Here is a 288,358-nt window from a genome sequence, read left to right as displayed (position 1 = left end):
CCTCAAACGTCTACGTGCGAGTATCTTGAAGACGCGTGCTTTTACGGTGCCGAGGAGAATATTTAACCGCTTTCACAATTACAGCTCACCTCACTGCGCAGTTTCACAGTGTCCCGAGACGCCCTTGGCGCTTTCGCTGCAGCGCACGCCGCTAGCAGACGATAGGGCGCTGAAGGATACACTTAGATGTGCTCGCCCTCCTGATTGGTTGAAAAGGCCTGTAGCTTTCACAGTGCTGAACGGAACTTCTGGAACAGAGTATAGCTCGGATGTTGGCGCAGAGTTTTTTACAGCACTCAGGTATAGGGTCAGCGAGGGCAAAATAGAATTCAAACGGGTAGAAATAACTAGAAGGAGGTTATCGGATTGGTGGCTAAAATCAAGGCACGAGTGAAAATAAATCCTTCACTGCAAAGTACTAGTCCTCAACTTCACTATTTAAAGGGGAAAAAATAGAATAGAAAAAAATAGAAAGGGAAAAAATAGGTTCACTAAGTATTACGGCTAGGTGGCGTTAGCCACCGTCCTATATAAGGGGTACAGCCATATGAATCCATCCAGCCCTCATTAGCAAAGTTCGTGCGGCTGCATGTTCCCATTGTACAAGTGCGCAGTTATCGTTTCATCACACAATTTTGACCGCTGGATCGTTTGCTGGCCCTTTAATTATGCTGAACTTTCTTTAATTCCATCCAGCATCCAGCAACTGCGCCATGGAGTCTTCGTCAACCTGACGTGCGCTTATCAGTTCCTGGTATCTTTAAGAAGGCACGCATGTCAACGCTAGCCTTGAAGCAACTGACTTTGCATCTGTTGGACGAAAGGTACTTCGACCGCATACATGTTTACACCGATGGCTCCACTAATTCCAACAGCTCCACAGGAGCAGTGGTTGTTCCATCTGAAAATGTGTTGCTTCAGTACAAGTTTTCTCACACCACGACGTCGACAGCAGCAGAGCTCGCAGCACTTCAAGGTGCAGTAAAGTACATTCTTCACCAGGAACCTAACCAATGGGCCATCTTTTGCGACTCCAGGTCAGCCTTACAGTCACTACGGTTTGTTCTGCAGCACGGGCTACATGAACAATCAGTATATCAGATAAGGCACGACTACCACGAAGCGCTCGCGGAAGGTCACGATATTGTATTTCAGTGGTTGCCGAGTCATTGCGGAATCGTTGGCAATGACCGCGCAGATGAAGCTGCTCGATCGGCTCATGACCAAGACCAGCGCACGCCCATACCACTCTTGAGAACGGACGCTGCAAGGCTACTACAATCACTTGCTCGCCGTATATCTCTTCTACAATGGAATACGCAGGGTTTCTCCAACACGCACCTGTATTCGATCGACCCAAACTTGCAACTTCGTTTGCCATCCGGGTTCCCACGATGCGCTGAAACTTTACTGTGTCGTATGAGGTTGGGCGTGGCATTTACGAATTCGTACTCTCGTCTCCTTGGAATGGCGAGCACTTCGGCATGCAACATCTGCGCCTGCGAGGAAACGCTTGAGCACATTCTATGTCATTGCCCGGCATACCAGACCGAACGACGTATTATGGAAGCCAAGCTCTGTCAGCTGGATTCACGGCCGCTTACAGAAGAGAAGATCCTGGGACCTTGGCCAACAGCTTCCCATACGCGCAAAGCCACGAAAGCCCTCTTGTACTTTTTAAGGAACACCAAACTTCACGACCGCTTGTGAAAGAACTGTGCGAGGCCGTGCTGTGTAGTTTCGAGCTGACTATTTATGCTTCTCTTTCTTACTCCTCTTCTTTTCTGTCTCTTTTCGTTCTATTATTCCCCTTTTCCCCCACCCCAAGTGTAGGGTAGCCAACCGAGCCAAGCTTGGTTAACCTCCCTGCCTTTCCTCTCTATTTATCTCTCTCTCTCTCTTTCTTTAATTCTTTTCCGCAGGTCGCATCAACCTCAAATTCCACTTTCGGAGCCCTTTCGCGAGAGAGCAGTATCGACCAGCATGTCAAGCCTTGAACATCGAGATTGCCCCACCGAGCTGCGCGTATCGTGCACAAAGAACGGTGACGTCAGGTGCCGGCTGCTCGAACACCGTGTGGCCATCAATACAGCGCTCTTGCGCGCCGGTCTGGAAATAATGGAGGACGACAAACAGGCCGGTGGCGTCCGCCTGGCGGTGAACGAAAGCCTTGTCTACAGCAACCCCACCTGGAACACGTCAGAACCCTGGCTGTACAATTCGGCTCTGGAATATGCCCACGACCTCATGGCTGATCACTGCTGTTTCACGGCGATGGAAGTGTATTCGGACGCCCCTTGTCCACCCCGGGTTATGCAAGCCCTGAGACGTAGTCGCACGTTGAAACGGTTGGCCATTTTCCTTTCTGGTGATGACAAAAAGTGTCCCGCCGACATGTTCGCACTCGTCTACTCAATCACGTCACTGGAGGAGCTCGTATTTTTGCACGCGAGAGGCCCTAAAATTCTCCACTTTATGACAAATGGCCCACTTGCAGAAACAATACTGAAGCACATGAAGGTACTCGATATCAGGTACGTACTCGTGAGTCCGAAAAAGGCACGCGCATTTCTCGGGGCTCTCATGCGCAACCACACCGTGACGGACTTGGCGGTCAACGAGACCGTGTTCAGTGCTGGACCCAAAGATCCCGGTCGACTGTTTACGCTGTACGTCGCTAGGAGAGACGCTGTCCTCAGAAAGCTCACGCTGTTCGAGAACGACGTTTGTGAAGACCGAGCTCTGTGGACGAGACTGACCAAAGCCCTGAGCCAGGCGACCACGTTGACGGAACTGTATGTGAACCTGAAAATGGATCTGAGTATTTTGTAAGTAAACCATCGGTTTTCGTTTCTCGCATTTGCTTAGCACGGGATTTTCTTTCAGTCAATGTCATACGTGGGAAGTTTTCCTTTTCTCTCTCTCTCTCTCTCTCTCTCTCTGTTTATATAGGTATATATAGTTGACAAATTGGTAGACTCTCATTGCTGTGTATGTAAAACTATGAGCGGGAGCACTTCAAAGAAACTTGATTTATTTCGTCGACATTTCGGTCAGAGCCTGATCTTTATAAGTCTTGACAAAGGTCAGGCTCCGACCGAAACTTCGATGCATTAAAGAAGTTTATTACGTCGAACGCCATCTAATGATGAAAGCGACGTTAGGCTTGAAGAATAGAGGCGACACACAGCAGACAGGCGAGTGATTTTAGGTAACAAAAAAAGAAAGCAAGACAAGTCTTGTTCTCTTAACTGGTACATGTAAAATATAGACAAGCGCTTGCCGCAATGAAGGAAAAAAGTCAGTGGATACTAAAGCACATATGACGTCAACTCACCTTACATGAGCTTCGGTTATATCAATACGTGCGACAGCGACATAACAGCCGCATGATAAAAGCTTATCGCTCGATTTGTACAAAATTTGTATTCGTGGGTTTTTACTGGCAGTGCTTATTCGGGCTGTTTGGTTCATGACTATAAAAAAACGAGAAACGACAGGAAAGGGGGTGCACTCTGTACTGCTCTCGCCGTTTCTCCTTTTCTGTGAGCTTTACCGCGGCACACTTCCGCCTCTCCACTAACAATCGCAGGCAGACTTTCGTGATTATCGTGCTGCAAAGATACCATTCATTCGCCTTGCTAAAAACAACTTGTGTTCGCGTGTTCAGTGACGGAACTGCTCCTCCTATTGCATAAAAAAATGCTGCTCTCAAGGGCAATCTTTTATTTATTTATTTACAATACTCTCAGGTTATAAATACACTGCAGAGGGGGTGAGTAGTACACAGAAAAAAAGTATAACAAAAGCAGAGGACATCAAAAATTAAAAAAGTAAAGGACATTAGCGCACACCTAGTGAAGTAGGTTAGAAGAAATGTAGAAGAAACAAACGTTTAATGTTACATTAGGCTTGATACGACATTTTAATTGCAGTTGTGTCACTTATATTCATTATGAAGGCAGGCATTGAATTGCGATCTACTGCTTTCCTGGTAATAAATGAGTTGGAGCTTGCAGTAGTTGAGAAATTGGTATATTTCTATACCATAATGGAGCGCTGCTACGGCTGCAGCGCTTCATTATCGTCTGTGTTGCAGCGCTTCATTATCGTCGCATGACTGTTTTGTAGCGGCTGCAGCACTGGTCCCCTGTTTTAGGGACCCCGACAGCCTCTGTGTCGTTGGCCGCTATTTTGGCAAACATTGCCTTTTTATTTTTAAATTTCTTCATTGGCCCTATTTCGGAAAAATACTGCTGGTAGTAGTCGAGCAACAGCTTTGTTTCTCCCGCCGTCCACTCACAGTCTGTACCTGAAAAGAAAAAGTGCTTGAGACATTTGTACAGACGTTACCAGTTGAACGTCACCCGACACAGATGTTAGAGAGTTGTGGTATTCTGCTGTGTTGGTATTAATTGTAGAGCTTATAGGCATATATTAACACCAACCTGTTTTAGTTTGTCTTGATATTGATTTTTCTACTTTTGATTTTTGTCATTACAGTGCTTGGTGTTCTTTGCACTGATCTAACTGTATATATCATGTATAATTCATTACTTGAACGCATTTGTATCCTCTCCCTCTAGGGCCTCTGAATGGGCCTGCAGTATTCTCTAAATAAATAAATAAATGGAATCACTGCGTTGGCTGTGTTCTGGCACTGTGAATGGAAAAACGAAATGCATTGTTATTCATACAGCTGGCATACATGAAGCGACATAACGACCAACGATTTGTGTTCTGTGACACAAATTGCTGTACATTGAAGCACCATGTGAATTTCATGCAACTATGTATGCAATTAAGCTAAGCCATGTGAGGCTTCCTAACACGGCTTCACAAAACAGTAACTCTATGTTTGCTATGCTATCTCATCACGACACAAAATTTTGAATAACAATTTCACGTAAGCATACATGGTGGCATGCAAGTTCTTCAACAGTAGCTCAACACATTGTGCACATTCTTGATTGAATTGCACACTCTCATCATGATGCACAGAGTTTCTGATCAGCTGACTGTTCATCAAAATGAAGCACGATCTTTCAGGCCTGAAACAGGCAGTGACACTCCAGGAAAAGCAACTTAATTTCTGTGGACTGAGACCGATTCCTAATTTGCACGTGCTCAATGTCCTGACCTCGGTAACATTGCCAACCCATTAGATAGCAGAACATGCACTCACGCTGCTACCTCTGCAGCTAAAATTTCCTGGGAGTCAAATTCTCGTGTGCGTAACACTGGCTTATAGTTTATTCGAGACATATAAAGGCAGACAACTGCTTCTGCGCCGCTTCCACTGAAAGGCGAGTGCACTGGAACTTGCCACATAGTAGTGCAGTACTGAAACACTCGCGCTGCGTTGTGCTTGCACGGTAAAAGCGTTACTTTGGAGGTATCTCGCCGCAAGTGCGTACCTGCCAACCTAGGTACTTCTGAAATCGGGAGACTCGCCGCGGGAGCGCATTAGGGGGCAGAAAAAAATTGTTTCGGACGATCGATCAAATTGCCCTCATACCAAACACGCTTGTAACCTACGCAGTTCGTTTCTATTCGTGTGGCTACATTCTAAAGTTATAGGAAGTCGCTTCTTACTAATGACGCCGTTCCGTGCAAGAACAGCGGCGTTGCGCGCACGTTTACTTTTTGGTTGTATATTTACAGCCGTGTTTGTGCAATCAATGCGGCGAAGGTTTTCGTTCTCCACGGACACAGGCAAACGAACCGGTATGACGCATGCGACGTGTTTCAGTGACACGATCGCATCAGCAGTAAAGCAACGTTGCAACATGGACATAGCGCGTGCAGACAATCGCCCCACGCAACACGTGTGTTGCGTTCAACTTACAATTACAGCGCAGTGTTGAAATTGAGGAGACACTTACCGTGTTGCTCCGCATACTGTGTGGTCACCATCGCAGACATCGTGGACAATAGATGTTGCACGCCTGGCGTGATATTCATTCCACACAGGTGAATAGCGCTGAACAAGCGGACGAACGATGCGGCGATGCTGGTAAACCACGTGGGAAACAGACAGCGGAAGAGCCCACGCGCAAGGTATCCTGGGTAACGCGGCAGCTTCCGCCTTGCTCCAGCAGGGCGGGTTGTGTTCCGATGGCGGATTCGGAGGATTTGCTCTACGCCAGAGTCGAGTGCTCGCTCGCGAAGTCGGTCGGCTGCACCGACTCCGCCATTGGAATTCAACATTAGTTGTGACTGGCTGCTGCTGTGAATGTTTGATAGGCGACTGATTACATTTATTGCTTTCATCAGCTTTGGCGGTCAATAATTTAACAGGAATAAGCATTTCAAGTGTTATATAATGTAAACGCCAGGTTAAAAGCGGTAGCAGCGTCAGTACAGAAGCAGCAAGAGCTGGCCGAGTATACGGGCAGCGTCGCAGCAGCAACCGGGCAGTCTTAGCTCGCGCCAACGTCTCCACGTCGCTGCAGTAGTGGGCATTCGTCTTTATTACAATTAAGTCATTTAAACCATATCCTCATGTAAAATTGCAACGCTGGATATTTTCGCAATATATGAAAAAAACACTTCCTGTTCAAACACCATCTATCTGCCTAGTTATGATTCTAGCACGTTGCTAATATATTTCTATGTGCAGGGTGTTCAATAATACACAATAATAAATATAGGAGGCTTAAATGATGTATTGCACTGCACGAGTCAAAACACAAAAGCTCCGGCAGGCGGCATTTTTTTCTGCTCCGGAATCTGCTCCGAAAATGAAAGCGTCGGTTTCATCACTGCATGATGTTTTTTTCTTTTCAGCGCTGCAGTGACGGCGGAGTTCGCCCAAGTGGTTCGTCGGTGTAAGACCCTGCAGTCGTTGCAACTGCCTCGTGCCATCGTCTATTCCTCACCCACGATTCCGGAGCTCCGCACGATGCCGTGGATTGTCGCCCTGCGGCATAACCGCAGTTTGAGGAAGCTCTACATTTCCGTATTCGGCATGAGCGAGGCGCAGTTCCGAAGTTTGCTCAGCGTTATCGCGGAAGGAGAGACGTTGAGGAAGGTAGTGATCCAAGATTCCCAGTGGGACCTGAATCACGGAATGCTTTCCAGGGTGATACGAGAGCTCGGAATGTGCGATCGCATTAGCTTCATGTGTCTTGAAATCGTCCCCTGGAAAATTCCAGAACTCTCAAAAGTTCCGGAAGTTTCGTGCGTGAAGCTCGAAAGGCTCGAAGTGACGCTGGACGCCTTGCACCCCTTGGAGGCGCTGATGGAGTACGCCAACATGTTCTATCGACCCGGAACACTGACGGCAATAACTATTGGCTGTATGCTGTTGACACAACAGCCTGCCTTGGAAAAGGTGCTATTGTTGCTGGCCAAATCGTCAGCGTTGACGCATGTGGTAATCAACGTCTACAATCACTCGTCGTGGCACCTCTGTGGCCAATGCGTTGACCTGTTCGACCGCGTGGTGTCGGCACTGGCGACAAACCCGCGCATCACCGAGATGTGGCTGCCTTTCTTCCCGTTGGAATCAACACACCTGGACACTCTGTGCGACAGCGCCTGCGAGCACCGAAGCCTCACCGCGGTCAAGTTTCGTTCCCACTACAAGCGGTGGAGTCAGCCATCGGCAGACTTCTCTGCAGCTGTCATGCGGGTAAGACCCATTCGTTGACGCCTACATCTTCTCTCTCGCCCTCTGTATTTATTCATTTTTTATATGGTGAGCGACAACATGTGGGCAGATATTTTCTGCAATATTTACCAGACAATCGTTTTTTTTTTCTTTTGCGGTGATGCGTTGCCGCCAACAGTCTCTTTCATTTTTAGCGCTTCCACTGCCATCGGCCGTCTATGTAGGGCTTTTATAGGGGTCGGCACAACAAGTACTGAGAGAAGCAAGGCCTCTGGAATGAAGAGATGCTTCGTGGTTTTTCCACTGAGGGAAGGTCGCATTTCTGCGTAAGTGTAGGGCTCTCTATTGAATGGAGTAGCATGTTTCACTCACGTCCCCCCCCCCCCCCCGTCCTTTCTTTTTTGGTCGAGTCCTAAAAAAAGGAAATAAGCAGTCGATATTATGATGCACTGTCTGAAAATTTTTCAAATCTACCAAGTGTATTTCTAAGAGGCACAATACAAATTTAAAGAAGTCAGATGAATGTATTGTGTTTGTTTGAGTTCCAGTAATTATTCCTAATTAGCAAATAATTAGGTGTGTATTTATTGTTAAGGAAGTCATTTTTCTGCGTTGCACGAATAGTAATAAATCAGAGGTTGAAGTTTTGAGCGCGAACTTTCTTGGGATGCATTCATTTCGAGAAGAGGAAAATGACACTCGACATTTGTCCAAGCAGGCGACGCGTGAAACGGCTCGTTGGAAACCCTGATGCCTTCACCAAAGTGATTGGTTGCAGTAATATGGAGAGAAGTGAGACCATGTTAAGGCATGCTGATTATGCAAATCGTCTTGATGAGCACTGTATCCTGCTGTCTTGTGGGCATGAGTCAACACAGCTAAAAAATTGGTTGCATTTACAAACTTTGGTTTACTTGTCACATACATTCGTTAGTATGTGTAGTTAGTATTGGATAGGTTAGTAACTGTTACTACTAGCTCTCGCTGTACAAGCGCGCTTAGAGCGGTTACTAGTCTTCTCGTTGCTAACTAGTAAATCATAAATAGCAACGGTTTCTAGCCCACTTCCCCCCCCCCCCCCCCAAAAATGGCAACATATCCACGGAGTGAATGATGGAGAGTGGGGTGAAGCATCCGTCCGTCGATTCGTTCTCGTTTCCGTTCGTCCATGCGTCCATCTGTGCGACCATCCGTGCGTCCTTCCGCCCGTCCGTGCGTGCGTCTTTCGTGCGTCCACGCGTCCATCCGCGTGTCCGTCCCTGTGTTCGTCCATGCATCCGCTCCTGCGTCCGTCCATGCGTCCATCCGTACGTCCATTCATGCATCTGTCTGTGTGTCCGTTTGTCCATCTAGTTAACACTCCAAGTACCTCCATCTCGCATCTTTTCATCATATTCTCCGCATACAGAAGCACAGTCATCCAGCGGGCATTCCAAGGACTATACGAGAGGTGGCACACGCACTCTTTCTTACGGCTTGGGCTTCGTGTCTACTTCCCACCTTCAACCACCTCGAGTTCATGCTACATACTAGTTCACTGTATTCTTGGCACTGCGGCCCAACGCTCGCTAAACCTTTTTTAAACGAATCAGGTTACGCCCAGCTAGTATAACGTAGCAACCCTTTCGTGTCAGATAGTGCTCAATGTACATGCCAATTGCTGCTAATGGGGAATGAGAGACACGAGAATTTGGCTTTTAGTTGACGCACAGGCTGTGAATATTTAAGGGGAAAGCTCCTTTTAGCGGCGCCCGTTCGTCCCTCGTAGTCGTAGTCGTAGTCGTAGTGTGTAACCAGTCTTACGATTTAACTTCCGGGGTGGTACCGGTGGGAGATTTCTCCTGTGCGTTGTTGAACAACAACAAAAAAATGCGTAGCGTGCGCGTTAACTGCAAGCCGAATTCTTGTGTCTCTCATTCCCCATTAGCAGCCATTGGCATGTTCCAGTAAGAAACGTTAGTAGAAGTAGAAATGTTAAAAGCTGGCTTCTGCTGTCTCTCATTCACAGTACCAGGCATTGTTTACATCCAAGGTAGTGCCTAGTGAGATTTCTCCTATGCGTGAATAAACAATAAAATTTTTTTGTTGAAGACGCAATTGATTGATGAAATAAACCAACGAAAGATGCCAGATGTTTTCTAAAAGCAAAACGAAAAGACGCCAGATGTTTCTAAAGCAAAACAAAAAGAAGACGCAAGCTGCTTAACGAAAGACGCCAGGTGTTTTCTAAAGCAAGGGTTTTATAATCAAAACCATATCGATAAAGGGTTGCAGTCGCCGATGCTCTTGGTCGTCGGTGTGTGCTCGTATGGATAAGGATGCCGAAAGGCCGGCGCGCAGGGCAGCGGCGGCGCGCACTCGCAGACAGGACCCTGAAGTGAGAGCACGTGAGGCAGAAGCGCACCGGGAAGCTGTGCGACGTCGCCGCCAAGATTCTGCTGTACGGGAACAAGAAGCCACATCAGCAAGGCAGCGTCGGCAAGATCCCGCCGTACGTGAACAAGAAGCTGCAGCGGCACGTCAGCGTCCACAAGATCCTTCCGTACGAAAACGAGAAGCCGAGGCAGCACGTCAACGTCGCGAAGCGCATCTTGAAAACGTTCGACAATGGGAAGCGGCGAGGAAGCGCGCATATGGCCAGGCGAATCAACGATGAAAATTTCACGGTATTACTTCCAGGGGCCTCGCCTAACCTCATCATCATTCACCCCGTGGGTCTGCCGTCAATTTTTTTTATTGTTCAACAACGCACAGGAGAAATTTCCCACAGGCGCCACCTTGCGGGTCAAAACGTAAGCCATGGTTGATTCGTGGTGTCACGAATGACCCATTTTTACAACATTCAAATTCACGAGCATCAATATCGCGACACATCATGAGGTAATTATGCACACATATACTGTCATGAATGAGAACTGCTCAAATACACGACAAGGACGACCGCTAGCGGCTGCGCAATAAGTGTACGGGGTTCACCAAGCTCAAGTCAAGGAGGTTTGGAATAGATCACTATGCCTTACAAGGAAGTTGGAAAAACGTTCGTAGCAATAACTTCTAAGGTTCCTATAACAAGTCCTGCTGTTATATCCTTATGGCTACAAGCTCTTTCCTAACCTCTTTTTTGTTCAAGAGTTTAGAGTACACAAGTCGTTTACGCAAACGCAGCCGCCACTGCTGAATGGGGTATAAAGCAATGCTTGTCTGTTTTGCTTGTAGCAAATAAATTATTGAACTTTTCAGCACGCAGATGGCGGTCTGATTGCCGCAATGATAGAGTTATCGTAGATAGCCCTTTATAGGTAAAATAAGCATATACAGTAACTGCACGTCATGAAAGAAGGACATTTCTTAGTGCAATAAAAATAAACAGAAGAAGGAGGAAAGAGTCAAAGCGAGAAATGGCGCGTTAGCCGCATAGACGCAGACCTTTGATGCCCTCACTTTCTCGATAGGACAGATGCTTCGGTATTTACCTCGTCATCTACGGCCTCTCATCGATCGCGCCCTTCTGCTGTCTTATTTTCTATTTGCATGTCTGTCAAGTGTCAATCATGTACGCCTGTATATGCAACTTTCTACAAAACAATCCATTCGCAGTTACAAGACGCGGTGCGCCAGAACGCCTCCCGCATGAATGCCGCAGTGGAGTACGTCCGGGGTGAAATCACCGCTGATGGAGCGAGAGCCGTAGAAGAACTGCTCGACCATCCGCAGCTGTTGGAACGAGTCCGTGACGAGGCCGGGGTGACTGACGCCAAAGCCAAAGAGATGGTCAAGGACGCCGGGAAGAGTGTACGGAACATGGACATCCACCGTTTCCTGTGGCTAACCGGCGTGGTCAGTCGGAGGCAAGCCTCGCGTCACGACCCCGACGCCAAAGAGTTCCACATCCTGGACTTGCCGGTGGACTGCTGGCTGCACATCCGCCAGTTTCTCAAGCTTAAGGACGTCGCCTCCGGTTGACAAGCGACGGCGTCCTTTTTCCGGCTCCTTTGAGTTATACTACTTGTGTACGTTGAGAAGTTTTGTGCCTAAATGGGTTCTGACCGAAAAATTTTGCATTGTCTTCTTTTTCCTTTTCTTTGTTAGATGTATGAAGAGGCCCTCAAGAGCCTCGAAAATGTTCTCTAGTAAGAGCGAGTGCAAATTGAAAGCTGATCGGTAGTTTTGTTTAAAGAATCGGCAGTCAGCCCCACGTACCTAGGGAACCGACGTTATATACGAAGCACGCGGAGAGAAGGTGACCGTATTGAAATTTTTTTAACCGAGTGAGATGTTAGTAAATCACGCTAAATATATGTACAAATGCTGCACGCACAGACAAATGTTCAAGAGTCGCAGGTGTTTAAACAACCAGTTGTTTTTATCAGCGCAACGATGCCAACAGGAACATGAGTCTTAGCAGCACCAGAAGCGATAAGCCTAGCGCAGGTGCTCGCGAGCATGCTGGCCCTGGACACTGCTACATAAATCGACTTCAGCGCATGGCAACTAACCACAATTGACGTTAACCCGACGTGACGGCTGTACCAAAGGAGTAGATATGTAATGTTTATAAAATTTGGAAGGCAGCAGTGCAACCACTACTGACGTTTCACGAAGACTGGCGTCCATTTGAAAAGTAGTTGCGAGCCCTGGCGTGGCTCTGTGGTAGATCTCCATTGCCACGCAGGATGCTTTGGTTCGATTCCTTCTGGGACACTGACATCTATTCTTAGCATTCTTCAGGAGAACAGTTCCGGAATGAGGTTTTCTGAACGCTCACACGTTAAAATCATCGAAGTGTGTTCTCGCCGTTCCTGGGTAGATGGCGACTGATTGTCAGTCACCTGTGGTACATACCAGCATACCAGTGACACATGATTCCCCGCCACTGTCTGGCGGAAAGTGTTTGATGACGTGCGCGACAATATTGTGACAATATTAACGCGGAAGCGTTAAGGATCTCGTTTCGCAGATATTCCGGCGTCGTTGGTTCGGAGTAAAAAGTTATTCATGACGGAAAAAGGGAGCACGATGCAGATAAAGCAAACAAATGATAAAAATATCCTGGGTCAGAGTGGTGACTGAACCAGGGTCGTTTGGGTCCGACTGAGATCGAACCCGGATCGTTCGTGTTGGCAAGCATATGTTGACAACGCCTCTGCTTGTGAAGACAGCGAAAAGAACTTCCTTTGCGTGAAATGCAGTGAAAGTGGCTTTCGTGCTTTACCAAGAGACGTGTCCTGTATACATGCTTCCCAATGCAATATTATATTTTAGAGTAATAATGCGTCGTGCAAGCGCCAATTGCCAGCGGGCATCAGTGCATGTTATTACCATAATGGCTCCATGGTTCATAGCCGGGCATCCTCTACAAAAGGCACAAGCTACTGCCTATTCCTTTATGGCCACGTAGTGTGTGCATAGCAAGTTCGAAAAGGTTTCATGCACTAAGTGTTTGAAGTACGCACTATATGAACAGGATATCGCTATCGCATTACGCTCCTGAAGGCAAAGCGTTATAGGGTCCTCTGATTTTTTCATGTCCTAACGAGCACGTCATATGCGGCAAACTATATTTCTTACCGGATATGCTAATTTTGGTTCACGACAAGTTTAGAGGGTTATCACGAGAGCACCCAGGTGTAAGCGGCGAAATAGATAGATAGATAAATAGATAGATAGATAGATAGATAGGTAGATAGACAGACAGACAGACAGAAGCCATAAGTGGTTGCAGTAGGCTAAGAATGCTTAGCATTCGGAAAGAACTTAATGTTGTGTAATATTCAAGGTATGTGGCTGGAATCCGTGCATGTCGCGCGATCAAATTTTGGTCGTGGCAGCCATCTTTTCGGTGCTCGAGACTCGTGTATTTAGGCTTAGGTGCACGATATATAACGCGTGCCCCAAGTAGTCAAAATTTACGGAGCCCTTCATTGTGGCATTTTATTCATATCGGAGTTCACGGACGTTGAATAGCATTCATTATGTGATTAGTATTATACAATTTTTATAAGCTATAGTTCTGGTTGCTGCTGTGAGTGATTTTGCCGCACGGAATGAGCTTCTTGTCTCTTGATGGCGCAAAATGTTTCATCGGCTTCTCCATTCCACAGCTACGTTGGTGGAATGCTTCGGTACGTGACGTCATTTATACTAAAGATAATGGGACCTAATGCAATCAGATTTGGCGGCGAAGTGGTGTCGATGTCAGTTAGTCCACCATCTGAAAACTGACTTTAATGTGGAGATAAAGCGACAACAGCATTTTCTAATGTTTGCCATTGGTGAGATACTTTCTATTCTCTTTGTACCACGATAGTGATCGTGATGCATAGCTTGCTTGAAGTTTTGTTCTTGGCTCGTCGGTGCTCTCAACCATCCTATCACGAATGCTACGTCAAAACACTTTCAACGGGTAGGTTGTTCGTATAATATGGAAGTACCATGCGCACGGACACTTTGCAAGGAAAAGCACGCGAGAGGGAGATTCTTGATATGAGGGAGAAAATACTCCATTCTTACTCATTATTTTCAAAGTGTGTACGGTATGAAGACTACATTCGGAGATACTGTTGTATCTATTGAATGTTTTTACGAGTCTTAAGGAACCGCCAAGTCAAGGTATCACTTCCACTCACTCGGCAGTACCGATTCGGAGATGGAAGTGGTGCGGGTATTGCGCTGTTCTGGCCCAATCTGACTTTCACTTGTTGCGCCACGATGCGTGTAAACGGCAATGTGCGCGTGCAACGCTAAATTTAGTAGTCTTACCATTTGCCGGCACACACGCGTTGGGTGACGCAAAGGATGCAGCCGCGTCCATGGTGCCATGTAGTTTCGGTCACGTCGTATTTGTTCGTGCAGTGCTTGCACCAAGCGTGAACTTGCATGAATGTGCGTCAATGAATTCACATTTCTTGCACATCCACGCAAACGCATCAAAGGATGTTCTTGCAAGAATGTGCGATGCAAGGGTACCATGCATAGAGTGGCGCCACTGAACAAAAAATTAGTGTATCTTTTCAAGACGGCGTTTTCGCGCTGGCCTCCGAACTGCGTCCGATCTTTCCAGACATATGAAGTCAAAAAATCTGCTTGGGCGAGTTTGTTCATGAGTAAGATAGATTGACAAGTGCAAAAAAAAGAGGGAACATTCATCTGTCGTGTGAGAATGCCGTCGCGATCAACTATTCTGCAAGATATACGAGCCACCAGTGTGCCACCAATTCCAAGAAGCAATTCCAATTATATATTGTTTAGTTGTCGGGTTTCATATGGCATGAATTTTCATTAGAAACGCAGAGGCAGAATTTAATTTTCACGAGGACATGTTAACCTCAGCTTAACGCACGGCAAGACCTGTTTCTTTTTTTTTTCATCTCCGATCATACTTTTGCTACGAGTGAGAATCTTATCCGTGAAGCTGCGCACAGCAGCTCAAAACCATGCTACCCCCAATGATGTACCTCGTTTGAAACTGCATCGCACATGCCTCGATGGAAGTTGAGTAAGTTTACAACCATGCCATGCAAATATTTCTCAAAGTGCAAGTCACCGTGCACATTCAAAACGTTCGTGTTTGAAAAAGATAAGATTCTTTTTATCGCTACCATCTACGTGGGTGAAGCCCACTGCTTGCTAGTCGTGTCTCTCAGTGCTCTAAATCAATTTTCTCCATCCATCTATTCATCCATCTACGACAAGAAGTTTTCCACACTATGAAGAGTGACCTTTCCGCAACCCCCTTATTTCAAAAGCTGCGACTTTAGAACATACCAATGTGGAAATTTTTGCCGAAGGAATGCAGACACGCAGCTCTGCTATGCAGAAAGATGCTGCAGGCGAAACTTTCTTGTCAATCAGCACCTGCTCCGAGAAAGGGCATGGTGGGCGGGGCGCCCGGAGTGACGTCACACTGTTGACAAACTGGGAGAGGTCTACACAGCGAGAGAGATGACACACAATAGTCCTCGCTTGGGGCTAGTCGGGCTATCGTGGGTGCCCCTCAGACGTTCTGAGAACCAAGGTTACTAGGACTATTCTAGTAATGTTGCTCAGAACCACGGCCAGGCCAGACTGCACGTGCACGCTTAGCGTGGGCTAGCAGACTAGCCCGGCCATGTCTGAACTTGCTTGACCACTGCAAGGGTCCGAGGGCATCACTGGTCTACGCCAAAGCACAGAAAACGTCGATTGTGCACCAGAATACTCGAAAGGGCATGGACTGTCTTTAAAACCAAATTGAAATATCTCGGCAACGCTCGTCACTAACAACTCCCAGGTCACGAGTGCCCCCACACGCTGGAGTCTCAAACATCAAAAGCTTGTCGAGTTTCCAAATTTTGTGTTAGGTGTCTTCGGGTCCGTAGTGACGTATTTTCCCAACTGCCTGTTTACGCAGACGGCCGTGCGCGCGATCCAACTCACCTGAGTGCTGCTATGATCCCCAAAATGAGAATGTTGGATGCATTATTTTTGAAAAACTTGCAGTACGCAAGTGCTCCAAAAATTATAATAAAAGTACTAGCAAATCTGGACTGGTTACATCTTGCAATACAGAGGTTACCTTAACTGAGACGCGAAAAGTATCATCAAGGAAAGGCGAAATGTTTACATAAAATTTAGTATTAGTGGACAGCCAACTAGATAAGCGATTGTGTTGCTCTATGATTGTACGTAGCGTGTGTGTAGCTGTATACAAACTCATATCAAGACAACCTGAACTCTAACAAGAAATCAAGAGAACCTGAATGTGTGTCTTAATAAGATAGTGGTCTGGTGTAATGACCATTGTGTGGTACTGAACGATCAAAAAACTGTTTACCTTTACATCACACGTTCAAAAACACCCCTTCATTTTACTTATAACGTCGGCTCCTCCTCACTACAACAGGTAAAAATCTACAAATATCTATGTGTGACAATAAGTAATGACCTGCTTCGAACACTCACATAGACAACGTATGTTCTCCTGCTTTCCGTAAGGTGTTTTTTCTAAAACATAAACTTGGAAATTCTCCTTCTAACATAAGGCTACGTAGCTATTATACGTACTCAAGAAGAAAACTGGAATACTATTTTGTTGTATGGGACCCTTTTACTAAATCCAACATTAAGAAACTCGAAGCAGTACAAAGAAAGGGGGTTAGGTTTGGTTATTCCAAGTTAAGATTACGGACTCGCTGACTGAACTCATGATTGCTAACAACATTGAAACACTTTCATTACGGCGAAAAAGCAATCACCTTAATTTGCTATATTTGCTAGGTAAACACAAGTTAGCCCTTGACCCGATTTAATATGTACCTCCTCTTTCCACTAGGTAGACACGTCATCATTACGCCCATTCTTTAACACCATATTTTGCCAAAGCCAACGGGTTCAAATTTTCTTTTTTTTTTCCGCGTAATTCGTCAGAGTCGAACTGCCTGACCGATGTCAGCCAACACTCTGTTGTTTGGAGCTAAAATAGGCACTGCCAATTTGTGATCGGTTTCTTTTTATGTAATATTTTGCAATGTTGTCATTTATGCGTTCTGTTAGTGCGAGTTTTCGATTCTATTTCTCAAGATATATTCTTATGTTATCACATGTCTTTTGTATTTATACCCCGACTCTAGTACCTGTCTTGCTTGGACTTGTTCTTGGTCTGCAGTATTCAAAATAATAAAATAAAATAAATATATATGCACAGCGGCATCGCCTCTCGAGCGTTTGGCCATATTTAGATAAAGGAGTGCCCCCCCCCTCCCCTGCCGTTCCACCTCTCCTTGTGCAATAATTAAAGGTGAACATTTGACAGACTTCTGCCTGGTTATGATAGAACTGGAGAGATAAGAACACTCCAACCAGCACCTCAGCCCATTTCCTCCTACGCTGCTGTGGCGACGTACACCCTCCTACCAAGACTTGGCAACACGGAAAGCTTGTCTTGGGTGGGGTGGTTCGAGCAGAAGTGGAAGTTGTGTCCTTTGTGGGTAGGTTTAAAGAAAACACCGCGAAAAAAAAACAGGCTCTGTCGTTGTCTTCTTACCTTTACATCCAGAATAGGAGTGCGCGATAGTCCACCCTTTCTGCTATGAACTGTTTGTCCGGCTCCAGAGAGTTGAGGTGGGGGAGCAGGTTGTCGACCTCACCAGATTCCAACGACACAGAAGCAGTCGTCCACATTGCGAACAAACTTCTTGGCTTTGGGATCAAAACACGGATAGCACACGCTTTTAAATATCCTCCTCCATCACGAAGGCTGCCCGCGTGGCTGATACTGTGGCCGCCATGGCAGTCCCAGTGGTCTGCTTGTACAGGAGGCGTTGTTAAATTAAATATGGGTGCTGGAGAGACAGAATTCTTATCTGATGAACCAAGTGCTACAGAGGAATAGCTAACAGATGCGCATGCGTAGAAAGTGGCGTGTTAACTGATGCAAAAAAAATATAAATATAATCGGGGCTCTAGGGTCATCTTTGATACAGATAAGATGCAGAGTAAACGTAAACGTTGAATTTCTTAAAGGCACGTGTTTTATTGCATGTATATGACCGCGGTACCATCATGCGTGGTATGCCTACAGCGCTTCATCCTTTGTATGTCACCTCTTTCTCTCTGCCCCCCTTTTAGTCTTTTGAATAAATTAGGTTGTAGATACGCTTCACCTGTGTAGTTCTGCTTTTTTCGTATTTTGAAAATTGCAGCGCTGCCTTAACCAACAATATGTTTTAATTAGCCCCCCAAACAAGTTCCAAAGGAGAACAGGCTAGCTCAAGTTTGTTGTGAATATCATTTCTACGCGCTGTGTTTCAATTTTACAATAGGCCGTGTACGCTATGCTGCAAGTATAGCCCTGTGTTCCCTTACATGTGACCTTTCCCCCGTTTCCTAAGACTGAGTGACGCTCGTTGCATGCTTCGGTGCACACTTGTCCACTAGTGGTGCCAGAACATGTGCGAAAAAAAAAGAGGCTGGCACAACACAAAGAATTGCAAATATTTATTACTCGTTTGACTTGCATTCTGTTTGATCCTGGCAGCACAGGGAAACACAGCCAGTAAATGTGTCAAGGTGCCATGGCGCCAACCTGAAAGCTTTCATCTCAAACAGGGTCCAAAAGTAGCCACTTTGGCGCAAAATGGCCACCTGTTGGTAACCTTGTGTTTTCTGCTTAGTTTTTTTTTTGTTATTCTGGAAAATGTCCTTCAGCGCAACAAAAGCATTTTACTGCAAAGTACTTCACTGTTGCCCGTATGTGAGGGTCAGGCACCCACTTTTTCTCGTTTTTTTGTTTTTTTTTTTCCTCATGAGGAGAGAAGGTGACTGTCTTTTCCTATCCTTTTCATTTCGTGAGAGTACACTTTACTCAAAATCTTAGAATATTTCTTTGCACGGTTTCGTCACTAGGCAGATAGAGAACACCAGCTGATTAGATCTTGTCTCGTGTATCAGTATCAATTATCTTCCACGTGTTCATACTGTGCTGTATTTTGATTTGGGCGATATCTGTATTTAAGATTTAGTACTCATCAGCTCGAGCAGGTCAGGTCCCATTTTTATTATCTTTTTTCACTCCTCCCCGACTCCCCATAACGATTAGTCATTGCCCTAAATAAATAGCAGATATAGGCGTCTTTGCAATCTTCACCTGACCCCCCCCCCCCTTCCCTCTTTGTCACCCGATAACGAGCTAAATGGTAAAAGTTTACTTGAGATGTCTGGTTGGTGCAGCATGGTATACCAAGAATACAACAGCGCTGAAGATGGAGCTGTCTATATTTCCTCTTCGCGTTCCGTCTCTGGCGTTCTTTTATTCTTCGTCTGCCTAGCTAAATGAGCCGTTCTGTCTCGAAGCAAAAGAACAAGAACTCGCGCTCCACGGGAAACAGCGTCACGATCCTGTTTTACAGCAGCCGCGAAGTCAGTCGCGGTGAAGTCTTTCTAGGTCTACCGCGGGAATTCACCTCTGAACTGCGGTAAGTGACATGTTGACATGCTAAAATATGGCATAAATGCCTGACGAAAGCATCCCTTGCAGAGCGTGGCTTTTCGACACCACGCCCTCCCAATGAAGAGGGAAGGCACCCCTTGCATTTCGAAGAAGCAGTACTTTAAAAAAGCGCGGAAGGATTTAGACTAATAGGTACTATACTATCCGAGAATATATTTACATTCCGTGATGATATTCGTAAAGAAGCTCATGCACGTGCAGCAAATCAAGGCCACCATTGCCACCCTATTAGTAATTTAGAAGAGTTGAAGCTTGGACCCGTAGGTGTGGTGATACTGACAAAATATTTTAGCGAGTGAACATAGGACAAAATGACAAAATCGACCGAAAAGGCACTGTCTACTCTCTCCTTTTTTTGCTTATGCTTCGGCGCTGTATTACTCTCTCCCCCCTCCCCCTCGAAAAAGGACCAGCTATGAGGAATGCTTTTGTATTATCGTGGCATACTCCTGAACAGTGGTACTCCTTCCTTCACCCCGGTAGTTAACACGCCAGGCGCATGTCGCCACCACACTCTCTGTCTGCAGGTGACATACTCTTGCTGGCCCTTACTTCCTTACCACTACTCAGGACTGTCACCGCCTCTTATCTATCCCTCCCCCCTCCTCCTCATTGAGAACACTCTGGAATGTAAGGAGAAACAACAGCGCCCCGTGCACCTGCAGTGTCGCCTCTCCGACGCCATGCAGATCTCCATTCACCATCATCACCTAACCCCCTTAAGGTGCGACAAAGTGGTCTCAACCAGCACCCGATTCTCAAAAAAAAAAAAAGATAGGGAAGGGGAGTCATTTGATTTGTAACTACATTGTCAACTGGACAGTCACATCTGAGAACCAAGTGAGTTCTTCATTGTGCACCTACAGTGCTGCAGGATTGGTGGAATTCCGGCCACCACGTGGGGAGATGGAAAGGGTCGAACCCAACATTGTACTCTAATCTCGCTCTCCGAAGAGGACGGACTCCTGTTCGCTGAACGACGTGAATACTTCCACTGGCTACGCTTCTGACGTCGCAGTAGTGACTGGCGGTTGATAGGATACCGGCATCGGTTTCATCGAAGTGGTAAATATTACATATTTGTTGCTTTTTTCGCCAGGCTAATAGCTTGAGTGGCCATAATGTAGAAGGGTCATTTCGTTAGTTTAGTTCGCCGATAAACATCTGGGTGGCTGGAGCTCTAACAACTCCACTCGTTTTACTAAATATGTCATGTTCGCTCGCATGACCTTATATACAGCAGGAGCGCAGCAGACGGAGATTCGGGTTGCGGCGTCCATTTCCTTACCAGACCTGACGATAGTTAGATTGCTAGAAGGGAACGACGCCAGAGACAAGAAGGACCTGAAGTCCTTTGTGTCCTTCTTGTCTCTGTGGCGTCGTTCTGTTTTCGCGCTATAACCTTCTTGTCTCTGTGCAGTCGTTCTGTTCTCGCGCTATAACTACCGCCATGTCATACCATCTAGCCCAAACTGCCACACTTCTAACTTACCAGACCGCCCGGCTAGTTGTTAACATCAGTGAAAAAAAGACTGATATTTCCACCTCGAGAACGTGTTGCGCTATGTTTTTTCAAGAGGATGTTAGAAGTCATTTGGAGTCGTCGATGTGCATACGAATGAACAGCTTGGTAAAGCGGTGTGATCATGAATGTAATGTGCGCCGGATGTGGCCATGTGCTCACGAACCCTATCTGTGGCTCATTATTCTTATTTACTGTCAGGGGCGTGTTCACTACGCACGCAGCCGTATGTGCTCAGTGACTTCAAGCAAGACGCCATTTATTTCTGCACTGCATAAAGTCTGCGTATTTGGGTAGCACTGAAGCCCGCGAATGTGCAGTCGCTGTTCAGATTTACTTCACAGCGCGATTCCAAGTCGTTCTCAGCGGAACTGGGACATTTGTGTGTGTTTCTTGAAAAAGAGATTAGAAGTGGTTTCCTGTTATCGATGTTTTCGAATGAACGGCGTGGAAAGTGGCGTGATTGCGAATGTAGTGTGCAGCAAGTGCCACGCCATGTCCTCGCAAGCTCTCTTCATGGCTCCACCAGTGTCGTTTTGTGCCACAGTTGTGTTCGCTAGGTACGGAATGGTATGTGTTCTAGTGACGCCACACAAGAGGTCATTCACTTCTTGACCACGGGAGCTTTGAGTGTTTTTGATAAGTTCCGCATTCTACTGAAGATGAAGTTAGTGTTCAGGTTCACTTCAGAGCACTCGATTGCGTATTTCGACCGACCCTTGAAGCATACCTTGCTTGCGTAGCTTATATCTGTTCAGCTTATTGATATGTGTAAAAGGAGTGGTGTGTGTGCGGTAATTGGAAGCTGTGCGCGAAGTACTAATGTCTCAGTTTGGAACACCAGCTACGCAACGTCGTCATTTCCAAAATTAATTGTTGTTGCGACTTCGGGTCCCGCGGGTCTCAGTTTGGTAGCGGGCCACCGTCCTAGGACCCATCATCGAACAAGTCAGATAAGGCGCTCGTAAAAACGACAACAATTTATTTACATGGTTAGTACCTGAGAATTAGAAAGGGAATGATCAAGTGGTCAGAACTGTACATGAGATCTGTTGAACTGTAGAACTTGAACTACACAAGAGTCCCGTTTATATAGCGCCGCGTTGCCAACGCTGGGCGCACTGTCCGCGGCTTCAGCCAATACGGCGCTCCATGGTCTAGATGCTCCACCCACGAAGGTGAGGAAAGACACCACACAATGCACGTGGAGAGGGCACAGTCCGCACGATGCCCAAATATGGTCGCCAAAGCACTGCACCGACGTTTTTGCACACGTCACCAAGTTTCGCGCACGTCCAATGATTTTGGTTTCCAAGATTCTTCCGAAAGCTGGGTGAGGTTCGAAAAACCGGCTGCCAGAACACATGTAAAACTTGCCTGACTGTTTGAGTAGGACAATGTCGTGGTGGGCCCGCATATCGTCAAAATGTGCCATCACATTCAGCTGATCCTATTGAGAAAGGGGGAAAGAGGAGTGGTCGACTAATCCCTCGTCCTCGAGGGAAGCTCTGGCAAGGGCTGCAGCCCTTTTCTTCACCCCCACATTCCATTTCTGGTTGTTTGCTAGCAGCTGTGGCTTAGCTGCGAATATCCTCGTTTGCCTGGAAAGCTTTGCATAGAGTCGAGCTCACAATGGCCTTTCTTGGCTCGTGTGCCTTCCTTGGGCAGACCGGTCCTGGCCCCTTTTCACGTTTTGCTGACAGGGAACCAACCCGTCTTGACAGCACACCCTCGCTTGAAATGCGTCGAAATATTTTCGCCCCTTTCACAAAGGCCGAAAAACTTCAATATTGATGATGGTCGTAGCATCGTAAAAAGGTAGGCCATTGGAAAGTGTGAGAAGGCATAATGGACACGAGATGCAGCGTGCTCCTTTCAGCTTAATCTTAATGCGATAGATTTGGAGAGCTCCTGTTGAAGAAACGGAGTGTCTAGCGTTACGTCCTGACGTAACGCTAGAAGCCGTTAAAGTCACGTCCAGACGTAAAAATAAGACATGTTAGAGTTACGTCCAGCGTGACAACAATACAAAACTGGCCAGTTAAACTCCCCGAAACCAATCGGCAGCAGAAGTGGCGTGGTTGGCTAACGCAGCTAGAGTAAGCGGAGAGATCGTTGGTTCAAACCCTTCACTATAGAAACACCATACTGTTACCGAAGGCCAGTACCTCATTGATTAACAGCACTTCTCACTCATGTAATAGGAACGTTAGGCTGGCTTCGTACATCAATGTGGTAATGAAGGGTGTAGATACCCTTACTGGGCTGTACTCAAAGCGCTTTATTTAAGAACAATCGGCTCAAACGACGCAGAGCGAAGCGGCCATGCCTACTTGGTACATTTAGACACGCGCCGCCGACCACGTCACGCTTGCTTCGCTCCGGACGCCGCGATGGTGCTGTCACCTGTAGCCTAACATCGCGGCTACAGGCGGCTACAAGTGGCAATGCGCCACAAGTAGGCTGCGCGGGCCAACGTTTATAGATACTTCAACAGAACACCTTTATAGATACTGCGTTGGCGCGGGCTACGCCATTAAAGCTATGCGAATGAGGTTTTCGGACCACCAGATATTTACACGTCGCGAACGCGGGACAGCTGTAACTAGTGTTACTGTACGGGCGTAACCCTAGTGAACGTTTGATACATCAGCACGGACACGCAAACCGTACTTGCAGCCGCTGTTTACCACTAACCGCGGTGCGGGCAGGGTTCCATCATGATTGCTCCGCTTGTTGACCGCTTCAAGGAAGCTAACGAAAAGGCAGCACCCGATACGGTAGAGTGGCACCGACAACGTCTTCCAAAAGTTCGTCAGCTGGTCTGTCTCAACAGAGCCCGACACAATAAAACAACGCAGCTTTAATTATACGAGTGATTCCGGTAAATCGGTGAATCTGAGCTTATGACCGCTTAATTCGGCGAGCGGCCGGGCCAAACCGTAGCGGATGCAAACGTCACCGTGGGACCGTGGACGTAACACAAGCAGTGGCTATAGTTATGTCTGGACGTAGCACTACCGTTGGCTATAGTTACGGCTGGACGTAAAAATAGCGCTGGCTATAGTTACGTCTGCACGTAACAATTGCAATGCTTACAGTTACGCCTGGACGTAACCTTAGCTACAGCCTTGAAGAAATTTCGCCGTCGGCAGCGTTGGTTGCGAACGAAAAATTGAGAAAGCAAGTAAAATGAAAAATAAAATTTTTGATCCCATTGAAAATTTATCCCGTGCCGTTAGCGGGGCAATCAAGTGTCCTACCGCAAAGCCACAATTTTACTTGCGTTTGCTTCGAAAAAAAAAAAACCACTACATATATGCCCTGTAGTGGAAGGAGTCTCCTTAACACATTTTGTATGACAGATGTCATGACGAAAACGAGGCCTTTCGGCGATTTGTAGGTACACTTGGGAGGCCTTCAAACGACGTAGAAAAAAAGGCTGGTGCAGCCATCGCTGCTAAAGACACACAGGAACTTTCAAACAGCTCTGAAGATGGACAACTATGTCCATCTTGCGGAAAACATATAACGCCTTTGCAGAGGCGTTGATCAAGCGAGCAGCAAACCCTAGATGATGTGCTGTCATCTGTGAGTCATTGTGAGACTCTATGACCTCCGAGATTGCTAGAGCATGGCGTGTATCTTGGAGGCCATGCGACTCTTGCTTTAGATCGACAACCTGTATGTACCATTCGCTCGTGCACGTGCGTGCTATCTGTGAGACTTTGTGAAAAACGTGTCTCGACTACAAAAGAGCGCTGCTCTAGCAGAGGGAAGTGGCCGCACTGCACAGTCTTGCTCATCATCGAGTGCCTGCGGGACATTGATGTCAAGTAGTGCCTAACAAATGACGAGCCAGAACAACGCTAACGTTCAAGCACGATCAACTGGGAGCACTACCCAGACTACCGTAAGCGGGATTCTTACGAGGGAGAAATACACGAGAGATAAAAGCGGAGCCTAGTGACGTCAACAGGCGGGGATAAGTCCCCACAAATGTCCCTCACCAGCGCCTCCTCTATTTTATAGAGGAGGAGCTGCCCAAACTGAAACGGACGAGGCGAGTGGGGGGGGGGGGGAGACCAGTGTGGCCAGAGCCTCCACCACGTTATAATGGAGCGGGAGAACTAAAGAATCCTTCGACCACCTAGCCATACATGTCGGCAAACTTACGTCTTTTAAGGGTGGGGGGGGGGGGGGGAGCTCAAGGTCGTGTTGTGTCTTGACTGGAGAAGGAGGAAGACGCTGGTCTTTCTTGGGTAAGGAACGTGCTAGGGAAGTGCCGGTTTAGCACCCCCTTCCCTCCCCATGGCCCCTTTGCTGTTTTTAGAAACTTTCTTCTTTATATATTTTCGTGGTATGCAGGCGTGGTGTTCTCTTGGTTTGACTCGTTACCACAAGCTTTTCTTGTTGCGAAAACGAGCTCGTTCAAAGCAACATTCCGGGCAGTGCCTTTGACAACAGCTTTTTTTTTCGACTACGAAATCACTCACAGCCTCTCTGACTCGTAGAATACTACTATTGAGTCAGTAGATAGATATTTCAGTATGTTTCGAGGTTGGTTCGCTTTTTGTAAACAAGGGAATTATGCCATCATATCATTTCCCTCATGAAAACAACCGAGTTTGGAAGGGGTCTAGCCAATTACTATTTGACAATTATCTGTACAAGCGTTTGATTATAATTTTGAAACACAAGGTCACAGAAGACCACTTCTGTCTTCACTACCCAAACTCAGCTTAAGGTTCTGCTGCATCAGGGCAGCTGATAAGGAAAAATGTGAAGTTTGTCATGTTTCCGAAAATAAAAAAAGCAGCTTTCGCATTCTATGGCTGCCTATATTTTAAGCAGGCCTCTTGAAAGAATTTTGTTATAAAGTAAGACATCTCCACCAGGCTGAACAAGCAGAGCAGCAGCAGTAACAACAACAAAAGCGGGCGATGCACAATTCTTATCGGAATAGCCACTTTAAAACAAAACCAAATATCCGTCCGTAGAGATAGTAGCGCTCTGCAATCTGCTTGACTATCGTCTCGCGCACACCATTCTTTAGGTTAGTTTTACATAGTCATCGGAAGACATATACCGCAAGTGAGGATATTCTTCCACGAGAGAAAAGAAAAAAAAAGTTGTTTCATCTTTCATATTCGCCATCATGGTGCACGCAAGTCCGGACGGTAATTTGAAAATGCCGCCGCCGCCGCGTTCTGCAGCCACTGCAGAGCGTTAGAAGAGAGGGCTACAATGTTGCCAGACACCCGCCCGAAATTCCGCTACGTCCCCCGCTGCACGGGGATCGTCTGATCAGTCGGAGAAACGATCTCCGCCTCCATCGAGAATCTGCGAGGAGGCGCGTCGATACACTAACCCGTGACGTTGTTGTCACGTGATACGCCATACTCGCCTCTCCTCCGGGAATTTCTCTCTGGTGCGAATGTCGCTTTATAACTGCGACCCTTGATGCAGCATCTGTGTCAACTGGTGCTTGACGACGAGAGAGGCCATGGATGACCGAGGCGCAAAAGCCAGAGAGCAAAGCACGGCATACTAAAGATACGGCGCGGCCATGCCGCGGTGGTCTAGTGGCTAAAGTACTCGGCTGCTGACGCGTCGGTCGCGGGATCGAATCCCGGCTGCGGCAGCTGCATTTCCGATGGAGGCGGAAATGCTGTAGGCCCGTGTACTCAGATCTGGGTGCACGTTAACGAAAATCAGGTGGCCAGAATTTGCGGAGCCCTCCACCACGGCGTCTCTCACAGTCATATGGTGGTTTTGGGGCGTTAAACCCCACATATCAATCAATTAGAGATACGTCGCGCATGCGCGTTTGTGTGTGTGTGTAACAAAACATATACATATATATGCACTTAGCGGATAAAGGGCGCACTAGAGGCTGGCTTTTGCTATCGCGCTCAACAATCAAAAGCGAAGCGTAAAGGTCCCTCAATTTTGTTTTTCAGAGAAAAGCTTCGCTTGCTGACGTGGTGATGCATAAGCAGCTTATAGTGTGGTTTAATTTCATCTTTTGATTTTTTCTTTCAGGCATGTGTATTCATATTTTCTCGGCGCAGTACTTAGCTTTCCGATAAGAAGTAGCATGACCCAGAAATGTGTAGAGCTGACAATAAAGCAGCACATTATTTCGAATGCAACACGCACTTTAATATGCTCTGAAGTGTCGCGAACCACGCCACCCAGCAAGGTTAGGGCGATAAAAAAAATACACTCCATTGTGGTGACGTCGACGCGGGCCTTCTTTTTCTTCAAACAGACAGAGACTGAACTATCTTGCGTATTTGCTCATTGAATATTATTATTCTGACAGTAAAGAACATCATTTGTTTCGAAAGGACTTCTGCGAGGTCTTTTCGCAGAGCGCCGAGCGCAAATCCTATTGAGAACTCGCCGGCGGTATCCTACCTAGCACGCAATGAAGGCGTGGCCGACAGATGGCGACTCTTTCTCATGATAGTGCTAGGCTTTTTCTCATGATGATACAGTGCTAATGACCAACAACAAGGAAGATTTGCAGAGATTGATGGACATCTGCGATAATGAGGGAGAAAGTTAAATTAGGGATTAAGTAAGAAAGTGCCTTAGGTGCTCACGGGAATACATCAAATCAGGGAGTACAAGGTGATATAGAATGGACATCATTTGAGAGCAGGGAAGCTAGAAGCAAGATAAAATTTGAGAAGCGATTGAGAGAAATGAAACAAGAGCATTGGGCTAGGAAGGTTTTCAGCTACTCGTACATGAGGAATGTTGATACAAAATGGAGGAAGCGAACCAGAAAATTGACGGGTAATCCTTAGAAAATAGCAAGAGGCCAAACCAGAAAGAAGTATCGGTTAAGAAGAAGGTGAAGGAAATGGATAGCGATATATGGAGAATTGGCATGATTAAAAAGTCAGCGCTAGAGATCCATCAAACTGTTAAGTAGGAAATTGCCAAGGAAAGGATCTATGATAATAGTCGGGGCAGTTTTCTACTGTTCAAGGCCAGGACGGGAGTATTGCGAACCAAGACTTATCGGGCGTAGACACGGTATGCAGTGCGTGTGGAGAGGAGGAAGAAACTGCCGAACACGTGATAGTGTTCTGTAAAGGGCTTGACCCTGTATGCTCAGTTCCAGAAGTTGCGTGCAGCAGAGCCAAGACAACACGACCCTCGAACGCAGGTTGTTGCGAAGCTGGATGTAGTGCCCCGCTTACGTAGCCCGTTGTTTGTCCTCGTGACTTTTACAAGTGGTCTTGTTGGAGTATTTTTACTTGAAGGCTTCTCTGCGTGTTGTAGCTGTGATTTGTATGACGATTTTGTCGCATTTTCCGTAGAAAACAATTTTGGTGGCTCCACGATACTGAAGAAAGAGTTCATACAGGTACGGGTTATAACACGCAAATGACGAAAGAAATAACGCTGTTGAGGCTCGTATGTGTTATGTTTTTACTTATAAAGTACTAAGGAATGGTAGGAAACTGTCTAAATTTTATGAGTAGCCCGCACAGCCCGAGCGTGCACAGCGCCGCGGAGGACCAAGTCTTGGGTTGTGATTAGTCCGCGGTGGCAGGTTTGGTCACTCCGGTCAAAATGGCGGCGCCTGGTTCTCCTGTGGGATATCGTTCCCGGAGCAGCTTTTACGACAAAGGAGCGAAGCAGTTGGCTCTAAATGTGTTCGGGACACTGCGTAAAGAGGACGGCAAAAATGCAAGCATGAGTTCTCTCATTAAGAGAACGGCTGCGTTCACCAACGTCAGCGAACATGCGCTGTGCAAGGCATGCCTGCATGAAATCTGATGAAGCGTGGTGCTTTCATATTCAATTGGGCTAGTGCGGCGCTTTCCACCGAGACATGAGCCACTGAACCCTGTCCCTCGAATGTCTACGTGCGAGTATCTTGAAGACGCGCGCTTTTACGTTGCCGAGGAGAATATTTAACCGCTTTCACAATTACAGCTCACCTCACTGCACAGTTCCATAGTGTCCCAAGACGCCCTTCGTGCTTTCCCTGCAGTGCGCTTCGCTAGAAGACAACAGGGCGCGGAACGATACACTTAGATGTGCTCGCCCTCCTGATTGGTTGAAAAGGCCTGTAGCTTTCACAGTGCTGAACGGAACTTCTGGAACAGAGTATAGCTCGGATGATTGCGCAGAGTTTTTCACAGCACTAAGGTTTAGGGACAGCGAGGGCAAAATAGAATTTAAACGGGTAGAAGTAACCTGAAGGAGGTTATCGGATTGGTGGCTAAAATCAAGGTACGAGTGAAAATTAAATCCTTCACTGCAAAGTACTAGTCCTCAACTTCACTATTTAAAGGGAAAAAAATAGATAACTCTAGTTGTTGGTTCACTAAGTAGTACGGCTATGTGGCGTTAGCCGCCACCCTATATAAGGGTTACCGGCATATCAATCCATTCAGTCCTCATTAGCAAAGTTCTTGCGGCTGCATGTTCCCATTGTACAAGTGCGCTCTTATCGCTTCATCACACAATTTGGACCGCAGGGTCGTTTGCTGGGCCTTTAATTAAGCTGAACTATCTTTAACTCTTTCCCGCAGGTCACATCAACCTCAAAGTCCACTTTCGGAGCCCTTTCGCGAGAGAGCAGTATCGACCAGCATGTCAAGCCTTGAACATCGAGATTGCCCCGCCGAGCTGCGCGTCTCGTGCACAAAGAACGGTGACGTCAGGTGCCGGCTGCTCGAACACCGCGTGGCCATCAATACAGTGCTCTTGCGTGCCGGTCTGGAAATAATGGAGGACGACAGACAGGCTGGCGGCGTCCGCCTGGCGGTGAACGAGAGCCTTGTCTACAGCAACCCCACCTGGAACACGTCAGAACCCTGGCTGTACAATTCGGCTCTGGAATATGTCCACGACCTCATGGCAGATCACTGCTGTTTAACGGCGATGGAAGTGTATTCGGACGCCCCTTGTCCACCCCGGGTTATCCAAGCCCTGAGACGTAGTCGCACGTTGAAACGGCTGGCCATTTTCCTTTCTGGTGATGACAAAAAGTGTCCCGCCGACATGTTCGCACTCGTCTACTCAATCACGTCACTGGAGGAGCTCGTATTTTTGCACGCGAGAGGCCCTAAAATTCTCCACTTTATGACAAATGGCCCACTTGCAGAAACAATACTGAAGCACATGAAGGTACTCGATATCAGGTACGTACTCGTGAGTCCAAAAGTGGCGCGCTCATTTCTCTGGGCTCTCATGCGCAACCACACCGTGACGGACTTGGCGGTCAACGGGACCGTGTTCGGTGCTGGACCCAAAGATCCCGGTCGACTGTTTACGCTGTACGTCGCTAGGAGAGACGCTGTCCTCAGAAACCTCACGCTGTTCGAGAACGACGTTTGTAAAGACCGTGCTCTGTGGACGAGACTGACCAAAGCCCTGAGCCAGGCGACCACGTTGACAGAACTCAATGTGAACCTGGAAATGAGACCCAGTATTTTGTAAGTTCTTCGTTTCTGGTTTCTCGCCATTTGCTTAGCACGTGATTTGCTTTCACTCCATTTCATACACGGAAAGTTTCCCTTTTCTTTCTCTCTCTGTCTCTTTCTCTGTTTATTTAGGTATATATAGTTGAAAAATATGTAGACTCTCATTGCTGTGTATATAAAACTATGAGCGGGAGCACTTCAAAGAAACTTGATTTATTTCGTCGATGTTTCGGTCAGACCCTGACCACTATAAGTCTTGATTAAGGTCAGGCTCTAACCAAAACTTCGACGTAATAAATGAAGTTTATTACATCGAACGCGTCTAATGATGAAAGCGACGTTATGCTTGAAGGATAGAGGCGACACACAGCAGACAGGCGAGTGATTTAGGTAACAAAAAAAAAGAAAGCGAGACAAGTCTTGTTTTGTTAGCTGGTACATGTAAAATATAGACAAGCGCTTCCAGCAATGAAGGAAAAAAAAGTCAGTGGATACTAAAGCACATATGACGTAAACTCACCTTACATGACCTTCGGTTATATCAATACGTGCGACAGCGACATAACAGCCGCATGATAAAAGCTTATCGCTAGACTCGTACAAAATTTGTATTCGTGGGTTTTTACTGGCAGTGCTTATTGGGGCTGTTTGGTTCAGGACTATAAAAAAACGAGGAATGACAGGAAAGGGGCGCACTCTGTACTGCTCTTGCCGTTTCTCCTTTTCTGTGAGCTTTACCGCGGCACACTTCCGCCTCTCTACTAACAATCGCAGGCCGGCTTTCGTGACTATCGTGCTGCAAAGATACCATTGATTCGCCTTGCTAAAAAACACTTCTGTTCGCGTGTTCAGTGACGGAACTGCTCCTCCTATTGGTTAAAAAAATGCTGCTCTCAAGGGCAATCTTTTATTTATTTATTTATTTACAATACCCTCAGGTTATAAATACCCTGCAGAGGGGGCGAGTAGTACACAGAAAAAAAAGTATAACAAAAGCAGAGGACATCAAAAAAGTAAAAAAGTAAAGGACATTATCGCTCACCTAGTGAAGTAAATTAGAAGAAATGTATAAGAAATAAACGTTTAATGGTACAGTAGGCTTGATACGACATTTTAATTGCAGTTGTGTCACTTATATTCATTATGAAGGCAGGTATTGGATTGCGATCTACTGCTTTCCTGGGAATAAATGAGTTGGAGCTTGCAGTAGTTGAGAAATTGGTATATTATTCTTTATTATGACGCTGTTAAAGTCACTGTCAATGAGATGGAGCTGGGTTTAAGAACAAGGAGCGAAGTGCGGGAGTACATTTCATATAAATGACAAATTCGATAGCTACGGCTCTGAACCGGCTCCGAAATGGCATTGGAGAAACTAGAAACAATGATGTGAAAACATGCAATCATCCAGCGAGCTTATATGAAAACAAGAACAACCTGTGTACTGTCATGTAGAATACACATTGCATTGTGGCTCTATACTAAAGTATTCACAATGCGATAGGTACTCGAATTTGTTTGTATCTACCTGATGAAATTGTGTATTTGCACCTCACAAGCAGACAATTTCGGGTACATGCGTGCGAGACCTCTTAGTTGTGACTGGTTGCTGCTGTGAATGTTTGATAGGCGACTGATTACATTTATTACTTTCATCAGCTTTGGCGGTCAATAATTTAACTGGAATAAGCATTTCAAGTGTTATATAATGTAAACGCCAGGTTAAAAGCGGTAGCAGCGTCAGTACAGAAGCAGCAAGAGCTGGCCGAGTATACGGGCAGCGTCGCAGCAGCAACCAGGCAGTCTTAGCTCGCGCCAACGTGTCGATGTCGCTGCAGTTGTGGGCATTCGTCTTCACCACAACGAAGTCACTTAAAGCATATCAATTTGTAAAATTGCAACGCTGGCTATTTTCGCAATATATGAAAAAACACTTCCTGTTCAAACAACATCTATCTGCCTAGTTCTGATTCTAGTACGTTGCAAATATAACTCCATGTGCAGGGTGTTCAATAATACACAATAATAAATATAAGAGGCTTAATTGATAAATTGCACTGCACGAGTCAAAACACAACAGCTCTGGCAGGCGGCATTTTTTTCTGCTCCCGATTTTGCTCCCAAAATGAAAATGTTGGTTTCATCACTGCATGATGTTTTTTTTCTTTTCAGCGCTGCAGTGACGGCGGAGTTCGCCCAAGTGGTTCGTCGGTGTAAGACCCTGCAGTCGTTGCAACTGCCTTGTGCCTTCGTCTATCGCTCATGCACGATTCCGGAGCACCGCACGATGCCGTGGATTGTCGCCCTGCGGCATAACCGCAGTTTGAGGGAGCTTTACGTTTCCGTATTCGGCATGAGCGAGGTGCAGTTCCGAAGTTTGCTCAGCGTTATCGCCGAAGGAGAGACGTTGAGGAAGGTAGTGATCCAAGATTCCCAGTGGGTCCTGAATCTCGGAATGCTCTGCAGGGTGATACAAGAGCTCGGAATGTGCGATCGCATTAGCTTCAGGCGTCTTGAAATCATACACCTCAACTTTCCAGAACTCTCAAAAATTCCGGATCTTTCGTGCGTGAAGCTCGAAAGGCTCGAAGTTCCGCTGAACGCCTTTCACCCCTTGGAGCCGCTGATGGAGTACGCCAACATGTTCTATCGCCCCGGAACACTGACGAAAATAACTATCGGCTGTATGCTGTTCAGAAAACAGCCTGCCTTGGAAAACGTTCTTACGTTGCTGGCCAAATCGTTAGCGTTGACTCATTTGGTAATCAGCGTCTACGATCACTCGTGGAGGCACCTATGTGGCGGATGCGCCGACGTCTTTGACCGCGTGGTCTCGGCACTGGCTACAAACCCCCGCATCACCACGATGTGGCTGCCATTCTTCCCGTTGGAAACGACACACCTGGACACTCTGTGCGACAGCGCCTGCGAGCACCGAAGCCTCACCGTGGTCAAGTTTCGTTCCTGCTATAGGGAGTGGAAACAGCCATCGGCAGACTTCCAAGCAGCTGTCTTGAGGGTAAGACCCATTCGTCCATGCCTACAACTTCTCTCTCTCTCTCTCTCTCTCTGTATTTATTGTATAAGGTGAGTGACAACTTGTGGACAGATATTTTCTGCAACATTTACCAGACAGTCGGGGTTTTCGATGATACGTTGCCGCCATTCGGCTCTTTCATTTTTAGCGCTTCCACTGTCATCTGCCGTTTTGGTAGGGCTTTATTAGGGGTCGGCACAACCAGTATAGCGAGAAGCAAGGCCTCTGGAATGAAGAGATGCTTCGTGGTTTTTTTTGCTGAGGGAAGGCCGCATTTCTGCGTAAGTGCAGTGCTCTCTATTGAAGGGAGTAGCATATTTCACACACGCCCCCCCCCCCCCCCTCCTTTTTTTGATCAAGTGCTAAAAGAAAGGAGTTACGCAGCCGATATTATGATGCACTGTCTGAAAATGTGGCAAATGTACCAAGTGTACTTACAAGATGCACAATACCAATTTCAAGAAGTCAGATGAATGAATCTGTTGTGTTTGTTTGAGTTTCAGTATTTATTCGTAATTAGCAAGTAAATTAGCAAGTAAATAGGTGTGTATTTATTGTTAAACAAGTCGTTTCTCTGCGTTGCACAAAAAGTAATAAATCGAAGGCTCAAGTTGTGAGTGCAAACGCTCTTGCGATGCATTCATTTCGAGAAGAGGAAAATGACACTCGACATTTTTCCAAGCAGGCGGCGCGTGAAACGGCTTGTTGGAAACTCTGATGCCTTCACCAAAGTGATTGGTTACAGTAATATCAATCACCCATATTCAAAACATTCAACTTCACGAGCGTCAATATAGCGACACCACATTAGGTAAGTATGCACATATATACTGCCATGAATGAGAACGGCTCAAACACACATCGAGCAATGGCCGCTAGCGGCAACGCAACAAGTGTACGCTGTTCGCCAAGCTCAAGTCAAGGAGCGTTTGAATGTATCCCCATGCCTTAGTAATCTGTTTGAAAAATATTCGTAGCATTAACTCCAAAGGTTCGTCTAACAAGTCCTATACTGTTATTCGCTTATGGATACAGGCTCTTTCCTAGCCTCTTTTTTGTTCAAGGTTTTAGAGTACACAAGTCGTTTACACAAACGTAGCCACCACTGCTGAACGGGGTACAAAACAATACGCGTCGGTTTTGCTTGAGGCGAATAAAGGGTTGCGCTTTTCAGCTCGCAGACGGCGGTCTGATTGCCGCCTTAATAGAGTTATCGTAGATAGCCCCTTTATGTAAAAGAAGCATATAAAGTAACTGCACGTCATGAAAGAAAGAGTTTGACTGGGACATTGCTTAGTGCAATAAAAAATAAAGAGAAGAGCCAAAGCAAGAAAGAAAGAATTTGCGCGTTGGCAGCTTAGATGAAGACCTTTGCTGCCCTCCCTTTCTTCATAGGGCAGATGCTTCGGTATTTACCTCGTCATCTATCGGCCTCTCATCGGTCGCGCCCTTGGTCTGTCTTATTTTCTATTTGCATGTCTGTCAAGTGTCGATCATCTACGTCTGTATCTGCAACTTTCTACAAAACAATCCATTCGCAGTTACAAGACGCGGTGTGCCAGAACGCCTCCCGCATGAGTGCTGCGGTGAAGTACGTCCGGGGCAAAATCACCGCTGATGGAGCGAGAGCCGTAGAAGAACTGCTTGACCATCCGCAGCTGTTGGAACGAGTCCGTGACGAGGCCGGGGTGACCGACGCCAGAGCCGAAGAGATGGTCAAGAAGGCCGGGAAGAGTGTACGAAACATGGACATCCACCGTTTCCTGCGGCTAACCGGCGTGGTCAGTCAGAGGCAAGCGTCGCGTCACGACACCGACGCCAAAGAGTTCCACATCCTGGACTTGCCGATGGACTGCTGGCTGCACATCCGCCAGTTTCTCAAGCTTAAGGACGTCGCCTCCGGTTGACGAGCGACGGCGTCCTTTTTTCAGTTCCTTTGAGTGTACTATATGTGTACGAAGAGAAGTTTTGTGCATAAATGGGTTCTGGCCCGACAGTTTTTCGTTGCCTTCGTTTTCCTTTTCTTTGTTAGATGTATGAAGAGGCCCTCAAGAGCCTAGAAAATGTTCTCTAGTAAGAGCGAGTGCAAACTGAAAGCTGATCGGTACTTTTGTTTAACAAATCGGCAGTCAGTCCCACGTACCTTGGGGACCGACGTTATATACGAAGCACGCGGAGAGAAGGTGACCATAATGAAATTTTTTAACCGAGTGAGATGTTAGTAAATCACGCTAGCTAAATGTACAAATGCTGTACGCAAAGACAAATGTTCAAGAGTGGCAGATGTTTAAACAACCAGTTGTTTGTACTTGCGCAACGATGCCAACAGGAACATGAGTCTTAGCAGCACCAGAAGCGATAAGCCTAGCGCAGGTGCTCGCGAGCATGCTGGCCCTGGACACTGCTACATAAATCGACTTCAGCGCATGGCAACTAACCACAATTGACGTTAACCCGACGTGACGGCTGTACCAAAGGAGTAGATATGTAATGTTTATAAAATTCGGAAGGCAGCAGTGCAACCACTACTGACGTTTCACGAAGACTGGCGTCCATTTGAAAAGTAGTTGCGAGCCCTGGCGTGGCTCTGTGGTAGATCTCCATTGCCACGCAGGATGCTTTGGTACGATTCCTTCTGGGACACTGACATCTATTCTTAGCATTCTTCAGGAGAACAGTTCCGGAATGAGGTTTTCTGAACGCTCACACGTTAAATTCATCCAAGTGTGTTCTCGCCGTTCCTGGGTAGATTGCGACTGATTGTCCGTCACCTGTGGTACATACCCACATACCAGTGACACATGATTCCCCGCCACTGTCTGGCGGAAAGTGTTTGATGACGTGCGCGACAATAGTGTGACAATATTAACGCGGAAGCGTTAAGGATCTCGTTTCGCAGATATTCTGGCGTCGGCATCGTTGGTTCTGTGTGAAAAGCCATCATCTTATTCATGGCAGAAAAGGGGAGCACGATGCAGATAAAGCAAACAAATGATAAAAATATCCTGGGTCAGAGTGGTGACTTAACCAGGGTCGTTTGGGTCCGACTGAGATCGAACCCGGATGGTTCGTGTTGGCAAGCATATGTTGACAACGCCTCTGCTTGTGAAGACATCGAAAAGAACTTCCTCTGCGTGGAATGCAGTGAAAGTAGCTTTCATGCTTTACCAAGAGACGTGTCCTGTATACATGCTTCACAATGCAATATTAAATTTCAGAGTAATAATGCGTGGTACAAGCGCCAATCGCCAGCGGGCATCAGTGCTTGTTATAACCATAATGGCTCCGTGGTTTAGAGCTGGGCACCTACTACAAAAGGCACAAGCTACTGCCTATTCCTTTATGACCACGTAGTGTGTGCATAGCAAGTTCGAACAGGTTTCATGCACTAAGTGTTTGAAGTACCCACTATATGAACAGGATATCGTTATCGCATTACACTCCTGAAGGCAAAGTGTTATAGGGTCCTCTGATTTTTTCATGTCCTAACGAGCACGTCATATGCGGCAAACTATAGTTCTTACCGGATATGCTAATTTTGGTTCACGATAAGTTTAGAGGGTTATCACGAGAGCACCCAGGTGTAAGCGGCGAAATAGATAGATAGATAGATAGATAGATAGATAGATAGATAGATAGATAGATAGATGCCAAAAGTGGTTGCAGTAGGCTAAGAATGCTTCGCATTTGGAAAGAACTCAAGGTTGTGCAATATTTAAGGTATTTGGCTGGTGTCCGTGCATGTCGCGGGATCAAATTTTGGGTGTGGCAGCCATATTTTTGGTGCTCGAGACTCGTGTGTTTAGGCTTAGGTGCACGATATATAACGCATGCCCCAAGTGGTCGAAATTTCCGGAGCCCTTCTGTTCCAAGCTGCCACTCTAGCGTCGCCAGCGCGAAGTCGGCGACGGGAATGACAGCAGGTTGGTTCGTTCCGTACGCAAGCAGAGACAGTGAAGAGATCAGAGACGTGGGAAAACAAAACAAACTTTACTCTAGTGATATTGCAGCAACACGGGATCTAATACAACACTTCACTACAACTAACAAAATACATCGACACTTGATACAACTAAAGAAATATATAACAGAAACAATAAATCAGCTTACGAGAGAGAACTATTACAAACTACACAATCTAACAAGAATAGAACGACGGAGTAGAAAGTTCGAAGATATAAACAGGTGAAGGCATACGTGTGATGACCGGCAGCGTTTCGTCCCCGACGATCGGAAGCGAGAAGTCGAAGATAGTTCTGGCACGACTGCGATGTCGGCGGTGTTGCAACGCTGGTGGCTCCGAGAGGCTAGTGCTTGCAGGTGACTTCGAGCAGGTTGAGCTAACTCGAGGCGTAGTCCCGATGTCTACGTTGCAGACGTTAATATCGCGTCACAACTAGACGAACTGCTAAGTTTAGGTGGCCAGCCGATACAGAACCACACTAAAAACTTCTAGAAGAGATGCTTGTTGATCTGTTTCTACACCATGTTGGTCAGCGACTATATATAGTCCGCCTAGCAGGGCAAAATCCTGCGCTTAAATCCCCCTCGTGTCTCCTCGCTCTCTTCCTTGGGGGCAAGAGACCTCTACCTGGGTCCAATCATGCGCGTTTAATTGATGGGAAACTCCGCCCCAAAAATATTTTGACCCCACCCCTTTTTAATTGGGAGAGGGCCCTCAACTAGCGAGAGTGACAACCTGTCGGGTTGTTGTCATACGGCTTGGCCACCAGAGCGTTTCCCACGCTTTTCCCCGTGGCAACGGTCAAACGTTTGGCTCTCAGCCGGTGTGTCTCGTAGTCTAATCCTTGATCGGGGTATACCGCGGCCTTCTACGACCTTGCAGACGTCGCCACAGTTACAAAAGGATTAACTGTCGGCGGCGACGTTCTAAGAAGAGCACCCCATTTCGCACTTCTCGGCTCCCTTTCATGCGCAGCCGTTTCTCACGGTCAGTCGGGGAGTACGGCGCCCGTTAATTGCCGCGACGCGGTGTCGCCAAAAATGGCCGTCCGTGACACCTTCTGTGTGGCATTTTATTCATATCGGAGTTCTTGGACGTTGAATACCATCCATTGTGTGATTAGTGTTATACAACTTTTAGAAGCCATAGTTCTCGTTGCTGTTGAGAGTGATTTAGTCACACGGAATGAGCTTCTTCTCCCTTGATGGCACAAAATTTTTCCTCGGCTTCTCCATTCCACAGCTCCGTTGGTGGAACGCTTCGGTACGTGACGTCATATAAAGAAAACATAACGGAACCTAAAGTAATCAGAATTGGCATCGCTGAAATGTCGATGGCAGAAGGTGCGCCATCCGAAAACTGACTTTAACGTGAAGATAAAATGACAACAGCATTTGCTAATGTTTGCAATTGGTGAGATAATTTCTTTTCTCTTTGTACCACGATAGTGATCGTGATGCATAGCTTGCTTAAAGTTATGCTCTGGGCTACTCGGTGCTCTCAACTATCCTATCACGAATGATACGTCAAAACGCTTTCAACGGGCAGGTTGTTCGTATAATATGGAAGTACCACGCGCACGGACACTTTGCAAAGAAAAGCACGCGAGATGGAGATTCTTGATATGAGGAAGAAAATACTCCATTCTTACTCACTATTTTCAAAGTGTGTGCGATATCAAGGCTACATTCGGAGGTACTTTTGTATCTATCGAATGTTTTTTTCCGAGTCTTAAGGAACCGCCAAGTCAAGGTATCACTTCCACTCACTTGGCAGTACGGATTCGGAGATGGAAGTGGTGCACATATTGCGCCATTCTGGGCCAATCTGACTATGACTTGTTGTGCCAGAATGCGCGTAAACGGCAAAGCTTGTAAACGGCAAATTCAGCAGTCTGGCCATCTGCCGACACAAACGCATTGGATGACGCAAAGGATGCAGCCGCGTTCCTGGTGCCATGTAGTTCGGTCACGTCGTATTTCGGTTCGTGTAGTGCTTGCACCAAGCGTGAACCTGCACGGATGTGTGTCAATGAATGCACATTCCTTGCACATCCGCTGGACATCCACGCAAACGTATCCAAGGATGTTCTTGCAAGAGTGTGCGATGCAAGGGCACCATGCGTAGGGGGGCGCCACTGAACAAAAAAATGCGTGTATGTTTTCAAGACGGCGTTTTTGCGCTGGTTTCTAAACCGCGTCCGATATTTTTCAGACATTTGATGTGGAAATCTGCTTGGGCGAGTTTGTTCATGAGTATGATAGATTGACGAGCGCAAAAAAAAGAGGGAACATTCATCTGTGGTGTTCACAATGCCGTCGCGATTAACGATTCTGCAAGAGATACGAGCCACCAGTGTGCCACAAATTCCGAGAAGCAATTCCTCCTCCACTCCAGGTTTTTCGGGCCTCCGCGTGACGTCGAAAACTTGAATCTCTTAAGCGCAGCACACTGAGGCTGGGATTGGTAGAGCAAGAGCCTACGACTTCCGGTTGGTCTGCAATCAGTTGTCCGCGCTGCTTGTTGTTCGTCGTGTAACCCCCATGCACGTGCGCGTTTGCGAATCAGCTACTGTTGCTCGTAACACAGGGTCCTTCAGGGAATTAGGCAGAACTTTCTTTTGAGAGGGGGGGGGGGGGTCACACTTACCCGACTGGGTGGAGGGGCACAGGCAACAGCTTTCTCCTGTGACTTGGTTTTCAGTGGTATAGATTGAGCAAATTGTGTACATGTTTATGAATGTCATGAGACACCCTGCCTCCCCATTCGTATGCTTGTGAAGAGAGTATGTAAAAGGAAAGGATTCGCAGTAAAATACAGTAAACGAGAGCTACCGTGGTCGTTTGGAGCAACGGCCTCTCGTCGCACCATTGAGTGGACTGAAGTCTTCGAAAAGGCATCACTGCGATGACCCGTCCGATCGGAGAAGAGGTTGTTAATCGTAATCTCTGTTAAGCATGGATGACGTCCAGTGCTCGTCGGTGGGAAGTGCGTCACACAAGTCAATGACGGATCCGCAAGCAGCGTGAAATGAGAGGTATACGCAGCTTTTTTTTCTTTTTTGTACATTCATAATTGCATTTCGATATGGCTTGCATTTCTCGGCGAATTTCTTACTGTCCATATTTGTGACGGAATGCCTATGGCAATGATTATTATGTTAAGCTCCATATGTCAAGCAGCCCTGACGCAGCGATATATCTTACTTTGTTTTTTTTTACTTTACTGCGCGCATCCAATGGTGCTTGCAATGCGTATTGAGTAATCTTTTTTTTTTTTGAAGGTATGCTCCACGTTGGCATCTCCAACTCGCACACAATATTTTTCGGGCAGACTTTCTAGCAAACCTTGGTTGACATTACAGTTGCACTGTCACTTTTGATTGCAATAAAGTATTCCAATCTAGAGGTTTCATCGTGCAATCTTCGAGGGTAAGATAATCATGGTTGAGAAACGTTCACTCGGTCTTCATCGAAAACGCACGGGAGACCGGACCATGGATACTGAAATGGTTTGTTTGCTGCGTATATGCGCTAAAAACTTCAATACGCACAGGAAAGTGAAATTTTCTCATTTTTGTTTTCAAGGCTATCGTCGCAGGGGCAAAGTGTCTTCCGTTGTTTGCAAGGCCGCGGAAAACACATGGAGGAGCATTACGTGCGCTCAACTTTCGGTGACGCTGCGCGCGCCGTTTTCAAATAGGGGGACCCTCGGCCGTCCAAGAATGAAACGATGTTTGTGCTTCGAGCATTTGCACCCTCCGTAAAACAGAAAAGGCGGTGGTTGGCAAAAAACTCCCGCCGGTGGCTGAGTGTACTGCAGTAACTCGGTGCTTGGGGCAAGTTTCTTTTTTCTTTTTGAAAGCTTGATCTTCATCTCAGAGTCGCAATATTAGCTGCGGTATGTGTCTAGGTTTGTGGTAAAGTGCGTGATGAAATATTTGCCACGCTGGCTGGCTGTTCATCTCGGAGAAGTGAATACACTGGTTTTCGATGGAACTTTACGATCTGGTATTTTAGTCAAGATAAAAGTGCATTCGACGCGATCCTCTGCGAGTGGGTAAATCTCAACGTATTCGCGGCGTGCACAAAAATAAAAGTGCACGATCTACGGGTGAAATATACAACTACGCACGAGATATCAGCATGTTGCAGCGTTGCCGAATCTACATGTACGCTTTAACACGACTATAAGACGTAATATCGGATACCTGATACGTGCTAATGGAAACAACGGAGATTTTGGTTTCTTATCTACTTTGTTCTTTTACGGCTAGATCCTTATGAAGTGACAAAGCACATTAGAAGTTTGTGTATCGGGCCCCACCACAGTGGTGTACTGGCTAAGGTACTCGGCTGCTGACCCGCAGGTTGCGGGATCAAATCCCGGCTGTGGCGGTTGCATTTCCGATGGAGGCGGAAATGTTGTAGGCCCGTGTACTCAGATTTGGTTGCACGTTAAAGAACCCCAGGTGGTCGAAATTTCCGGAGCCCTCCACTACGGCGTCTCTCATAATCATATGGTGGTTTTGGGACGTTAAACCACACAAATCAATCAATCGATTTTGTGTATGCGGCCTAAAGGAGCAATATAGGTACGAAAACACGTCACAGGTCTCAAATGCAGCAAAATAACTGTGCCAGATAATATTATATATTGTCAAATTGTCTGGTTTCACATCACATGAATTTTCACTAGAAACGCTGCGGCAGAATTTCACTTTAATTTTTACGAAAATATGCTACCTCAGCCTAACGCATGGCAAGAATTGTTTCTTTTCTTTTTTTATTCATCTCTAATCAGACTTTTGCTACGAGTGAGAATCTTATCCGTGACGTTGCGCACAGCAGCTCAAAACCATGCTACCCCCAATGATGTACCTCGTTTGAAAATACATTGCACATGCCTCGATGGAAATTGAGTAAGTTTACTACCATGCCATGCAAGTATTTCTCAAAGTGCCAGTCACCGTGTACATTCAAAATACTCGCGTTCGAAAAAGATGCGATTTTTTTTTATCGCTGCCATCTACGTGGGTGAAGCCTGCTTGTTAGTCGCATCACTCAGTGCTCTAAATAGGTTTTCTCCTCCCATCCATCCAACTACGACGAGCGAACATTTCCGCACTATGAAGTGTGATTTTTCCGCGACCACCTTATTTCAGAAGCTGTGACTTTAGAACATACCAATGTAGAAATTTTTGTCGAATGAATGCAGACACACAGCTCTTCTAGCAGAAAGATGCTGCCGGCGGAACTTTCTTGTCAATCAGCACCTGCTCCGAGAGAGGGCATGGTGGGCGGGGTGCATGGAGTGACGTCACACTTTTGACAAACAGGGAGACAGATGACGAACAATAGTCCTTGCTTGGGGCCAGTCGGGCTATCGTGGGTGCCCCTAAAACGTTTTTTGAATCAACGTTACTAGAAATATTATAGTAATGTTGCTCTGAACCACGGCCTGGCCAGACTGCATGTGTTTCAATTTTACAATAGGCCGTTAGCATTACGCGCGTTTTCTTACATGCGACCGTCGCCCTGTTTCCTCAGACTGAAGGACGCTCGTTTCTTTGCGTGCCTGGGTACAGACTGGTCCACTAGTGGTGCCAAAACATGTGCGAAAAAAAAAGAACTGGCACAACAGAGAACCTCGCGAATAATTCTTATTCTTAAGATTTGCTTGCTGTTTGGTCCTCACAGAATACAGAGACACAACCAGTCATTGCGTCAACATAGCCATGGCACCAACCTGAAAAACTATACCCAAACAGGGTCCAAAAGTAGCCAGTATGGCGCATAGTAGTCACCTGTTAGTAACCCTGTGCTGTCAGCTTAGTTTTTTTTCTCGAAAAAATGCCCTTCAGCGCAACAAAGGATTTTACTGCAAAGTAATTCACTGTTGCCCGTATGTGATGGTCGGGCCCCCACTGTTTCTCGTTTTTTTTTCCTCATGAAGAGAGAAGGTGACTGGCTCTTTCTATCCTCTCAATTTCGTGAGTGTACACTTGACTAAAATCTTAAAATATTTCTTTGCACGGTTTCGTCACTAGGCAGATAGAGAACACCAGCTGATTAGAGCTTATCTCGTATATCAGAGCCGTTTATCTTCTACGTATTAAAACTGCACAGTACTTTGATTTGGGCAATATCTGTATTTAACAATCAGTACTCATTTGTTCGTTCAGGTTGGTTCTTCTTTTCATTATCTTCATTTACTCCTCCCCTATTCCCGATAACAATTAGTCATTGCCCTAAATGGGTAGCAGATATTAGCGTCTTTGCAATCTTCACCTCCCATTTCCCCCTCTTTGTCGCCAGATGCCGAGCTGAATGGTAACAATGTGGTTGACAGGTCTGGTTGGTGCTGCACAGTAGACGAAGTACACAACACCACTGAAGATAGAGCTGTCTATATTTCCTCTTCGCGTTCAGTCTTTGGCGTTGTTTTATTATTCGCCTGCCTAGCTGAATGAGCCGCTCTGTCTCGAAGAAAAAGAACCAGAATTCGCGCTCCACGGGGAAAAACGCCACGACCCTCTTTTACTGCAGTCGCGAAGGCATCCTGGTTACCATCGGAATCCTCTTCTGAAATGCGGTAAGTGACATGCACGATAAGCCAAAATATTCCCCGAAGGCTTGGCCAAAGCACCAATTGTGGTGAGTGGCTTTTTGACACCGCACCCTCCCAATGAAGAGAGAAGGCAGCCCTTGCACTTCGAAGAAGCTGATGCACCGCCGGTTCAGCGTATCGGTTTAGCAAGAGGCATCCCTCGGTGCCACCATTATCGCCTTAATGGTAATTTAGGAGAGCTGACCCTTGGACTAGTTGGTGTGTAGACATACATACTGGGAAATTCTTTCAGCGCGCGAACATGGGAAAAAAGAACAAAATTGACAGAGATAGAACTGTATACTCTGTCCTTTTTTTGCTTATGTTTTCGAACTATAACCCCTCCCCTCCACCCTCCCCCTCCCCCCCCAAAAAAAAGAGCTGGCTGTGAGTTCTGCCTTTGTATTCCCGTGGCACATTCCTGAACAGCGATTTTTCTTACTTCGAGGTGGTCCTTAACACGCCAGGCACAGGTGACATACTCTTGCTGGCCTTAGTCCCTTACCAATACTGAGGTCACCGTCTTTCGTGTATTCCCCCTTCCCTCATTGAGAAGCCTCCGGAATGCAAGGGGGAACAACAGCGCCCTGTTAACCTGTTGTGTTACCTCTCAGACACCCTGCAGATCTTCTCCCCAGCATCGCCTCACCCCCTCTGCAGGTGCGACAAAGTGGACTCAAGCCCCACCCAATTCTCAAAAAAAATGGGGGGGGGGGGGGGGGGCTGGAGGGGCGTCATTTGAATTGTTTAGGCACTGTGCTGTGCTCCCGACCAGGTTGCAGAAATTAGGTGCCTTTTCTCATCTTCTAACGACGACCACCAGGACCAGGTGAGTTCTCCATTGTGCACCTCCTGTGCTGCAGAATTGGTGGAATTCCGGCCACCACGTGGGGAGATGGAGAAGGTCGAACCCAACATTGTACTATGATCCCGCTCTCAGAAGAGGACGGACTCCCGTTCGTTGAACGACGTGAATACTTGCACATCGGGCATGCTCCGCGCACGACACTTCCTCGGGGTTCCACTGGCTACGCTACCGAAGTCGCAGTAGTGACTGGCGGTTGATAGGATACCGGCATCAGCTTCATCGAAGTAGTGAGTATTACATGTTTGTTGTTTTTTTCGTCTGGCTCATAGCGTGAATGACTGTAGTGTAGGAGGGTTATTTCGGTTCGCCGATAAACAGCTCGATAAACAGTTCGCCAATAAACAACTGGGTGGCTGGAGCTCTAACAACTCCCCTCATTTTACCAAATATGTCGTGTTAGCTCGCACGAGCTTACATACAGCAGGAGTGCAGCAGACGGAGAGACGGGGATTCGGGTGGCGGCGTCCATTTCCTTACCAGACCTAACGATAGTTATAGCGCGAGAAGGGAACGACGCCACAGAGACAAGAAGGACATGAAGTCCTTTGTGTCCTTCTTGTCTCTGTGGCGTCGTTCTGTTCTCACGCTCTAACTAACGTCATGCCATACCAACTAGCCCAAGCTGCCACACTTCTAACTTACTAGACTGCCTGACTAGTTGTTAACATCAGTGAAAAAAAGGACTGATATTTGCACCTCGAGAACGTGTTACGCTGTGATTCTTCAAGAGTATGTTAGAAGCCATTTGGAGTCGTCGATGTGGATACGAATGAACAGCTTGGTAAAGCGGTGTGATCATGAATGTAACGTGCGGCGAATGTCGCCATGCACTTGCGAACTCTATCTGTGGCCAATTAGGCTTATTTCGTGTCAGGGGCGTGTTCTCTACACACGTTCGCGTATGTGCTCAGTGACTCCAAGCAAGACGCCATTTACTTCTACACTGCATGAAGTCTGCGTATTTGGGCTGAAGTCCGCGAATGTGCAGTCCTTGTGCAGGTTCACTTCACAGCGCGATGCCAAGTCGTTCTCGGCGAAACTCGGACATGTGTGTACGTTTTTCAGAAAAGACATTAGAAGTGATTTCCTGTTATTGATGTTTTCGTATGAACGGCGCGGAAAGTGGCGTGATTGCGAATTTAATGTGTGGCAAGTGCCACGCCATGTCCTCGCAAACTCCCTTCATGGCTCCGCCAGTATCGTGTTCGCTAGGTACGGAATTGTATGTGTTCTAGTGACGTCACACAAGACGTCATTTACTTCTCGACTACGGGAGCCTTGAGTGTTTTTGCTAAACTTTCGCATTCGGCTGAATATGAAGTCGGGGTTCAGGTCCACTTCAGAGCACTCGATTGCGTCCTTCGACTGATCCTTGAAGCATACCTTGCTTGCGTGCCTTACTGCTGTTCAGCTTATTGATATGTGTAATAGGAGTGTTGTGTGTGTGGTATTTGGAAGCTGTGCGCGATGTACTAATGTCTCAGTTTGGAACACCAGCAACCCAACGTCGTCATTTCCTAAATGAATCGTAAATACGTAGGCCATTGAAGGGTGGGAGAATGCTCAATGGACACGAGATGCAGCTTGCCCCTGTGAGCTTAATCTTAACGCGACAGCGTTGGAGAGCTCGTGTCGAAGAAATTCCGCCATCGGCAGCTATGGTTGTGAGTGAAAAACTGAGAAAGCAAGTAAAATGAAAAATAAAATTTGCGATCCCATTGAGGATTGAACACGGGCCGTTCGAGTGGCAATCAGGTGACCTACCACAAAGCAGACACTTCATTCAACTGGCTATCCACCTCAAAAACATTTACGACGAGCTAAACTTTAGACCGGACTGGTTCTCCATCTTAGAGACGTCACCCCATTTTTGTTCGCATAACACGATGTGAAGAACTCTCCATGTGAGGAACTCACGCTGTGTTAGCCATTGAGTGTTTATGAGTAACGCTTGAGCGCATATTTTCGCGATTTGATTGTAGTTTTGTTCGCTCGATTTTGTCACAAAGTCACAATTTTACTTGCGATTGCTTCAAGAAAAACAACTACATATATGCCATGTAGAGGAAAGAGTCTCCTTAACGCATTTTGTATTACAAAAGTCATGACGAAAACGAGGCCATTTGACGATTTGTAGGTGAATTTGCGAGGCCATCGAACGACATCGAAAAAAGGTTGGGAAAGTGCAGCCATCGCTGTTAAAGACACACAGGAACTTTCAAACAGCTCTAAAGTTGGACAACTATGTCAATCTCGCGAAAAATATATAATGCCTTTGCAGAGGCGTTGATAAAGCAAACAGCAAACGCTAGATGACGTGCTGCCATCTTTGAGCCATTGTGAGCCTCTATGGCCTCCGAGATCGCAAGAGCGTGGCGTGCATCTTGAAGGCCATGCGACTCTTTGTTTAGATTAAAAATCTGTATGTACCATTCGCGTGCGTGTCTGCTATCCGTGAGGCATTGTGAAAAACCTATATCGACTACAGCAGAGCGCCGTTCCAGCAAAGGAAGTGGCCACACCTCACAGTCTTGCTCATCCTTGAGTGCCTGTGGGACATTCATGTCAAGTAGTGTCCCACAACTGACGAGCCAGAACGATGCTGACGTTCAAGTACGAGCAACTGGGAACATTACCCAGACTGCCGTAAGCGAGATTCACGTGAAGGAAAAATACCCGGGGGAAAAAAGCGGAGCCTAGTAACATCAACAGACGAGGATAAGTCCCCACATAGATGGATGGATGGATGGATGTGGCTGTAGCCTTGAGATCTGGTGGCAGCTAACGCCACCTAGCCGTAATACTTGGTGAATTACCACTACATTTATCTTTTTTCTTTAAATAGTGAAGTTGAAATGTCCTTCACCAGCACCTCCTCTATATTATAGAGGTGTAGCTGCTCACACTCACACGGACGAGGCGAATGGTGGGGGAGATCGGTGTGGCAAGAGTCCCCACCATGTAATGGAGCGGGAGCACTGAAGAATTCCTTGGCCCCCCAGCCACATATGCCGGCAAGCTTTCATCTTTGAAAGGGCGGAGGGGGCTCAAAGCCGCGTTGTGTCTTGACTGGAGAAGAAGGAAAGCGCTGGCGTTTTTTGGGTGAGAAAAGTGCTAGAGAAGTGTCCGCTTAGCACCCCCCCCTCATTTTCCTGGCTGCTTTGCTGTAGAAACTATTTGTTTATATATATTTTGTGGTATGCAGACGTGGTGTTGCATTGGTTTGACTGGCTACCACAAGCTTTTCTTGTTGCACGAACTCGATCAAAGCGACATTCCAGGCAGCGTCATTGACAACGGCCTTTTTTTTTTGTTTTTTCGTGTACGAAATCCGTCACAGCCTCTATGACTCATCAAATACTACTAAGTCGGTAGCTAGATATTTCAGCGTTTTTCATGTTGGTTGGCTTTCTGTGAACAAGGGAATTATGCATCATATCATTTCCATCATGAGAACAACCAAAAACGGAAGGGATCTAGCCAATTATTATTTGACACTTATCTGTACAAGCGTTTCATTATAATTTTGAAACACAAGGTAATATAAGACCACTTCTCTCTTCACTACGCAAACTCAGCTTAAGGTTCTGCCGCATCAGGGCAGCCGATAAGGTAAAATATGAAGTTTGTCATGTTTCCGAAAATAGAAAGAAAGCAGCTTTCGCATTCTATAGCTGCCTATACTTTAAGCATTTAGTCTTGAATAAATAGGCCTGTTAAAAGAATTTTGTTATAAAGTAAGACATCTCCATCAGGCTGAACAAGCAGAGCAGCAGCAGCAGCAGTAACAACAATAAAAACGGGCGATGTTACAATTCTTATCAGAATAACCACTTTAAAACGAAACCAAATATTCGTCCATAGAGATGGTAGTGCTCTGCCATCTGCATGACTATCGTCTTGCGCACACCATTCTTTAGGTTAGTTTTACATAGTCATCGGATGAGATGTACCACAAGTGAGGATATTCTTCCACGAGAGAAAAAAAAAAGTTGTCGAATCGTTCATTTTCGCCATCACGGTGCACGCAAGTCCGAAAGGTAATTTGAAAATGCCGCCGCCGCCGCGTTCTGCAGGCACTGCAGAGCATTAGAAGAGAGGGCTACAATGTTGCCAGACACCCGCCCGAAATTCCGCTACGTCCCCCGCTGCACGGGGATCGTTTGATCGGTCGGAGAAACGATCTCCGCCTCCACCGAGAAGCTGCGAGGAAATCGCATCGACACACTAACCCGTGACGTCGTTGTCACGTGATGCGCCATCCTCGCCTCTTCTCCGGGGATTTCTTCCTGGTGCGAATGTCGCTTTATATTTGCGACCCTTGATGCAGCATCTGTGTCAAGTGATGCTTGACGACGAGAGAGGACATGTATGACCGAGGCGCAAAAGCCAGACAGCAAAGCACGGCATACTAGAGATACGTCGCGTCCTCGCCGCGTTGGTCTAGTGGCTAAGGTACTCAGCTGCTGACCAGCAGGTCGCGGGTTTAAATCCCGGCTGCAGCAGGTGCGTTTGCAATGGAGGCGGAAATGTTGTAGGCCCGTGAACTCAGATTTGGGTGCACATTAAAGATGAATCATATGGTCAAAATTTGCGGAGCCCTCCACTACGGCGTGTCTTAAAATCATATGTTGGTTTTGGCACGTTAAACCCCACATATCAATCAAGATACGTCGCGCATTCGCATTTGTGTGTGTGTGTGTAACAAAAGATTATTATTATAAACATTAATGCATTTAGCGCTTTAAGACGCACTAGAGGCCGGCTTTTGCTGTCGCGCTCAACTATTAAAGGCGAAGCTTTCGGGTCCCTTAATTTTGTTTTTCACACATGCATACGTCAAATAACTCACGGCCCTCAGTCCCCAGCAGCTGCGAAGGAACTGACCACGGCGGCGGTCAGATTTGCCACTCAGCAGAGGGTGCTAAGAATCTCGGGATCCGGACAGGCCGCCATTGGAACCTGAACTTGGCAACGTTTAATGCTAGAACCTTATCTAGTGAGGGAAGTCTAGCTGTACTATTCGAGGAGCTAGAGGGTGTTAAAAGGGATATAATAGGGCTCAGTGAGGCTAGGAGGACAGATGAGGCCTATACTGTGCTACAGAATGGGCACGTCCTTTGCTATCGGGGCTTAGCAGACAGAAGAGAACTGGGAGTGGGGTTCCTAATTCACAGAAACATAGCTGGCAACGTAGAGGAATACTATAGCAATAATGTAAGGGTGGTAGGTATCGTAAATAAACTGAATAAAAGATACAAGAAGAAGGTAGTACAGGCTTACGCGCCTATATCAAGCCATGATGACGCTTCAGTTGAAAGCTTCTATGAAGATGTGGGCCCCGCCGTAGTGGTCTAGTGGCTAAGGTACTCGGCTGCTGACCCGCAGGTCGCGGGTTCAAATCCCGGCTGCGGCGGCTGCATTTCCGATGGAGGCGGAAATGTTGTTGGCCCGTGTGCTCAGATTTGGGTGCACGTTAAAGAACCCCAGGTCGTCAAAATTTCCGGAGCCCTCCACTACGGCGTCTCTCATAATCATATAGTGGTTTTGGGACGTTAAACCCCACATATCAATCATTCTATGAAGACGTAGAATCGGCAATGAGTAAGGTAAAAACACAGTATACAATAGTGATGGGCGACTTTAATGCAAAGATAGGAAAGAAGCAAGCTGGAGACCAGGCAGTAGGAGATTACGGCATCGGTACTAGAAACGCCAGAGGAGAGCTACTAGCAGAATTCGCAGAACGCAATAATTTACGGATTTTGAATACCTTCTACCCAAAACGAGAAAACCGCAAATGGACATGGAGGAGCCTTAATGGCGAAAATAAGAACTAAATAGACTTTATAATGACTGCACACCCAGGAATCGTGCAGGATGTGGAAGTGGTTGGCAAGATACGATGCAGTGACCATAAAATGGTACGGTCTCGAATTCGCCTAGACTTGAAGAAGGAACGACAGAAACTGATACGCAAGAAGCCAATCAATCAGCTAGCACTGAGAGGGAAAGTACAGGAATTCAGAGTGTCGCTGCCGAACAGGTACTCGGTTCTTAGTGAGGAAACCAACCTTAGCGTAGATACAATGAATGATAATCTGACGAGTATCATTACGGAGTGTGCAGTGGAAGTTGGAGGCAGGGTACTTATACAGGGCACTGGCAAGCTTTCCCAAGAAACGAAGAACCTAATTAGGAAGCGTCAAATCATGAGAGTGTCAAGTACAACTTACAAAATAGAACTGGCAGAGCTTTCCAAGTTGATTAATAGATGTAAGGTATGCGATGTAAGAAGGTATAACATGGAGAGAATTGAACACGCTCTGAAAAACGGACGAAGCGTCAAAGCAGTGAAGAGAAAACTTGGGATAGGCAAAAGTCGGATGCATGCACTAAGGGACAAAGAGGGCGAAATAGCTACCAATATGGATAAGATAGTTGTAATAGCGGAGGAGTTTTACAGAGATCTGTACAGTAGCCGAGACAACCACGACCTTAATACTATAAGAACTAGCAGTAACCCAGATGACACCCCACCAGTAATGATATAAGAAGTCAGAAAAGCTTTGGAGAGCATGCAAAGAGGCAGAGCTGCTGGTGAGGATCAGGTAACATCAGATCTGCTGAAAGATGAAGGACAGATTGTGTTAGAAAAACTAGCCACCCTGTTTACGAGGTGTCTCCTGACGGGAAGAGTACCAGAGTCTTGGAAGAACACTAACATCATCTTAATACATAAGAAGGGAGATGACAAGGACTTGAAGAATTACAGGCCGATCAGCTTGCTCTCTGTAGTATACAAGCTATTTACAAAGGTAATTGCTAACAGAGTAAAGAAAACATTAGAATTCAATAAACCAAAGGAACAAGCAGGATTTCGAACAGGCTACTCAACAATTACCAAAGTCATACTATCAATCAGGTAATAGAGAAATGCTCAGAGTATAACCAACCACTATACACAGCCTTCATAGATTACGAGAAGGCGTTTGATTCAGCAGAAATATCAGCCGTGATGCAGACACTGCAGAATCAGGGCGTAGATGAAGTATATATAAACATTCTGGAAGAAATCTACAGGGGATCCACTGCTACCATAGTGCTTCATAAAGAAAGCAACAGAATACCAATCAAGAAGGCAGGGGGACACAATCTCCCCAATGCTATTTACCGCGGGCTTACAGGAGGTTTTCAGAAGCCTAGAATGGGAACAGTTAGGGATAAGAGTTAATGGAGAATACCTTAGTAACCTGCGCTTCGCCGATGACATTGCATTGCTGAGTAACTCAGGAGACGAATTGAGACTCATGATTACGGAGTTAGACAAGGAGAGCAGAAAGGTGGGTCTTAAATTAATCTGCAGAAAACGAAAGTAATGCACAACAACCTCAGAAAGAAGCAGCGCTTCGAGGTAGGTAATAGTGCACTTGAACATGTAAAAAACTATGTATACTTAGGGCAGGTAATAACCGCAGAGCCGAACCACGAGATTGAAGTAACTAGAAGAATAAGAATGGGGTGGAGCACATTCGGCAAGCACTCTCAAATTATGACAGGTAGATTACCACTATCCCTCAAGAGGTAGGTATATAACAGCTGTATCTTGCCGGTACTTAGCTACGGAGCAGAAACCTGGAGACTTACAAAGAGGGCTCAGCTTAAATTGAGGACGACGCAGCGAGCAATGGAAAGAAAAATGGTAGGTGTAACCTTAATAGACAAGAAGAGAGCAGAGTGGATTAGGGGACAAAGAAGGGTTAAGGATATCATAGTTGAAATCAAGAAGAAGAAATGGACATGGGCAGGGCATGTAGCGCGTAGACAGGATAACCGCTGGTCATTAAGGGTAACTAACTGGATTCCCAGAGAAGGGAAGCGGGTTAGGGGGAGACAGAAGGTTAGGTGGGCACATGAGATTAAGAAGTTTGCGGGTATAAATTGGCAGCAGCAAGCACAGGACCGGGTTAACTGGCGGAACATGGGAGAGGCCTTTGTCCTGCAGTGGACGCAGTCAGGCTGATGATGATGATGATGATGAATTTTTTTTTCAGAGAAAAGCTTTGCTTGCTGACTTGGTGATGCATAAGCAGCTGAGAGTGAGTTTTAATTTAATCTTTTGATTTTTTCAGGCATGCGTATTCATATTTTCTCGGCGCAGTACTTAGCTACTTGGTGAGAAGTATCATAGCCCAGAAATGGTTAAAACGGATAATAAAGCAGCACATTATTTCAAATGCAACATGCACTTTAATATACCCTGAAGTGTATCGAAACACCCCGCCCAGCAAGATTAGTACAATTAAAAAAAACACTCCATTGTGGTGACCTCGACGCGGGCCCTCTTTTTCTCCCAAGAGACAGAGATTGAACTATCTTGCGTATCTGTTCATCGAATATTATTATTTTGACAGTAAAGAACATATTTTGTTTCGAAAGTGCTTGCAGAAGTGTATCGCAGGGAAGGACTTCTGCGAGGTCTTTTCGTGGAGCGCCGACCGCAAAACATATCGAGAACTCGTCGGCGGTATCCTACCAAGCACGCAAAGAAGGCGTGGCCGACAGATGGCGACTCTTTCTCATGATAGTGCTAGGCTTTTTCTCATGATGATACAGTGCTAATGACCAAAAACAAGGAAGATTTCTAGAGATTGATGTACATCTGCGATAATGAGGGAGATAAGTTAGATTAGGGATTAAGTAAGAAAAAATCAACAGTCTTGATTTTTAATGATAATAAAGGTAGTCAGCTTAGGATGCAGGAGGTCACGCTAAAGCTAACAGATAAATACAAATATCTTGGCATAAGGTTAAGCAACGGAACCGAATACCTAAGGGAACACGAAATATACGTAACGACTAAAGGTAACAGGAATGCAGCGGTAATGAAAAATAGAGCCCCGTGGAATTACATTATAGGTATGATGTTGTGAGATGAATGTGGAAAGGCGTCATGGTTCCTGGTCTGACTTTCGGCAATGCGGTCTTGTGCATGAGATCAGAGGTTGAAGCAAGATTAGAAATTAAGCAACGTGGAATAGGTAGGCTTGCCTTATAGGAGCTAACGGGAATACACCAAATCAGGGAGTACAAGGTGATATGGGATGGACATCTTTTGAGGGTAGGGAAGCTAGCAGCAAGATAAAATTGGAAGAAGCGATTGAGAGAAACGGGTGATGAACGTTGGGCTAGGAAGGTTTTCAGCTACTTGTACATGAAGAATGTCGATACAAAATGAAGGAAGTGAAAACCAAAAAATTGACTGGTAATACTTAGAAAAGAGCAGGGGGCCAAACCAAAAAGAACTACCGGTTAAGAAGAAGGTGAAGGAAACGGAAACCGATATGTGGAGAATTGGCATGATTAAACAGTCAGCGCTAGAGATCTATCGAACTGTTAAGCAGGAAATTGCCAAGGAAAGGATCTATGAAAATACTCGGGGCAGTTCTCTACTGTTTGAGGCCAGGACGGGAGTATTGGGAACCAAGACTTATCGGGCGTAGACACAGTATGCAGTGCGTGTGGAGAGGAGGAAGAAACTGCCGAACACGTGACAGTGCTCTGTAAAGGGCTTGACCCTGTATGCTCAGTTCCAGAAGTTGCGTGCAGTAGAGCGAAGGCAACACGACCCTCGAATGCAGGTTGTTGCGAAGCGGGATGTAGTGCCCCGTATTCGTAGCCCGTTGTTTGTCCTCGTGACTTTTACAAGTGGTCTTGTTGGAGTATTTTTACTTGAAGGCTTCTCTGCGTGTTGTAGCTGTGATTTATATGCCGATTTTGTCGCATTTTCCGTAGAAAACAATTTTGGTGGCTCCACGATACTGAAGAAAGAGTTCTTACAGGTGCGGGCTATAACACGCAAATGACGAAAGAAATAATGCTGTTGAGGCTCGTATGTGTTATGTTTTTACTTATAAAGTACTAAGGAATGGTAGGAAACGGTCTTAACTATTATGAGTAGCCCGCACAGCCCGAGCGTCCACAGCGCCGCGGAGGACCCAGTCTTGGGTTGTGATTAGTCCGCGGTGGCAGGTTTGGTCACTCCGGTCAAAATGGCGGCGCCTGGTTCTCTCGTGCGATATCGTTCCCGGAGCAGCTTTTACGACAAAGGAGCGAAGCAGTTGGCTCTAAATGTGTTCGGGACACTGCGTAAGGAGGACGGCAGGAATGCAAGCATAAGCTCTCTCATTAAGAGAACGGCTGCGTTCACCAACGTCAGCGAGCATGCGCTGTGCAAGGCATGCCTGTACGAAATCTGATGAAGCGTGGCGCTTTCATATTCAATTCGGCTAGTGCGGCGCTTTCAACCGAGACATGAGCCACTGAACCCTATCCCTCGAATGTCTACGTGCGAGTATCTCGAAGACGCGCGCTTTTACGGTGCCGAGGAGAATATTTAACCGCTTTCGCGATTACAGCTCCCCTCACTGCGCAGTTGCACAGTGTCCCGAGACGCTCTTGGCGCTTTCGCGGCAGCGCACGCCGCTAGCAGACAACAGGGCGCGGAAGGATACACTTAGATGTGCTCGCCCTCCTGATTGGTTGAAAATGCCTGTAGCTTTCACAGTGCTGAACGGAACTTCTGGAACAGAGTATAGCTCGGATGATGGCGCAGAGTTTTTCACAGCACTCAGGTTTAGGGACAGCGAGGGCAAAATAGAATTTAAACGGGTAGAAATAACTAGAAGGAGGTTATCGGATTGGTGGCTAAAATCAACGTACGAGTGAAAATTAAATCCTTCACTGCAAAGTACAAGTCCTCAACTTCACCATTTAAAGGGATAAAAAAATGGATAAATCTAGTTGTTGGTTCACTAAGTGTTACGGCTACGTGGCGTTACCCGCCGTCCTATATAAGGGGTACAGCCATATCAATCCATCCAGTCCTCATTAGCAAAGTTCTTGCGGCTGCATGTTCCCATTGTACAAGTGCGCTGTTATCGCTTCATCACACAATTTGGACCGCAGGGTCGTTTGCTGGCCCTTTAATTAAGCTGAACTATCTTTAACTCTTTCCCGCAGGTCGCATCAACCTCAAAGTCCACTTTCGGAGCCCTTTCGCGAGAGAGAAGTATCGCCCAGCATGTCAAGCCTTGAACATCGAGATTGCCCCACCGAGCTGCGCGTTTCGTGCACAAAGAACGGTGACGTAAGGTGCCGGCTGCTCGAACACCGTGTGGCCATCAATACAGTGCTCTTGCGCGCCGGTCTGGAAATAATGGAGGACGACAGACAGGCCGGTGGCGTCCGCCTGGCGGTGAACGAGAGCCTTGTCTACAGCGACCCCGCCTGGAACACGTCAGAACCCTGGCTGTACAATTCGGCTCTGGAATATGTCCACGACCTCTTGGCAGATCACTGCTGTTTTACGGCGATGGAAGTGTATTCGGACGCCCCTTGTCCACCCCGGGTTATCCAAGCCCTGAGACGTAGCCACACGTTGAAACGGTTGGCCATTTTCCTTTCTGGTGATGACAAAAAGTGTCCCGCCGACATGTTCGCACTCGTCTACTCAATCACGTCACTGGAGGAGCTCGTATTTTTGCACGCGAGAGGCCCTAAAATTCTCCACTTTATGACAAAAGGCCCACTTGCAGAAACAATACTGAAGCACATGAAGGTACTCGATATCAGGTACGTACTCGTGAGTCCAAAAAAGGCGCGCGCATTTCTCGGGGCTCTCATGCGCAACCACACCGTGACGGACTTGGCGGTCAACGGGACCGTGTTCGGTGCTGGACCCAAAGATCCCGGTCGACTGTTTACGCTGTACGTCGCTAGGAGAGACGCTGTCCTCAGAAAGCTCACGCTGTTCGAGAACGACATTTGCGAAGACCGAGCTCTGTGGACGAGACTGACCAAAGCCCTGAGCCAGGCGACCACGTTGACAGAACTCAATGTGAACCTGGACATGAGACCCAGTATTTTGTAAGTTCTTCGTTTCTGGTTTGTCGCCATTTGCTTAGCACGTGATTTGCTTTCACTCCATTTCATACACGGAAAGTTTTCTTTTTCTTTCTCTCTCTGTCTCTTTCTCTGTTTATATAGGTATATATAGTTGAAAAATATGTAGACTCTTATTGCTGTGTATATAAAACTATGAGCGGGAGCACTTCAATGAAACTTGATTTATTTCGTCGATGTTTCGGTCAGACCCTGTTCATTATAAGTCTTGATAAAGGTCAGGCTCCAACCGAAACTTCGACGAAATAAATGAAGTTTATTACATCGAACGCGTCTAATGATGAAAGCGACGTTAGGCTTGAAGGATAGAGGCGACACACAGCAGACAGGCGAGTGATTTTAGGTAACAAAAAAAAAAAGAAAGCGAGACAAGTGTTGTTTTCTTAGCTGGTACATGTAAAATATAGACAAGCGCTCAGCAATGAAGGAAAAAAGTCAGTGGATACTAAAGCACATATGACGTCAACTCGCCTTACATGAGCTTCGGTTATTTTAATACGTGCGACAGCGACATAACAGCCGTATGATAAAGGCTTATCGCTGGATTTGTACAAAATTTGTATTCGTGGGTTTTTACTGGCAGTGCTTATTCGGGCTGTTTGGTTCATGACTATAAAAAAACGAGGAACGACAGGAAAGGGGCGCACTCTGTACTGCTCTCGCCGTTTCTCCTTTTCTGTGAGCTTTACCGCGGCACACTTCCGCCTCTCTACTAACAATCGCAGGCAGGCTTTCGTGACTATCGTGCTGCAAAGATACCATTGATTCGCCTTGCTAAAAAACACTTCTGTTCGCGTGTTCAGTGATGGAACTGCTCCTCCTGTTGCTTAAAAAAATGCTGCTCTCAAGGGCAATCTTTTATTTATTTATTTACAATACGCTCAGGTTATAGATACCCTGCAGAGGGGGTGAGTAGTACACAGAATAAAGTATAACAAAAGTAGAGGACATCAAAAAATTAAAAAAAGTAAAGGACATTAGCGCACACCTAGTGAAGTAAGTTAAAAGAAATGTAGAAGAAACAAACGTTTAATGGTACAGTAGGCTTGATACGACATTTTAATTGCAGTTGTGTCACTTATATTCATTATGAAGGCAGGTATTGGATTGCGATCTACTGCTTTCCTGGGAATAAGTGAGTTGGAGCTTGCAGTAGTTGAGGAATTGGTATATTAACCTTTATTATGACGCCGTTAAAGTCGCTGTCAACGAGATGGAGCTGGGTTTAAGAACAAGGAGCGAAGTGCGGGAGTACATTTCATATAAATGACAAATTCGATAGCTACGGCTCTGAGCCGGCTCCGAAATGGCATTGGAGAAACTAGAAACAATGATGTTAAAACATGCGACCATCCAGCGAGCGTATATGAAAACAAGAACAACCTGTGTACTGTCATGTAGAATACACATTGCATCGTGGCTCTATACTAAAGTATTCACAATGCGATAGGTACTCGAATTTGTTTGTATATACCTGATGTAGTTGTGTATTTGCACCTCACAAGCAGACAATTTCGGGTACATGCGTGGGATACTTTTTAGTTGTGACTGGCTGCTACTGTGAATGTTTGATAGGCGACTGATTACATTTATTACTTTCATCAGCCTTGGCGGTCAATTATTTAAAAAGAATAATCATTTCAAGTGTTATATATTACAAACGCCAGGTTAAAAGTGGTAGCAGCGTCAGTACAGAAGCAGCAAGAGCTGGCCGAGTATGCAGGCAGCGTCGCAGCAGCAACTAGGCAGTCTTAGCTCGCGCACACGTGTCGATGTCGCTGCAGTTGTGGGCATTCGTCTTCACCACAATGAAGTCATTTAAAGCATATAATTTTGTAAAATTGCAACGCTGGCTACTTTCGCAATAATGAAAAAAAAAACACTTCCTGTTCAAACACCATCTGCCTAGTTATGATTCTAGCACGTTGCAAATATAATTCCATGTGCAGGGTGTTCGATAATACACAATAATAAATATAAGAGGCTTAAAAGATGTATTGCAATGCACGAGTCAAAACACAAAAGCTCTGGCAGGCGGCATTTTTTTACTGCTCCCGAATCTGCTCCGTAAATGAAAATGTCGGTTTCATCACTGCTTGTTGTTTTTTTTTTTTTTTTGCAGCGCTGCAGTGATGGTGGAGTTCGCTGAAGTGGTTCGTCGGTGTAAGACCCTACAGTCGTTGCAACTGCCTCGTGCCGTCGTCTATCGCTCATCCACGATTCTGGAGCACCGCACGATGCCGTGGATTGTCGCCCTCCGGCATAACCGCAGTTTGAGGGAGCTCTACATTTCCGTGTTCGGCATGAGCGAGGCGCAGTTCCGAAGTTTGCTCAGCGTTATCGCGGAAGGAGAGACGTTGAGGAAGGTAGTGATCCAAGATAGCCAGTGGGTCCTGAATCTCGGAATGCTCTCCAGGGTGATACAAGAGCTCGGAATGTGCGATCGCATTAGCTTCAGGCGTCTTGAAATCATACACCTCAACTTTCCAGAACTCTCAAAAATTCCGGATCTTTCGTGCGTGAAGCTCGAAAGGCTCGAAGTTCCGCTGAACGCCTTTCACCCCTTGGAGCCGCTGATGGAGTACGCCAACATGTTCTATCGCCCCGGAACACTGACGGAAATAACTATCGGCTGTCTGCTGTTCAGAAAACAGCCTGCCTTGGAAAACGTTCTTATGTTGCTGGCCAAATCGTTAGCGTTGACTCATGTGGTAATCAGCGTCTACGATCACTCGTGGAGGCACCTATGTGGCGGATGCGCCGACGTCTTTGACCGCGTGGTCTCGGCACTGGCTACAAACCCCCGCATCACCGAGGTGAGGCTGCCTTTCTTCCCGTTGGAATCTACACACCTGGACACTCTGTGCGACAGCGCCTGCGAGCACCGAAGCCTCACCGTGGTCAAGTTTCGTTCCTGCTATAGGGAGTGGAAACAGCCATCGGCAGACTTCCAAGCAGCTGTCTTGAGGGTAAGACCCATTCGTCCATGCCTACAACTTCTCTCTCTCTCTCTGTATTTATTGTATAAGGTGAGTGACAACTTGTGGACAGATATTCTCTGCAACATTTACCAGACAGTCGGGGTTTTCGATGATACGTTGCCGCCATTCGGCTCTTTCATTTTTAGCGCTTCCACTGTCATCGGCCGTTTTGGTAGGGCTTCATTAGGGGTCGGCACAACTAGTACTGCGAGAAGCAAAGCCTCTGGAATGAAGAGATGCTTCATGGTTTTTCCGCTGAGGGAAGGCCGCATTTCTGCGTAAGTGCAGTGCTCTCTATTGAAGGGAGTAGCATATTTCCCACACGCCCCCCCCCCCCCCCCTCCTTTTTTTTGGTCAAGTACTAAAAGACAGGAGTTACGCAGCCGATATTATGATGCACTGTCTGAAAATGTGGAAAATGTACCAAGTGTACTTACAAGATGCACAATACCAATTTCAAGAAGTCAGATGAATGAATATGTTGTGTTTGTTTGAGTTTCAGTAGTTTTTCCTAATTAGCAAGTAATTAGGTGTGTATTTATTGTTAAACAAGTCATTTTCCTGCGTTGCACAAGTAGTAATTAATCGAAGGCTCAAGTTGTGAGCGCAAACGTTCTTGCCATGCATTCATTTCGAGAAGAGGAAAATGACGCTCGACATTTGTCCAAGCAGGCGGCGCGTGAAACAACTTGTTGGAAACCCTGATGCCTTCACCAAAGTGATTGGTTACAGTCGTATATATCACCCATTTTAAAAAGAAATTAAAATTAACGAGCATCAATATAGCTACACATCATTAGGTAATTATGCACATATATTACTGTCATGAATGAGAACGGATCGAACACACAACCAGCAACGGCCGCTAGCGGCAGCGCAACAAGTGTACGCGGTACGCCAAGCTCAAGTCAAGTAGCGTTTGAATGTATCCCCATGCCTTAGTAACATGTTTGAAAAATATTCGTGGCATTAACTCGAAAGGTTCGTCTAACAAGTCCTACTGTTATTTGCTTATGGATACAGGCTCTTTCCTAGCCTCTTTTTTGTTCAAGGTTTTAGAGTACACAAGTCGTTTCCACAAGCGTAGCCACCACTGCTGAACGGGGTATAAAACAATACGCGTCGGTTTTGCTTGAGGCAAATAAAGGGTTGCGCTTTTCAGCACGCAGATGGCGGTCTGATTGCCGCCTTAATAGAGTTATCGTAGATAGCCCCTTTATGTAAAAGAAGCATATAAAGTAACTGCACGTCATGAAAGAAAGAGTTTGACTGGGACATTGCTTAGTGCAATAAAAAATAAAGAGAAGAGCCAAAGCAAGAAAGAAAGAATTTGCGCGTTGGCAGCTTAGATGAAGACCTTTGCTGCCCTCACTTTCTTCATAGGGCAGATGCTTCGGTATTTACCTCGTCATCTATCGGCCTCTCATCGGTCGCGCCCTTGATCTGTCTTATTTTCTATTTGCATGTCTGTCAAGTGTCGATCATCTACGTCTGTATCCCCAACTTTCTACAAAACATTGCATTCGCAGTTACAAGACGTGGTGCGCCAGAACGCCTCCCGCATGAATGCCGCAGTGGAGTACGTCCGGGGCGAAATCACCGCTGATGGAGCGAGAGCCGTAGAAGAACTGCTCGACCATCCACAGCTGTTGGAACGAGTCCGTGACGAGGCCGGGGTGACCGACGCCAGAGCCGAGGAGATGGTCAAGGACACCGGGAAGAGTCTACGTAACATGGACATCCACAGTTTCCTGTGGGTAACCGGCGTGGTCAGTCAGAGGCAGGCCTCGCGTCACGATCCCGACGCCAAAGAGTTCCACATCCTGGACTTGCCAGTGGACTGCTGGCTGCACATCCGCCAGTTTCTGAAGCTTAAGGATGTCGCCTCCGGTTGACAAGTGACGGCGTCCTTTTTTGAGTTCCTTTGAGTGTACTATATGGGTACGAAGAGACGTTTTGTGCATAAATGGGTTCTGGCCCGACAACGTTTCCTTGTCTTTTTTTCTATTATTTGTTAGATGTATGGGGAGGCCCTCAAGAGCCTCGAAAATGTTCTCTGGTAAGCGCGAGTGCTTACTAGAGTCCCACGTACATTGGAAACCAACGTTATATACGAAGTACGCGGAGAGAAGGTGACTGTGTTGAATTTTTTTAATCAAGTGAGATGTTATGAAATCCCGCTAAATATATGTACCAATGCTGCACGCACAGACAAATGTTCAAGAGTGGCAGATATTTAAACAATCAGTTGTTTGTACTTGCGCAACGATGCCAACAGGAACATGAGTATTAGCAACACCAGAAGCGATAAACTTAGCGCAGGAGCTCGCGAGGATGCTGTCCCTGGACACTGCTACATAAATCGACTTCAGCGCATGGCAACTAACCACAATTGACGTTAAACCGACGTGACGGCTGTACCAAAGGAGTACCTATGTAATGTTTATAAAATTCGGAAGGCAGCAGTGCAACCACTATTGACGTTTCACGAAGATTAGCGTCCATTTGAAAAGTAGTTGCGAGACCTGGCGTGGCTCTATGGTAGATCTCCATTGCCACGCGGGATGCTTTGGTTCGATTTCTGCTGGGACACTGACATCTATTGTTAGCATTCTTCAGGAGAACAGTTCTTGAACAAGGCTTTTCTGAACGCTCACGCGTTAAATTTGTCCACGTGTGTTCTCACCGTTCCTGGGTAGATTGCGACTGATTGTCAGTCACCTGTGGTACATACCCGCATACCAGTGACACATGATTCCCGGCCATTGTTTGGCGGGAAATGATTGATGACGTGCGTGACAATAATGTGACAATATAAACGCGGAAGGGTTAAGGATCTCGTTTCGCAGAAATTCCCGTGTCGGTGTCGTTGGTTCTGGGCGAAAAGTCATCAACTTATTCATGGCAGAAAAAGGGAGCACGCTGCAGATAAAGCAAACAAATGATAGAAATAGCCTGGTTCAGAGTGGTGACTGAACCAGGGTTCTCTGTGTTAGCAAGCAGATGTTGACCACGCCTCTGCTTGTGAAGACAGCGAAAAGAACTTCCTCTGCGTGGAATGCAGTGAAAGTAGCTTTCATGCTCTACCAAGAGACGTGTCCTGTATACATGCTTCACAATGCAATATTAAATTTCAGAGTAATAATGCGTGGTACAAGCGCCGCTTGCCAGCGGGCATCAGTGCATGTTATTACCATAATGGCTCCATGGTTCATAGCCGGGCATCCACTACAAAAGGCACAAGCTACTGCCTATTCCTTTATGGCCACGTAGTGTGTGCATAGCAGGTTCGAAAAGGTTTCATGCACTAAGTGTTTGAAGTACGCACTATATGAACAGGATATCGCTATCGCATTACACTCCTGAAGGCAAAGCGTTTCAGGGTCCCCTGATTTTTTCATGTCCTAACGAGCACGTCATATGCGGCAAACTATTTTTCTTACCGGATATGCTAATTTTGGTTCACGACAAGTTTGAAGGGTTATCACGAGAGCACCCAGGTTTCCGCCATCCGAAAACTGACTTTAATATGAAGATAAAATGACTAGAGCATTTGCTAATGTTTGCAATTGGTGAGATACTTTCTTTTCTCTTTGTACCACGATAGTGATCGTGATGTATGGCTTGCTTAAAGTTATGTTCTTGGCTACTCGGTGCTCTCAACTATCCTATCACGAATGCTAGGTTAAAACGCTTTCAACGGGCAGGTTGTTTGTATAATATGGAAGTACCACGCGCACGGACACGTTGCAAGGAAAAGCACGCGAGATGGAGATTCTCGATATGAGGAAGAAACTACTCCATTCTTACTCACTATTTTCAAAGTATGTGCGATATCAAGGCTACATTCGGAGATACTGTTGTATCTATCCAATGTTTTTTTTCGAGTCTTAAGGAACTGCCAAGTCAAGGTATCACATCCACTCGCTCAGCAGTACCGATTCAGAAATGGAAGTGGTGTGAGTATTGCGTCATTCTGGCCCAATCTGACTTTCACTTGTTGCGCCACGATGCGTGTAAACGGCAATGTGCGCGTGCAACGCTAAATTTAGCAGTCTTACCATTTGCCGGCACACACGCGTTGGGTGACGCAAAAGATTCAGCCGCGTCCAAGATGTCGTGTACTTTGGTCACGTCGTATTTCGGTTGGTGCAGTGCTGGCACCAAGCGTGAACTTGCACCGATGTGCGTCAATGAATTCACATTCCTTGCACATCCACGCACACGCATCCAAGGATGTCCTTGCAAGAATGTGCGATGCAAGGGCACCATGCATAGAATGGCGCCACTGAACAAAAAATTCGTGTATCTTTTCAAGACGGCGTTTTCGCGCTGGCTTCTAAACCACGTCCGATATTTTTCAGGCCATTGAAGTGAAAATCTGCTTGGGCGAGTTTGTTCATGAGTAAGATAGATTGACGAGCGCAAAGAAAGAGGGAACATTCATCTTTCGATTGAGATTGCCGTCATGATCAACGATTCTGCAAGAGATACGAGCCACCAGTGTGCCACAAATTCAGACAAGATATTCCTCCTCCACTTCAGGTCTTTCGAGCCCCCGCGTGACGCCGGAGACGTGCATCGTTTAAGCACAGCACACTGATGCTGGGATTGGTAGAGCAATAGCCAACGTCTTCCGGTTGGTCTGCAATCAGTTGTCCGCGCTGCTTGTTGTTCGTCGTGTAACCCCCATGCATGTGCGCGCTTGCGAATCAGCTACTGTTGCTCGCAACACAGGGTCCTGCAGGGACGTATAGGCAGAAATTTCTTTCGAATAGGGGGGTTCACACTAACCCGACGGAGGGGGGGGGGGAGGGGCACAGGCAACAGCTTTCCTCTGTGACGTGGCTTTCAGTGGTATAGGTGGAGCAAATTGTGTACATGTATATCAATGTCATGAGACACCCTGCCTCCCCATTCGTATGCTTGTGAAAGAGTATGTAAAAGAAAAGTAATCGCAGTAGAATACAGTAAACGAGAGGTATACAGTGGTCGTTTGGAGCAATGACCTCTCGTCACACCATTGAATGGAATAAGGTCTTGGAAAATGCATCATTGTGACTACCCGTCCGATCGGAGAAGAGGTTGTTAATCGTAATCTCTGTTAAGCATGGATGACGTGCAGTGCTCGTCGGTGAGAAGTGCGTCTCACAATTGTCAAGGACGGCTCCGCTAGCAGCGTGAAATGAGAGGTATACGCAGCTTTTTCTTTTTTGTACATTCATAATTGCATTTCGGTTTGCCTTACATTGCTGGGCGAATTTCTTACTGTCCATGTTTGTGACGGAATGCCTATGGCAATGATTATTATGTTAAGCTCCATATGTCAAGCACCCCTGACACAATGATAAATTTTACTTTTTTTTACTCTACTGCGCGCATTCAAAGATGCTAGCAATGCGCAATGAGTAATCTTTCTTTTGTGTAAGGTATGCTCCACGTTGGCATCTCCGTTTCGCACGAAATGTATTTCGGACAGACTTTCTAGCAACCTTGGCTGACATTACAGTTGCACGGCGACTATTGATAGCAATGAAGTATTCCAATCTAGAGGCTTTATTGTGAAATCTGCGAGGGTAAAATATTTATGGTTGAGAAACGATCACTCGGTCTTAATCGAAAATGCACGGGAGACCGGACCATGGATACTGAAATAGCTTGTTCGCTGCGTATACATGCGCTAAAAACTTCAATACGCGCAGGAAAGTGAATTTTTTTTTCAAGGCTATCGTCGCAGGGGCAGAGTGTCTTCCGTTGTTTGCAATGCGGCGAAAAACGCATGGAGGAGCATTATGTGCACTCAACTTTCGGTGACGCTACGCGCGCCGTTTTCAAATTGGGGGACCCGTGGCCGGCAAAGAGTGAAACGATGTTGGTGCTTCGAGCATTTGCACCCTCCGAAAAACAGAAAAGGCGGTGGTTGGCAAAAAACTCCGGCCGGTGGCTGAGTGTAGTGCAGTCACTCGGTGCTTGGGGCAAGTTTCTTTTTCTTTTTGAAAGCTTGATTTTCATTTCACAGTCGCAACATGAGCTGCGGTATGTGTCTAGGTTTGTGGTTAAATGCGTGATGAAATATTTGCCACGCTAGTTGGCTGTTTATCCCGGAGAAGTGAACACACCGGCTGTCGATGGAACTGTACGATCTGGCACTTCAGTCAAGATAAAAATGCATTTGACGTGATCATCTGCGAGTGGGTACATCTCAGCGTATGCAAGGTATGCAGATAAAATAAAAGTACACGATCTCCGAGTGAAATATACAACTACGCATGAGCTATGAGCATGTTGTAGCGTTGCCGAGTCTGCATATATACGCTTCAACACAACTATAACTCGTATTATCGGATACCTGATACGTGTTAATGAAAACAGCGGATTTTTTTTTCTTATCTACTACGTACTTTTACGGCTCAATCCTTACGAAGTGACAATGCGCATTAGAAGTTTGTGTATCGGGCCTAAAGGAGCAGGGTACGAAAACACGTTACAGGTGTCAAATGCAGCAAGGTAACTGTGCCAGATAATATTATATATTGTCAAATTGTCTGTTTTCACATCACATGAATTTTCACTAGAAACACCGCGGCAGAATTTCACTTTAATCTTTACGAGTATATCTAACCTCAGCTTAACGCATGGCAAGAAGTGTTTCTTTCCTTTTTTTATTTATCTCCGATCAGACTTTTGCACAATGAGTGAGAGTCTTATCCGTGAAGCTGCGCACAGCAGCTCAAAACCATGCTACGTACCCCAAATGATGTACCTCGTTTGAAACTACATTGCACATGCCTCGATGGAAATCGAGTAAGTTTACAACCATGCCATGCAAATATTTCTCAAAGTGCCAGTCACCATGTACATTCAAAATGCTCGCGTTCGAAAAAGATGTGATTTTTTACCACTGCCATCTAGGTAGGTGAAGCCCACTGCTTGTTAGTCACGTCTCTCAGTGCTCTGAATAAATTTGTTCAATCCCTCCATCCATCTACGACGAGCAAACATTTCCGCACTATGAAGTGTGATTTTTCCGCGACCACTTGATTTCAGAAGCTGTGACTTTAGAACATACCAATGTAGAATTTTTTTTTCGAAGGAATGCAGACACACAGCTCTTCTAGCAGAAAGATGCTGCCGGCGGAACTTTCTTGTCAATCAGCACCTGCTCCTAGAGAGGGTATGGTGGGCGGGGTGCATGGAGTGACGTCACACTGTTGACAAACAGGGAGACAGATGACGAACATTAGTCCTCGCTTGGGGCCAGTCAGGCTATCGTGGGTGCCCCTAAAACGTTTTTTGAATCAACGTTACTAGAAATATTATAGTAATGTTGCTCTGAACCACGGCCTGGCCAGACTGCATGTGTTTCAATTTTACAATAGGCCGTTAGCATTACGCGCGTTTTCTTACATGCGACCGTCGCCCTGTTTCCTCAGACTGAAGGACGCTCGTTTCTTTGCCTGCCTGGGTACAGACTGGTCCACTAGTGGTGCCAAAACATGTGCGAAAAAAAAAAGAACTGGCACAACGGAGAACCTCGCGAATAATTCTTATTCTTAAGATTTGCTTGCTGTTTGGTCCTCACAGAATACAGAGACACAGCCAGTCATTGCGTCAACATAGCCATGGCACCAACCTGAAAAACTATACCCAAACAGGGTCCAAAAGTAGCCAGTATGGCGCATAGTAGTCACCTGTTAGTAACCCTGTGCTGTCAGCTTAGTTTTTTTTCTCGAAAAAATGCCCTTCAGTGTAGTGGACGCTGAGTGCTATGTTAATCCTCTAATGGATGGCGCTGTCGGCATGCGCGCGCCACCTCATGTGGGGTATATAGCAGGGGGGCAGTGGGGAATAAAGGGGGGTCTTCTTGTTGTTGCTATGAGCCATGCTCGTGTCTTACTCGGCGTCTCTGAACATGGTGTCAGAAGTGGGCGTCTAACGCGGAGTTATGGAGGAGACAGACGCCGGACCTTCTCAGCTCAACTTCATTCACGTCGGTACACCGGGACTTCAGCCTCCGTCGCCTTTCAACTTCACCAGCCCTGGGGAATGGACAACATGGATAACGAGGTACGAAGATTACGCCTTCGCGGCCGGTATCAACACAGCCACCGACGAGGTGCAGGTGCGAACTCTTTTATATTGCATGGGTTCCCAAGCACGTAGCGTCTTGTCGTCGCTAGGACTGTCTGCTCCGGAAAACCGCCCGTTTGCGGAAGTCAAGGCTAAGCTCACTTCGCATTTTGTCCACCCTATCAATGAGATTTACGAGAGCCGCCGATTTCACCGCCGAGTGCAACAACTTGGGGAGCCGGTTGATGAATTTTTCACCGCGCTCAGGAATCTTGTCAAGCGTTGTGGGTACAACAACGCCGAGATCGAAGACCGCCTTGTGCGAGACAAGTTTGTCGTTGGATTGCGGAATGAGAAGCTATCGGATCAGTTGTGCCGATGTACGAAACTTACAGCTGAGGAAGCGTTGTGCCAAGCGCGTGTTCATGAAGAAGCCGAAAAAGAGCGTCTATCCCGTGAAACTCCCAGCGAGAACGGGGCCTTTGACAGCTTAAACGTGGACGCGGCGCAACGCGCGAAGAACGCTTCATCGCGTCGCAGCAAATCTGTGCAGCCAACTCAGTCTACTTGCGATTACTGCGGCCGTGGTCACCACTCTCGAAAAGAATGCCCAGCTCGCAAAGCCACATGCAATTTCTGCAAGAAGCAAGGTCATTTTATTGCTGTTTGCCGGGCCAAGCATCGGAAAGAGCTGTTAGGCTCAGTGGAACTTCACGCGCTCAGTACGCGTCGGGCACGATATGCCGACATTCACGTGAATGGTCACCTCGCACACTTCAAGATAGACTCAGGGGCCGAAATAACGGTGGTTTCACCTTCTTTTCCGGCATTACCTACTGTTTTGGATAAAGTGGACGCCGAGGTATCCGGTCCTGGAAATCAAAGGCTGCACGTTCTGGGATCTTTCACTGCTACCTTGCAGTGGCGTAACAAAGTGTCTGTGCAAAGACTGTATGTTATCAAGAACCAGACGACACACCTCCTGGGATTACCAGCAATTGAAGACTTGGGCATCGTTCAGTTTTTGGACTCTGTGGATGGTATTCCGTCATCTCAATCAAAAATTTTTCGTGGGCTTGGCGAAGTACAGGAAGAATACCACATCCGCGTCGCTCAAGATGCTCGTCCCTTTTCATTAAGTGTTCCTCGACGAATACCTCTGCCTCTGCTAGAGCATGTGAAGAAGGAATTGGATGAAATGGAAACCCAAGGAGTCATTCGCAAGGTTGACACGCCTACCGCATGGTGTTCAGGCCTCGTCGTCGTGCCGAAGTCGTCGGGCGGGTACAGGCTCTGTGTCGACTTGACGAAGCTTAACAAGGTTATCCAGCGGGAACGCTACATTCTGCCGACAGTTGAAGACATCTTAGGTCAGCTTGGTGGGGCACAAATTTTTTCCAAGCTCGATGCAAGATCCAGCTTCCACCAAATAAAACTAACTCGTGAGAGTGAAGAACTGACGACATTCATCACACCTTTTGGCCGATATTGCTACAAGCGTCTTCCCTTTGGCATTGCGACAGCACCCGAGTATTTCCAACGCTTCATGTCGAGACTGCTCGAAGGCATCACCGGAGTCGTCAACATGATAGACGACATACTCGTCTTTGGTAGGAACCATCAAGAGCACGACCAGCGTCTAGCTGACGTCTTGGCACGGTTGACTCAAGCGGGTGTCACTCTTAATGAAAAGAAGTGTCAGTTCAGGGTCTCTTCTGTCAAGTTCTTAGGAGTTGTCGTCAGCCAGCAAGGAATTAGTCCAGACCCGGACAAAGTCAAGGCTATCATGGATCTCCCACCACCAATCGATGTTAGTGGTGTTCGCCGATTACTTGGAATGGTAAACCATGTGGCTCGATTCATTCCAAAACTGTCTGAGATCTCCGCACCTATTCGTGCACTCCTCAACAAGAATAACGCGTGGAGCTGGAGTTACAACCAAGAGGAAGCGTTCAAGAAGATAAAGTCTTTGCTCAGCTCCGACACATGTATGGCTATGTACAATCCCCATTACCCAACTATAGTATCGGCTGACGCAAGCTCTCATGGCCTTGGTGCCGTTTTACTCCAAGATCAACCGTCAGGAATTCGACGAGCAGTTGCCTATGCTTCCAGATCTCTCACTACTACAGAAGGACGCTACAGTCAAACGGAAAAGGAGTCTCTGGCTGTCACATGGGCTGTCACCAGGTTCGATCAATACCTACGTGGACTAAGCTTTGAGGTCGAATCCGATCACCTTCCGCTTGTAGCTCTCCTGTCAAGTAAAGATCTGGACATCTTGCCACCTCGAATTCAACGTATGCGAATAAAACTGATGCGCTATCAGTTCGCCGTCAAGTATGTTCCTGGAAAACTGCTAGCCACAGCGGACACACTATCAAGAGCACCCTGCGACTTGCCAACTTCTAAAGCAGTCAGCAGCTTGGAAGTCTATATAGGGGAAGTTCTCAAGGAGCTACCTTTACAACTGGAAAATCAGCTAGACGAGATCCGTCGTCTTCAAGCTCAAGATAGCGAGTGTTCTTCTATTATGACTTATTGTGAGAAAGGCTGGCCGTCCAAGAAGAGAGTTCCGACCCATTTAGCACCATACTGGAAGGAGCGAGAAAGACTGAGTGTGTACGATGGGTTACTCTTACTGGATCGCCGCATTGTCATCCCGTCAGCCCAACGCAAGGACATTCTCGCACTACTGCACGAAGGACATCAAGGTGTCCGCCGCTGTCAAGTGCGCGCCCGCGAGTGCGTTTGGTGGCCCCATTGCAGCCAGCATATTGAGGACCTTGTGGCTCAATGTGCTAAGTGTGCTGAGACGCGAACCTTGCGTTCTGAGCCACTGTCACCAACGCCAACACCGGAACGACCATGGCAACGCCTGGGAATCGACTTGTTCCACCTGGAAGGACGCGACTACGTCCTCATTGTCGACTACTACTCCCGATTTCCAGAAATAGTCACACTGGGAACTTCATCAGCAAAAGCGGTTGTTGCTGCGGTCAAGAGTTGTTTTGCCCGTTTTGGGATACCAGACGTTGTGCGGACGGACAATGGACCTCAATTCTCGTCCAAGGAGTTCGCCGACTTTGCAACGGCGTATCGATTCTGCCACGAGACCAGCAGCCCTCGATACCCTCAGAGTAACGGAGAGGTAGAGCGCATGGTGCGTACCGTGAAAGATTTGCTGAAGAAAAGCCCGGATCCGTACCTCGCTCTACTCGCATACCGAGACACACCTGGAGTTTCGGGCGTCTCTCCAGCTCAGTTACTCATGGGAAGGAGACTACAAACTCGTCTTCCGGTTCTGCCTGAACGACTTCTTCCGGCCTTACCCAATCACGAGGAATTTCAAGCACAGGATACTGCGGCGAAGTTGAAACAGGCGAAGGACTACAATAGCCGTCACAGTACTACTCCTCTGATTTCTCTCAGTATGGGGGAGGATGTGTGGATAAAGGATTTAGGTTGCAGCGGTCGTGTCCTCAGCCCAGCTCAGCGACCAAGGTCATATGTGGTCGAGACTCAAAGTGGTGTTGTCCAGAGGAACCGTTGCCATCTGGTGCCGTTTGTAGATGACCAAAATGTCCAACAGCAAGCATCAATGGCTTCATCACCGACGCATGGAACCTTGTCATCAAATCCGCCAAGAGACTCAGCCTCGACCTCAGCGTCGGAATCATTGTCTCCAAGTGCTTCAAGTGCTTCGTGCGCATCACCTGTGCCGCCTGTGAAGATGCCTCCCTCGCCTGAAGTGCAGACGCTACCTGTGCAAGCAAGTGCGCCTCAGTGTGATGAACCTAAGCGTACGCGTTCTGGCCGTGCCGTGAAACCGCCGCGCAGGTTGAACATGTAACTATCCCGGGAGGGAAGATGTAGTGGACGCTGAGTGCTATGTTAATCCTCTAATGGATGGCGCTGTCGGCATGCGCGCGCCACCTCATGTGGGGTATATAGCAGGGGGGCAGTGGGGAATAAAGGGGGGTCTTCTTGTTGTTGCTATGAGCCATGCTCGTGTCTTACTCGGCGTCTCTGAACATTCAGTGCAACAAAGGATTTTACTGCAAAGTAATTCACTGTTGCCCGTATGTGATGGTCGGGCCCCCACTGTTTCTCGTTTTTTTTTTCCTCATGAAGAGAGAAGGTGACTGGCTCTTTCTATCCTCTCAATTTCGTGAGTGTACACTTGACTCAAAATCTTAAAATATTTCTTTGCACGGTTTAGTCACTAGGCAGATAGAGAAAACCAGGTGATAGAGCTTATCTCGTATATCAGAGCCATTTATCTTCTACGTATTAAAACTGCGCAGTACTTTGATTTGGGCAATATCTGTATTTAACAATCGGTACTCATTTGTTCGAGCAGGTTGGCTCTTCTTTTCATTATCTTCATTCACTCCTCCCCTATTTCTGATAACAATTAGTCGTTGCCCTAAATGCGTAGCAGATATGCGTCTTTGTAATCATCACCTCCCATTTCCCCCTCTTTGTCGCCAGATGCCGAGCTGAATGTTAACAGTGTGGTTGACAAATCTGGTTGGTGCTGCACAGTAGGCGAAGTACACAACATCGCTGTATATAGAGCTATCTATATTTCCTCTTCTCGTTCCATCTTTGGCGTTGTTTTATTCTTCGTCTGCCTAGCTAAATGAGCCGTTCTGTCTCTAAGCAAAAGAGCCAGAACTCGCACTCCACGGGGAACAACGTCACGACGCTGTTTTACTGCAGTCGCGAATCCTCCTCTGAACTGCGGTAAGTGGCATGCACAACACGCCAAAATATTCTCTGAAGGCTTCACGAAAGCACCCGTAGTGAAGCATGGCTTTTTGACACCGCACCCTCCCAATGAAGAGGAAAGACACCCCTTGCACTTCGAAGAAGCTGATGCACCGCCGGTGGAGCGTATCGGTTTAGCAAGAGGCATCCCTCGGCGCCACCATTATCGCCTTAATAGTAATTAAGGAGAGCTGACGCTTGGACTAGTTGGCGCGTAGACATACATACTGGCATAATCTTTCAGCACGCGAACATGGGGCAAAAGAACAAAATTGACAGAGATAGCACTGTCTATTCTGTCCTTTTTTTGCGTATGCTTTCACGCTGTACCCCCCCCCCCCCCCCCCAATAAAAAAGAGGGGGCTGTGAGTTCTGCCTTTGTATTGCCATGGCACATTCGTGAATAGCGATTTTTCTTCCTTCGCGGTGGTCGTTAACACGCCAGGCACAGGTGACATACTCTTGCTGACCTTCCTCCCTTACCACTTCTGACGTCACCGTCTCTCATCTATTCCCCCTTCTCTCATTGAGAACCCCCCGGAATGTAAGGAGGAACAACAGCACCCAGTGAACCTGCCCTGTTACCTCTCCGACTCTGTGCAGATCTTCTCGCCAGCATCGCCTCACCTCCTCTACAGGTACGACAAAATGGACTGAACCAGCACCCACTTCTAAAAAAAAAGGGGGAGGGGGGGTGTCATTTGAATGGTCAACCACATTGTCAACTGAACAGTCACATCTGAGAACCAGGTAAGTTCTTCATTGTGCACTTCCAGTGCTGCAGTATTGGTGGAATTCTGGGCACCACGTGGATAGATGGAGAGGGTCGAACCCAGCATTGTACTTTGATCCCACTTTCCGAAGAGGACGGACTCCTGTTCGCTGAACGACGTGAATACTTGCACATCGGGCATGCTCCGTGCACGGCACTTCCTTGGGGTTCCACCGGCTACGCTACCGAAGTCGCAGTAGTGACTGGCGGTTGGTAGGATACCGGCATCGGCTTCATCGAAGTGGTGAGTATTACATGTTTTTTTTTCGCCACGCTCATAGTGCAAATGGCCAGTAGTGTAGAAGGGTTGTTCCGGTAATTTAGCTCGCAGATAAACAACTAGGTAGCTTGAGCTCTAACAACTCCACTCGTTTTACCAAACATGTCGTGTTCGCTCGCATGAGCTTACATACAGCGGGAGCGCAGCAGAAGGAGAGACGGGGATTCGGGTGGCGGCGTCCATTTCCTTACCAGACCTGACGATAGTTATATCGCGAGAAGGAAACGACGCCACAGAGACAAAAAGGAAATGAAGTCCTTTGTGTCCTTCTTGTCTCTGTGGCGTCGTTCTGTTCTCAAGCTTTAACTAACGTCATGTCATACCAACTAGCCCAAGCTGCCACACTTCTAACTTACTAAACCGCCCGGCTAGTTGTTAACATCAGCGAAAAAAAGGACTGATATTTCCACTTCGAGAACGTGTTGCGCTGTGTTTTTTCAAGGGGATGTTAGTAGTCATTTGGAGCTGTCGATGTGCATACGAATCAACAGCTTGGTAAAACGGTGCTATCATGATTGTAACATGCGGTGAGTGTCGCCATGTGCTTGCGAACTCTATCTGTAGCTCATTAGGCTTATTTCGTGTCAGGGGCGTGTTCACACCGCACGCAGGCAGATGTGCTCAGTGACTTCAAGCAAGACGCTATTTACTTTTACACTGCATGAAGTCTGCGTATTTGGGTAGCACTGAAGCCCGCGAATGTGCAGTCGCTGTTCAGGTTTACTTCACAGCGTGAAGCCAAGCCGTTTTCGGCGGAAATATGATATGTGTGTGCGTTTCTTAAAAAAGATATTGGAAGTGATTTCCTGTTATCGATGTTTTCGAATGAACGGCAAGGAACGTGGCGCGATAGCGAATGTAATGTGTGGCAAGTGCCGCGCCATGTCCTCGCAAACTCCCTTCATGGCTCCGCCAGTGTCGTTTTGTGTCACGCTTGTGTTCGCTAGGTACGGAATTGTATGTGTTCTAGTGACGTCACACAAGACGTCATTGACTTCTTGACTACGGGAGCTTTGAGTGTTCGTACTAAACTTTCGCATTCTGCTGAATACAAAGTTGGTGTTCAGGTTCACTTCAGAGCACTCGATTGCGTCTTTCGACCGATCCTTGAAGCATATACCTTGCTTGCGTAGCTTATTGCTGTTCAGCTTATTGATATGGGTAAAAGGAGTGGTGTGTGTGCGGTAATTGGAAGCTTTGCGCGAAGTACTAATGTCTCAGTTTGGAACACCAGCAACGGCAACGTCGTCATTTCCCAAATTAACCGTAAAAAGGTAGGCCATTGAAAAGTGTGAGACTGCTCAATGGACACGAGATCCAGCGTGCTCTTTTTAGCTTAATCTTAATGAGATAGATTTTGAGAGCTCCTGTTGAAGAAACGGAGTGTCTAGCGTTATGTCCAGACGTAACGCTAGAAGTGATTGAAGTTACGTCCAGACGTAAAAATAAAACATTTTAGAGTTACGTCCAGCGTGACATTAATACAAAATCAAATAGTGCAATTACCCTTATCGATCGGCAGCAGTGGTGTAGTGGGCTACGCAGCTAGTGCAAGCCGGAGAGGTCGTTGGTTCAAACCTTTCGATATGTTGTTTTTGCGTAACTATTTTTTTTCAACAGTAAAGCATTAATGTTGCAAGAGCGACGCTTATATATGTATAAATATATCTATACATTTTTTTTCTTAAAGAAGATAGCCTTCGCGAAACCGCGTTGCTACAGCGCCGTACAGTTCTTCTGTGGCAAGCGCACCGCAGAGCGAGATTATCCCAGCGACACACGAGGAAACCTCCGAGACTGCCTAGTGATTATCAAACTCAAGGACATATTGTGAACCACACGACGGGCGTAACCTTAGTAGCTAATCATCGTTACGGCTGGACGTAACTTTCACCTTTCGCAAAAGCTATATACGTCAAGACGTAACGATAGAAGTCGTTAAAGTCACGGCCAGACGTAAAAATAAGACATGTTAGAGTAACGTCCAGCGTGACAACAATACAAAACTGGCCAGGTTAAACTCTCCGAAACCAAGCGACAGCAGTATAGTGGCGTGGTTGGCTAACGCAGCTCAAGTAAGCGGAGAGGTCGTTGGTTCAAACCCTTCAATATAGAAACACTACTGTCACCGAAGGCCAGTACCCCAATGATTAACAGCACTTCTCACTCATTTCATAGGAACGTTAGGCTGTCTTCGTACATCAATGTGGCAATGAAGGGCGTAGATCAGTGTGGGCAGAGCCTCCACGATATAATGGAGCGGGAGAACTAAAGAATCCTTCGACCACCCAGCCATACACGTCGGCAAACTTACGTCTTTTAAGGGGGGGGGGGGGGGGGGCTCAAAGCTGCGTTGTGTCTTGACTGGAGAAGAAGGAAGGCACTGGTGTTTCTTGGGTAAGGAAAGTGCTAGAGAAGTGCCCGTTTAGCACCCCCTCTCCTCCCCCTGGCTCCTTTGCTGTTTTAGAAACTTTCCTGTTTATATATTTTTGTGGTATGCAGACGTGGTGTTGCCTTGGTTTGACTCGTCACCACAAGCTTTTCTTGTTGCGAAAACGAGCTCGCCCAAAGCGACATTCCGGACAGTGTCATTGACAACAGCTTTTTTTTTTTCGACCACGAAATTACTAACAGCCTCTCTGACTCGTAAAATACTATTATTGAGTCGGTAGCTAGATATTTCAGTATTTTTCGACGTTGGTTGGCTTTCTGTGAACAAGGAAATTATGCTATCATATCATCTCCCTCATGAGAACAACCGAGAACGGAAGGGATCTAGTCAATTAATATTTGACAATTATCTGTACAAGCGTTTCATTAAAATTTTGATACACAAGGTAATAGAAGACCACTTCTGTCTTCACTACGCAAACTCAGCTTAAGGTTCTGCTGCATCAGGGCAGCCGATAAGGTAACATATGAAGTTTGTCACGTTTCCGAAAATAAAAAAAAGCAGCTTTCGGATTCAATGGCAGCCTACATTTTAAGCATCTAATCTTGAATAAATAGGCCTCTTAAAAGAATTTCATTATAAATTGAAACATCTCCATCAGACTCAACAAGCAGAGCAGCAGCAGCAGTAACAACAACAAAAGCGGGCGATGTCACAATTCTTATCGGAATAATCACTTTAAAACAAAACCGAAACCAAATATCCGTCCATGCCCCGCCGCGGTGGTCTAGTGGCTAAGGTACTCGGCTGCTGACCCGCAGTTCGCGGGATCAAATCCCGGCTGCGGCAGCTGCATTTCCGATGGAGGAAAAAATGTTGTAGTCCCGTGTACTCAGGTTTGGGTGCACGTTAACGAAAATCAGGTGGCCAAAATTTGCGGAGCCCTCAACCTCGGCGTCTCTCACAATCATATGGTGGTTTCGGGGCGTTAAACCCCACAAATCAATCAATTAGAGATACGTTGGGCATGCGCGTTTGTGTGTGTGTAACAAAACATATACATATATATGCACTTAGCGGTTGAAGGGCGCACTAGAGGCCAGCTTTTGCTATCGCGCTCAACAGTTAAAGCGAAGCTTAAGTGTCCCTCAATATTGTTTTTCAGAGAAAAGCTTCGCTTGCTGACGTGGTGATGCATAAGCAGCTTAAAGTGTGGTTTAAATTCATCTTTTGATTTTTCTTCAAGCATGTGTGTTCATATTTTCTCGACGCAGTACTTAGCTTTTCGGTCAGAAATAGCATGACCCAGAAATGTGTAAAGCTGATAATAAAGCAGCACAATATTTCAAATACAACACGCACTTTAATATGCCCTGAAGTGTGCCCCGCCGTGGTGGTCTAGTGGCTATGGTACTCGGCTGCTGACCCGCAGGTCGCGGGTTCGAATCCCGGCTGCGGCGGCTGCATTTCCGATGGAGGCGGAAATGTTGTAGGCCCGTGTGCTCAGATTTGGGTGCACGTTAAAGAACCCCAGGTGGTCGAAATTTCCGGAGCCCTCCACTACGGCGTCTCTCATAATCATATGGTGGTTTTGGGACGTTAAACACCACATATCAATCAATATGCCCTGAAGTGTCGTGAAACACCCCGCCCAGCAAGATTAGGGCGATAAAAAAAAACACTCCATCGTGGTGACCTCGACGAGGGCCTTCTTTTTCGGCAGAGAGACAGAGATTGAACTATCTTGCGTATCTGTTCATCGAATATTATTATTCTCACAGTGAAGAACATATTATGTTTTGAAAGTGCTTGCAGAAGTGTATCGGAGGGAAGGACTTCTGCGAGGTCTTTTCGTAGAGCGCCGAGCGCTAAACCTATCGAGAACTCGCCGGCAGTATCCTACCTAGCACGCAATAGAGGCGTGGCCGACAGATGGCGACTCTTTCTCATGATAGTGTTAGGCTTTATCTCATGATGACACAGGGCTAATGACCAACAACAAGGAAGGTTTGCAGAGATTGATGAACATCTGCGATAATGAGGGAGAAAGTTAGATTAGGGATTAAGTAAGAAAAAATCAACAGTCGTGATTTTTAATGATAATGAAGGTAGTGAGCTTAGGATGCAGGAGGTCATGCTAGAGCTAACACATGAATGCAAATATCTGGGCCTGTGGAAAAGCAATGGAACCGAGTACCTAAGGTAACATGAAATATACGTGACTAAAGGTAACAAGAATGCAGTGGTGATGAAAAATAGGGCCCTGTGGAAATACAATACAGGCTTGATGTTGTGAGAGGAATATGGAAGGGCGTCATGGTTCCTGGTATGACTTTCGGCAATGCGGTCTTGTGCATGAGATCAGAGGTTCAAGCAAGATTAGAAATTAAGTCACGTGGAATAGGTAGGCTTGCCTTAGGAGCTCACGCGAATACACCAAATATGGGAGCACAAGGTGATATGATATGGAAAACATTTGAGGGCAGGGAAGCTAGCAGCAAGATAAAATTTGAGAAGCGATTGAGAGAAATGGGGGAGGAGCGTTGGGCTAGGAAGGTTTTCAGCAATTTGTACATGAGGAATGCTGATACAAAATGGAGGAAGCAAACCAGAGAATTGACTGGTAATACTTAGAAAAGAGCAGGGGCCACACCAAAAAGAACTTTCGGTTAAGAAGAAGGTGAAGGAAACGGAAACCGATATGTGGATAATGCGCATGATTAAAAAGCCAGCACTAGAGATCCATCGAACTGTTAAGCAGGAAATTGCCAAGGAAAGGTTCTATGACAATACTCGGGGCAGTTCTCTACTGTTTGAGGCCAGGACGGGAGTATTGCGAACCAAGACTTATCGGGTGTAGACACGGTACGCAGTGCGTGTGGAGAGGAAGAAGAAACTGCCGAACACGTGATAGTGTTCTGTAAAGGGCTTGACCCTGTATGCTCAGTTCCAGAAGTTGCGTGCAGCAGAGCCAAGGCAACACGACCCTCGAATGCAGTTTGTTGCGAAGCGGAATGTAGTGCCCCGTATACGTAGCCCATTGTTTGTCCTCGTGACTCCTGCAAGTGGTCTCGTTGGAGTATTTTTACTTGAGGGCTTCTCTGCGTGTTGTAGCTGTGATTTGTATGAAGACATAGTGGCATTTTCTCCAGGAAACTATTTTTGGGAATCCATGATACTGAAGAAAAGGTTCTTGCATGTACGTGTTATGACATGGAAATCACGAAGGCAATAACGCTGTTCTGGCTCGTATGTGTCGTGTTTTTACTTATAAAGGACGAAGGAATGGTAGGAAACTGTCTAAACTTTTATGAGTAGTCCGCACAGCCCGAGCGTCCACAGTGCCGCGGAGGACCAAGTCTTGGGTTGCGATTAGTCCGCGGTGTCAGGTTTGGTCACTCCGGTCAAAATGGCGGCGCCTGGTTCTCCTGTGCGATATCGTTCCCGGAGCAGCTTTTACGACAAAGGAGCGAAGCAGTTGGCTCTAAATGTGTTCGAGACACTGCGTAAGGAGGACGGCAGAAACGCAAGCATGAGCTCTCTCATTAAGAGAACGGCTGCGTTCACCAACGTCAGTGAGCATGCGCTGTGCAAGGCATGCCTGTACGAAATCTGATGAAGCGTGGCGCTTTCATATTCAATTCGGCTAGTGCGGCGCTTTCCACCGAAACATGAGCCACTGAACCCTATCTCTCGAATGTCTACGTGCAAGTATCTCGAAGACGCTCGCTTTTACGGTGCCGAGGAGAATATTTAACCGCTTTCGCAATTACGGCTCACCTCACTGCGCAGTTGCACAGTGTCCCGAGACGCTCTTGGCGCTTTCGCTGCAGCGCATGCGGCTAGCAGACGACAGGGCGCGGAAGGATACACTTAGATGTGCTCGCCCTCCTGATTGGTTGAAAAGGCCTGTAGGTTTCACAGTGCTGCACGTAACTTCTGGAACAGAGTATAGCTCGGATGATTGCGCACAGTTTTTCACAGCAATGAGGTTTAGGGACAGCGAGGGCAAAATAGAATTTAAACGGGTAGAAATAACTAAAAGGAGGTTATCGGATGGGTGGCTAGAATCAAGGTACGAGTGAAAATTAAATCCTTCACTGCAAAGTACTAGTCGTCAACTTCACTATTTAAAGGGAAAAAAATAGATAACTCTAGTTGTTGGTTCACTAAGTATTTCGGCTATGTGGCGTTAGCCGCCGTCCTATATACGGCGTACAGCCATATCAATTCATTCAGTCCTCATTAGCAAAGTTCTTGCGGCTGCATGTTTCCATTGTACAAATGCGCAATTATCGCTTCATCACACAATTTGGACCGCAGGGTCGTTTGCTGGCCCTTTAATTAAGCTGAACTTTCTTTAATTCTTTCCCGCAGGTCGCATCAACCTCAAAGTCCACTTTCGGAGCCCTTTCGCGAGAGACCAGTATCGACCAGCATGTCAAGCCTTGAACATCGAGATTGCCCCGCCGATCTGCGCGTATCGTGCACAAAGAACGGTGACGTCAGGTGCCGGCTGCTCGAACACCGCGTGGCCATCAATACAGTGCTCTTGCGCGCCGGTCTGGAAATAATGGAGGACGACAGACAGGCTGGCGGCGTCCGTCTGGCGGTGAACGAGAGCCTCGTGTACAGCGACCCCGCCTGGAACACGTCACAACCCTGGCTGTACAACCCGGTTCTGAAATATGTCCACGACCTCATGGCAGATCACTGCTGTTTCACGGCGATGGAAGTGTATTCGGACGCCCCTTGTCCACCCCGGGTTATCCAAGCCCTGAGACGTAGTCGCACGTTGAAACGGCTGGCCATTTTCCTTTCTGGTGATGACAAAAAGTGTCCCGCCGACATGTTCGCACTCGTCTACTCAATCACGTCACTGGAGGAGCTCGTATTTTTGCACGCGAGAGGCCCTAAAATTCTCCACTTTATGACAAATGGCCCACTTGCAGAAACAATACTGAAGCACATGAAGGTACTCGATATCAGGTACGTACTCGTGAGCCCGAAAAAGGCACGCGCATTTCTCGGGGCTCTCATGCGCAACCACACCGTGACGGACTTGGCGGTCAACGAGACCGTGTTCAGTGCTGGACCCAAAGATCCCGGTCGACTGTTTACGCTGTACGTCGCTAGGAGAGACGCTGTCCTCAGAAAGCTCACGCTGTTCGAGAACGACGTTTGTGAAGACCGAGCTCTGTGGACGAGACTGACCAAAGCCCTGAGCCAGGCGACCACGTTGACGGAACTGTATGTGAACCTGGAAATGGACCTCAGTATCTTGTAAGTAAACCATCGGTTTTCGTTTCTCGCCTTTGCTAAGCATGGGATTTGCTTTCAATGTCATACGAGGAAAGTTTTCCTTTTTTTTCTCTCTCTGTCTCTGTCTCTATCTCTTGCTCTGTTTATATAGATATATATAGTTTAAAAATTGGTAGACTCTCAATACTGTGTATGTAAAACTCTGAGCGGGAGCACTTCAAAGAAACTTGATTTATTTTGTCGACGTTTCGGTCAGAGCGTGACCATTACAAGTCTTGACAAATGTAAGGCTCTGACCGAAACTTCGACGAAATAAAGAAGTTTATTACGTCGAACGCCATCTATTGATGAAAGCAACGTTAGGCTTGAAGGATAGTGCCGACACTCAGAAGACAGGCGACTGGTTTTAGGTAACAAAAAAAGGAAGCAAGACAAGTCTTGTTTTCTTAACTGGTACATGTAAAATATAGACAAGCCCTTGCAGCAATGAAGGAAAAAAAGTCAGTGGATACTAAAGCACATATGACGTAAACTCACCTTACATGAGCTTCGGTTATTTTAATATGTGCGACAGCGACATAACAGCCGTATGATAAAGGCTTATCGCTGGATTTGTACAAAATTTGTAATCGTGGGTTTTTACTGGCAGTGCTTATTCGGGCTGTTTGGTTCATGACTATAAAAAAACGAGGAACGACAGGAAAGGGGCGCACTCTGTACTGCTCTTGCCGTTTCTCCTTTTCTGTGAGCTTTACCGCGGTACACTTCCGCCTCTCTACTAACAATCGCAGGCAGGCTTTCGTGACTATCGTGCTGCAAAGATACCATTGATTCGCCTTGCTAAAAAACACTTCTGTTCGCGTGTTCAGTGACGGAACTGCTCCTCCTATTGCATAAAAAAATGCTGCTCTCAAGGAGAATCTTTTATTCATTTATTTACAATACCCTCAGGTTATAAATACCCTGCAGAGGGGGCGAGTAGTACACAGAAAAAAAAGTATAACAAAAGCAGAGGACATCAAAAAAGTAAAAAAGTAAAGGACATTATCGCTCACCTAGTGAAGTAAATTAGAAGAAATGTATAAGAAATAAACGTTTAATGGTACAGTAGGCTTGATACGACATTTTAATTGCAGTTGTGTCACTTATATTCATTATGAAGGCAGGTATTGAATTGCGATCTACTGCTTTCCTGGTAATAAATGAGTTGGAGCTTGCAGTAGTTGAGAAATTGGTATATTTCTATACCATAATGTAGCGCTGCTACGGCTGCAGCGCTTCATTATCGTCTGTGTTGCAGCGCTTCATTATCGTCGCATGACTGTTTTGTAGCGGCTGCAGCACTGGTCCCCTGTTTTAGGGACCCCGACAGCCTCTGTGATGTTGGCCGCTATTTTGGCAAACGTTGCCTTTTTATTTTTAAATTTCTTCATTGGCCCTATTTGGGAAAAATACTGCTGGTAGTAGTCGAGCAACAGCTTTGTTTCTCCCGCCGTCCACTCACAGTCTGTACCTGAAAAAAAAAAAGTGCTTGAGACAATTGTACAGACGTTACCAGTTGCACGTCACCCGACACAGATGTTAGAGAGTTGTGGTATTCTGCTGTGTTGGTATTAATTGTAGAGCTTATAGGCATATATAAGCACCAACCTGTTTTAGTTTGTCTTGATATTGATTTTTCTACTTTTGATTTTTGTCATTACAGTGCTTGGTGTTGTTTGCACTGATCTAACTGTATATATCATGTATAATTCATTACTTGAACGCATTTGTATCCTCTCCCTCTAGGGCCTCTGAATGGGCCTGCAGTATTCTCTAAATAAATAAATAAATAAATAAATGGACTCACTGCGTTGAACGCTCTTTTGGCTGTGTTCTGGCACTGTGAATGGAAAAACGAAATGCATTGTTATTCATACAGCTGGCATACATGAAGCGACATAACGACCAACGATTTGTGTTCTGTGACACAAATTGCTGTACATTGAAGCACCATGTGAATTTCATGCAACTATGTCTGCAAATAAGCTAAGCCATGTGAGGCTTCCTAACACAGCTTCACAAAACAGTAACTCAATGTTTGCTATGCTCTCTCATCACGACACAAAATTTTGAATAACAATTTCACGTAGGCATACATGGTGGCATGCAAGTTCTTCAACAATAGCTCAACACATTGTGCACATTCTTGATTGAATTACACACTCTCATCATGATGCACAGAGTGTCTGATCAGCTGACTGTTAATCAGAATGAAGCATGATCTTTCAGGCCTGAAACAGGCATTGACACTCCAGGAAAAGCAACGTAATATCTGTGGACTGAGACCGATTCCTAATTTGAATGTGCTCAATGTCCTGACCTTGGTAACATTGCCAACCCATTAGATAGCAGAACATGCACTCACGCTGCTACCTCTGCAGCTAAAATTTCTTGGTAGTCAAATTCTCGGGTGCGTAACACTGGCTTATGGTTTCTTCGAGACATATAAAGGCAGACAACTGCTTCTGCGCCGCTTCCACTGAAAGGCGAGTGCACTGGAACTTGCCACATAGTAGTGCAGTACTGAAACGCTCGCGCTGCGTTGTGCTTGTACGGTAAAAGCGTTACTTTGGAGGTATCTCGCCGCAAATGCGTACCTGCCAGCCTAGGGACTTCTGAAATCGGGAGACTCGCCGCGGGAGCGCAGTAGGGGGCAGAAAAAAATTGTTTTGGACGATCGGTCAAATTGCCCTTATACCAAACACGCTTGTCACCAACGCGGTTCGTTTCTATTCGTGTGGCTACATTCTAAAGTGATAGGAAGTCGCTTCTTACTAATGACGCCGTTCTGTGCAAGAACAGCGGCGTTGCGCGCACGTTTACTTTTTGGTTGTATATTTACAGCCGTGTTTGTGCAATCAATGCGGCGAAGGTTTTCGTTCTCCACGGACACAGGCAAACGACCAACTGTATGACGCATGCGATGCGTTTCAGTGACACGATCACATCAGCAGTAAAGCAACGTTGCAACACGGACATAGCGCGTGCAGACAATCGCCCCACGCAACACGTGTGCTGCGTTCAACTTACAATTACAGCGCAGTGTTGAAATTGAGGAGACACTTACCATGTTGCTCCGCATACTGTGTGGTCACCACCGCAGACATTGTGGACAATAGCTGTTGCACGCCTGGCGTGATATCCATTCCACACAGGTGAATAGCGCTGAACAAGAAAACGAACAATGCGGCGATGCTGGTAAACCACGTGGGAAACAGACAGTGGAAGAGACCACGCGCAAGGTATCCTGGGTAACGCGACAGCATCCGCCTTGCTCCAGCAGGGCGGGCTGTGTTCCGATGTCGGATTCGGAGGATTTGCTCTACGCCAGAGTCGAGCGCTCGCTCGCGAAGTCGGTCGGCTGCACCGACTCCGCCATTGGAATTCAACATTAGTTGTGACTGGCTGCTGCTGTGAATGTTTGATAGGCGACTGATTACATTTATTACTTTCATCAGCTTTGGCGGTCAATAATTCAACAGGAATAAGCATTTCAAGTGTTATATAATGTAAACGCCAGGTTAAAAGCGGTAGCAGCGTCAGTACAGAAGCAGCAAGAGCTGGCCGAGTATACGGGCAGCATCGCAGCAGCAACCAGGCAGTCTTCGCTCGCGCCAACGTCTCCATGTCGCTGCAGCAGTGGGCATTCGTCTTCATTACAATTAAGTCATTTAAACCATATCCTCATGTAAAATTGCAACGCTGGATATTTTCGCAATATATGAAAAAAACACTTCCTGTTCAAACACCATCTATCTGCCTAGTTATGATTCTAGCACGTTGCTAATATATTTCCATGTGCAGGGTGTTCAATAATACACAATAATAAATATAGGAGGCTTAAATGATGTATTGCACTGCACGAGTCAAAACACAAAAGCTCCGGCAGGCGGCATTTTTTTCTGCTCCGGAATCTGCTCCGAAAATGAAAGCGTCGGTTTCATCACTGCCTGATGTTTTTTTTTTTTTTTCAGTGCTGCAGTGACGGCGGAGTTCGCCCAAGTGGTTCGTCGGTGTAAGACCCTGCAGTCGTTGCAACTGCCTCGTGCCATCGTCTATTCCTCACCCACGATTCCGGAGCTCCGCACGATGCCGTGGATTGTCGCCCTGCAGCACAACCGCAGTTTGAGGAAGCTCTACATTTCCGTATTCGGCATGAGCGAGGCGCAGTTCCGAAATTTGCTGAGCGTTATCGCGGAAGGAGAGACGTTGAGGAAGGTAGTGATCCAAGATTCCCAGTGGGACCTGAATCATGGAATGCTTTCCAGGGTGATACGAGAGCTCGGAATGTGCGATCGCATTAGCTTCATGTGTCTTGAAATCGTCCCCTGGAAAATTCCAGAACTCTCAAAAGTTCCGGAAGTTTCGTGCGTGAAGCTCGAAAGGCTCGAAGTGACGCTGGACGCCTTGCACCCCTTGGAGGCGCTGATGGAGTACGCCAACATGTTCTATCGACCCGGAACACTGACGGCAATAACTATTGGCTGTATGCTGTTGACACAACAGCCTGCCTTGGAAAAGGTGCTATTGTTGCTGGCCAAATCGTCAGCGTTGACGCATGTGGTAATCAACGTCTACAATCACTCGTGGTGGCACCTCTGTGGCCAATGCGTTGACCTGTTCGACCGCGTGGTGTCGGCACTGGCGACAAACCCCCGCATCACCGAGATGTGGCTGCCTTTCTTCCCGTTGGAATCAACACACCTGGACACTCTGTGCGACAGCGCCTGCGAGCACCGAAGCCTCACCGCGGTCAAGTTTCGTTCCCACTACAGGCGGTGGAGTCAGCCATCGGCAGACTTCTCAGCAGCTGTCATGCGGGTAAGACCCATTCGTTGACGCCTACATCTTCTCTCTCGCCCTCTGTATTTATTCATTTTTTACATGAATAACCATTTTTTTTGCTCTGTCTTATGGTATGGTTGTAACTACTGTAACCACTCCCCTCTCTAATGCCTCTGGCCCTGAGGGTACCTAAATAATTAACTAAATAAACATGGCGAGCGACAACATGTGGGCAGATATTTTCTGCAATATTTACCAGACAATCGTTTTTTTTTCTTTTGCGGTGATGCGTTGCCGCCAACAGTCTCTTTCATTTTTAGCGCTTCCACTGCCATCGGCCGTCTATGTAGGGCTTTTATAGGGGTCGGCACAACAAGTACTGAGAGAAGCAAGGCCTCTGGAATGAAGAGATGCTTCGTGGTTTTTCCACTGAGGGAAGGTCGCATTTCTGCGTAAGTGTAGTGCTCTCTATTGAATGGAGTAGCATGTTTCACGCACGTCCCCCCCCCCCCCCCCGTCCTTTCTTTTTTGGTCGAGTCCTAAAAAAAGGAAATAAGCAGTCGATATTATGATGCACTGTCTGAAAATTTGGCAAATCTACCAAGTGTATTTCTAAGAGGCACAATACAAATTTAAAGAAGTCAGATGAATGTATTGTGTTTGTTTGAGTTCCAGTAATTATTCCTAATTAGCAAATAATTAGGTGTGTATTTATTGTTAAGGAAGTCATTTTTCTGCGTTGCACGAATAGTAATAAATCAGAGGTTGAAGTTTTGAGCGCGAACTTTCTTGGGATGCATTCATTTCGAGAAGAGGAAAATGACACTCGACATTTGTCCAAGCAGGCGACGCGTGAAACGGCTCGTTGGAAACCCTGATGCCTTCACCAAAGTGATTGGTTGCAGTAATATGGAGAGAAGTGAGACCATGTTAAGGCATGCTGATTATGCAAATCGTCTTGATGAGCACTGTATCCTGCTGTCCTGGGGGCATGATTCAACACAGCTAAAAAAATGGTTGCACTTGCAAACTTTGGTTTACTTGTCCCGTACGTTCGTTAGTATGTGTAGTTAGTAGTGGAAAGGTTAGTAACTGTTACTACTAGCTCTCGCTGTTACAAGCGCGCTTAGAGCGGTTACTAGTCTTCTCGTTGCTAACTAGTAAAGCATAAATACCAACAGCTTCTGGCCACCATCCCCCCACCCCCTCCCAAAAAATTGGCAACATATCCACGTGGTGAATGGTGGAGAATGGGGCGAAGCATCCGTCCGTTCATGCGCCCATCTGTGTGACCATCCGTGCGTTCATCCCTGCGTTAATCCATGCATCCACCCCTGCATCCGTTCATGCGTCCGTCCATGCATCTGTCTGTGTGTCCGTTCGCCCATCTATTCAACACTCCAAGTGCCACTATCTCGCATATTTTCATCACATGTTCCCCATATAGGTGCACCGCCATCCAGAGGACATTACAAGGACTAAACGAGAAGTGGCACACGCACACTTTCTTGCGGCATGGGCTTCGTGTCTACTTCCCACCTTCAACCACCTCGAGTTCATGGTACCTACTAGTTCACTGTATTCACGGCACTGCGGCCCAACGCTCGCTAAACATTTCTTAAACCAAGGAGGTTACGCCCAGCGAGTACAACGTAGCAACCCTTTCGTGTAAGATAGTGCTCAATGTACATGCAATTGGCTGCTAATGGGGGATGAGAGACACGAGAATTCGGCTTTTAGTTGACGCACAGGCTGCGAATTTTTAGGGGTGAAGCTCCTTATAGCGGCACTTGTTTGTTCCTCGTAGTCTGTAACCAGTTTTACGCTTTGACCTCCAAGGTGGTGCCGGTGGGAGATTTTTCCTGTGCGTTGTTGAACAATAAAAAAAAAATCGCAGCGTGCACGTCAACTAAAAGCCGAAATCTTCTGTCTCTCATTCCCCATTAGTAGCCATTGGCATGTTCCAGTAAGAAATGCTAGTATAAGTAGAAATGTTAAAAGCCGACTTCTGCTGTCTCTCATTCCCAGTAGCAGCAATTGTTTACCTCCAAGGAAGTGCCTAGTGAGATTTCTTCTGTGCGTGATTAAACAATAAACATTTTTCGTTCAAGACGCCGTTGATTGATGAAATAAACCAACGAAAGACGCCAGATGTTTTCTAAAAGCAAAAAAAAAAATAGAAGATGCCAGCTGCTTAACAAAAGACGCCATTTGTTTTCAAAAAGCAATGATTTTATAATCAAAACCATATCAATACAGGTTTGTTGTTTCCGATGCTTATTGCCGTCGGTGTGTGCTCGTATGTATAAGGATGCCGAAAGGCCGACGCGCAGGGCAGCGGCGGCGCGCACTCGCAGACAGGACCCTGAAGTGGGAGCACGCGAGGCAGAAGCGCACCGGGAAGCTGCGCGACGTCGCCGCCAAGATTCTGCTGTACGGGAACAAGAAGCCACATCAGCAAGGCAGCGTCGGCATGATCCCGCCGTACGGGAACGAGAGGCCCCATCAGCAAGGCAGCGCCGGCAAGAACCTGTTGTACGGGAACAAGAAGCCACATCAGCAAGGCAGCGTCGGCATGATCCCGCCGTACGGGAACGAGAGGCCCCATCAGCAAGGCAGCGCCGGCAAGAACCTGTTGTACGGGAACAAGAAGCCACATCAGCAAGGCAGCGTCGGCATGATCCCGCCGTACGGGAACGAGAGGCCCCATCAGCAAGGCAGCGCCGGCAAGAACCTGTTGTACGGGAACAAGAAGCCACATCAGCAAGGCAGCGCGGCAAGATCCCGCCGTACGGGAACGAGAGGCCCCATCAGCAAGACAGCGCCGGCAAGAACCTGTTGTACGGGAACAAGAAGCCACATCAGCAATACAACGTCGGCAAGATCCCGCCGTACGTGAACAAGAAGCTGCAGCGGCACGTCAGCGTCTGAAAGATCCTCCGTACGGGAACGAGAGGACGAGGCAGCACGTCAACGTCGCGAAGCACATCTTGAAAACGTTCGACAATGGAAAGCGGCGAGGAAGCTCACATATCGCCAGGCGAATCAACTGATGAGAATTTCACGGTATTATTTCCAGCAGCTTCACCCGATCTCATCATCATTCACCTCGTGGGTCTGCCGTCAATTTTATTTTATTGTTCAACACCACACAGGAGCAATCTCCCACAGGTGCCACCTTGCAGGTAAAAACGTAAGACTGGTCATGCACTACGAAAACGATGATAGACGAACGGGTGCCGCTTTAAGGTTTGCCCCTAAAAAGATTTCGAAACCATGGTTGATTCGGGGTGACACGAATCACCCATTTTTACAAAATTCACATTCAAGAGCATCAATATCGCGACACTTCATGAGGTAATTATGCACATATATACTGTCATGAATGAGAACTGCTCAAATACACGACAAGGACGACCGCTAGCGGCTGCGCAATAAGTGTACGCGGTTCGCCAAGCTCAAGTCAAGGAGGTTTTGGAATAGATCACTATGCCTTACAAAGAAGTTGGAAAAACGTTTGTAGCAATAACTTCTAAGGTTCCTATAACAAGTCCTGCTGTTATATCTTTATGGCTACAAGCTCTTTCCTAACCTCTTTTTTGTTCAAGAGTTTAGAGTACACAAGTCATTTACACAAACGTAGCCACCACTGCTGAGCGGGGTATAAAACAATGCGCGTTGGTTTTGTTTGTCGCAAATAAATGGTTGCACTTTCCAGCACGCAGATGGTGGTCTGATTGCCGGCATGATAGAGTTATCGTAGATGGCTGCTTTATAGGTAAAAGAAACATATATAGTAACTGTACGTCATGAAAGAAAGAGTTTGAAAGGGACGTTGCTTGCTGCAAAAAAATAAAGGAAAGAAGGAGGAAGGAGCGAAAGCAAAAAATAGCGCGTTAGCCGCATAGACGCAGACTTTTGCTGCCCTCACTTTCTCGATAAGACAGATGCTTAGGTACTTACCTCGTCATCTACGGCCTCTCATCGATCGCGCCCTTGTGCTGTCTTATTTTCTATTTGCATGTTTGTCAAGTGTCAATCATCTACGTCTGTATCTGCAACTTTCTACAAAACACTCCATTCGCAGTTACGAGACGCGGTGCGCCAGAATGCCTCTCGCATGAGTGCCGCAGTGGAGTACGTCCGGGGCGAAATCACCGCTGATGGAGCGAGAGCCGTAGAAGAACTGCTCGACCATCCGCAGCTGTTGGAACGAGTCCGTGACGAGGCCAGGGTGACCGACGCCAGAGCCGAGGAGATGGTCAAGGCCGCCAGGAAGAGTGTACGGAACATGGACATCCACCGTTTCCTGTGGCTAACCGGCGTGGTCAGCCAGAGGCGAGCCTCGCGTCACGACCCCGACGCCAAAGCTTTCCACATCCTGGACTTGCCGGTGGACTGCTGGCTACACATCCGCCAGTTTCTCAAGCTTAAGGACGTCGCCTCCGGTTGACGAGCGACGGCGTCCTTTTTTCAGTTCCTTTGAGTTATACTACTTGTGTACGTTGACAAGTTTTGTGCATAAATGGGTTCTGGCCCGACAATTTTTTCATTGTATTCTTTTTCCTTTTCTTTGTTAGATGTATGAAGAGGCCGTCAAGAGCCTCGAAAATGTTCTCTAGTAAGAGTAAGTGCAAACTGAAAGCTGATCGGTAGTTTTGTTTAACAAATCGGCAGTCAGTCCCACGTACCTTGGGAACCGACGTTATATAAGAAGCACGCGGAGAGATGGTGACCGTATTGAAATTTTTTTAACCGAGTGAAATTTTTTTAAACCAGCAGTGCAACCACTACTGAGGTTTCACGAAGACTAGCGTCCATTTGAAAAGTAGTTGCGAGACCTAGCGTGGCTCTGTGGTAGATCTCCATTACCACGCAGGATGCTTTGGTACGATTCCTTCTAGGACACTGACATCTATTCTTAGCATTCTTCAGGAGAACAGTTCCGGAATGAGGTTTTCTGAACGCTCACACGCTAAATTCATCCACGTGTGTTCTCGCCGTTCCTGGGTAGATTGCGACTGATTGTCAGTCACCTGTGGTACATACCAGCATACCAGTGACACATGATTCCCCGCCACTGTCTGGCGGAAAGTGTTTGATGACGTGCGCGACAATAGTGTGACAATAATAACGCGGAAGCGTTAAGGATCTCGTTTCGCAGATATTCTGGCGTCGGAATCGTTGGTTCTGTGTGAAAAGTCATCATCTTATTCATGGCAGAAAAGGGGAGCACGATGCAGATAAAGCAAACAAATGATAAAATATCCTGGGTCAGAGTGGTGACTGAACCAGTGTCGTTTGGGTCCGACTGAGATCGAACCCGGATCGTTCGTGTTGGCAAGCATATGTTGACCACGTCTCTGCTTGTGAAGACAGCGAAAAGAACTTCCTCTGCGTGGAATGCAGTGAAAGTAGCTTTCGTGCTTTACCAAAAGACGTGTCCTGTGTACATGCTTCACAATGCAATAGTAAATTTCAGAGTAATAATGCGTGGTACAAGCGCCGATTGCCAGCGGACATCAGTGCATGTTATTACCATAATGTGTCCGTGGTTTAGAGTCGGGCGTCTACTACGAAAGGCACAAGCTACTGCCTATTCCCTTATGGCCACGTAGTGTGTGCGTAGCAAGTTCGAATAGGTTTCATGCACTAAGTGTTTGAAGTACGCACTATATGAACAGGATGTCTCTATCCCATTACACTCCTGAAGGCAAAGCGTTATAGGGTCCTCTGATTTTTTTCATGCCCAGCGAGCACGTCATATGCGGCAAACTATATTTCTTACCGGATATGCTAATTTGGTTCGCGACAGGTTTAGAGGGTTATCACGAGAGCACCCAGGTGTAAGCAGCGAAATAGATAGATAGATAGACAGACAGACGCCGAAAGTGGTTGCACTAAGCTAAGAAATGCTTCGCATTCAGAAAGAACTTAAGGTTGTGCAATATTTAAGGTATCTGGCTGGTGTCCGTGCATGTCGCGGGATCAAATTTCGGGTGTGGCAGCCATACTTTCGTTGCTCGAGACTCGTGTGTTTAGGCTTAGGTGCACGATATATAACGCGTGCCCCAAGTAGTCGAAATTTCCGGAGCCCTTCATTGTGGCATTTTATTCATATCGGAGTTCTCGGAGGTTGAATACCATCCATTGTGTGATTAGTGTTATACTACTTTTAGAAGCCATAGTTCTGGTTGCTTTTGAGAGTGATTTCGTCACACGGAATGAGCTTCTCCCTTGATGGCACAAAATTTTTCCTCGGCTTCTCCAGTCCACAGCTCCGTTGGTGGAACGCTTCGGTACGTGATGTCATATAAAGAAAACATAACGGAACCTAAAGTAATCAGAATTGGCATCGCTGAAATGTCGATGTCAGAAGGTCCGCCATCCGAAAACTGACTTTAACGTGAAGGTAAAACTACAAGAGCATTTGCTAATGTTTGCAATTGGTGAGATACTTTCTTTTCTCTTTGTAACACGGTAGTTATCGTGACGTATAGCTTGCTTAAAGTTACGCTCTTGGCTACTCTGTGTTCTCAACTATCCTATCACGAATGCTACGTCAAAACGCTTTCAACGGGCAGGTTGTTCGTATAATATGGAAATACCACGCGCACGGACACATTGCAAGGAAAAGCACGCGAGAGGGAGATTCTTGATATGAGGGAGAAAATACTCCATTCTTGCTCACTATTTTCAAAATGTGCGCGATATGAAGACTACATTCGGAGATACTGTTGTATCTATCGAATGTTTTTACGAGTCTTAAGGAACCGCCAAGTCAAGGTATCACTTCCACTCACTCGGCAGTACCGATTCGGAGATGGAAGTGGTGCGGGTGTTGCGCCATTCTGGCCCAATCTGACTTTCACTTGTTGCGCCATGATGCGTTTAAACGGCAATGTGCGCGTGCAACGCTAAATTTAGCAGTCTTACCACCTGCCTGCACACACGCGTTGAATACGCAAAGGATTCAGCCGCGTCCAAGATGTCGTGTACTTTGGTCACGTCGTATTTCGGTTCGTGCAGTGCTGGCACCAAGCGTGAACTTGCACGGATGTGTGTCAATGAATGCACATTCCTTGCACATCCGCTGGACATCCACGCAAACGTATCCAAGGATGTTCTTTCAAGAGTGTGCGATGCAAGGGCACCATGCGTAGGGGGGCGCCACTGAACAAGAAATGCGTGTATGTTTTCAAGACGGTGTTTTTGCGCTGGTTTCTAAACCGCGTCCGATAATTTTCAGACATTTGATGTGGAAATCTGCTTGGGCGAGTTTGTTCATGAGTATGATAGATTGACGAGCGCAAAAAAAGAGGGAACATTCATCTGTGGTGTTGACAATGCCGTCGCGATTAACGATTCTGCAAGAGATACGAGCCACCAGTGTGCCACAAATTCAGAGAAGATATTCCTCCTCCACTTCAGGTCTTTCGAGCCTCAGCGTGACGCCGGAAACGTGAATCGTTTAAGCGCAGCACACTGATGCTGGGATTGGTAGAGCAACAGCCAACGTCTTCCGGTTGATCTGCAATCAGCTGTCCGCGCTGCTTGTTGTTCGTCGTGTTACCCCCATGCGTGCGCGCGATTTCGAATCAGCTACTGTTGCTCGTAACACAGGGTTCTGCAGGGACGTATAGGCAGAAATTTCTTCCGAACGGGGGGTTTCACACTAACCCGACTAGGGGGAGGGGCACAGGCAACAGCTTTCTTCTGTGACGTGGCTTTCAGTGGTATAGATGGAGCAAATTGTGTACATGTATATCAATGTCATGAGACACCCTGCCTCCCCATTCGTATACGAATGGGGAGGCAGGGTGGCAGGGAGGCAGGGAGGCAGGGTGTCAAGCATATATGCTTACACAAGCATATATGCTTGTGTAAGAGTCTGTAAAATAAAAGTAATCAAAAGTAGAATACAGTAAACGAGAGGTATACAGTGGTCGTTTGGAGCAATGACCTCTCGTCGCACCATTGAGTGGAATTAAGTCTTCGAAAAGGCATCACTGCGATGACCCGTCCGATCGGAGAAGAGGTTGTTAATCGTAATCTCTGTTAAGCATGGATGACGTGCAGTGCTTGTCGGTGGGAAGTGCGTCTCACAAGTCAAGGACGGCTCCGCTAGCAGCATGAAATGAGAGGTATACGCAGTTTTTTTGTTTTTTTGTACATTCATAATTGCATTTCGATTTGCCTTGCATTGCTGGGCGAATTTCTTACTGTCCATATTTGTGACTGAATGCCTATGGCAATGATTATTATGTTAAGCTCCATATGTCAAGCAGCCCTGACCCAGCGATAGATTTTACTTTGTTTTTTTTTTTACTTTACTGCGCGCATCCAAGGGTGCTTGCAATGCGCATAGAGTAATCTTTTTTTTTTTTTGAAGAAATGCTCCACGTTGGCATCTCCATTTCGCACGCGTCATTTTTCGGGTAGGCTTTGTTGCAACATTTGTTGACAACAAAGTTGCACTGTGACTATTGATAGCAATGAAGTATTCCAATCTAGAGGCTTTATCGTGCAATCTGCGAGGGTAAGGTAATCATGGTTTAGAAACGTTCACTCGGTCTCAATCGAAAACGCACGGGAGACAAGACCATGGATACTGAAATAGCTTGTTCGCTGCATATATGCGCTAAAAACTTCAATACCCGCAGGGAAGTGAAACTTTCTCGTTTTTTTTTTTCAAAGCTATCGTCGCAGGGGCAAAGTGTCTTCCGTTGTTTGCAAGGCCACGGAAAACGCAGGGAGGAGCACTACGTGCGCTCAACTTTCGGTGACGCTACGCGCGCCGTTTTCAAATAGTGGGACCCGCGGCTGGCGAAGAGTGAAACGATGTTGGTGCTTCGAGCATTTGCACCCTCAGAAAAACAGAAAAGGTGGTGGTTGGCAAAACACTCCCGCCGGTGGCTGAGTTTAGTGCAGTTACTCGGTGCTTGGGGCAAGTTTCTTTTTCTTTTTGAAAGTTTGATCTTCATCTCACAGTCGCAACATGAGCTGCGGTGTGTGTCTAGGTGTGTGGTCAAGTGCGTGATAAAATATTTGCCACGCTGGCTGGCTGTTCATCTCGGACAAGTGAACACACCGGCTGTCGATGGAACTTTACGATGTGGCAAGTCAAGATAAAAATGCATTTGACACGATCATCTGCGAGTGGGTACATATCAGCGTATGCGCGACGTGCAGATAAAATAAAAGTGCATGATCTGCTGGTGAAATATGCAGCTACGCACAAGATATAAGCACGTTGTAGCGTTGCCGAATCTGCAGATACGCTTCACGGCGGCTATAAGACGTGATATCGGATACCTGATACGTGCTAATGGAAACAACAGAGATTTTTGTTTCTTATCTACTTTGTATTTTTACGGATCGATCCTTATGACGTCACAATGCGCATTAGAAGTTTGTGTATCGGGCCCCGCCATGGTGGTCTAGTGGCTAAGGTACTCGGCTGCTGACCCGTAGGTCGCGGGATCAAATCCCGACTGTGGCGGCTGCATTTCCGATGGGGGCGGAAATGTTGTAGGCCCGTGTACTCAGATTTGGTTGCACGTTAAAGAACCCCAGGTGGTCGAAATTTCCGGAGCCCTCCACTACGGCGTCTCTCATAATCATATGGTGGTTTTGGGACGTTAAACCACACAAATCAATCAATCGATTTTGTGTATGCGGCCTAAAGGAGCAATATAGGTACGAAAACACGTCACAGGTCTCAAATGCAGCAAAATAACTGTGCCAGATAATATTATATATTGTCAAATTGTCTGGTTTCACATCACATGAATTTTCACTAGAAACGCTGCGGCAGAATTTCACTTTAATTTTTACGAAAATATGCTACCTCAGCCTAACGCATGGCAAGAATTGTTTCTTTTCTTTTTTTATTCATCTCTAATCAGACTTTTGCTACGAGTGAGAATCTTATCCGTGACGTTGCGCACAGCAGCTCAAAACCATGCTACCCCCAATGATGTACCTCGTTTGAAAATACATTGCACATGCCTCGATGGAAATTGAGTAAGTTTACTACCATGCCATGCAAGTATTTCTCAAAGTGCCAGTCACCGTGTACATTAAAAATACTCGCGTTCGAAAAAGATGCGATTTTTTTTTATCGCTGCCATCTACGTGGGTGAAGCCTGCTTGTTAGTCGCATCACTCAGTGCTCTAAATAAGTTTTCTCCTCCCATCCATCCAACTACGACGAGCGAACATTTCCGCACTATGAAGTGTGATTTTTCCGCGACCACCTTATTTCAGAAGGTGTGACTTTAGAACATACCAATGTAGAAATTTTTGTCGAATGAATGCAGACACACAGCTCTTCTAGCAGAAAGATGCTGCCGGCGGAACTTTCTTGTCAATCAGCACCTGCTCCGAGAGAGGGTATGGTGGGCGGGGTGCATGGAGTGACGTCACACTTTTGACAAACAGGGAGACAGATGACGAACAATAGTCCTTGCTTGGGGCCAGTCGGGCTATCGTGGGTGCCCCTAAAACGTTTTTTGAATCAACGTTACTAGAAATATTATAGTAATGTTGCTCTGAACCACGGCCTGGCCAGACTGCATGTGTTTCAATTTTACAATAGGCCGTTAGCATTACGCGCGTTTTCTTACATGCGACCGTCGCCCTGTTTCCTCAGACTGAAGGACGCTCGTTTCTTTGCGTGCCTGGGTACAGACTGGTCCACTAGTGGTGCCAAAACATGTGCGAAAAAAAAAGAACTGGCACAACAGAGAACCTCGCGAATAATTCTTATTCTTAAGATTTGCTTGCTGTTTGGTCCTCACAGAATACAGAGACACAACCAGTCATTGCGTCAACATAGCCATGGCACCAACCTGAAAAACTATACCCAAACAGGGTCCAAAAGTAGCCAGTATGGCGCATAGTAGTCACCTGTTAGTAACCCTGTGCTGTCAGCTTAGTTTTTTTTCTCGAAAAAATGCCCTTCAGCGCAACAAAGGATTTTACTGCAAAGTAATTCACTGTTGCCCGTATGTGATGGTCGGGCCCCCACTGTTTCTCGTTTTTTTTTTCCTCATGAAGAGAGAAGGTGACTGGCTCTTTCTATCCTCTCAATTTCGTGAGTGTACACTTGACTAAAAATCTTAAAATATTTCTTTGCACGGTTTCGTCACTAGGCAGATAGAGAACACCAGCTGATTAGAGCTTATCTCGTATATCAGAGCCGTTTATCTTCTACGTATTAAAACTGCACAGTACTTTGATTTGGGCAATATCTGTATTTAACAATCAGTACTCATTTGTTCGAGCAGGTTGGTTCTTCTTTTCATTATCTTCATTCACTCCTCCCCCATTCCCGATAACAATTAGTCATTGCCCTAAATGGGTAGCAGATATTAGCGTCTTTGCAATCTTCACCTCCCATTTCCCCCTCTTTGTCGCCAGATGCCGAGCTGAATGGTAACAATGTGGTTGACAGGTCTGGTTGGTGCTGCACAGTAGACGAAGTACACAACACCACTGAAGATAGAGCTGTCTATATTTCCTCTTCGCGTTCAGTCTTTGGCGTTGTTTTATTATTCGCCTGCCTAGCTGAATGAGCCGCTCTGTCTCGAAGAAAAAGAACCAGAATTCGCGCTCCACGGGGAAAAACGCCACGACCCTCTTTTACTGCAGTCGCGAAGGCATCCTGGTTATTATCGGAATCCTCTTCTGAAATGCGGTAAGTGACATGCACGATACGCCAAAATATTCCCTGAAGGCTTGGCCAAAGCACCAATTGTTGATTGATATGTGGGGTTTAACGTCCCAAAAAGCACCAATTGTGGTGAGTGGCTTTTTGACACCGCACCCTCCCAATGAAGAGAGAAGGCACCCCTTGCACTTCGAAGAAGCTGATGCACCGCCGGTTCAGCGTATCGGTTTAGCAAGAGGCATCCCTTGGTGCCACCATTATCGCCTTAATGGTAATTTAGGAGAGCTGACCCTTGGACTAGTTGGTGTGTAGACATACATACTGGGAAATTCTTTCAGCGCGCGAACATGGGAAAAAAGAGCAAAATTGACAGAGATAGAACTGTATACTCTGTCCTTTTTTGCTTATGTTTTCGAACTATAACCCCTCCTCTCCACCCTCCCCCTGTTCCCCCCAAAAAACAGCTGGCTGTGAGTTCTGCCTTTGTATTCCCGTGGCACATTCCTGAACAGCGATTTTTCTTCCTTTGAGGTGGTCCTCAATGTGCCAGGCACAGGTGACATACTCTTTCTGGCCTTAGTCCCTTACCAATACTGAGGTCACCCTCTTGCATGTATTCCCCCTTCCCTCATTGAGAAGCCTCCAGAATGTAAGGCGGAACAACAGCGCCCCGTGAACCTCTTGTGTTACCTCTCGGACGCCTTGCAGATCCAACACCCTCTAGAGGGTAATGGCAGATCTTCTCGCCAGCATCCCCTCACCCCCTCTACAGGTGCGACAAAGTGAACTCAAGCAGCACCCAATTCTCAAAAAAAAATGGAGGGGGGGAGGTTGGAGGGGTGTCATTTGAATTGTTTAGCCACTGTGGGGTGCTCCTGACCGGGTTGCAGAAATTAGGTCTCTTTTCTCATCTTCTAACCACTACCACCAGGACAAGGTGAGTTCTCCATTGTGCACTTCCAGTGCTGCAGGATTGGTGGAATTCCGGCCACCACGTGGGGAGGTGGAGAAGGTCGAACTCAACATTGTACTTTGTTCCCACTCTCCGAAGAGGACGGACTCCTGTTCGTTGAACGACGTGAATACTTGCACATCGGGCATGCTCCGCGCACGACACTTCCTCGGGGTTCCACCGGCTACGCTACCGACGTCGCAGTAGTGACTGGCGGTGTATAAGATACCGGCATCAGCTTCATCGAAGTGGTGAGTATTACATGTTTGTTGTTTTTTTTTCGTCAGGCTCATAGCGTGAATGACCGTAGTGTAGAAGGGTTATTTCGGTTCGCCGATAAACAACTGGGCAGCTGGAGCTCTAACCTCACCGCTCTTTTTACCAAATATGTCGTGTTCGCTCGCACGAGCTTACATACAGCGGGAGCGCAGCAGACGGAGAGACGGGGATTCGGGTGGCGGCGTCCATTTCTTCACCAGGCCACTCGGATAGTTGTTAACATGGGTGGAGAAAGGACTGATCTTTCCACCTCGATAACGTGTTGCGCCCTGTTTCTTCAAGGGGATGTTGGAAGTCATTTGAACCCGTCGAAGTGCATGCGAATGAACAGCTTAGTAAAGAGGTGTGATCATGACTTTAATGTGCGGCGAATGTCGCCATGGGCTCGCGATCTCTATCTGTGGCTCATCAGTCTTATTACGTGTCAGGGGTGTGTTCACACCGCACGCAGGCATTATGTCCTCAGTGATTTCAAACAAGACACCATTTACCTGTACGCTGCATGAAGATTGCGTATTTGGGCTGAAGTCCGCGAATGTGCAGTCGCTGTGCAGGTTCACTTCACAGCGCAATGCCATGTCCTTCTCGGCGAACTCTGAGTTGTGTGTGTTCCTTCGAAAGGATAGTAGAAGTGATCTCCTGTTATCGATGTTTTCGAATGAACGGCACGGAAAGTGGCGCGGTAGCGAATGTAATGTGCGGCAAGTGTCGCGCCATGTCCTCGCAAACTCCCTTCATGGCTCCGCCAGTGTCGTTTTGTGTCATGGTTGTGTTCGCTCGGTACGGAATAGTATGTGTTCTAATGACGTCACACAAGACGTCATTTACTTCTCGACTACGGGAGCTTTGAGTGTTTGTTCACTTAGGAGCACTTGAGTGTTTGTTCACTTCAGGTTCACTTCAGAGCACTCGATTGCGTCCTTCGACTGATCCTTGAAGCATACCTTGCTTGCGTACTTTATTGCTGTTCAGCCTGTTGATATGTGTAATAGCAGTGTTGTGTGTGCGGTAATTAGAAGCTGTGCACGATGTACTAATGTCTCTGTATGGAACACCAGCAACCTAACGTCGTCATTTCCTAAATGAATCGTAAAAACGCAGGCCATTGAAGGGTGTGAGAATGCTCAATGGACACGAGATGCAGCTTGCCCCTGTTAGCTTAATCTAAACGTGACAGCGTTGGAGAGCTCGTGTCGAAGAAATTCCGCCATCGGCAGCGTTGGTTGTGAGTGAAAAATTGAGAAAGCAAGTAAAATAAAAAATAAAATTTGCGATCCCATTGAGGATTGAACACGGGCCGTTCGAGTGGCAATCAGGTGACCTACCACAAAGCAGACACTTCATTCAACTGGCTTTCCACCTCAAAAACATTTACGACGAGCTAAACTTTAGACCGGACTGGTTCTCCATCTTAGAGACTTCACCCCGTTTTTGTTCGCATAACACGATGTGAAGAACTCTCCATCTGAGAACTCACACTGTGTTAGCCATTGAGTGTTTATGAGTAACGCTTGAGCGCATATTTTCACGATTTGATTGTAGTTTTGTTCGCTCGATTTTGTCACAAAGTCACAATTTACTTGCGATTGCTTAGAGAAAAACAACTACATATATGCCATGTAGAGGAAACAGTCTCCTTAACGTATTTTGTATGACAGGTGTCATGACGAAAACGAGGCCATTCGGTGATTTGTAGGTGCACTTAGGAGACCATCAAACTACATCGAAAAAAAGGCTGGGAGAGTGCAGCCATCACCGCTAAAGACACAAAGGAACTTCCAAACAGTGCTGAAGATGGGCAAATATGTCCATGTTGCGGAAAACATATAATGCCTTTGCAGAGGCGTTGATCAAGCAAACAGCAACCGCTAGATGATGTGCTGCCATCTGTGAGCCATTGTGAGCCTCTATGACCTCCGAGATTGCAACAGCGTGGCGTGCATCTTGGAGGCCATGTGACTCTTGCTTTAGATCGAAAACCTGTATGTACCATTCGCATGCGTGTGTGCTATCCGTGAGGCATTGTGAAAAACGTATATCGACTACAGCAGAGCGCCATTCTAGCAGAGGGAAGTGGCCACACTGCACGGTCTTGCTCATCCTTGAGTGCCTGTGGGACATTCATGTCAAGTAGTGTCCCACAACTGAAGAGCCAGAACGATGCTGACGTTCAAGTACGAGCAACTGGGAACATTACCCAGACTGCCGTAAGCGGAATTCACATGAGGGAGAAATATGCGGGGAATAAAAGCGGAGCGTAGTAACATCAACAGACGAGGATAAGTCCCCACATAGATGGATGGATGTATGGATGGATGGATGGATGGATGGATGGATGGATGGATGGATGCATGGATTTGGCTGTACCCTTGAGATCGGGCGGCACCTAACGCCATTTAGCCGTAATACTTGGTGAATTAACCGCTAGATTCATCTTTTTTTTCCTTTAAATGGTGAAGTCGAAATGTCCTTCACCAGTACCTCCTCTATATTATAGAGGTGTAGCTGCCCACACTCACACGGATGAGGCGAATGGTGGGGGAGATCAGTGTAGCCAGAGTCACCACCATATAATCGAGCGGGAGCACTGAAGAATTATTTGGCCCCCCAGCCACATATGCCGGCAAGCTTTCGTCTTTGAAAGGGGGGAGGGGGCTCAAAGCCACGTTGTGTCTTGACTGGAGAAGAAGGAAGGCGCTGGTGTTTCATGGGCACGGAAAGTGCTAGAGAAGTGTCCGTTTAGCACCCCCCCCCCTTTTCCTGGCCGCTTTGCTGCTTTTAGAAACTTTCTTGTTTATATTTTTTTGTGGTATGCAGACGTGGCGTTGCTTTGGTTTGACTCGACACCACAAGCTTTTCTTGTTGCAAAAACGAGCTCGCCCAAAGCGACATTCCAGGCAGTGTCATTGACAACAGCTTTTTTTGTTCGACCACGAAATCACTCACAGCATCTCTGACTCGTAGAATACTACTATTGAGTCGGTAGCTTGATATTTCAGTATTTTTCGATGTTGGTTGGCTTTCTGTGAACAAATGAATTATGCTATCATATAATTTCCCTCATGAGAACAACCGAGAATGGAAGGGATCTATCCAATTAATATTCGACAATGATCTGTACAAGCGTTTCATTATAATTTTGATACACAAGGTAATGGAAGACCACTTCTGTCTTCACTACCCAAACTCAGCTTAAGGTTCTGCTGCATCAGGGCAGCTGATAAGGTAAAATATGAAGTTTGTTACGCTTCCGAATATAAAAAAAAGCAGCTTTCCGATTCTACGGCTGTTTATATTTTAAGCATATATTCTTGAATAAATAGGCCTGTTAAAAGAATTTCGTCTTAAAGTGAGACATCTCCATCAGGCTGAACAAGAAGAGCAGCAGCAGTAACAACAACAAAAGCGGGCGATGTCACAATTCTTATCGGAATAATCACTTCAAAAACAAAACCAAATGTCCGTCCATAGACATGGTAGCACTCTATCATCTGCTTGACTGTTGTCTCGCGCACTCGATTCTTTAGATTAGTTTTACATAGTCATCGGAAGAGATGTACCGCAGGTGAGGATATTCTTCCACGAGAGAAAAGAAAAAAAAAGTTGTTTCATCGTTCAATTTCGCCATCACGGTGCACGTAAGTACGAAGGGTAATTCGAAAATGCCGCCGCCGCCGCGTTCTGCAGGCACTGCAGAGCATTAGAAGAGAGGGCTACAATGTCGCCAGACATCCGCCCGAAATTCCGCTACGTCCCCCGCTGCACGGGGATTGTTTGCTCGGTCGGAGAAACGATCTCCGCCTCCACCGAGAAGCTGCGAGGAGGTCGCGTCGACACACTAACCCGTGACGTCGTTGTCACGTGATGCGCCATCCTCACCTCTCCTCCGGGGTTTTCTCCCTGGTGCGAATGTCGCTTTATATCTGCGACCCTTGATGCAGCATCTGTATCAACTGGTGCTTGACGACGAGAGAGGCCATGGATGACCGAGGCGCAAAAGCCAGAGAGCAAAGCACGGCATACTAGAGATACGTTGTATGTCGTTGGTCTAGTGGTCAAGGTACTCGGCTGCTGGCCCGCAGGTCGCGGGATCAAATCCCGGCTGCGGCAGCTGCATTTCCGATGGAGGCGGAAATGCTGTAGGCCCATGTACTAACATCTGGGTGCACGTTAACGAAAATCAGGTGGCCAAAATTTGCGGAGCCCTCCACCACGACGTCTCTCACTATCATATAATGGTTTTGGGGCGTTAAACCCCACATATCAATCAATTAGAGATACGTCACGCATGCGCGTTTGTGTGTGTGTGTAACAAAACATATACATATATATGCACTTAGCGGTTGAAGGGCGCACTAGAGGCCGGCTTTTGCTGTCGCGCTCAACTAATAAAAGCGAAGCATAATGGTCCCTCAATTTCGCTTTTCTGAAAAAAGCTTCGCCTGCTGACGTGGTGATGCTTAAGCAGCTTATAGTGTGGTTTAATTTCATCTTTTGATTTTTTTTTCATGCATGCGTATTCATATTTTCTCGGCGCAGTACTTAGCTTTTCGGTCAGAAATAGCATGACCCAGAAATGTGTAAAGCTGATAATAAAGCAGCACATTATTTCAAATGAAACATGCACTTTAATATACCCTGAAGTGTATCGAACCACCCCGCCCAGCAAGGTTAGGGCGATTAAAAAAAAAACACTCCATCGTGGTGACTTTGACGAGGGCCTTCTTTTTCTGCAGAGAGACAGAGATTCAACTATCTTGCGCATCTGTTCATCGAATATTACTATTCTGATAGTAAAGAACATATTTTGTTTCGAATGTGCTTGCAGAATCATATCGCAGGGAAAGACTTCTGCGAGGACTTTTCGTAGAGCGCTGAGCGCAAAACCTATCGAGAACTCGCCGGCGGTATCCTACCCAGCACGCAATGAAGGCGTGGTCGACAGATGGCGACTCTTTCTCATGATACTGCTACGCTTTTTCTCACGATGATACAGTGCTAACGACCAACAACAAGCAAGATTTGCAGAGATTGATGGACATCTGCGGTGATGAGGGAGATAAGTTAGATTAAAAATTCAGTAAGGAGAAATCAACAGTCATGATTTGTAATGATTATGAAAGTGGGCTTAGGATGCAGGAGGTCATGCTAGAGCTAACAGATAAATACAAATATCTGGGTGTATAGATAGGCAATGGGGCCGAGTACCTAAGGGAACACGAAATATACGTGACGACTAAAGGTAACAGGAATGCGGCGTTGATGAAAAATGGGGCACTATGGAAATACAATATGGGTATAAAGTTGTGAGAGGAATATGGAAAGAGGTCATGGTTCTTGGTCTGACTTTCGGCAGTGCTGTCTTATGCATGAGATCAGAGGTTCAAGCAAGATTAGAAATTAAGCAGCATGGAAGGTAGGCATGATTCAGGAGCTCACGGGAATACACCAAATCAGGGAGTACAAGGTGATATGGGATGGGCATCATTTGAGGGCAGGAATGCTAGCAGCAAGATAAATTGGGAGAAGCGATTGAGAAAAATGGGGGAGGAGCGTTGGGCCAGGAAGGTGTTCAGCTACTTGTACAGGAAGAATGTTGATACAAATTGGAGGAAGCGAACCAGAAAATTGACGGGTAATTACTTGGAAAACAGCAGGTGGCCAAACCAAAAATAACTATCGGTTAAGAAGAAGGTGAAGGAAATAGAGACCGATATGTGGAGAATTGGTATGATTAAAAAGTCAGCGCTAGAGATCCATCGAACTGTTAAGTAGGAAATTGCCATGGAAAGGATCTATGATAATAGTCGGGGCAGTTCTCTACTGTTTGAGGCCAGGACGGGAGTATTGCGAACCGAGACTTATCGAGTGTAGACACGGTATGCAGTGCATGTGGAGAGGAGGAAGAAACTGCCGAACACGTGATATTGTTCTGTAAAGGGCTTGACCCTGTATGCTCAGTTCCAGAAGTTGCGTGCAGCAGAGCCAAGGCAACACGACCCTCGAACGCAGGTTGTTGCGAAGCGGGATGTAGTGCCCCGAATACGTAGCCCATTGTTTGTCCTCGTGACTTTTACAAGTGGTCTCGTTGGAGAATTTTTACTTGAAGGCTTCTCTGCGTGTTGTAGCTGTGATTTGTATGCCAATTTTGTCGCATTTTCTGTAGAAAACAATTTTCGTGACTCCGTGATACTGAAGAAAGAGTTCTTGCATGTACGTGTTATAACACGCAAATGACGAAAGAAACAACGATGTTGCGGCTCGTATGTGTTATGTTTTTACTTATAAAGTACGAAGGAATGGTAGGAAACTGTCTAAATTTTATGAGTAGCCCACACAGCCCGAGCGTCCACAGCGCCGCGGAGGACCCAGGCTTGGGTTGTGATCAGTCCGCGGTGGCAGCTTTGGTCACTCCAGTCAAAATGGCGGCGCCTGGTTTTCCTGTGCGATATCGTTCCCGGAGCAGCTTTTACGACAAAGGAGCGAAGCAGTTGGCTCTAAATATGTTCGGGACTCTACTAAGGAGGACGGCAGAAATTCATGCATGAGCTCCCTCATTAAGAGAACGGCTGTGTTCAACAACTTCAGCGAGCATGCGCTGTGCAAGGCATGCCTATACGAAATCTGATGAAGCGTGGTGCTTTCATATTCAATTCGGCTAGTGCAGCGCTTTCCACCGAGACATGAGCCACTGAACCCTATCCCTCAAATGTCTACGTGCAAGTACCTCGAAGACACGCTCTTTTACGGTGGCGAGGAGAATAATTAACCGCTTTCACGATTACAGCTCCCCTCACTGCGCAGTTGTACAGTGTCCCGAGACGCTCTTGGCGCTTTCGCTGCAGCGCACGCCGCTAGCAGACGATAAGGCGCGGAAGGATACACTTAGATGTGCTCGCCCTCCTGATTGGTTGACAAGGCCTGTACCTTTCACAGTGCTGAACGGAACTTCTAGAACAGAGTATAGCTCGGATGATTGCGCAGAGTTTTTCACAGCAGTGAGGTTTAGGGACAGCGAGGGCAAAAGAGAATTTAAACGGGTAGAAATAACTAGAAGGAGGTTATCGGATTGGTGGCTAGAATCAAGGTACGAGTGAAAATTAAATCATTCACTGCAAAGTACAAGTCCTCAACTTCACTATTTAAAGGGAAAAAAATAGATAACTCTAGTTATTGGTTCACTAAGTATTACGGCTAGGTGGCGTTAGCCGCCGCCCTATATACGGCGTACAGCCATATCAATTCATTCAGTCCTCATTAGCAAAGTTCTTGCGGCTGCATGTTCACATTGTACAAGTGAGCAGTTATCGCTTCATCACACAATTTGGACCGCAGGGTCGTTTGCTGGCCCTTTAATTAAGCTGAACTATCTTTAACTCTTTCCCGCAGGTCACATCAACCTCAAAGTCCACTTTCGGAGCCCTTTCGCGAGAGAGCAGTATTGACCAGCATGTCAAGCCTTGAACATCGAGATTGCCCCACCGAGCTGCGCGTCTCGTGCACAAAGAACGGTGACGTCAGGTGCCGGCTGCTCGAACACCGTGTTGCCATCAATACAGTGCTCTTGCGCGCCGGTCTGGAAATACTAGAGGACCACAAACAGACCGGTGGCGTCCGCCTTGCCGTGAACGAGAGCGTTGTCTACAGCAACCCCACCTGGAACACGTCAGAACCCTGGCTGTACAACCCGGCACTGGATTATGCCCACGACCTCATGGCAGATCACTGCTGTTTTACGGCGATGGAAGTGTATTCGGACGCCCCTTGTCCACCCCGGGTTATCCAAGCCCTGAGACGTAGTCGCACGTTGAAACGGTTGGCCATTTTTCTTTTTGGTGATGACCAAAACTGTCCCGCCGACATGTTCGCACTCGTCTACTCAATCAAGTCACTGGAGGAGCTCGTATTCTCGCGCATGAGAGGCCCTAAAATTCTCAACTTTATGATAAATGGCCCACTTGTAGAAACAATACTAAAGCACATGAAGGTACTCGATATCAGGTACGTACTCGTGAGTCCAAAAGTGGCGCGCTCATTTCTCTGGGCTCTCATGCGCAACCACACTGTGACGGACTTGGCGGTCAACGGGACCGTGTTCGGGGCTGGACCCAAAGATCCCGGTCGACTGTTTACGCTGTACGTCGCTAGGAGACACGCTGTCCTCAGAAAGCTCACGCTCTTCGAGAACGACGCTTGCGAAGACCGAGCTCTGTGGAGGAGACTGACCAAAGCCCTGAGCCAGGCGACCGCGTTGACAGAACTCAATGTGAACCTGGAAATGAGACCCAGTATTTTGTAAGTTCTTCGTTTCTGGTTTCTCGCCATTTGCTTAGCACGTGATTTGCTTTCACTCCATGTCACACGCGGAAAGTTTCCCTTTTCTTTCTCTCTCTGTCTCTTTCTCTGTTTATATAGGTATATATAGTTGAAAAATATGTAGACTCTCATTGCTGTGTATATAAAACTATGAGCGGGAGCACTTCAAAGAAACTTGATTTATTTCGTCGATGTTTCGGTCAGACCCTGACCACTATAAGTCTTGATAAAGGTCAGGCTCTAACCGAAACTTCGACGCAATAAATGAAGTTTATTACGTCGAACGCGTCTAATGATGAAAGCGACGTTAGGCTTGAAGGATAGAGGCGACACACAGCAGACAGGCGAGTGATTTTAGGTAACAAAAAAAAAAAAGAAAGCGAGACAAGTCTTGTTTTCTTAGCTGGTACATGTAAAATATAGACAAGCGCTCAGCAATGAAGGAAAAAAGTCAGTGGATACTAAAGCACATATGACGTCAACTCGCCTTACATGAGCTTCGGTTATTTTAATATGTGCGACAGCGACATAACAGCCGTATGATAAAGGCTTATCGCTGGATTTGTACAAAATTTGTATTCGTGGGTTTTTACTGGCAGTGCTTATTCGGGCTGTTTGGTTCATGACTATAAAAAAACGAGGAACGACAGGAAAGGGGCGCACTCTGTACTGCTCTCGCCGTTTCTCCTTTTCTGTGAGCTTTACCGCGGCACACTTCCGCCTCTCTACTAAAAATCGCAGGCCGGCTTTCGTGACTATCGTGCTGCAAAGATACCATTCATTCGCCTTGCTAAAAACAACTTCTGTTCGCGTGTTCAGTGACGGAACTGCTCCTCCTATTGCTTGAAAAATGCTGCTCTCAAGAGCAATCTTATATTTATTTATTTATTTACAATACCCTCAGGTTATAAATACCCTGCAGAGGGGGCGAGTAGTACACAGAAAAAAAAGTATAACAAAAGCAGAGGACATCAAAAAAGTAAAAAAGTAAAGGACATTATCGCTCACCTAGTGAAGTAAGTTAGAAGAAATGTATAAGAAATAAACGTTTAATGGTACAGTAGGCTTGATACGACATTTTAATTGCAGTTGTGTCACTTATATTCATTATGAAGGCAGGTATTGGATTGCGATCTACTGCTTTCCTGGGAATAAATGAGTTGGAGCTTGCAGTAGTTGAGAAATTGGTATATTAATTTTTATTATGACGCTGTTAAAGTCACTGTCAATGAGATGGAGCTGGGTTTAAGAACAAGGAGCGAAGTGCGGGAGTACATTTCATATAAATGACAAATTCGATAGCTACGGCTCTGAACCGGCTCCGAAATGGCATTGGAGAAACTAGAAACAATGATGTGAAAACATGCAATCATCCAGCGAGCTTATATGAAAACAAGAACAACCTGTGTACTGTCATGTAGAATACACATTGAATCGTGGCTCTATACTAAAGTATTCACAATGCGATAGGTACTCGAATTTGTTTGTATATACCTGATGTAGTTGTGTATTTGCACCTCACAAGCAGACAATTTCGGGTACATGCGTGGGATACTTTTTAGTTGTGACTGGCTGCTACTGTGAATGTTTGATAGGCGACTGATTACATTTATTACTTTCATCAGCCTTGGCGGTCAATTATTTAAAAAGAATAATCATTTCAAGTGTTATATATTACAAACGCCAGGTTAAAAGTGGTAGCAGCGTCAGTACAGAAGCAGCAAGAGCTGGCCGAGTATGCGGGCAGCGTCGCAGCAGAAACCAGGCAGTCTTAGCTCGCGCACACTTGTCGATGTCGCTGCAGTTGTGGGCATTCGTCTTCACCACAATGAAGTCATTTAAAGCATATCATTTTGTAAAATTGCAACGCTGGCTACTTTCGCAATAATGAAAAAAAAAAACACTTCCTGTTCAAACACCATCTGCCTAGTTATGATTCTAGCACGTTGCAAATATAATTCCATGTGCAGGGTGTTCGATAATACAGAATAATAAATATAAGAGGCTTAAAAGATGTATTGCAATGCACGAGTCAAAACACAAAAGCTCTGGCAGGCGGCATTTTTTTACTGCTCCCGAATCTGCTCCGTAAATGAAAATGTCGGTTTCATCACTGCTTGTTGTTTTTTTTTTTGCAGCGCTGCAGTGATGGTGGAGTTCGACGAAGTGGTTCGTCGGTGTAAGACCCTACAGTCGTTGCAACTGCCTCGTGCCGTCGTCTATCGCTCATCCACGATTCTGGAGCACCGCACGATGCCGTGGATTGTCGCCCTCCGGCATAACCGCAGTTTGAGGGAGCTCTACATTTCCGTGTTCGGCATGAGCGAGGCGCAGTTCCGAAGTTTGCTCAGCGTTATCGCGGAAGGAGAGACGTTGAGGAAGGTAGTGATCCAAGATAGCCAGTGGGTCCTGAATCTCGGAATGCTCTCCAGGGTGATACAAGAGCTCGGAATGTGCGATCGCATTAGCTTCAGGCGTCTTGAAATCATACACCTCAACTTTCCAGAACTCTCAAAAATTCCGGATCTTTCGTGCGTGAAGCTCGAAAGGCTCGAAGTTCCGCTGAACGCCTTTCACCCCTTGGAGCCGCTGATGGAGTACGCCAACATGTTCTATCGCCCCGGAACACTGACGGAAATAACTATCGGCTGTCTGCTGTTCAGAAAACAGCCTGCCTTGGAAAACGTTCTTATGTTGCTGGCCAAATCGTTAGCGTTGACTCATGTGGTAATCAGCGTCTACGGTCACTCGTGGAGGCACCTATGTGGCGGATGCGCCGACGTCTTTGACCGCGTGGTCTCGGCACTGGCTACAAACCCCCGCATCACCGAGGTGAGGCTGCCTTTCTTCCCGTTGGAATCTACACACCTGGACACTCTGTGCGACAGCGCCTGCGAGCACCGAAGCCTCACCGTGGTCAAGTTTCGTTCCTGCTATAGGGAGTGGAAACAGCCATCGGCAGACTTCCAAGCAGCTGTCTTGAGGGTAAGACCCATTCGTCCATGCCTACAACTTCTCTCTCTCTCTCTGTATTTATTGTATAAGGTGAGTGACAACTTGTGGACAGATATTCTCTGCAACATTTACCAGACAGTCGGGGTTTTCGATGATACGTTGCCGCCATTCGGCTCTTTCATTTTTAGCGCTTCCACTGTCATCGGCCGTTTTGGTAGGGCTTCATTAGGGGTCGGCACAACTAGTACTGCGAGAAGCAAAGCCTCTGGAATGAAGAGATGCTTCATGGTTTTTCCGCTGAGGGAAGGCCGCATTTCTGCGTAAGTGCAGTGCTCTCTATTGAAGGGAGTAGCATATTTCCCACACGCCCCCCCCCCCCCCCTCCTTTTTTTTGGTCAAGTACTAAAAGAAAGGAGTTACGCAGCCGATATTATGATGCACTGTCTGAAAATGTGGAAAATGTACCAAGTGTACTTACAAGATGCACAATACCAATTTCAAGAAGTCAGATGAATGAATATGTTGTGTTTGTTTGAGTTTCAGTAGTTTTTCCTAATTAGCAAGTAATTAGGTGTGTATTTATTGTTAAACAAGTCATTTTCCTGCGTTGCACAAGTAGTAATTAATCGAAGGCTCAAGTTGTGAGCGCAAACGTTCTTGCCATGCATTCATTTCGAGAAGAGGAAAATGACGCTCGACATTTGTCCAAGCAGGCGGCGCGTGAAACAACTTGTTGGAAACCCTGATGCCTTCACCAAAGTGATTGGTTACAGTCGTATATATCACCCATTTTAAAAAGAAATTAAAATTAACGAGCATCAATATAGCTACACATCATTAGGTAATTATGCACATATATTACTGTCATGAATGAGAACGGATCGAACACACAACCAGCAACGGCCGCTAGCGGCAGCGCAACAAGTGTACGCGGTACGCCGAGCTCAAGTCAAGTAGCGTTTGAATGTATCCCCATGCCTTAGTAACATGTTTGAAAAATATTCGTGGCATTAACTCGAAAGGTTCGTCTAACAAGTACTACTGTTATTTGCTTATGGATACAGGCTCTTTCCTAGCCTCTTTTTTGTTCAAGGTTTTAGAGTACACAAGTCGTTTCCACAAGCGTAGCCACCACTGCTGAACGGGGTATAAAACAATACGCATCGGTTTTGCTTGAGGCAAATAAATGGTTGCGCTTTTCAGCACGCAGATGGCGGTCTGATTGCCGCCTTAATAGATTTATCGTAGATAGCTCCTTTATAGGTAAAAGAAGCATATAAGGTAACTGCACGTCATGAAAGCAAGAGTTTGAAAGGGACATTGCTTAGTGCAATAAAAATAAGGAAAAGAGCCAACGCAAGAAAAAAAAGAGAACTTGCGCGTTGGCAGCTTAGATCAAGACCTTTGCTGCCCTAACTGTTCTTGATAGAACGGAGGCTTCCGAATTTCCTTCGTCATCTATCGGCCTCCTCATCTATCGCACCCTTATGCTGTTTTATTTTCTGTTTGAACGTCTGTCAATTGTAATCATCTATGCCTATATTCCCAGCTTTCTACAAAACATTGCATTCGCAGTTACAAGACGTGGTGCGCCAGAACGCCTCCCGCATGAATGCCGCAGTGGAGTACGTCCGGGGCAAAATCACCGCTGATGGAGCGAGAGCCGTAGAAGAACTGCTCGACCATCCGCAGCTGTTGGAACGAATCCGTGACGAGGCCGGGGTGACCGACGCCAAAGCCAAAGAGATGGTCAAGGATGCCGGGAAGAGTGTACGGAACATGGACATCCACCGTTTCTTGCGGCTAACCGGCGTGGTCAGTCAGAGGCAAGCCTCGCGTCACGACACCGACGCCAAAGAGTTCCACATCCTGGACTTGCCGGTGGACTGCTGGCTGCACATCCGCCAGTTTCTGAAGATTAAGGACGTCGCCTCCGGTTGACAAGCGACAGCGTCTTTTTTTTTCAGTTCCTTTGAGTGTACTATGTGTGTACGAAGAGAAGTTTTGTGCATAAACGGGTTCTGGCCCAACATTTTTTTGTTGTCTTCTTTTTCGTATCCTTTGTTAGATGTGTGGAGAGGCCCTCAAGAGCCTCGAAAATGTTCTCTGCCAAGCGCGAGTGTAGACTGAACTCTGATTAGTACTTTTATTTAACAAATCGGCAGTCGGTCCCACGTACCTTGGGAGCCGACATTATATAGGAAGCACGCGGAGAGAAGGTGACCGTGTTGAAATTTTTTTAATCGAGTGAGACGTTAGTAAATCCTGCTTAATATATGTACAAATGCTGCACGCACAGACAAATGTTCAAGAGTCACAGGTGTTTAAACAACCAGTTGTTTGTACTTGCGCAACGATGCCAACAGGAACTTGAGTCTTAGCAACACCTGAAGCGATATGCTTAGCGCAGGTGCTCCCGAGCATGCTGGCCCTGGACACTGCTACATAAATCGACTTCAGCGCATGGTAACTAACAGCAATTGACGTTAACCCGACGCGACGACTGTACCAAAGAAGTACAAATGTGATGTTTATAAAATTTGGAAGGCAGCAGTACAACCACTACTGACGTTTCACGAAAATCAGCGTCCATTTGAAAAGTAGTTGCGAGACCTGGCGTGGCTTTGTGGTAGAACTCCATTGCCACGACGGATGCTTTGGTTCAATTCCTGCTTGGACACTGACATCTATTCTTAGCATTCTTTAGGAGAACAGTTACGGAATGAGGTTATTCTGAACGATCACGCGTTGAAATTGTCCGCGCGTGTTCTCGCCGTTCCTGGGTAGATATCTATTAAGTGTGAATGACCTGTGGCACATACACGCAGACCAGTGACACATGATTCCCCGCCACTGTAGGGCGAGAAGTGTTTGATGACGTGCGCGACAATAATGTGACAATATAACGCGGAAGGGTTAAGGATCTCGTTTCGCAGAAATTCTGGCGTCGGCATCGATGGTTCTGTGTGAAAAGTCATCACCTTATTCATGGCAGAAAAAGGAAGCACGATGCAGATAAAGCAAACAAATGATAAAAATATCTTGGGTCAGAGTGGTGACTGAACCAGGGTCCTTTGGGTCCGACTGAGATCTAACCCGGATCGTTCGTGTTGGCAAGCATAAGTTGACCACGTCTCTGCTTGTGAAGACAGCGAAAAGAACTTCCTCTGCGTGGAATGCAGTAAAAGTAGCTTTCGTGCTTTACCAAGAGACGTGTCCTTATACATGCTTCACAATGCAATATTAAATTTCAGAGTAATATTGCGTGGTAGAAGCGCCGATTGCCAGCGGGCATCAGTGCATGTTATTACCATAATGGCTCCGTGGTTTAGAGCCGGGCACCCACTACGAAAGGCGCAAGCTACTGCCTATTCCGTTATGGCCACGTAGTGTGTGCATAGCAAGTTCGAATAGGTTTCATGCACTAAGTGTTTGAAGTACGCACTAGGAACAGGATATCGCTATCGCATTACACTCTTGAAGGAAAAGCGTTTAAGAGTCCCTTGACTTTTTCATGTCCTAACGAGCACGTTGTTTGCGGCAAACTATATATCTTACCAGATATGCTAATTTCTTTTTCACGCCAAGTTTAGAGGGTTATCACGAGTACACCCAGGATAAGTGGCGAAAGAGATAGATAGATAGATAGATAGATAAATAGATAGATAGATAGATAGATAGATAGATAGACAGACGCCAAAAGTGGTTGCAGTAAGCGAAGAAATGCTTCGCATTCGGAAAGAACTTAAGCTTCTTCAATATTTAAGGTATTTGGCTGGTGTCCATGCATGTCGTGGGATCAAATTTTGGGCGTGGCAGGCGTATTTTCGATGCTTGACACTCGTGTGCTTAGGCTTAGGTGCACGATATATAACTCTTTCCCAAGTAGTCGAAATTTCCGGAGCACTTCATTGTGGCATCTTATTCATATTGGAGTTCTGGTACGTTGAATCTCATCCATTATGTGATTAGTATTATACAATTTTTATAAGCTATAGTTCTGGTTGCTGCTGAGAGTGATTTCGCCACACGGATTCAGCTTCTTCTCCCTTTATGGCACAAAAATGTTTCCTCGGCTTCTCCATTCCACAGCTCCGTTGGTGGAATGCTTTGGTATGTGACGTCATCTATACTAAAGATAACGGGACCTAATGTAATCAGAATTGGCGTCGATTTGGTGTCGATGTCAGGTAGTCCGACATCCGAAAAACGACTTTGATGTGAAGATAAAATGACATAAGCTTTTGCTAAAGTTTACAGTTGGTGAGATACTTTCTTTTTTTTTTTGTACTACGGTAGTGGTCGTGATGTAGCTTGCTTAAAGTTATGTTCTTGACTACTCGGTGTTCTCAACTATCCTATCGCGAAAAGTTGGTGCAGGAGAGACAGAATTCTTATCTGATCAGCCGAGTACTACAGAGGGATAGGTAACAGATGCGCAATCGTAGACAAGTGGCATGTTAAGAAATGCAAAAAAAGATATATAAAGGTAATCAGGGCACTAGTGCCATCTCGGAGACAGATAAGAAGCAGAGTAAACGAGAAGATTGAATTTATGAAATTTGCGGGTTTACTGCATGGATACGACTCCTGTAGGATCGTGCATGGTATGCCTACGGCGCCCCTTCCTTTGTATGTCACCTCTTTCTCCCTGCAACCACTTAAGGCTTTTTATTAAATTATGTTGTAGATACGCTTCGCCTGTGTTGTTTTAGCTTTTTTTCGTATTTTGAACATTGCAGCGCGGCTATTACCCACAATATGTTTTAATTAGCCTCCAATCAAGCTCCAAAAGAGAGCAGGCCAGCTTCAGTTTGTTGTTCAATATAATTTCTACGCGCTGTGTTTCAATCTTAGAATCTGCCGTTAGCACTATGCTGCATGTATAGCCGCACGTTTCCTTACATGCGACCGCCGCCCCGTTTCATCAGACTGAAGGACGCTCGTTTCTTTGCGTGGCTGGGTACAGATTGGTCCACTAGTGGGGCCAGACAATGTGCGAAAAGAAAAAAGTGGCACAACAGAGAATCTCGCTAATAATTCTTATTTTTTTAGATTTGCTTACTGTCTGATCTTCACAGAATACGACACTGCCAGTCAATGCGTCAGCGTAGTCATGGCACCAACCTGAAAACTCTTCCCAAGCGGAGTCCAAAAGTAGCCAATGTGGCGCAAAAAAGGCACCTTCTGGTAAACGTTTTTTTTTTTTTTCTGAAAATGCCCTTCAGCGCAACAAAAGCGTTTTACTGCAAAGTACTTCACTGTTGCCCGTATGTGAGGGTAGGGCACCCACTGTATCTCATTTTTTGTTGTTGTTTTTCCAATGAGGAGAAAAGGTGACTGGCTTTTTCTTTCCTCTTGATTTCGTGAGTGTACACTTGACTCAAAATCTTGAAATAATTCTAAGCATGGTTTCATCACAAGGCAAATAGAGAACACCAGCTGATTAGAGCTTGTCTCGTGTATCAGTGTCATTTATCTGCCACGTGTTAAACTGCGCAGTACTTTGATATGGGCGATATCTGTATTTAGGATTCAGTACTCATCAGCTCGAGCAGGTTGGCTCCCCTTTTCATTATCTTTGTTCACTCCTCCCCTACTCCTGATAACGATTAGTAATTGCCCTAAATGGGTAGCTGATATAGGCGTTTTTGTAATCATCAGCTCCCATTTCCCTCTTCCCTCTTTGTCGGCAGATGTCGAGCTAAACGGTAGCAGTGTGCTTGGGAGGTCTGGTTGGTGCTGCATGGTATACCAAGAATACAACAGCGCGGAAGATAGAGCTGTCTATATTTCCTCTTCGCGTTCCGTCTTTGTCGTTGTTTTATTCTTCGTCTGCCTAGCTAAATGAGCCGTTCTGTCATGAAGCAAAAGAACCAGAACTCGCGCTCCACGGGCAATGATGTCACGACTCTGTTTTACAGCAACCGCGAAGGCTTCCTGTTTACCACCGGAATCCCCCTCTGAACTGTGGCAAGTGACATGCATGACACGCCAAAATATGGCATAAATGCCTGACGAAAGCGCCCGTTGCAGAGCGAGGCTTTTTGACACCACGCCCTCCTAATGAAGAGGGAAGGCACCCCTTGCATTTCGAAGAAGGTGGGCTTTAAAAAAGTGCGGAAGGATTTAGAGTACTAGGTACTCTACTATCGGAGAATATAATTACATTCCGTGATGATATTCGTAAGGAAGCTCATGCACGGTGCAGCAAATCGAGGCCGCAATTGTCACCTTAATATTAATTTAGAAGAGTTGAAGGGACTAGTAGGTGTGTGGTGATACTGGCAAAATATTTTAGCGCGTGAACATGGGACAAAAGGACAAAATCGACAGAAAAGGCACTGTCTACTGTCTCGTTTTTTTGCTTATGTTTTGGCGCTGTATAACCCTCTCCCCCTCGAAAAAGGGCCAGTTGTGAGGAATGCTTTTGTATTCCCGTGGCATACTCCTGAACAGAGGTACTTCTTCCTTTACGAGGGTCGTTAACACGCCATGCGCATGTCGCCACGGCGCCCTCTTTCTGCAGGTGACACATTCTTGTTGGCCCTTGCCCCCTTACCTCTACTGAGGACTGTCACCTTCTCTCACCTATCTCCCCCTCCCCTCACTGAGGACACTCCGGAATGTAAGGAGAAACAACAGTGCCTCGTGCACCTGCGGTATCCCCTTCCCGATGCCATGCAGATCCTCTCGCCGGCATCGCCTCACACCCTCTACAGCTGCGACAAAATGGACTCAACCAGCACCCAATTCTCAAAAAAAGAGGGGGGGTGGGGTGCCTCATTCCAATTGTCAACTACATGGTCAATTGGGCAGTCACTTCTGAGGACCAGGTGAGCTCTTCATTGTGCACCTCCAGTGCGGCAGGATTGGTGGAATTCCGGCCACCACGTGGGGAGATGGAGAGGGTCGAGCTCAACATTGTACTTTGATCCCGCTCTCCGAAGAGGACGGACTCCTGTTCCCTGAACGACGTGAATACTTGTACATCGGGGATGCTCCACGCAGGACACTTCCTCGGGGTTCCACGGGCTACGCTACCGACGTCGCAGTAGTAACTGGCGGTTGATAGGACACCGGCATCGGCTTCATCGAAGTGGTAAATATTAGACGTTTGTTGTTGTTCTTTTCGCCAGGCTAATAGCTCGAATGCCCATAGTCTAGAAGGGCCATTTCGGTAATTTAGTTCGCAGATCAACAACTGGGTGGCTCGAGTGCTTTTAAGATGAACAAATTTAGAGTCTAACAACTAGTCACATTTTGTCGGGCGTGAATATTTCAGTTGGCTCGCCAAGAGGAAAAAAGCAGGTTTTGGTGTTTTTGATAAGAAGCGAGCTATTTTACGGGAAACACTCCGTCGCGCGTCCATGCTTTTTGTCCCATGAAAAACATATCTGATGTTCTTTTTCTTCGTGTGAGATCCTAAAAGAAGCCCACACTGCTAATTTCTTGAAACTACACACGTTTTACCAAATATGTCATGCTCGCTCACGAGAGCTTGTGTACAACGCCAGCGCAGCAGACGGAGTTCGGGTAGCGGCGTCCATTTCCTTTCCAGGCCGCTCGGCTAGTTGTTAACATGGGTGGAGAAAGGACTGATCTTTCCACCTCGACGACGTGTTGCGCTCTGTTTCTTCAAGAGAATTTTTGATGTCATTTGAAGCCGTTGAAGTGCATGCGAATAAACAGCTTAGTAAAGAGGTGTGATCATGAATGTAATGTGCGGCGAATGTCGCCATGTGCTCGCGAACTCTATCTGTGGCTCGTCAGTCTTATTCCGTGTCAGGGGCGTTTTCACACCACACCCTGGCGTTATGTGCCCAGTGATTTAAAGCAAGACGCCATTTACCTCTACGCTGCATGAAGATTGCAATTTTAGGCTAACACTGAAGTTCGCGAATGTGCAGCCGCTGTGCAGGTTTACTTCACAGCGTGATGCCACGTCGTTCTCGGTGGAACTATGATATGTGTGGGTGTTTCTTCGAAAGGATAATAGAAGTGATTTCCTGCTATCAATGTTTTTGAATGATGGCGCGGAAAACGACGTGTTTTCATGTGTAATGTGCGGCGGCAAGTGTCGCGCCATGTCCTCGCAAACTCTCTTCGTGGCTCCGCCAGTCTCGTTTAGTGCCGCGGTTGTGTTTGCTAGGTACGGAATTGTATGAGTTCTAGTTACTTCGCGCAGGACGTCATTCACTTCATCACTACTGCACCTTGCGTGTTCTCGCTTGACTTTCGCATTCTGTTGAAATTTCAGTCGGTGTTCAGGTTCACTCCAGAGCACTCGATTGCGTCCTTTGACTGATCCCTGAAGCATATCTAGCTTGCGTACCTTATTTCTGTTCAGCTAATTTATTTATCATATGTAATAGGAGTGGTGTGTGTACGGTGACTGGAAGCTGTGAACGAAGTAGTATAATGTCTCTGTTTGGAACACTAGCCAGCCAACGTCGTCATTTCCTATGTCTGAATGATAAAAACGTAGGCCATTGAAATGTGTGAGAATGCCTAATGGCCACGAGATGCAGCATGTACCTGTTAGCTTTATTTTTTTTTTCGAGAAAAACTTGGCTTGTTGACGTGGTGGTGCAAAAACAGCTGATGTTGCGGTTCAATTTTTTGTGCGAGGTATGTGTATTATTATTTTATCGGCACAGTACTTAGTTTTCAGTCAGAAATAGGATCACCCAGAAATATTTAGAACTAATAATACAAGAACACAGAATTTCACTTGTAATATGTGCGATGAAATGCCCTGAAAGTGTCACGATGCAGCCAGCCCGGCAAGATTAGGTGATAAAAAAAAAGCTGAATCGTGGTGACCTCGACGTGGGTCCTCTTTTTCTGCAATGAGACAGAGACTGAACCATCTTGCGCCTCTGTTTATCCAATGGTATTAATCTGACAGCAAATAACATATTTCGTTTCATGAGTGCTTGCAAAGGTGTATCGCAGTGGGGGACTTTTCCGAGGTCTTTTCGTGGAGCGCTGACTGCAATACCTATCCAGAACTCGCTGGCAGTATCGTATACCTAGCACGCAATGGGATGGCCCACACATGGTGACTCTTTCTTATGATAGCACTCATTAACAATGTTCTTGCGGATGCATGTTTTCATGTACAAATGCGCAGTTATCACTTCATCACACAATATGGACCGTGGGGTCGTTTCCTGGCTATTTAGTTAGCTTAACTCTCTTCTATTCATTCCCGCAGTCTCAAAGTCCACGTTGGGATCCCTTTCGAGAGCAGTGTCGACCAGCATGTCAAGCCTTGAACATCCATATCAACGTTGGCCCGCCGAGCTGCGCGTATCGTGCACAAAGAACGGTGACGTCAGGTGCCGGCTGCTCGAACACCGTGTTGCCATCAATACAGTGCTCTTGCGCGCCGGTCTCGAAATAATTGAGGACCACAAAGAGGCCGGTGGCGTCCGCCTTGCCGTGAACGATAGCCTCGTCTACAGCGACCCCGCCTGGAACACGTCAGTACACTGGCTGGAAAACCCGGCTCTGGAATATGTCCAAGACCTCATGGCAGATCACTGCTGCTTTACGGCGATGGAAGTGTATGCCAACGCCCCTTGTCCACCCCGGGTCGTCCAAGCCCTGAGACGCAGTCGCACGTTGAAACGGTTGGCCATCTACTTTTCCGACAAGAAAAAGTGTCCCGCCGACATGATCGCACTGGTCAACTCAATCCCGTCACTGGTGGAACTCGAATTCAAGAACGTGTACCGCAGCTTTATATTGGACAAAGGCCCACTCATGGAAGAAATACCGCAGCAGCTGAAGGTACTCGATACTGGGCGCGTACGCATGACACTGGAAGAGGCGCGCGCATTTCTCTGGGCCCTCATGCGCAACCACACCGTGACGGACTTGGCGGTCAACGAGAGCGTTTTCGGTGCTGGACGCCGAGATCGCGGTCGACTGTTTGCGCTGTTCGTCGCCAGGAGAGACGCTGTCCTCAGAAAGCTCACGCTGTTCGAGAACGATTTTTGCGAAGACCGAGCCCTGTGGACGAGACTGACCAAAGCCCTGAGCAAGGCAACCACGTTGACTGAACTGAATGTGGACATGAAAATGGATCTGAGTATTTTGTAAGTCCATCGCTTCTGGTTTCTCGCGTTTGCTCAGCACGGGATTTGAATTCACTCCATGTCCTACGCGGAAAGATATCCCGTTTCTTTCTCTCTCTCTCTTTCTCTGTTTATATAGGTATATCTAGTTGAAGAATTGGTCTACTTTCGTTGCTGTGTGTATAAATGTATGAAAGGTGCCGCTTCAAGATAAGATATTTCCATTTATTTATTACGTCGACGTTTCGGTCAGACCCTGGCCTTTATCAAGTCTTGATAAAAGGCTGGCTCTTACCGAAACTTCAACGTAATAAATGAAGTTTTCTTGAAGTGCCACCTCTCATACTTTCTCTCTCTCTCTCTCGATATATATATTGAGAGAGAGAGAGTCTGACTCCCAAATTAAAGTATGCAATACACCAGTCCTTTAGGTACATCTCTAGTGGGATAACGTAGACTTCTTTTCTTTTTCAATCTACGCAAACACCGATCTAACTTGTGAGGATTGGCTCAAAGCGAAAAATGCCACATGGGCTACTACCCACTTACACCAGCACATAAACCCCATTCCCACAATGCGCGGGAGTTGACTTTTTTTTTCATTTACATGATGCTTATTTTAACAGTCTGCTTGATTTGGCTGGTTGGGGCTGCATAGTAGACGAAAAAATACGTGGCGGATCCCCCCATATAAGAATCGGTACAACACGAAAATGTAACGTGTCTTCGCAGATGTATTTGAGGGTTTATTGTACAATGGGCTCGAACCCGGGTCCGCTGGGTGCAAGCCAAATACTCTGCCACTGAGCTCCACTAGTGCTTGTGATTGTTTGCAAACTTGCCTTAGACACGCTTGATGTCAGGAAAGTAATCGCGTTAATACGACTTATAAAGCATTTTAAAACAGCGAAAGGACAACCAGTCGTCGCACAATGCGAATAGCGTAACGAGTGGGGCGTTTGATGCTTGAACCCATTGCGAAAACTTGTTCACGTTCGCTTATGATGCTGATGCTGATAACCTGATGGATGGCGCTAAACCGCTAAGCCCGCATAGGGGGATGGGCCAAAAACCGGGCGGCAGGATTCCTAATGAACCTAAAATGAAAATAAAGCCAATCTGGAAAATTAGTTTATAGATAATACTACCAATAAACAAACATGTTTGCTGAGCAAGCGGTCAAACCATCTCTTGTTTTTGACAGACATCGCTACGAATTATAAGCTAAATATCTGAAAAGGTTAGCCTTCACTAGCACGGTAATCTTTTAGTTGCGTTGATGTAATCAAACACAGTGGAGCATATATCCCTGTGGCAGTTACCAAATGAAGTGCTGCCAAAAGATAAAAGTACCGGTAGATTTACTTGCATTCCTAGCTGTTGCAGGTGGAATTTTTTCTGCCGAAATTAAAATGTCTGTTTTATCACTGCGTCTTTTTTTTTTTTTTTTCAGCGCTGCAGTGACGGCGGAGTTCGCCCAAGTGGTTCGTCGGTGTAAGACCCTGCAGTCGTTGCAACTGCCTCGTGCTTTCGTCTATCGCACCTCCACGATTCCGCAGCACCGCACGATGCCGTGGATTTTCGCCCTGTGGCACAACCGCAGTTTGAGTAAGCTCTACATTTCCGTGTTCGGCATGAGCGAGGCGCAGTTCCGAAGTTTGCTCAGCGTTATCGCGAAAGGAGAGAATTTGACGAAGGTAGTGATCCAAGATGATCATTGGAACGTGAATCTCGGAATGCTCTCCAGGGTGATACGAGAGCTCGGAATGTGCGATCGCCTTCACATCGGGCGTCTTCACATCATGCACATCGATTTTCAAGAACTCTCAAAAGTTCCGGAACTTTCGTGCGTGAAGTTGGAAAGACTCGAAGTGACGCTGGACGCCTTTCGCCCCGTCTTGGAGCCGCTGATGGAGTACGCCAACATGTTCTATCGTCCTGGAACACCGACGGAAATAACTATCGGCTGCGGTCTGCTGACAAGACGGTCCGCCTTCGAAAATGTGCTTATGTTGTTGGCCGAATCGTCAGCATTGACGGATGTGTGCATCGACTTCTACGACCACTCGCTGGAGTTTCTGTGCGGCGGATGCGCCAACGTCTTTGACCGCGTGGTCTCGGCACTGGCGACAAACCCCCGCATCACCGTGATGGAGCTGCCTTTCTTCGTTGTAAGAATAGCAGACTGGGCTTGTTGGTTTAACATATTTGCAGCTTAAGGCGCGAAAACGACACGGACGAAGAGAGACAGTACACACACACGGAGCGCTCAGGAAAGCTCCGGCCTGCAATGTGAACCACCAGAACAAGTATGTAATTTGTCAGAAGGGTGTGGTCTACGAGTTCCCCTGTTCGTGTGGTAGATGGTACGTAGGCCATACCGAGCAATGCCTGAATGATAGGCTAAGACAGCATAATAACAACGTCAGAAATGGCAGAGAGGGCCACCTCGCAATTCACTGCCGGGATTGTCATTGCGTTCCTAACTTTAGCGCCTGCGCGGTAGTCGCCCGAAGCCCTGATAAATCAGTAAGACTAATCATTGAGGCCAAGAGAATAATCGAATTAGGTGATCTGTGCGTCAGCGTAGCCTCCATTTCTTTATCGCCAAAGGAGTTACGCTACTTAAATGCGGCTGCGCATTAAGGCACGGTGACGGCGCGCGCGGTGTCTATATATGTTCTGTGCTCTTTCGAAATAAATCTTTGTTGGGGCGCTCCGTGTGTGTGTACTGTCTCTCTTCGTCCGTGTCGTTTTCGCGCCTTAAGCTGCAAATATGCCTTTCTTCCCGTTGGAAACAACGCACCTCGACACTCTGTGCAACAGCGCCCGCGAGCACAGAAGCCTCACCGTGGTCCAGTTTCGTTCCTGCTATAGGGAGTGGAAACAGCCATTGGCAGACTTCCAAGCAGCTGTCATGAGGGTAAGACCCATTCGTCCATGCCTACAACTTCTCTCTCTCTCTCTCTCTCTCTCTCTGTATTTATTGTATAACGTGAGTGACAACATGTGAGCAGATATTCTCTGCAACATTTACCAGACAGTCGGTTTTTTCGGTGATGCGTTGCCGCCATCAGCCTGTTTCATTTTTTTGCGCTTCCACTGTCATCTGCCGTTTTGGTAGGGCTTTATTAGGGGTCGGCACAACCAGTACTGCGAGAAGCGAAGCCTCTGGAATGAAGAGATGCTTCGTGGTTTTCCCGCTGAGGGAAGGCCGCATTTCTGCGTAAGTGGAGTGCTCTATATTGAAGGGAGTAGTATCTTTCACCCACGCCCCTCCCTTCCCCCTCCCGCCCTTTTTCTCGTCGAGTCCTAAAAGAAAGGAAATACGCGGGTGATAATATGATGCAGTTTGAAAATGTGGCAAATGTACCAAGTGTACTTACAAGATGCACAATACCGATTTCAAGAAGTCAGATGAGTGAATATGTTGTGTTTGTTTGAGTTTCAGTAATTATTCCTTATAAGCAAGTAATTAGGTGTGTATTTATTGTTAAACAAGTCATTTTCCTGCGTTGCACAAGTAGTGATAAATTGATGGCTCAAGTTGTGAGCGCAAACGCTCTTGCGATGCATTCATTTCGAGAAGAGGAAAATGACACTCGACATTTGCCCAGCCAGGCGGCGCGTTAAACGGCTTGTTGGAAACTCTGATGCCTTCACAAAAGTGATTGGTTACAGTCATATCAATCACCCATTTTAAAAAGAAATTAAAATTAACGAGCATCAATATAGCTACACATCATTAGGTAATTATGCACATATATTACTGTCATGAATGAGATCGGCTCGAACACACAACCAGCAACGGCCGCTAGCGGCAGCGCAACAAGTGTACGCGGTACGCCAAGCTCAAGTCAAGAAGCGTTTGATTGTATCCCCATGCCTTAGTAATATGTTGGAAAAAAAATCGTACCATTAACTCCAAAGGTTTGTCTAACAAGTCCTACTGTTAATCGCTTATGGATACAGGCTCTTTCCCAGCCTCTTCTTCGTTCAAGGTTTTAGAGTACACAAGTCGTTTACACAAGCGTAGCCACCACTGCTGAACGGGGTATAAAACAATACGCGTCGGTTTTGCTTGAGGCAAATAAAGGGTTGCGCTTTTCAGCACGCAGATGGCGGTCTAATTGCCGGCTTAATAGATTTATCGTAGATAGCTCCTTTATAGGTAAAATAAGCATATAGAGTAACTGCACGTCATGAAAGAAAGAGTTTGACTGGGACATTGCTTAGTGCAATAAAAATAAAGAGAAGAGCCAAAGCAAGAAAAAAAGAATTTGCGCGTTGGCAGCTTAGATGAAGACCTTTGCTGCCCTCACTTTCTTCATAGGGCAGATGCTTCTGAATTTACTTCGTAATGTATCAGCCTTCTCATTTATCGCACCCTTCTGCTGTCTTATTTTCTTTTTGAAAGTCTGTCAATTGTAATCATCTATGCCTATATCTCCAACTTTCTTCAAAACGATCCATTCCCAGTTACAAGACGCGGTGCGCCAGAACGCCTCCCGCATGAGTGCTGCGGTGAAGTACGTCCGGGGCGAAATCACCGCTGATGGAGCGAGAGCCGTAGAAGAACTGCTCGACCATCCGCAGCTGTTGGAACGAGTCCGTGACGAGGCCGCGGTGACCGACGCCAGAGCCGAGGAGATGGTCAAGGACGCCAGGAAGAGTGTACGGAACATGGACATCCACCGTTTCCTGTGGCTAACCGGCGTGGTCAGTCAGAGGCAGGCCTCGCGTCACGACTCCGACGCCAAAGAGTTCCACATCCTGGACTTGCCAGTGGACTGCTGGCTGCACATCCGCCAGTTTCTCAAGCTTAAGGATGTCGCCTCCGGTTGATATGCGACGGCGTCCTTTTTTGAGTTCCTTTGAGTGTACTATATGTGTACGAAGAGACGTTTTGTGTATAAATGGGTTCTGGCCCGACAACTTTTCCTTGTCTTTTTTCTATTATTTGTTAGATGTATGGGGAGGCCCTCAAGAGTCTCGAAATTGTTCTCTAGTAAGCGCGAGTGCTTACTAGAGTCCCACGTACTTTGGAAACCAACGTTATATACGAAGTACGCGGAGAGAAGGTGACTGTGTTGAATTTTTTTAATCAAGTTAGATGTTATGAAATCACGCTAAATATATGTACCAATGCTGCACGCACAGACAAATGTTCAAGAGTGGCAGATATTTAAACAACCAGTTGTTTGTACTTGCGCAACGATGCCAACAGGAACATGAGTATTAGCAACACCAGAAGCGATAAACTTAGCGCAGGAGCTCGCGAGGATGCTGTCCCTGGACACTGCTACATAAATCGACTTCAGCGCATAGCAACTAACCACAATTGACGTGAACCCGGTGTGGCGGCTGTACCAAAGGACTACATATGTAATGTTTATAAAATTCTGAAAGGCAGCAGTGCAACCACTACCGACGTTTCACGAAGAGTAGCCTCCATTTGAAAAGTAGTTGCGAGTCCTGGCATGGCTCTGTGGTAGATCCCCACTGCCTCGCAAGATGCTTTGGTTCGATTCCTGCTTGGACACTGACATCTATTCTTAGCATTCTTCGAGTCAACAGTTCCGAAATGAGGCTTTCCTGAACGCTGACACGTTAAATTTGTCCACGTGTGTTCTCGCCATTCCTGGGTAGATTGCGACTGATTGTCAGTCACCTGTGGCACATACCCGCATACCAGCTACACATGATTCCCCGCCACTGTCTGGCGGGAAGTCTTTGATGATGTGCGTGACAATAATGTGAAAATATAACGCGGAAGTGTTAAGCATCTCGTTTTGCAAATATTGCGACGTCGGAATTGTTGGTTCTGAATGAAAAGTCATCATCTTATTCATGGCTGAAAAAGGGAGCACGGTGAAGATAAAGCAAACAAATGATAAAAATATCCTGGGTCAGAGTGGTGACTTAACCAGTGTCGTTTGGGTCGGACTGAGATCGAACCCGGATGGTTCGTGTTTGCAAGCATATGTTGACAACGCCTCTGCTTGTGAAGACAGCGAAAAGAACTTCCTCTGCGTGGAATGCAGTGAAAGTAGCTTTCATGGTTTACCAAGAGACGTGTCCTGTATACATGCTTCACAATGCAATAGTAAATTTCGGAGTAATAGTGCGTGGTGCAAACGCCTATTGCTAGCGTGCATCAGTACATGTTATTATTATAATGGGTCCAAGGTTTAGAGCCGGGCACTCACTACAAAAGGCACAAGCTACTGCCTATTCTCTTATGGCCACGTAGTGTGTGCATGCAAGTTCGAATAGGTTTAATGCACTAAGTGTTTGAAGTACGCACTATATGAACAGGATATCGCTATCGCATTGCACCCCTGAAGGCAAAGCGTTATAGGGTCCTCTGATTTTTTCATGTCCTAACGAGCACGTCGTATGCGGCAAACTATATTTCTTACCGGATATGCTAGTTTTGGCTCACGACAAGTTTAGAGGGCCATCACGAGAGCACCCAGGTGGATGCGGCGAACTGGATAGATAGATAGATATATAGATAGATAGATAGATAGATAGATAGATAGATAGATAGATAGATAGATAGGTAGATAGATAGATAGACAGACGCCGAAAGTGGTTGCAGTGAGCTAAGAAATGCTTCGCATTCGGAAAGAACTTAAGGCTGTTCAATATTTAAGGTATTTGGCTGGCGTCCATGCATGTCGCGGGATCAAATTTTGGGCGCGGCAGCCATATTTTCGATGCTCGACACTCGTGTGCTTAGGCTTAGGTGCACGATATACAACGCGTGCCCCAAGTAGTCGAAATTTCCGGAGCCCTTCATTGTGGCATCTTATTCGTATCGGAGTTCTCGGACGTTGAATCCCATCCATTATGTGATTAGTGTTATACAATTTTTATAAGTGATAGTTTTGGTTGCTGCTGTAAGTGATTTTGCCGCACGGAATGAGCTTCTTCTCCCTTGATGGCACAAAATGTTTCCTCGGCATCTCCATTCCACAGCTCTGTTGGTGGAATGCTTCGGTACGTGACGTCATCTATACTAAAGATACTGGGACCTAATGCAATCGGAATTGGCGTCGAAGTGGTGTCGATGTCAGTTAGTCCACCATCCGGAAACTGACTTTAATGTGAAGATAAACCGACAACAGCATTTGCTAATGTTTGCAATTGGTGAGATACTTTCTTGTCTCTTTGTACCACGATAGTGATCGTGATGTATGGCTTGCATAAAGTTATGTTCTTGACTACTCGGTGCTCTCAACTGTTCTATCGCGAAAAGTTGGTGCAGGAGAGACAGAATTCTTATCTGATCAGCCGAGTGCTACAGAGGGATAGGTAACAGATGCGCAATCGTAGACAAGTGGCATGTTAAAAAATGCAAAAAAAGATATATAAATATAATCGGGTCACTAGTGCCATCTTGGATACAGATAAGAAGCAGAGTAAACGAGAAGATTGAATTTATGAAATTCGCGGGTTTACTGCATGGATACGACTCCTGTAGGATCGTGCATGGTATGCCTAGGGCGCCCCTTCCTTTGTATGTCACCTCTTTCTCCCTGCAACCACTTAAGGCTTTTTATTAAATTATGTTGTAGATACGCTTCGCCTGTGTTGTTTTAGCTTTTTTTCGTATTTTGAACATTGCAGCGCGGCTATTACCCACAATATGTTTTAATTAGCCTCCAATCAAGCTCCAAAAGAGAGCAGGCCAGCTTCAGTTTGTTGTTGAATATAATTTCTACGCGCTGTGTTTCAATCTTAGAATCTGCCGTTAGCACTATGCTGCATGTATATCCGCACGTTTCCTTACATGCGACCGCCGCCCAGTTTCATCAGACTGAAGGACGCTCGTTTCTTTGCGTGGCTGGGTACAGATTGGTCCACTAGTGGGGCCAGACAATGTGCGAAAAGAAAAAGGTGGCACAACAGAGAATCTCGCTAATAATTCTTATTTTTTTAGATTTGCTTACTGTCTGATCTTCACAGAATACGACACTGCCAGTCAATGCGTCAGCGTAGTCATGGCACCAACCTGAAAACTCTTCCCAAGCGGAGTCCAAAAGTAGCCAATGTGGCGCAAAAAAGCCACCTTCTGGTAAAAGTTTTTTTTTTTTTTGAAAATGACCTTGAGCGCAACAAAAGCATTTTACTGCAAAGTACTTCACTGTTGCTCATATGTGAGGGTCGCGCACCCACTGTATCTCGTTTTTTGTTTTTCTTTCTCATGAGGAGAGGAGGTGACTGCCTCTTTCTTTCCTTTTGGTTTCGTGAGTGTACACTTGACTCAAAATCTTAAAATATTTCTTAGCACGGTTTCATCACAAGGCAGATAGAGAACACTTGCTGATTAGAGCTTGTCTCGTGTATCAGTGTCATTTATCTGCCACGTGTTAAACTGCGCAGTACCTCGATTTGGGCGATATCTGTATTTAGGATTCAGTACTCATCAGATAGAGCAGGTTGGCTGCTTTTTTCATTATCTTCGTTCTTACTCCCGATAACGATTAGTGATTGCCCTAAGTCGGTAGCAGATATAGGCGTCTTTGTAATCCTCAGCTCCCATTTCCCTCTTCCCTCTTTGTCGGCAGATTTCGAGCTAAATGGTAGCAGTGTGCTTGAGAGGTCTGGTTGGTGCTGCATGGTATACCAAGAATACAACAGCGCTGAAGATGCAACTGTCTATATTTTCTCTTCGCATTCCGTCTTTGGCGTTCTGTTATTCTTCGTCTGCCTAGCTAAATGAACCGTTTTGTCTCGAAGCAAAAGAACCAGAACTCGCGCTACACGGGCAACAACGTCACGACCCTGTTTTACAGCAGCTGCGAAGTCAGTCGCGGTGAAGTCTTCCTAGGTTTACCGCGGGAATTCACCTCTGAACTGTGGTAAGTGACATGCATGACATGCTAAAATATGGCATAAACGCCTGACGAAAGCTCCCGTTGCAGAACGTGGCTTTTCGACACCACGCCCTCTCAATGAAGACGGAAGGCACCCCTTGCATTTCGAAAAAACTGTGCTTTAAAAAGTGCGGAAGGATTTAGAGTACTAGGTACTCTACTATCAGAGAATATAATTACATTCCGTGATGATGTTCGTAAAGGAGCTCATGCACGCTGCAGCAAATAGAGGCCGCAATTGTCACCTTAATAGGAATTTAGAAGAGTTGAAGCTTGGACTAGTAGGTGTGCGGTGATACTGACAAATTAGTTTAGCGCGTGAACACAGGACAAAATGACAAAATCGAAAGAAAAGGCACTGTCTATTGCCTCGTTTTTTTTGCTTACTTTCTGGGGCTGTATAACCCTCTCCCATCCCCCCGAAAAAGGGCCAGCTATGAGGTCTGCCTTTGTATTCACGTGGCACACTCCTGAACAGAGATACTTCTTCATTTAGGGCGGTCGTTAACACGCCATGGGCATGTCGCCACGGTGCTCTCTTTCTGCAGGTGACACATTCTTGTTGGCCCTTGCCCCCTTACCACTACTGAGGACTGTCACTGTCTCTCATCTATCCCCCCTCCCCTCATTGAGAACATTCCGAAATGTAAAGAGAAACAATGGTGCCTCGTGCACCTGCGGTGTCGCCTCTCGGACGCCATGCAGATCTTCTCGTCAGCATCGCCTCGCACCCACTACAGCTGCGACAAAATGGACTCAACCAGCACCCAATTCTCAAAAAAAAAGGGGGGGGGGGGGGGGTGGGTCATTCCAATTGTCAACTGCATGGTCAATTGGGCAGTCACTTCTGAGGACCAGGTGAGCTCTTCATTGTGCACCTCCAGTGCCGCAGGATTGGTGGAATTCTGGCCACCACGTGGATAGATGGAGAGGGTCAAACCCAGCATTGTACTTTGATCCCGCTCTCCGAAGAGGACGGACTCCTGTTCGTTGAACGACGTGAATACTTGCGCATCAGGGATGCTCTGCGCAGGACACTTCCTCGAGGTTCCACCGGCTACGCTACCGAAGTCGCAGTAGTGACTGGCGGTTGGTAGGATACCGGCATCAGCTTCATCGAAGTGGTGAGTATTACATGTTTGTTGTTTTTTTCGTCAGGCTCATAGCGTGAATGACCGTAGTGTAGAAGGGTTATTTCGGTTTGTCGATAAACAACTGGGCGGCTGGAGCTCTAACAACTCCCTTCATTTTACCAAATATGTCGTGTTCACTCGCACGAGCTTACATACAGCGGGAGCGCAGCAGACGGAGAGACGGGGATTCGGGTGGCGGCGTCCATTTCCTTACCAGACCTGACGATAGTTATAGCGCGAGAAGGAAACGACGCCACAGAGGCAAGAAGGACATGAAGTCTTTTGTGTCCTTCTTGTCTCTGTGTCGTCGTTCTGTTCTCGCGCTATAACTATCGTCATGGCATACCAAATAGCCCAAGCTGCCATAATTCTAACTTACCAGACCGCCCGGCTAGTTGTTAACATCAGTGAAACAAGGACTGATATTTCCACCTCGAGAACGTGTTGCGCTGTGTTTTTTCAAGAGTATGTTAGAAGTCATTTGGAGCTGTCGATGTGCATACGAATCAACAGCTTGGTAAAACGGTGCTATCATGATTGTAACATGCGGTGAGTGTCGCCATGTGCTTGCGAACTCTATCTGTAGCTCATTAGGCTTATTTCGTGTCAGGGGCGTGTTCACACCGCACGCAGGCATATGTGCTCAGTGACTTCAAGCAAGACGCTATTTACTTTTACACTGCATGAAGTCTGCGTATTTGGGTAGCACTGAAGCCCGCGAATGTGCAGTCGCTGTTCAGGTTTACTTCACAGCGTGAAGCCAAGCCGTTTTCGGCGGAACTATGATATGTGTGGGTGTTTCTTCAAAAGGATAATAGAAGTGATTTCATGTTATCAATGTTTTTGAATGATGGCACGGAAAAGGACGTGTTTGCATATGTAATGTGCGGCGGCAAGTGTCGCGCCATGTCCTCGCAAGCTCTCTTCATGGCTTCGCCAGTGTCGTTTTGTGCCACGGTTGTGTTCGCTAGGTACGGAATTGTATCTGTTCTAGTGACGCCACACAAGAGGTCATTCACTACTTGACTACGGGAGCTTTGAGTGTTTGTACTAAACTTTCGCATTCTGCTGAATACGAAGTTGGTGTTCAGGTTCACTTCAGAGCACTCGATTGCGTCTTTCGACCGATCCTTGAAGCATATACCTTGCTTGCGTAGCTCATTGCTGTTCAGCCTATTGATATGGGTAAAAGGAGTGGTGTGTGCGCGGTAATTGGAAGCTGTGCGCGAATTTCTAATGTCTAAGTTTTGAACACCAGCAACGGCAACGTCGTCATTTCCCAAATTAATCGTAAAAAGGTAGGCCATTGAAAAGTGTGAGAATGCTTAATGGACACTAGATGCAGCGTGCTCTTTTTAGCTTAATCTTAATGCGATAGATTTGGAGAGCTCCTGTTGAAGACACGGAGTGTCTAGCGTTACGTCCAGACGTAACGCTAAAAGCCGTTAAAGTTACGTCCAGACGTAAAAATACAACATTTTAGTGTTACGTCCAGCGTGACAATAATCCAAAATCAGATAGTTAAACTCACCCATATCGATCGGCAGCAGTGGTGTAGTGGGCTAACGCAGCTTGTGCAAGCCAGAGAGGTCGTTGGTTCAAACGTTTCGATATGTTTTTTTTTATTTTTTTGTGCAAGTATTTTTTTTTAAAGTAAAGCTATAATGTTGCAAGAGCGCCGCCTAAATATGTATAAATATATCTATATTTTTTTTTCTTAAAGAAGATAGCCTTCGCGGACGCGCAAAACCGCGTTACCACAGCGCTGTACAGTTCTGCTGTAGCAAGCGCACCGCGGAGCGAGATTATCCCAGCGACACACGAGGAAACCTCCCAGACTGCCTAGAGATTAGCAAACTCAAGGGCATATTGTGAACCACGCGACGGGCGTAACCTTAGCAGCTAATCATCGTTACGGCTGGACGTAACTTTCACCTTTCGCAAAAGCTCCGTAACGATAGAAGCCGTTAAAGTCACGTCTAGACGTAAAAATAAGACATGTTAGAGTTACGTCCAGCGTGACAACAATACAAAAACTGGCCGGTTAAACTTTCCGAAACCAATCGGCAGCAGTATAGTGGCGTGGTTGTCTAACGCAGCTCAAATAAGGGGAGAGATGGTTGGTTCAAACCCTTCAATATAGAAACACTACTCTCACCGAAGGCCAGTACCCCATTGATTAACAGCACTTCTCACTCGTGTAATAGGAACGTTAGGGTGGCTTCGTACATCAATGTGGCAACGAAGGGCGTATGTACCCTTACTGGGCTGTACTCAAGGCGCTTCATTTAAGAACAATCGGCTAAAACCACGCAGAGCGAAGCGGCCATGCCTACTTAGTACATTTAGATACGCGCCGCCGACCGCGTCGCGCTTGCTTCGCCCCGGACGCCGCGATGGTGCTGCCACCTGTAGCCTAATATTGCGGCTACAGGCTGCTACAAGTGGCAATGCGCCACAAGTTGGCTGCGCGGGCCAACGTCTAGAGATACTTCAACAGAACACCTTTATAGATGCTGCATTGGCGCGGGCTACGCCATTAAAGCTAGGCGAATGAGGTTTTCGGACCACCAGACATTTCCACGTCGCGAACGTGGGACAGCTGTAACTACTGTTACCGTACGGGCGTAACCCTAGTGAACGTTTGATACATCAGCACGGACACGCGAACCGTACTTGCAGCCGCTGTTTACCACTAACCGTGGTGCGGGCAGGGTTCCTTCATGATTGCTCAGCTTGCTGACCGCTTCAAGGAAGCTAACGAAACGGCAGTACCCGTTACGGTAGAGTGGCACCGGTAACGTCTTCCAAAAGTTTGTCAGCTGGTCTGTCTCAACAGAGCCCGACACAATAAAACAACGCAGCTTTAGTTATACGAGTGATTCCGGTAAATCGGTGAATCTGAGCTGATGACCGCTTAATTCGGCGAGCGGCAGTGCCAAGCCGTAGCGGATGCAAACGTCACCGTGGGACCGTGGTTGAAACACAAGCAGTGGCTATAGTTATGTCTGGACGTAGCGCTACCGTTGGCTATAGTTACGGCTGGACGTAAAAATAGCGCTGGCTATAGTTACGGCTGGACGTAACGGTTGCGGTGCTTACAGTTACGTCTGGACGTAACTCCAGCCGCAGCCTTGAAGAAATTTCGCCGTCGGCATCGTTGTTAGCGAACGAAAAATTGAGAAAGCAAGTAAAATGAAAAATAAAATTTTTGATCCCATTGAAAATTGAGCCTGGGCCGTTCGCTGGGATATCAAGTGTCCTACCGCAATGCCACAATTTTACTTGCGATTGCTTCGAAAAAAAAAAAAAAACCCACTACAGATATGCCCTGTAGTGGAAGGAGTCTCCTTAACGCATTTTGTATGACAGATGTCATGACGAAAACGAGGCCATTCGGCGATTTGTAGGTGCACTTGAGAGGCCTTCAAACGACGTAGAAAAAAAGGCTGGCATCGTGCAGCCATCGCTGCTAAAGACACACAGGAACTTTCAAACAGCTCTGAAGATGGACAACTATGTCCATCTTGCGGAAAACATATAACGCCTTTTCAGAGGCGTTGATCAAGCGAGCAGCAAACCCTAGATGATGTGCTGCCATCTGTGAGTCATTGTGAGACTCTATGACCTCCGAGATTGCTAGAGCGTGGCGTGCATCTTGGAGGCCATGCGACTCTTGCTTTAGATCGACAACCTGTATGTACCATTCGCTCGCGCACGTGCGTGTGTGCTATCTGTGAGACTTTGTGAAAAACGTGTCTCGACTACAGAAGAGCGCCGTTCTAGCAGAGGGAAGTGGCCGCACTGCACAGTCTTGCTCATCAATGAGTGCCTGCGGTACACTGATGTCAAGTAGTGCCTTACAACTGACGAGCCAGAATGACGCTGACGTTCAAGCACGATCAACTGGGAGCACTACCCAGACTACCGTAAGCGGGATTCACACGAGGGAGAAATACACGGGAGATGAAAGCGGAGCCTAGTGACGTAAACAGGCGAGGATAAGTCCTCACAAATGTCCTTCGCCAGCGCCTCCTCTATTTTATAGAGGAGGAGCTGCCCACACTCACACGGAGGAGGCGAGTGGTGGGGGAGATCAGTGTGGCCAGCGCCTCCACCACATAATGGAGCGGGAGCGCTGAAGAATTCTTCAACCCCCTAGCCATACATGTCAGCAAACTTTTGTCTTTTAAGGGGGGGTGGGGGGGGGGCTCAAAGCCGCCTTGTGTCTTGACTGGAGCAGGAGGAAGGCGCTGGTGTTTCTTGGGTGAGGAAAGTGCTAGGGAATTGCCCGTTTAGCACCCCCTCCCCTCCCCTTGGCCCCTTTGCTGCTTTTAGAAACTTTCTTGTTTATATATTTTTGTGGTATGCAGACGTGGTGTTGCCTTGGTTTGACTCGCCACCAGAAGCTTTTCTTGTTGCAAAAATGAGCTCGCCCAAAGCTATTCCGGGCAGCGTGATTAATAACAGCTTCTTTTTTTCGACTACGAAATCACTCACAGCCTCTCTGACTCGTAAAATACTACTATTGAGTCGGTAGCTAGATATTTCAGTATTTTTCGACGTCGGTTGGCTTTCTGTGAACAAGGAAATTATGCTATCATATCATCTCCCTCATGAGAACAACCGAGAACGGAAGGGATCTAGCCAATTAATATTTGACAATTATCTGTACAAGCGTTTCATTATAATTTTGATACACAAGGTAATAGAAGGCCACTTCTGTCTTCACTACGCAAACTCAGCTTAAGGTTCTGCTGCATCAGGGCAGCCGATAAGGTAAAATATGAAGTTTGTCACGTTTCCGAAAATAAAAAAAAGCAGCTTTCGGATTCAATGGCAGCCTACATTTTCAGCATCTAATCTTGAATAAATAGGCCTCTTAAAAGAATTTCATTATAAATTGAAACATCTCCATCAGGCTCAACAAGCAGAGCAGCAGCAGCAGCAACAACAACAAAAGCGAGCGATGTCACAATCCTTATCGGAATAATCACTTTAAAACAAAACCAAAACCAAATATCCGTCCATGCCCCGCCGCGGTGGTCTAGTGGCTAAGGTACTCGGCTGCTGACCCGCAGGGCGCGGGTTCGAATCCCGGCTGCGGCGGCTGCATTTTCGATGGAGGCGGAAATGTTGTAGGCCCGTGTGCTCAGATTTGGGTGCACGTAAAAGAATCCCAGGTGGTCTAAATTTCCGGAGCCCTCCACTACGGCGTCTCTCATAATCATATAGTGGATTTGGGACGTTAAACCCCACATATCAATCAATCAAATATCCGTCCATAGAGATGGTAGCGCTCTATCATCTGCTTGACCGTCGTCTCGCGCACACCATTCTTCAGGTTAGTTTTACATAGTCATCGGAAGACATTTACCGCAAGTGAGGATATCCTTCCACGAAAGAAAAGAAAAAAAAAGTTGTTTCATCGTTCATTTTCGCCATCACGGTGAACGCAAGTCCGGACGGTAATTTGAAAATGCCGCCGCCGCCGCGTTCTGCAGGCCTTGAAGAGTATTAGAAGAGAGGGCTACAATGTTGCCAGACACCCGCTCGAAATTCAGCCACATGCCGCGCTGCACGGGGATCGTTTGATCGGTCGGAGATACACTGCGAGGAGGTCGCGTCGACACACTAACCCGGGACGTCGCTGTCACGAGATGCGCCATACTCGCCTCTCCTGCCGGGATTTCCTCCTCGTGTGAATCCCGCTTTATATCTGCGACCCTTGATGCAGCATCTGTGTCAACTGGTGCTTGACGACGAGAGAGGCCATGGATGACCGAGGCGTAAAAGCCAGAGAGCAAAGCACGGCATACTAGAGACACGTCGCGGCTGTGCCGCGGTGGTCTAGTGGCTAAGGTACTGGGCTGCTAAGCCGCAGGTTGCGGGATCAAATCCCAACTGCGGCAGCTGCATTTCCGATGGAAGCGGAAATGTAGGCCCGTGTGCTATCATTTAGATGCTCGTTAAATAAAATCAGGTGGTCAAAATTTGCGGACCCCTCCACTACAGCGTCTCTCATAATATTATGGCGGTTTTGGGACGTCCAACCCCACATATCAATCAATTGGAGATACGTCGCGCATGCGCGTTTGTGTGTGTGTGTAACAAAACATATACATATATATGGACTTAGCGGTAGAAGGGTGCACTAGAGGCCGGCTTTTGCTATCGCACTCAACTATTAAAAGCGAAGCTTAAGGGTCACTAATTTCATTTTTCAGAGAAACGTTTTGCTTGCTGACGTGGTAATGCATAAGCAGCTTATAGTGTGGTTTAATTTCATCTTTTGATTTTTCATTCAGGCATGCCTATTCATATTTTCACGGCGCAGTACTTAGCTACTCGGTCAGAAATAGCATGACCCAGAAATGTGCAAAGCTGATAATAAAGCAGCACAATATTTCAAATGCAACACGCACTTCAATATGCCTTGAAGTGTCGCGAACCACGCCACCCAGCAATATTAGGGTGATAAAAAAAATACACTCCATTGTGGTGACCTCGACGAGGGCCTTCTTTTTCTGCAGAGAGACAGAGATTCAACTATCTTGCGCATCTGTTCATCGAATATTATTATTCTGATAGTAAAGAACATATTTTGTTTCGAAAGTGGTTGCAGAATCATATCGCAGGGAAGGACTTCTGCGAGGACTTTTCTTAGAGCACCGAGCCAAAAAAACCTATCGAGAACTCACCGGCGGTATCCTACCTAATACGCAACGAAGGCGTGGCCGACAGTTGGCGACTCTTTCTCATGACAGTGCTAGGCTTTTTGTCATGATGATACAGGGCTAATGATCAACAACAAGCAAGATTTGTACAAATTGATGGACATATGCGGTAATGAGGAAGGTAAGTTAGATTAGAAATTAAGTAAGAAAAAATCAACTGCATGATTTTTAATGATAATAAAGGTAGTCAGCTTAAGATGCCGTTGGACACGCTAGAGCTAACAGATAAATACAAATATCTGGTCATATGGATGAGCAATGGAACCGAGTACCTAAGAGAACACGAAATATACGTAACGACTAAAGGTAAATGGAATGCAGCGGTGATGAAAATTAGGGCCTTGTGGAAATACAATACAGGCTTGATGTTGTGAGAGGAATATGGAAAGGGGTCATGGTTCCTGGTCTGACTTTCGGCAGTGCGGTCTTGTGCATGAGATCAGAGGTTCAAGCAAGATTAGAAATTAAGCCACGTGGAATAGGTAGGCTTGCCTTACGAGCTCACGGGAATACACCAAATCAGGGAGTACAAGGTGATATGGGATGGACATCAATTGAGAGCAGGGAAGCTAGAAGCAAGATAAAATTTGAGAAGCGATTGAGAGAAATGAAACAAGAGCGTTGGGCTAGGAAGGTTTTCACCTACTTGTACATGAGGAATGTTGATACAAAATGGAGGAAGCGAACCAGAAAATTGACGGGTAATACTTAGAAAATAGCAGGAGGCCAAACCAAAAAGAAGTATCGGTTAAGAAGAAGGTGAAGGAAATGGATAGCGATATATGGAGAATTGGCATGATTAAAAAGTCAGCGCTAGAGATCCATCGAACTGTTAAGCAGGAAATTGCCAAGGAAAGGATCTATGATAATAGTCGGGGCAGTTCTCTACTGTTTGAGGCCAGGACGGGAGTAATTCGAACCAAGACTTATCGGGTGTAGACACGGTATGCAGTGCATGTGGAGAGGAGGAAGAAACTGCCGAACATGTGATAGTGTTCTGTAAAGGGCTTGACCCTGTATGCTCAGTTCCAGAAGTTGCGTGCAGCAGAGCCAAGGCAACACGACCCTCGAATGCAGGTTGCTGCGAAGCGGGATGTAGTGCCCCGTATACGTAGCCCGTTGTGTTTCCTTGTGACTTTTGCAAGTGGTCTGGTTGGAAAAATTTTACTTGAAGGCTTCTCTGCGTGTTGTAGGTGTGATTTGTATGACGATTTTGTCACATTTTCCGTAGAAAACAATTTTGGTGGCTCCACGATACTGAAAAAAGAGTTCTTGCATGTACGTGTTATAACAGGCAAATGACGAAGGAAATAACGCTGTTCTGGCTCGTATGTGTTATGTTTTTACTTATAAAGTACGAAGGAATGGTAGGAAACTATCCAAACTTTTATGAGTAGCCCGCACAGCCCGAGCGTCCACAGCGCCGCGGAGGACCCAATCTTGGGTTGTGATTAGTCCGCGGTGGCAGGTTTGGTCACTCCGGTCAAAATGGCGGTGCCTGGTTCTCCTGTGCGATATCGTTCCCGGAGAAGCTTTTACGACAAAGGAGCGAAGCAGTTGGCTCTAAACGATTACGAGACACTGCGTAAGGAGGGCGGCAGAAATGCAAGCATGAGCTCTCGCATTAAGAGAACGGCTGCGTTCACCAACGTCAGCGAGCATGCGCTGTGCAAGGCATGCCTATACGAAATCTGATGAAGCGTGGTGCTTTCATATTCAATTCGGCTAGTGCGGCGCTTTCCACCGAGACATGAGCCACTGAACCCTATCCCTCGAATGTCTACGTGCGAGTATCTCGAAGACGCGCGCTTTTACGGTGCCGAGGAGAATATTTAACCGCTTTCGCGATTACAGCTCCCCTCACTGCGCAGTTGTACAGTGTCCCGAGACGCTCTTGGCGCTTTCGCTGCAGCGCACGCCGCTAGCAGACGACAGGGCGCGGAAGGATACACTTAGATGTGCTCGCCCTTCTGATTGGTTGAAAAGGCCTGTAGCTTTCACAGTGCTGAACGGAACTTCTGGAACAGAGTATAGCTCGGATGATTGCGCAGAGTTTTTCACAGCACTAAGGTTTAGGGACAGCGAGGGCAAAATAGAATTTAAACGGGTAGAAGTAACCTGAAGGAGGTTATCGGATTGGTGGCTAAAATCAAGGTACGAGTGAAAATTAAATCCTTCACTGCAAAGTACTAGTCCTCAACTTCACTATTTAAAGGGAAAAAATAGATAACTCTAGTTGTTGGTTCACTAAGTATTACGGCTATGTGGCGTTAGCCGCCACCCTATATAAGGGGTACAGCCATATCAATTCATTCAGTCCTCATTAGCAAAGTTCTTGCGCCTGCATGTTCCCATTGTACAAGTGTGCTGTTATCGCTTCATCACACAATTTGGACCGCAGGGTCGTTTGCTGGCCCTTTAATTAAGCTGAACTTTCTTCGATTCTTTCCCGCAGGTCGCATCAACCTCAAAGTCCACTTTCGGAGCTTTTTCGCGAGAGAGCAGTATCGACCAGCATGTCAAGCCTTGAACATCGAGATTGCCCCGCCGAGCTGCGCGTCTCGTGCACAAAGAACGGTGACGTCAGGTGCCGGCTGCTCGAACACCGCGTGGCCATCAATACAGTGCTCTTGCGCGCCGGTCTGGAAATAATGGAGGACGACAGACAGGCCGGTGGCGTCCGCCTGGCGGTGAACGAGAGCCTTGTCTACAGCGACCCCGCCTGGAACACGTCAGAACCCTGGCTGTACAATTCGGCTCTGGAATATGCCCACGACCTCATGGCAGATCACTGCTGTTTCACGGCGATGGAAGTGTATTCGGACGCCCCTTGTCCACCCCGGGTTATCCAAGCCCTGAGACGTAGTCGCACGTTGAAACGGTTGGCCATTTTCCTTTCTGGTGATGACAAAAAGTGTCCCGCCGACATATTCGCACTCGTCTACTCAATCAAGTCACTGGAGGAGCTCGTATTCTCGCACGCGAGAGGCCCTAAAATTCTCGACTTTATGATAAATGGCCCACTTGTAGAAACAATACTGAAGCACATGAAGGTACTCGATATCAGGTACGTACTCGTGAGTCCAAAAAATGCACGCTCATTTCTCTGGGCTCTCATGCGCAACCACACTGTGACGGACTTGGCGGTCAACGGGACCGTGTTCGGTGCTGGACCCAAAGATCCCGGTCGACTGTTTACGCTGTACGTCGCTAGGAGAGACGCTGTCCTCAGAAACCTCACGCTCTTCGAGAACGACGCTTGCGAAGACCGAGCTCTGTGGAGGAGACTGACCAAAGCCCTGAGCCAGGCGACCACGTTGACGGAACTCAATGTGAACCTGGAAATGAGACCCAGTATTTTGTAAGTTCTTCGTTTCTGGTTTCTCGCCATTTGCTTAGCACGTGATTTGCTTTCACTCCATTTCATACACGGAAAGTTTCCCTTTTCTTTCTCTCTCTCTCTCTTTCTCGGTTTATTTAGGTATATATAGTTGAAAAATATGTAGACTCTCATTGCTGTGTATATAAAACTATGAGCGGGAGCACTTCAAAGAAACTTGATTTATTTCGTCGATGTTTCGGTCAGACCCTGTTCATTATAAGTCTTGATAAAGGTCAGGCTCTAACCGAAACTTCGACGTAATAAATGAAGTTTATTACATCGAACGCGTCTAATGATGAAAGCGACGTTATGCTTGAAGGATAGAGGCGACACACAGCAGACAGGCGAGTGATTTAGGTAACAAAAAAAAAAGAAAGCGAGACAAGTCTTGTTTTGTTAGCTGGTACATGTAAAATATAGACAAGCGCTTGCAGCAATGAAGGAAAAAAGTCAGTGGATACTAAAGCACATATGACGTAAACTCACCTTACATGACCTTCGGTTATATCAATACGTGCGACAGCGACATAACAGCCGCATGATAAAAGCTTATCGCTGGATTCGTACAAAATTTGTATTCGTGGGTTTTTACTGGCAGTGCTTATTGGGGCTGTTTGGTTCATGACTATAAAAAAACGAGAAACGACAGGAAAGGGGGCGCACTCTGTACTGCTCTCGCCGTTTCTCCTTTTCTGTGAGCTTTACCGCGGCACACTTCCGCCTCTCTACTAACAATCGCAGGCCGGCTTTCGTGACTATCGTGCTGCAAAGATACCATTCATTCGCCTTGCTAAAAACAACTTGTGTTCGCGTGTTCAGTGACGGAACTGCTCCTCCTATTGCTTAAAAAAATGCTGCTCTCATGAGCAATCTTATATTTATTTATTTATTTACAATACCCTCAGGTTATAAATACACTGCGGAGGGGGTGAGTAGTACGCAGAAAAAAAAGTATAACAAAAGCAGAGGACATCAAAAAAGTAAAAAAGTAAAGGACGGACATTAGCGCACACCTAGTAAAGTTAGAAGAAATGTAGAAGAAACAAACGTTTAATGTTACAATAGGCTTGATACGACATTTTGATTGCAGTTGTGTCACTTATATTCATTATGAAGGCAGGTATTGGATTGCGATCAACTGCTTTCCTGGGAATAAATGAGTTGGAGCTTGCAGTAGTTGAGAAATTGGTATATTAATCTTTATTATGGCACTGTTAAAGTCACTGTCAATGAGATGGAGCTGGGTTTAAGAACAAGGAGTGAAGTGCGGAGCTATGGCAGTACACTTCATGTAAATGACAAATTCTATAGCAACGGCTCCGAACCGGCTCCGAAATGGCGTTGGAGAAACTGGAAACAATGATGTTAAAACATGCGACCATCCAGCGAGCGTATATTAAAACAAGAACAACCTGTGTAGTGTCATGTAGAATACACATTGAATCGTGGCTCTATACTAAAGTATTCACAATGCGATAGGTACTCGCATTTGTATGTAGGTACCTGATGTAGTTTTGTATTTGCACCTCACAAGCAGACAATTCAGGGTCCATGCATGCGAGACCTCTTAGTTGGGACTGGCTGCTGCTGTGAATGTTTGATAAGCGACTGATTACATTTATTACTTTCATCAGCTTTGGCGGTCAATTATTTAACAGGAATAAGCATTTCAAGTGTTATATAATGTAAATGCCAGGTTAAAAGTGGTAGCAGCGTCAGTACAGAAGCAGCAAGAGCTGGCCGAGTATGCAGGCAGCGTCGCAGCAGCAACTAGGCAGTCTTTGTTCGCGCCAACGTGTCCATGTCGCTGCAGCAGTGGGCATTCGTCTTCACTAAAGTCAAGTCATTTACAGCATATCATTTTGTAAAATTGCAACGCTGGCTACTTTCGCAATAATGAAAAAAAAACACTTCCTGTTCAAACACCATCTGCCTAGTTCTGATTCTAGCACGTTGCAAATATAACTCTATGTGCAGGGTGTTCAATAATACACAATAATAAATATAAGAGGCTTAATTGATAAATTGCACTGCACGAGTCAAAACACAATAGCTCTGGCAGGCGGCATTTTTTTCTGCTCCCGATTTTGCTCCGAAAATGAAAATGTTGGTTTCATCACTGCATGATGTTTTTTTTCTTTTCAGCGCTGCAGTGACGGCGGAGTTCGCCCAAGTGGTTCGTCGGTGTAAGACCCTGCAGTCGTTGCAACTGCCTTGTGCTTTCGTCTATCGCTCATGCACGATTCCGGAGCACCGCACGATGCCGTGGATTGTCGCCCTGCGGCATAACCGCAGTTTGAGGGAGCTTTACATTTCCGTATTCGGCATGAGCGAGGTGCAGTTCCGAAGTTTGCTCAGCGTTATCGCCGAAGGAGAGACGTTGAGGAAGGTAGTGATCCAAGATTCCCAGTGGGTCCTGAATCTCGGAATGCTCTCCAGGGTGATACGAGAACTCGGAATGTGCGATCGCATTAGCTTCAGGCGTCTTGAAATCATACACCTCAACTTTCCAGAACTCTCAAAAATTCCGGATCTTTCGTGCGTGAAGCTCGAAAGGCTCGAAGTTCCGCTGAACGCCTTTCACCCCTTGGAGCCGCTGATGGAGTACGCCAACATGTTCTATCGCCCCGGAACACTGACGAAAATAACTATCGGCTGTATGCTGTTCAGAAAACAGCCTGCCTTGGAAAACGTTCTTATGTTGCTGGCCAAATCGTTAGCGTTGACTCATGTGGTAATCAGCGTCTACGATCACTCGTGGAGGCACCTATGTGGCGGATGCGCCGACGTCTTTGACCGCGTGGTCTCGGCACTGGCGACAAACCCCCGCATCACCGTGATGGAGCTGCCTTTCTTCCCGTTGGAATCAACACAGCTGGACACTCTGTGCGACAGCGCCTGCGAGCACCGAAGCCTCACCGCGGTCAAGTTTCGTTCCTGCTATAGGGAGTGGAGACAGCCATCGGCAGACTTCCCAGCAGCTGTCATGAGGGTAACACCCATTCGTCCATGCCTACAACTTCTCTCTCTCTCTCTCTCTCTCTGTATTTATTGTATAAGGTGAGTGACAACTTGTGGACAGATATTTTCTGCAACATTTACCAGACAGTCGGGGTTTTCGATGATACGTTGCCGCCATTCGGCTCTTTCATTTTTAGCGCTTCCACTGTCATCTGCCGTTTTGGTAGGGCTTTATTAGGGGTCGGCACAACCAGTACTGCGAGAAGCGAAGCCTCTGGAATGAAGAGATGCTTCGTGGTTTTTCCGCTGAGGGAAGGCCGCATTTCTGCGTAAGTGCAGTGCTCTCTATTGAAGGGAGTAGCATATTTCACACACGCCCCCCCCCCCCCCCTCCTTTTTTTTGATCAAGTGCTAAAAGAAAGGAGTTACGCAGCCGATATTATGATGCACTGTCTGAAAATGTGGCAAATGTACCAAGTGTACTTACAAGATGCACAATACCAATTTCAAGAAGTCAGATGAATGAATCTGTTGTGTTTGTTTGAGTTTCAGTATTTATTCGTAATTAGCAAGTAAATTTGCAAGTAAATAGGTGTGTATTTATTGTTAAACAAGTCGTTTCTCTGCGTTGCACAAAAAGTAATAAATCGAAGGCTCAAGTTGTGAGTGCAAACGCTCTTGCGATGCATTCATTTCGAGAAGAGGAAAATGACACTCGACATTTTTCCAAGCAGGCGGCGCGTGAAACGGCTTGTTGGAAACTCTCATGCCTGCACCAAAGTGATTGGTTACAGTAATATCAATCACCCATATTCAAAACATTCAAATTCACGAGCGTCAATATAGCGACACCACATTAGGTAAGTATGCACATATATACTGCCATGAATGAGAACGGCTCAAACACACATCGAGCAATGGCCGCTAGCGGCAACGCAACAAGTGTACGCTGTTCGCCAAGCTCAAGTCAAGGAGCGTTTGAATGTATCCCCATGCCTTAGTAATCTGTTTGAAAAATATTCGTAGCATTAACTCCAAAGGTTCGTCTAACAAGTCCTATACTGTTATTCGCTTATGGATACAGGCTCTTTCCTAGCCTCTTTTTTGTTCAAGGTTTTAGAGTACACAAGTCGTTTACACAAACGTAGCCACCACTGCTGAACGGGGTACAAAACAATACGCGTCGGTTTTGCTTGAGGCGAACAAAGGGTTGCGCTTTTCAGCACGCAGACGGCGGTCTGATTGCTGCCATGATAGAGTTATCGTAGATAGCTGCTTTATAGGTAAAAGAAGCATATATAGTAACTGTACGTCATGAAAGAAAGAGTGTGAAAGGGACGTTGCTTGGTGCAATAAAAATAAAGGAAAGAAGGAGGAAAGAGCGAAAGCAAAAAATAGCGCGTTAGCCGCATAGACGCAGACCTTTGCTGCCCTCACTTTCTTCATAGGGCAGATGCTTCGGTATTTACCTCGTCATCTATCGGCCTCTCATCGGTCGCGCCCTTGATCTGTCTTATTTTCTATTTGCATGTCTGTCAAGTGTCGATCATCTACGTCTGTATCTGCAACTTTCTACAAAACACTCCATTCGCAGTTACAAGACGCGGTGCGCCAGAACGCCTCCCGCATGAGTGCGGCGGTGAACTACGTTCGGGGCGAAATCACCGCTGATGGAGCGAGAGCCGTAGAAGAACTGCTCGACCATCCGCAGCTGTTGGAACGAGTCCGTGACGAGGCCGGGGTGACCGACGCCAGAGCCGAGGAGATGGTCAAGGCCACCGGGAAGAGTGTACGGAACATGGACATCCACCGTTTCCTGTGGGTAACCGGCGTGGTCAGTCAGAGGCAGGCCTCGCGTCACGACTCCGACGCCAAAGAGTTCCACATCCTGGACTTGCCGGTGGACTGCTGGCTGCACATCCGCCAGTTTCTCAAGCTTAAGGATGTCGCCTCCGGTTGACAAGCAACGGCGTCCTTTTTTCAGTTCCTTTGAGTTATACTACTTGTGTACGTTGAGAAGTTTTGTGCATAAATGGGTTCTGGCCCGACAATTTTTGTTGTCTTTTTTTTCTATTCTTTGTTAGATGTATGGGAAGGCCCTGAAGAGCCTCGAAAATGTTCTCTAGTAAGCGCGAGTGCTTACTAGAGTCCCACGTACCTTGGAAACCAACGTTATATACGAAGTACGCGGAGAGAAGGTGGCCGTGTTGAAATTTTTTTAATCGAGTGAGACGTTAGTAAATCACGCTAAATATATGTACAAATGCTGCACGCACAGACAAATGTTCGAGAGTGGCAGATGTTTAAACAACCAGTTGTTTGTACTTGCGCAACGATGCCAACAGGAACATGAGTCTTAGCAACACCAGAAGCAATAAGCTTAGCGCAGGTGCTCGCGAGGATGCCGGCCCTGGACACTGCTACATAAATCGACTTCAGCGCATGGCAACTAACCACAATTGACGTTAACCCGACGTGACGGCTGTACCAAAGGAGTAGATATGTAATGTTTATAAAATTTGGAAGGCAGCAGTGCAACCACTATTTACGTTTCACGAAGATTAGCGTCCATTTGAAAAGTAGTTGCGAGACCTGGCGTGGCTCTATGGTAGATCTCCATTGCCACGCGGGATGCTTTGGTTCGATTTCTGCTGGGACACTGACATCTATTCTTAGCATTCTTCAGGAGAACAGTTCCGGAATGAGGTTTTCTGAACGCTCACACGTTAAAATCATCGAAGTGTGTTCTCGCCGTTCCTGGGTAGATGGCAACTGATTGTCAGTCACCTGTGGTACATACCAGCATACCAGTGACACATGATTCCCCGCCACTGTCTGGCGGAAAGTGTTTGATGACGTGCGCGACAATATTGTGACAATATTAACGCGGAAGCGTTAAGGATCTCGTTTCGCAGATATTCCGGCGTCGTTGGTTCGGAGTAAAAAGTTATTCATGACGGAAAAAGGGAGCACGATGCAGATAAAGCAAACAAATGATAAAAATATCCTGGGTCAGAGTGGTGACTGAACCAGGGTCGTTTGGGTCCGACTGAGATCGAACCCGGATCGTTCGTGTTGGCAAGCATATGTTGACAACGCCTCTGCTTGTGAAGACAGCGAAAAGAACTTCCTTTGCGTGAAATGCAGTGAAAGTGGCTTTCGTGCTTTACCAAGAGACGTGTCCTGTATACATGCTTCACAAAGCAATATTATATTTTAGAGTAATAATGCGTCGTGCAAGCGCCAATTGCCAGTGGGCATCAGTGCATGTTATTACCATAATGGCTCCATGGTTCATAGCCGGGCATCCACTACAAAAGGCACAAGCTACTGCCTATTCCTTTATGGCCACGTAGTGTGTGCATAGCAAGTTCGAATAGGTTTCATGCACTAAGTGTTTGAAGTACGCACTATATGAACAGGATATCGCTATCGCATTACGCTCCTGAAGGCAAAGCGTTATAGGGTCCTCTGATTTTTTCATGTCCTAACGAGCACGTCATATGCGGCAAACTATATTTCTTACCGGATATGCTAATTTTGGTTCACGACAAGTTTAGAGGGTTATCACGAGAGCACCCAGGTGTAAGCGGCGAAATAGATAGATAGATAGATAGATAGATAGATAGATAGATAGATAGATAAATAGATAGATAGATAGATAGATAGATAGATAGATAGATAGATAGATAGATAGATAGATAGATAGATAGATAGATAGATAGACAGACAGACAGACAGACAGACAGACAGACAGAAGCCATAAGTGGTTGCAGTAGGCTAAGAATGCTTAGCATTCGGAAAGAACTTAATGTTGTGTAATATTCAAGGTATGTGGCTGGTATCCGTGCATGTCGCGCGATCAAATTATGGTCGTGGCAGCCATCTTTTCGGTGCTCGAGACTCGTGTATTTAGGCTTAGGTGCACGATATATAACGCGTGCCCCAAGTAGTCAAAATTTACGGAGCCCTTCATTGTGGCATTTTATTCATATCGGAGTTCACGGACGTTGAATAGCATTCATTATGTGATTAGTATTATACAATTTTTATAAGCTATAGTTCTGGTTGCTGCTGTGAGTGATTTCGTCACATGGAATGAGCTTCTTCTCCCTCGATGGAACAAAATTTTTTCTCGGCTTCTCCATTCGACAGCTCCGTTGGTGGAATGCTTCGGTAAGTGACATCATCTAAAGTAAACATAACGGAACCTAAAGTAATCAGAATTGGCATCGCAGAATGGTCAATGTCAGAAGGTTCGCCATCTGAAAACTGACTTTAATGTGAAGATAAAATGACAACAGCATTTGCTAATGTTTGCCATTGGTGAGATACTGTACCACGATAGTGATCGTGATGCATAGCTTGCTTAAAGTTATGCTCTTGGCTACTCCGTGCTCTCAACTATCCTATCACGAACGCTACGTCAAAACGCTTTATACGGGCAAGTTGTTCGTAACATAGAAGTACCACGCGCACGGACAGGTTGCAAGGAAAATCACGCGAGATGGAGATTCTTGATATGAGGGAGAAAATACTCCATTCTTACTCACCATTTTCAAAGTGTGTGCGATATCAAGACTACGTTTGGAGATGGTGTTGCATCTATCAAATGTTTTTACGAGTCTTAAGGAACCCCCCCGCCGCGGTTGTCTAGTGGCTGAGGTACTCGGCTGCTGACCCGCAGGTCGCGGGATGAAATCCCGCCTGCGGCAGCTGCATTTCCGATGGAGGTGGAAGTGTTGTGAGCCCGTATGCTCAGATTTGGGTGCACGTTAAAGAACCCCAGGTGGTCAAAATTTCCGGAGCCCTCCACTACGGCGTCTCTCATAATCATTGGGTGGTTTTGGGACATTAAACCTCAGATATCAATCAAATCAAGTCTTAAGGAACCGCCAAGTCAAGGTATCACTTCCACTCACTCGGCAGTACCGATTCGGAGATGGAAGTGGTGCGGGCATTGCGCCATTCTGGCCCAATCTGACTTTCACTTCTTGCGCCACGATGCGTGTAAACGGCAATGTGCGCGTGCAACGCTAAATTTAGCAGTCTTACCATTTGCCGGCACACACGCGTTGGGTGACGCAAAGGATGCAGATGTGCCCTTGGTGACATGTAGTTTTGGTCGCGTCGTATTTCGGTTCGTGCAGTGCTGGCACCAAGCGTGAACTTGCACAGATGTGCGTCAATGAATGCACATTCATTGCACATCCGTTTGCGAGTTTAGAACATGCCAATGTTGAAATTTCTGTCGAAGGAATGCAGACACGCAGCTCTGCTATGCAGAAAGATGCCGCCGGCATCTCCTGCATAAGAAAAATAAAGTAAAATAAAATATATGCTCAAATAAAATAAAATAAATATATATGCGCAGCGCCATTGCCACTCGAGTGTTTGGGCATGCTGAGATAAAGGAGTGCCCCCCCCCCCCTGCCGCCACCACTTCTCCTTGTCCAATAATTAAAGGTGAAAATTTGACCGACTTCTGCCTGGTTATAATAGAACTTGAGAAATACGAACAATCCAACCAGCACTTGAGCCCATTTCCTCCTGGCGCTGCTGTGGCGACGTACACCCTCCTACCAAGACTTAGCAACACGGAAAGCTTGTCGTGGGTGGGGTGGTTCGAGCAGAAGTGGAAGTTGAGTCCTTTGTGGGTAGGTTTAAAAAGAAAACACCGCGAAAAAAAAAAGGCTCTGCCGGTGTCATCTTACCTATACATCCAGAAACGGGAGTGCGGGATAGTTCACCCTTTCCGCTATGAACTGTTTGTCAGGATTCACGCGTTAAGGTGGGGTCGCTGGTTGTCGACTTCGCCAGATTCCAACAACACAGAAGCAGTCGTCCACATAGCGAAGAAACTTCTTCGCTTTGGGGTTAAAACACGCAGAGCACCCTCGGAGGGACGCTCGTTCCTTTGCGTGCCTGGGTACAGACTAGTCCACTAGCAATGCCAGAACATGTGCGAAAAAAAAAAAAAGCTGGCACAACAGAGAAGCTCGCAAATAAACCTTATTCTTTAGATTTACTTGCTGTCTAATCTTCACAGAATACGGAGAAACAACCAGTAAATACGTCAACGTTGCCATGGCACCAACCTGAAAACTCTTCCCAAACGAGGTCCAAAAGTAGCACTTGGCGCAAACAAGCCACCTGTTGGCAAACTTTTTTTTTTCTGAAAAATGCCCTTCAGTGCAACAAAAGCGTTCTACTGCAAAGTACTTCACTGTCGCCCATATTTGAAGGTCGGGCACGCACTTTTGATCTTTTTTTCATGAGGAGAAATGGTGACTGGCTCTTTCTTTCCTTTTGATTTCGTGAGTGTACACTTAACTCAATATCTTAAAATATTTCTCAGAACGGTTTCATCACAAGGCAGATAGACAACACCAGCTGATTAGAGCTTGTCTCGTGTATCAGTGCCGTTTATCTGCCACGCGTTACAACTGCGCAGTACTTTGATTTGGTCGATATCTCTATTTAAGATTCAGTACCCATTAGCTCAAGCAAGTTGGCTCTCGTTTTCATTATCTTCGTTCACTCCTCCCCTGCTCCCGATAACGATTAGTAATTGCCCTAAATGGGTAGCAGATATGGGTCTTTGTAATCCTCACATCCCATTTCCCCCTCTTCGTCGCCAGATGCCGAGCTGAGTGGTAACAGTTTGGTTGACAGGTCTGGTTGGTGCTGCACAATAGACGAAGTAAACAACATCGCTGAAGATAGAGCTATCTATATTTTCTCTTCTCGTTCCGTCTTTGGCGTTGTTTTATTCTTCGTCTGCCTAGCTAAATGAGCCGTTCTGTCTCGAAGCGAAAGGGCCAGAACTCGCACTCCACGGGGAACAACGTCACGACCCTGTTTTACTGCAGTCGCGAATCCTCCTCTGAACTGCGGTAAGTGACATGCATAACACGCCAAAACATTCTCTGAAGGCTTCACGAAAGCACCCGTAGCGAAGCACGGCTTTTTGACACCACACCCTCCCAATGAAGAGGGAAGGCACCCCTTGCACTTCGAAGAAGCTGATGCACCGCCAGTGCAGTGTATCGCTTTAACAAGAGGCATTCCTCGGCGCCACCATTATCGCCTGAATAGTACTTTATGAGAGTTGACCCTTGGACTAGTTGGCGCGTAGACATACATACTGGCAAATTCTAAATTCTTTCAGAGCGCGAACATGAAAAAAAAGAACAAAATTGACAGAGATGTTTTCAAGCTGTAAACCCCCCCCCCCCCCCCCAAAAAAAAGGACCTGCTGTGAGTTCTGCCTTTTGTATACCCATGGCACATTCTTGAACGGCGATTTTTCTTCCTTCACGGTGGTCGTTAACACGCCAGGCACAGGTGACATACTCATGCTGACCTTAGTCCCTTACCACTACTGAGGTCACCGTCTCTCATCTATTCCCCCTTCCCTCATCGAGAACCCCCGGAATGTGAGGAGGAACAAGAGCACCCAGTGAACCTGAGGTGTTACCTCTCCGACGCCGTGCAGATCTTCTCGCCAGCTTCGCCTCACCCCCTCTACAGGTGCGACAAAGTGGACTCAACCAGCACCCAATTCTCAAAAAAAAAGGGGGGGGGGGGTTTGTCATTTGAATTGTCTAGGCACTGCCCCGTGTTCCCGACGACCCCGTTGCAGAAATTAGGTGCCTTTCTTCATCTTCTAACCACTACCACCAGGACCAGGTGAGTTCTTCATTGTGCACCTCCTGTGCTGCAGGATTGTTGGAATTCCGGCCACCATGTAGGTAGATGGAGATGGAGATGGTCCAACCCAACGTTGTACTTTGATCCCGCTCTCCGAAGAGGACGGACTCCTGTTTGTTGAAGGAAGTGAATACTTGTACATCAGGGATTCTCCGCGCACGACACTTCCTCGGGGTTCCACCAGCTACGCTACCGACGTCGCAGTAGTGACTGGCGGTTGATAGGACACCGGCATCGGCTTCATTGAAGGGGTGAATATTGCATGTTCGTTCTTTTCGCCACGCTCATATTGCAAATGGCCAGTAGGGTAAGAGGGTTATTTCGGCAATTTAGTTCGCAGATCAGCAACTAGGTCACTCGAGTGCTTCTAAGATGAAAAAACAAGGTATAACAACTCCATGCGTTTTACCAGATACATCGTGTTTGCTTGCACGAGCTTGCATACAGCGCGAGCGGAGCAGACAGAGAGACGGTGACTGGGGTAGCGGCGTGCTATCTTTACCAGACCGCCTGGCTAGTTGTGAACATCTGTGAAAAAAATTACGGCATATTCACGGGGTGAATGATGATGAATAGGCGAAGCTCCGGAGGGATTCATCGGTAAACTGTGAATCTTCCGTGTAATTCGCCCAGTCGATCATCATGTAAAGACGTGAGAAACGCTGTGTGTGTATATACACAAATCAACTTTTATTTGTTCTTAGACGATGGATGGCTTGCGATGTCCCTTGCCTCGCGCGCTCGCACATAGGGATTCTGTCTGCGAGCGCGCGCTGCTGCCGCCTTGCGCTCTCTCCGCTGTGCAGCCTTATCCATCCGGCGACTCCGAGCGCGCGCCAACAGCGAACGGATTTTATTACAACGCTTCCCCTAGCGTACGTCGCCGCACTAAATCGAACGATTGCCTTCAACCAATGACACGCGCCATATGTGACATCATTCCTATTTTATAAGATCTTGCGTCTTTCATCAACTACAAGTACCGCTTTCTAGTTTATAACATCTTGCATCTTTTCATCATCAGCTACAAGTACCACCATCTAGTAAACACTACAAGAACTAAACGAGAGGTGGCTACATACAGGAGACGGTACCGCCATCTAGTGAACACTGCAAGAACTAAACTAGAGGTGGCTACATACAGGGGACGGTACCGCCATCTAGTGAACACTGCAAGAACTTAACTAGAGGTGGCTACATACAGGCTACAGGGGACGCACAGCCCACGCCCTAAGGAGCTTCGCCCCTAAAAAAGACTGATGTTTCCACCTCGACAACGTGTTGCGCTGTGTTTCTTCAAGAGGATGTTGGAAGTCATTGGAACCATCGATGTGAATGTTGATGAACAGCTTGATAAAGCGGTGTGATCATGCATGTAATGTGCGTCGAATGTCGCCATGTGCTCGCGAACTCTATCTGTGGCTCGTCAGTCTTATTGCATGAAGATTGCGTACTTGGGCTGAAGTCCGCGAATGTGCAGTCGCTGTGCAGGTTCACTTCACAGCTCAATGCCATGTCCTTTTCGGCAAATCTGATATGTGTGTGTTCCTTCGAAAGGATAATAGAAGTGATTTCCTGTTATCGATAATTTCTCATGAACGGCGCGGAAAGTGGCGTGGTTGCGAATTTAATTTGCGGCAAGTGCCACGCCTTGTCCTCGCAAACTCTTTTCATGGCTCCACCAGTCTCGTTTTGTGGCACAGTTGTGTTCGCTAGGTACGGAATGGTATGTGTTCTGGCGACGTCACACAAGACATCATTTACTTCTTGACTACGGGAGCCTTGAGTGTTTTTGCTAGACTTTCGCATTATCCTGAATATGAAGTCAGTGTTCAGGTTCACTTCAGAGCACTCGATGGCATCCTTCGACTGATCCTTGAAGCATTCCTTGCTTGCGTACCCTATTGCTGTTCAGCTTATTGATATGTGTAATAGGAGTGGTGTATGTGTGGTTATTGGAAGCTGTGCGCGAAGTACTAACGTCTCAGTTTGGAACACCAGCAAACCAACGTCGTCATTTCCTAAACGAATAGTGAGCACGCAGGCCATTGAAAGGTGTGAGAATTCTTAATAGACACGAGGTGCAGAGTGCAAATTTTAGTTTAATCTTAACGCGATAGAGTTGAAGAGCTCCTGCCGAAGAAATTCCACCGTCGGCGTCGGCACCGTTGGTTGTGAGCGAAAAATCGAGAAATAAGCAAGGAAAATAAATAATATTAGTTTCAATCTTATTGAGGATCGAACCCAGGTCATTCACATGGCAATCAGGTGTCGTACCACAAAGCCACGATGTTACGTCTTTTTCTTTATAGCATGAAATACTCTCCGATGAACCAGTGAAGTACGTACAACATGCTTCATCAGTAGCCAGGCAAACACACACAAGCGTCAAGAAGGGGAAGCCACTCCGGAACGGCGTCTAAAGTCTCAACAAAACTGCGCACTTTAGCAGCTGCTTCCCGGAAAACGGATCTCGTCGACCGCGGTGACTCGGCGTGTCTATCAATCATGCGACTTTTCCATAGTAAAAAAAGTCCCAACAAAGTAAACAGTTCATAAGGAGTTATTATCCGTCAGACTTTTTTGGAATGGGATGAACCTAATACCTTTTCTAATAATACCAAGTTCTTTTCTTATTGTTGTACACTGATTTTTCATTCAGCCACGTTTTCACTGGCAGCGTGGAAGTGTGCAGTAGAAAGAGAAATTTTGTCGCTGAAGGAGATAGCCACATTCTACGTTCACCAATTAATACTTCGGGACCAGGAAAAAGCCAACATGACTTTCGATAAACGGGATCAGGGAAAAGGTTATTTAAAAGTGCAGTGGTTAAGTTTGTTCTGTCAATAGTATACAAATAAAAGCATGCTGTACCTTATGAAATGTTTCAGCAAGGTCTATTTGAAGGAGAGCTACTTGGTCCATGCTACCATCAATATACTCAAGAACTGAACGTGCAATATGAATGTTTGTGTGTATAGAGCGTCCGCGAATTCCGCATGTTTGGTGGTCACCTACGCATTTAGTATTCACTGTCTGGAGCCAATTTGTCCACAATTTGGCAAATATTTTGCAGTCAACGTTACATAACGATATAGGCCTATATTCGTCAACTATCTTTAATGCGTCAGGATCAGCAATTTTTGGGAAAAAAGTTGTATGGCCCTGACCGAAAGAAGGATGAAGTTCACCACGTTCAAAAGCCTCTTTAAAAAGTGTCTCAAGGAAAGGTATAAGAAGTTCTTGAAAAGCTAGGCGAAATTCGCCACTGAGGCCATATGGGCCAGGAGTTTTGTTCTTCTGCCACGTTCTTATTGCAAATCTAATTTGTTCTCTAGTTATGAGCCCATCTACAGTGAGTCTATTATCATCTTGTAACTGAGGCACACGTGCAAAGAAGTGGTCAGCTTCTTCCTCAAAATTCTCCTGAAGCTCTGCCGTGGTCAACAAGCTTTTGTAATAATCTTTAAATGCGGCTCTTATTTCACATGTCTCCGTGCAAAGAGAACCCCACGACTCAATTTGCAATATCAGTTTAGAAAGTGCATATCTCTTTTCATCCCCGAGATATTTTTTCAGTGGTTTCCTCTTCAGTGAAATGGGTAACACGGGAACAAATCTTTGCTCCTTTGTATAGATCTGTATCGTGTTTTTGTATCTGTGCTCGAATCACATTTATTTCGTCCACGTACAATCCCGGCTGTTGACTTTCAAAGGTATGGAGCTTATGTAGTAAATCATAAAGATAGCGTTTTTCAGCTTGTTTTCATTGCGCTATTTTACATGAAATACTAATTGCCTGATACCTAACTATCTCTTTGAACCTTTCCCATTGAGAAAAAATTGGCAGCTGTCTACTCTGTGTTACCTCTTGTACTGATTCTCTTACTATTTTAACAACAAAAAAATGTTCGCGCAACAACTGCACGTTAAGATTCCATAGGTCCCAGGTTAGAGCAGTTTTATGAAAATTTTCAGGACACCAAAAAATGGTGACCAATCAATGGTCAGTAAAAAATATGGACTTTACAGCATAATTATGAATGTGAGACCATAGGCTTAGAGATACATACTCACGGTCAAGCCGAGCATGAGAGATGCCTTGAGTGTGCGTGAACTTCACCGAGGAAGCTGCATGTGCTCCCACATCTATTAAATTGTGGTCATTCAATAATTTCTGCAGTAAAGTTGCACTTGCATCATAACGATTTGTTACATATGAATGATCTCTCGCGTCACAAACACAATTCAAGTCTCCAAAAAAAAACTATCAAAGCCCTTTCAGTGTTTAGCAGTGAAGGTAAACAGAGGAAAAAAGCATTCTTGTCATTCATTTTGCAGGGAGCATAGACACAGATAAACCTCAATTATGGGAATGGATAGAAAAGTCACAACAAATTAGGCTACCTTCCCCTTCAACCTGTAGCGACGTCAAGGTATGATTCAAGTGCTTTCCAACTAATAAAAAGCATCCAGCGGATGAACCACGTGCTGGACTGATGTATAAATTGTAATTTCGAAAAACTTCCAGTGCAAGATCGGTGTCACGTGCGGGAAGAGTACCAGAGTCTTGGAAGAATGCTAACATAATTTTAATACATAAAAAAGGAAATGACAAGGACTTGAAGAATTACAGGCCCACCAGCTTGCTCTCTGTAGTATACAAGCTATTCACAAAAGTAATCGCTAACAGAGTAAAGAAAACATTAGAATTTAATTGACCAAAGGAACAAGCAGGATTTCGAAAAGGCTACTCAACAATTGACCACAATAATACTATCAATCAGGTAATAAAGAAATGCTCAGAATATAGCCAACCACTATACATAGCCATCATAGATTACGATAAGACGTTTGACTCAGTAGAAATATCAGCAGACCATGCCACATTGCAGACATTGCGGAATCAGGGCGTCGATGAAGCATATATAAACATCCTGGAAGAAATCTACAGGGGATCAACTGCTACCATAGTGCTTCATAAAGAAAGCAATAAAATACCATTCAAGAAGGGTGTAAGGCAGGGGGATATATTCTCCCCAATGCAATTTACCGCGTGCTTACAGGAGGTTTTCAGAAGCCTAGAATGGGAACAGTTAGAGATAAGAGTTAATGGAGAGTACCTTGATAAAATGCGCTTCGCCGATTACATTGCATTGCTGAGTAACTCAAGGAACCAATCGCAACTCATGATTACGGAGTTAGACAAGGAGAGCAGAAAAGTGGGTCTTAAAACTTGTCTGCAGAAAACGAAAGTAATGTACAACAACCTCGGAACAGAGCAGCGCTTTGAGATAGGTAATAGTGCACTTCAACTTGTAAAAGACTATGTCTACTTAGGGCAGGTAATAACCGCGGAGCCGAACCATGAGATTGAAGTAACCAGAAGAATAAAGCTGGGGTGGAGCACATTTGGCAAGCACTCTCAAATTATGACAGGTAGACTGCCACTATCCCTCAAGAGGAAGGTATATAACAGCTGTATCTTGCCGGTACTTAGCTACGGAGCAGAAATCTGGAGACTTACAAAGAGGGTTCAGCTTAAATTGAGGACGACGCAGCGAGCAATGGAAAGAAAAATGGTAGGTGTAACCTTAAGAGACAAGAAGAGAGCAGAGTGGATTAGGGGACAAACGGGGGTTAAGGATATCATAGTTGAAATAAAGAAGAGGAAATGGACATGAGCCGGGCATGTAGCGCGTAGACAGTCATTAAGGGTAACTAACTGGATTCCTAGAGAAGGCAAGCGGGTTAGGGGGAGACAGATGGTTAGGTGGGCAGATGAGATTAAGAAGTTTGCGGGTATAAATTGGCAGCAGCAAGCACAGGACCGGGTTAACTGGCGCAAAATGGGAGAGGCCTTTGTCCTGCAATGGACGTAGTCAGGCTGATGATGATGATGATGAGTGGAATGGGGGAGGAGCATTGGGATTCGAAGGTTTTCAGCTTTTGGTACAAGAAGAATGTCGATACAAAATGGCGGAAGCGAAGCAGTAAATTGACGCGTAAATACTTAAAAAACAACTGGGCGCCAGACCAAAAAGAACTATGGGTTAAGAAGAAGGTGAAAGAAACGGAGACCGATATGTAGAGCATTGGCGTGATTAAGAAGTGCGCACTAGAGATCAAATTGTCAAGGAAACGATCTATGATAATACTCGGGGTAGTTATCTACTGTTTGAGGCCAGGACGGGAGTATTGCGAACCAAGACATATCTGGCCAAATACGGAGGGTTAGACACGGTAATGCCGTGCGTGTGGAGAGGAGGAAGAATCTGCGGAACACTACATAATGTTCTGTAAAGGGCCTCACCCTATAGTTGAGGATGATGGCGCCGAGTTTTTCAAAGCACTGGGGTTTAGGGTCAGGGAGGGCGAAATAGCCTTTAAGCAGGTAGAAATAACCAGAAGGAGGTCATCTGATTGGTGGCTAAAATCAAGTTACGAGTGAAAATGAAATCCTTCACTGCAAAGTACCAATCGTCAACTTCACTTTTTACAGGAAAAAAAATATATAGATCTAGTTGTTGGTTCACTAAGAATTAAGGCTAGGTGGCGTTAGCCACAGCCCAATCTAAAGAGTACAGCCATTTAAACCCATCCATCCAGTCCTCATTAGCAAAGTTCTTGCGCTTGCATGTTTTCATTGTACAAGTGTGCAGTTATCGCTTCATCACAAAATTTGGAACGCAGGATCGTTTGCTAGCCCTTTAATTAAACTGAACTATCTCTTTCCCGCAGGTCACATCAACTTCAAAGTCCACTTTCGAATCGCTTTCGCATGAGAGCAGTATCGACCAGCATGTCAAGCCTTGAACATCGACATTGCCCCACCGAGCTGCGCGTATCGTGCACAAAGAACGGTGACGTCAAGTGCCGGCTGCTCGAACACCGTGTGGCCATCAATACAGTCCTCTTGCGCGCCGGTCTCGAAATAATGGAGGACTACAGCCAGGATGGCGGCGTTTATTTGGCGGTGAACGAGAGCCTCGTCTACAGCGACCCTGTCTGGGAAACATCGGAACCCTGGCTGGACAACCCGGCTCTGGAATATGCCCACGACCTTATGGCAGATCACTGCTGCTTTACGGCGATGGAAGTGTATGCGAATGCCCCTTGTCCACCCCGGGTCATCCAAGCCCTGAGACATAGCCACAGGTTAAAACGGTTGGTCATTTACTTTTCTGGTGATGACAACAAGTGTCCCTCCGACATGTTCGCACTGGTCTACTCGATCACGTCACTGGAGGACCTCTTATTCAGGCGCGCGAGCGGTCCGAAAACCCTCAGCTATTTGATGGATGGCCCACTTGTAGAAAAAACACTGAAGCACCTGAAGGTACTCGATATCAAGTACGTACTCGTGAGTCCAGAAAAGGCGCACGCATTTCTCAAGGCTCTCATGCGCAACCACACCGTGACGGACTTAGCGGTCAACGGGACCGTGTTCGGTGGTGGACCCAAAGATCCCGGTCGACTGTTTACGCTGTACGTCGCTAGGAGAGACGCTGTCCTCAGAAACCTCACGCTGTACGAGAAGAGTGTTTGGGAAGACCGAGCTTTGTGGACGAGACTGACCAAAGCCCTGAGCCAGGCGACCACGTTGACGGAACTGAATGTGCAGGTGCGATTGGATCTCAGAATTTTGTAAGTAACCCATCGGTTTCGTTTCTCAGCTTTGCTCTAATCAAGTTACTCGCTTTCATTTGATGTCATACGCGTAAAGTCTTCCTTTTCTTTCTCTCTCTCTCTCTCTCTCTCTCTCGTTTTTTCTGTTTATATAGGTATATATACTTGAAGAATCGGTTGACTTTCATTGCTGTGTACATAAAACTATGAGAGATGGCAATTCAAAGAAACTCGATTTATTACGTCAACGTTTCGTTCAGAGCCTGACCTATATCAAGTCTTGATAAAGGTCAGGCTCTGACCAAAACTTTGACGTCATAAATCAAGATTTCTTGTCGTGCCACCTCACACACACACACACACACACACACACACACACACACACACACACACACACACACACACACACACACACATATATATATATATATATATATATATATATATATATATATATATATATATATATATTGTAGGAATCTACTATGCTCTTCATCCTCATCTGGACAGCAGTCAATCATCATCACCTGTTCTGGCTGACAGACTTCATCGCCTTTGAAAGTGCGCTTCATCCTCGGGTCCGTTGCGCTTGTCTGTTCCCGAGTTCACGGCCAATAAACCTCGTTACAACCGAGTCGTCATACGTGGTGGAGGTGGATTGACGATCCCGGTCCTCTCCAAACAACGCCTACTCACTGGAGCTCCGTTCAGGACGCCGCTTGGACCCTCAGTGCGCGAACACGTCTCAGAGTGAGTGGGCGGATGCCCTTTCTACTCCCATCCCTGCGCCGCAAGCCTGGGACCTTGGCCGACGGCTTCCCATACGCGCAAAGCCACGAAAGCCCTCTTGTACTTTTTAAGGACCACCAGACTTCACGACCGCTTGTGAAAGAACTGTGCGAGACCATGCTTTGTGTGACGATAGTTATAGCGCGAGAACAAAACGACGACACAGAGACAAGAAGGACACGAAAGACACGAGCGCTCGTGTCTTTCGTGTCCTTCTTGTCTATGTGTCGTCGTTTTGTTCTCGCGCTATAACTATTGTCATGCCATACCAACTAGCCCAAGCTGCCACACTTCGTGCTTTGTAGTCTCGAGCTGACTATTCATGCTTCTCTTTCTTACTCCTCTTCTTTTATATCTCTTTCCGCTCTATTATTCTCCTTTTCCCCCACCTAAAGTCTAGGGTAGCCAACCGAGCCAAGCTTGGTTAACCTCCCTGCCTTTCCTCTCTATGTATCTCTCTCGCTCTCTCTCCCTCTTTTCATCGTAAACCACCAGTGCAACCCTCCAATCTTCGCTGGTCTCTGCGGCGAAGATGTGGAGGACTGGCTCGATAACTACGAGCGAGTAAGCACAACTAATGACTGGGACGATTCTAACAAGCTCCGCCGAGTATCACTTTATCTCACGGGCGTTTCCAAGACATGGTTCTTGAACCATGAGATTGACTTCACCGACTGGCCTGCCTTCACGCAGCGGCTTCGCCAAGTATTCGGCACACCTGCCGTTGGATCCGCTCTAGCGCAGAGAACCCTAGATACTCGCCAACAACATCCCAGCGAGTCGTACACATTGTACATCGAGGATGTCCTTGCGCTCTGTCGGCGCGTCAATTCTTCGATGTCCCAGTCAGAAAAACTGCGTCACATTCTGAAGGGCATCGGAAGCATTGCCTACAATTCTCTTGTTGCCCAGAATCTTTCTACTGTCGCTGACTTCATCTCTACGTGTCAGCGTCTTGACGAACTTCATTCGTTCGCCTTCAGTCGGGCAATAGCGAACACCGTCCAGCAGACTGGGACCTGCGTGACATGATACGAGAGATCTTACGCGAACTCCATGCAATGGGCTTCTCACCACCTTCTCAATCTCTCACACAACCTTCAAGTATGACCTTGCTTGACATCGTAAGGGGTGAACTGACATTTTTCACCGGTCCAGCCCACGTACAGCCACTTCCGCCCAGCCCTACAACGTACGCGCAAGTTGTTGCCGCGCCTCCTCACAAAGTAAACTCTACGTTGCCGCTGACACCGTTCACGTCGGTTGCTGCAGCACCACCGGTCCACTTCCGGCCAATGCCAACAGACCCTCCATCTGCCCATTTGAGTGCGCTATCTTCCGGTGCGCCGAACGCCCCTCTACTACCCGCCTTGGCACCCATCTCGCCCAACTTGTTTTAAAGACGATAGTCTTTCTTGGGGACCTTCGACGCAAGAACTTTGGTCTTTCTTTGTTTCTTTCTTTCGTTCTTTCGTTTTTTCTTTCTATCTTTCTTTCTTCTGTCTGTCTGTCTGTCTGTCTGTCTGTCTGTCTGTCTGTCCGTCTGTACATTTGCCTGTTTGTTCACCGTAACCGCGAACCGGGTACTATAAACAGCACCAGCCGATACCCCGAACGGCCGACCCCATCCGCTGCGCCCACCAATGTTGCTCAAGAATCAGCATTCATACGTGTGTGACTGTCAATTATTGCGCATATCCGATGCACCATAACAACACGTATATATTCTGCATGTTTGTCTTTCACTAGAAAAAGCATACATAAATAATTCTAAGGACCGTAGCGCTTATCACGCTGCGCTGACCATGCAACGCTTGCACGAAGAAGCGAGTGTTTCCAACGCTTTGCTAAGACGACACGGTGGTAGCACCTGCCCGTTGCTTTGCGTTCTACACCTTATCACCTCTGAGACGAGCACGCACACCCGTCTCAGAGACACGTGCTTTGTCCCCCCCCCAAAAAATGGCCCCGTATCTGCATGTTAATCTGCAAATCTCGTCGAAAGACGATAGTGTTGTGCGTGGAGAGAGGGAACAAAACATTTATTTCATGTTATGCGCAAGAAAATCGGTGAATGGTATTCTGGAGACGCTGCGTTAGAGTGCCTCGACCGTGCAGCGGAGGTGAACGAGCGCATAATCACGTCAAACGGGAGACATAAGGGCCATCTGGCAGTTGTCTTAGAAAACAAAACGCGTGGCTTTGAGACAAGTGTGCGCGCCCATCTCAACGATGAAAAGGTGCAGAACGCAAAGCCACGGGTAGGTGCCAACACCGTTTCGTTTTAGCAAAGCGTTGGAAACACTCACCTTTCCGTGCAAGCGTTATATGGTCAGCGCAGCCTGATAAGCGCTACGGTCCTTAAAATGACTTAAGTGTTCCTTTTATAGCAAGAGATGTACATGCAGAATATATACGTGTTGTTGTGGTGCCCCAGACATGCGCGATAATAGCTTTTTACTTGACAATTGCACAAGCATGAACGCTCAACCTTGAGCAACATAGGTGGGCGCTGCGGTTGGGGTCGGCCGTTTCAAGTACTCGATACCGTTAAAAATGGACAAACAGACAAATCTACAGACAGAACGACAAAAATTTTTGCGTCGAAAGTCCCCAAGAAAGACTACCGTCTTAAAAAAAACTGCCGGATGGCGCTCATGTCTGACGTGTGACGTGACTTGATGCGCTTGTTCGCCTCCGCTGCACGCTCCAGACGCTCTAATGCAGCGCCTCCGGAATACCATTAAACGATTTTATTGCGCAGAACATCAAATAAACGTTTTGTTCTCTCTCTCCTCGTCTTTGGACATTTGCGGATTACATGCAGATATGGGGCCAATTTTCACTATGGATATCGTGGCCATCTATCCCGCTTCTGCCACAAGCGCCAGCAGGACGAACGTCGTGGGTACGACATGCGCGAACGGGACTTTTCCAGTTGGGATTCTTACTCCCAGCGTTATTCATCTGGACAGTAGCGCTCTCCATCTCCGCCCGCATCGACTGGTGGTGGTGGTAGTAATTAGAAGATGAGAAAAGGCACCTAATTTCTGAAACCCGGACGGAAGCACGGCGCAGTACCTTCATCCACTGAGACGCGGAACACTTACCGTTCAAGCCGATGCCGATCACTTTCGCCCTTTCGTCGCTCCTCCTCTCCTCTTCGCCTAGCCTCGTTTACCACTGAGAACCGGTAGGAAAACTATATGATGCAGTTTTCCGAGGAGAAACTGCATGTAACAGTAGGACTAATATTCCTCCAGCACGCCCGTTCAACATGGTTTCTGTAACGGTGGAAGGAGTTCTCGTGGACACTTTGATGGACACCGGTGCTACAGTTTATGTGATTAGACTTGATTTATGCAAACGCCTGAAAAGAGTATTGGCACCTTATAATGGACCCACTCTAGTAGAAGCACAGGGGAACACTATCAGCCCTTTTGCTCTTTGTACTGCTCGTGTTTTTATAGATGACATCTTGCATTACATCCAGTTCACTGTCCTTATCCATCCAGTTCACTGCCCTCATCAGCTATTTCTAGTGTGGGACTTCCTATCTTCTTCGCTAAGTGCTGTGTTTAACGGATTCTGCACCTAACAAATACGGGCTACATGTTCGACGAACGTGTCTACAAACCACTACGCCCGTTCCCTGGCGAAAATCTGGAAATACCGCCACATCAAGAGCTAATTGTGACCCTGACCTCCAAGAACATCTACCTCGCTGGCGTCTTCGTGTCTCCTTCGTTGAATTGCTTCTCTATAGCCCTTGCGTCAGGTGTCGTACGCTTTCACCAAAACTCCGCGCTCGACATTGCTACGAATGTAACACCGGAGAAAGTTATCCTGCCAGAGGGCACTGCAGTGGCCTGTGTTGTGGATGCTGAGCCTGTCAGCGTCACGCCACATAAACCTGCCTCTACCAACGACCCTTCTTTGAGTAAGCTTCCTCTCCCTCCACAGCACTTATCAGTGATGACTTAACAACTATTCAGGCGCAGCGGTTGCTTGCTTTGTTAACGAAACACGCCGATTCTTTTGACACACGCTCCTCGACGTTGTGCCGAACTACCACTGCAGCGCATCGCATTCAGACCGAGGGAACATCTATTTTGTATCGCCGCGCGTACCTCGTGTGTCTCGCTGAGTGAAACATCATCGAGGAATACGTCGCTGACAAGCTCCAACGAGAAATAATTCGTCATCAACTAGCTGTTATCCCCTGTTGTTTTGGTACGAAAAAAAGAAGCCCCGTGCGCTTTTGCGTCGATTACTGGGCACTTAACAACCTCACAGGCAAGGACGTACACCCCGTGCCACGCATCGACGACGCCGTTGATTCAGTGCAAGGCGCCGAATACTTTTCAATCCTTGATTTGTGTTCGGGATATTGGCAAATTCCCATCCACGATGACGACAAAAAAAGAAAAAAACGGCATTTGCAACCCCCGATGACCTATACGAATTTAACGTGATGCATTTCGGACTATGCAATGCACCCGCGACGTTTGAACGCCTGATAGACACCGTTCTGCGTGGTCTGAAATGGAAGACGTGTCTCCGCTACCTTGATGACATTATCATCTCTTCATCAACGTTTTCTCAGCACATGAGGCGCTTGGATGACGTCGTAACATGCCTCGCCAGTGCGGGTCTGCAGCTCAACACCAAAAAATGCCGTTTCGCCCCCAAATACATCAAGGTTCTTGGTCAAGTCACGAACAAGGACGGTATTCGCCCTGGCCCGAAAAAATCGCTGCCGTCCTTCGATTTCCACGCCCCACAAGACCTAAAGATTTACAAAGTTTTCTTGGCCTCGCATCCTATTTTCGTCGTTTCCTACGAAATTTCGCTTCAATAGTTGCGCCACTTCACAAACTACTTGCTTCTAATGCACCCTTTGTGTGGTCCGAAGAATGTCAGTGAGCGTTTGACCTATTGAAGGAAGCTCTCACGTCAGAGCCTGTACTTTACCATTTTGATGACACCGCCCCAACACTCCTGCATACCGACGCCAGCGGTTGTGGTAGGTGCTGTTCTCCTCCAACGCGATAACTCTGGATGGAAATGATCATCGCATACGCTAGCCGAGTGCTTACTTCTACCGAAAAGAACTAGAATATAACTTAGCGGGAGTGTCTTGCTGTGGTTTGGTCCATACAAAAGTTCCGTTTTTATCTGTACGGCCGTCAATTCACCATCGTAACGGACCACCACGCCTTATGCTGGCTTTCTACAATGAAGAACTTGTCCAGACGCTTGGGTCGTTGGATTTTACGCTTGCAGGGCTATCAGTTTGAGATTATTTATAAATCTTGCAAAAAACATCAAAACGCCGACGCTCTTTCTCGTTGCCCAGTACATACGGCTTCGTTCGACACTCCAGCTGCCTTCACCAACGACACCAGTGTGGGCGTGACTCCCAGATCTGTTGCCTTGCTCGCCTCGCTGGACCAGCCACCAATCGACGATCACCAACCCTTCAGTTCTCGCCAGCAGGCTGACCCGTACTGTCGGCGCATTATAGACCACCTCCCAGGAGCTACGCGACCACCCAATGTACGGCTTCGTCGACAACTCGAGCACTTCAAGCTTCAGGACGGTGTGCTGTATCGTCACATTTATCATCCTGACGGTTCACGCTGGGTACTGGTTCGGCCACACGGTCTTCGACACCATGTACTTAACGCCTTTTATGACGATTTCACTGCTGGCCACCTCGGCTTTCACAAAACCTACGACCGCATTCGAAGCCGCTTTTATTGGCCTAGCCTTTATGGCAGCGTAGCAAAGTACGTGGGTTCCTGCTCCCCGTGCCAACTTCGCAAACTTCCGACATCTCGTCCTGCTTGTCGATACAGCCAATGACGTGCCGTACAACACCTTTCGAGGTCGTCGGGGTCGATCTTTATGGGCCCCTTCCCGTTATAGGCGCTGGAAATAGATGGATTGTCACCACCGTAGACCATCTGACACGCTACGTCGAGACAACTTCAGTAGCTGCTGGTTCAGCATCGGAAGCTGCTGACTTCGTCCTTCAGGCCATAATTCTACGTCATGATGCTCCTCGTGTACTTCTATGTTACCGTTGAAAAGTGTTCTTATCACAGCTTTTAGGTGAAGGTCTTTGCGTTTCTGGTACTACACACAAGACGGCGTCTTGTTACAATCCTCAAACAAACGATCTGACCGAGAGATTTCTGATCGAAAATAACGCGTTTGATGCGTTCGAATAACGTATTATTCTAGGGTCGTAGGTTCGATTCCTGCTCACGGCAAGTTGTTTTTTCACCCACTTTTCTTTCTTCTTATTTGCATTACATTGGTTTTAGAGACTTCCCCATATACAATCCTTTGCAGTCTTTTCTGTTGGATCTCATTATAGTTCTGTCAAGGCACGGGAAGGCGAGCCCTTACGTATACACTTCTTTTCCTTATATATATATATATATATATATATATATATATATATATATATATATATATATATATATATATATATATATATATATATATATATATATATATATAGTAATGAATCTGAATAACGGACGCTCTGCTGGTAATGAAGAAGACGATGATTATCGGTGGCTGCAGTAGTAGCTCGCGCACGCCGCTCGCCATTAGCCAGAGCTGCCTGATAAAGCACATTTTGCCAAGCTGCATCTGAACCTTTCTCGACGTACAACACCTCTATTTTAAGTGGTGGAGGAGCCGGGGATCCCATCTAGCTGAAACTTCGCAATCGGACGCTGCCCTCACCGTTCACCATGACTGCTCCTGGCCCTTCTCAAGCTGCCTTACCAACGACAGTCTACTGTACTGGCGTGCCTCTGCAACGCGACCCACAAATTTTTCGCGGCAACGACGAACACGATGTCGAGGACTGGCTCGTCGAGTACAAAATTGTTAGCGCTTCCAACAAGTGGAACGCATGCGACCAGCTCACAAACGTGCGCTTTTACCTCGCTTATGTGGCCAGCCTCTGGTTCAAGAACTACGAAGGCGAAATCAACAACTGGTCCACCTTCAAGACCATCATCGCCGCGGTCTTCGGTCGTCCCGCCGTGCGCCGGCTTCACGCAGAACAGTGTCTCCGCAGTCGAGTCCAGTGCAGGGACGAGACCTTTACAAGTTACATTGAAGATGTCTTGTCTCTTTACAAGCGCGTCGATGAATCTCTAACCGAACGCGAAAAAATCAAGCACATCATCAAAGGAGTTGACGACGATACCTTCCAGATGCTCGTCGCTAGGAATCCACAGACCGTCACCGATGTTGTCCAGCTCTGTCAGGAATACGACGAGTTGCGTAAGCAGCGTGTCTCGACGCGCAGGGCCGCTGAAGATACGGCTGAAGTTTCCGCCCTCGTGCACGACGTCGCTGCTGATCACACCGTCTTACTGCCCCACATCAAACAATGCATTCGTGAAGAAGCTGCGCGTCAACTTTCTCTTGTGGCCGAAGCATCCGAGCCAGTGACCTCGTTAGACCCACGTTTACGCCAGGTCATTGAGACACAGGTCACGCAGGAACTGCCTCCATCGCCATCTGTCCCTACGCCGCTGACCTACGCTGCCATCGTTGCTAGACCCCCAGCTCCACCTGTCTCTGGCGCATACCGGGGCACCGGGTCCTCCTACCCTACGACGCTGCCTACATACACGGCACCCCACCTGTTTCGGCCCCTACACCTTCTGTCGTTAACCCATGGCGCACCTTGAATAATCGACCCATTTGTTTTGCATGCGGTTTCGTGGGACATATAGCACGCTACTGTTGCCGTCGCAACTTCCAGCCTCCAGACCTCGGGAATTCTGCAAATTACCAGGCTGCCCAGAATCCCCAGCGACCATCTTCTTCCATCACCGACTCATTCTCCCCACGACGCCCTGTCGATTCTTGCCGGTCATTACCACCCCGTCGCCGATCTGTCTCCCCGATGCTTCGGCGCACGAGCCCCGCTCGAGAGGAAAACTGACAGCCGCAGTTACGGAGGCAAGAACTGCGTCGTCGTCGAACTCTCCAAGACCTCCTCTTTGTCCGCCCAACTAAATTGATGTGCTAGTAGAAGGTGTTGCTGTACGTGCACTTGTCGACACAGGCACCGTCGTTTCTGTAATTAGTGAAAAACTGTGTCGCGATTTGAGAAAAGTTACAACACCGCTTACGAATCTTGCTCTGCGTACAGCCACCTCCCATTTCATTGCGCCGACGGCTCAGTGCACAGCATGCGTTCTTATTCGAGATGTTTGGTATGCCGTCAACATTGTTGTTCTCCCACGTTCATCTTATGACGTCATACTAGGATGGGATTTCCTTTCTTCCCATCAGGCCCTCGTCGACTGCGCTCGTGCGGAACTCACGTTGACGAATCCGTGCCTTGATATCGACCACCACAGTCCCTCGAAAGTGTTTGCCGCAGCTGATTTCCGCATCGCGCCGTTGTCCGCTGTCCCAGTGCCTGTGTTTTACCCTGCTGCCACTTACTCGACGCTCCTGTTCCAACCAACTATAGCTAGTGTGCACCACCAAACCATCATCCTCCCGTTTGCCATCATCAACTTTTTCAATTGTTTGGCGGTACTTTATGCGTGCAACGTTTCTGCTTGTCCGTACATCCTGCTACGCAGCGAGTATCTGGGAAGCCTCGAGACCTTAAACTGTATTTTCGAAGACCCGATCTATCTAGACAAGCCATTTTTACCGACTTGTACCATTACACCCGCTACTGACGCTAATGAACCTATGGATATATTCCGCAAGTCCATTGATAGCAACCTCACGCCTGGACAGCAGGAACAGCTGATCAAGCTCCTCCATCGTTTTTGAGTCTCGTTTGACCACAATCAGCCTTCTTTAGGTCAAGCGTCATCTGTTCTTCACCGACTGGATACCCGGTCAAGAGACGCCATTATGTCAGCGTCCATATCGTGTGTCAACTACCGAAGACCGTGACATCAATGAACAGGTTGACGACATGCTGACACGTGGCGTAATCGAACTGTCAAGCAGTCCCTGGGCCTCTCCAGTTGTGTTGGTGAGGAAGAAGGACGGATCCATCAGGTTTTGCGTAGACTACCGACGTCCCAACCGAATCATGCGAGAGGATGTCTATCCACTGCCACGCATTGACGATGCCTTGGACTGCCTACAAGGAGCCGATTTTTTCTCTTCTTTAGATCTGCGTTCTGGATACTGGCAGGTACCCATGGCAGAGGCCGATCGCGAAGAAACAGCTTTCATCACGCCCGGCGGGCTTTACGAATTCACAGTCATGCCCTTCGGCCTCTGCGACGCGCCAGCTATTTTCGAGCGAATGATGGACTCTATCCTTTGAGGCGTCAAATGGAACGTTTGCCTTTGTTATTTAGATGACACTGTCGTCTTTTCAACTGATTTCGCAACCCATTTAATCCGCCCCGAGAAAGTCCTCGCGTGTACTTCTGCCGCGGGGCTGCAACTGAATCTAAAGAAGTGCCGTTTCGCCACTCGAAAGCTTACGATCCTTGGCCACGTGGTTTCAAAAGACGGCATTGTAATGAATCTGAATAACGGACTCTCTGCTGGTAATGAAGAAGACGATGATGATTGGTGGCTGCAGTAGAAGCTCGCGCACGCCTCTCGCCATTACTGAACATTCCTAGACGTACAACACCTTTATTTTAATATATATATATATATATATATATATATATATATATATACACAAGTGCTCGCAGCAATGGAGGAAAAAGTCAGTGGATCCTAAAACACCTAACACGTCAACTCGCCTTACAGGAGCTTCGGTTATATTAATATGTGCGACAGCGAATTAACAGTCGTACGATAGAAGCTTATCGCCGGATTTGTACAAAATTTGTATACGTGGGTTTTTAAAAACTGGCAGTGCTTATTCGGGCCGGTTGGCCCGTGACCATCGAAAACGAGAAACGACAGGAAAGGGGGCGCACTCTGTGCTGCTCTCACCGTTTCTCGTTTTCTATGAGCTTTATCTCGACAAACTTCCACCCCTCTACTAACAATCGCGGGTAGGCTTCAGTGACCGTCGTGCCGCAAAGATGCCATTCATCTGCCTTCCCCAAAACAACTTCTTTTCGCGTATTCAGCGATGGAAGTGCTCGTTCATTTGCTCCAATAGAAAAATGCTGCCCTCAGTCGCAATATTTTATTTATTTATTTATAATGCCCTTATACTGTATATACACTGCAGACGGGGTGGGTAGTTCAGAGCAAAAAAAGATAACAACAAATTTTCGACAAATCTCGTAAAGAACGTTAGCGACACCTAGTGAAGTAAGTTAGATGAAATGTAGAAGAAACAAACGTGTAATGTTATAGTAGGCTTGATAGGACATTTTAAATGCAGTTGTGTCCCTTATATTCATTACGAAGGCAGGTTAGGAATTGCGATCTCCTGCTTTCCTGTGAAGAAATTAGTTGGAGCATGCAGTAGTTGAGAAATATGGTATGTTAACCTTAACTATGGGGCAGATAAAGTCACTGTCAACAAGATGGAGCTGGGTTTACGAACAAGAAGCGAAGTGCGGAGTTATAGCAGTTCATTTTGTGTGAATGACAAATTCGATAGCAACGGCTCCGAAACGGCTCCGAAATGGTGTTGGAAAAACTAGAAATAATGATGTTAAACATGCGACCATCCGGCAAGCACGATTCAAAACAAGAACAACCTGCGCACTCTCATGTAGTATACACATTGAATCGTGGCTCTATACTAAAGTATACATTCACAATGAGATAGGTACTCGTATTTGTTTGTATATACCTGATGTAGTTGTATATTTGTACCTCACAATCAGACAATTTATGCTATATGCGTGCAAGACTTCTTAGTTGTGAGTCGCTGCTGCTGTGAAAGTTTGAATAATTAAGCTGAACACTTTCATTAGAATAGATGATCATTAGATTAACAGGAACTATCATTTTAAGTGTTAAGTCATTCAAACCTTATGATTTTGTGAAATTGCAATGCTGGCAATATTCGCAATATATGAAAAACACTTTCTGTTCAAAACACAATCTATCTGCATAGTTATGATTCTGGCAATTTGAAAATATTTCATTTGCAGTATTTCAATAATACACAAAAATAAATATAAGAGGCTTAAAAGATGCATTGCATTCCTTCATAGTCAGAACAGCAAAACTCCTGCAGGCGGCATTTTTTTTTCTGCTCCAGAATCTATCTAAAAATTAAAATGTCAGTTTCATACTGCATGATGTTTTTTGTTTTGTTTTTCAGCGCTGCAGTGACGGCGGAGTTCGCCGAAGTGGTTCGTCGGTGTAAGACCCTGCAGTCGTTGCAACTGCCTCGTCCCTTCGTCTATTACCCCTCCACGTTTCCGGAGCCCCGTATAATGCCGTGGATTGTCGCCCTGTGGCATAACCGAAGTTTAAGTGAGCTTTACGTTTCCGTATTCAGCATGAGTGAGGCGCAGTTCCGAAGTTTGCTCAGCGTTATCGCGAAAGGAAAGACGTTGAGGAAGGTAGTGATCCAAGATGGTCAGAGACACATCAATGTCGGAATGCTCTCCAGGGTGATACGAGAGCTCGGAATGTTCGATCGCATTAGCTTCGTGTGTCGTGAAATCATGCACTACATGTTTCCAGAACTCTCAAAAGTTCCGGAACTTCCGTGCCTGAAGTTCCAAAGGCTTGAAGTGACGCTGGACGCCTTTCACCCTTTGGAGCCGCTGATGGAGTACGCCAACATGTTCTATCGCCCCCGAACATGGACTGAAATAAAATTCGGCTGTGTTCTGATGACAAGACAGTCCGCCTTCGAAAACGTGCTTATGTTGCTGGCCAAATCATCAGCATTGACGCATGTGGACATCAGCTTCTACGATCACTCGTGGAGGTACCTGTGTGGCCGATGCGTTGACCTGTTTGACCGCGTGGTGTCGGCACTGGCGACAAACCCCCGCATCACCAGGATGTGGCTTCCTTTCTTCCCGTTGGAAACAACACACCTCGACACCCTCTACAACAGCGCCTGCGAGCACCAAAGCCTAACTGCGGTCGACTTTCTTTCCTGCTATAAGGAGTGGAAGCAGCCATCGGCAGACTTCCAAGCAGCTGTCATGAGGGTAAGACCCATTCGTTGACTTCTAAGCCCCCCCCCCCCCCCCCCTTCTCTCTTTCTCTCTCTATACTAATTTATTGTTTAAGGGGAAATGAAAACATGCAGGCAGATATTTTTTGCAACATTTACCAGACAGTCGGGGTTTTCGGTGATGCGTTGCCGTCATCCGCCTCTTGGATTTTTAACGCTTCCAGTGCCATCTGCCATTTTGGTAATGCTTTTATAGGGGCCGGCACAACCAGAACTGAGAGAAGCAAAGCCTTTGGAATGAAGAGATGCTTCGTGGTTTTTCCGCTGAGGAAAGGCCGCACCTCTGCACATGTGCTGTGCTCTCCATCGAAGAGAGTAGCATCTCTCACCCACGCCCCCCCCCCCTTTTTTTTTTCTGGTCGAGCCCTGAAAGAAAGGAGATACGCAGCCTATATTATGATGCACTGTCTGAAAATGTGGCAAATGTACAACACGCACACACTAAGAATTTCAAGAAGTCAGACGAATGGATATGTTGTGTTTGAGTTTCAGTAATTATTCCTAATTATTTAGGGCAGGTAATACCGCGGAGCCGAACCACGAGATTGAAGTAACTAGAAGAATAAGAATGGGGTGGAGCACCTTTGGCAAGCACTCTCAATATATGACAGGTAGATTGCCACTATCGCTCAAGAGGAAGGTATATAACAGCTGTATATTGCCGGTACTTAGCTACGAAGCAGAAGCCTGGAGACTTACAAAGAGGGTTCAGCTCAAATCGAGGACGACGCAGCGAGCAATGGAAAGAAAAATGGTAGGTGTAACCTTAAGAGACAAGAAGAGAGCAGAGTGGATTAGGGAACAAACGGGTGTTAAGAATATCATAGTTGAAATCAAGAAGATGAAACGGACATGGGCCGGGCATGTAGCGCGTAGACAGGATAACCGCTGGTCATTAAGGGTAACTAACTGGATTCCCAGAGAAGGCAAGCGGGTTAGGGGGAGACAGAAGGTTAGGTGGGCAGATGAGATTAAGAAGTTTGCGGGTATAAGTTGGCAGCAGCAAGCACAGGACCGGGTTAACTGGCGGAACATGGGAGAGGCCTTTGTCCGGCAGTGGACTTAGTGAGGCTTATGATAATGATGATGATGAATTATTCCTAATTAGCAAGTATTTAGGGGTGTACTTATTGTTAAGCAAGTCATTTTCCTGCGTTGCACAAGTAGTAATAAATCGAAAGCTCAAGTTGTGCGCGCAAACTTTCTTGCGATGCATTCATTTCGAGAAGAGGGAAATGATCCTCTACATTTGTCCAGGCAGGTGGCGCGTGAAACGCCTTGTTGGAAATCCTGATGTCTTAACCAAAGTGATTCGTTACAGTCATATGGAGCAAAGTGAGGTTATGTTAAGGCGTGCTGATCATGCAAACGGTCCTGATGAGCACTTTATCCTGCTGTCCTGTGGGCATGAGTCAACACAGCTACAAAAAAATGGTTGCACTTACAAACTTTGGTTTACTTGTCACATATGTTAATTAGTATGTGCAGTTAGTAGTGTATGTGCAGTTAGTAGTGGGTAGGTTAGTAACCGTTTCCACTCTCGCCACTACAAGTGCGCTTAGAGCGGTTACGAGTTGTCTCGTTGCTAACTAGTAAAGTACGTAGCAACAGTTACTAGCCTACTACCCCCCCCCCCCCCCCCCAAAAAAAATACGACTTGGAAAGCGCGTTCATCTGTCGTCACGAATCACCCATTTTTTAAAACATTAAAATTCACGAGCATCAATATAGTGACAAATCTATAGGTAATTATGCACATATATACTGTCATGAATGAGAACAGCTCAAACACACAACGAGTAACAGCCGCTAGCGGCAGCGCAATAAGTGTACACGGTTCGCCAAGCTCAACTCAAGGAGCGTTTGAACGGATCCCCATACCTTGTCAATAGGTTGGAAAAAAATTCATAGTATTAGGTTCTAAGGTTCCTATAACAAGTCCTCCTGTTATTTTCTTATGGCTACAAGCTTTTTCCTAACTTTTTTGTTCAAGTGTTTATAGTACACAAGTCGTTTACACAAACATAACCACCATTGTTGAACGAGTTATAAAACAATGCGTGTCAGTTTTGCTTGTAGCAAATAAAGGTTTCCGTTTTCAGCACACAGATGGCAGTCTGACTGCCGCCATGATAGAGTTAGCGTAGATAGCTTCTTTAGGTAAAACAGGCATATACAGCAACTGTACGTCATGAAAGAAAGAGTTTGAAAGGGACATTGCTTAGTGCATTAACAATAAAGGAAGGAAAGAGGAAAGATTCAAAGCAAAAAAAATTGTGCGTTAACAGTTTAGACGCAGACCTTTGATGCCCTCACTTTCTTGATGGGACAGATGCTTCGGTATTTACTTGTCATCTATCGGTCTCTCATCGATCGCTCCCTTGTGCTGTCTTATTTTCTATTTGCATGTCTGTCAAGTGTCAATCATCTACGTCTGTATCTCCAACTTTCTGCAAAACAATCCATCCGCAGTTACGAGACACGGTGCGCCAGAACGCCTCTCGCATGAATGCCGCAGTGCAGTACGTCCGGGGAGAAATCACCGCTGATGGAGCGAGAGCCGTAGAAGAACTGCTCGACCATCCGCAGCTGTTGGAACGAGTCCGTGACGAGGCCGGGGTGACCGACGCCAAAGCCAAAGAGATGGTCAAGAAGGCCGGGAAGAGTGTACGGAACATGGACATCCACCGTTTCCTGTGGCTAACTGGCGTGGTCAATCACAGGCGAGCCTCGCGTCACGACCCCGACACCAAAGAGTTCCACATCCTGGACTTGCCGGTGGACTGCTGGCTGCACATCCGCCAGTTTCTCAAGCTTAAGGACGTCGCCTCCAGTTGACAAGTGACGGCGTCCTTTTTTCAGTTCCTCTGAGTGTACTATATGTGTACGAAGAGAAATTTTGTGCATAAATGGGTCCTAGCCCGACAATGTTTTTGTTGTCCTTTTTTTCATATTCTTTGTTAGATGTATGGAGAGGCCCTCAAGAGCCTCAAAAACGTTCTCTAGTAAGAGCGAGTGCAGACTGAAGGCTGATTGGTACTTTTATTTAAGACACGGTTGATCCCATGGTACGTACCTTGGGAACCGACGTAATACAAAGCACGCTGACAGAAGATGACCGTGTTGAAATTTTTTAATCGAGTGAGACGTTATGAAACCGCGCTAAATATATGTACAAAAGCTGCACGCAAGACAAATGTTCAAGAGTGGCAGATGTTTAAACAACCAGTTGTTTGTACTTGCGCAACGATGCCAACAGGAACGTGAGTATTAGCAACACCAGAAGCGATAAGCTTAGCGCAGGCGCTCGCGAGGATGCTGGCCCTGGACACTGCTACACAAATCGACTTCAGTGCATGGCAACTAACCACAATTGACGTTAACCCGACGTGACGGCTGTACCAAAGGAGTACATATGTAATGTTTATAAAATACATAAGGCAGAAGTGCAACCACTACTGACGTTTCACGAAGATTAGCGTCCATTTGAAAAGTAGTAGCGAGACATGGCGTGGCACTGTGGTAGATCTCGATTGCCACGCAAGATGCTTTATTCTTTATTCATCAGATACCCCGCAGCGCCCGAAGGCGTTATAGCAGGGGGTTGACATCAATAAATGACGTACATCTCCGTTCACACACAATACAACTTTGTTCACACGTAAATAACTGAAATACATTTTCGTTCACACACATAGTAGAATTTTGTTCACACATCAATACATCTTCGTTCAGGTTACAACACTGGTTTACAGCAGTGAATAAAATATACCTTCGTTCCTACTATGTACTTGCATTTCAGTTAGCCTGTTCCACTGTTTAATCGTTCTAGGAAAAAATGAATTGGCATACATGTTCGTTTTAGCTGGATATTCCCGAATTTTGCAACTATGATCAAAACGTCTTGAAGTGTAATGAGGGTTGTGTAGGTATATTTCTCTATTAATTCCAGTTTTATTGTAGTAAATGCAGTAAAGAAATTTTAATCTCTGCTTCTGGCGGCGGTCAGAAAGACACTCCCATCCTAGCTCAGCCTTCGTTGCAGTGGAGCTCTCCCCCCTTCCGTACCGTCCCAAGACGAACCTGGCAGCACGATTTTGTAATTGTTCCAGAGCAGCAATGAAGGTTACCTCGACGGGGTCCAACACGACACAACCGTATTCTAAGATAGGTCTGATACAAGTAGTGTATGCCATACGTTTTAAATTCACATGCGAACATCGCAGGTTTCTTTGAATGAAATTTAAGGCCTTACCAGCTGTGGCTATGAGAGTGTCAACCTGAGGCCTCCATAAACATTCAGATGATAGTATTATACTTAGGTACTTATATGTACTCTCTTGTTTCAACTGTACATTGTTCAGATGGTACTGTGACTGAAATGGTTTCATCTTTTTGGTAAATGAAATATGTACACACTTTGTTATATTCAAATTCATTTTCCATTTGGTACACCAGCTATAAATGAGCGATAAGTCTTTCTGAAGTTCTAATACATCATTGTGATCAAAAGTTTTTCTGTACACAACACAGTCATCCGCAAACAACCGTATAGAAGATGAAATTCTTGCAGCGATATCATTAACATAAATTAAAAACAATAGCGGACCCAGGATTGAGCCTTGTGGGACCCCTGAGGTAACATCGGTGTATTCAGAGCATTTTCCATTCAGTACTACGGTTTGTGTTCTTTGGGAAAGGTAACATTCGATCCATTTAAAAACAGTCTCATCAATGTTCAGGTTGGTAAGCTTAAACAGTAAGAGTGAGTGTGACACCGTGTCGAACGCTTCCCGAAAATCCAAGAACACACCGTCAACCTGTCCTACAGTATCTACGCCTGATACTACATCATGATAAAATTCGACTAATTGTGTTATGCAAGACATCCCTCTACGAAATCCATGCTTCTCGTTGATTAGTACCTTATGCTTGTTTAAATGAGTTATTATTTCTTTGTTTAAAATATGTTCGAGGATTTTACACGGGATAGACGTAAGCGATATTGGTCTATAATTACCAACGTCTTTTTTGGACCCACCTTTATGTATCGGTACCACGTGCACAATTTTCCAGTCATGTGGTAAGGTACCTGTCGCTAAAGATCTTTCAAAAATTGTATAAAGATACATAGAACTTGGCCCCGCACAACGCTTGAGTACACGCGGAGAAATTCCATCTGGACCACTAGATTTACTCTCATCAACGTCCTTCAATATATTTTCAATTCCATTAACACTAAGCTCGACAGGAAGCATAGGCGAAATGCTCATAATAGTTTGATGATAATTACAGCTGTGTTTGGGTAAGAATACCGAGTGGAAAAAGTTGTTTAGGCATGCAGCCTTATCCTCGTCATTCGTAATTACCGTGCCGTTATAATTTAACTCCTGTATTCCAAAGGAATCTGAGCCACACTGTTTCAAGTACTTCCAAAACATTTTAGGATTTGATTTCATTTTGTTGCTCAGCTCAGTGAAGTAATCATTTTTAGCTTTTTCTATCTTTAGCTTATATTCGTGGGTAATCGACTTCAGTTTTTCAAAGTGAGTAACTGATTTGCTTTTCTTGAATGCGCCTAATGCCCTCTTCCTTTTGTTGATAAGTTTTAATATATGTGCTGTTACCCATGGTTATTTGTGCTTTTTTAGCCGTGATGAATGAACACTGGGGATATGTCTATTTGTTAACTCGGAAAGTATTTTCTTAAATTTGTCCCACATATCATGCACATTGCCCTCCTCAAAAAGACATTCGAACACAGGGAACGAATTACGAAGTTTTCAGAAATTGCATCGTAGTCACCCTTGCCATAAAAGTAGATCCCTCTACTCGTAGGTAACTTCGCACACACTTTTTTCTTTCGGATACAAGCAACAACAGCAAGGTGATCACTAATTCCTGGAATCACAGTCACGTCATTTACGAAATTTGGCGAGTTACAAAACAACAAGTCTAACACAGCGTCATTGCGAGTAGGGGTGGTAACGTACTGCGTCAAACCAAACGTGTCGACGATATCTTTCATCGCAAGGTTCATGCGCCCGCTTATACTTATACAGGAACCATTACCCCAGGATAATCCAGGCAGATTAAAATCCCCCCCTAGGAGTATTGTCTGGGCTGACGCTTCAGAAAGAATTTCATCTAATGTTTGCATTATGCTACTATCTGAGCTCGGCGAGCGATAAACCACTCCGACCACAAACGCGAAGTTATCAGGCAGTATTATCTTGCACCATACAGACTCCAGTGCGTCGCACTTATAATCAACTTCAAATGACTGTAAGCAAGAACGAACAAGTAAATTGGTTCGATTCCTTCTGGGACACTGACATCTATTCTTAGGATTCTTCAGGAGAACAGTTCCGGAATGAGGTTTTTCTGAACACTCACGCGTTAAATTTCTCCACGTGTGTTCTCGTCGTTCCTGGGTAGATTGCGCCTAACTGTCAATCACCTGTGGTACATACCAGTGACACATGATTCCCCGCCACTATCTGGCGGGAAGTGTTTGATGATGTGCGCGGCAATAGTGTGACAATATTAACGCGGAAGCGTTAAGGATCTCGTTTCGCAAATATTCCGGCCTCGGCATCGTTGGTTCTGTGTGAAAGTCATCATCTTATTCATGGCAGAAAAGGGGAGCACGATGCAGATAAAGCAAACAAATGATAAAAATATCCCGGGTCGGAGTGGTGACTGAACCAGGGTCGTTTGGGTCCGACTGAGATCGAATCCGGATCGTTTGTGTTGGCAAGCTTATGTTGACCACGTCTCTGCTTGTGAAGACAGCGAAAAAAACTTCCTCCGCGTGGAATGCAGTGAAAGTAGCTTTCGTGCTTTACCAAGAGACGTGTCCTGTATACATGCTTCACAATGCAATATTAAATTTCAGAGTAATAATGCGTGGTACAAGCGCCGATTGCCAGCGGGCATCAGTAGATGTTATTATCATAATGTGTCTGTGGTTTAGAGTCGGGCGCCCACTACAAAAGGCACAAGCTACTGCCTATTCCCCTATGGCCACGTAGTGTGTGCATAGCAATGTACTAAGTGTTTGAAGTACGCACTAGGAACAGGATATCGCTGTCGCATTACACTCTTGAAGGCGAAGCGTTTAAGAGTCCCTTGATTTTTTCATGTCCTAACGAGCACGTCATGTTCGGCAAACTATATATCTTACCGGATATGCTAAATTTTGGTTCGCGACAAGTTTAGAGGGTTATCACGAGAGCACCCAGGTGTAAGCGGCGAAATAGATAGATAGATAGATAGATAGATAGATAGATAGATAGATAGATAGATAGATAGATAGATAGATAAATAGATAGATAGATAGATAGATAGATAGATAGATAGATAGATAGATAGATAGATAGATAGATAGATAGATAGATAGATAGATAGATAGATAGATAGATAGGGCCATGAAATGCTTCGCATTTGGAAAGAACTTAAGGTTGTTCAATATTTAAGGTTGTTGGCTGGTGTCCATGCATGTCGCGGGATCAAATTTTGGGCGTGGCAGCCATATTTTCGGTGCTCGAGACTCGTGCGCTTAGGCTTAGGTGCACGATATATAACGTGTGCCCCAAGAAGTCGAAATGTCCGGAGCCCTTCATTGTGGCATTTTATTCATATCGGAGTTCTCGGACGTTGAATCCCATCCATTATGTGATTAGTATTATAGAATTTTTATAAGCTATAGTTCTGGTTGCTGCTGTGAGTGATTCTGCCGCACGGAATGAGCTTCTTGTCTCTTGATGGCGCAAAATTTTTCCTCGGCTTCTCCATTCCACAGCTTCGTTGGTGGAATGCTTCGGTAAGTGACATCATCTAAAGTAAACATAACGGAACCTAAAGTAATCAGAATTGGCATCGCAGAAATGTCGATGTCAGAAGGTCCGCCATCCGAAAACTGACTTTAACGTGTAGATAAAATGACAACAGCATTTGCTAATGTTTGCAATTGGTGAGATAATTTCTTTTCTCTTTGTCCCACGATAGAGATCGTGATGTATGGCTTGCATAAAGTTATGTTCTTGGCTACTCGTTGCTTTCAACTATCTATCACAAATGCTACGTCAAAACGCTTTCAACGGGCAGGTTGTTCGTAACGTGGAAGTACGACGCGCACGGACACATTGCAAGGAAAAGTACGCGAGATGGAGATTCTTGATATTGGGCGGAAATACTCCATTCTTACTCACTATTTTCAAAGTGTGTGCGATATCATGACTACATTTGGAGATGGTGTTGTATCTATCAAATGTTTTTACGAGTCTTAAGGAACCCCCCGCCGCGGTGGTCTAGTGTCTAAGGTACTCGGCTGCTGACCCGCAGGTCACGGGATTAAATCCCGCTTGCGGCAGCTGCATTTCCGATGGAGGCGGAAGTGTTGTGGGCCCGTATGCTCAGATTTGGGTGCACGTTAAAGAACCCCACGTGGTCAAAATTTCCGGAGCCCTTCACTACGGCGTCTCTCATAATCATTGGGTGGTTTTGGGGGCGTTAAACCTGAGATATCAATCAAATCAAGTCTTAAGGAACCGCCAAATCAAAGTATCACTTCCACTCACTCGGCAGTACTGATTCGCAGATGGAAGTGGTGCGGGTATTGCGCCATTCTGGGCCTATCTGACTTTGACTTGTTGTGCCTGAATGCGCGTAAACGGCAATGTGCGCGTGTAACGCTAAATTTAGCAGTCTGGCCATTTGCCGACACAAGCGCGTTGGGTGACGCAAAGGATGCAACCGCATCTTTGGTGCCATGTAGTTTGGTCACGTCGTATTTCGGTTCGAGCTATGCTGGCACCAAGCGTGAACTTGTGCGGATGTGCGTGAATAAATGGACATTCATTGCACATCCAAGATGGTGCGATGCAAGGGCACCATGCATAAAGTGGCGCCACTGAACAAAAAAATCGTGTATCTTTTTAAGGTGGCGTTTTTCCGCTGGCCTCTAAACCACGTCCGATATTTTTGAGACATTTGAAGTGAAAATCAGCTTGGGCGAGCTGCTTCATGTGTAAGAAAGATTTACGAGTGCAAAGAAAAACGGAACATTTGTGTTGTGTGAGAATGCCCTCGCGATCAATGATTCTGCAAAAGGTATGAGCCACCAGTGCGCCACAAATTCCAAGAAGCTATCCCTCCGGAACTCCAGGCCTTTGGGGCCTCCACGTGACGCCGAAAACTTGAATCTCTTAAGCGCAGCACACTGAGGCTGGGATTGGTAGCGCAAGAGCCTACGACTTCCGGTTGGTCTGCAATCAGTTGTCCGCGCTGCTTGTTGTTCATCGCGTTACCCCCACGAGTGTTCGCGCTTGCAAATCAGCTACTGCTGCTCGTAACAAAGGGTCCTGCAGGGGCGTATAGGCAGAAATTTCTTTCGAATGGGGGGGGGGGGGGGGGGGCTTCACACTAACCCGACTGGGGGAAGGGGCACAGGCAACAGCTTTCCTCTGTGACGTGGCTTTTAGTGGTATAGATTAAGCAAATTGTGTACATGTTTATCAATGTCATGAGACACCCTGCCTCCCCATTCGTATGCTTGTGAAGAAAGTATGCAAAAGGAAAGTAATCGCAGTAAAATACAGTAAACGAGAGGTACAGTGGTCGTTTGGAGCAATGAGCTCTCGTCACACCATTGAATGGAATTATAGGTCTTCGTAAGGCATCATTGCGATGACTCGCCCGATCGGAAAAGAGATCGGTAATCGTAATTTCTGTCAAGCATGGATGACGTGCAGTGCTCGTCAATGGGAATTGCGTCACACAAGTCAAGGACGGCTCCGATAGCAGCGTGAAATGAGACGTATACGTGGCTTTTTTTTTCTTTTTTGTACATTCATAATTGCATTTCAGTTTGCCTTGCATTGCTGGGCGAATTTCTTGCTGCCCATGTTTGTGACTGATTGCATATGGCAGTGATCATTATGTTAAGCTCCATATGTCAAGCAGCCCGGACACAGCAATAGATTTTACTTTTTTTTTACTTTACTGCGCGCATCCAAAGATGCTAGCAATGTGCAATGAGTAATCTTTTTTTTTCTTTTAAGGTATGCTCCACGTTGGCATCTCTATTTCGCACGCAATATGATTCGGGTAGACTTTCTCGCAACATTGGTTGACAACAAAGTGGCACTGTCACGTTTGATTGCAATGAAGTATTCCAGTCTAGATGCTTTATTGTGAAATCTGCGAGGGTAAGGTAATCATGGTTGGGAAACGTTCACTCGGCCTCAATTGAAAATGCACGGGAGACCAGACCATGGATATTGACATAGCTTGCCAGTTTGCTGCGTATATGCGCTGAAAACTTCAATACACGCAAGGAAAGTGAAATTTTCTCGTTTTTTTTTTTCAAGGCTATCGTCGCAGGGGCAAAGTGTCTTCCGTTGTTTGCAAGGCGGCGGAAAACGCATGGAGGAAAATTACGTGCACTCAACTTTCGGTGACGCTGCGCGCGCCGTTTTCAAATTGGGGGACCCACGGCCGTCCAGGAATGAGACGTTGTTGGTGCTTCGAGCATTTGCACCCTCAGAAAAACAGAAAAGGTGGTGGTTGGCAAAAAACTCCCGCCAGTGGCTGAGTGTAGTGCAGTAACTCGGTGCTTGGGGCAAGTTTCTTTTTCTTTTTGAAAGTTTGATCTTCATCTCACAGTCACAACATAAGCTGCGGTATATGTCTAGGTGCGTGGTAAAGTGCGTGATGAAATATTTGCCACGTTGGCTGGCTGTTCATCTCGGAGAAGTGAACACACCGGCTGTCGATGGAACTTTACGATCTGGCATTTTAGTCAAGATAAAAATGCATTTGACGCGATCATCTGCGAGTGGGTACATTTCAGCGTATGTGCGGCGTGCACAAAAATAAAAGTGCATCATCTCCGGGTGAAATATACAACTACGCATGAGCTATAAGCATGTTGTAGCGTTGCCGAATATGCATATACGCTTCATCACGGCTATAAGTCGTAATATCGGATACCTGATGCGTGCTACTGGAAACAACGGAGATATTTGTTTCTTATCTACTTTGTACTTTTACGGCTCGATCCTTATGAAGTGACAATGCGAATTAGAAGTTTATGTGTCGGGCCTAACATAGTAATATTGGTACGAAAACACGTTATAGGTGTCAAATGCAGCAAAGTAACAGTGCCAGATAATATTATATATTATTAGGTTGTCGGGTTTCGCATCGCATAAATTTTTCGTTAGAAACGCAGTGGCAGAATTTCACTTTAGTTTGCACGACAATATGTTAACCTCAGTCTAGCGCACGGCAAGAAGTGTTTTTTTTATTCATCTCCGATCAGACTTTTGCGCAATGAGTGAGAATCTTATACGTGACGTTGCTAACAGCAGCTCAAAACCACGCTACACCCAATGATGCACCTCGTTTGAAACTGCATTGCGCATGCCCCAAGGGAAATTGAGTAAGTTTATAACCATGCCAAGCAAATATTTCTCAAAGTGCCAGTCACCGTGTACATTCAAAATACTCGCGTTCGAAAAAGATGCGATTTTTTTTTTATCGCTGCCATCTACGTGGGTTAAGCCCACTGCTTGCTAGTCGTGTCTCTCAGTGCTCTAAATAAATTTTTTCCATCCATCTATCCATCCATCTACGACAAGAAGTTTTCCACACTATGAAGAGTGACCTTTCCGCAACCCCCTTATTTCAAAAGCTGTGACTTTAGAACATACCGATGTGGAAATTTTTGCCGAAGGAATGCAGACACGCAGCTCTGCTATGCAGAAAGATGCTGCACGCGAAACTTTCTTGTCAACCAGCACCTGCTCCGAGAGAGGATGTGGTGGGTGGGGTGCGGGCAGTGACGTCACACTGTTGACAAACAGGGAGAGAGATGACGAACAATAGTTTTTGCTTGGGGCCAGTCGGGCTATCGTGGGTGCCCCTCAAACGTTCTAAGAAGCAACGTTGCTAGAACTATTCTAGTAATGTTGCTCTGAACCACGGCCAGGTCAGACTGCACGTGCACCCTTAGCGTGCGCTAGCAGTCTAGCCCGGCCATGTCTGAACTTGCTTGACGACTGCAAGGGTCCGAGGGCATCACTGGTCTACGCCAAAAAACAGAAAACGTCGATTGTGCACCAGAATACTCGAACGGGCACGCACCCTGTCTTCAGAACCAAATTGAAATATCTCGGCAACGCTCGTCACGAACAACTCTCAGATCAGGAGTGCCCCCACACGCTGGAGTCTCAAACAACACAAGCATCTCGAGTTTCCAAAATTTTTGTTAGGGGTGCTTTAAAGGTCCAATCTCCCGACGATGGCTGAACTCCCAGGATCCCCTTTTTCCTGGACAAGCCTAACACGCATGACGACGCGTGAGAGGAAATTAAGTATTAGTGGACAGTCAACTAGATAAGCGCTCGAGTTTCGCTCTATGTTTGTATGTAGCTTGTGTGTAGCTATATACGAACTCATATCAAGACAAATGGTACCCTAACAAATGATCAAGAAAACCTGAATGTATTTCTTAATAGGATAGTATTCCGGTGTAGTCACAATGGTATGGCACTGAACGCACAAAAAACGCTTTATCTTTGCATGACACGTTCAAAAACACCACTTCATTTGATTTATAACCTCGGCCCATCCTCACTACAACAGGTAAAAAACAGCAAATATCTAGGTGTGGCATTAACTAATGACGTGTCTTGGAACACTCACATAGACAACGTATGTTATTTTGCGTTCCGTAAGCTGTTTTTTTCTAAAACATAAACTTAGAAATTCTCCTTCTAACATGAAGCTACTTAGTTATTATACGTACTTAAGACCAAAACTAGAATACTTTTGTGTTGTATGGGACCCTTTTACTAAATCAAACATTAAGAAACTCGAAGCAGTACAAAGGAAGGCTGTTAGATTTGGTTACTCCAAGTTCAAAATTACTGACTCGCTGACTGAACTCATGATTGCTAACAACATTGACACACTTTCATTACGGCGAAAAAGGAATCACCTTAATTTTCTATATTTGCTAGGTAAACACAAGTTAGCCCTCGGCCCTAGCTAATATGTACCTCCTCTGTCCACTAGGCATACACGTCATCAACACGCCCATTCTTTAACCCCATATTTTGCCAAATCCAACAGATTTAAATTTTCTTTTTTTTCTACGTACTGCGTAGAGTAGAACTGCCTGACTGATGTCAGCCAACTTTCTGTTGTTTAAAGCTAAAATAGGCACTGTCAATTTGTGTTCGGTTTTTTATGTAATATTTTGCCATGTTAACATTTATGCGTTCTGTTAGTGCGAGTTTTCGATTCTATTTCTCGTGATATATTCTTATGTTATCACATGTATTTTGTATTTATATCCTGACTCTAGTACCTGTCTTGCTTAGAGCAGTTCTTGGTCTGCAGTATTATATAAAATAAAATGAAATAAATAAACATATATGCACAGTGGCATTGCCACTCGAGTGTTTGGGCATGTTGAGATAAAGGAGCGCCCCCCCCCCCCCCCTGCCGCCCCACCTCTTTTTGTGCAATAATTAGTGGTTAACATTTGACAGACTTCTGCCCGGTTATGATAGAACTGGAGAAATAAGAACACTCCAACCAGCACTTCAGCCCATTTCCCCCTGTCGCCGCCGTCGCGACGTACAACCTCCTAAGAAGACTACGCAACACGGAAATCTTGTCGCGGGTGGGGTGGTTCGAGCACAAGTGGAATTTCTGTGCTTTGCGGGTAGGTTTCAAAACAAAAAAACACCGAGAAAAAAAGGCTCTGTCGTTGTCTTCTTACAACCAGAAACGGGAGTGCCGAATAGTTCTCTCTTTCCGCTATGAACTGTTTGTCAGGCTCCACAGAGTTCAAGTGGGCGAGCAGGTTCTCGACCTCACCAGATTCCAACAACACAGAAGCAGTCGTCCACATAGCGAACAAACTTCTTGGCTTTAAGGTCAAAACACGCACAGTACCCGCTTTTAAATGTCCTCCTCCATCACGAAAGCTGCCAGCGTGGCCGATACTGCGGCCGCCATGGCAGTTCCAGAGGTCTGCTTGTACAGGAGTCGTTGTTAAATTAAATATGGGTGCTGGAGAGACAGAATTCTTATCTCATCAACCGAGTGCTACAGAGGGATAGCGATCAGACGCGCATGCGTAGAAAAGTGGCATGTTAGGAGATACAAAAAAAAAATTGCCCGCAGCTTCCCTCGGGGGAACACTGAGGAGGATGCGGAGCATATAATTGGTTAACGGGGTGTTAAAGTGCGACCTACTTGGGTCGATGGCTAAATTGGTTAACGTGGTTGTGAATGGGGTGTTAAATTGCGACTTACTTGGGTCGATGGCTAAAATGGTTAACGTGGTTGTAGGAGGGGGTGTTAAATGAGTGAACACGTACACACGTATGCGAAAGGGCGGCGCTGGTCGAAGGGACGTCGATCATTGTGTTTGTGGATTCGTTAGAATTCATTTCACCGCGACCTTGGACGTCGACGCGCCGTACAAACCAACCGACGAGCGGCAACTGAGCGAGCGAGCGCCGACCTTGAGTATATATGCAGCGCGACGGCGCATGCACTGTCAGCTGTTGAATGTTCTCGAAGCGCGACGCCACATGCGCGTCCACTGGAGAATCCGGAGAATTGTAGATGTCGAACGCGGTGTGTAGAGGAGGAAGGGTGCACAGATGGTGGAGGAGTGAAGCGCGCGCGGTGTGTAGAGGAGGAAGGGATGCACAGATGGTGGAAGAGTGGGCGACGGCGCGACGGCGCATGCGCGCGCGTCAGCTGTCGAATGTTCGAGAAGCGGTGCGGACGGCGCGGACAGCGCGGACGGCGCACTACAAGGCGCGAGTATAAGATGCTTCCGCATCTAAAATATAACTATAATTGGGGCTCTAGGACCATCTTTAAAACAGATAAGAAGCAGAGTAAACGTGAAGATTGAATTTCTTAAATGGACGTGTTTTACTGCATGTATATGCAGTAAAACACGTCACAAACAGCGTCCCTTCCTTTGTATGTCACCTCTTTCTCCCTGCCCCGATTTAAGTCTTTTCATTGAATTAAGTTGTAGATGCGCTTCGCCTGTGTAGTTTATATTTTTTTTTCGTATTTTGAACATTACAGGGCTGCCATTACCTTTATTATGTTTTACTTAGCCCCCGATCAACCTCCAAAGGAGAGCAGGCTAGCTTCAGTTTGTTGTGAATATCATTTTTACGTGCTGTGTTTCAATTTTACAATAGGCCGTTAGCATAACGCACGTTTTCTTACATGCGACCGTCGTCCTGTTTCCTCAGACTGAGGGACGCTCGTTTCTTTGCGTGCCCGGGTACAGACTGGTCCACTAGTGGTGCCAAAACATGTGCGAAAAAAAAAAATCTGGCACAACAGAGAACCTTGCGAATAATTCTTATTCTTAAGATTTGCTTGCTGTTTGGTCCTCACAGAATACGGAGACACAGCCAGTCATTGCGTCAACATAGCCATGGCACCAACCTGAAAAACTATTCCCGAACAGGGTCCAAAAGTAGCCAGTGTGGCGCAAAGTAGTCACTTGTTAGTAACCCTGTGCTGTCAGCTTAGTTTTTTTTTTCGGAAATAGCCCTTCAGCGCAACAAAGGGTTTTACTGCAAAGTAATTCACTGTTGCCCGTATGTGAGGGTTGGGCACCCACTGTTTCTCGGTTTTTTTTCTCACGAAAAGAGAAGGTGACTGGCTCTTTCTATCCCCTCAATTTCGTGAGTGTACACTTGACTAAAAATCTTAAAATATTTCTTTGCACGGTTTCGTCACTAGGCAGATAGAGAACACCAGCTGATTAGAGCTTATCTCGTATATCAGAGCCATTTATCTTCTACGTTTTAAAACTGCGCAGTACTTTGATTTGGGCAATATCTGTATTTAACAATCGGTACTCATTTGTTGGAGCAGGTTGGTTCTTCTTTTCATTATCTTCATTCACTCCTCCCCTATTCCCGATAACAATTAGTCATTGCCCTAAATGGGTAGCAGATATTAGCGTCTTTGCAATCTTCACCTCCCATTTCCCACTCTTTGTCGCCAGATGCCGAGCTGAATGGTAACAGTGTGGTTGACAGGTCTGGTTGGTGCTGCACAGTAGACGAAGTACACAACACCACTGAAGATAGAGCTGTCTATATTTCCTCTTCGCGTTCAGTCTTTGGCGTTGTTTTATTATTCGCCTGCCTAGCTGAATAAGCCGCTCTGTCTCGAAGAAAAAGAACCAGAATTCGCGCTCCACGGGGAAAAACGCCACGACCCTCTTTTACTGCCGTCGCGAAGGCATCCTGGTTACCATCGGAATCCTCTTCTGAAATGCGGTAAGTGACATGCACGATACGCCAAAATATTCCCTGAAGGCTTGGCCAAAGCATCAATTGTGGTGAGTGGCTTTTTGACACGGCACCCTCCCAATGAAGAGACAAGGCACCCCTTGCACTTCGAAGAAGCTGATGCACCGCCGGTTCAGCGTATCGGTTTAGCAAGAGGCATCCCTTGGTGCCACCATTATCGCCTTAATGGTAATTTAGGAGAGCTGACCCTTGGACTAGTTGGTGTGTAGACATACATACTGGGAAATTCTTTCAGCGCGCGAACATGGAAAAAAAGAGCAAAATTGACAGAGATAGAACTGTATACTCTGTCCTTTTTTGCTTATGTTTTCGAACTATAACCCCTTCCCTCCACCCTCCCCCTGTTCCCCCCAAAAAAACAGCTGGCTGTGAATTCTGCCTTTGTATTCCCGTGACACATTCCTGAACGGCGATTTTTCTTCCTTTGAGGTGGTCGTCAATGTGCCAGGCACAGGTGACATACTCTTTCTGGCCTTAGTCCCTTACCAATACTGAGGTCACCCTCTTTCATGTATTCCCCCTTCCCTCATTGAGAAGCCTCCGGAATGTAAGGCGGAACAACAGCGCCCTGTGAACCTCTTGTGTTACCTCTCGGACGCCTTGCAGATCCAACACCCTCTAGAGGGTAATGGCAGATCTTCTCGCCAGCATCCCCTCACCCCATCTACAGGTGCGACAAAGTGAACTCAAGCAGCACCCAATTCTCAAAAAAACTGGGGGGGGGGAGGTTGGAGGGGTGTCATTTGAATTGTTTAGCCACTGTGGGGTGCTCCCCACGGGGTTGCTGAAATTAGGTGTATTTTCTTATCTCCTAACCACTACCACCAGGACAAGGTGAGTTCTCCATTGTGCACTTCCTGTGCTGCAGGATTGGTGGAATTCCGGCCACCACGTGGGGAGGTGGAGAAGGTCGAACTCAACATTGTACTTTGATCCCACTCTCCGAAGAGGACGGACTCCTGTTCGTTGAACGACGTGAATACTTGCACATCGCGCATGCTCCGCGCACGACACTTCCCCGGGGTTCCACCGGCTACGTTACCGACGTCGCAGTAGTGACTGGCGGTGTATAAGATACCGGCATCAGCTTCATCGAAGTGGTGAGTATTACATGTTTGTTGTTTTTTTTTCGTCAGGCTCATAGCGTGAATGACCGTAGTGTAGAAGGGTTATTTCGGTTCGCCGATAAACAGTTCGATAAACAGTTCGCCGATAAACAACTGGGCAGCTGGAGCTCTAACCACACCGCTCTTTTTACCAAATATGTCGTGTTCGCTCGCACGAGCTTACATACAGTGGGAGCGCAGCAGACGGAGAGACGGGGATTCGGGTGGCGGCGTCCATTTCCTTACCAGACCTGACGATAGTTATATCGCGAGAAGGAAACGACGCCACAGAGACAAGAAGGACAGGAAGTCTTTTGTGTCCTTTTTGTCTCTGTGGCATCGTTCTGTTCTCACGTTGTAACATTCTTGTCTCAGTATCGTCATTCCGTTCTCGCGCTATAACCATCGTGATGTCATACCAACTAGCCCAATCTGCCACACTTCTAACTTGACAAAACGTTCGGCTAGTTGTTAACATCAGTAAAAAAATTGCCCGCAGCTGCCCTCGGGGGAACACTGAGGAGGATGCGGACCATATAATTGGTTAACGGGGTGTTAAAGTGCGACTTACTTGGGTCGATGGCTAAATTGGTTAACGTGGTTGTGAAATGGGGTGTTAAATTGCGACTTACTTGGGTCGATGGCTAAATTGGTTAACGTGGTTGTAGGAGGGGGTGTTAAATGAGTGAACACGTACACACGTATGCGAAAGGGCGGCGCTGGTCGAAGGGACGTCGATCATTGTGTTTGTGGATTCGTTGGAATTCATTTCACCGCGACCTTGGACGTCGACGCGCCGTACAAACCAACCGACGAGCGGCAACTGAGCGAGCGAGCGCCGACCTTGAGTATATATACAGCACGACGGCGCATGCACTGTCAGCTGTTGAATGTTCTCGAAGCGCGACGCCACATGCGCGTCCACTGGAGAATCAGGAGAATTGTAGATGTCGAACGCGGTGTGTAGAGGAGGAAGGGTGCACAGATGGTGGAGGAGTGAAGCGCGCGCGGTGTGTAGAGGAGGAAGGGATGCACAGATGGTGGAAGAGTGGGCGACGGCGCGACGGCGCATGCGCGCGCGTCAGCTGTCGAATGTTCGAGAAGCGGTGCGGACGGCGCACTACAAGGCGCGAGTATAAGATGCTCCGCATCTAAAAAGGACTGATGTTTCCACCTCGACAACGTGATGCGCCGTGTTTCTTCAAGAGGATGTCAGAAGTCATTTGGAACCATCGATGTGCATGTGGATGAACAGCTTGGTAAAGCGGTGTGATCATGCATGTAATTGACTAGAGTATAAAGTTGGGCATGTTGGTAAGACATAATTAATCGACGTAGCGCGTTTAGAATAATAGAACAAGGGAAGGGACAGAAGGGAGAAGTGAGCGCTCCCTTCTGTCCCTTCCCTTGTCCTATGATTCTAAACGCGCTACGTCGATTAATTATGCATGTATAGTCCGTCGAATGTCGCCATGGGCTCGCGATCTCTATCTGTGGCTCATCAGTCTTATTACGTGTCAGGGGTGTGTTCACACCGCACGCAGGCATTATGTCCTCAGTGATTTCAAGCAAGACACCATTTACCTGTACGCTGCATGAAGATTGCGTATTTGGGCTGAAGTCCGCGAATGTGCAGTCGCTGTGCAGGTTCACTTCACAGCGCAATGCCATGTCCTCGGCGAACTCTGAGTTGTGTGTGTTCCTTCGAAAGGATAGTAGAAGTGATTTCCTGTTATCGATGTTTTCGAATGAACGGCACGGAAAGTGGCGGGGTAGCGAATGTAATGTGCGGAAAGTGTCGCGCCATGTCCTCGCAAACTCCCTTCATGGCTCCGCCAGTGTCCTTTTGTGTCATGGTTGTGTTCGCTCGGTACGGAATAGTATGTGTTCTAATGACGTCACACAAGATGTCATTTACTTCTCGACTACGGGAGCCTTGAGTGTTTTTGCTAAACTTTCACATTCTGCTGAATATGAAGTCGGTGTTCAGGTTCACTTCAGAGCACTCGATTGCGTCCTTCGACTGATCCTTGAAGCATACCTTGCTTGCGTAACTTACTGCTGTTCAGCTTATTGATATGTGTAATAGGAGTGTTGTGTGTGCGGTAATTGGAAGCTGTACGCGATGTAATAATGTCTCAGTTTGGAACACCAGCAACCCAACGTCGTCATTTCCTAAATGAATCGTAAAAACGTAGGCCATCGAAGGCTGTTAGAATGCTTATTGGACACGAGATGCAGCTCGGCCCTGTTAGCTTAATCTTAACGCGACAGCGTTGGAGAGCTCGTGTCGAAGAAATTCCGCCATCGGCAGCGTTGGTTGTGAGTGAAAAATTGAGAAAGCAAGTAAAATGAAAAATAAAATTTTCGATACCATTGAGGATTGAACACGGGCCGTTCGAGTGGCAATCAGGTATCCTAAAACAAAGCACACACTTCATTCAAATGGCTATCTACCTCAAAAACATTTACGATGAGCTAGACTTTAGACCGGACTGGTACTCCATTTTAGAAAACTGTTTGACCTCACCCCTTTTTTGTTTGCATAAAACGATGTGAAGAACTCTTCATGTGAGGAACTCACGCTGTGTTAGCCATTGAGCGTTTATGAGTAACGTTTGAGCGCATATTTTCGCGATTTGATTGTAGTTTTGTTCGCTCGATTTTGTCACAAAGTCACAATTTTACCTGCGATTGCTTCGAGAAAAACAACTACATATATGCCATGTAGAGGAAAGAGTCTCCTTAACGCATTTTGTATTACAAAAGTCATGACGAAAACGAGGCCATTCGGTGATTTGTAGGTGCACTTAGGAGGCCATCGAACGACATCGAAAAAAGGTTGGGAAGGTGCAACCATCAGCTAAAGACACAAAGGAACTTTGAAACAGCTCTGAAGATGGGCAACTATGTCCATCTTGCGGTAAACATATAATGCCTTTGCAGAGGCGTTGATAAAGCAAACAGCAAACGCTTGATGATGTGCTGCCATCTGTGAGCCATTGTGAGCCTCTATGGTCTCCGAGATTGCAAGAGCGCGGCGTGCATCTTGGAGGCCATGCGACTCTTGCTTTAGATCAAAAACCTGTAGTTACCATTCGCGTGCGTGTGTGCTATCCGTGAGGCATTGTGAAAAACCTATATCGACTACAGCAGAGCGCCGTTCCAGCAAAGGGAAGTGGCCACACTTCACAGTCTTGCTCATCCTTGAGTGCCTGTGGGACATTCATGTCAAGTAGTGTCCCACAACTGACGAGCCAGAACGATGCTTACGTTCAAGTACAAGCAACTGAAAACATTACCGAGACTGCCGTACACGGGATTCACATGAGGGAGAAATACGCGGGGGATTAAAGCGGAGCCTAGTAACGTCAACACACGAGGATAAGTTCCCACATAGATGGATGAATGAATGTGGCTGTACTCTTGAGATCGGGCGGTGGCTAACGCCACCTAGCCGTAATATTTGGTGAATTAACCAATAGATTTATCTTTTTTTTCCTTTAAATAGTGAAGTTAAAATGTCCTTCACCAGCACCTCCTCTGTTTTATAGAGGAGTAGCTGCCCACACTCACAAGGACGAGGTGAATGGTGGGGGAGATCAGTGTGACCAGATCCTCCACCATATAATGGAGCGGGAGCACTGAAGAATTCTTTGACCCCTCAGCAATATACGTGGGCAAGCTTTCGTCTTTGAAGGGAGGGGCGTGGGGGCTCAAAGCCGCGTTGTGTGTTGACTGGAGAAGGAGGAAGGCGTTGGTGTTTCTTGGGTGAGGAAAGTGCTAGGGAAGTGCCTATTTAGCACACCCTCCCTTCCCCCTGGCCACTTTGTTGTAAAAACTTTCTTGTTTATATATTTTTTTGTGGTATGCAGACGTGGTGTTGCATATGTTTGACTCGCCACCACAAGCTTTTCTTATTGCAAGAACGAACTCGACCAAAGCGACATTCCGGGCGGTGTCATCACTCACACTACGAAATTACTCACAGCCTCTCTGACTCGTAAAATACTACTATTGAGTCTATAGCTACATATTTCAGTATTTTTCGACGTTGGTTGGCTTTCTGTAAACAAGAGAATTATGCTATCGTATCATTTCCCTCATTGAAACAGCCGAGAACAGAAGGGATCTAACCCTATAATATTTGACAATTATCTGTACAAGCGTTTCATTATAATTTTGAAACACAAGCTAATAGAAGACCACTTCTGTATTCACTACGCGAACTCAGCTTCAGGTTCTGCTGCATCAGGGCAGACGATAAGGTAAAATATCAAGTTTGTCACATTTCCGAAAATAAAAAAGCAGCTTTCGGATTCTGTGGTTGCCTACATATTAAGCATCTAATCTTGAATAAATAGACCTGTTAAAAGAATTTCGTTATAAAGTAAGACATCTCCATCAGGCTGAACAAGCAGTGTAGCAGCAGCAGTAACAACAACAAAAACGGGTGATTTCACAATTCTTATCAGAATAACCACTTTAAAACGAAACCAAATATCTGTCCGTAGAGATGGTAGCGCTCTACCATCTGCTTGACTATCGTCTCGCGCACACCATTCTTTAGGTTAGTTTTACATAGTCTTCGGAAGAAATGTACGCAAGTGAGGAAATTCTTCCATGAGAGGAAAAAAAAAGTTGTTTCATCGTTCATTTTCGCCATCACGGTGAACGCATGTCCGGATGGTAATTTGAAAATGCCGCCGCCGCCGCGTTCTGCAGGCACTGCAGAAAACACTTTCCTTCCTCCGTGGCAGAGCATTAGAAGAGAGGGCTACAATGTCGCCAGACACCCACCCGAAATTCCGCTACATCCCCCGCTGCACGGGGATCGTTTGATCGGTCGGGGAAACGCTGCGAGGAGGTCGCGTCGACACACTAACCCGTGACGTCGTTGTCACGTGATGCGCCATACTCGCCTCTCCTCTGGAGATTTCTTCCTGGTGCGAATGTCGCTTTATATCTGCGACCCTTGATGCAGCATCTGTGTCAACTGGGGCTTGACGACGAGAAAGGCCATGGATGACCGAGGCGCAAAAGCCAGAGAGCAAAACACGGCATACTAGAGATACGTCGCGGGCGTGCCGCGGTGGTCTAGTGGCTAAGGTATTCGGCTGCTGACCCGTAGGTCGCGCGATTGAACCACGGCTGCGGCGGCTGCATTTCCGATGGAGGCGGAAATGTTGTAGGCCCGTGTACTCAGATTTGGGTGCACGTTAAAGATGAATCATATTGTCAAAATTTGCGGAGCCCTCCACTATGGCGTGTCTTATAATCATATAGTGGTTTTGGCACGTTATTTTGGCACGTGGTTTTGGCACGTGTGTGTGTGTGTGTGTGTGTGTGTAAAAAAACAATAATATTATAAACATTGATGCACTTAGCGCTTGAAGGGCGCACTAGATGCCGGCTTTTGCTGTCGCACTCAACTATTAAAGGCGAAGGTTTAGGGTCCCTTAATTTTGTTTTTCAGAGAAAAGCTTTGCTTGCTGACGTGGTGATGCATACGCAGCTGAGAGTGAGGTTTAATTTAATCTTTTGATTTTTTCAGGCATGCGTTTTCATATTTTCTCGGCGCAGTACTTAGCTACTCGGTTAGAAATAGCATGACCCAGAAATGTTCAAAACTGACGATAAAGCAGCACAATTCTTCAAATGCAACACGCACTTTAATATACTTTGAAGTGTCGCGAATCACCCCGCCCAGCTAGATTAGGGTGATTAAAAAAAAAAAGAACACTCCATCGTGGTGACCTCGACGCGGGACCTCTTTTTCTGCAAAGAGACAGAGATTGAATTATCTTGCGTATCTGTTCATCGAATATTTTTATTCTGACATTAAAGAACATAACTTGTTTCGAAAGTGCTTGCAGAAGTCTATCGAAGGGAAGGACTTCTGCTAGGTCTTTTCGTGGAACGCTGACCGCAAAACCTATTGAGAACTCGCTGGCGGTATCCTACCTAGCACGCAATAGAGGCGTGGCCGACAGACGGCGACTCTTTCTCATGATAGTGCTAGGCTTTTTGTCATGATGATACAGTGCTAATGACCAACGATAAGGAAGATTTGCAGAGATTGATGTAGATCTGCGGTAACGAGCGAGATAACTTAGATTTGAGATTAAGTAAGAAAAAATCAACAGTCATGATTTTTAATGATATTGAAGGTAGTCAATTCAGGATGCAGGAGGTCACGCTAGAACTAACAGAAAAAAACAAATATCTGGGCATATGGATAAGCAATGGAACCGAGTGCCTAAGGGAACATGAAATATACGTAACGACTAAAGGTAGCAGGAATGCAGCAGTGATGAAAAATAGAGCCCTGTAGAATTTCAATATTGGTATGATGTTGTGAGAGGAATATGGAAAGAGGTCATGATTCCTGGTCTGACTTTTGGCAATGTGGCCTCGTGCATGATATCAGAGGATCATGCAAGTTTAGAAATTAGGCAACGTTGAAGGTATATGCTTGCTTTAGGAGCTCACGGGAATACACCAAATCAGGGAGCACAAGGTGATATGATATGGAAAACATTTGAGGGCAGGAAAGCTAGCAGCAAGATAAGATTTGAGAAGCGATTGAGAGAAATGAAACAAGAGCGTTGGGCTAGGAAGGTTTTCAGCTACTTGTACATGAGGAATGTTGATACAAAATAGAGGAAGCGACCCAGAAAATGGACGTGTAGTACTTAGAAAATAGCAGGAGGCCATACCAAAAAGAACTATCGGTTAAGAAGAAGTTGAAGAAAATAGAGAGCGATATGTGGAGAATTGGCATGATTAAAAAGTCAGCGCTAGAGATCCATCGAACTGTTAAGCAGGAAATTGCCAAGAAAAGGATCTATGATAATACTCGGGGCAGTTCTCTACTGTTTGAGGCCAGGACGGGGGTATTGCGAACCAAAACATATTGGGCGTAAACACGGTATGCAGTGCGTGTGGAGAGGGAGAAGAAACTGCCAAACATGTGATAGTGTTCTGTAAAGGGCTTGACCCTGTATACTCAGTTCCAGAAGTTGCGTGCAGCAGAGCCCAGGCAACACGACCCTAGAACGCAGGTTGTTGCGAAGCAGGATGTAGTGCCCCGTACATGTACCCCGTTGTTTGTACTCGTGACTTTTGCAAGTGGTCTCGTTAGAGGATTTTGTAGCGTTAACTACACTGGCCTCGCTGAGCCATATTCGCGTGGCGCTGGTCTGCGCATGCGCAATGATACTCCGCTGCCGCCGCGCGCGGCTCGCCGCTGGTGTGCGCGCAATTCGACGCGCTGCGCAGACGATCAGTGGTGTCATGCACCGCTTGATTGATTTGATTGATTGATATGTGGGGTTTCACGTCCCGAAACCGCCCTATGATTATGAGAAACGCCGTAGTGGAGGGCTCCGGAAATTTCGACCACCTTGGGTTCTTTAACGTGCACCCAAATCTGAGCACACGGGCCTACAACATTTCCGTGTCACGCACCGCAGCCGGCACCTCCCTCGCACTCGGCCGCGGCCGCGCGCGACTCCACGCCGCTGGTGTGCGCTTTCCAGAGGAGTGCCGTCATAGCTTTGGTAGACATATGGACGCCGACGCGCGCGCCTTCCCTGTAATGTCGCCATTTGACACTGCGCTAAAGCCGCTTGATAGCGCCTCTGACTGGCGTTTGCCAGTGTGGTAAAGCCATGGAGAAGGAGAGTGCAAATGTTGCTCAACGGTAAAGTAGAGCGGAGAAGCTTAACTCATCGTATCCCGAAGTAGTTGCCCGACAAAATAAATATACATGTGCCACATAATACGTATACCGCGTGTGTGTCATTGGAACAGCTGTAAGCATGATATCTGGAAAGCTAAGAATAATGAACTGAACCTTCGCTAACGCTACATATATCCTGGCATAGCTGAGCTAAGCCACTGCCACTTTTTTACTTGAAGCCTTCTCTGCGTGTTGTAGCTGTAATTTGTATGACGATTTTGTCGAATTTTCTGAAGAAAACAATTTTCGTGACTCCATGATACTGATGAAAGAGTTCTTGCATGTACGTGTTATAACATGCAAATGACGAAGGAAATAACGATGTTGTGGCTCGTATGTGTTATGTTTTTACTTATAAAGTACGAAGGAATGGTAGGAAACTGTCTAAACCTTTATGAGTAGTCCACACAGCCCGTGCATTCACAGCGCCGCGGAGGACCCAGTCTTGGGTTGTGATTAGTCCGCGGTGGCAGGGTTGGTCACTCCGGTGAAAATGGCGGCGCCTGGTTCACCTCTACGATATCGTTCCCGGATCAGCTTTTACGACAAGGTAGCGAATCAGTTGGCTCTAAATGTGTACGAGACACTGCGTAAGGAGGACGGCCGAAATGCAAGCATGAGCTCTCTCATTAAGAGAACGGCTGTGTTCACCAACGTCAGCGAGCATGCGCTGTGCAAGGCATGCCTATACGAAATCTGATGAAGCGTGGTGCTTTCATGTTCAATTCGGCTAGTGCGGCACTTTCCACCGAGACATGAGCCACTGAACCCTATCCCTCAAATGTCTACGTGCGAGTATCTCGAAGACGCGAGCTTTTAGGGTGCCGAGGAGAATACTTAACAGCTTTCACAATTACAGCTCACCTCACTGCGCAGTTGTACAGTGTCCCGAGACGCCCTTGGCGCTTTCTCTGCAGCGCACGCCGCTAGCAGACGATAAGGCGCGGAAGGTACACTTAGATGTGCTCGCCCTCCTGATTGGTTGACAAGGCCTGTAGCTTTCACAGTGCCGAACGGAACTTCTGAAACAGAGTATAGCTCGGATGATTGCGCACAGTTTTTCACAGCACTCAGGTTTAGGGACAGCGAGGACATAATATAATTTAAACGGGTAGAAATAGCTAGAAGGAGGTTATCGGATTGGTGGCTAAAATCTAGGTACGAGTGAAAATTAAATCCTTCACAGCAAAGTACTAGTCCTCAACTTCACTATTTAAAGGGAAAAAAATAGATAACTCTAGTTGTTGGTTCACTAAATATTTCGGCTATGTGGCGTTAGCCGCCGTCCTATATACGGCGTACAGCCATATCAATTCATTCAGTCCTCATTAGCAAAGTTCTTGCGGCTGCATGTTCCCATTGTACAAGTGCGCAGTTATCGCTTCATCACACAATTTGGACCGCAGGGTCGTTTGCTGGCCCTTTAATTAAGCTGAACTATCTTTATCTCTTTCCCGCAGGTCACATCAACCTCAAAGTCCACTTTCGGAGCCCTTTCGCGAGAGAGCAGTATCGACCAGCATGTCAAGCCTTGATCATCGAGATTGCCCCGCCGATCTGCGCGTATCGTGCACAAAGAACGGTGACGTCAGGTGCCGGCTGCTCGAACACCGTGTGGCCATCAATACAGTGCTCTTGCGCGCCGGTCTGGAAATAATGGAGGACCACAAAGAGGCCGGTGGCGTCCGCCTGGCGGTGAACGAGAGCCTCGTCTACAGCGACCCCGCCTGGAACACGTCAGTACACTGGCTGGAAAACCCGGCTCTGGAATATGTCCAAGACCTCATGGCAGATCACTGCTGCTTTACGGCGATGGAAGTGTATGCGAATGCCCCTTGTCCACCCCGGGTCGTCCAAGCCCTGAGACGCAGTCGCACGTTGAAACGGTTGGCCATCTACTTTTCCGACAAGAAAAAGTGTCCCGCCGACATGATCGCACTGGTCAACTCAATCCCGTCACTGGTGGAACTCGAATTCAAGAACGTGTACCGCAGCTTTATATTGGACAAAGGCCCACTCATGGAAGAAATATCGCAGCTCCTGAAGGTACTCGATACTAGGCGCGTACGCATGACTCTGGAAGAGGCGCGCGCATTTCTCTGGGCCCTCATGCGCAACCACACCGTGACGGACTTGACGGTCAACGAGAGCGTTTTCGGTGCTGGACGCCGAGATCGCGGTCGACTGTTTGCGCTGTTCGTCGCCAGGAGAGACGCTGTCCTCAGAAAGCTCACGCTGTTCGAGAACGATATTTGCGAAGACCGAGCTCTGTGGACGAGACTGACCAAAGCCCTGAGCAAGGCAACCACGTTGACCGAACTGAATGTGGACATGAAAATGGATCTGAGTATTTTGTAAGTCCATCGCTTCTGGTTTCTCGCGTTTGCTCAGCACGGGATTTGCTTTCACTCCATGTCTTACGCGGAAAGAGTTCCCGTTTCTCTCTCTCTCTCTCTCTTTCTCTGTTTATATAGGTATATCTAGTTGAAGAATTGGTTTACTTTCGTTGCTGTGTATATAAATGTATGAAAGGTGGCGCTTCAAGATAAGATATTTCCATTTATTTATTACGTCGACGTTTCGGTGAGACCCTGGCCTTTATCAAGTCTTGATAAAAGGCTGGCTCTTACCGAAATTTCAACGTAATAAATGAAGTTTTCTTGAAGTGCCACCTGTCATACTTTCTCTCTCTCTCTCGATATATATATATTGAGAGAGAGAGAGTCTGACTCCCAAATTAATGGATGTAATACACCAGTCTTTTAGGTACATCTTTAGTGGGATAACGTAGACTTCTTTTCTTTTTCAATCTACGCAAACACCGATCTAACTTGTGAGGATTGGCTCAAAGCGAAAAATGCCACATTGGCTACTACCCACTTACCCCAGCACATAAACCCCATTTCCACAATGCGTGAGAATTTACTTTTTTTTTCATTTACATAATCTATTTTAACAGTCTGCTTGATTTGGCTGATTGGGGCTGCATGGTAGATGAAGAAATACGTGGCTGATCACCCCATATAACAATCGGTATAACACGAAAATGTAACGTGTCTTCGCAGATGTACTTGAGGGTTTATTGTGCATTGGGCTCGAACCCGGGTCCACTGGGTGCAAGCCAAATACTCTGCCATTGAGCTACACTAGTGCTTGTGATTGTTTGCAAACTTGCCTTAGACACGCTTGATGTCAGGAAAGTAATCGCGTTAATACGACTTATAAAGCATTTTAAAACAGCGAAAGAACAACCAGTCGTCGCAAATACAAATAGCGTAACGAGTGGGGCGTTTGATGCTTGAACCCATTGCGAAAACTTGTTCACGTTCGCTTATGATGCTGATGCTGATGACCTCAGATGGATGGCGCTAAACCGCTAAACCCACAAAGGGGGATGGGCCAAAAACCGGGCGGCAGTATTCTCAAATGAAACTAAAATGAAAATAAAGCCAATTTGAAAAAATTAGTTTATAGATAATACTACCAATAATCAAAAATGTTTGCTGAGCAAGCGGTCAAACCATCTCTTGTTTTTGACAGACATCGCTACGAATTATAAGCTAAAGATCTGAAAAGGTTAGGGTTCACTAGCACGGTAATCTTTTAGTTGCGTTGATGTAATCAAATACAGTGGAGCATATATCCCTGTGGCAGTTACCTAACAAAGTGCCGCCAAGTGATAAAAGTAGCGGTAGATTTACTTGCATTCCTAGCTTATGAACTGGGGCGCATACCCCTTTCAGGCATAATTCCTCATCGTCGTCAGTCACTGCATTAACAATTGGCATGAAATTCCTTCCATGTGTTTAGAGGATACCACGCTTCTCAGAAGAATGACGAAAAATAGCATAGCGAATGCCAGCCTACTACCCAAAAGTATATTATTAATGCCCTAGTGGGTATCAAGCAAGTGTGATTGCAGTAGTTACCGAATGAGTTTTTGGAAAAGGCTCTGAAAGGCCACTCTTCTAGCTCTTGCTTGAACTGTACTGCGCCTTCTGTGCAGGCCTGGCGTTTTTATTTGTATATACCTTATGTAGTTGTGCATTTCTACCTTACAGGCCGATAATTTTGGATAAGTGCGTGCGAAAGTGTTTAGTCGTGACTGGCTTCTGCGACTTTCATGGCTTATGCGACATTCATCATAGCTTTCATCTGCTTTGTTTGGAGTCATTTATGTAGCAGGGACAGGCATATTAATTGTTAATTCATTTAAACAATTTGAATATAGAAAATAGCAATGCTGGCTACTTTCGCAATATATTAAAAACACTCCCTGTTCAAGGACAATCTATCAGCCTAGTTTTGAGTCTTGCAATTTGCAATTATTATTACATGTGCAGTATGTTCAATAATACATAATGATAAATATAAGAGGCGTAATTATTGCGTTGCACTCCAAGAGTCAGAACACCAAAGCTTCTGCAGGTGGAATTTTTTCTGCCGAAATTAAAATGTCTGTTTTATCACTGCGTCTTTTTTTTTTCAGTGCTGCAGTGACCGCGGAGTTCGCCCAAGTGGTTCGTCGGTGTAAGACCCTGCAGTCGTTGCAACTGCCTCGTGCTTTCGTCTATCGCCCCTCCACGATTCCGCAGCACCGCACGATGCCGCAGCACCGCACGATGCCATGGATTGTCGCCCTGTGGCACAACCGCAATTTGAGGAAGCTCTACATTTCCGTGTTCGGCATGAGCGAGGCGCAGTTCCAAAGTTTGCTCAGCGTTATCGCGAAAGGAGAGAATTTGACGAAGGTAGTGATCCAAGATGATCATTGGGAGGTGAATCTAGGAATGCTCTCCAGGGTGATACGAGAGCTCGGAATGTGCGATCGCCTTCACTTCAGGCGTCTTCACATCTCGCACATCGATTTTCAAGAACTCTCCAAAGTTCCCGAACTTTCGTGCGTGAAGTTGGAAAGGCTCCATGTCAGGCTGTGCGCCTTTCGCCCCGTCTTGGAGCCGCTGATGGAGTACGCCAACATGTTCTATCGTCCTGGAACACCAACGGAAATAACTATTGGCTGCGCGCTGCTGACAAGACGGTCCGCCTTCGAAAATGTGCTTATGTTGTTGGCCGAATCGTCAGCATTGACGCATGTGCACATCGACTTCTACGACCACTCGCTGGAGTTTCTGTGCGGCGGATGCGCCAACGTCTTTGACCGCGTGGTTTCGGCACTGGCGACAAACCCCCTCATCACCGTGATGGAGCTGCCTTTCTTCCCGTTGGAAACAACGCACCTCGACACTCTGTGCAACAGCGCCCGCGAGCACCGAAGCCTCACCGTGGTCAAGTTTCGTTCCTGCTATAGGGAGTGGAAACAGCCATCGGCAGACTTCCAAGCAGCTGTCATGAGGGTAAGACCCATTCGTCCATGTCTACAACTTCTCTCTCTCTCTCTCTCTCTCTCTCTCTCTCTCTCTCTCTCTCTCTCTCTCTCTCTCTCTCTTTATTTCTTGTATAGGGTGAGTGACAACATGTGGGCATATATTCTCTGCAACATTTACCAGACAGTCGGGGTTTTCGATGATACGTTGCCGCCATCCGGCTCTTTCATTTTTAGAGCTTCCACTGCCATCTGCCGTTTTGGTAGGGCTTTATTAGGGGTCGGCACAACCACTACTGCGAGAAGCAAAGCCTCTGGAATGAATAGATGCTTCGTGGTTTTTCCGCTGAGGGAAGGCCGCGCGTAAGTGCAGTGCTCTCTATTGAAGGGAGTAGCATATCTCACCCACGCCCCTCCCCCCCCCTTTTTTTTTGGTCAAGTACTAAAAGAAAGGAGTTACGCAGCCGATATTATGATGCACTCTCTGAAAATGTGGCAAATGTACCCAGTGTACTTACAAAATGCACAATACCGATTTCAAGAAGTCAGATGAGTGAATATGTTGTGTTTGTTTGAGTTTCAGTAATTATTCCTTATAAGCAAGTAATTAGGTGTGTATTTATTGTTAAACAAGTCATTTTCCTGCGTTGCACAAGTAGTGATAAATTGATGGCTCAAGTTGTGAGCGCAAACGCTCTTGCGATGCATTCATTTCGAGAAGAGGAAAATGACACTCGACATTTGTCCAGCCAGGCGGCGCGTGAAACGGCTTGTTGGAAACCCTGAAGCCTTCACCAAAGTGATTGGTTACAGTCATAACGATCACCCATTTTTAAAACATTCAAATTCACGAGCATCAATATAGCGCCACATCACTAGGTAATCATGCACATATATTACTGTCATGAATGAGAACGGCTCGAACACACAACGAGCAACGGCCCCTAGCGGCAGCGCAACAAGTGTACGCGGTACGCCAAGCTCAAGTCAAGGAGCATTTGAATGTATCCCCATGCCTTAGTAATATGTTGGAAAAAAAATCGTAGCATTAACTCCAAAGGTTCGTCTAACAAGTCCTACTGTTATTTGCTTATGGATAAGGCTCTTTCCTAGCCTCTTTTTGTTGAAGGTTTTAGAGTACACAAGTCGTTTACACAAACTTATAGCCACCACTGCTGAACGGGGCATAAAACAATACGCGTCGGTTTTGCTTGAGGCAAATAAAAGATTGCACTTTTCAGCATGCAGATGGCGGTCTGATTGCCGCCTTAATAGAGTTATAGTAGATAGCCCCTTTAGGTAAAAGAAGCATATAAAGTAACTGCACGTCATGAAAGAAAGAGTTTAAAAGGAACATTGCTTAGTGCAATAAAAATAAAGAGAAGAGCCAAAGCAAGAAAAAAATTGCGCGTTGGCAGCTTAGATGAAGACCTTTGCTGCCCTCACTTTCTTTATAGGGCAGAGGCTTCTGAATTTACTTCGTCATCTATGGGCCTCCTCATCTATGGCACCCTTCTGCTGTTTTATTTTCTGTTTGAATGTCTGTCAATTGTAATCATCTATGCCTATATCCCCAACTTTCTACCAAACATTGCATTCGCAGTTACAAGACGCGGTGCGCCAGAACGCCTCCCGCATGAAGGCCGCAGTGGAGTACGTCCGGGGCGAAATCACCGCTGATGGAGCGAGAGCCGTAGAAGAACTGCTCGACCATCCGCAGCTGTTGGAACGAGTCCGTGACGAGGCCGGGGTGACCGACGCCAGAGCCGAGGAGATGGTCAAGGATGCCGGGAAGAGTGTACGGAACATGGACATCCACCGTTTCCTGTGGGTAACCGGCGTGGTCAGTCAGAGGCAAGCGTCGCGTCACGACACCGACGCCAAAGAGTTCCACATCCTGGACTTGCCAGTGGACTGCTGGCTGCACATCCGCCAGTTTCTCAAGCTTAAGGACGTCGCCTCCGGTTGACAAGGAACGGCGTCCTTTTTTTCAGTTCCTTTGAGTGTACTACATGTGTACGTTGAGAAGTTTTGTGCATAAATGGGTGCTAGCACGACAATTTTTCGTTGTCTTCTTTTTCTTTTTCTTTGTTAGATGTATGAAGAGGCCCCCAAGAGCCTCGAAAATGTTCTCTCGTAAGCGCGACTGCAGACTGACAGCTGATCAGTACTTTTATTTAAAAAATCGGCAGATACCACGTATACCTTGGGAATCGATGATATGCGAAGCACGAATGAGAAATGTTGATATGTCACTTTGATTGATATGTGGGGTTTAACGTCCCAAAACGTTGATATGTCACTTTAAAATCAGCACAACGTTACGAGGTGGAGGTAAGTAAGGCCGTGCATGACTTCCGTGTCATGATTATCATGTTTGGATGTGTCCTTTACCTTCGTAATCTATTTACGTCACGTGATACCAAATTTAGTATGTGTGGAGCTAGCGAAACGGCCACGAGCACGCTATGAGCATGGTATGTTGTCATGTTCTTACATGACGCGCCTGTCGCGATTATCATGGGTCCACCAGTCATCTATTTTGTCATCCATTGACGTTACGCAACAACAATCTTGGTATATGAGGAGCTAGCAAAATGGCCTCGAGCGCATCATGAAGGGCCCCGTATACTCCAAAGTAGCGTTGACGCGCGCGCACGCTGGGCACAGCGACTCTACGCTAGCACAACGCGAGCACTCAATAGCTTGACGCCAGGTGCGACCAGCGTCCGTCGGCGCGGCCCGACGGCAAGCGGTGCGAAACACGACATGCTGCATTTCGCGCCGATGTGTTACTCGGTCAACACTGCATCTCCCTCCTTTCGTGACAGAGGGATGCCGTACGCGCTGAAACGCACATGCGTCAAAGCAACGCAGCGTGACCCGCGCCTGCGAGTATACGCAACGCCGACTAAATTTCAAGGCCGAAAGGCTGCCGCAGTGACGTCAGAGGTTGGGGGCCCAGTTGCCCAACTGAGCATGCTCAGTAAGACTTTTTTTTCCACATCTTTTATTCGGCCCAATCAAGCCGCAGCAGCTGCGAGAGCGGGAGCGTTGGTTCTCCTAAAACGGGAACGAAACACAGGCTTTCCACCGCGTTCGCGGCGTAACTGGGCCCCCTACCCTCTTACGTCACTGCGGCAGCCTTTCGGCCTTGAAATTTAGTCGGCGTTGGTATACGGCAGGATCGGCGCCCGGCGTGGAAACGCCGGCGTGACGAGACGAAATGAATGCCGGCGAGCACGCGCACCGCGTCAAGTCGAAATTTATTGGCGCCTTGAGTGACATGTAGTCATGTTCTCACATGACACGCACCTCATGATTATCCCGTTCACACCAGTCACATACCTTTGTTATCCATTGGTGTCACGTAACACCAAATTTGGCATATGTGAAGCTAGCGTAACGTCCGCGAGCGCATCATCAGTGTGGCATGTAGTCATGTTGTTACATGACACGCGTGTCGTGATTTTCATGTTTGGATGTGTCATTTACTTATGTATTCCGTTCGCGTCGCCTAATACCGAGTTTGGTACATGTGAAGCTAGCGAAGCGGCCGTGAGCGCATCTTGAGCGTAGCATGTACTCAAGTTGTTACATGACCCGCATCTCGTGTTTATCATTTTTGCACCAGTATCATACATTCGTCATCCATTGACGTCCCGTAATACAAAATTTGATATAAGTGAAGCTAGCGAAACGATCGCAAGCGCATGATGAGCGTGGCATGTAGTCATGTTGCTACATGACACGCATCTCATGATTACCATGTTTGCACCAGTCACACACCTTCGTCATCTATTCACGTACCGTAGTACCAAATTAGGTATATGTGAAACTAGCGAAACGGCCGCGAGCGCATCATGAGCGTGGCATGTATTCATGTTTTTACATGACACGCATGTCATGATTTACATGTTAAAGTCTGCCGCTTGTGTACGCCATGCAGTCTTGTCATACCAAACCAGTTTTGCAGCGTGCCATGTGAACGAAACCACTGCAGATGCTGCAGGAGCCTGAAATGTATATCATGACATTTATGGCATGCATGTCATCATTTTCATGTTATGACTGTATCGTACACGTGGTGCAATATATGCGCATGAACTGCGTAGAGATGTACCTGATACGCACGCATTCAGCGCATATAACCAGCTGACGTTCAATAAACCGGGGTCTTTTCCCCACCGGCTACCAGGCGTATCATGTCATGGGTACAATGACTAGTCAAATATGTTCTTCATACAGTCATGTTATCCTATACCAAGTTTGGTATCGATACCATTATCGGAACGGCCAGTAGAGCTAAAAGTCATAGGCGGCTAGATAGATAGATAGGTAGATGGATAGATAGATAGACAGACAGATAGATAGATAGATAGATAGATAGATAGATAGATAGATAGATAGATAGATAGATAGATAGATAGATAGATTTAGTCACGCCGTATTTTGGTTTAAGCAGTGCGTGCACCAGGCGTGAACTTGCGTGAATCTGCATCCATGAATGGACGTTCATTGAACATCTATGCAGACACATCCACGAATGTTCTTGCAAGGATGTGCCATGCAACGGCACCTTTCTCGTTGCTAACTATAGTAAAGCACGAGCATCACTAATCAGAACGAGCGTCGCCGATTCGCTTTTTCACCCTCCGCGTGCATGCGATGCGGATAGCGCGTGGATAGGCCCTTAATGCGCAAAACAGGCAGGCGGGAAAAGCAGGCAGTAAGATACAGTAACGAAATTAATAGGCTTCAGGGATAGCATGAAATTAGCTCTCATGGAATAGTTACGCCTAACTTTACATACTTCGTAGAAACTTTCATTCTATATGCAGCGGAATTAAACAGGCTAGAAATGACGATTCCAGAAATCTTGTCCAATTCGAGTTTAGCGCGCTGCGGGTTTATCGTGGTCAAAAATAAAAAGTAAGAGCAAAATGAACCCTTATAGACGGCCCCTGAAATTTGAAAAAGAGGCAAGCGGGGGAACATAGAAATAATTTTGATGGAAACTATGTGCGACTTCAGCAGGGTGCTGTCCCGCCAAACTATAGAGTCAATGGGCAAACGCGGTTCCGCCAAGCATCCAATCACAATTTATGGCAGCGACAAAAAAAAAAAAAAAAATGTCGACCGGATGCGACATCCACGATTCTTACGTATTCGCGTATGTCGAACCAGCACTTCGTTTTCTAAAAAAATAATTAATAACATAATATTAACATATAAATAAATAATAATAAATAAACAATAATAAATAAATAACGAAGAAATAAAAACATCTGGTGTTTTACGTTTCAAGACTACTATGTGGCTATAAGAGACGCCGTATTTGATGGCTCCGCGAAACTTGAGCACGCAGTGTTTTTTATTTACGTGCACTGACGTCACACAGTCCACGGGCCTAAACCGTTTCGCCTCCATTGAAATGTGACCGTCACCGCTGGTATCGAACCCATGACCTTTGAGTCAGCACCATAGCCACTGTTCCACAGCGGTGGACACTTTACAGAAACATAGCGCTCTCGGGCTAAACCAAGTGTCGAGACTCACTCGCTGGATTCCGTGCCGACCGGTTGTGCCCTCGCGATCTCCGACGTCAGCGTAACTCTGGCCGACTGGGCTGGCCCTACGTCATCTCCTGACGCCGGTCTTCGACGACAGCGTAGCTCTGACCTATACTGGACTTGCCCTTACGCCATCTCCTGACGCCGACAAGAGCTCTCGCAAGTGGTGCCCCGTCCTCGGACTCCTGTGACCGTGTTTCCATCTTTCCTATCTCTACTATCTTCTAGATATGTCCTCGCTTGCTGGCCCAGCGCATCTCTCTCTATATATATACATTTAATCCTATTCTTTTAATCCCTTTTCACCCCCATCCCTCGCGAGCTATTGTGGAGGTGTTGCACCCTGATGCAGACAGTTACGGGGCTCACTTTTCTCTTATTTTCCCTCTTATAACCACTATAAACCAAGAGTCCGTATAAGGGTGTTGGTGTTTAATTTGCAAAATTATTTCCTAGCTTGAAACCAAGAGGAACCCGCTTCAGCTTTTTTTAAATAAACGCCATTTAGTTTTACTGCGCAGCATACTGAATTATCACTTTTCCCGCAGAACCGCCTCCCAAGAGTGGACGACTGAATATGCCACAAAGAGACACCTTTATCAAAAGTGGCAAATGTTATTCGGGCACAGCCTAGGTTTTACTTGTTATCGCGAAAAAAATTGTTACCGGCACTTTTTTTTTCTTTTGCCATTTACATGAGCTGGGCGCATAGCTTAATCGCTACTTTGACAATATCACACGTGAAAGAAAAAAATGAAGTTTCAAGAGATTCGGACGCTTTCCTCCGTTTTATTACGGTGGACAACAGTTTCATCACGAATTGTCCTGTATGAAAACATAATTAATTTCAATCACACGAAAGCTATTTCACAGGGATACGTGAAATGCCTTTTGATTCGAGATCGCTTTCAAACCAGGTATCAAATGCTACCTATCGAAGTTTGAAAGTGCAGCCACGAAAGAAAAAAAAAAAAACTTCTCCTCCAAGCACCAAGCGATGTTAACGATGACCCTCAAACGGGTTCCGCAGTTTCCGGTATACAGTTGGCGTGGAACGAGCTATTCATATAGGGACGAGTTTCTACGCTGTGCCGTGCCGACACTCGGCCGTGATTACTAAAATTAAAACGGAAAATTTACTTAGAAGTGTGGCAGCTTGGGCTAGTTGGTATGACATGACGATGGTTATAGCGCGAGAACAGAAGGACGACAAAGAGACAAGAAGGACACGAAGAGCACGAGCGCTTGTGTCCTTCGTGTCCTTCTTGTCTCTTTGTCGTCGTTCTGTTCTCGCACTATAACCACCGGAAAGTTTACTTCTTAAAATAGAACTTGTTCTGATATGTTGTTAGTGGTTCATGAGGAAAAGGAAGAAGGCACCTAATTTCTGTCTGCTTACAGGCGACACGGCGCAGTGCGGTTCTGATATAAGCATGCGCATATATTCGTCGGCAGCATTTTCTCTTGGGGAGGGGGGGTTGCGAACAATGGTTGCATAGCTGGTGAAAGAGGGTAAAAGCACTGGTGTATTATGAGTGTTAGGGGAGGGGAAATCACTTTGAGGCTTGAGGGGGACAAGTGCTCCTTTTCCGAATGCGTGGTTACCGCCTTGAAGAACCAGTTCCTGCTTCCCTCGCGACGCTCTGTACCGCACTTGTGAACGCGCTGTCGCACTTGCCAGGAATGGTGGTGGTGGTTCGAAGTGAGGAACAAAGGCAGCGACACAGTGCACTGCCTCCAGGAATGAACTCGCGTCTTCATAGTGCGGCTAATCACCGGCACACAGCAAAAGCCTGGGTTATTGTGCTATTTTCTACGGATAGCATCTGCTGCAGAAGCCAGTGCTGTCCCGCTTGCGACGATAGTACATTCCTGTATGTGAAGAATAGGACGAGTACCCACGGACCGGGGATGATTTTCTGAGCATCCAGGACACCTTGACCCTGTTTTGGGACAGTGGTGGTAACGAAAACGCTTTCGCGAAGCCGGAAACTAGTTTATTCGTGTTCTTGTGCACCTGCACCTCTAGTATATAGCTTTGCATTCCGCGTCGTGGTTGCTTGGAACGTGCTCAACAATGACACGAAAACTCAGAAGCGGTGACAAAAATGTCCACACAGCTCCACCAAAAAGCGAACGAAGAATCAAGCTTGTTCTTTCGCATTCAGCTTACTTTGAGAAATCTTTATTTATTTATTTATATTTATTTATTTATTTATTTATTTATATGTGGGGTTTAACGCCCCAAAACCACCACATTATCATGAGAGACGCTGTAGTGGAGGTCTCCGGAAATTTCGACCACCTGGGGTTCTTTAACGTGCAGCCAAACCTAAGCACATTAACCTACAGCATTTTCGCCTACATTGCTTGAGAAACCTCGCGTGTAGGAATTGAGCCTAATCAGAACTATATGTGGTCGAGTGTGCGAATTGGTTGTACCTGTCAGAGCTACGTGGTGCCAGCTAAATTTCGCGCTAACGGTTTGGGAAACTGGAAAATGTAAACCAGAGGCTTTTATACATATTCAGAAATCTGCAAGGCGTATTTCCTGCAAGGTTGTTTTCCAACCAAAAGCTCTCGTGCACGGACCAGTTTTCACGCTCACTGAGCTTTTACCCCTCCGAATTCCAGTGAAAGCACAAACCGACTTGCCCCTGCTGAGTATTTAACATGAGGTTGTTGGCCACGTTGCACCTGTCGTTCGTAAACAAGGGTGCGGGGGAAAGCTCGAACACAATGAGCAAAAAAAAAAAAAGGGCAGTCTGTGAACGAGAGGCTTTGGTTGGAAAACAACCTTGCAGAGAATCCCCGTTGCAGATCTTTGCAAATGGTCAATTGTACCGAACTATAATAGGGCGATAAAACCGGAGGGAATGTCGAGGAAAAAGTTAATAATTACCTTATTTTCTCTACGACACGAAAGGAATGAGCGAGACTTGAAAAAGTACAATTTTTAGGAATATTTCATTCTGGTTCGTGCATAGCCAGCGCGTATATTCCATCATCAACATTTCCTCCATATCCTCCAGTGCCACAAATGTTTTAGAAAGGGCTCAAAACAGAGCTGTCACCCAACCTCGCAAGATTTAGTGCAGGGTATGTTTTTAATAAGCAGTTGACCCGTTTATAAGGGACACGCTCAGAGCAGCATTTCAAGTTCCTTTAAGCAGAATCTCGTTGGCGTGTCTTACAAGCAGGGTACCAGCAATACACTCTCCCATCATACCAGATTTTAATGTAGGCACACCAGTGTCTCTTGTAGCCTTCAGTCTCCTAGATCAGTGTCTTATAAAGATGTTCCACTGTGCTTCCTCAGGGGAAGAACCACCTACTGCAAATATTGTCAGTGAATTATTGATGCTTTGAAAATTTGTAACGGAGTTTGCTTGATAATATCGACATTGAAGTTATTGGGGGTCTGTCTTCAAGCTGCAGAAGAAGGTTGTTATTTCAGTTTTGTTTGTGAATGTTTTCTACGAAAGCAGATCACTTTCTCAAAAAAAAAAAACATTACTGAAAGAAAGCAAGCTTTCCACACCAAAGAGCGCTTACCTTTTATTTTTTTCAAATGCTGGAACAGTCCCTCCCACAGAGACTAAATAAATTCAGTTTTGTCCTGTCTATTCTTAGTTACCTGATGCAAAAAAAATGAATTTCTTTGTATTTTGCTTATTCCTACTTTTCTATTTCTTAAAAGAGTGCAATCTTGCCTACATGTATAAGATATTTATTATTGTGCCACTTTCAACTATGTACTTTTGTTGTCTGTTTACTGTTTTAGTTGACCTCAAAATTGCTGTCACTTTTCCCACTTGTTTTGTTGGGATGTGGGGCTATAGCCAAACTGCGTTTGTATCACAGTTTTTTTTCCCGCATTCCATACTCTATATTATATCTTTGTCGTGACTTAAAAAAATCAATGTCGATGTGTAACTGTGTGGTAAAAATAAACTTCCCACTTCAAATATCAATAGACCTTTTTCAAGCAATCCCGAGCCGGCTGTTTCACCGCCCGCTGCTCGTTGGCGCCGTGCGAGCACGAAACGAGAATAACTTGTCCCCTCTTGTTGGTTATCATTAAATCCTGAACCCTACATACGACCTGCATGTATATCTACGCACGAAATGAGAAAGGAATAACGCAGTCAGTGTAGGTATCACTAGGAGGATGTACATCGAGCAACGGAGTGGCATGCCTGCATTTACGCACATTTACAGCACTTACGTCTCCATTGAAAATGCGGCCACCGCTGCCGGGATTCGATCCCACGACCTGCGGGTCAGCAACCGAGTATATTAGCCCCTGAGGCGGGACAAGACCACCGCGGCGAGACAAGTTGGTACATATGGTCTCGGTGAGAATACCGGCAGCACCAAATGAAGCTGAGGAAACCGAGACAAGAAGTTCTCCTTGTCCTTGTATTATTTTTTTTCTTGTCTCGGTTTTTCCAGCTTTGTTTGATGATGCTTGTATTCCTACCAAGCCTATATGTTGCATTTAAGGTAATATTTCAGAAATTTGCTGATGAAGCGATATGGTACACGGCACTGCAGAACGTTCTTTAGGTGGTTGGTTCGCTTAGCGAGTGGCTCCGGTCACTCAAGTAAATAGAAAAAAAAAACGGAAAGGATATGTGCGGTGTGTTAAATCAGCAAAGAGAAAGCATTTGAAGATATCCCTAATCTTGGGGCTTTTGTTTAGGGCCCTTATTGTGCAGACTCCTCCACACCTTGCTTGGTTGGTATGTCGGATTTAACGTCCCAAAGCCACCATATGATTATGAGAGACGCCGTAGTGGAGGACTCCCGAAATTTCGACCACCTGGGGTTCCTTATCGTGCACGCAAATCTGAGCACGCGGGCCTACAACATTACCGCCCCCATCGGAAATGCACCCGCCGCAGCCGGGATTCGAACCCGCGACCTGCGGGTCAGCAGCCGAGTACCTTAGCCACTAGACCACCCCGGCGGAACTCCTTCACACCTTGCTTGCGGCCACAGCCGAGAAAGACTTCTGACATTTATTCTTTGCGTTAGTCACGTCAACACTGTCGATGTCAGGTTTTTCGTAACGCTCACGCGTTAAAATTGCCCATGTGTGTTCTCGCTGTTCCTGAGCTCTAATATTTGTTTCCTCTGTTTCTTCCCTCCTCCCGAAAGAGTGAGCAGGCGTTGTGCCCCTCCAGGTGGCAGTTGCCAGCTTGCTCTCTCCCTCTTTCCTCTGTGTCCTTGTGTATCTGTGTATGCAAATCAAGTAGATAAATGTATAATAGATAGCAAGTGTCAATACACTGTGGCACATACCCACATACCAGTGGCACATACCCAGCGGCAGGTATGCGCCCCTGTTTCACGGGAAGTGTTGAACGACGTACGCGACGGGATTAGGGCGTTATTCGACCAGTGGGCCATATTCGTTAAACCAGGTCACCTTGCCATACTAATCTTGGTTCACGCCAAGGGGGTGATTACGAGAGCACCCAGACGTAAACGGATAGATAGATAGATAGATAGATAGATAGATAGATAGATAGATAGATAGATAGATAGATAGATAGATAGATAGATAGGCGCCGAAAATGCTCACAGTTCGGAAATAAATAAATACACGAACAAGAAGGAAGAGAGCCCGCACAAGCGCAGGCTAACAGCAAATTTTATTTTCTAAAAAGATTAAGAAAAGGTAAGGAGGACACGTGCTTATGATAACAAGTAGCGGTTTGTTACTCAATCTCGAGTTTATACCGGTTCACCAACGGTCACGCGACACATTCTCTCTTTCTTCTTGTTCATGCTTTTTTTTTTTTTGCTGTCAAATCTCATCCACAATGCAATATCAACTCGCCCAATACTCGGTCCTTTTAAGTAACCTTTGCACCCACAATTACACCGAAAGTATACCCAGGGTAATTTTGGCCGCCTATACCATAAACTTCGGCTAGGTATACTGCGTAAAAGTTACGCGTACTAAACACCTTGTTAACGAAAATGACGAGCCATTGGCCATACCTGGAATAACTCCACGTCGAACCCTTGGGAGTGTCGGTTGCAATTGCCAGGACAAAGCGTAGTGGATGTCCTGATATCCGGAGTCATTATAAATGGTCGAGGGTGCGATGCTGTCGGGCGTTCTAGCAGGGAGCACCCAACTGTGCATTTTCCTACTTGAAATTTCACCAGTTTCAGTCTCACTATGCTACAGTTCTTCGATAGTACTATCCACGATACCCTGTTGCGCATGTCGGTGCAGTCGGCGCACTTGTCACAGTAAGCATACAGGCCACCACGTACGTCAGGGCCGATGACTCCACCGGCCAGGTCAACCGCAGCTCCGAAGGTGGGGCCAGTAGCCGCAAGGCAAAACACCTTGGTGATCGTCCGGGTGCCTCGGCGACAAAAAAAAAAAATGCTGAAGGTCAATAATACCTTGGTGCCCGAGAAAGGAAAGCAGAATTTGAGCCGAAGGAACTTCCAGGAGCGAAATTCCGGCGAATCAGGCAGTTTCTCTGCTACAATTTCCTGCTCAGATGAGACAATGCTGAGGGTCCCCTCGCAAGTCAACCATGCATGTGAGAAGCTTTCAAAGAGGTGCTTCTTTAACGTCTCGTTGCCTTGCACAAGCCCAAATACACTGTTAAACTGCGCCTAGCCCACTCCAGCTATGGAAATGTAAAGATGTGAAGAACACGCAATTCCCGGGCCACCTTCAGAGCGTAGATCAGGGATTGCGGCCAACGCATATCAACGCATTCCCTTAATCTGAAGTCAGGTGATCGGCGTGATGTTGGCAACTGCAAGCGTCGCAGCTTGGCACACCTAAAAACGATCTGAGCGAAGCTTTCGCAGATGGTGGTGCTGGGTAACACGTGCTCAAGATAGGTTGTAAATGTGCAAATACCACTTTTTTTTTCTGTTTGACAGGAAAGAATCATCGCGCTTGCGCAGTAGAGTCACGTGCTCTCGCACGCAGACGGGCAACGGCAGCGCCGCTTTTACCACCTGGCGGACATCCAACTAGAAATAAATCACAACCAGAACTATGGTGCAAGAATACTTTAGGTGAGGGAACGCCAGGACTATCCACTGCGTGATAATGTTCTGCTTCGCTAGGAGCCTGGGAGATGGCGCTTCAAACCTCGCCTCGGCTTCCATTCGGCCCTTGTCAGTGCAGGAAAGCCCCGTGATGTAGGAAAGTAGCAGTGCTCAGTTATCGTCGCCACAACACCCTCGCCGCGCCGTTGACCTCCTCCCTTATCAGCCCCTCTTTCGCGGCACTGCTCTATAGGCGTGTCGCGTGGTTGATATCACGCGATTACCCGGTTTTCTCTGATTTGGAAACGTCGGCCACGTGCCTGATGTGGTTTGCGGAATTTGCCAGCAACCCGCCACGATCCTCAGTCCGGCGAGCTATCTATCGGCACGTCGCAAATGCGGACATAACCAGTCCCTCCCCGCCAAGTGCTCGCTTCGCGGCTTTCGCTCGCCTAAAGTATTCTTGCACCGTGAACAGAACATCTTTTTCGTGACGTCACGCGTGAGGTCACCAAATGGAGTGAAAGGACGCACAACCGAGAGGAGGGTTGCCACAAAAGCTCTTCTTTTCCACTTGGCGTTCAAGCGGAAAGGCAGTGCGCCGTGTCGCCTGTAGGCAGACAGAAATTCGGTGCCTCCTTCCTTTTCCTCACGAACCACTCACCAACCAACCAAGCGGAATGGGTCCGTGCTTTCTTCCAGGCCCACTGGCCGCTTGGGCGATGCGGCCATTCGTAATTTTTTTTAGATACACAGATATGTGGCATTGAACGTCCCTAAAAAAAGTACATAAAGAAGGAGAAGTTGTGACGAAACCTCCACTTGGTAAGCAGTGACGGGCGAGATCGCTTCATGATCAGTGGAAGTCACATTCAACTGCATGGGTGAACTGGCCCGTAGTTATGTAATCAGCTGCAGTTTTTGAACCATAAAAAAATGCGGTTTTGAAGAAGTCGTTCAGAATCGGGTTTTTCGCACATGTGGTGTTACTTGCAGCTAATGTACTTTCGGACATTATAGGATCGCGTACCAATGGTTGTGACGGTTAAAAAAAAGATGGTATACTGTAGTCGCTATCCTAATAACGGTATTTCCCTGCTTGTATAAGTGAACATGTTGAAGCATGAACCTAGTGGTTCCCATTCTGAAAGCAAAAATACTTCGTTAACCAATTTTTTGGTTTCACTTCCGCAGCTTAAAAGGCTAGTTTACGGATCTTATGGTTAGCTTAGTACAAGTGAACATAAGCGCCCGGATTTCATCGTTTGCCTTGCACAAGTGGAAACACGCTGTACGGTTTAGTAACCTAGCGTTTCGGGCGTGCTGGTACGTCATACTGAAGTTTTTTAGCGCAATAAAAAAAGGGTTCTCATTTTATATGCGAACCTACTGGTGCACGCACTGAGCGGCGACCGTTGGTAAGTTGACGTATTGAAATACGGAATTGTCGGCTACTTTTGTATAAGTTAACATGTTGGTGTACGGCATTTGCTGGTTCATACTTAACCGCCGCGGTGGTCTAGTGGCTAAGGTACTCGGCTGCTGACCCGCAGGTCGCGGGTTCGATTCCCGGCTGCGGCGGCTGCATTTCCGATGGAGGCGGAAATGTTGTAGGCCCGTGTACTCAGATTTGGGTGCACGTTAAAGAACCCCAGGTGGTCAAAATTTCCGGAGCCCTCCACTACGGCGTCTCTCATAATCAAATGGTGGTTTTGGGACGTTAAACCCCACAAATCAATCAATCAATGGTTCATACTTAGTGGGAACTGCTGAGGAAATGCGCTATCTAACGCCGATTTTATACGCGCGATTGGTGCATGAATCATTGAAATTTCCACACCTTCTTTTTTGCACTTCGTGTTAACTCACACTTCCCCTAAAAGAAGCGCTATATATTTTTTTCTTTCTATTATTTCAATGTCAGTGTTCTTCGTAGTCCTGTTGATGGTTACGAGAACGGTGCTGAAATTCCAAGCAGGAATAGAAATATAATTACGCCTTGATGCGAGATTTAATGCGACACATAGTCTGCGTACACTGGCAAAACTTTATGATTCAGCTCATAAACTTAATGCTAAGCATGCTAATACCCATTGGCGTTTTTATCGAGGCCGATCGCCTGGTATACAGTTCTACGAGGAACAACATTCAGAGTGTCTTGGAATTTCCGTCAAATCACAAGGAACTTCGCAGGCAGCCTTCAATACATGACCTTTATTAAATTTTCTGGAATACTTTCACAAATCACCTACGAAGGTCCTTGCAGATGATAATGTGGTGGTGATGGGAGTTGGCGTTGAAATACATAGCAATGAATCGCTTGTTTTGATTGCCCGAATGCGTTATGCAAATTTCAACAAACGTTCAGCTAGTAACTAATGAAAATAAAATGCCCAAGAATATGACTAATTAGGGGAGAGTTGATGTGCAGAAATGTACACTAAAGGATGTCGAAGTACAATACGTGATGTGTCCAGCGACAACACTTGAAGAGACGAGTTTATTAGAAATACACACGTAGAGGCGAAAAACACATGATGACACACTCTGCGCAGAGGAGTATAGGTACAAAAACATGATTGAAAAACACCTCCAACGGCAGTCACTGACATCGGCAACCCTGCACACAACGGCACTTATACTTTTGATTATCATTGTTTGATGTTAAGACTGATTTTAGTGAAAGTGCAAATGTTGATAAAAGTTTTCACAACGCGTTGTTTAATGTTCGATTGATTATAGACAAAAGAGGTGTATCCCTGTACGAAAGAGAGAACATCATTCCAACGGTACTGGGTAACCCCGCTTCATCCGTGGAAATGTTTCATTTGTGTTTTTTTATAAAGCGCATTGATACAAAATGTTTTGCAGTGAAAGAGAAAAGGAAATAAAGCGCGACGTACATCCGCGCATCATGTTGCGGCCGCCACATCGTCACATCGGTTGCAGTCCCCAAAAAATGAATGGAATACTGACAGCTCTTTTCGCAAGACTCTCTAGAAGGGAGTCGAAAAGAGTTGTCATAATATTAGATGATCGCAAGCAGCCATAGGCGTCGACAACACTGTGCGTGTGTGTGTGTGTGGGGGGGGGGGGTCTCTCATAATCATATAGTGGTTTTGGGACGTTAAACCCCACATATCAATAACGGGGGAGGGGGGGGGGGGGAGTGCGAACACTTCTTGCAGTGCGGCTGCGGAGGCGGAAGAGATAGCTGGTGTAGATACAAATGCTGGTGTTGCTTAAGGGAGTCAACTGTCCTATTTGCACCCCTCGCCCCACCCTGCCGGCACTTATGCCCACTAGAACGAACTCTTGCTACAGCAATTTCTGGTTGTCTTCCGTGTGGTCCCCACTAATTTTACTCACTCTAATTGGACACTACCGGCAGGGTCGCCGTAGGGGAGATTTCAGAAGTGGCCAGGGCAGCCATCCTACAACAGCTTATCGTCAATTTTGTAGCTAAATAGAACACAAAATGGGTAAATGTATAGATGAATAAACGGAATCTTCATTGTATAACCACACGTATATCTTTGAACAAGCAAAAAATACTGAAACGAAAGCACTAAAAAAATTTTTTTTTTGCTTCTCACTTGGCCTTGATGTCACGGGCAAGCAAGAAATAAGTGAAAAAGGTATTGTGAGTTCCGTGCAGCTGCACATAGTTCACGAAGTTTAGATAAGAGTTCCCTCTAAAAGACAGGTCAATTAGGGGAATGTAAAGGTAACAAGTCTGTATGAACTTTAAACAATGAAATGGGTTGTATTTAGAGTTTCAAGCTGAAATAATCGGTAGAGTTTCCATGATACCAGCCTGACTTCAAATGGTGAAACCTAGTGAGGATGACCAAGTCCGGCTTTTTTTTTTTTTACGCATATCTGGTTTTGTCAGGTTTACACGAGAACGAATGGTCTGCATTAAAAAAAAACGGATCGCAGTGTCACCATATATGGTGTGCCCCACGTTTACAAAAAAATGCTTGCAGCTTTGTCTCTCCATCTTTCAATGCGCGGTTCACGCTGTCTTGGGGTGCCTGGGTCATACAATACTGCTGGAGGGGGAACATATAAGCGAAACGGCTGACGCAACAGAGAGGCTCCGAAAACGATCTATTGCAGTCATGAAATAACAACAAAAATGACCACTGAATGTGGCAAAGTAGAAGTTCAATGTAGCCGAAGAGTACCCATGGCACCCACACTAATCTTTCGTCGCCAAGAGGGCATCATAACATCGTCAATATGGCGCAGAAAAGCCACCATCGGCCACCCTGATTACAGGATAACCAACTAGAGCGAATTTCTCGCCATAGCGAAGTTCTCCTTCAGTCCTCTTTCACTTGGGCTCCCCGCCGTACACGAGCCGATACACGCTCGCTGCCACCGGCGCGGCCAGCGGGTTGGAGACGAGCAACTTGGGCGCGGCGTACGTCGTGGGCCTGTAGACGCGCGCCGCGTCGTCGGCGTCGCCGAAGTAGTAGTCGGTGCCGAAGTCTTCTTCGTAGGGCGACACGCTGTGCGGCACCCAGGACGCCTCGAGCGTCTGGCGCCGCAGGAACAGCGACGCGGCCAGCAGCCCCAGCGCCAGCAGCGCCAGGGCGACGCCGACGCCGAACGACGCGAGACCGCTGATCCAGACCACGGGGTCGGCGGCGTACACCAGGTGGTAGGAACAGAGGACCACGCCCAGACAGGCGGCCATGGTGCCGGCGAAGAGCAGCACATTCAGGTAGGACGGGTAGCGAACCCGGGCCCTCAGGAGCTGCTCCTTGTCGGCGATAGTCATGGCTGCTTGGTCACTCCTGCGGTCACACGAAGTTTGATAATCGTTTAGATGCAGCTTTAAAGTGGCACTAAACGATAAGAGCAGCAATAAATATTGTTCTCTTATAGACAGATTGCACGCGACGTTGTGCCCGAAGCTCCGCAACACACTGGTGCACCACCTTCCCGAGAGAAGACATTGCAACAGAAGGTGAGGAAGGAGGAAGAAAGTTTAAGCGGAAAGACAGGGAGGTTAGCTAGTTCTTAGACCGGCTGGCTACCTTGTGCTGGGGAAAGGGGCGAGGGTAATAAAAGATGTTAAAAATAAGTGTTGCGAAGAGAGAGAGAGATATTGCAAAAAAATTGCGACAGAGGAAAGGCAACATCAAAGAGTATAAGACACTAAAGTCTGTGTCTGAGGCCAGTTGTTCACAAAAAGCGCAGCAAAGCTTTTAAAGCCTTCTGGGCTGAGGATGGGCTCGGCCAATGACCCAGAATCCTTTGTTCCGACGAAGGCCGATTGCCCAGTCTATCCAGAGCTGCAGTGAGTTCTTGTCTTTGCGCGTTGAAATGGGTGCACTCACACAGAAGGTGCGTGATGGTTTCTTCGCAGCTGCAGTGTGCATGTAGAAGAGCTGGCCATTCCAATGAGATAAGAGTATGCGTTCGTGAAGGCCACTCCAAGCCACAGGCGGCATAGAAGAGTCTCCTCAGCTAGAGATATCCTTGGGGGAATACGAAGTTGCAGATCGGGATCCAAGTTATGCAGGCGCGCGTTTGTGAAGTCTGTTGAGTTCCACTGAACCAGTGTGAGCTCACGTGCAAGTGAACGAAGTCTTGTAGCTGCGTCGGTTCTTGATAACGGGATGGCTGTGTATTGGGTACCGCCGTGTGCAGATCTAGCGGCCTCATCTGCGCGGTCATTGCCATATATACCGCAATGACCTGGTATCCACTGACACACTATGCTATGCTGTTTCCCGATTGCTTGGTGAAGAAGAAGCCTTATTTCAGCTACTAACTGTTCATTAGGTCCGTGGCAAAAGCACTGTTAAAATTCCTACGCGACATGGACTTGAACAAGCGGTTGTAGCAGCAATGTCACACACCACGAAAGACAAGACTGGACTACGACTGAGTGTGCGCGCGTGTGCTGCTTAATGTGCTTTGTTTATCTCTCTTCCCTCTCTCCTCTCTATCTTTAATCTCCCCCATCCCCCTCCCATGCGCAGGGTAGCAAACTGGCTGCCTATATGCTGGTTAACCTCCCTGCCGTTCTTTTCCTCCTATTTTCCTTCCTTCACATGGTGGCCTTGGTGACTTATATAGGCAGCATAATCACATCGTGCTTGACCTGCTTCAATATAATAACCATGTGGCGAGAATTTTATTAGCCTCTGTCTCTGTCACGAACGGCCATTTTTTGGCGACCCCGCGTCACGGCAATCAACGGGCGCCGTACTCCCCACTGACCGTGGGAACGGCGGGCGCATGAAAGAGAGCCGGGAAGTGCAGAATGGGGTGCTCTTCAGACGTCGCCGCCGACGTTTGATCCTTTTGTAACTGCGGCGGCGTCTGCAGGGTCATGAAAGGCCGCGATGTACTCCGAACAAGGATTAGACTACGGGACGCACCGGCTGAGAGCCAAACAGTCTGACCGTTCCCACGGGGGAAACCGTGGGAAAACCTCTGGTGGCCAAGTCGTATGACAACACCCCAACAGGTTGTCACTCTCGCTAGTTGAGGGCCCTCTCCTAATTAAAAAGGGGTGGGGTCAATATATTTTTGGGGCGGAGTTTCCATCAATGAAACGCGCACGATTGGACCCATGTAGAGGTCTCTTGTCCCCAAGGAAGAGAGCGAGGAGACACGAGGGGGATTTAAGTGCAGGATTTTGCCCTGCTAGGCAGACTAGTCGCTGACCAACATGGTGTAGAAACAGATCAACAAGCATCTGTTCTAGAAGTTTTTAGTGTGGCTCTGTATCGGCTGGCCACCTAAACTTAGCCGTTCGTCTAGTTATGACGCGATATTAACGTCTGCAACGTAGACATCGGGACTTCGCCTCGAGTTAGCTCAACCTGCTCGAAGTCACCTGCAAGCACTAGCCTCCCGGGGCCACCAGCGTAGCAACACCGCCGACATCGCAGTAGTGCCAGAACTCTCTTCGACTTCTCGCATCCGATCGTCGGGGACGCAACGCTGCTGGTCATCACACGTATGCCTTCACCTGTTTATATCTTCGAACTTTCTCCTCCGTAGTCTATTGTTGTTAGTTTGTGTAGTTTGTAATAGTTCTCTCGCGTAAGCTGATTTATTGTTTTTATATGTATTTTTTAGTTGTATCAAGTGTTTATGTATTTTGTTAGTTGTATTGAAGTGCTGTATTAGATCCCGTGTGCTGCAATATCACTAGAGTAAAGTTTGTGTTGTTTTCTCACGTCTCTGGTCTCTTCACTGTCTCTGCTTGCGTACGGAACGAACTAACCTGCTGTCATTCCCGTCGCCGACGTCGCGCTGGCGACGCTAGAGTGGCAGCTTGTAACAGTCTCTCATTAACGAAATAACTTGCACATGAAATAACGATAACAATAACACGTTACGTCACCAAATTTGCGTGTGCCATGTGGTTCCCCAGCATAGTGAGCATACGCATGCGCAGCGTTTTCCTTCAGGAAGGGGGGGGGGGGCGAACGTTCATCATAGCTCCACCACCTACCTATTATGTTGATGTAGGTAGGTAGCTTGGCGCCTCACTGCTTTTCACAGGTGACTAGGAAGGTGCCCCCGTGCCCCCCCCCACTCCCCGTGCGTACGCCTATGTAGGCGAGAAAGGTAGCAAAAGAAAATGCTGATAGCGACGCCAACTTGCGATTCCCGCACGAAATGTCGTGACGTCGTAGATCTTCGTAGCTTGTAGTAGGACTTCCATAGTCCCTAACGGGTAAAGATGAAACACATGGACATAGAGGGGACCACAGATATAATATGCCAAGATATTTGAACTCAGTCACTAAAACACAAAACATACGAATTGAAATCCACGACGTCATGCCGGTAAATATCGACGCGAGAATTAAAAATGAAAGATTGAGTTTCCCCCATTTTAATAAACCAACGGTGGTGAAATTAACGATGTTCGAAACATCAGGGTAACACTTTTGAATCTAAGCAGACGCACCGTTTACTTTCAGTGTCCTTTTAATAAACATAAGATGTAAAGTAGCTCTTTGACTCACGTGCTTAACACCGTACGTACGTGCGTCCATACGAACGCTCCCCAACGCGTTCCTCTCGCCGCAGGTGTTGGAGCGCCCCGCCGTGGTGGTCTAGTAGATAAGGTACTCGGCTGCTGACCCGCAGGTCGCGGGTTCAAATCCCGGCTGCGGCGGCTGCATTTCCGATGGAGGCGGAAATGTTGTAGGCCCGCGTGCTCAGATTTGGGTGCACGTTAAAGAACCCAAGGTCAAGGTGGTCGAAATTTCCGGAGCCCTCCACTACGGCGTCTCTCATAATCATATAGTGGTTTTGGTACGTTAAACCCCACATATCAATCAATCAGGTGTTGGAGCGGTGCCAAGTAAGTCACGCCCAAGCTGCGCGTTGACGTCACGCTACCCTCGCACGCTTCTATCGCAGGTGTGCGCTGACGTCACTCCCTCACCCTCAGCACGCTCGCCGCAGCTTCCGGCTTCTTCACCCGCTCGCCACACACTTCTCTCTCGATTTCGCCTCTCCACCGCCCGCAACGCTCGACCGCACGTCGAGTGAGAACTGTCTTTCGGCTCGTTTCTCTGCGATGAAACTTACACGAAACCCAACCCGCCTCTCGTGTCCGCATTTCAAACAAACGTTTACTCTAGTAAACGCTACACCGCGTTTCGCTTCAAACTGTTCTTCCAGCACCCGCGTCGACGACTTTCGACCGGGTCAAAGCCGTGCGCATCGCCGGTGCTCAGGGTTCCGCCATCAGGGTTCCGCCCTTCGGGGAGATGGTCTACAATTTTTTTAACCTCTCTCGCCAATATGTTTCTCGTGAAACATAATCTTCCGTCCGCACTCACGCGTACATATTCCAGGATTCTGGACTCGTGCCGGTTACGATCACACGTCTGCATTTTTTTCGAAAATAACGCATCAGGTTTTTACGTAAAAGAACAGCTCGTGGGGGCTGTCTCATCAAAAGGAAATGCCGCCCACGCTCGAGCGCGTAATTTACGAGCCTGTGTGAAATACAGCCGCTGCTTCCGGCTCGCTTTTTTTTTTTTTTAGCAGAAAGCAGCCGATACGCGACTCCCTGAGTGTATACCTAGGCGTGGGCGGGATGCGAGTGTAAATTTTACGCCCGCGTCGTTCACCCTTTGATCTCGACCGCCATAAACCGTTCATGTTAGGATGCAGCGCGTTATCGAATATCTTGTCATTACACATTAAAATGTTAGTGAGATACCCTCACCTTTCCTTGTGTCATAGTTTGAGTTAGGAGGTCATATGAGCACATCCTTGAAGAAGGGATGACACAGGGTCATAACACACAGTCACCACGTGACGCGTGTCGTGCAGTGACACAGTCACGCAGTGACATTTTCGTGTCAAGAAAGACATAGCTGTAAAACAACCCCGATGTTCAAAAATTGTTATCAAGAGAAATGTGTGCACTTTAGCTTTGTGAACATGCTGCCGCAAGAATTTTGCGAATACGCGGTGTATTAAGGAAGTTACAAGGGTTAGAACATCGGTTTCAGCTGGAATCCTATGAGTTTTTAGCCTCAAAAAAAAAAAAAAGGGCGCATAAGCTCAAGCGCACGAACATACTTCTTTCGAAAACCGGATCATTGCGGATCCACCCAGGTAAGCGCGTGACATCGTACACCAGGTGTCCTTCTGTTTCACGCTTCCATTTTGAGGAATGCGGTAAACAAGTGGCGGGATGCTTTGCAACAAAGCTTGTGCCAGATCGGAACGTACTCGAAAAGAAAGGCATAGACATATAGATAATGAAGCCTCCTCATAGCCATAGCAGTGTCAGCCTTTCACGGAGAGTGCGAATGACGTTGTTTTCGCGATCCGTGGATCGGGTACTCAGCGTTTCCAGTAGTTCACGCACGTCATGTCCCAGTGACGCGGGGTGTGCATTCTAGTTGGGATCATTTGCCGGGCGTATACGCAATAAAGATTTTATGGCCGTGCTACCACCAGCAAGTCAATAAAGGTGGCAACTCTCCTTTGATTAGCGTGCTCACTGGGTATATATTATATGGGGCGGGGTTTTCGGTGCTAAACATTGCCGATAATTACGCGGATTCTCATGAGTCTGACCTATTGTTAACGATTGAGTCCGTTCATTAATATCTAACCATTTCATTTGTATTTTCAGTAGTTTATTTGGCGTATTGTTGTACTTGCATATGTTTGTATATTTATAGAAGCAACGTATTCCACCTCGCTTTATTTTGTTGGCCACATTTGTACCCTGATGCGCTTCTTCAGACCTGCGCAAATCCACTTGGGGGGATCGCAGTGTCTGTAAATTACGAAATTCATAAACGAGTGCAGTATAAGAACAGAATGACACGATTAAATACAACAACAACAAGAACAACAACAACTACTGCTGCTGCTGCTACTACTACTACTACAACTACTACTACTACTACTACTACCACCACTACCACTACTACTACTACTAGCCCCGCCGCGGTGGTCTAGTGGCTAAGGTACTCGGCTGCTGACCCACAGGTAGCGGGTTCAAATCCCGGCTGCGGTGGCTGCATTTCCAATGGAGGCGGAAATGTTGTAGGCCCGTGTACTCAGATTTGGGTGCACGTTAAAGATCCCCAGGTGGTCGAAATTTCCGGAGCCCTCCACTACGGCGTCTCTCATAATCATATGGTGGTTTTGGTACGTTAAACCCCAAAAATCAATCAATCAATAATTACTACTACTACTACTACTACTAATAATAATAATAATATAGCAGGTCTTACCAGCCAAAACTACGATACCATCACGAAGCGTGCCACGGTGGAGGGCTGCGGAAATTGGGCCATCTAGTGTTCTTTAACGCGCACTGGCGTCGCACTGCCCACGCACCTCTGGTTTTTCGCCCTGCATCCGATATGCGACCGCCGCGAACTGGATCGAACCGGACACTTCCAAATCGTGCGCCAAAACCGCAGCGTGGAACAGCGGCGGCGAACAGTGCCACGATTTCGACACTATATATCCATTGCAAATACTAGGTCCCACACGCTGCGCAGCTATAGACGGGTGCACAGCATGGAGTGTGGTGTACACGACACTTCCATGCAATCGCAACAAGCGATCGATTTACATCGGTTGCCCGGAAAGCCGAATTCCCGCGAGCGTGCGTGAGGCGTCACGTGACCTTCCCCACCAAACGAAACACACGTCATCCGATCATCGCTGGTCGCATTGGTTGTTGCGGAGCATATGTTGCAGATAACATAGGGAACATCAGTGTTTATATATATATATATATATATATATATATATATATATATATATATATATATATATATATATATATATATATATATATATATATATATATATATATATATATATATATATATATATATATATATATATATATATATATATATATATCTTTCCTTATATCGGCTGCGGCAGTGCCGCTTCGCAAAAAGAAAAAAGACCTCCTGGGAAATTTTCTGCCGCAGTGCTCGCTTACTGCAGCAGACAAAACAACTGATAAAGGACACACGCTTCGCAAGTGGACAGGTTTTGAAACACGTCACAGTGCTTATCTTGTCGATATTTTGTTTTGCCTTTGCTTCGAAAATAAAACGAAAAAAAAAGGGGTAGACGTGAGATTTTTCGACACTGAATACGAAATTGTAATGGCACCACGACACGGCGGCTGCATTTCCGATGGAGGCGGAAATGTTGTAGGCCCGTGTGCTCAGATTTGGGTGCACGTTAAAGAACATGTACCAGGTGGTCGAAATTTCCCGAGCCCTCCACTACGGCGTCTCTCATAATCATATAGTGGTTTTGGGACGTTAAACCACTCATATCAATCAATCAATCAATCAATCAATCAATCAATCAATCAATCGATCGATCAATCGATCGATCAATCAATCAATCAATCAATCAACCATGACACGAGCACACGAGCCCTAGCAGCTGGTTTATTGCAGTTAAAATATTGCAGTTAAATTATTTCAGTATAATGGCACTGTGAAAAAAAAAAAGAATCAGGAGGCCTTGCCTTATCGGGAAAAAAATGGGCAAGCGAAGCCTCGAGTCTGCTAGCTTGACGTACTTTTACCTTTCCTTCTTTCTTTCTTTCTTTCTTTCTTTCTTTCTTTCTTTCTTTCTTTCTTTCTTTCTTTCTTTCTTTCTTTCTTTCTTTCTTTCTTTCTTTCTTTCTTTCTTTCTTTCTTTCTTTCTTAATAATCCCTCGCATCGGTTTCCCAGCACAGCCTAAGTTGCGTATGATATTGGAGCATTGCATTTCACGAAATATAGACAAAAGTACAGCTCAAACTGTAGTTGTTGATAAAAAAGTCCTTTAGCTGCATGCAGATGCACTTGCGTGAAATGCGACCCTGACGGTACCATTGGTTCCGCGCGCCTGTCTAAGATGAGAGTTTTCCACAAACTGTGCATACCCTTTAGTAAGAGCATGTCAGCAGACATAGTACAAAGACATTAGAAAAAGAAAACTAGCAGTTCCGTGTACGAATACAACCGACGAGCGAAGATACTTATATCCCTGTTACTCCGTCAATGTAAAACTCCGCTAGGTAGTTTAACGGAGATGGAGTTGTATCAGTGTCACACGGCAATGACAAGGTTGCAATAGTTGCCGCGAGGGGGCTCAGCCGGCACTGTTTGAGTTGCACAGTAGTATTCCAATTTCATCTCTAGGTGCTTTTTTGTGAATCTTCGTTATGCGGTTTTTACGAAAACACAATATTAGGTACGTCAGAAGGCAACAAAGCATTAAAATTATTTCAAATGGAAACACATTCGCTAATTGTAGCAATGTTGGCAGCGACGCTGGCCACCTTGTGCCTAACGCTATGTTTGTTTACAATTGTGCTGTGCTTGGCGGCTAGTTGGTTTTTTAGCCCGTGAACCAAGGTTATTGTGTTTACTTCCCTCCTGAGCGCACCCCAAGTCACCCTTGTATTAGGTCTGGTCCCATTACCCATTCCTGCAGACGTCGAAGCAGGTGACAATGACGCAGCGCTGTCATTCATTCCTCTCCCGGGCCCACGCAAACACGGCGGCGACAAGAACCGCACGCATGGACGTTGCCCTCCGCACCGCGCCAAAGAAACACGCGTTATGAATGAGTACTGCAACAAAAGAACGTTTAATATTGCCAAAATGTATTTATTGTTGTCACTCAATCAATTTAGTGCTCGTTTTTTTTTTTTTTCTGACTTGCCGATACTGGGAACGAGAGTACCTCGTTCCGCTGCAAAGGAAGATCGTCGGACGTCCTTTGCGAAATGCTCCGTTTACCTTCGTTTGCGTAAAGGTTGCCGTGTGACACGGACCGCATCTCCCTTGTCGTAAGGACGAAGGAGCTAAACGGTGTTCCCGGGTGCCCCTGCGTGACAGGGGTATTAGAAATGGGACGCAGACGACTATCTGCGCTTGGTTTCGCTGCTGAAATAAATGAAGGCGGCGACACCGGAAGCAGTTGGAGAGTGAGTTTGATGTTCTCGGTGGCGGGATTGACTGAGCGATTGAGCGCACAGCGCGAGCCATCTGCCTTCGCGCCTGCACCTGTTGTTTTGCTCGGCGCGCTTTCCCGGCACAGAGAGCTCCGACGGCGACGACGACAAGGTGCGGCCCTAGGAGCTTCGCTCCGAAGAAAACGACTTCATCTAAGTGCTTATAGCAAACGTAATCTGGTGCCCCCCCCCCCCCCCCTCAACAATTCTTGGCTATCTAGGCACGCTGCCAATGCAGAGCACGGCCTTACGTACATCAAGATGGTGGTAAATGGAAGTGAGGTTGTCGAGCGGAGATTTGAGAGTTACGTGGAAGAAAAGAAGAAAGAAAGGGAGACCGAGCAAAGAGAGCGATCGAGAGGGATAGAGATAGATTCAGTTAATGAAGAACAAGACACAAAAATAGATGTAAAAGTGGGAAGAAAAATAGAAGGTGAGCGACCGACTACACAAAAAGATAAAGACATCGAAAGAAACAGGAAAGAAGAGAGAGAGAAAAAAAAACCAGAAAGACAGAGAAGGAAACAGAAAAAGAAGAAGAGTTACAAAGTGTTAGATGAGGGGAGAAAAAGAAGAGTGAAGGTGAGATGCCTAATACTGTACGAGAAAGATTGATTGATTTGGTTAATATGTAGGGTTCAACGTCCCAAAAGCATCATATGATTATGAGGGACGCAGTAGTGGAGGGCTCCAGAAATTTTGACCATCTGGGGTTCTCTAACGAGCACCCAAATTTGAGCACACGGGCCAGTACGAGAAAGAAATAACAAATGAAAAAAAAAAACAGTCAACAGGTAAAAATGCAAGGAGACACTCACTACCAAGACAGGGACAGAGACACATGAAAAGAAAAAGAAAGAAGAAATACATATTGAAGGTAAGAAAGTGCGCAAAAAAAACAGAAATGAAGAGATATAAAGAAACATACATAAGAAGAAGAAAAAAGAGAGAAAACATAGTTATGTATACATCGGTATAGCCAGTATTTGTCGCGTGACGTACATGAGAAAAAAAAGAGAGAAATCAACTTTATTTGGACCGGGCTCTTTGTACACAAGCCTTGGGGTGGGTGGCCTCCTCAAATATCATCGTCACAAACGGGCCTTGTCTTCTGTATTCATTGTCTTCGTTATTTGACCTCTTATTCCTCTTCTTTTAGGCAACCATCTCCATTGTGACCCTTCCATGCATGACTGGACAAAACTGCGCAAATTTTTTTTTTTCGTCCACTTCAAGGCACTTGAATTCATTTCTTAATTTTAACACTACAGTTACACAAAACATTTATCGAGGAATTTCTTATTCCTGTCACATGCAGCTGGTACCCAATAGCCAACAGACTGCGTCACTGCTGTTGATGGACGGCAAAGAACAGAATGGCAAAGAACAGCCGCACATATGCCGGATGATACAGCTTGCGTGAGTCATTCCTAGCAAGAACGAACGTGAGGGAATGCGGGGAATTGCTTTGCCCAACGACAGCGTCCGTTCTCTTCTATAGCTCTGTTTTATCTCGACGAGTATGGCGGAAGGAGCACCGTTAAGAGGAACAACACGGCGCGCGCTCTTCGAGATAAGGCGGAAGATAACGGCACGTGCATGAAAAACAGGTCGCAAAATAATCCTTTGTTCCTTGCTACCTGTTCGCCGTTGAAATGGCTTTCGGCTAGAAGGAACAGGCTGTAACGTTTACAGGTGATTGTAACTTGTAGCTAGAGAGCATAGTATAGCAATGTTTGCAAAGGGCACATCTAAATTGATCCAACACACAATTAGGTCGGCAAAGCACGGGGTCCACGCATTGGTATCTCTAACAGTTAGAGTATAACGTCCCAAGGTCACGATATACTTATGGGTACGTTGTACTGTAGGGCTCTGTTAAAGCACCACCTGGGGTTCTTTTAACGTCGGCCTAAATACAAGTATACACGGGCCTCAAGTGTTATCGCCTCCACTGAAAAGCTGCCTCTGCAGCCAGGATTGAATCCTGGGGCCTTCGGGTTATTAGTCGAGAAACATAGCCACTAGATCATCATGGCGGATAAAGATGTCGTCTTTAACACCGGCGTAGTAGTAATGACGTGAAAGAGAACTCCCTTCTCCCTACGGCGGGATACAAATCAGCACGCGTAATACGAAGACAGTGGGTTCGAGTCTCAGCCGTGTAAAATGTGATTTCTCGTCAGTATAAATTTCAATCTTGAGTCATCGTTCCTACAATTTAGTTAAAGACAACAATTAATAGCCCGCAAGCTTTCCCTGGTCCAATTGTCTGTCGGATTCATTTGGTTGTGCCCTAACAAAGAAACGAGCGTCTTTAGAGAATTGCCTTTTTTTCTTCATTAGTACTAGGAGAGATAACTAGTGTTGTTCAGATGGATAGGAAACAAGGTAGATTAAATATGGTACATGCGTAAATTGCATGGTCTCATGCACTTTCTGTATTTCAGTTCGCACTTCTACCCACACAGGCTCGGTAGGAAATCATAAATTTCTACGCAGCGCCTAAAGTCTCTGCTCTTCAATAAAAAGTTATTTCTCTCTCTCTCTCTATCGTGGAAGTTAATGAAAAACGAACAAAGGATCATATGTGTATACATAATTAAGATATGACGTCGAAAAAAAATCGTTGGGACAATACCTCGACGCCCAGTTGGGGCAAACGAGAAGCCGTATCCAAATAATAATAATAATAATAATAATAATAATAATAATAATAATAATAATAATAATAATAATAATAATAATAATAATAATAATAATAATAATAATAATAATAATAATAATAATAATCAACAGTGTCGAAATTGTTTCGAATACAGAACTTACGTTTCGCAATAACGTATGCCGCATTCAGAATTCGTAAATTCCGGCAAAAACAAAAAACAAACAAACTTGTTATGACTTCAGTGGTGCTGGTTCAAGTTAAAACTTGTATTTTACACATAAGGCATCGAGAGATAAGTTTGCTTAGGACAACGACCAACTAACAATCGGGATAATTGATTAAAGTCAATCGAATGAGGTCATTGCAAGAGCAGGCTGTCATTGTTTTTCTTTTTCGAGCAGGTGTGTTCGTTATCGCACCTGGCTTAAGCGCGTGCTGCTTCATACACGGCCTCCGAGATCCGTTTCAGCGTTAACCCAAAGTTATATGCCAGCGTGCACACATGCCTATCTGTGGGTGCGACCAGGGTTACATTCAATCACACAAGTTGCGAAATACATGTCGTTGGCCCAGATGTCGGGACTCGGGAAGTGAGAGAGAGAGGATTTTCGCGCATAAACTCTATCAGCGTATCATCCCACTGAAAGTACTTCACATCGAAAGTCGTTACATTAAATGTTTATCCGCCGTCCAATTGATTCATCGCGCCCTGGCTGTTCAGGCGAATGCATTTATTAAGTTCGACCCCTTTCGAACTTGAATCTGTGACAAGGTATACGCGTTCAACATTTCAAACAAGAACGTATATGCACGCGTGAAAAATGGTTTGTCAGCGTTAATTATGTATGCCCACTCCTGTTTATGACCTGGTACACAACAGCTAACTGTATGTGATGCAGCTAAATCATGAATAAATAGACCGCTCTCATTATCTGAACGCTCGAACGTTGGAATACATTGTCTGGCGATGCTGTTGAGTGGCCATTATATGAATAAAAATTTCTGAACTGCAATAAATGACTAACGAAAATGCTCGTTCGGCAGTGCTATAGAGGCAGCTGCAGTGAGTAAAAATAAGTAAATAAATAGGTGAATAGATAAGCAAATGAATAAAAATTTTCCTAATGGTTTTGAATCAACATTAATGAATTCGGAGATGACAAGCTCACCGATTAGTGAACGTATCGTTCAGGGATGTAGCGAGAATAATTTTTTCATGGTAGGGATTCCACATTCCACTGCCATTTATCTTATGAATGCGCATTTATGCATTCACACACACACACACACACACGCACACACACACACACACACACACACACACACACACACACACATATATATATATATATATATATATATATATATATATATATATATATATATATATATATATATATATATATATATATATATATATATATCCGAAGGTCGTAGGTTCGATTCCTGCTCACGGCTGGTTATTTTTTCACCCACTTTTCTTTCTTCTTATTTACATTCCATTGGTTCTAATAACTTACCCTATACATTCCTTGGCATTACTGTCTGTTAGATCTCATTAATATTGTGTCAAAACACGAAAAAACGAGCCCTTAGGTATACACTTCTTTCCCTTATTCATTAACGAAGGTCTCGTACTGGCAGACTTGGTGTCATTAGGTTGTATACGAGGGACTATTGATCAGCTGCCCGCTCGTAATAAGTTCACGTGCTACGTGACGCCAAACATGCGAATAAGAGTGTTTTCACACTCGTTCTTTGGCTTATAGATGGCGCTGACTGACACTCCTACTTCTAAAATTCACATATAAACCCAAAAAAGTGGGTGGAGGGAAGGCCGCTGTGATAGCTCAGTGGTTAGAGCATCGAACGCGTTATTCGAAGGTCGTAGGTTCGATTCCTGCTCACAGCTGGTAATTTTTTCATCCACTTTTCTTTCTTCTTTCTTCTTATTTACATTCCATTGGTTCTAATAACTTCCCCTGTACATTCCTTGGCATTACTGTCTGTTAGATCTCATATATATATATATATATATATATATATATATATATATATATATATATATATATATATATATATATATATATGAAAAATGAACGAGTGGGTCTGAGCCGAGTGCGCGACCCAGCGGCGTTCCCGATAAAGTTGTTTTCCATTCCATTTCATTCCGTAACAAGGAGGCTCGTTTTAAAAATAGTTGTCTCCAAAGCACACCTACGATGCGTCGGCGCTATGGCAAGGCGCCGCGCTTCTTATCTCAAACCACTTGACGACACAGATATCGGCCGGCGGCACGATCGTGCCAGCTAGGCGCCACGTTCTATCTTAGTCACAGACAATCGACCGCATCCGGGCTTTTATATAAATCTGTCAGCCTGTGGGCAGTAAATGAAGGAAAGTGTAACTTTAAGTGCTCTTTTGTTAGGCAATGTTAATGAGAGCTAACATACAGTAATGCCAGGTGAAGTGTAGGTGATGTTAGTAGAAGTTATTGTAATGAAAATGTGAAGAAAGGAAAAGTGGACGAAAAGATGACTCCCCGCCGGCAGAATCCTAACCTAAGTCGGCAGGATCCGACATTAACGCGAGTAATTTGTATCATCTTCGTTTCAGATTGGGAAGGCCGTAAGGTATACATACATAGCCAAACTGCAAGCACTACGAAAACATTAAATTCGATTCGCGCTGAAATCACCGACAACGCTCTTCGCGACACCTGTTGTTGGGAGGAAACACTATATGCCGCATCCTGTGTGACTGCCGAGGAATATCGCGTAATTGATTGATATGTGAGGTTTAACGTCCCAAAGCCACCATATGATTATAAGTGACGCCGTAGTGGAGGGCTCCGGAAATTTTGACCACCTGGGGTTCTTTAACGTGCACCCAAATCTGAGCACACGGGCCTACGAATATCGCGTGTTCAGAGACAGCCCCTGGTGTTCGCTCCAGCTCACCTTGACGATAGACCAATGTCCGTTGAAAACATTCTCGTCACATCGTCGACAAAAGACAAAGCAGCTGAAACCGAAGGGACGCACATAGCACGCCCGAAGGCTTTCGCTTAACGACGTTTAAACTAAATTCTCACCCCGTGGGCTTCGTCTGCGAGGGGAGCAATGTTACTATAAGTGGGTCTAGTCTATAGTGACGGAGGAGCAGCGACAACAGCAACAGAGGTTGAGGAAGAAGAAGAAGAACGACGTGCAGCTTTCAACTGCGTGATTATAATTCCCGCAAAAATGTTCCAACATAAACGGGAGCTTTGTTTGACCACGCTAATTCCTATTCGAGGTAATGAATGATCGTCTTATCGGAACGAGTGACAAACAATTATTGCACTCCTTTCACTCTGCCTAGGGTGTCTTTTCTTTTTCATTTTCTGTTCTCTGGTGGGTGGTTTCGATATTGAATAGTAAAAAAAAAAATCTCACTGAATTAAGTCATCGATTCTTGGCCAATCCCCCTGAGTGAGTCAAACCATGGCTGTGGAATCATCATCATCATCATCATCACCATCATCAGTTATTGGCTGACACTTGCCGCCCAGCTCAATGTAAATAAACCTATCTTATAAACCCCGCAACAGAGTGATGGAGGTACTAAGTAAAGACAAGATTATAGTTGACAAATGGCTGGAACAGTAATGCCACGTACCAGAAGAAAGAGATGAATGGTGCCAAGACTTTGTGTGTGTGCCGCGCTGCGTACTGTCTTTCTCTTCTTTTTTTCTCTCCATCTTTCAGTCTCCTCTATCACGTTCCTATTTAGGGTAGCAAACCGGTCGTGTTAAACTGGTGAACCCCTCTGCCTTTTTTTCCTCCGGTATTCTCTTGAGTTTATGCTTTATTTCTTAGAAGATGTGGGAAGTATACAATGTCGAATGCCACCTTTGAAAGAAAGCTGTAAGCGTATGGCCTGACGAGACCTACACATTTTTCCACGTAGCAGTCAGGCAACAACAGCAGTGGGCGCATGCGCGATACAAACTAAGCTTTTCGTTGTGACAGTTGAAATATTACAACACGTGGCTCTTTGTACGTGAATACACGTTCCGCATAGGTGTGCGTACACTATAGGAGCACATTGTAATATGCGTAACGAATCCAATAGTCAGGCAAATAAACTCTGTCACGGGGTGAAATTGAACAGTAATAAAAAAAAGTAATAATATGACAATAATTCAAGATTACGCAGGTGCAATTCACTGGAAGTGGAGTGTAAGTACATGCGGCGAACACATCATAACAAGCATAGGTACGAGTCAAGCTTGCCCAAATTTCAAACGGGAGATCGAAACTCTTCGTGAACAAAGACAAGCGTGCAACGTCGTGCGATAAACACAACAATCTCTCGCGCTGTTTCGCAATCGCACCGATCAAACTCCGCGGTCAGGGCAAGCGGGCGATATTCGATAAAAGTTCCACGCGTGTAGAGAGATTATACTCACGGCTGCTACGTCGTTGACGGTGTCGCGGCTGCCAACAGCAATGCAGCGGTGGGTGTTTCACTCCGGGCGCTGCGGCCGGTCTGTAGTTCCAGTCAGCCAGCGATCACGGGCGAGGGTACGTTTCCAGTGCACTCTACTGTAATGCGAGGTTCGAATGGAGCATCGAGGCAGTTTGATTGGTCGAGCTGGACGCGGAGCGGGTGAAATTCCCCGCCGAAAGTTGATCCTCCGTCGGCGCCTTCGTCTCTTGCTGCTCGCTGTGCGCGGCCACAGATTGGTAGGGAAAAAAAAGAGCCGGGCGCCTAAAAGAACGCAGGTGCTATTCGTTCGTCGCTGGCGGCGATGGCATCGGCGGCACAACGCAGCTGTCGTGCGTGCGTCATAAAGACATAAACGTATAAAAGGCCCGTAGGCGCGTGATCCTCTGCGGCGGAGGGTGAGAGGGAGGCGTAGAAACGCGCCGCAAAACGCGCTCTTACCCGCGCGCCCCTCCTCCAGCTCCTCACCTAGCCCTCGTGGGAGCTCGGCGTGTAACGGAAATACCTGCCCAGAGCGGCCGTCTGGCTTGCTCCTCGCGGCGTTGTGCCTCGTGTGAAGGTAAAAGTACAGAGGGGTGCCATGTGATTGTGTGGAGCGGACGTACGCCGATAAAACTCAATTGCGTCCCGGAGGGCCACGCAAAATAAGCTTCCAGGTGTAGCATTGCAGAATGTAGGAACAGCGCAAACCTAGAACAGCGCTCTTTTCTGTCCTTGTTTTTTTCGCTTCCGTAGTATAACTACTTCTAGGCTGCGCTGTTCCTACATTCAGTTATGTCCTACCGACTTGCCCAAGTTTCCACACTTCGTAGCCTTCCAGGTCTAGTAAAACTAACAACTCGAGTATTTCAGGTCTGGTATTCCAAGTATTCCAGGTCTATCAAGACTTAAAAAGTGAATTCATTGCCGAGAACACTGCCGTGTGAACCTATTTATGAAAGATTGAAAAAAAAAAGAAGTGATGCTGCGAAGAAAAAAACCAACAATTGCCCGCGTATTGTAGAACAACGAAACATGTGCGCATTACAAAAAATAATAAAATAAAGCAACAGTAAAGAAAAAGAAGATCAGGTCACATCGACATTGACGTCTATTAGTATCCACACGACGGACATATCCGCGCAAATCCCTCCCGCGGACGTTCGTTCCGCCGCCCGTCCGGCTGCGAAGCACATTCAGACGACGGACGAAGCGAGCAGACGGACGCGCTGGAGAAAAAAAACATGGCGGCACTGTCTGAAGCGAGAGCTGCCCGCTTCAAATCTTTAAGCTCTTCGTAGCGCATCGCGTGGGCTGTTATTCCCAAACTGATGGTTGTGTAGGCTTTAGGTCTGTGTCCTCGAGCTTCGACGGCAACGTATACATGACTATTTGGTACTGTTTCCGAGCGCCGTACTCGTTTTCTGAAAAGTGTAGGCTTAGCGACCACCGCTATTGCCAATACATGAGCTCGGTGATCTGCGGTAGCGCTGGGGCTACCATATCTCGGAGCTCATGATAATGTGCGAATGTTTGCTTATTCTTCTTTTCTATAGATGGCGCGACCAGTCTGAAAGTAGAAAACCCATTCATCGCTAGCCATTCGAGGTTTAGGTTTCCGTCTATGACGCTGAGTTTGAAGTTGAAGTGAATATGGAGGTCGAAAGAAAGCAACGAATAGCTGCAATGGCTGTTGTATTAGCAGAATTAGACGATGAAGCGCTGTTCTTCCCTGTAAAACGATCTTGTTGGCAAAAGGACTACATCGCTAACAAGCATCTGGGTATGCAATATCAACTCTATCGTGAACTTTTGCTTAGCGACAGCCAAGAATACAGGAGGCTTCTGCGAGTGTCGAGAGAGCAGTTTGTCCAGTTGCTGTCGCTCGTAGGACCTCGCATACAACGACAGGACACCGTAATGCGGCGAGCCATATCAGCTGAAACAAGGCTGCAGGTCACGCTACGATACCTTGCTTCAGGCAAGTGTTGCACGTCTGTGCATTTCTACTCGAAACATTGCTCCTATTGTTGCATCCGAGACTGTTCAGACTTGGAGAGCCTCGCTTTTAGAGGTGGCATTACGTTGTGTGTTGTAAAACGCCAGCAAGGTCTTGAATAGGCACATATGTGACACTAATAAAACAAATCTTGCGAAGGCTACGAAAGCCCTCTTACACAGCCTCGCTGTCGTTGATGTACAGTTTGGCACTCTTGGCATACATCTGCGAATTAGTGACGGTATTTTTTTCCCTTTGTGCAGGAGAGAGCCACCACTCCTTGAGTCGCCAATTTCGTCTGGGCCACTCGACTGTAAATGATATCATCCATGAAACATGTAATGTAATTTATGAAGAGCTGAAGAATGAATTTCTCAAAACTCCAAGCACCGAGGATGAGTGGAGAGACGTCGTTGCTGGTTTCAGTAGAAACTGGAACTTTCCAAACTGCGTTGGAGCGATGGATGGAAAGCATGTGATAATTACTAAGCCAGCAAACACGGGAACAGTTTACAGAAACTACAAGAAGAGCTTTAGCATTATACTGTTTGCCGTGGTCGATGCGAACTACAAATTTTTGTACACGGATGTTGGTGCGCCAGGGTCACAGGGAGATGCGGGCGTCTGGCAAACTACGCCTCTGCAAGCACACTTGTCAAACATGTCGGCTGGTCTTCCGGAACTGGTCAAGGTGGGAAGCTTGCCTGATCTGTACTTGCCACCAGTTTTCGTCGGTGATGACGCGTTTCCTCTTGGAAGAAACTTGATGAAACCGTTTGGGGAACGTTCGTTATCAGAAGAGAAGAGAATATTTAATTACAGGTAATTTATGTCACTACTGAAACAGCACTATGTGATATTTAACCGTTTAATCGAAGGTGCGCTAACCCAGATTTGCAGCACACATTAGCATGCTATCTTCTCAGTGGTGTAAAGTGTATAAAATTATATCTTACTTTTTTTAATGCTTTACAGGTTATCCAGGGCTCGGCGTGTAGTTGAGAGCACCTTTGGAATACTTGCGAATAGGTTTAGATTTCTGCACACCGTGATTGACGCTGAGCCAAAACGGGTGACATCAATGGTGAATGCAGCATGCGTATTGCACAACTTCCTCGCCAATGAATTGAACGCAGCTGACTCGTGTGCCGACACAACGCCTACTGCAACTCTGTTCTCTACACAGCCTTATTCTCGCGGACGAGTAAGTGCTGTTGGCTCCGCCGTACGTGACAGCCTATGCGAATTTTTGAATGGCAGGGGTGCTGTGTCATGGCAGCGTACGTCAGCCCACTTGGAGGCCGATGTATACAGAAGGCCATAAGATTACGCAAAGATAGTGCAAGATGCACATGCGTTGTCATAAAATAAAGTTGTTGAAAAATAAAATGCGGTTTGTTTAGTTGAAGGGCGAGATCTTGTATACGCTGTCATATGAATGGCATTTCAAATTACGGATATTTACTTAAAACTGAGTTTCATTCACACTGACAACAATGCTGGAGGTAAGCAACGATTTATTAACTGGCAATATTAAATGAGATCTGTTGAGCTTTCTTACTCGCTTTTGTTGATGTAGATTTCAAGTGCGCTTAAGATAGCCTTCTGGCATGGGATCAGCTTATCCTTCGGAACCTCGCGCATGTGTGCAGCAACAACTTTACCAAAATAGTCGATATCATCTTCCTGCTGTGTGGTACTCGCTGGTTGGCCTACGCTTGCAGCTATTTTTTCCAACACAGTTTGCCGTTGGGCCAATATTTCATCTAAACGATGGGGAGATCGGCGCCTTTTCTTCTGTGTTCCTTGGCGGGACATTGCAGAGAGTGCCTTGCCCGCAATTGGGTCGTCCACGGTAATGTTTTGGTCGTCAGTCGCTGCAGCTGCATCGTCTGAGGTTTGTGAAGGATCATCAATGTCTGGTCGTACCTGCAAGACACAAAATGGCGCACAAAGTCTCTCGCAATTCCAAAATGTAATGCTTTGCAGACACACATCTGCGTATCTATTCCGATTACAATCTGTATTACAACCACGTAAAAGCAATGGTACATTATTCGTGATTTGGCGTAATTAGAGCGCAAGATTCAAACTTCAGTGTCAACAATTTTTGGTCATATCTAATTTAAATATAGAAACGACGTTTGAATAATTCAGCACACCAAGCAACTAATCTTAATGTAGAATTATTTTGGTGTGTGTTCAAGCATTGAAAAGGTTGTAAGGCTGTATAAGAAAGTGCTAAGTAATAAAAAATACATATTGTAAAAATTTACGCGGCACAAGAAGGCTTCATCACAAATACGAAAAACAAGGGCAGTTTACCTTCATGGTCTCCGCCGCAGCTTGGCATGCATCAGTGCTCACAGAACGCCAACAGGTCACTTTTGAAGCATCCAAAAACCTGAGTGAATTATAAAAGCGCCAGCGACCTTTATAAACGTCCGAGCTTGGCATTCCACTCTTTGTGGATTCTACTTTCTTCTTCTCCAACCGGTATGTGCGTCTCTTATTGTCAAAGAAGCGCCGAAGGGCTTCTGTAAAAAAAAAAGAACAAAACAGAGGGGGGGGGGGGGTGATTATAAGTACGATTTACACCATGCAGTTTCGGTCAATCACCATCACAACACATTATGCTGAAAAAACGTGGCTGGTGCTCTAACGAATACTGCAGTGAATGTTTTCAGTTTTACCGCAAGCTTACGCATCACAAGCAACGTTTGGCGGACTCGTCGCCATTAACACTGTTCTTGAATTTCGCGCCGATTCCTTGATTAAAATGCATTTTTATTGAGCAGCCCTGCCTCCGGCACGGTAGCATGCTTGGGAATGCGCTGACCACGGCCGTCACTTGTAGACACCAATGTGCCCCACGTCATGCATAACAGGTACATTCCAGAAGGTTATTATCACGAAACCCACCCATATAATAACGCAAAACATAGAGAGTAAATATAAATGGTACTTACTGGCATCGTACGGCCCGTACGCAGGCCACTCCTCGTTCATTTCCTTCGCTATGCGTTCCCATATACTCTCCTTCACTGTTGTGTCCGCGTACTCGGCGAGTGTCATATCCCACAATGCGGGGAACTGCTCAACAAGGCGCAGCAGAAAAAAAGTTGCGTCGTCGCTCAAGTTCATAGTTGGAGTTGTTTGCGGTAGTGTGCGTCGAACGTACTTCCCACGCAAAAACCCAAACAAGACGAGCAGAAAAAAAAAACGTGCCTGTTGCCAGACCCTTATAACTTCGTCGGCTAAATTTACGAAACCACACGAGAAACAGAAAAATAAGCGCTTGTTGCCACACTAGTATTGGCGTCCTCCGCTAAATTTGTCGTGTTTTTCCGCGGGAATCCGTTTGCGAAAAAGAGCGTGGCATTTTCCGTCCGCGACGTCCGCGGACGCGGCACGGATGGCGGAAATCCGTGACGTGGGGTCACGTGACGCGCCGTCCGCCGCGGAAAAGACGGATTTGGTCCGTCGTGTGGATACACGCTTACAAACGCCTGAAAAGCAAAGCGAGGCATCCAGCAAGTGCACGAGGCATGTAAATTAGGGTAGGCCACAAGTGATCTTATTTTAGACGTCACAATAAGATAAAGAGAAACGTGTCGGGTCACGTGCAAATGATCTCGATGGTCAGCCCCATCACTGGTCTGAGAACTCCACCATCTCGTATCCTGTTAACAAACATGGCGCTTATAAGAATGCTCCATTTCTGTTCAATCCGTATTTTACTTTAAACAGACGCGACTTTACTGTAGAAGACATTTCGGGAGCCTGACAGATATCAAGTCGACTCCTTGTATTTGCAAGCCCAATAACGAAAGAATCGTTGTTTGTATCGTTACTATAGAAAAACGAAGCAAAATACAGACGTACACGAAAGACACCTAATTCGTACCCGTTCCATTCTGTTGTAACCGTCTCGATGTGGAGACTTGACTTCACGTTCGTGTTACCTCGGCTGTTCCGCGTTTATAAGTTCTGCAGTGAGGAATAAAAAAAGTAACAAGAATTACCCAAAATGATGAGAAACTAAATAAAAATAAGAAAGTCATAATAGCACAGTGAAACAAGTTAAAATAACGTAGTAATGTGCAGTTTGCTCACAGAAGTTCACAGCGAAATTAAACATTCTCACACACTCATTTGTAGTTCAATTCAATTCAATTTTTATTTTTTCAGATTATACATGCTGGACGGTTCCGCTGGGTTAAAAGCTACATTAGTGTCGTGACGAGACCCAACGACCAGACTGTACTAAATTATACAGGACAGTAACGACAAGCAGTTTCGTGCATTGGCGAGAAAAATCAATGAGTAAAACATTTTAAATAAAAATACCATAATTACCCATACATTGGGTTAAATATAATTGCAGCACACGCACAATTTGCTTCCGTATCGAGCCCACACAAACATGTTCAAGAATTCGTTATTCCCACGTACAGTATCCGAATGGAATTCACTGCCTGAAGTGGTTTTCACCTCTCAGTCGATTTGCCATTTTGAGCGTGCCATATTGTCTGTACTGTAGTCTGTACTCGACTGGCTTTACTGTTGGTCGCAATTGTGAATGCATAATAGGGAGACAGACCCATCACCGTTGTTCTGAAGGTTGTATTAACCTGTGTTTAAGCTCATCTATATATCTCTGTATAATGTACTTATCTTCTGTATTTTGTGCACATCCTTCATCTATCACGCTTACGTGTGTTTTCCGCTTAATTTTTTTGCCTCTCCTGCTTGGTCTTTTTCGAGACTGCAGTATGTTGTAAAATAAATAAATAAATAAAATAAAATAACCGCACAAGATTCCCAGTACGACAACTGCACAAGTTCTGCCCACAGTTCTGCCCAGCAACTACACCGAATGTGGAGAGGTTTATTGGTCGTCCAAGGACGTTATAGCCGCTGGCAGCGGCGAGGCATCTGAAGAACCGTCCAGAGGCACAGCCGCGACCCGAAATACGATCAGAGCTAGCCGGGCGTTTGCGATGCCACTGAATGATGGAGGAGCGTCGTCTTTGAAGAACTAACGCATAATTCCGTACATAGCTGCCTATCACAAGCGCTTATGCAGTGCGGCGTCAATTAAACGGTCTTTTAGGAAGATGTTCGCCCCTTTTCTTAAGATGTATTTCAGGCCATGGCTCAAGTAATTTCCCTAAAGTGTCATCAAATGCTTTCGTTCCCCTTCACGCATGAAATCCATTAAATATTGTCATTATTGATGATCGGTCCCCGGTGACTAATACCCATTTCGGGTGTGCAGAAGAAGGGAATGTTTTTGTTGCTCTGATTTCTGGGGTTGACGTCAACACTTGATTGATATGTGGGGTTTAACGTCCCAAAACCACCATATGATTATGAGAGATGCCGTAGTGGAGGGCTCCGGAAATTTCACCACCTGGGGTTCTTTAACGTGCACCCAAATCTGAGCACACGGGCGTACAACATTGCCGCCTCCATCGGAAATGCAGCCGCCGCAGCCGGGATTTGAACCCGCGATCTGCGGGTCAGCAGCCGAGTACCTTAGCCACTAGACCACCGCAGATGTCAACACTTGGCTGTTGGTCTTGAATTTGCCCGCGACAACATGAGCTTCAAAAAGCAGTGTTGCCTCTGAAACTGGTGCGATATAGTATCAATAAAAATGCGAAACCGAGCCAGCCGCATCTTTCTTGAAGGCAAAGGAAAAAAAAACCTTCTAATTCATGTTTTGTAAGGATGACTGTCTTTCTTTTGTATGTTCCCTTTTTTATCATACGTAACGTTAAATATAGCACCATTCCTAAAGACGATGGGCAAGAAAAAAAATCACAGCATACCCACGAAGTGCATGATGATTAGTGGGGCGAAGCATCCGTCCGTCCGTCCGTTGATTGATTGATTGATTTTTGGGGTTTAACGTCCCAAAACCACCTTATGATTATGAGAGACGCCGTAGTAGAGGGCTCCGGAAATTTCGACCACCTGGGGTTCTTTAACGTGCACCCAAATCTGAGCACACGGGCCTACAACATTTCCGCCTCCATCGGAAATGCAGCCGCCACAGCCGGGATTTGAACCCGCGCCCTGCGGGTCAGCAGCCGAGTACCTTAGCCACTAGACCACCGCGGCGGGGCTCCGTCCGTCTGTTCTCGCTTCCGTCCATTCGTGCGTCCGTCTGTGCAATTGTCCATGCGTCCATCCCTGTATCCACCCGTCTGTCCATCCACACATTCGTCCGTCCGTGCACCTGTCTGTCTGTCAGCCAGTCCATCTAGTGAACACTCGTAGTACCACCATCTCGCATCTTTTCATCATATATTCAGCATATAGAAGCACCGCCATCCAGAGGACATTCAAAAGACTAAACGAGAGGTGGCACTCGCGCACTTTTTTACGCCCTGTGCGTCGTGTCTACTTCCCACCTTTCACCACTCCAAGTTTATGGCTATCTACTAGTTCACTATATTCATGGCACTGCGGCCCAACTTTCACAAAACCTTGCTAAAACCAAGGAGGTTACGCCCAGAGAGTTTAACGTGGCAACCCTTTCTGGTCAGATAGTGCTCAAAGTGCGTTCTTCTGATACTAGTTTTTGTTTATAGTAAGCATCGAATTCAAGGTAAATTGTATTGGAGATTAAATCACAAAATACTCGTCTCTGTTAGTTCTTCGATCTAGAAACAACTATCATCTTATTTATGATACATCTATCACATTATTTATAATACAACTATTATTTTATTTATGACTACATACATCGCGGACGCACGACCCACGGCATAGGGGGCTTGGCCCCCAAATACCGAAACGTCAACGTAATGAGGGGACGCACGTTGGGCGTAATCTCGTAATAGGTAGCACACGCTACATGTATTAGTAGCACACGCTCCAGCGTGCTCCTACACACCTGACAATAGATGTCGTAGATGTTGCCGGCAATCGGGCGCTGGCTTCCGGACGCATTCGCGACCTCCCGGGCCCGAAACAAAGGGAGCGAGTGATATGCAAATGGATGCTAAACGGCCCCGGCCTTGCTTCGCACGCCGCCACACCTGTCGACGGAGGGAGCACGCGTGAGTAGGGAGCGGCTTCCTTCTGCAAGAGCACCGGGGAAAGTGGCGGCACCCATCTGTCCCATCTTTGTCACCGTGTGCCCGCGCAAATTCGCAACTCAAATGAACATGAGAGGGCGCTGCAGAGTTGCAGCATGGCGAAGGGGTAGACACGGTATGCAGTGTGTGCGGAGAGGAAGAAGAAACTGCCGAACACTTGATAATGTTCTGTAAAAGGCTTTACCCGATAGTTCGGGATGATGGCACAGAGTTTTTCAGAGCACTGGTGTTTAGGGACAGTGAGGGCAAAATAGACATAAAGCGGGTTGAATTAACTAGAAGGAGGTTATCCGATTGGTGGCTAAAGTCAAGGCACGAGTGAAAATTGAACCCTTCACTGCAAAGCATACGAATCCTCAACCTCACTATTTAAGAAAAACAAAATGAATCTAGTTTTTCGTTCATTAAGTACTACGGCTTGGTGGCGCTAGCCACCGCCCGATCTAAAGGGTACAGCCATATCCATCCATCCGTCCATCCATCCATCCATCCATGGCGGATTCACAGAGGTCGCCGCGTCCGCTGTCGCTAACACAAATAATGAGTTTTCTGCAGTGCGATTGCAGTTGGCGCTGCTTTGTAGAAGGAGAGGTGGTTGTTGAGGCGGGACATCTTATTTTAGTCGGCCCCAGTGGTCCCGCAAGCGCGAGCGGCGTTCTTGAAGAGGTCACGTTGTGCGTTTAATACACATGGCACACTGTGTCTCTGCGAAATTCGTTTACATACTTCGGCCACCGCAGTGACATGTTGTCACTGGATACAAGGATAATTCAATAGGTTCGAGTTAACAAGTTAGCACTGGTGCCTCACCTGGAAATAATAAATCTGCTTGCCCGTTCGTTTTTTTTTTTCTTAATGGGCGGCACCATCCTACCGTGGTCCTACCGCATACGACTGGCGCTTGGACTGTTTAGGACCTCAGTACGCAGCTTCCCTATATTGCCGCTAGGTGCCGCATGAATAGCTGGAGTCGCGAATACTTCAAGATACGTTCCCACTATAAGCCGAATCGCAGTTTTGCTTTAAGCGGCGCATCGTTTAAGTCGCACGAACCCTTCTACAATTACCGAGGGCAACATCACTGAGCGACCGCCCGTGAAACCCTATACGCTGTGTGTGCGGTGTGTGTGTTATGTGCGACGTGCATGCTCCTCCTCCTCTCTCTCTCTCTTGCTCCATATGTACCCTCTCCCCACGTGTAGGGTAGCAAACTGGACGTAGTCTAGTTAACCTTGTTATGCCAGCGAGTCCTCGTCAAACGACCGTGCCTCTGAAAAAGGCAATCTGGGTCAAGGCCAGCCCGCAGTCTGCCTGGCGCGATCACCTCGACGGCGTGAACACGCGCGGCGCTCCTCTGGCCCACGTGCAGTGAGTCAGTTGCGCACGTGACAGCGAGCCGGCGTCCTCGTGTCAGGTGGTCTGACGCATGGCGCGGCGGCCCCATTGGCGGAATCTGCCCGGACGACCCGCGGCGCTTCTGATTGGACACTTTGGTTGGACCCGGTGCAAATAAAAGAAGCCCTGCGGCGTGTCGCGATCAGCGGTCTTAGGCGAAAGGCTGAACTATGTGTTAGAGAGAAGAGCTCGGCTCTTCGAGTCTCTGTCGGCCCCAGTGCCGAAATTGTAACGCCTCTGTATATATGCTGTACATAAACCTTGTTTGACTCACCGTCGTCTCGTCCGCTCGTCTGATCAGCTCTGCGCAGAAGCAGTCGCGAGCTGAGAAACATACGCTACCAAACGGCTGGTGACCTTCCCGGCGGAGTTGAAAGCAGTGGCGCCTCCGGGGCCGTGTTGGCGTCGCCGTCTTTCGCAACAGTGGTGGCTTCGGCGGGATCGGTCCGTCGTTTCTCAACAACCTGCATACGTTTCTTATATTATTTCTATCTCGCTCAAGCAAAGCCTGCAATGTGTTACAAATTTCTGCGGCCGCGTTGCCGTACGCGAAAAACGCGGCGTTAAATGCGACCCTCAGAGGTGTGCCGCTCACGTGCATCTTTTTTTGTACATGACTGATCCTATCACGGTCGTGGCCTTGTTACCGAACAGCGGTCTGTGGTATACGGCAGTCTGATATTTTGTTTGTCGGAGGAGGGAGGGGGGTCTTTGTTGGTCATTTCATGTTGCCGCACATTATTGCTGCTTGAATATAAGAGCAACTGATGTAACTGTTAATAATAATAATAATAATAATAATAATAATAATAATAATAATAATAATAATAATAATAATAATAATAATAATAATAAATCAAAGGTGTTACGTCCCAAAACCACGATAATATTATGAGAGACGTCGTATAGTGGAGGGCTCCGGAAATTTCGACCACCTGGGGTCCTTCAACGTGCTCTGACGTCACACGGTCAAAGCGGCCTCAACGCGAAAGCTACGGCCGGCATGGAACTAGTGACTTTCCCCTTTAAAACAACTTGGTTCTCTTCGATGGATACAAAATTGGTGCTCGGACCACCAACGATGAATTCAACGAACGTCGAGCATGACGGCTCGCATTAGTTTCAGCGAGGGCATTTATCCAGCGAGTATTTAGAATATTAATCTAGCATGCAACAGAACCACCGCGTATAGCATATTTCTAGATACACGAAGTCGTGTTCGTTTGGCGACGTGCGCTCCGCCATACATTGCAGCTGCGGCTTGAGCAACAATCGAATAAATCAGTCTGTCAAGCTGTCTCCGCTGCAGACCCATCTCGTCGTAACACTTGTAATAATGAACGATAACATGTGTCAGATTGCGTCAGTGTTCCTCAGTTCTCGCTTTTTTTTTGTTCTCCGCGAAGATACGGCCTAGATAGCGAAAACGAAACGCGTCTCTGATAACGAGCGTGACTAGTTACAAACCTCTTAACAAAAGTATGTGGTCATGTAAGAGTGTATCTAGAAGTCTGTGTATATTAAGTGTGTTTCAAGAAATGTGTTCCAACATTCTTTTAAAATCACAGAAAGGAGATATCTGCGTGCAACTTGCGACGTTGCCTTTTTCGGTGGCAGTAGGCATCTTCAGATGTGCGCAGACGTTAATTACGGCGGTAATTATTTAAATTAACACAAATAACTTTTTACCTGTGGTGACGGCCAGTCGAATCAAATGGGCGAATTCAAGCCCATTCTACGAATAATCTGTAGCCGCTTTGAAATTTCGGAAAAGCGGCCACTGGTAATAACCGCGGAGTGAAGTATAGTGTCTTGTGGAATGTGTCATGTATCCTACGGTCGTAACTGGTTAGCGAAGGTCGACTGGCAGAAGGTGACGGGAGCGTTCCGACTGAAAACCCTTCATACACAAAAGCGGCTTAACGGCGAACACTTCTTCTTCTTCATCATCATCATCGTCATCATCATCATCATCATCATCATCATATTCTTCTTCTTCTTCTTCTTCTTCTTCTTCTTCTTCTTCTTCTTCTTCTTCTTCTTCTTCTTCTTCTTCTTCTTCTTCTTCTTCTTCTTCTTCATCATCATCATCATCATCAGCCTGACTACGTCCACTGCAGGACAAAGGCCTCTCCCATGTTCCGCCAGTTAACTCGGTTAACGCGCACACTTAACACACATATACGCACAAAATATTATGCCTTGAGGGCAAGTCCATGTCGCCATAAAGAAAAAAGAGTAAAGTATGCCGCTCATTTCGCGTCCCCTCCTAACCCTTCTTGCGCACGCCTCTGTGGTCATCGCTCTAAACTCTTTTCATCCGAGAAATTCACGTACCGCCTGTCTATCTGATAGCTCTCCTCGAGTGCCGTCTATCGCGGTGGACGACATCGGGAGGGCGGAGCGAGAGAGCGCGGATAACATGACATGACGTCATCTCGGGGAGAGACAGGCCGAGTCTAAAGTACGAACGCAGTCCACAATGTCGTTTGTTTACCCTCCTCCCCTTACACCAGCATTCATTCTTTCTCTTTCTCTCTGAAACACACCTGGAAGCGATACGGCATCCAGGACGCACGCCAAGCTGCGAAAGGACACAAGCGCAGTCACAGGTGGCCGGATTCATCACTTGTGGCGTTCGACAGCATAGAGATATTTTTTTTTCGTTTGGAAGGGGAGGGGTGTGGCACCGTTTGGTTTCTATGCGTGCGTGCGTGTATATAAACGCGATTCTGACAGTAGCACGAAGAATCACGTGGACGTCAAATAATCAAGAGAAGACGCAGCTGTATCCACTCGTGTGATGATTCACACTGCTATCTGAATTCCGCAATTCCAACTGGCCCATCATTCTGTCCTGTCGATATGTATGATGACATCAGCATATTGCGACGCTTCGTGCAGTGACAATGATAAGCTGCACCCCCCTCCCTTTTAAAGACGATAGTGTTTCAGGGGGACTTTCGACGCCAAATTTTTGGCCCGTCTGTCTTTCTGTATTTGCCTGTTTGTTCGCGCTAGCAATACCCCAAACCACACCGAACGATACCTCAAACGGCCAACCCCATCCGCAGCGCCCACCAATATTGCTCAATTTTCAGCGTTCATACTTGTGCGATTGTCAATTAAAAACAATTATTGCGCATATCAAAGGCACCATAACAACACGTCGATATATGTATGTGATGTGTGTCTTTGTACTAGAGAAGGCACACATAAGTATTTCTAAGGACCACAGCGTTTATCACGCTGCGCTGACAGCGCAACGCTATGCTCAAAAAAGGCAAGTGTTTCCAACGCTTCGCTAAGACGACATGGTGGTGGCACCTGCCTGTCGCTTTGCGTTCTACACCTTATCGCCTCCGAGACAGGCGCGCATGCCTTCCGTCGTTTTCGAAGATAGCTACCAGATGGCGCTCGTGCACAAAGTGCCGCAACATCACCGATGCTGAACAAACTGCCATCGCGCTCGCTCTCGCCCTCGGCTACAGACAACGAAGGTCGCTGACAGTTCCCACGAACTCTCAAGCAGCTTGCCGCAACTACCTACAGGGGCGCATCAGCCAACCCGCTCTCAGCGTCATCATGAGCGTTACAGACACTGGCGAGCATTCCATTACACATCCACTCAGAATTTGGCATCGGATTATATGGACTCCGGGCCACATGGGACTGGAGGGGAATCAGGCAGCGGATAGGGTAGCTCGAGGGTATGCGAGCCGAGCACCTTCCAACTCCGCCCCTGAGGAACTCGTTCCGGTCCCTTGCGACTATTCGGCCATCTTAAACCATTACAGAGGACTTAGGAAAGCTTATTCGCGACCACACCGAACACCAAATAAAGAGGAATCGGTCAGCTGGAGGCAAATTCAAACCGGCCCGTTTCCAAATTTGCACATCCTGAGTAAAATGCACCCCTCGGCATACTCTCCTCTCTGCCCATGGTGTTCAGCTAAAGCCACTCTGTACCACGTCACGTGGGAGTGTCAGGCCATTACAGCCTTACAACCAGTACAAAATCCAACAGCGGAGCGATGGGAGGAGCTGCTGGCCAGCGAGAACCTGGAAGATCCGTTGAGTCTGATCAACCGGGCCCGCAGAGCGGCTGCTGCAAGCGGAGCCCTGGACTAAGGGCCCCCCCACTGCAAGCCAAGCATGTCCGACTACTCGGAGCTTCTCCGCAGAAAATTTCATGTAATTAAATAAATAAATACGTTTTCACCACCACCACCTCGAATCACTCGCTCGCCTTCGCTGCACGGATCGACACTCTCTAACGCAGTGCTTCCAGAATACAATTCACCAATTTTCTCACGCATAACCTCCAACAAACGTTTTGTTCACCCTCTCCACACGCAAGACTATCGTCTCTCGTCGACATTTGCAGTGAAACATGCAAATGAGGGGCCAATGTTTTTCAGGCTTACCATTTCAAATTGTGTCACGAAGTCTAAAAGGGTTCGTTAGTTCCTTCGAAACAAAACCGAAACAGAACAATAAACAAAACCACAACTGCGTTCGAAGCCCGCAAGCACGAAGACTAGGCAAATTAATGTATTACCCATCATTCTCGTGGTTGCTGAACTATTGCAATGCCAGAGTCCCCTTCAGTTAATTTGAGGAAGCTCTATGGTCGCAACCTGTTAGCTTTATGTTCAGATCGCAACGCCTGCACAGCAGGGGCATAGACAGGAATTTTTATCGGGAGTGGGGGAGACGCCTCCTTGATTTTGGACAGAGAGGGTTGCCTGCTTGAAATGATCGTTTTTCACTGTGTGTGCCATGGCCAAAAAAAGGAATGGGGGAGGGGGTGGGCACAGGCTTTGCGTGTCATCGTATGGTTACGCCACTGCTGCACAGCATAGAAGGGAGTGCGCTGGCAGTTTCTGTCGCTATATAAAAATGAGATCCAACAGACCATCATACCAAAACGAGTCCTTAAGAGCGCAATTACTTCCTTCATTCATAGCGAGGGTCTTGTTCTGGCAGACTTGGTACCTAAAGGTATATGCGAGGGATTATTAGTCACCTGCCAGCTCGCGATAAATCAAGTCCTACGTGACGCCAAAACAGGCAGAAAAAGTCTGTTCTACACTTGACGTTATGGCTGCAGGTGGCGCTCCACATCTGGAGCACCCCTTCAACGCCCAGCTTCAAAAGCACCCTTACACCAGGACTCTTCGCGGCCGCTACAAGACAGTATCAATTTTAAAAAGTCACTGACAATGACAATCACCTCTTTCTAAACACACCATCCTGTTGGGGCAGCTGGGTTTAAAACTCTGCCTATCCTCAGTTGTAATAATGTGACTTTCATTGCATATGAAGGAAAGAAGTGTATTCTTAAGGGTTCGATTTCTTTGTTAGACACAATAATCTTGAGATGTAACATACAATCATGCAAAGGAAAGTAAAAGGATCTTATGTGACATAATTGTAATGTAAATGTTAAGAAAAAAAGCGGATGAAAAGACAACTTGCCGTGGACAGGGACCGAACGTGCGACCTTCGAATAACGCGTCCGCTAATTGCTCTGCCAACAGTTACGCGGCGGCTATCCCACCATGCACTTTATTGGTTATATATGTGAATCAAACTTGGGAGTGTCGGTGAGGTTTTTTTTTGGTGAACGTCGGCGCCGATGGCACCGCTTTCTCACAGTAGCAGCCACCTAACAATGAGATGTATGGTCGAACGCTATCTGTTTCAATACAGCTATTTCCTTTTTCTAAACTCTTTTGAAGAAGCTTCGCGAGATTCTCGTTGTCATACCGAAGGACTAAGGAAACTTAAAATGAACCATCTCCTCGAAGGGAACCCTAATGGGATGCGAAGTAGCAGCGGTGCGCACGGCGTGTAACCGGTTGAAACGGGCGTTGACGCGGGTGCTCGACGAACAATTTGACGCGAACATCAAGGCTCAATGTAGCGTTTACTCCAGTAAACGTTTGCTTAAAGCGCAAGGACATGGCAGGCGGGTTGGGTATCGTGTGAGTATCACCGTGGATAAACAAGCCGAAAGATGGTTTTCACTCACGTGCAGTCGAGCGTTGTGGCTGGTGGAGAGGGTGAGAGAGAGAAGTGTGTTGCGAGCTGGCGGACGAGCCGGCAGCTGTGAGCGCTGCAGCGAGCGTACTGCGGGTGAGGGAGATAGCAATGTCCGCGCGCACGTGTGAGGGAAGCGTGCGAAGAGAGCGTGACGTCAACGCGCAGCTTCGGCGTGACCTATTTGGCACCGCTCCAACAGCTGCGGCGAGGGTAACGCCTTGCGGCGCGTTCGTAGTGACGCACATACGTACGGCATTACGCACATGAGTCAAAGAGCTGCCACGCATCTAAAAAAACCCATCCGCATCTCTCCACGGGAAACTCGAGTAAATGCGTCGCAGAGTAAGGGGGGTATCGCGTGAATGTTGCGTAAGTGGGTATTTGGGAATCTCTGATTGTTGTTTCGTCTTTATTATTCTTATTTATCGAATGAAGGGGAAGCGTTTGCCTTCAACGAGTGGTGCGGCGGTGATGTTGGGTTATGCTCCCCTACTGGCTGAATGTACTGTTGCTTTAATCGTATCTAGCCGAATAAAGCGAAGCGTCAAGTCAAGTGAAAGCCGAGTAAAGACGCCCTTAGCTGGATTCCGAACGCGCGATCCGCCGCTTGTATAAACACCGCCCACGTTCGAGAAAAAGGAGTGCGGGGAGAGGTCAACTTCCACTGTGCATGCTGGGCTTGCTGAACAGCATGAACGCCCGGTGGTGTCTTATCCTTAAATGACTCCTGGAGCGACATTTTTGCGGGTGTCTTCCCGGGCTGGCACGAGACGCGAGCATGGCGGCGCCGCCGACATTCAAGCGCGACATCATGCGACCAAGAAATGCTCCGCATGGAAAAATAGAAGGCCCCAACACCATAAAAGCAGCAAAGCGACAACGCCAACAGCATGTAAACGAATCTAAATATTCATAAATGGAGGTTATTGATGTGCGCCTCCTTTCTGGTCCGGTTTTAGAGGGACAGCTTCATGCTCTCCAAGATGTCAATATCTGGTTGTCCTCCTGGCCTTCCTTTTTCTCTCTATCTCCTTCTTTCTTAATGATCTCTCATAGTTGAGTATCATCATCATCATCATCATCATCATCACCAGCCTGACTGCGTCCACTGCAGGACAAAGGCCTCTCCCATGTTCCGCCAGCTAACCCGGTCCTGTGCTTGCTGCTGCCAATTCATACCCGCAAACTTCTTAATCTCATCTGCCCACCTAACCTTCTGTCCCCCTCTAACCCGCTTGCCTTCTCTGGGAATCCAGTTAGTTACCCTTAACGACCAGCGGTTATCCTGTCTACGTGCTACATGCTCAGCCCTTGTCCATTTCTTCTTCTTGATTTCAGCTATGATATCCTTAACCCCCGTTTGTTCCCTAATACACTCTGCTCTCTTCTTGTCTCTTAAGGTTACACCTACCAGTTTTCTTTCCATTGCTCGCTGCGTCGTCCTCAATTTAAGCTGAACCCTCTTTGTAAGTCTCCAGGTTTCTGCTTCGTAGCTAAGTACCGGCAAGATACAGCTGTTATATACCTTCCTCTTGAGGGTTAGTGGCAATCTACCTGACATAATTTGAGAGTGCTTGCCAAATGTGCTCCATCCCATTCTTATTCTTCTAGTTACTTCAATCTCGGGGTTCAGCTCCGCGGTTATTACCTGCCCTAAGTAGACATAGTGCACTTCAAGTTGTAAAACACTATTACCTATCTCGAAGCACTGCTCTTTCCCGAGGTTGTTGTACATTACTTTCGTTTCCTGCAGATTAATTTTTAAGACCCACCTTTCTGCTCTCCTTGTCTAACTCCGTAATCATGAGTTGAGTATATTGTACTCTAAATAGTCGACCATGTCTTTTTAAACACGTCGACGTATACTGCCTATGGTATAAGAAAAATTTATAAACACGGGCTATCAGATGTATGTTAACCAGAGCAAACAGAACAGAAAAATCACAGCATATTCACGGCAAACAAAACAAAAAATCAAAGAATATCCATGATGATGAGTGGGGCGAAGCGTCCATCCGTCCGTCTAGACGCGGAGACGAACGGATGGACGCATGGATGGATGGAAGCATGGATAGACAGACAGGCGGATGGAAGCACGGGCGTATGGACACACGAACGGACGGTCAGACGCTTCGCCCTACTCATCTGCATTCACTCCGTGTATAGGCTGTGAAAACCACTAACGCCATCTAGTTATTCGTAAGGACACACACACAACGCCATCTATTGAGCAACCCATAAACTAGAGGTGGCTACACACTGCTACTACGAATACAGCGGAGAGCGGAGAGACTAATACGTACCCCAATCTCAGTCTTCCGAGTAAAATCTATCCAGGAATATACGCCAACAAATGCCCGCTATGCAGAGAACACCCCACACTTTACCACGTGACATGGGCCTGTCAACACACACAGGCAGTGCCAATAAACTGTACGCCAACACCGGAGCAGTGGGAGGCGGCGCTGTCCTGCTCTAAGCCTGAAGAACAGCTCAAGCTGATCGACAGAACTTGATGGCAAAGGCCACAGGGGCCCTGGATTGAGGGCTCCACCTTCACCGAAAAAAAAATATTTGCAATAAAGTTTTGCATAGATTTATTGCATTCGCCCCTAAAAAATGCGGCAGTGGACAAAGCCTTACCGGGAAATATGAAGCTGTCCTGTGCCACCTGCTATCAAGGAAACATATTAGTTCCAGGTGGTACACACATAGAAATCAAGTGACTTCGAGCGTTTTGGGTTAACTGTGGTAAAAGGCCTTTGTTCTTGACAAAAGTAACATATCAAAATGACTATTGATGGCTTGGTGTTCAACGTAATTTTGCAAGACATTTACATTTCGGCAGAAAACCGGCGAGACAAAGGCGCACACTGAGCGGTATCTGTCCTGAAGGATTCGCTGCTCCCATTCGCTGAAAGCTAACGGTTGATAAGTCATCGATATCTTTCTTTCGCTCGCTGCTCTCCCATGGTCGAATCGATGCGGCTTCATCAAGTGTGAGACCCAAGGGACGGCTTTCAGCTCTCCCATAGTAGAGTACCGAGTACTATGAATCGTTAACCACTTTTTCTAAGCACATCAAGCACCCAGAATTATTATTAAACACTTTTTCTGCACACGTAATCTAATCAATCCATTCTTGTTATTCTGACGTGTAGTCGTTCGTTGGACTTAGTCTTAGGGGAGCCTGGCGTTCTCCCATAGTAGAGTACACAGTGCTCTAAATCGTGGGCCATATTTTCTTAACACGGAACCATTCGTACTTATAGTTCATATGAATCGGAGATGGTCGGTATGTCTCGTTTCACTCTACATTCGCTGCGTCTGACTACTTTCGTAGTATCTACAGATAGTGTCAGTTTTTATGAGACATTGATACTTCAGGGAATGTCTTTAATGGAAACTTTATTATAAATCATCCTTTTTAGTGACGGCGTTCGGGTGCAAGAAGCCCGCCGTCGGAGTGCGTACAGAAATGCGGAGTTCCAAGGAACGACGCTTACACTCGCACTTGTGTGCGACGTGTTTCAATAACTGACGCTCTATCAATAGTGGGATAAAACTGACTTATCCAGATTTTATATGACTAATAAGAAAGTTGTGGCTTAACTCAGTTTCCATGTGTAGGGGGTGAAAGGCAAGTTTAATTTTATTGTTTAGCGTGGTTATTTGTGCATTTAAGCTTTTCGAGGCGTGCGGCTTGTTCTTCCTCCGTCTCAGCTCGCTGCCTCCTTTTCTTGTTTTATTCCATCGACAAAGTCCGGGACATCTTCCAGTCTCTCCAGCTCACTTTTCATGTCTTCCAATAAATCCCAACCAGCGACTCTTTCTATACCGGGTGTTCAAAATTAAGCTTTATGATTTTTTTAAAATTAGGCGCTCGAAGGCACGTGAGAACCACTTGTGCAAATAAGTTAAGCGGCCAGGGGGACAGAAAGTTAGATGATAATTATCGCTGTCAGCAGCCCAATTAACTAAAATTTAATAATTAACTTTTTACTGGCTGCGGTAAGTTGGCATGTTTATATTGAAAAAATGTAGGCAGTGGTGTTTGTACACAGTTTCAGTTGGAAGATTTTTTCTAGCACGCCTGTGTTCCGAGATATCCGGCTCCAAAGTTTAATTGTCTTTCGCACGATTACGCATGCAAGAGGGTGAGGGTCCGCGCAAAGCTCCTCCCTAAAGTGACGCATCTGTTGCGTGTGGTGTTTAGTGTGTGAAGAGGGTGGAAGCGTAGGCATAGGTGATAGCAATTACCCTTGCCCTCTTCGGCCGGCGAAATCAAAATGTGACAGCGCGGTGCGCCATGAGCCTTACGCATGATCCTGATGAACGCGATAACAGGAGACCATTTTTCGCGACGTTTTTTCGTGACTTTAGATCACACTGAGACATCTTCTTGTGAACGCGTTAGCAGGACCGTCCTGCACTAGGGTGCCTCCGGTTAGAGCACAGCGTCTCTGCATTGAAGGTCTACCAAGGAAATCCACGTGGAGTCCTTTCGAGCTAATATGGCTGCTTCTGGCGTGAGGTATTCTACCAAAGTAAAAGTAGACGTGGTGCTTGCAATGGCTGAAATGAATGGCAACGCTTCGTTAGCAATGGAGCTTTACGCGTCTCGCCACCCACACCGTCCCCTTCCAACAAGGCCCACTTTCACAAACCTGTTTCGACGCTTCTGCACAACAGGCTCTGTCCACCTTCCGAGACGGACCAGGAAGGCAATCGTCGATGAAGACTTTGAAATCGACGTTGTCGCGTGCGTAACCTCGATGCCAGAGCTCAGCATCCGACAGATTGCCGATCAGTGCGGTCGCAGCATCGGAACAGTCACAAATGTTTTAAGAAAGCACAAGTTCCATCCATATCACGTTTACCTTCATCAGGACCTAAATGAGGCGGACTTTGAAAGGCGAGTTGACTTCTGCAATTGGGGCCTCATCAAAACTGATCAAGAAAATGACTTTTTGCACAGAATAATTTGGACTGATGAAGCTCGGTTTTGCCGAAATGGAAGTGTTAATCTTCACAACGCCCATTATTGGGCACAAGAAAACCCACACTGGCTGAGGCAGCACAAGCATCAAGTTCGCTGGAGTGTGAATGTGTGGTGCGGCATACTCGGGGACAGGATCATCGGACCTCACTTTTTTGAGGACAACTTGAACGGAAAGATGTACACAGAAGAAATATTAGGTGTTGTCATTGATGATCTTGTCTGCAGTCTTTCCCTGAATGACCTGCGCCAAGTATGGTTTCAGCACGATGGAGCACCACCACATTTTTCTACCAGGGCGAAGAACTGGTTGGACAGACGTTTTCCACAACAGTGGATTGGGCGCGCAGGAGCGATGTTTTGGCCACCAAGATCACCTGACCTTTCTCCGCTCGACTTTTTCCTTTGGGGCTACGTTAAAGATCGAGTTTACGTAACAGAGCCCAGCGATGTTAATGACATGAAGGACAGGATAACATCTGCCTGTGCGAGTATTCCTGCAGAAGTACTGCGCCGAGTCATCGAGTCGACGCGACAGCGGTTCATGCTTTGCGTTGCTGCCGAAGGCAGGCATTTTGAACACTTTTTGGGGCATTGACGTCTTGAGAGGTGAAGAGTTTCGATGAGATTTGTGCATGACCGAAATATGCTTATGTAGCAGCAGGAAATATGCGTTAGCAAGGATAAAACTGTTTCAGTTATTATTGGTGGAGTTGTTGCTCTTGTTTCAATAAAAGTTACAGTACTCGGACATCAGCAGTCACGCTATTCGCGTAGCCCAGGCAACGACCACGCATGCTTCTCTAGTGATTATTACGCACGCGCACTGGCATCCAGATTCTCCGCTCGCACCATTATCTCGGCATGGTATCTGCCACTATCGTTAGAGGCTCTGCAGTTGCGTGTTACGACACTGGTTGCAAGCGTTCTTCGATTTTTGATTTCGCCGGCCGAAGAGGGCAAGGGTAATTGCTATCACCTATGCCTACGCTTCCACCCTCTTCACACACTAAACACCACACGCAACAGATGCGTCACTTTAGGGAGGAGCTTTGCGCGGACCCTCACCCTCTTGCATGCGTAATCGTGCGAAAGACAATTAAACTTTGGAGCCGGATATCTCGGAACACAGGCGTGCTAGAAAAAATCTTCCAACTGAAACTGTGTACAAACACCACTGCCTACATTTTTTCAATATAAACATGCCAACTTACCGCAGCCAGTAAAAAGTTAATTATTAAATTTTAGGTAATTGGGCTGCTGACAGCGATAATTATCATCTAACTTTCTGTCCCCCTGGCCGCTTAACTTATTTGCACAAGTGGTTCTCACGTGCCTTCGAGCGCCTAATTTTAAAAAAATCATAAAGCTTAATTTTGAACACCCGGTATATACCACGGAGGAAGGAAAAGTAAGAAGAGGGTATGCCCAGCCGGCGCAGGGCGTAAGAAATGTGGCGGAAATGACATAATTGGCGGCCATATTCACTAGGCACAAGGGCGGCGTTGCTATGGTTACGTGTTGCGCAGTGGAGCTGGTCTAGCAGTGAGCGGCCACGGCTGGCGGCGGAATGTGTGCCTCCCCAGGTCTCGTGCTGAGCCGTGGCGGATAATATCTGTGCTCTGCGCCGCGTTGTTGGTTGCGCAGTGTTCTCCTGGCTGTTACGTTACTCTTAGCAACGTTTACAAATACCTTTGTCCATCATGGGGTTTCAACAGTGCGTAGAACAAGTGCATATCCATGTGTCGTGCGGCGGATGACGCGGATGAAGCAGTTAGTGTTCAGCGAAATTGCGTTGGGCACCATGACGAAGCTGAATGACGACGAACGCCTTGCAGGTCAGTGACGGTTGAGCAGTGCTCCTGCTTGTGACAACGGACGACGCTGTTGAGCCCTGCAAGACGCCTTGAGGACTATGTGCACATACGTAGTTTCGTGTTGTGTGTGTACAGTAACAACTTGCATGTGCGTATTAAAACACAGTTTCTGTTCCGCTTGGTACACTCTCTACCAGCATTGCATGTAATCTCAACGTAACAGCAACCACGTTCAACTGTCACTAGCACCGGGCTCAAAGTCACCACGGTCGCAGAATGCTGACGCCGGTGAGTTTCACGCGGAACACGGACACAGTGGCAGGACGCTGCGTCGGCCGCGTGGCGGAATGCAACCGTAGAAGGCGCACGACCGATCGTGTTGTCTGTACAGTTGCTGAATTAATGACGTGAAGCACTCGCCGTTGTCAGTGCATCTAGCGCGCGTTCTCTCGTAGTTGCTTCGTTCTCGGCGAGCTGTTACTCCCTGTTGTTACTCGGACGAAGCGATTTCGCTGAAGGTGTCCCGCTGGCTCAGAGTTATGAGCCCAGTTGCATTAGTTTCGGATCGTCACGACACACGCGCTGCGCAGCCCACGTGCTTTCCGAGCCGGAGAGGGAGTCGCGCCTTCCGCTTCGCATTCATATGTAAACAAGAGAGGAGAATTTGCCTAGTCAATATGGCCGACTTCCGGCTTCATCGCAGCTTCACAACGAGTGACGTCAGGGCCTCTCCTTACCTTTCGTTCCTCCGTGATATATACGATGCAACGCCGGCTCCTCCTGTGTTGTTGCAACGCGGTTTCACCGGATCCTTCTCTGACGTCAAGCCAGATGGCGCTGCCAGCTGCAGGGGTTGCTAGGCAACGGCTCAGCTCGCGGTGCAGCCACCGGCCACAGAAAAACGGTGACAATATGGCCGTTGTAGCTCTCGCTACAAAAAAAAAGAAGGTAACCTAAATGTCGTAAAAGTAAGCATAAAGATGTACGGTTTCTCTGACTTGACAGACTTACATAAATTATTTGACTACAATGACAACAGCACTTGTTTTATAAGCGAATGTCATGCCGTTTCTGCACTTTAGAAACAACAGTGTTTCAGGTGTACTACAGTATTTCATTTTGCGACCATCATTGATAAGATAATAGTGCCATATGCAAGACAATTACCGAGATCTTTGAGCGTACTTCTCTTTATTCTCTCAATCCAGTAAATTAGGATAACGCATACATACACAATAGCAATATTCGCTTCAACAGACCAACGATAGTCACAAATTGTCACTGCTTCCTTGGCTTGCACCTTCACAGTCGGGGGAAGGCTCTGAATTGTTTGTCTCATATAGACCAGTGTCACTTGTAAATAAATGCTGGAAGAGTTCAAACAAAGAAAATTTTGTGTTGAAGATCCAATGCGAAAAGTGTAACTATCAGAGCAATAATTAAATCACGTGGTGAAATTGCAACTGATAAACCAACAAATCAACTTGTATAAACAGCCGAACTTTCCTTTCCAGTTCATTTTACAATTTTATAAAACTCTTTCGTTTTCTAACGTCACTTCAGCAGCTACATCTGCACTTGAGCGCGCACTGAAAATCTCCCCAGAAATAAAAACAATAAAAACAAGCAAGATACCTTGCGTGCAATAATTACACAATACACTTCAAGTACATGGCTTTGTTGATTTCGCTTTGGGAAATTCATACATTCACAAACAAACTTCACAAGCACGCCAAAGTGCAATGAGGTTTTCACTGAAGGCACACAATTTCTCTTGTTCTTGTTTTGTTTCAATTGGAATGAGTATTACATATATAGCACGACATGCTGTCAAACGACGCGATGACCGTGGGCGAGAAGGGGGGGGGGGGGGGCTCGTCAGCTAACATTGCAACACGAAACGCACGCTTTACCGTTTCTCATATATGAACCGTTTCTAAAGGATATTTGGCGTCAGGAGTAAAAAAAACAAAAAAAAAGCATATGAATACCGATCCACAGAATGACTAAAATGTCGACGCTGGTTTTAGAATATACAGTTTCAGTTTCACGCTTTTGTTTTATACATGGTGACTGCATGCGTGCCACACAAACAAAGAAAACAAATGCTGGAAACTGTAGTCCCGCCTGCGTAACTGCTAAGCACGCATTACGAAGGAAAAAAAAAAACGAGAACTGCCTTCCGCCATGCAGAAGCGTTGTTGCTGCAACATCTGGGCACAACGTAACTTAGCTACTATGCCGACATGACCTGATCATCCGACCTCTCTCTTGGTTGAGCTTCTTTGGCACACATCCGCACTTTCTGCCCTGCTATAAGTCACAAGTCCTACGCTGCAAGGCACAAATACGCGATGCCACGGCGTGATATCTGGCAGCGCTGCCAGTGTAGCCCGTATAACATTGAGGAGCGACAAGAATACTGAAACGACAGTGATCACAGGGTTTTATCCACGCAGATTTTTGACGAAAGGGAAGGCTGATGGCCCCTGATGTAACGTTGTAAAAGCTGCTTACTTCACACATTTACCACCGTAAAGCGGACGACCAAAGGAAGGCACGTCATTGTTTTATTTTAAATTTTGCCTTCATTGAAAAGCTTGTTTTCTTTCACACTCGACTGATTGGTTTACTTGGTAAATCAACGCCAAAGGCATCAGCTCGAGTCATCATGCGAGAGGTACTAGTGACGGTCTCCAGAGTGGCATCAGTGCTTGAAGTTCCTGAAAATGGAAGGCATTGCACGATGTACAAACGTTTATACAGCTGCACATTTAACATAGAACCATGGACAGTGAGTCGCGAGATCACGAAGGTGTGCTGGCGCACCAGGTTGCACAACGATCGGATTTAGAGGAACGCTGACGCTGCGAAATTCGCAACACTGCAAGAAACCGACCCACTGGCTTTACAACGTCACCGGCAGGGGCGGCACCCGGAAGTGAGTGGGAAGGTCGCAGATATGGTGGTAAATTTTCACCTGGAATTTCTTGCGCTTCTCCCCTCAACAGTAACCATAGTCGTCAAAATGCAGCGCAAACGTCCCCCGCCTTTATGTCCCCTCCCCCAACTTTACCGGAGGGAATCGCCTGTCATGCCTCCCCTAGTAAAAATATATTGGTGCAGCCGGACCTGGTCACCAGCTTAGAGCCGTTAACAGTCACCAGAACCAGCGCGTCGACTAGCTTCGTAAACTGAGAAACTGCCATCAACAAACGTGCTCAAGAACCACAAACTGGGAATAACTCTTCACTGGTAATTATGGATGTCTTCCCGTGAAGTGCCCACTTCCCAGGGTTGCTGTTGCAAATATTATACACATGTATTTCTACGTAGGGCAAAATGTGAGAAAGCGATTGCACAGGAAACGCTGAAAGCGTCACACGTGACTATCCCGAAGGTGGTTCACACTTCCGTCTACCACATCCGGAGCGCGGAGTGACGCCACTTGCTCCGTCGTCGCGACGACCGTCTTGAAGCCATTCGCCGTGCGCACCGCCACCATTGGCACGTCTCTGGGATCGATCTGGTTGCTGCTGACTATGTCGTACTTCCACGACGACGACGATGCACCGTGCTCCGTCAGGCACTTGATCCGGCGACTCGTCTGGTACAGAAACAGGAAAGCGACGAAGACGACCACTCCGACGGGCGCCATGACGTAGCCCACGAGGGTGACCACCAGGAACCGGTACGAGAGACCCAGACAGACGCAGAAGAAGCCCAGCGATGACATGAGGATGCCCGTACAGGCCATCCATAACTCTGTGCGGGTCATTGACATCATGTCCGGTTCATCAGACGGAACGAAGGTGACCGTTGTCTCTGCTGCGGGAGGCGGGGCTTGTTGGGTACTATCGGTTGTTTCCATGACGGAGGTGGCTTGTCAGCACGTTTCACGCATGCACTGACCGTTTTCGACTTGCTCTGACGCCTTACAAAAGCCTGAGAATGGTTAGGTCCGGGGCTTTGTCCCTACTACTCGGCAGGAGCAGCCGCATCTTCACTTCGGTACATGATCCTGGAAAGGCCTTCGCCGTCGATAGCTCCTTTTAGAGTGTGGCTGTTGAGGCAAAGACGGATATGAATGTAAGTCGTGCAGCAATATCCCAACACTGACAGTCGAATACGAATACCGTTGGTCTTGAGGAAAACGAACGTTCTTCAACAATTGAAGTCTACGGAGCTATAAATTCATAGTAGCTCGGTCTGGTAGGTTGCACCTGTCTCGGGACATAGCACTGAGGTTCAAGCGTAATTTGCCTGTATACATGTCACAAGCAATGCAGCCGCGGGGGAAACGGAGTTTGCATTTCAGAATGCTAAGACACTTCACAACGCGAAGCAAGAACTATCTAAATGTACACATGCTGTAGCTTGTTATATCTTCTATTTGCATAAAGTTCTTGCTTTCTGAAACGCGTTTTCGCTGAAGATATAGGTGCGATTCACTCTCACGTACACAGGTGACTTGTGGACCCGCGCTGGGCGTGGAGACTGCTGATCTCTCAGGTGAAGTGGAAGGCTATCGAGTCCGATGAGTATCGCAATCCAAAGGCAGTCAGTAGGGGCGGGCTTCCGTGTTCATAGCCTAGCACATTGCAGCTAAAACACGGAAACTAAACCGCAAAAATGTAACCACTACAAAAAGGCAAGCCCGAAGTTGACCTGCGTCATCGACCATTACCACATGGAGCGTCTGTGAAGGCACAACGCTCTATCTGCTGTGCGACGACGGTTTGCTTTTGTTCCCTGCGGATGTTGGGCGATATCGTTTTCGCTGGATTTGCGCTAACGACAGCTGGAACGCGCCAGCTTTCGAGCGCGAGTTGTTTTCACCCTTCCTGACAATGGCGAGCCTTTATCGACGAGCGACGTTGCACATGCTGAGTCGTGCCATTCGTGGTGCCCTGCGAACGTTGGCAACCGTGACGTCCGTGCTGTGACGTTCTTCATAGACGGGGCTGAGCTCGAAGGTCTGCATGCTGCGTGAAAAAACAAACAGATTGCAAAAAAAGAAAACACTGTCAGGACAACCGACAACCCCAGCTTTCCCCGTTCAGCACAGTCTAACAACCTCTTTGGTATGACTTGTAGGTTGGTTTTGTGCGAAGAAGTATTGGCCACGAGGGCCTCCACTGGAAAGGCCAGCACTCCGATCGTTTTGACGTCACAGATAGAGTAGTGGTCGTGGAATACGGCAGCTTTGCTTTCGCGACACGGCTTGCATCGTCCCCCTTGGCTGCACCGGTTTTTAGTCGCATTTTTACGATAAATATTAGACACGAGAGTGCCACCAGAGGCACCGATTCGTATAGTTTGCTTGCCCGTACATTATCAGGTCTTACCGCTTCTTTAAGCACTGAGCTTCAAAACAAAGGGACTGCAGGTCGCGGGTTCGAACCCCGACTGCGACGGCTGCATTTCCTACGGAGGCGGAAATGTTGTAGGCCCGTGTGCTTAGATTTGGGTGCACGTTAAAGAACCCCCGGTGGTCAAAATTTCCGGAGCCCTCCACTGCGGCGTCTCTCATAATCATATGGTGGTTTCGGGACGTTAAACCCCACATTTCAATCAATCAATCAATCAATCAATCAATCAATCAAAACAAAGAGAAGCACGCACGGTGTTCACAGCGAAAGCGCAGAGGATGCGGTGTTCTAGCAGACAACACAATTCGAAATTCTATGAGTGACGTCATAACGTAGGTGGCGCCACGGTATGTCCCCGAGGCCAATAGCTCTGCCACACGAGCTCACACACTCATGGTTGAACGGCCGTCGGCTGTCGAGTAAGCATTGACGTTCGAGCGGCCAATAAGTCTAAAGTATAAAGCTTATTATTACATACCGTATCGAAAAAAAAATACAATGCAATTTAGCCTCCTACCGATACCCACACGTGAAAAGCAGTAAGAAAAAGTATTTAAAAAGAAGACGGGTGTACCATAACGCGGAATTTGGGTTATAAGTCTCAACGAAAACTGTCAGATGATACAAGATAAATTCATTACATACAGCGCCTATGGGTGAAGCGTCGGCAAAAGCGAACTGAAAAAAAAATCTTACGTAACAAATATTTTACGTCTATCCGAAACAGAACAGACACGTCTATCTTTGCCTCAATAGTGAGACTGTTCCAAGTGTTGATTCTCTATATTAAAAAGCTTAACAACCATCGTTAGTATTTTTTTAGCACCAGAAGTAAGCGGGGAGAAGTGCGCCTATGGGTTCGATATAATAATAATAATAATAATAATAATAATAATAATAATAATAATAATAATAATAATAATAATAATAATAATAATAATAATAATAATAATAATAATAATAATAATAATAGGTTATAACGTCCCATAACGACGATATGATTATGAGAGACGCCGTAAGCGAAGGGCTCCGGAAATTTTGACCACCTGCGGATCTCTAACGTGCACCTAAGTTTAAGCCCACGGGCTGAAAAAACTTTCGCCTTCATTGAAAATGTAGCCGCCGTAGCAGGGATTCAATCCCACGACCTGCTGGTTAGCAGTCGAGTGCCATAACCAGTAGACCACCGTGGCGGGGCTTCGTTAGAAAGATAACTAAGGGACACAGCCGCGAAGTTGACAATGTTATAATTATTCGACACGTTGCAGAACGAGTACCATAGACGACTAGATTATATGCACTTATAGCGAGGGAGACCTTCGGGCAGAATTGATGCCTTCGTTTATAGCCCGCGAGGCCTCATTCGTCAGCTCTGCGCTCGTTGAGAAGTCACGTGAGCCGAGTGGGATGCGCTTCTGCACAGTCCAGAACTTCAGGACCCAAATCCCGGCCGTCCAGTGTGCCCACGACAGGGCCGTCGGGCTAGACCTGCCGGTCCCACACGTGGGAGTAGCCGGGTGACGCGCGGCAACCTCAGCGTCTGCACTGGACCATACTAAAGTTGTTCTCACTCACTCACTAATCACGTGCTACGTGAAGCCAGCTGGTGAAAGGAGTCTTCCGCTATCACTGATGTCGTCACGACCAGCGCTGACTAACACTTTCAAGTTCGCATGCACGTGAACACCCGAGAAACTGCACGAACTTACGACGACCGCCGTAGCTAAACCGACAGGGCATTGGGTACGTAATCCCGAGGTCGCAGGTTTGGTTTCCGCAGGTGACAAGTTGTCTTTTTCGTTCGCTCGACTTCCTTCAAATGAATATGCCACAATTACTGCGATTCTGGAATAGTTTGCCTGAATAATACATTGCAGCCGAGACAAACCATGAAACATTCCGTCATATGTTATCGAGCCACTTCACAAACTTCACCGAGTAGATTGCCTTTACGTAGCGCAAGGATGAGTTTTGGGAACATTTTTCGCCCTACACCATCATCAAAGCAAATTTCTCCTATGCTACGTCAGATGAGCTAGTTCTGACTGGCAGTTATCCCGCCTATCACCATTTTTTTCTTCACGCAGTAAATTCACCTCGCTGTATTTCCGCTATATATAAAATCTATCGTTTTTTTTTATCTTCATCGTGCATGGTATTAGTTTTTATTTTGTAAAACATGAACTCGTTTTAAGATTGTTGCAGATGTTACATGTAATCGCTCCCTTCTTGTGCTCAATAAAGGCACACTTTCGCTTACTGTTTGCATGCTTGCGTCATGTTTGCATGTATATACTTATCTATAATGCTTTCTGTTTATTATACTGCAATTTTATCTTTCCTCACGTATTTTTGCACACTCCATATGTATATGTACATGTATCTAGTGTATCGCCCCCTTTACTCAATGCCCCCACCTCTGGGGCCTATAAGGTACCTTGAAATAAATAAATAAACAAATAAATAAATAAATAAATAAATAGGCGTACTTAGCAAAAATATTGTTACCTGTATGTATTAGACGAGCATGAACTGTCGTGTGAGGTGAACTGACCTTGTGTGTGGAACATATGAAGCTATTAGCCGTATGTGAACTGACCTGTGAGGTTTGGCTAATGTGTACTTTCACATCGAGTGTTGTACCGTCTCTCATTTTGTGCCCTTATTGTTGATCTTACGGAATATCTTGCCTACTGCCTACTAAAAAGAAAATGAGTAGCTGGTGCCACCATTATGGCACCAACCTCTCCTATTTCATCATTTTATTAATAATGAAAAAAAAAACGTTCCCTATACCTTTTTTTTGGCTGCCTTTTCTTGGTCGTCGCTAAGGTTGTTTCAAACAAAGGAATGGGCCCTCGTAAATTCTCTTGCTTCATACATGGATTGCACAAGAGCTTTACTAGATTGATAAAGATATTACTACAAGGCCATCTTACATATACAGACACCCAAGTGATGCACCAATACCACTTACAGTAATAGATTACTTTCAGAATGTGATAGATCCAAATGGCATGCCGGATTCTGGGCCAAGTAAGGCTAAGCTTAATAGTACGCCTATAAAAAAGTATATTTTTCCATCGTGTGCTACTTACACTCACACGAAACAATTATGGCTACCACCGTTTGCAATATCCGTGAAATGCGAATATGCATGTACAAAATGTTTCGTTCCACAGCTCTAAACTTGCGAGAAGGTGTACCAAAAAAGAAAGAAAGTAGGAAGATGATAAGAAGACTGGAAGAATAGTTACTATTATTTGATATGCGTACACAATTACAAAAATACGCCGATGAAAGATGGGGAGCAGGCCGACAATTGTCAGCTAGAGCGGCACAGCGCCTGCCTATTATTTTAAGAAAAGGAAGACAAAGTAAAGCAGGATAGGAGGAGAGAAAGAGGAAAGAAGATGAGAGAGCAAGGACAAAAGGACTATACTCCAAAAAAATAAGCAAAAATTGAGAATTGATGACTATTTATACGATCACCACGTAACACAGCATTTTTTTCTCACTGTGTATTGTATACTGCCTGCAACTTTTTTAACGCGATAGCCTTAAAAGCTCGTTTCGTAGAAATTACGGCGTCGGTGTCGGCGTCGTTGGTCGTGAGCAAAAAAAAAACATTTTATGCGTGAGGGAAAAATTTACGACGATGCAAATAAAAGATGATAAAAAAGTTTTGAGTGGGGACTGAAGCCGGGTCGTTTGCCTGATAAGCGGATGTTTTACCACGCGGCCGCGCGTCTTCTTGTGAATACATTAAAAAAAAACTTTCTCTGCTTGGAAATTCAGTGAAAGTATATAGCTTTCATGCTTTACAAACCGACGCGTCGTATATACATGCCTCACAATGTAACGTGCAATGTTGCAGTAGTGATGCTTGGTACAAGCAGCCATTGCTATAGCGGGCGTCAGAACACGTGATTATCATAATGGCTTCGTGGTTTGAAGCCGGTCAAACCCCTCACAAACGGCACACACGCTACTGCACCTGTTTCTTGAAGGCTACGTAGTGGGTGCATAGCAAGTTCGAAAAAAGGTTTCAGGCACCAAGCGTTTTGAAGTACACACTATAGGCACGAGAAGACATTGCAACGGAAGGCGACAAAAGCTCTGTCGAAATTCCTACGCGACACGGACTTGAACAAGCGGCTGTAACAGCAATGTCACACACCGCCAAAGACGAGACTGGACTATGACTGAGTGTGCGTGCGTGTGCTGCCGAATGTGCTGTGTTTATTTCTCTTCCCTCCTTGCTCTCCATCTTTCATCTCCCCCATCCCCCTCCCACGCGCAGGGTAGCAAACCGGCTGCCTATAGGCTGGTTAACCTGCCTGCCGTTCTTTACCTCCTATTTTCCTTCCTTCATTCACTATAGGAACAATATATCGCTACCGAGTTTAACACCTAAAAAGCAAAGGTTTAGAGTCTTTTTTTTTTTTCAAATCCTCCACGACAATACTGTCACCAAGCATGTGCAAAAACTTCCAATTCATCGAACAGTTGGTAAAAAGTTTTCTACCGTTCTCAACAACCCTAAAAATTGTTTTTGTATATTGCTAAATTACAACACGAGAGAAATCGTTTCACTCACAGTTTTCATCGAAACTCAAAACTCAAGATGCTACTCGGCCGATCCTGCTCACGTTAAACAACAACAACAAAACAACTAAACAATAAAAAATAAAGAAGCTATCACTGACCTGCTGCTTTGCCCAACAGAGATCAAGTACTGTGATGAAACTGATGTAATACGAACTGCGGCGAAGGATTCTCAGCGTGAACCGTGTTCCTGGGCTTCAGCCAAGCATAGAACAAAATGCGCCAATGTAGCTTTCTACATAAGCACTGGTGATGCTCAATACAAAAAAAAAACAATAGTGCCTTTTTACGGTCTGGTTAGTACAAACTTCCCACCGTGACCGCCTGTCTCACAGAAATCACATGCATTAGAGCGGTACGCCAGGTGTTCCTTTATCGCTCTTTATTTTATATTGTTTTGCATGTCGAGCTCACTTGTTTTGTTCGTCCTATATAGACTGCTGTCATCCAGAAAACTAGAAAAATGGAACGCAGTTCTCCATTGTAGAGGGGCCTAGATTTGAACATGGGACGTAATGTCAGGACCCTGTTGGAATCTTCGAATGCCTCAGCACAGTAGGTAGGGGGGTAAATAAAGCTTTGTTCGATTTGCCAGCCTAAACTTTGAATAAGGAACTTTGAAAAAGGAATAAGGCAGATTCCACGCCTTGTAGGAATCGGTTTCATGCGAAGCAGTCGGCAAATAGTGTCCGTGCTGCATTTTTTTGTTGTTGTTGCGTTCAGCCTAGAGTTACGAGGTGTTTCAACATGCTTTTGTAAGTGAGTCGTGTGCAAAGCGTGCGCTCGTCAGGAACGTCAACTATAAACTTGCGTTTGCAGTGTGCTTTGTGATAAAGTTAGACAGCCAGCACTGCAACTACGGTGCACAGACATCACTCCTGCACAGGGTATTTTTCCAAAGCAATTTCAAGACCTGGCACGGCTTTGTGGCTGAACGCCTGGCTGCCACAGTAATTGCTTGAGTTCGATCCTCGCTTTGATGCTGATTTTTATTCATTGCATTCGCCAGGTCAACACCGCCTGTGTTTGTTTTTTAATGTTTTCACATTTAAATAACTTAGTCCGTTCACGCTCTTCCTGCGTAGATATGAACTGTCGATAACCTGCAGTGCATACCCGCATCTCGTGGCCCGTGTTACGCGGGTATGTGCCACACGTGTCTGGAGGAAAAGGTCTCACGACGTACACGCGGCAAGATTTTGACGTTATTCGTGTTATGGACCAGCCGGGCATGTTCGTCGAACCCTGTTACCCACCCTCCCATGCCAATTTTGGCCTACACCACGTTAAGGAGGAGATCACGAGAGCAGCCATGCAGACGTAGGCGGGTGCATAGAGTTTCCTACAATACTTACTAGAGGGAACCCTGGCGCTAGAGCTGCAACGCACGGCGCTTCAAAGAGCATGGGAATGATGGGTAGTACACACATTTGTCTAATATTCGTACTTCTGGCCTGCGTTTGGCTCCGTGTGTGTTCGTGTGGCTTGAAGCTGTTTTCTTACGAAACAAGTATTAGGAAATGTTCAACGGTTGCGCTTCACCGTTTTATTTTTTTAGACTTACTTTCCAAATTGGCTCACGAAGTTCAAAAGGGTGCAATCTCTCTTTAAACACAAAGCCGAAACACAGCATTAAATGAAGCCGCAAGTATGATTCGCCGCCCGCAAGTGCGAAGACTAGGCAAATGTGTGTACCACCCATCATTCCCATGGTCGCTGAACGATCGCAGCGCCAGAGTGCCCTCTAGTTAATTTTGAGAAACTCTATGGGCGGGTGGACATACAGACAGATGGACATATAGATAGATAGATAGATAGATAGATAGATAGATAGATAGATAGATAGATAGATAGATAGATAGATAGATAGATAGATCGATAGATCGATAGATCGATCGATAGATAGATAGATAGATAGATAGATAGATAGATAGATAGATAGATAGATAGATAGATAGATAGATAGATAGATAGATAGATAGATAGATAGATAGATAGATAGATAGATAGTCAGTCTCGGCGTTACAGTGGCTACTGTACCAGGCTTCTGACCCGAAGTCCGCGTAGTCAATCCCGGCTATACGGCAGTCGCATTTTGGGCAGAGGCGAAGTGGCAGAGGTCCCTGTGCTGTGCGATGTAAATGGACGTTATCGAACACCATATTGACTAAATTTGCGGAGCTTTCCCTTACAGCGTCTCTCAATCATATCGTGGTTTTGAGGCGTTAAACCCCAACAAATATTACTTACAAAAAAAAACATAGACAAACTGATGACGTCCAGAATACTAAGTAATAAATAAACAGGAAAATGAGACAGATTAACAGTAGCAATTATTTTCGAGATCCTATAATGCCGATATGATTATGAGAGGTAACTGTAGTGAAGGAAATTTACATCACCCGTGGTTCTTTTAACATGCACGTACCTACATGTAAACGCACGGGCCTTTAGAGTATTTTCGCTTCCACGAAAATGGAGCAACCGCGGCTGGGATTCAATCCCGCGACCTTAGGTTGAGCATTGGAGCACAATAATCACCTGACACTCATCGCGGCATGTAAACAAATTAATAAAACAGGACGGCATGCGGGGAAGAGTAAACTGACAAATGTCCGCAGTCTGGCGTGGGTTACTTCCGCCTAATATAGTAGCAAACTAGGGTCGCTACTCTTGACATGGTATTGAGAAGTGATAAAACATGTTTCATACAGGAACAGATGCGAATGACTGCTGCGAGAACACAAAAATGGTTTTGTGTTCTTGTACCATTCGTCTCTATTCATCTACGCAGCGCACCGCTTCACTTCGCAATTATACACCAACTAGCCCCAGTGAAAGCATTTTCAAGTGCCTCTGTACCCTTTACTATTGGGAATTTCGAGCGCAGAACGCAAGACATTCACAAGAACAGTAGACACGACAGGCGCTACTCTCGCAGATAAAATTAGCACCCGTCCTGGTTCTCCTTGCGCATTTCTTGCTTCGCGCTCGGAATTGCCGATTGATATGCGTCATCTCGCCGAATTTCATGTTTTGTTGGTACTTGTTGACTCAACACTGTAAACCAGTTTTCGCCCTTAAGGTGGCTTTGCCGTTTCTAGTAAGTAACACCCTACGATAAGGGTCTTCTGACGAACAAAAACACCCATGTCATGGGTGTGTTGGTGTTTTGAAACACCCTGGACATGCCAAAAAACCTTTATCGTAGGGTGTTAACAGGACGAGGAAAAAAGTTTAAGCAGGAGGACAACGAGGTTAGCCTTCTTAGACCCGCTGGCTACCCTGTGCTGGGGAAAGGAGTGAGGGGAATAAAATATGATAAAAAGAAATGTTGCGAAGAGAAAGAGAAATCGCAACGAAAAATATAGCGACAGAGGAAAGGCAACATCGATGAGTATGAGACACTAAAGTCTGTCTCTGAGGCCAGTTGTCCGCGAAAAGCGTGGCAAGGCCTTCAAAGCCTTCTGGGTTGAGAATGGGCTCGGCCAATGACCCAGAATCCTGATTGATGATGATTGATGATTGATTTGTGGGGTTTAACGTCCCAAAACCACCATATGATTATGAGAGACGCCGTAGTGGAGGGCTCCGGAAATTTCGACCACCTGGGGTTCTTTAACGTGCACCCAAATGTGAGCACACGGGCCTACAACATTTCCGCCTCCATCGGAAATGCAGCCGCCGCAGCCGGGATTTGAACCCTCGACCTGCGGGTCAGCAGCCGAGTACCTTAGCCACTAGACTACCGCGGCGGGGCACCCAGAATCCTTTAGAAGCACCCTTACGAATGAAAACTGGTTATAGTGAACACGTACTGAGGCTATCGCAAAGCGCGACCACTCAAGAAAGAACAATGAAAACTGAAGACATTACCTGAATGGAACTTCGAAATGTATAACCACTCTTGCGGAGCAGGGGACGTTCAGGGGGAAAGCGGCGCTCTTCCGGCAACACGCAGGCGAGCCTATATGACTATACTGCAGCCCCAAGTGCTCTTTCAAGGGCCGCAGCCGAGGACTCGCGTTCACAAGCAGCCGGCGCGCTCTTGGAGTACATTTGACAAGCGACGCCGCAGCAGTAGCAGCAGCCGCGGCGTTGTTGGAATAAGGAGCGGCCACAGCTGCGCACGAGACCGGGGGGAGGGGTGAAGGATGTTACACACTCGCTGGGCCAGGGTCTGGGCCCGCTCGCCTGGGAGTCGCACTCCTTTCTTTCTTTCGCACACGCCGATAACTCACTCAAGACGTCGTGTGGCACAGTTCCGCTGTGAGCAATATACCCTCGCATCCCCTTTTTCCCCGATACGCTATATCTTGTGCATTCTTGATACTGATCAATTGTAGCGCGTAAGAACGGGACACCAGAAAAACACAGCGCTACACTTCCAGCAAAGGGTTCATTTTTAGACATCACGTGGTTTTTAGACACATTTTATAGGGGCGAAGCCTTTTGTAGCGGCCCCCGTTCGTCCCTCGTAGCCGTTGTAGTAGTGTGTAACAAGTATAACATTTTGACCTCCAAGGTGGTGCCGGTGAAAGATTTCTTCTGTGCGTAGTTGAACACTAAAAAAATAGTGCTCATTGTACATGCCAGTGGCTGCTAAGGGGGAATGAGAGACAGGAGAATTCGGCTTTTAGTTAACGCGCACGCTGCGAATTTTTTATTGTTCAACAACGCACAGAAGACAAGAAAGGGTTGCTACGTTATACTCGCTGGGCGTAACCTCCTAGGTTTTAGAAAGGTTTAGCGAGCGTTGGGCCACAGTGCCATGAATACAGTGAACTAGTATATACCATGAACTCGAGGTGGTTAAAGGTGGGAAGTAGACCCGAAGCGCAAGAAGTAAGAAAGTGTGCGTGTCCCACCTCTCGCTTAGTCCTTGGAATGTCCGCTGAATGGCGGTGCTTCTATATGAGGAATATATGATGAAAAGATGCGAGATGGTGGTACTTGGAGTGTTGAATAGTTGGACGAACGGACACACAGACAGATGCATGGACGGACGCACGGATGGCTGCACGGACGAATGGACGCATGGACGGACGCAGGAGCGGATACATGGACGAAAGCAGGGACGGCCGCACAGATGAACGTGTGGACGCACGAACAGACGCACGCACGGACGGGCAGATGGACGCACGGGCGGCCACACAGACGCACGCATGGATGGACGGAAGCAAGAACGAATGGACGGACGGATGCTTCGCCCCACTATCCATCATTCACTCCGTGGATATGCTGCCATTTGTTTTTGCCCACAGCTGCAACTAACACGTGTGAGAGCACAAGTAACTCTTCATCGTGACATCTTCAATTTTTATTTTTAAAACTTAATTATTGCACTGCGTTTTTGCAATGGGTCGCAATGAAATATAGGGTGGGGTAGAGTAAAATGAGTAAAAAATTTGAAAATAGTGAGCATATATTTTTATTACACTCATTACCATTAAACGTCTACGCAGAAACCTTCCTTTGGTTTATAAGATACGCGCTACACAAATATCACCAAGTTGCCACAGTTAGAAAGCTTATTTTGAAAAGGAATGATAGAGGCGCCAGGTGTCCCATTTTGCCCCAACTTGTGGGGCAAAACAAGAGAGTGTCAAAAAAAAATTCATCTCTTCAGTTGTTCCAGTAGATGCACTCGAAATTGACTCCGTGGGCCCTTACGCAGTCCTAATAAGCCCAGTTCTTGCACTCCACGCATTGAGTCCGGACAGACCCCAGCTCTCCGTTGCTCCGCACTCCTTGAAAATCAATCGCCGTTGTTCTTTCTTAGTGCTAATCTTGCCTTTTTTTTAACGTTCGCCCTTCATAAGATTATTTAACATAAAAGTGTGGCAGCTTGGGCTAGTTGGTATGACATGGCGATAGTTATAGCGCGACACAGAGACAAGAAGGACACGAAGGACACGAGCGCTCGGGTCCTTCGTGTCCTTCTTGTCTCTGTGTCGTCGTTTTGTTCTCGCGCTATAACTATCGTCATTATTTAACAATTGAAATCCGGATATGTTCCGAGACCTCTTTTTCCCTTCTTTTTGTCGTTTTGATACAGTACTGCATGGGCATTTCGTGGCTTTCAAAACTTCGTCAGCCCGGCTTTGTCAGGTGATGAATTTTAGATTTTGTATCCCTTGTCACTTTATAATTTCAGTATAAAAATTATCTCATTAAAAACTTGATTCCCAAACGCGTTTGTGAATGGCTTGCGTGTGAGATTCTTCCAATTTCCCATGCGCCTCTTAAGAGCACACTTACAAACGCCGAACAACCTTAACGCAACACGAATGGAGTGATCCCTATCTTTAACAGCGATAAGCGCTTTTTAATGTAGTTTTCCTGCCAGGAAGCTCTATATCATATTCTCTTGTACGTCCGCACCTTCCTAAATCAAGTATTAAAAGTTGGGGGACCCTTAAGCTTCGCCTTTAAGAGTTAAATGCGATAGCGAAATCCGGCCCCTAGTGCACTGTTCAACCGCTATAAGTGCATACTTATTCACGTGTTTCGTTACATACACACGCACGCACACAAACACGCACACAATAGATTGGACCAGCGCTTGCTATTATCGCCGAAAGGGCTTGTTTTCGTCGTGACACCTGTCGAATAAAATGCGTTAAAGGGGCCCTGAAGCACTTTTTAAGTAACGATGGAATGAGTTCGATAGAAGAGCTTATTGTCTCATGAATTCAAAACCACAAAAAGTTTAAGAATCCATCCAGTGCGAGTGGAGTTACAAAGGTTTGTCGCATGCTGCAATTGCATTCTCTTTTGTCTCGTCCCGACGAAAGCGCTGGAAGCTAAGCAGGGAGGGGTGGCAGGGCAAGGAAACTACTGCGCCTCGTCACCTTGAGCACTTTTTTTTTTTCTTCGAATGCGCGGATTTCTCAGTGTGATCGCGCGCGCACGCGTGGACAAGTAGCGGCCTCCCGCGGCTATCTCGGTAGCTTGATTTTTCGGTCACAGACGCACAGACGATTTTTCGCTGACAACCAACGGGGCCGACGCCGGCGGCGGGTTTTCTGCGACACGAGCTCTTTAAGGCTATCGCGTTAAATATATATAATGAGTGTAGGCAAATGCTTAACCTAATAAGATACTCTCTGAGGTAACAAGATGCCTTTTTGTAACGTTTTCCTCCACTGACATGCGCGGATTCGAAAAAAGAAATTCCATATTGGCCCCGGGCCCCAAATGAGCTAAACAGTTTATGGTAAATGGCTAGAACTATGAATTAAAGAAACTGAATATTTACCTCATTGTATGACGCCGGAGTAGCTTCATACGTGGATGCGAAAGTATGCTTGAGCAGAATTTCAGCCCTTTTTTACGAATAACTAACACATAGACAGTAGCCACGTAATTTTTTTCCGCGTGAACGCTGCAAGCAACCATCAACTTCTACACATGAAAAGGTATACAAGTATCAGCACTTATTGCTGCAAAAGAGAAACAAAGGGAAGTGCTTATCGTATTAGCTACACAGACCGGCAAAGTCAAAATGACGCGTTTTGCCTCGTGTCTCATTTTGGCCCACTATACCCTACATGGAGCCCAGGGATACGTCGACGAGCCGAGTGCTTATCTAGACAAGATCGCTTATCAGGCTGTGGACTTGTTGCAATAATAAAACCTTTATTTGGAAAATCAGCGCGAACAAGATAAAAGGTGGATTCTGTTTCCAACTCTGCCACCTTTCTACCCTAATGCACGAACGCCCTATCTCATATTTATGAAGTGAGATGAACGCATCACTTAAATAGTCAGTTCCACTTTTCGTTATACTCCCAGAGTGAATAAGCGGTCTTTCCTAGATATGAGATCGGTTCCTTTGTGCGTCACTATAGTATATTTCATAGCAACCCACTGCAATAAACAAGCTTGTCCTGTTGCTTCACACGCATTTGTATTTTTTAGCGCTGAAATGACGATGTCCCTAAGTATTCATCAACGCGCCGTGCAAAGAGTTCTTGTTAAACTCCTGCGTCTCCTGCGTCTCCTGCGTATGGATGGCAGCAATGCTGCCGTCCGTACCATTCAATCAGGTCGACTACGTGGTGCGTGCCAGTAACTTCCGTGCAATTGCATATGAATAGATATTCTCACGCAGAGAATAGTGACATCCATGCGCCCCAGAGTTTGCGTACGCAAGAGTCGACTTCCGTACTTGCAGGAAGGAAGTAAACACACACACACGCACACACACACACACACACACACACACACACACACACACACACACACACACACACATACACACACACACGCACACACACACGCACACGCGCGCGCGCACTTATGTATGCATGCATGCATACATACATGCATGCATGCATGTATACATACATGCATACATACATACATGCATACATCATTATCATCATCATCATCAGCCTGACTACGTCCACTGCAGGACAAAGGCCTCTCCCATGTTCCGCCAGTTAACCCGGTCCTGTGCTTGCTGCTGCCAATTTATACGCGCAAACTTCTTAATCTCATCTGCCCATCTAACCTTCTGTCTCCCCCTAACCCGCTTCCTTTCTCTAGGAATCCAGTTAGTTACCCTTAATGACCAGCGGTTATCCTGTCCACGCGCTTTATGCCCGGCCCATGTCCATTTCCTCTTCTTTATTTCAACTATGATATCCTTAACCCCCGTTTGTCCTCTAATCCACTCTGCTCTCTTCTTGTCTCTTAAGGTTACACCTACCATTTTTCTTTCCATTGCTCGCTGCGTCGTCCTCAATTTAGGCTGAATCCTCTTTGTAAGTCTCCAGGTTTCTGTTCCGTAGCTAAGTACCGGCAAGATACAGCTGTTCTATACCTTCTTCTTGAAGGATAGTGGCAATCTACCTGTCATAATTTGAGAGTGCTTGCCGAATGTGTTTCATCCCATTCTTATTCTTCTAGTTACTTCAATCTCGTGGTTCGGCTCTACGGTTACTACCTGCCCTAAGTAGACATAGTCTTTTACAATTTCAAGTGCACTATTACCTGTCTCGAAGCGCTGCTCTTTTCCAAGGTTGTTATACATTACTTTCGTTTTCTGCAGATTAATTTTAAGACCCACCTTTCTGCTCTTCTTGTCTAACTCCACAATCATGAGTTGCAATTCGTCCCCTGAGTTACTCAGCAATGCAATGTCATCGGCGAAGCGCAGGTTACAAAGGTATTCTCCATTAACTCTTATCCCTAACTGTTCCCATTCTAGGCTTCTGAAAACTTCCGGTAAGCGCGCGGAAAATAGCATTGGGGAGATTGTGTCCCCCTGCCTTACACCCTTCTTGATTGGTATTCTGTTGCTTTCTTTATGAAGCACTATGGTAGCAGTTGATCCCCTGCAGATTTTTTCCAGAATGTTTATATATACTTCATCTACGCCCTGATTCCATACATACATACATACATACATACATACATACATACATACATACATACATACGTAAATACATACATACATACATACATACGTAAATACATACATACATACATACATACATACATACATACATACATACATACGTAAATACATACATACATACATACATACGTAAATACATACATACATACATACATACATACGTAAATACATACATACATACATACATACATACATACATACATACATACATACATACATACATACATACATACATACATACATACATACATACATACATACATACATACATACATACATACATATACAAATAGACCCACCACTGTAGTCTAGTGGTACCCGAAGATCGCGGCGGTCACATTTCGTGTGGCAGTGTGGGTGTGGCGGACCAGGCCTCGCCATGCTGCCTAATAGGCCGTTCCTCTGCGTTATGCAGGTCCTGCTGGCGCAATTGGCCGCTCTTCAGTCGGTCGGGATTCAGCCGGACGGGACTCAATTCGATGCACGCGCGGATCCAACAGTTCTACTGGCGCAGTTGGCCGCTCTTCAGTCGGTCGGGATTCAGCCGGACGGGACTCAATTCGATGCACGCGCGGATCCTACATTACGCTCTGCACCGCATCGTCAGTGCTTCTGGCCTCACGTTATCAACCCGCCATACCACGTGACCCCTTCAGACGCCTTTATAAGAGCCATGCCGCATCGCTTCAACTTCAGTGGGTGTGGCGGACCAGGCCTCGCCATGCTGCCTAATAGGCCGTTCCTCTGCGTTATGCAGGTCCTGCTGGCGCAATTGGCCGCTCTTCAGTCGGTCGGGATTCAGCCGGACGGGACTCAATTCGATGCACGCGCGGATCCAACAGTTCTACTGGCGCAGTTGGCCGCTCTTCAGTCGGTCGGGATTCAGCCGGACGGGACTCAATTCGATGCACGCGCGGATCCTACATTACGCTCTGCACCGCATCGTCAGTGCTTCTGGCCTCACGTTATCAACCCGCCATACCACGTGACCCCTTCAGACGCCTTTATAAGAGCCATGCCGCATCGCTTCAACTTCAGTGGGTGTGGCGGACCAGGCCTCGCCATGCTGCCTAATAGGCCGTTCCTCTGCGTTATGCAGGTTAGTGTTTATTATAGCTCTATCAAAAGTGACTATCGTGGCCTCCTGGTCCTGCCATGCCCACGCCAGTGTCTTGAAATTTTATGCAATGTTTTTTGTGCATGCAAACTTTTGTTATGTGGGGATGTTGAGTTGAACCCTGGGCCGAGCACTGAAGCCTTATTGACTAAACTGCTGGAAGGCCAAAATAAGTTGGTCACAGAGATGGCTACTTTGAGGGATCAGCAGTCCAACATGGAAAAAATGATTTCAGACCTTAACAAGCGTTTTCTCGAATTTGGAATGCATATCGATCGAATAGATGGCCTAGAACAGGCGGTCAAATCGCTACAAGCGAAAGTAGCTGACATTGATGATAGGAGCAGGCGTTCAAACCTGGTTTTGTTTGGCATTCAGGAGGGCAGCACTGAAACTGAGACAACTCTTCGCGCTGAGGTGATTGACAGCCTTTTTTGGGACAAGCTAAACGTAAGATGCAGCTCTGTTGTAAGAATCCACCGCATTGGAAAGCCGGGTAAAATGAGGCCAGTAATTGTATCCTTTCAAAATTATAACGAAAAGCAGGATGTTCTTAAAAATGCACGAAAGTTAAAGGGAACAAAAATTTACATTCAGAATGACTATTCGGTGGATACTCTAAGGAAACGCAAGCTTTTATGGCAAAGTGCAAAAGAGGAAAAAAAAACAGGGCAAGAAAGTGATTCTTCTGCATGATAAACTGCGAATAGATAACGAACTTTACGTATGGGATGATGTCACACATTCGAGGGTAGAACTGGTTACTCGGCGAAAAGTTTCCTCCAGGGATTGACAGATACCTTCTCGCCTTGAGGAACTGCGCCTCTTAAATATCAATGCGCGTAGCATTGTGAACAAAAGTGATAATCTTGAAGCTTTGATCTTGGGATACAGCCCTCATGTTGTTGTGATCACTGAAACTTGGCTCCGAAGTGAAGTTCACGACAACAGTATATTTCCGCCTTCGTACCAAGTATTTCGTCGAGATAGAAGTTCAAAAGGAGGTGGCGTTGCCGTCCTGATTAAACAAAACATTTCAGCAGCACTTTCAAAACAAATCAATAACCATGAAACTATTACCTTGAAATTGTCATGCTGGGGCTTTTCCTTAGTACTAGTAGCCATTTATCGCCGTCCCGATGCTCCACCGGAGTTTTTGCAGGATTTATGTGATCACGTCTTGGGTTTTAGACAACAAAAAATAATTATTGCTGGTGACTTCAACCTTCCTGGTGTAAATTGGGAGAACCCGTTTGCTTCTAATGAACCCAGTGCTCATGTTCACAGTGTACTGGACTTATTGATGTGCTGTAATTTGGAACAGGTGGTTAGACAACCTACTCGTGTTCAGGGTAGTTCCTCTTCTATATTAGATCTTGTTTTTTTGAGCCGATGCATGACCGACTTTTCTGTGACAATTGAACCTGGTCTTTCAGACCACTATATGGTGAAGTGCGTATGCCACTTCTTGACAAAGAAAAGTGCTCCTTCTAAAACTGTCGCAGTCAAAGATTACCTTCATGCAGCGGATGAAAGCGTCTTAGACTTTCTTGACATAAACTTGAGCAATTTTGGTGGGTCTGATGTTTCTGAGCTATGGGAGACATTTAAAAGGTTATGTCTATACTGCATAGATCATTTTGTGCCAAATAAAATGAAAAGGATCGCGAAAAAAAATCCGTGGATTACCCGTGACATCTTGCATCAAAAAAGGAAACTAAAACGATTACGACGTCACCGCGCATCTCAGACAACTATTCACACAAACCAGACACTTTTAAACCAGTCTATCCGATGTGCTAAGCAATTTTATTTTCAACACACTCTTCCAGACTTCATACGGACGGCTCCTGATAAATTCTGGTCGCAATTATCTCGCAAGAAAGAAGGTACTCTTCAAATAATTCACAATGATACAATCGTTGTAGATGAAATAAGCATAGCGACACATTTCAATGAGTACTTTCAAAGCGTTTTCCAAAAAGATTGCGACAGCGCACGGGCTTCTGCTACCTCTCCTTATCTCGACGCAGACATCGTGTCCTTATCTGGTGTTGTATCTATGCTTCTGAATTTAAAGACTAAAGCTTCGCCTGGTCCCGATAACATTCACAACGCGTTTCTGCGTCGATACGCTGAGATGGTTGCTAAATTCCTTGTGATCATTTTCCGCGCCTCCCTGTCTTCTTCTTCTGTTCCGATAGATTGGAAAATAGCGCGAATTGTACCAATACTCAAATCAGGAGATAAATTATTGATTACAAATTATCGCCCTATATCTATTACCTGTTCTTGTTGTAAGCTTCTCGAGCACGTCATAGCTAACTACATCACTAATTTTCTTAATGAGAACAATATATTAACCCCATTTCAACATGGGTTCAGAAAAGGTTTGTCCACTGTTACTCAACTGGTCACAGTCATACATACTTTCGCATCTATTCTTGATAAATCCGGGCAAATTGATGTTATTTTCTTAGACTTTAGGAAGGCTTTTGATCTAGTTCCCCACAATAAATTGATTTTCAAACTTAAAAATATTGGCCTTCCAGAGTTTATTGTAAATTGGGTATCCGCATACTTGTCAAATCGAACACAATTTGTTGATATAAATGGTCACTGCTCATCCAAACTTCAGGTTACATCAGGAGTTCCTCAGGGAAGTGTTTTAGGGCCCCTACTTTTTTTAATCTATATAAATGATATTGTTGAAGTTGTCCCTGAATATGTCGGAATAAGGCTATTTGCCGATGATTGCGTGCTGTACAAGGAAATTGTTACCATGAATGATCAACAGCTTTTAAATACCTGCCTTGATAACGTTTACCAGTGGTGTAAGCAATGGGATATGAAGCTAAACTCAGACAAAACAGTGTACATGAACATCACTAGAAAGAAAAACTTCTTTTCTTTTCCATATGCGCTACAAACTCACGTACTCAGGGAGGTCAGTGTGTATAAGTACCTTGGCGTAACGATAACCAAAAATCTAAGTTGGAATATGCATGTATCGAACATTTGCGCATCCGCCTTCCGTAAGCTATGCTTTCTCAAGTACAAACTTCGTTTTGCCCCGTCATCAGTGAAGCTGTTAGCCTATAATACCATCATTAGACCTTCTCTCGAGTATGCGTGCGTCATTTGGGACCCATACACTAGGAAAAACATTCATGCCATAGAAATGATTCAACGTAAATGCATCAGGTTTATATTTTCTAAGTACCGCATGACAGACTCCCCTACAGCTATCATGAAAGAAAATAATATACAAGAACTTCAACTTCGTCGCAAAATTCTGAGATTAAAATTTCTTTTTCAGTTAAAACACAAACATTTCGCACTAGATGCCTCTACGTTTATACAACCACTGACGTCACGAGAAACTAGAAATCGCCATGCTGCGTCAATAACACCATTCCAGACACGTACCAATACATTTAAGTTCTCTTTTTTTCCTAGGACCATTGTAGACTGGAACGCCCTGCCGTATGAGTCGTTACAGAACATTGAACACTTTGATTTTATCACTTCATAACGTTAAGCCCCAAAATGCTCCTATCGCTGCGCCATATGTTATTGCGAATATGTATTGGTGTGTATAGTTTTGTGTAAATATACTTAATTTGGTCACGAATTGTTACTAATTTATGTGGTGAAAATTGCTGTTGAATATTAATTGTCATGCGTACATTTATTAATTTTGTGTGCCTTGACTGCTGATTGCTTGTGATTTTTTTTTTTTTTTTTTTCCCACTCCTGCATGGGCTCTGAAGTGAGCCTGCAGTATTCTGTAAATAAAAATAATAAAATAATGGAGGCGACAATTCTTGAGGCTGGTGTACTCATAGGGTACTCATAGGTGTACTCATACACGTTAAATAATAACTGGTGGTCGCAACTTCCGGAGCCCTCCACTGGGGCATTCCCCATAACCATACCATGGTTATGGGATATAAGACCATCGCCATTATTATTATACAAATAAAAGTAACATCTCACCCAAGGCATGTGGCCTGTTCTCACGAAATGCGCTGCTTCACGGCGTGCTCGAAATTGCAGTTTCGTCGTAACATCCATCCTTGGAGTGTTGCACCGAAAACCAACACTGTGGCCGACGGGAATGCGTACAGCTCCGAGTGGCTTCGAGAAAACAGAACGCGCTTGTGTTCCGGCCTCCGTAGGGACTTTCGAAGGCACCGCGCTGTCATGGGCGACCGACGGATGTTGTCGTTTCGCCCTCTTATCTGGGCTTCCTTGTTTGTGGATGGCGTTTGAGCCTCGTCGCGAGTTCCTGAACGCGCGAGCTGCAGCGACAGTCGACCTCAAAAGAAGCAGCAAGCAGCGCTCGTCGCTTAACGTTCGCACATTGGCCGTTGGTGACCTTAGAAGTTTCAGGAAAGAGGTTGCAGATTCCGTCGCCAGCATGGTTGTTGAACTCCCTATAGACCTACAACAGCTCTGAAGTAACTGGAAGACTACCTGGGCGCTAATTCTGAAAGGTACTAACAAACGCTCTAGGTTTTCCGAATGGCGAATATTTTACAGAGCCAAAGGAAGATTGATTGATTGATTTGTGGGGTTTAACGTCTCAAAACCACTATTTGATTATGAGAGACGTCGTAGTGGAGGGCTCCGGAAATTTTGACCACCTGGGGTTCTTTAACGTGCACCTAAATCTGAGTACACGGACCTACAACATTTCCGCCTCCATCGGAAATGCAGCCGCCACAGCCAGGATTTGAACCCGCGACCTGCGGGTCAGCAGCCGAGTACCTTAGCCACTAGACCACCGTGGCGGGGCAGCCAAAGGAAGATTGTTCCCGGAATTCGTTTACGTGACGTCTGGGTAAAGATGGCCCGGTGCCGACACACCACGAACTCGGAATGCACCAATTCGATTATAATCACAGATTGCATTGTTCGATTACAATCACAGATTACAACTCGGGGTTGGTGCGGTACGAGTGCTCACTGAGATTTCGGTGGTCGCTACAGATCTCTCAGTGAAAAAACAAAAAAAAACAAACAAACCACGTGTAGCTAGCACTCGTGGCACATGGGCACAGCGGAGATAGTCAGTTCCTAGCTCGTCCAGGCCATACGAAGAGTGATGCCAAGCGATATCGAATTATACGAAGTAATGCCAAGTGGCCCTATGTTGCAAGCACAGTCGCGTTTCACCGTTTCGGTTTCGGTCCGCAATACGTCGTGTAACATATCAAACGAGTCCAGCACAGAAGTCTCGCTTGGCAGTGCGCAGCTATTCTCGGTAAGCGACTTCGTCAACAGCAGTGCGAAGTTCCTTCAGTCTCCCCATGCCTGCGTCTGGCACCGCCGCCACCACCGCGATTCGCTGGCTCTATGCAGAACAAAGAAGCCGATGTGTAGTTAGCCGTCACGTCCCACCTGCAGTGACCTAGCGCTCGCGCTAGGTCACTGTAGGTGTCGAGGCAGGTGAGCTGGTGCTGGAGCAATGTGTGGGTCAGCGAAGCAGGCGCACAGCTTTGCAACCGGTTGCTAGGCAACGAGCGTTGACGACATCACCACGCGGAGCTCGGTTTTTTGCTGGCGTTGCACAAATAACGACAGGCTTGAACATCTCACCCATCCTTTTCTCCGTTGTAACGGGGCATACCGGTTATTGTAGGACAGTATACCGACGCGCGAAGAACAAGCGCGTTCCAGACCACACGTTGCCTTTCTGTCATCCCGGCAGAGCACCTGCATGGTACCTACTATCTGTCATGACGATGACGCTCATGACGAAGAAGAAGAAGAAAGAAGAAGAAGAAAGAAAAAGAAGAAGAAGAAGAAAGAAAAAGAAGAAGAAGAAGAAAGAAAAGGAAAAGAAGAAAGAAAAAGGAAAAGAAGAAAGAAGAAGAAAGAAGAAGAAAAAGAAAAAGAAGAAGAAAGAAGAAGAAGAAAGAAGAAAGAAGAAGAAAGAAGAAAGAAGAAGAAAGAAGAAGAAGAAGAAAGAGGAAGAAGAAAGAAGGAAGAAGAAAGAAGAAGAAAGAAGAAAGAAGAAGAAAGAAGAAGAAGAAGAAAGAGGAAGAAGAAAGAAGGAAGAAGAAGAAAGAAGTAGAAGAAGAAGAAGAAGAAGAAAGAAGAAGAAGAAAGAAGGAAGAAGAAGAAAGAAGAAGAAGAAAGAAAGAAGAAGAAGAAAGAAAGAAGAAGAAGAAGAAGAAGAAGAAGAAAAAGAAGAAGAAAGAAGAAGAAGAAAGAAGAAGAAAGAAGAAAGAAGAAGAAAGAAGAAAGAAGAAGAAAGAAGAAGAAGAAGAAGAAAGAGGAAGAAGATAGAAGGAAGAAGAAGAAAGAAGAAGAAAGAAGAAGAAGAAGAAGAAAGAAGAAGAAGAAAGAAGGAAGAAGAAGAAAGAAGAAGAAGAAAGAAAGAAGAAGAAGAAAGAAGGAAGAAGAAGAAAGAGGAAGAAGAAAGAAGGAAGAAGAAGAAAGAGGAAGAAGAAAGAAGGAAGAAGAAGAAAGAAGAAGAAAGAAGAAGAAGAAGAAGAAAGAAGAAGAAGAAAGAAGGAAGAAGAAGAAGAAGAAGAAGAAGAAGAAGAAGAAGAAGAAGAAGAAGAAGAAGAAGAAGAAGAAGAAGAAGAAGAAGAAGAAGAAGAAGAAGAAGAAGAAGAAGAAGATTATGATCATGGACAACGACGGACTTGTGCAGTACAGGTCGTCTCGATATGCTCTACGATGCATTCCGTACGACTGGAAGCAACCAACAATCACCAGCAGAACGTGCACAGAACTCGTCTTTGCCAAATTCAGCCAAGATCCGATGCCACAAAGCAATAATAATGAATGGAATGAAAAAACTTTATTTCAGTCCTGCAGGGCGCGCTTAGCGCGTAGCGGGCGTCTCCCACGTAGGGACCGACAGGGAGTACCTGGCGGCCGCTTCGTGAAAACAAGTGGCAGAGGTCCCTCAGGAGCTCACTTCTCGCCTACCAGCAATGGGCCGTCCAGCAGTAGTAATGAAGGCAGAACGAAATTCACAACTCAACACAACGTATACCATTTATGACCAATAAGCATTGTATGCAGCTGTGCATCACTTTGTCACTCATTTACATGCGTGAGTGGTCGTTGTCACGGGTAATTCACGGTAACACGGAGTGATCTCAGTGCTTCGCCCACTCATTACCATTCATTTTGTGGCTAAGCTGTGATTGTTTTGTTCAGCTTCCACTTCGAGCATGATCACGACGAATACCACTTGTTTAATGAAATAGTTGTGCTAATAGAAGGCTTGCGCTCGAAAATCATGAATGAGATTACGCGTCTCAAACCAAGGAAAAAATGACCCAAGTTCGATTTCACGCGCAGGAGTCTTTTTTTCTATTTCATGCAAATATATATATATATATATATATATATATATATATATATATATATATATATATATATATATATATATATATATATATATATATATATATATATATATATATATATATATATATATATATATATATATATATATACGGTGAGTGATAGCGACATTCACGCCGGCGGCAAAATCCAGCTGAAAGTGTCCTTATATTTGCTATCGCAATAAAAATGGCAGCATATCCACGGAGTGAATGATGGAGAGTGGGGCGAAGCAATCGTCCGTCCATGCGTCCGTCTGTGTGACCATCCATGCGTCTGTTCGTGCGCCCGTCCCTGCGTTCGTTCATGCATCCGCCCCTGCGTCCTTTCATGCGTCCATCCATGCATCTGTCTGTGTGTTCGTTCGTCCATCTATTCAACACTCCAAGTCCCACCATCTCGCATCTTTTTATCATATATTCCCCATATAGAAGCACCGCCATTCAGTGGATTTTCCAAGAACTAAACGAAAGGTTGCACACGCACACTTTCTTACGGCTTGCGCTTTGGGTCTACTTCCCACCTTTAACCACCTCGAGTTCATGGTATATACTAGTTCACTGTATTCATGGCACTGCGGTCCAACGCTCGCTAAACCTTTCTAAAACTAAGGAGGTTACACCCAGCGAGTATAATGTAGCAACCCTTTCTTGTCCGATAGTGCTCAATGTACATGCCAATGGCTGCTAATGGGGATCGCAGCGTGCGCGTTGACTAAAAGCCGAATGCTCCTGTCTCTCATTCCCAATTAGCAGCCATTGGCATGCACATTGAGCACTATTTTTAATTGTTAAACAACGCACAGAAGAAATCACTCACCGGCACCGCCTTGGAGCTCAAATGTTATACCTATTTCGGCTATGTGCCACTAGTGGTTACGCACTACGAGGGACGCACAAGCCACGCCATAAGGAGCTTCGCCCCTAAAAAGATAACGTTCTATAAGTACTGTCACGGGCTCATGACGCTTGACGAAGGCCGCAGTCAATGTTTTCAAAACTAAACTTTTCATTCGGGTGAACCTGTGCACTGAAAACGAAATGTCAATCTACAAGCAATACACGCTAGCGGCGAAGAGAGAAATGCCGTCGATAATCTGCCAAGTCGTACAGCGCCTCGACTGCATACCCAACAAGCACCAAAGCAGGTTTTTCGTCGTACAATGAACCAATATTATTTCCAAAACTATAATTAAAGTGGGCATCCAGGCCGGAAGTGGTTTCGCAATCGTGGGAAGTATTAGATCCGTCTATCCCAGGGGGCATTGTTTACCAATCACGAATG

The 288,358-nt window shown here is 46.3% G+C and overlaps 7 protein-coding genes and 1 long non-coding RNA gene across 11 annotated transcripts; 5 read left to right on the top strand and 3 right to left on the bottom strand.

The window, feature by feature from the left end:
* Positions 1–6,800: 6,800 nt before the first annotated feature.
* LOC142766826 (uncharacterized) lies at positions 6,801–11,669 on the top strand. The gene is made up of 2 exons (XM_075868050.1): positions 6,801–7,636; positions 11,213–11,669. The coding sequence occupies exons 1-2, from the start codon at positions 6,905–6,907 to the stop codon at positions 11,576–11,578; spliced, it is 1,098 nt and encodes a 365-aa protein (XP_075724165.1). The 5' UTR covers positions 6,801–6,904; the 3' UTR covers positions 11,579–11,669.
* A 73,921-nt stretch (positions 11,670–85,590) lies between these two features.
* On the top strand, positions 85,591–90,907 carry LOC142767316 (uncharacterized). The gene is made up of 2 exons (XM_075868781.1): positions 85,591–86,413; positions 90,465–90,907. The coding sequence occupies exons 1-2, from the start codon at positions 85,682–85,684 to the stop codon at positions 90,828–90,830; spliced, it is 1,098 nt and encodes a 365-aa protein (XP_075724896.1). The 5' UTR covers positions 85,591–85,681; the 3' UTR covers positions 90,831–90,907.
* A 26,457-nt stretch (positions 90,908–117,364) lies between these two features.
* LOC142767188 (uncharacterized) lies at positions 117,365–120,663 on the top strand. The gene is made up of 2 exons (XM_075868413.1): positions 117,365–117,655; positions 119,774–120,663. Exon 2 carries the CDS (start codon positions 119,821–119,823, stop codon positions 120,661–120,663), a length of 843 nt encoding a protein of 280 aa, XP_075724528.1. The 5' UTR covers positions 117,365–117,655; positions 119,774–119,820.
* A 2,714-nt stretch (positions 120,664–123,377) lies between these two features.
* LOC142766825 (uncharacterized) lies at positions 123,378–125,483 on the top strand. Its single transcript, XM_075868049.1, has 2 exons — positions 123,378–123,561; positions 125,118–125,483. Exons 1-2 carry the CDS (start codon positions 123,415–123,417, stop codon positions 125,481–125,483), a joined length of 513 nt encoding a protein of 170 aa, XP_075724164.1. The 5' UTR covers positions 123,378–123,414.
* Positions 125,484–137,210: 11,727 nt separating this feature from the next.
* LOC142767315 (uncharacterized) lies at positions 137,211–215,514 on the bottom strand. Its single transcript, XR_012884817.1, has 2 exons — positions 214,144–215,514; positions 137,211–140,731 (listed from the first exon to the last, which is right to left on the bottom strand). It is a non-coding gene; the product is annotated as an uncharacterized LOC142767315 (long non-coding RNA).
* On the top strand, positions 201,728–204,609 carry LOC142766824 (uncharacterized). Its single transcript, XM_075868048.1, has 2 exons — positions 201,728–202,589; positions 204,162–204,609. Exons 1-2 carry the CDS (start codon positions 201,837–201,839, stop codon positions 204,525–204,527), a joined length of 1,119 nt encoding a protein of 372 aa, XP_075724163.1. The 5' UTR covers positions 201,728–201,836; the 3' UTR covers positions 204,528–204,609.
* Positions 215,515–217,360: 1,846 nt separating the features above from the next.
* Positions 217,361–264,092, bottom strand: LOC119179756 (uncharacterized). Of its 4 annotated transcripts, XM_075868783.1 has the most exons (5): positions 263,642–264,092; positions 259,917–260,110; positions 246,590–246,779; positions 241,716–241,798; positions 217,361–219,971 (listed from the first exon to the last, which is right to left on the bottom strand). In XM_075868783.1, the coding sequence occupies exon 5, from the start codon at positions 219,953–219,955 to the stop codon at positions 219,506–219,508; it is 450 nt and encodes a 149-aa protein (XP_075724898.1). In that variant the 5' UTR covers positions 219,956–219,971; positions 241,716–241,798; positions 246,590–246,779; positions 259,917–260,110; positions 263,642–264,092; the 3' UTR covers positions 217,361–219,505. The 4 variants fall into 4 exon arrangements, with proteins under 4 accessions (XP_075724898.1, XP_075724897.1, XP_037286780.1 ...); XM_075868782.1 differs by lacking the exon at positions 241,716–241,798; XM_037430883.2 differs by lacking the exons at positions 241,716–241,798; positions 246,590–246,779; positions 259,917–260,110; positions 263,642–264,092 and adding an exon at positions 235,793–236,282.
* Positions 239,309–241,300, bottom strand: LOC119170536 (uncharacterized). The gene is made up of 3 exons (XM_037421728.2): positions 240,778–241,300; positions 240,134–240,345; positions 239,309–239,737 (listed from the first exon to the last, which is right to left on the bottom strand). The coding sequence occupies exons 1-3, from the start codon at positions 240,950–240,952 to the stop codon at positions 239,366–239,368; spliced, it is 759 nt and encodes a 252-aa protein (XP_037277625.1). The 5' UTR covers positions 240,953–241,300; the 3' UTR covers positions 239,309–239,365.
* Positions 264,093–288,358: the final 24,266 nt, after the last annotated feature.

The sequence above is a fragment of the Rhipicephalus microplus genome, chromosome 7 (genome assembly GCF_043290135.1).
Source record: "Rhipicephalus microplus isolate Deutch F79 chromosome 7, USDA_Rmic, whole genome shotgun sequence".
In the NCBI taxonomy this organism is placed as follows: Eukaryota; Metazoa; Arthropoda; class Arachnida; order Ixodida; family Ixodidae; genus Rhipicephalus; species Rhipicephalus microplus.
This window is presented reverse-complemented; position numbering and strand designations above follow the sequence as displayed.

Bases quoted from the DNA above. Each gene is read 5' to 3' on its own strand.
- LOC142766826 (XM_075868050.1), top strand. From the start codon at position 6,905: ATGCCGTGGATTGTCGCCCTGCGGCATAACCGCAGTTTGAGGAAGCTC. The intron at 7,637-11,212 runs GTAAGACCCATT...ATCCATTCGCAG, and splicing joins TCTCTGCAGCTGTCATGCGG to TTACAAGACGCGGTGCGCCA.
- LOC142767316 (XM_075868781.1), top strand. From the start codon at position 85,682: ATGCCGTGGATTGTCGCCCTGCAGCACAACCGCAGTTTGAGGAAGCTC. The intron at 86,414-90,464 runs GTAAGACCCATT...CTCCATTCGCAG, and splicing joins TCTCAGCAGCTGTCATGCGG to TTACGAGACGCGGTGCGCCA.
- LOC142767188 (XM_075868413.1), top strand. From the start codon at position 119,821: ATGTCAAGCCTTGAACATCCATATCAACGTTGGCCCGCCGAGCTGCGC.
- LOC142766825 (XM_075868049.1), top strand. From the start codon at position 123,415: ATGCCTTTCTTCCCGTTGGAAACAACGCACCTCGACACTCTGTGCAAC. The intron at 123,562-125,117 runs GTAAGACCCATT...ATCCATTCCCAG, and splicing joins TCCAAGCAGCTGTCATGAGG to TTACAAGACGCGGTGCGCCA.
- LOC142766824 (XM_075868048.1), top strand. From the start codon at position 201,837: ATGCCGCAGCACCGCACGATGCCATGGATTGTCGCCCTGTGGCACAAC. The intron at 202,590-204,161 runs GTAAGACCCATT...TTGCATTCGCAG, and splicing joins TCCAAGCAGCTGTCATGAGG to TTACAAGACGCGGTGCGCCA.
- LOC119179756 (XM_075868783.1), bottom strand. From the start codon at position 219,955: ATGACTATCGCCGACAAGGAGCAGCTCCTGAGGGCCCGGGTTCGCTAC.
- LOC119170536 (XM_037421728.2), bottom strand. From the start codon at position 240,952: ATGAACTTGAGCGACGACGCAACTTTTTTTCTGCTGCGCCTTGTTGAG. The intron at 240,346-240,777 runs GTAAGTACCATT...TTTTTTTTACAG, and splicing joins GTACGGGCCGTACGATGCCA to AAGCCCTTCGGCGCTTCTTT. The intron at 239,738-240,133 runs GTAAACTGCCCT...TGTGTCTTGCAG, and splicing joins CTGCGGCGGAGACCATGAAG to GTACGACCAGACATTGATGA.